Source organism: Cydia pomonella, unplaced genomic scaffold (genome assembly GCF_033807575.1).
Source record: "Cydia pomonella isolate Wapato2018A unplaced genomic scaffold, ilCydPomo1 PGA_scaffold_183, whole genome shotgun sequence".
Taxonomy (NCBI): Eukaryota; Metazoa; Arthropoda; class Insecta; order Lepidoptera; family Tortricidae; genus Cydia; species Cydia pomonella.
The window spans coordinates 1-288,358 of NW_026907824.1; the positions used below are offsets into that span (position 1 = coordinate 1).

Consider the following 288,358-nt stretch of genomic DNA (forward strand, 5'->3'; position numbering starts at 1 on the left):
CTTACTGTTTGCAAAATAAATAAAAAGAAAAATCTGTCTTATTTTCCTATTTTCCAAACTACTTATTCGATTGACTTATTCTTCGGATATTTTATATATGTATTTAAGATACATTATATAAATAGTAATGAGAGTCCTAACGTTTTTTGAAGCGCATAATTTTGGCTTTTCAAGTTTTTATGAAATTTAAATAACAATTTTTTTTAAAAGCGTACCTAATCTATAAACCTAGAATATATTCTTCTGAAGCGATCGACATCAAAATCAAAGTGATTTGTTAAGATTTCGTTGGTGGAAAACGTTTTCTCCCGAAATGGAATTTCATAGAAAAAGTACCGTTATTTCGCTAGGATCGCAAAGCTATTCTTCCCTCTTAAGGCGACATTCCACAAACATTTTCGTTGTGCCGCGCAGTACCGCACACTAGTGAAATCCCGCCTTTATGCCAGTTATTGGCAATTTTCGGATTTTGCGAATAACTGACAGGCCGGCGATATCGTCCGGCGAACGGGTAATCAGTGGGCCCCCTAAACGTAGAGTTATAACTAAGTACAATTTTTTAAGTAACAAAAGTATTAAAAATATACCAGTATAATTAAACTTCCAAAATAATATTTCAGTCGAAAACGAAACGAGATGCTACGACGAGCTTGGTTGCCTGAACATCACAAGGAATTGGTACCACCTTATCCACCGGCCCTTCAATGTGTTCCCGCTTCCTAGAGTCGTTATAAACACAAGGTTTGTGACTCTACTATTAAGTCTACTGAAGCCAGATATGTCGTTTTTATTTTCGCCTCTGGATTTGGTCCTATATTAGAGTCTGTTCGGAAAGAGAAGAGTCGTGGAATGTATTGGGCCCCATACATTCCACGACTCTTTCCTTTCCGCACAGACTCTAACCACAAATATTTTCACGATGAGTTCGTTATACTATTTTTCCATATTTTTAATTAATATCACAGCGGAAAAAAAATACATAATTTATTTTTGGAAGCTGGTTATATTATAGATTCATTAAATAAACACTGCTTTAATAGCTTCGACTGAATAATTATCCACAGTTTCTTTATTCTACCTACTTGTATAAGGAACCTACTTTTTTCAGGTTTATTTTATACACAAAGAAAAATCCCACCGACGGTCAAATACTGAACGTGAACGTCAACAAGACTATAGTGAAATCCAACTTCAGCCCGCGACGGCTCACTAAGATGATCATACATGGTTTCATCGACACGCCTCTGTCCAACTGGGTTAGTCACAATACACTTAATTTAATCTACTTAAATCTACGGACTTTATGTGATGTCTTGATCCACATAAAGTCCTGATCCTGATCCAGGCCGAAAATATAATTTTTCTTATAATAAATAAAATAAAATAAAATGCATTTATTTCAGACAAACATGGTCCATATTTTGTTAGTACATCTTAAGAATTAAAAGCTATGACTAAGGTTAACTTAAAAAATAAACTTAAATAACTATCTTAGGTACTAGAGATAAATGCAGAGAGGACCAGTGCCTTATCAGGCCACTGTCCCATCTGTCAGCCACGACGGTCAATTTTACAATAAAAACGCATAGCTTGATGTAATGCTGTATTTTTTATGTTATTTGGACTTCTTCGAGGAATGTGAACTTTTTTGCTTGCAAAACATGGTTACGAATACCTCCAAAGTGTCAAATAATGTCTTTAAATCACGCTAAACACAGCTTTACATCACGCTTTGCCGTTTTAGGAGATTTTTGCGTTTAGATTTTCCTACCTAAAGCAAGGTTGAGACTAGCAAGAACTTGCATGCAAATATCAATGCGTTGCGGTGACTGTTCAATCGTTTGAATTTGAATGCAGTTTACCTCAGTAGTCGGCAATGTAACGTAAATTGCTAATTCTTGCTAGTCTACGTCTAGCTTTATAGTTTTAACTTGCGCAAATGACCTGATAACTTATTTTATTGCTAAACTTGTATGCAATTTCATCAACCACGCCCCCATCATGGGTTAGTAACAAACCACAAATTTACTTCCTATAACTATAACTACTGAGCCTGAGGCGATTCTCCGAGATTATTACACAGACAACACGCTACGCCTTTGTCTCTACGATAACGCCAATAAATACTTATGTAGCTTTATAGTTTTTAACCTACTTTGACTGCATTTTTCCGCTTCTAATAATCTTATCTTACATCCCAATTGTTCTTCGAAATAATTCTTGCTGCCATCAAATAAAGTTTATATTTCCAACGAAAAATATAAATATAGTGTTGTAAAGTTAACTTACATCACGGCTATTAGACTACTATCTGATTTTAAAGCATCTTAAGTCCCATTACGTGCCAGATGAAAAACATGGGGAACTGTTAACGATTGTTTTATTGTTATGATAACACAAATAAGTTTTGGCGATATGATATAACATCATGTTGTTGTAATTTTCGGACAAAGGAAGCTTGTTAATGTTTTAATGGACCAATCTATATCCAATACTATTTACTTTTATGTCCAATCGTTTAAATGTTGTCTATCTATTCACGCTTCACGCAATCCATTGATTAGCCAATTAAAAAACCTTGATGATGCCCGAAAATAAATGCTAAGAAATGAAGACTACCAAATGAAGATACATTTTTGTTCTTAAACAAAACTCAATTTTATTAAACACATTTCGATGATCTTTGTTAACCGTATATCCGCATGTTTTTTAGACTAAAAAAGTCATTCGCCACTCGTTTCAAATCAAATTTATATCTAGCAAATTTCCTACCATATTTTTCGATTTTCATGCTCTGAAAGTGGGTCATTGTTTATCTATGAAGTGTGCAGAAAGTGATACATTTCTGCTCTAGGGCATTTACTTTCCAAGTACGGTATTTTCACTTTTTTTACGATATGCAATTAAAATTTGGACCATTTCCATTTTGATATTTAACTCCCAATTTCATAAATAACGATACTCTTACCTAGATTGTTAATTGAAAGTACCCTCGAGAAATAATATAAAAGTTTATACTTAGTCATGTTTTTTAAATACACTAGTATTTTAATTTCCTCATATTCAAAATAAAACATAGATTGTTTAACTCGAGTAAAAGGTATCATTCTAGTCTCGGACTATTGGCGTTCTCACTGCGTTTGAGCGCCAAACAACCCCGACTGAAATGAGTGACTTTCATCACTTTGGTTAACAATCTACTATTGCTTCCAACTTTATTTATTTTTTAATAAGTTGTAGTTACTTTATATTTTGCTAAAAGCTTTTTTGCTGTGTTTTCGTCTTTTGCATCATTGTGTTGATTTTTTTTTTTTTTACTCAATCGCTGTTAGTATGATAGTGCTTTCCTTCTTATTCAGATGCTAATTGTGTTGATAGGTCAGTGAGATGAAGGACGAGCTGGTGAAGGCGGGCGACTTCAACGTGGTGGTGGTGGACTGGGCGGGCGGCAGTCTACCGCTGTACACGCAAGCTACCGCCAACACCAGACTAGTCGGCTTGGAGGTAGCACACTTCGTCAACACGCTACAGGTAACTAACTAACTTTAACGTGGTAGTTGTTGACTAGGCGGGCGGCATCAATCTACCGCTAAACACGCAGGCCACTGCCAACACCAGGCTGATCGGCTTGGAGTTGGCACACTTCGTCAACACGCTACAGGTAACTAACTGACTTTAACGTGGTGGTGATGGACTAGACGGGTGGCAGTCTACCGCTAAACACGCAGGCACTGCCAACACCAGGCTGGTCGGCTTGGAGGTGGCACACTTCGTTAACACGCTACAGGTAACTAATTGACTTTAACGTGGTGGTGGTAGACTAGTCGGGCAGCAGTCTACTTGCAGCAGCAGGCAGCAGTTGGCTTGGAGGTCGCCCTCTTAGTCAACACGCTACAGATAAATGACTGGACTAACTGCAACGTGGTGGAACTCTCCGCAGGAAACTCTGGATTGACGTAGTTAACTACCCCAACTGTTCGCATCATTCTCTGGTCATGTCCATAGACAAGAAAATCATATTGGATAGCGTAAACAGGCGCGGGTAAAAGGGTACTTCGCACATTAATGATGGGGCCTTGCTAAATATTACTTCTTACATAACTGATCTCAACTTAGCAATAAGGAATCTTTTTAGTTGTATGTATTAACAGCTAGACACAAAAAAAACTGTATAACAATGTGTGGTAATATTTTTGCAGAAAGACCACGGTTTGAATCCCCTCGACGTACACATCATAGGCCACTCGCTGGGTGCCCACACGGCGGGTTACGCCGGGGAAAGGATACAAGTAAGCAATCTTTAAAAACAAACGGCATAAAATAAGTGATATTCAGAAACTAAGCATAGCATAGTTTGTTCTCCATAAATTCACGGTAAGGAGAAATGCTTCTAACCTTTCTATGTTTGCTTTGTTGAAAACTCTTACCTAACCTCACATTATATAAAGAGTCGTTAATTACTTTTTTACTAACAAAAACTTAATGATTAACCTAGCATCTTACTTAGGGCTTAGGAAGGATAACAGGCCTGGACCCGGCCGAACCATATTTCCAAGGAATGCCGACCAATGTACGTCTGGACCCTACCGACGCGGAGTTCGTAGACGTCATACACACAGATGGAAAAAGCATTTTCCTTTTAGGTAATGCTTCCACGTAACTATGACTGTATACTTATCATACTTACCCACTGGCTTTTATTAATCCATGACGCACTTTCTTAGATAATTACGCATGTAATCCGTTATCACATTAACTTAGATCTAAGCTTAGTTGCTCTTCTTGAATAAAACATACTAACTATTATGGTAACATATGTATATTTAAATATATATTGTAAATATCTATTATTCGGGGTGATATCAGATCTGTGTTCAGAATTTATCATTTTGTAAGGCAAGACGTACCTAAGGATAATTTAATACGACCCGTTAAAATCTTGGTCGTATCCAGTTCACATTCAATTGGTATTTATAATTATATGAAAAATTGTTCTGGTCTTACAGTTTAGGCTAACTATACCTAAGTAAACGCTATGACTCAGTAAAAAAAACAAGCATTCTTTTCTGTTCAATAGTGTGGGGTAGTAGTAATTTATAACTTGGTATTTTTTTGCATCTTATTTGGCGTTTTTAAATTAAATTAAAATTAAATATATTTATTTGCATTAAGTGTGGTAAACATTAATGGTCATCTTTACATATGTAAAATTAGATCACACACTTAGCTAATAATAAGCATGCAAAATTTTTTTATACACACTAACAACTATATTTAGTATAAGTACTTACAAACATGAAATAATTTAAAAATTAATACAACATTATACTACAAATTTCAATCATATTGTTCATTTTAAATATCATAAGTAAATAAGGATTACATTTTATTCTTCGTTATCAGATTCTAAAAATTCATTCATTGTATAAAAACATTTTTCTTTTAACCATGTAAATAGATGCCGCCTAAACTGGGTTATCGATGGTTGTTGTCTTATTACGAGAGGTAAATTGTTAAATATTTTTATTGACATAGAGTGACAATTTTTCCTCTGTAACGCGCTTCTACATCTTGGCATAACTAATTTTGTAGGATCTCTTGGTCGGAGCTTAGGGTGTGTACTAACCGTTGTATATATGTGAGAATTTGTGTATACAAATATTGCGATTTCAAAAATGTATAGTCCAGTGAGGGTCAAAAGGTTAAATTTTTTAAACAATGGCCTACATGGTTCCAGACGTCCTTTCCCACTTATGGCTCTCACACATTTCTTTTGAACTAAGAACACTTGCCCTATATAACTCGCATTACCCCAAATTATTAGACCATACCGTAATTGAGATGCAACATAACCATGGTATGCTGTTAGGGCTACTTTTTCACCAGCACTTTTATCCTTAGGTACTGTGTTTCGTAACTAGACTAAATTATAATTGCGTTCATTCACAACAGATACAACTTGTTTCCTGACTACATTTCTGACACCACCCTCCACGCTTATTGCTATTAATTCCATCAAATTCATGAATATATATTTTTATGTATTTATCGCATAAATGGTAACTAATCATCCACGTGTTTTATTCACGCGTGCGACAGACTTTGTGTTTATGGCAGGATATGGGATGTCGCAACCCGTGGGCCACTTGGACTTTTACCCAAACAATGGGAAGGAACAGCCGGGTTGTGACCTCACTGAGGGCCCGCTGGTGCCCCTCACGTTGGTCAAACAGGGCCTGGAAGAGGCCTCGAGGGTGCTAGTGGCTTGCAATCATGTTCGAGCTATTAAACTTTTCACGGAATCTATCAACGGGAAGTGTTCCTATATAGGTAAGCATTCCTTCAATAGTAAGTTGCAATAGTATTATGAATAGTCTAAAGGATGTTTCGGTGAAGTTTACTAGGATTGGGACCCATCCGTAAGAAAATTGAATATATCTTAAATAAAATGTCTCTAAGTGCGAAAACTTGAAACTAACGATGGAGACCGAATCCCAGGATGGCCACAGCCTCATCGAGTTCATTCAAACGACTATGGATATTGATTTTTTTATGTTTCAGGACATCAGTGTCCGTCGTACCAACATTTTCTTGATGGAAAATGTTTCCATTGCGGCCACGGATGTGCGATCATGGGGTACGCATGCTGTACATTATTCTCAGAAACAAATATTCTTTATTAAGGCGCATGCTTTTTCTGATTGTTACCGTCGGGAACAGAAAAGAAAATATTTTGACTGCAACAAGAAAACGCTTGTCCATACCAAACCAACCAGTTTTACAAAACGTCAAGTTTTTCGAAAACCAATCTCTTTTGATTTTGGAAACTATTTTTGCAATTTTATTATATGCCTAAATTACTTATAACTAAAAATAGATACCTAACTTTCATAAACTAACGAACATACCAATACCTTGATTTTGTTTCCTAAAAAAAAGACAAAATATCAATATTTTATACCTACCGGTAAATCAATCCCTACGTAATTCCATTTGTTTCCACTAAGCTCCAAGTTTTACACTTACAACTATTATTAAAATTATTTGAAACGGGTCACATAAGTATAATTAAGTCGAATAAACGCTCGACATGTTTCGAGGATCTTCCTCATGGAGAGCACCATCTTTACTGGTCAAGAGCGCGACGTGTTACTGACGTGTACACGTCAGCACATCACGTTAGACTTCGAAACATGTCGAGCGTTTATTCGATTTAGTTTAATTTTAATATGTCCGAATCTCACGGGAGTTTTATATGTATTATTAATTTGCACTTTATAAATAAAATCTCAGGTAAAATTTATAAAACATACTTTATTTTTTTATTAGTTTCCACGCCGACAGTTCTCCAGGTTTGATAACGAACAAAAACAACCAGTCAGAGAACGAAGTGTACCCGTCAGAGGAACAAGAGACTATCGGGGCTAGGTACTATCTCAACACTGGTAAAGAACAACCATTTTGCCGTAAGTACTCGAAATTCAGGCAGAGTATGTGTATCATACACGGATCCACGTTTTTATCATTCTAGCGTATCATATAAATAAATAAATAAATATTAGGTATAGGACATTATTACACAAATTGACTGAGTCCCACTGTAAGCTCAATAAGGCTTGTGTTGTAGGTACCTAGACAACGATATATATAATATATAATTATAAATACTTAAATATATGCTCTTACCAGGATTTGAACCCGGGACCATCAGCTTCATAGGCAGGGTCACTACCCACTAGGCCAGACCGGTCGTCCCCCAACACACACATATCCCAAGATTCATCGTGATCGCGTATCAGTTTGGGTGAAAAAGAAAAAATATCCAAATGATCATCATGATCATTATATACGACTCCTTCTCCTCTAGTGAAGCGCCGGTGGATTGCAGATCAACTTTTGCTACACAAAATATTAAATGGAATCATTGAATTTCCCGAACTTATAGGCAAAATAAGATTTTCAGTGCCAAGGCCAAACTCTCGTATAGTTAATTTCAGACCTTTCGCTCTTAGAACTTACCGAACGAACCTCGGATCTCAAGGCACCATACCTAGAATATGTAGGGAACATAACAAGTTATTTAAAGCATCCCGAGTCGACATATTATCTTTAAGTCAAAGTAGTTATAGGAATTATTTGTATAAAAATGCTATAGTATAAAAACCCTAGCTGCATGTAAACGAAGTACCAAATTTAACGATAAGTATGATATATTACATTATACTTTAGGTCTTAATTGATTGATTAGTATTAACGCATGTTGTGTTTACCTATTATTGGATAGACATTTACTCATGTATTTTTGGGTTTTATCTGTATTTTTTGTAGTGTTGTATCTGTTGGTAAACATTAAATAAATAAAATAAAAAATAAAATAAAAAATACGACGGAGATTGATACGCTGAAATGGCACAAGTGTGGACCCGTCGAGATGTATCCAATCAACTTTTTATAGATGATTCGTGATTTGATTTTTTAATCGATTTAACCGTGAATTATTAGTAATTATCATTATATGTGCATTTTTTTTTTCAGAACGCCATTACAGGATCGCTATACAGTTAGCTAATCCCAAAGGAGCAGAGTCTTGGGTTCAGGTAAATTAATATCTAATATCTTAATATAAAAAGGCGCGGCCTTCAGAACTAAGAATTCCCCAAAAAGTGCTGACTATTTCGACCATACCGTCATGTGCAGATTTTAATCGTACAAACAATACCTACACAACGACTCAAAAATGTACGCCGTTATGGTCAGGTAAAAATTGACAAGTTGGTGCAGGAACCAGGGTATGGGCGACTTGTAAGTCTAACCGTACTTTGTTATGGTTATTTCAAGAAATTTTATATTTATGTTTACATTACATTAACACATTCACCAGCGATCCGCTAAATAGCTCCACTAATCGTAGGTGATTTTCGCTATAAATAAATTCCAACGAACCGCTACGTTGCGTTGCGCGCGAGGCGCGAGCTATGCGCTACGAACGTACGAATGTAGCGCATAGCTCGCACTGGGAGTGAAAGTGTTAAAATGGCTGGTGTTGAATTTAAACCATTATCTTTTTGACAGGGTTTCTTAAAAGTGACGTTACTATCTGATCGTGGAGTAATTAGAGGGATGGATTTAACCCCAAGTAATTACGTCAAGTAAGACCGTTCATTCAACATTTCTACGAATTTCAACTATGAATTCTACGAGTATTCTACGTAACTGACTCGATTTATGATTTCAGATTAGAACACGGGACGTCATTCACAGTGGTTGTCACACACCCAATGGATTTGGGTGGCAAAGTTAGGAAGGTACATCATTACGAAGTATTTTTTAACCGCGTGCAATAGACAAGTCAAAATTTTAATGACACAGATATGGGTTCTAATTTATGATTAGAACATTGACGAAACAATTTGATAGAGCCCAAACTATATCGGTGGCCGTCTATCTCAATATCTATAGCTAACTTACAACCACATATATATATCATATAGGTATTTAAGGCTCCACTATCCTTAAAATTTGGGAACAAAAGAGTCAACTTTTATCCATCCGTGTGTTGACTCCTTGTTGTCCTGTTTTAACGTGAAGTTAATGAATCCCGTTAGCTTGGGATTGAACGACAGTGAGATCATTTTGAATAAAATGGAATAGATATGAACAAAGAGACGTGTGTTTTTAGTTCATATTGTAATATTACGAGGCAGACTGCACTCACAAGCATCTTGTTTCGCAGGTGGAATTATCATGGGAATACGACATGAATGTGCTGGAGCCGCGGTCTCTCTGCATTCTGTGGTGCAACGACCGCCTGTACGTCAAGTCAGTGCTGGTCGACCAGATGGAACTGCCTAGCAGAGGGTATGTTACTTACTTCACTTGCTCAATGACCCAAACAGGATCTTAGCCTCTGATACAAGAGAACGCCACTCTGCCCTATTCTGCGCCATTTCACGCCAGTTGAGTATTCCGAGAACGGACAGGTCTTTTAGGGATTCGTCACTCCAGCGGTATCTGGGACACCCAAACGGATGTTTTCCACCCGAGGGTGTATTAAGCATATCAATTTCCATCAGTGTTATATTTTTACTATTACATAGATGAATTGAAAAAAAAGTAAATAACACAAGTACAGTACACCGGTTGGAAAGCTATCTATTTTTTGTAGGTAAGTACGCAATAAGTATGTACCCTATTTCTATATATCTATGACCTGTCCCGTTCTAATAGTGTTCTCAAACGTATAAAAGTGCACGTGTAGGTATTTAATTTTAATTATTGCCTATTCACATATTTCATTCCAACAAATGAGCATTACGTAAGTCATATTACAATCCTAGTACGAAGTAAGTTTCTAATCTTTTTGCATTTTTTAATGGCATGCCCCTTTTCCCAGAAAACGCAACGTAGACTTTAGCAGCAAGCTCTGCACACCAAAGCGCGAATTCGCCGAGATCCCCAACCGGGGCTCAGCCAGTTTCTACGACAACTGCGGCAGGTAGCGGCGCCGTGTCCGCGCGTCGGCTTTAGTTTCCACCGGCCGCACACTAAGTGCCACACTGCTACTTCTCTACACGACATTGGCACTACGTGTGTGTCTGGCACCGAACGTGAAAGAGACTGTGTAGTGTATGGCAGCGGAACGTGACGTTTGAAAGGTAAAGCCGCTGCCGTGCGAAAAACGCGTCTGAGTACCTACACTGAAACCCAGTCTAACTATGGTTCTTAAAGACCTGCCAAGCGTATCTCATCATACCAGCCGGAAGACGTTCTCTACTTCACAGAGATCATGCTGAAGAATATCCACAGTTCCTGGCCGTACGCTGCTTTCAATCAACTAGATCGGTCTATTTTAGGGGAATTTCCACGTTGTCTCTTGTATCTATGATATGTCCGGAAGAAAGGCGATATCTCACCGATACCAAACACGTTTGAACGTCACAAAAATTAAAATAGTGAAACATTTAGTGATTTGGATGGTTCGGGGAGTAAGGAACCAGTGACTGTGAAACCCAGTGATGATTATACAGGTGACGTGAGATTCTGTACCTAAATTATAAACTTGTTGACGTTAATGTTTAAGGCGCTGTCGAATACTCGTTTAAAATAAATATAGTTTAGGTATTGAAGTAAACAAGTTTCAAAAGTATATGTGGCCAATTTTGATATTATTAAACAAAAAGTATAAAAATATATATATTCTCGTCTTTCGATCCTATAATTCTGTTATTTATTGAGGGTTTATGATTTTTTTCTTGTGGTTGTTGTAAATAAGATAATGTTAAGTTTGTTAAAAAAGTATACACTGTATCTATAGGCATTTATACAAAGTAAGTCTGAACAAATTTTATTTATTTAAAGGTGATTTTATACTTGCCGAATAAAATTTCTAAAACCTATACTTTTCTTTTACTTCCTACAATAAGAAAACATGTAAGTAAATTTCTTTCGTTCACAGTTTATCAATTAGTAACTTACCAAATCAAAGGAAGTTTGCCTTTTTACGTGCGCCATACTACGTACTCGAACACCTGTAGGTATACCTGCCGGAAATGTTATCATCACAGATGTGAGAGAAATAAAGATAGACGCAAAGTATGTTAATCCTATTTCCTAAACATGGCGCTCGAAGCTTCCAGAAATTGGCACCACTGCGTGACTTCCATTATTTATTTATTGAGGGTTTATGATTTCTTTCTTGTGGTTGTTGTAAATATGATAATGTTAAGTTTGTTAAAAAAGTATACACTGTATCTATAGGCATTTATACAAAGTATAAGTCTGAACAAATTTTATTTATTTAAAGGTGATTTTATACTTGCCGAATAAAATTTCTAAAACCTATACTTTTACTTCCTACTAGAAGAAAACATGTAAGTAAATTTCTTTCGTTCACAGTTTATCAATTAGTAACTGACCAAATCAAAGGAAGTTTGCCATTTTACGTGCGCCATACTACGCACTCGAACACCTGTAGATATACCTGCCGGAAATGTTATCATCACAGATGTGAGAGAAATAAAGATAGACGCAAAGTATGTTAATCCTTTTTCCTAATACTGGCGCTCGAAGCTTCCAGAAATTGGCACCACTGCGTGACTTCCTCAGGGGCAGTCTTAAAGGCATCTGCACCAGGGATCTCCTCCATCGCGGTAGGTAAATCAACGCCAACCACGTAATTCTGTGAAAGAGCCACAGCCCTTACAAAGTTGTCTTTCAGAGTGACGAACTTGTGCTCCAGATACATAGTCTGATTTTCCCAGCATAACATCTGTAAGTTCGTCATTAAATAAAAATGAAAAATTTGTTGAACGTTTAACGAATTAGGCTAAAAATGAATTAGAGCAAACACCATCCTATGTCTCGAACGGTAAGTTAATCTAATATTATTCGTATGTTGTCATGGAAACTCATTCAACTTGATAGTTCGCAGACTAATAATAGTAATAACGTATCAAAAGGGCTCAAAACGTGTCGGCTTCAACTCTGCGCACGCCTTCCAAATGTCCGGAACAGTATTGTTCCGTGATGGGAAAGACATACAATTAATAATATCGAGTAATTGACCCTAAATTATGAATTCGGACGGACGGACTGATGTTGTGACGGTTAAAACCATTATGGACAACCGCTTATCCATACAAACGTAGTCCCCAGTTTCCTCCCTGAATATAGATTTAATGAAAAATATTTTACCGAAGTTATTGTATATTCTCCTTGATTATTATTATTACAAAAATTATGAGCGAAAAACCCCATCCATACCTACAAATTTATAAAGGTCCTATCTTTTATAATAGTTAAAAATCAAAATAAGGGATATAACTGTGGTTAACATGCATTAAATTGCGAAAAAATATTTTATACAATGTAATATCCAGAGAGGAAGACGGGGAACTGCACTAACACTTACCCTGGTCTCGACTTTATAATGGCTGAGTAAGGCGATGGGCCGTCTATATCTAATAGTGGACGCCTTCACGAAGGTCGTGCTCTTAAACAGTTTGGAATAAATGCCGGTTCTGTCATAGAAGTGCTGCCTAGCGAAGTCCACCGCTCGAAGGAACCGGGCGTTACTCATGTGCGTCAAAAAGATGTCAACATCTTTAGTTGTGCAGATGCCTGAAACCAATCTTTCAGATTTGTGCCTGCATCTAGTCACCGCAAATCATATTGTGTAAAAGGTTTGACGGAGTTGGGACTGTCATCACACGTAGAGAATGGCCGACAATTGGCAAAAATTATAGGCAGAGAGACAGGAACAGATTTCCATGATGATAAAAAAAACAAGTTCAGTCATCGCCTCCCGATTGTAACTTTGTCAGAAATGTTTGAAGTGAAAACTTCTTTAGAGGCGCTATGCACTTTTTGTGATGGGGAAAAACGTTAAACTCGCGACAGGTCACGTAACCGATAGATTCGTCAGATTGAAAATTCGTAAGACGGACACGTGACCTGATCGAAAAACTCCACGATCGTTGTTGAAATTATAATTAATAAATAATTGTAATAGTTCTGAAGTGTTAAATTTTTTATGTAATATAAATTGTCATGTTTGTGTAGCGCAATAAATTAATATTGTATTTTACCACATAAATGATAGTACTTTTATACTGATAATTAAAGCAATTCGTGCAAAATTATTCCCTAACCATTCCAAAATATCAAAAATGAACAACTTTAATATTCAAGTTTTCACTTCTGCCGGCACTCCCGGAGTGCAACCCGTTGTTTTTTTTTTGAGATGTTACTGTGACACAAACGGCTGACTATTTTTTTAATTCATGATAGCATGACAAAGTAACCGGGAGGCGACATGACTGACGAAATTTGCGCCTGCTATCCGGGTTAATTATTTATAAGACCCAACTCTATATGAATGTCATCAATCCCAGCCCCTACCGCCTACCCCTCCCCTACCCCCCTACCCCCTACCTACAGCTGCAGAACACAGGCTATACAATTCTCATTAACGCGTAGGGAACGGGTCTTGAGAACTTCATAATTCATAATCATAACACCTTTAAAATACAACTCTCCTCATGGCTGGGGAGCCGGCGCCGATGCTAAATGTGTCCCTATTGGTATCAAAAGATTATTAGATAAAGATAATACGAAGACAAAAAGGTTATATACTTCTTCTTTCTTTCTTTTGCAGCGAGCAGGAAATTAAGCGTCTTCAGTTTTTTTTTGTTCGAGGTTTTGGTGACTATTATTTGTACGCATTTCCATAATCTAACGATCACGAGTTTGACGCGCGATCTTCACATTGTAACCGTCAGATTAAGGAAATGCATACAAGTACCTGTCACAATCGGCTTAAAGTGGTTAAGGTAGACTCCACGGGGTAGCAAGATATCACTCATATCTTAACGCGTTCGATTAACTACAAAAATCCCCTCTTGGGCTTCTCAACCATCAGAATACCCAACTAGCGATCATCAAATTTACAATAAAATAAACGCACATTACTTACCATAATGAAATGTTGTTTCCGATATTTTGCATTTATTTGGGTAAAGTCTTCCGAATAAAAGAACCCCAATCGCTCTGATATAGTAGCTAACATCGAAAATCATAAACAAAAGAGCCACTGCCGTTAAAACGCTATACATATTGATATATTTTTTTATCAAAAAAAAAACATGTACACCGCGCCACCACCCACTTTACATTGCCTAAATTAGCTTCTGTAATATTTAACTACGTAAATCATTTAAAATTAAAAACAATTCATATGTTCAATTATTTATAATTTATGCTAAGCATAGCAATTAAGCAATTATGAACATCTCTTGTTAAAATATGGGATAACCTACTAAGTAGGTCTCACCTCGGAATCTTTTTACTTTAAATGTTTTTATTCTTTCTTTTTACTTTAACTTCTGAAATAAATTATTAAGGTTGCGTGATCACGTTATTTTCAACACAATTTTTTTTTTGGGCTTAGACCCCTAATCCGGTAAACAAAAGGTAAGTATTGTTTCTTTTATGCAGCATTCACTACTGCTACTGACTGAACGGGAACAAACCCGTTTAAAAAGCAATTTTTGATTTAAATTCATGTAAGAGTTATTCGGAGATAACACATTTTATCTCCAAAAATAAATTACCTGAATGTGCACCAGGGGCGGATTAAGAAGGCGCGGGGCCCTTAGCACAATAGTTCGCGGGGCCCCCTGGTTTGAAAAAAAAAGACGTCGGACTCGCACCCCGAGGATTCAGTACCGTCACAACATTTTTAAGATGTTTTAATTTTTTTCACTCGTTCTCGATTAGTTTTAACATGTTATGCAGTGTATTGTTTAGGTTAGGGTTTCGTAGTGACCTAGAAACTTATAGTTTCGCCATGTCCGTCCGTCCGAGGGTTTGCTCCGTGATCTTTAGTGCTAGATAGCTGTAATTTAGCATGGATACATAAATTATGCATTACTAAGAACGGGTAAAATAAAAACTATTCAAAAAAATTAGGATACCTCCCATACAAAATGTTTTTTCTTTGATTTTTTTTGCTTTGACCCTGTAGTGCGGCATATGGTCGGATAAGGTCTTTCAAAAACCTTTTTTTAATAAAGTTATTATTTTCGGAAATAATCGTTCCGAAAGAAAGAAAAAAATACTTTCAATGAAAACTATAGCGAAAATGATCGGTTTAGTCGCTTTTGGGTTATTGCAAAAAATCTTCTCTTCTTACTAAAAAGACGTACATAGCGCTGCAAAGGTCCCTTATGCTTGTTATGTAATGTAAATGATACTTACTAATAGCCCCCGTTTGGCCTTTATTGACTGAATGGTAAAAATAGTAAACATAAAATAAAAAGAAAAGTTAACGGAGCCCCTACACAAGAAATGTTTTTTTGTGTCTGTAGTTCGTGTCATCCACGAAGACGCGCCCCACTCCTCCTCCCAATCGCCTATAGTACCTACAATTGTGGTGTGCAACCTTTTACTAGTATAGTAAGGCTATCTATACACATTGATTAGTAGACATAATTACACTGCCAAAAAGTTGCAGATTTGTACTTTAAGCGATTAGGAAGAAGAGCGGGGCCCGTCTTCGTGGATAACACGAAGCATAGGTATATGACATTATTTAAAATCCGGAGTATTTTACTTATTTGTTAATTTGAAGGAATTCAGATTTATTTATTTTTTATTTAGCCATTTTAAAAGAGCCTAATCTTAATGAAGTTGTGTTATTTTATCATAGTTCCTTTCTTTTATATAGGTTTCGTTCTTACCTTCGATTTTCATCATCAGATCAGGTCAATTTTGCCAAATTTTGACAAATGGTCAAAAAAATAATTTGCAGATGGTTTGCAGATTTTGAAAACAACTTACGAGTATTGCAAGTCAAATAAAAGCATGTAATAGGGATACTGTTTAACAACATCAATATTATTAAGTAAAATAAATAAAAGCTTGTAAAAATTGGTTAAAAGTGAGTCGGACCTAAGAAGTGGGAACTAATGGCTAAGTGAGCCAAAAAACAAGGCCGAAGGCTGAGCTCGACGAGCTGATTATCCAGACCACCCAATTTCGTAGCGTTCCCGTGCGAAGCTGAAGGTCAAGCTGCAGGAAAGCAGAGCCTATAATGAAACCAATGCCAGAGTGTGAACGAGGCCGTAGGCCGAGCTCGGTATAAGGGCGGAGGCCCGGAGCGTTCTATCGCGGCGCGCCACAATGCAAAGGCTGAATTGTAGGAGAACAGAGTTTGGAATTGAACCAATGTGATCTCGGCTCGTCTGCTGCTCGAAAGTGCGACTTTACATCCGGCCTATGCGAATACAACGCCCTGCATAGGGGCCCCGCTGTTTTCTTTTTATAACATATTGACAATTAGATCATATGCATCACGGCTTTGCAGCAACTCGGCATATTTTGGGCGCCCGGCCAGCCGTAGAGGAGCGCGTCCTTTGGCCTACTGGCTCAAAGCTGATCATCATTAGGCATTAGCTGTAAGGTGCAATTTGTTATTTGAAATAATAATTAATTAATAAATCACCGTTCCTTGCTTTTCACTAATATGTTTTTAAACACAGTATCTTCTTTTGTTCGTTTCCGAGCTCTGCTTTTTCCTGCAGCTTAGCTATGCACAAAAGTTTTGAGACACTCTGCACCTTCGGTTTTATGCTAAACTCTGCTCTTGGTCTTTGCGTAAGCCTAAAAATTCTATAGTTGGAATCTTTATAAAGAAAAATAGACAGGATAATAACAAATAATTGATCAATATTGTTACCGACTTACGAAATAAATACATTGTAAATAAAATGTGGTAGTACAGGATCCGCGGAGTGCGAGTTCTACTGGAACTTGGCCGGTTCCGCGTGCCGAAATCGCATGGTCAGGGTCGGAGCGCGGGGCCCCCCTAGGCGCGGGGCCCTTAGCATATGCTTTTTCTGCTGTTCGGTTAATCCGCCACTGATGTGCACAGCCGATCTTTCTACATCACCCAAACGTGTTATCCCCGAATGAACTGTTAGGTACATGATTTTGAACCATATAATTAGGAACATAAAATCGCTTTTAAAACGGGCTTTTTCCCGTTCAGTCAGTCGCAGAAGCAGTAGTGAATGCTGCATAAAAGAAACAATACCTTTTGTTTAACAGATATGGGGTTGTAGTTTAAAAAAATACATCGGAAAATTTCAAATATAAAATTACGATATGCTGATTAATAAAGGAGGTTTCGGTAGTCATTATAATACATTTCGATAACAAGTCAAGACACTAATATAACCTTGTATACATTTTTTAGTTAACATTAGTCCCACGCCAAAGGTTTATCATTTTCCTTTAATCCAGATTCCTCCTTGACCCTCGCTAGAGCAACAAGTCCGATGATTCCGCAATAACATAAGTCAATAAAATGCATGTTTCCACCGAACCATCAAACCGCAAGTCTTACTCGAAATTAGTTAAAACTTAAAAAAAACTTATGTTGTTTAAAAAATTACATATGCATGACATCGTGCATTGTTGACGCTACACTAGTCTGAAGACGTCAGACAGGGATACTTTATAGGTTCAGCGGTACCTCGATACGCCGAAATCCTCGGTAATTCAAAATATGTATTTAGAAGTTCAAAAATAAGAAATTACTATAATTTAAAAGCGGTTTATTAAAAATGACTATACTTTAAGTGGTTTATTAAATAAACAATCATCATAAGTACATATCATTGTACAATAAATAGAACGAGACAATAATCATTACACTTCATTAAATTCTGCGTAAGTCATTGCCATTAAGAGTCCTTATTCCTACAGACGAGCGTATTTTGTAAAATGCTTCCTTTTTCATTCAAGATTACGACGTAACTATTAATATTTATTCAAAAACTGGTCACGTACTTAAATAATCGTTTCCTAAACTAGCGGCTCCAACAGTTCAAATTTTCATTTTCTCTTTTAAACCTCTTTTTTAATGAGGTTTTTTGGGAGTCTTTTCCAAATTTTGCAGTGAGATGTGGCGTTTCGGTTCTCAATTTTGCTGTAAACAAGAATCATTTGGTACATGAATGACTACAATTTGATTCAACATATCTCGTACGAGGGGCTGGAATGATTAACAATCGAAGATTCATTTGAAAAAACTGATAAAATACCTTCCGAGTTTTCTTCATTTTTTTGGCGAAAACAGGGTTTTATTATATTTATTTTCCGCAAATTGTACGCATATTTTGCTTTAAAAATAATATTATAGCAAACTGTAACTTTATGTTAACCTATAAAAAAAAATCATAACTATGGGACCTACATTGCCGTAAATTTATATATTTTTAAAACACGTATAAATCACGCAGCAGCGACGCCCCGCTCTCAGTCCGCGCGGAGCGCGCTTAGAGGACGGACCTGTGCTCGATTGTCAGGCATTCGTTGCGATCGTAATCACCTACGGAGTTCCGAGAAGTGCTATATACTGCGATTAGAAAATCTTAATAAAAGTTCATTTTTTTCACTATGCTTAACAGACTCTCGCTTATTGATGGATTTTCAGTGGTCCTTTTTTTTATACTACGTCGGTGGCAAACAAGCTTACGGCCCGCCTGATGGTAAGCAGTATCCGTAGCCTATGTACGCCTGCAACTCCAGAGGAGTTACATGCGCGTTGCCGACTCTAACCCCCTCCAGCCCCTCGTTGAGCTCTGGCAACCTTACTCACCGGCAGGAACACAACACTATGAGTAGGGTCTAGTGTTATTTGGCTGCGATTTTCTGAAAAACGCATTTTTACTTGAAATTACGTTAGGGTTTGCATTTGCATTATTATTTTTGACCCGGATGAAGTCCAAGTTCTCATGATGGAGTCAGGAGTTGGTCACCAGAACTCCTAATCTACTCATTATAATCCCATCGTGTTTGGGCTCAAAAGATTTGCCCTGACGAACACCATCGATCTAGATGAGGTCCAGGGTCTCATGATGGAGTCAGGAGTTGGTCACCAGAACTCCTAAACTACTCATCATAACCTCATCGTGTTTGGGCTCAATAGATTTGCCCTGACGAGCATCATCAACCTAGTTAAAGTCCAGGGTCTCATGATGGAGTCAGGAGTTGGTCACTAGAACTCCTAATCTACTCATTATAATTCCATCGTGTTTTGGCTCAAAAGATTTGCCCTGACGAGCACCATAGATCTAGATGAGGCCCAGGGTCTCATGATGGACTCAGGAGTTGGTCACCAGAACTCCTAATCTACTCATCATAACTCCATCGTGTTTGGGCTCAATAGATTTGCCCTGACGAACACCATCGACCTAGATGAGGTCCAGGGTCTCGTGATGGAGTCAGGAGTTGGTCACCAGAACTCCTAATCTACTGATCATTACTCCATCGTGTTTGGGCTCAATAGATTTGCCCTGATGAACACCATCGATCTAGATGAGGTCCAGGGTCTCATGATGGAGTCAGGAGTTGGTCACCAGAACTCCTAAACTATTCATCATAACCTCATCGTGTTTGGGCTCAATAGATTTGCCCTGACGAGCATCATCAATCTAGATAAAGTCCAGGGTCTCATGATGGAGTCAGGAGTTGGTCACTAGAACTCCTAATTTACTCATTATAATTCCAACGTGTTTGGGCTCATGAGATTTGCCATGACGAGCACCATCGACCTAGATGAGGTCCAGGGTCTCGATTAGGAGTTCTAGTGACCAACTCCTGACTCCATCATGAGACCCTGAACATCATCTAGATTGATGGTGCTCGTGAGGGCAAATCTATTGAGCCCAAACACGATGGAGTTATGATGAGTAGATTAGGAATTATGGTGACCAACTCCTGACTCCATCATGAGACCCTGGACTTCATCTAGATCGATGGTACTCGTCAGGGCAAATCTTTTGAGCCCAAACACGATGGAATTATAATGAGTAGATTAGGAGTTCTAGTGACCTACTCCTGACTCCATCATGAAACCCTGGACTACATCTAGATTGATGGTGCTCATCAGGGTAAATCTATTGAGCCCAAACTCGATGGAGTTATGATGAGTAGATTAGGAGTTCTGGGGAGTTCTGGTGACCAACTCCTGACTCCGTCATGAGACCCTGGACCTCATCTAGATCGATGGTGTTCGTCAGGGCAAATCTTTTGAGCCCAAGCACGATGGAATTATAATGAGTAGATTAGGAGTTCTGGTGACCAACTCCTGACTCCATCATAAGAACCTGGATGGACTTCATTCGGGTCATAAATAATAATACAAACCCTAACGTGATTTCAAATAACACTGAAACTCTATAGCACTAATGTGCGCAAACGATTGGCATCTTGACTAGGCAGCATGGGTGCGTAGCCACCATGCCAATCGATACGACAACGAAACACTATCTGTTTCTCTCTCGTACTAATATGCACAAACGATTGGCATCTTGGCTGGGCAGCATGGGTGCGTAGCCAACATGCCAAACGTTTACGATACGACAAGGAAACACTATCTGTCTCTCTATCGCACTAATATGCGCAATCGATTGGCTTCTTGGCTAGGTATCATGGGTGCGTAGCCAACATGCCAATCGTTTACGATACGACAACGAAACACTACTGTCTCTCTATCGCACTAATATACGCAAACGATTGGTATTTTGGCTAGGCACCAAGCAAGTGTGTGGCCAACATGCCAATCGTTTACGATACGACAACGAAACACTATCTGTCTCTCTATCGCACTAATATACTTTATTTATACCTGCAGTCATTTACTAACTTCTTCATTTTCCATTGGTGTGAAAGAGACAGAATAAAGAGCAAGGGTTATAGTACACTCTGTAGTCTGTACACTTAGTAGTAGTGTACATAAAAAAAACTACTGTGCATATAAAATAAAATAAAGAGTGCCCATATGATATCATATAACACTAAAATTAATGTTGCTTGAAATTATATTGAAAACTATCAAGATTATTCTAGTCTGCATTGAAACGCGCGTCGCGTTGCCGGCGCTCGCGTACCGAGCGCCAACGCCATCTATCGAGCGTTATTTCGTGAAATCGGAGAACGCTCCAAGGATTAAGGGCTCTTAAATCTAATACTGCTTAACAAAATAGTAACATGAGAAAACAAATGACACTAAATACTTACTAGAGAACACAAAATGTGTGTGTATTCCGAGTGATTAGTGATTGTTATCGGTAGCAATTTTTTGACAGCCACGAGCCTTTACAATTTTAAGGCATAAGCTCGGGCAATATGATTTTAGTCATTATGTTACGTTAACTCTAATAAATCATACCAATCGAAATTGGCTATAACTAGGGATATATTTTTATTACTATGTCACGAAATTGCGAACAGATAAACGGTCACTAACTCGCTGGTAATGATGATTTACAATTAATATTAATACATAGAAACATACAATGAAATGCAAGAATATCTCTTGATTTAAGTACAGTATAAATTTTACAAGTTGGTTGGCCAAGTATTAGGTAATTAGCTTCATGCATGATTTTTTTGGAATTTCATGAATATTTCAATCGATTCTACTTCCAGTGATATTCAAATGTTTCTAATAAACCTGCTAAGTATATATTGTACCCCAGAAACATCTAAATTGAGAAATCATGTGGCACGCGCACCGCGGCGGAAAATGACCATACAAAAAGCGCGCAGCACGGACTGTGCCTCAACTCAAGTCAAGAGTCAATACCTACATGCAAATTTAAACTTTCCTTAGTGACTTTTGCCGTAACATAAGTCTTTTCTTGGGAAAATTGAAAAAAAAAATGTTTTTCAGGTAGTTGACAATGACCCGGTAGGCTTTCAAAGTCAGAAACTCGAATTTAAGAAGAGCATTTTGTGACTAGGTATTAACATACTCGAATAAAATACGAGCAGATTTATTGCAACCCTTACCCTTATTTAGAACGCTTTCAATGGGCTATATAGTTACATTTCTCTCGTTATAACATAAGGAAATTGGGCCTACTAAGGCTGCGGATACCTATTCCTAAAGGCGAATCCAGACGGGCGTAACGTGTAATGTAATCCATGGTGTAATGTAACAGGAATTCTGCGTATGAACGGCACTGCGAGCATTACATGTAACGCTCGTGCCCGATCCATAGACTGTCACTTTTTAGCGCAACCACAAAGGCGAACAGTGAACACTTTGACGCTATATTACACGTAATCGTACGCGTTACACTCGTCTGGATCCAGCTTAAGCCACGCCCACCAGTTCCTCCCTCCCCGCCGGCATACACGATTTTAGTAGACCTCCGATTCCATTACTTATGAATGTAAGACCGGGTCAAGCCAACTGGATATACAAAGCTCGGAGCGACAAACGGGGCTAACCACTACCGCAAATACGGATTTCGCATATTTGCATTAATTTTCTGTAGTTGGACGTGTTTATTTAACGAAAAATATAAAATATTGTTCATGCATGTAGCCCAATCTTACTTTAAGCCCCTTAATGACTGAATTAAGAAGTCTTATAAGTTTAATGTAGTTCAGTTCTATATCTGCTGTATGAAGAACTGAGTGCACCTTGCACTCAGTTATTCATACAAATCATTTATAGACGAAACAGTCCTACAGATTTAATCGTACCTAATAACACATTGGAATACGTCCCCTAACTATCTACTCTAAATCAAAGCATAAGCAGGTACTTTGAGTACATACTTATTGTAATTCTAAGATAATAAGTTAAGGCTATAATTAAAATGACTAAATATTAAGACGCAATAATAAAATAATTACTCGAAGTAGGTATATTTGTGATACAAAGGCGTACTGCGTAAAAATATTGGTAAAAAAAGTGTACAGCGTAACAAAATCAGATATGTACGCTTAAAAACATCATTTTTTTCTTTAGTATTTGTACCTCTAAAAAATTCGCCTTTAATTTTAAGTAACTGGCTCGGATGTACATTTTAAATCTTACAGCTTGTTAAGTGATTTTAATAAGAAAAATCACAAGGCTTGAGTAAATATTCATTCTGAGGTACTAAAGTAAGTATGGAACTCTCACTTACTACGGAAAGTGGAATATTAAACTATTGCGATTTTGCAATTTAGATAACCTAATTCGTGTTTTCAAGCAATAATCATCAAAAGCTTAGAAACGTTCATGTCAAAAAGATAAAGATAGTTTATTATTCAAGTAGGCATGTTACAATGCGCTTATGAACGTCAAATAAAGCTACACCGGCTCTAACCCTACACCTCTGTCCCAAGAAGATTTAAATCTCCCCTCAATTTCAAAAAATAGCAACAACCTAATGTTCTGTATTAGCTAATGCTCCTCCTTCTTACAAATAATATTCCACGTTTTTCACATTCACTGCCAGCAACGCATATATGCGTTCTCCGTCATACAGAATTACGTTTCCTGAGATAACACTGAGATCCATTCAAAGGCAAGATAATGTAAGTGCTAAAGTAGCCCGTCTATTCCCAAGTTTAAACGGCTCCAAGCGAGTCTTAAGTAACTTTTGGTCAAAACCACAATATACCTGCTGCTTAATATCTACGTGAGAGGTAATTGTTCCAGCAGGAACAGGGATTAGAGTCAACCAAGCTAAGTTTTTGGACCGGCTGGGCTATCAAAATCGCAGGCAGCTTAGCTGGTCTGTTACTATGAATAATGAATTACTTAAGGGAGTGAGACCGATATCATGATTTACCATCAGGCCAATTCGAACGTACACTGACATCAAAAATGGCATCCAAAACGTAATTAAGTTATCGTAAACTTTGCTCGTACTTGTCCGTACATGTATTGGCACGAACAAGACGCATGATAACTAATTACATCATTTAGATATCATTCTGATGTCAGTTTAAGTTCGAATAGACCAGCGGTTGAACAAAAATGGGTTTCGATAATATTAAAGTTTTTTCTTTTTTGATATGTCATTGGGAGTATGTTAAATAATACTTTGGGAAAAAGTTAGAAATTTTAAGGTTGAGCTTTCGGTTATATTTAAATATTTTAATTTTTGCTAATAACTAAGTAAATATAGAATTAAAGTTACAGAAAACTTTAGCATATCGAATAACACTTCAATTTATGTACAATTTTCAGTTTTTAGAAATCTGGAACAGCTGCTTTCTGGTAAACGTAAAAACACGAGTTATTTTGTAAATATAGAATTAGAGTTGCTGATATTGCAAAATTACGATATTATCGATCAACTTAGTATTCTAGTAAAAAGTTAGACATGTAGACAATGTGCTTGTCTAGATATTGATTTCAGGTTAAGCAGTATAGCTAATATTGAATTAAAGTTTGTAGAGTTAATAATAATCGATCATCAACAATGATCTCAGTTACTAAACAAAAATTTAGAAATATAAAATTACGGCGACACTCATTACTGATATGTATGCATTCCTTGCTTATATAAATACGTTACGTTTCAAACGCGCGGCAAGTTTGCGCGCGCCGCGCGCTGTGGCAGGAGGCAGCGAACAACGGTAGTGGGGAGCGGGGTGCCCTTGACTGCGTCTACGGTCCATCAAAAAAATCCTAAAGCGTGTTTTAAATTAATAGCAATAGAAAATTGTTATTTTGTTGTTACTATAATAGGTATTGCCCGCGGTTTCGTTCACGTAGAATTCGTTATCGCGTTACATGAATATTATTTATTTATTTAAACTTTATTGCACAAACAAAAAAAAACACAAATGGCGGACTTAATGCCAAAAGGCATTCTCTACCAGTCAACCATTGGGTCAAATAGAGACAAAAAAAACACATTCTCATACAGATGACCACCCTTCCTTGTACCATTTTAAAAGCCAGTTGCAGCTTTTCTTTCCCGATTTTTTTCAGATGTTTGGACTTGGTATTTTCCTCGCGATAGTTATTTGTTTTAAGGGGAATGTTGTTGTTAACCGCTAATGCTAATATTGATAACCGATAGTTATATAGAGATACGTTATAAGGTATGTGCACCCTCATGTTATTTATTTCTGATAAGAAATAAATGTAAGACAAAATTCACAGTGATACATTTCAAGTAGGTTGCCTTGTAAGATTGCGTACGGATAGTTTTTTTGTTTGTTATTTCATCGTATGATATATCAAATGAAAGCTTATTTGAAAGTTGCCGTATTAAAAAAGTTGGTCCAGTTAATGGTCGCCTAGATTAACCGATTTTTATATAAAATGTAGGCAACCATCGACTGGACCAACTTGTTAAAAAGGCAACCTGGTACAGTTAGTAATATAGTACCTGGGCGACCGAGCTTTGCTCGGTTATAACTATTTATTGTAATATGGTGGTGATAATGTACATAAACTTAAAAAGTAAAATGTGAACTGACAATTATCATTATTTACAATCGATTTTAACCTTACAGCACTTGTCACAGAGTAACGCCATCTATTGTCGATTTCTCTTATTACATAGGTCTTTTTTTTTACTAAATTAAACTTGTGTAAAACAATAAAAATTAAAAAATTATATATAAACTTGAACATATAAAAAAAACAAAAGTTAGTCACCGGGCGAGATTCGAACCCGTAACACTAGTTTAGCAGTCCGCGTCTTAACCCGCTGGACCAGACGGACAGTGGCCGGCAACACGAAATTAGTGACCATATTCTGCGTCGAAAGAAAAACGCATGAAAACTCGAAAACACGCGTTTTCCCAAACATAAGACTAATCTAGATAGATTGTATACCCCCCAAAACCCCTATATACCAAATTTCAGCGAAATCGTTAGAGCCGTTTCCGAGATCACAGAAATATAATTATATATATATATATATACAAGAATTGCTCGTTTAAAGGTATAAGATAAAATAACTTTTCTTTTGATATATCATGTGACGTTTTCGTTTACACACTAAAAGCACAGTGTAAAAAGTAACAGTGGGCCGACGCCTTTGATGTTTGCGTAAATGCCGACACCGCTCAAGGTCTCCGTACCTACCTAGGGTTATCACAGACTTACACAACTGCCCAAAAGAGGATGGAAATGTTTTTAGTTTTCATGTTGTATGATGTATGTGTACTAATTTTACAAATGACGTCCATTTTGGAAATAAAGATGGCGGACGTCACTTTTTTGAAAAAGTCGTCATGGGTGTTGTTTTCTGGGTTTTTAGGGGTGTGGATTTCAAAAATGGCATCTATTTTGAAAATAAATATGGCGGACGCTACTTTTTGAAATGGGTGTCGATGTGTGTAGCCGTGATATCAACCACCTTTAATTCTAAAATGGTCTCTATTTTTGAAATCTGCACCAACAAGAACCGCCAAAATTGACGTCATTTTTGTAATTGGAACCCCGAGGAACCTCGGAGATGACACCCATATCGATTTTTAAGAAAAATTAATGTCCGCCATCTTGGATTTCAAAATAGACGTCATTTTCGTAATCGGAATCCTGAGGAACCTCGGATATGACACCCATATCGACTTTTAAGAAAAAATAATTTCCGCCATCTTGGATTTCAAAATGAACGTCATTTTCGTAATCGGATCCCCGAGGAACCTCGGAGATGACACCCATATCAATTTTTAAGAAAAATTAATGTCCGCCATCTTGGATTTCAAAATGAACGTCATTTTCGTAATCGGAACCCCGAGGAACCTCGGAGATGACACCCATATCGATTTTTAAGAAAAATTAATGTCCGCCATCTTGGATTTCAAAATAGACGTCATTTTCGTAATCGGAATCCCGAGGAACCTCGGATATGACACCCATATCGACTTAAGAAAAAATAATTTCCGCCATCTAGGATTTCAAAATGAACGTCATTTTCGTAATCGGATCCCCGAGGAACCTCGGAGATGACACCCATATCGATTTTTAAGAAAAAATAATGTTCGCCATCTTGGATTGCAAAATGGACGTCATTTTCGTAATCGGAACCTCGAAGAACCTCGGAGATGACACCCATACCGATTTTTAAGAAAAATGAATGTCCGCCATCTTGGGTTCCATAATGGATGTCATTTTCGTAATCGGCACCCTGAGGACTTTCAAAAATAATGAAAACATCAAATACTACATGATACATATACAAACAGAAGCAAGAAACAATTTCTTGCTTTTTAAAGTCTTAAACTACTCATAATTTCTTAAAATAAGTTATAAAACATGTCCGCCAAGTTGAATTTGAAAATTGATATCATAATTATGATATATTTTTGTTTACACTGAGACAAATAATTAGCACATGTCGTATGAAATATTTTAATTGTGTGTTTTTTTTTATTTATTTTTATACTACGTCGGTGGCAAACAAGCATACGGCCTGCCTGATGGTAAGCAGTATCCGTAGCCTATGTACGCCTGCAACTCCAGAGGAGTTACATGCGCGTTGCCGACCCTAACACCCTCCCACCCCTCGTTGAGCTCTGGCAACCTTACTCACCGGCAGGAACACAACACTATGAGTAGGGTCTAGTGTTATTTGGCTGCGATTTTCTGTAAGGTGGAGGTACTTCCCCAGTTGGGTTCTGCTCTAGATCTGGAATGACATCCGCTGTGCTGTGCCCTACCACACAGAGCCAGATGACATTTGCAATGCCCATACCTCTCTTATAATGCCTGTGCTAAAAATGTGATTGCGAACTACCTGCAATAACTATACAGTACCTGGGCGACCGAGCTTTGCTCGGTTATAACTAACTATTTATTGTAATATGGTGGTGTATAGGTGATAATCTTAACTACATTCTTTTACTAAATTAAACTTGTCTAAAACAATAAAAATTAAAAAATTATATATAAAATTGAACATATAAAAAAAAACAAAAGTTAGTCACCAGGCGAGATTCGAACCCGTAACACTCGTTTAGCAGTCCGCGTCTTAACCCGCTGGACCAGACGGACAGTGGCCGGCAACACGAAATTAGCGACCATATTCTGCGTCGAAAGAAAAACGCATGAAAACTAGAAAACACGCGTTTTCCCAAACATAAGACTAATCTAGATCGATTGTTTACCCCCAAAACCCCCATATACCAAATTTCAGCAAAATCGTTAGAGCCGTTTCCGAGATCCCGGAAATATATATATATACAAGAATTGCTCGTTTAAAGGTATAAGATAATTAGGCATTAAAACACTCGTGTGATCTTTTTAAGAAACTCACTTCGTTCGTTTCCTAAGCCCACACTCGTGTATTTTAATGCATTTTATTATGTAGCAGTAACATAAACTACTAATATTTATGTTGAAAGTAAGTACAGGCGGCTAACACAATGGTAACAAAAGACAAAAGTTTTGAAAATGTAATTTTCATCATCGTCACTTGGCTGTACATTTGAGGGCCTATCGCGAACCACGTTCGACGTGTTACCTCTCTGTCGCACTTGTAAATTCGTACGTAAGTATGACAGGGAGGCAACACGTCGAACGTGGTACGCGGTAAGCCCTCTGATGCCACCTCCATTAGTCTTTTGTACGCCGGTATAGCCTTCGACTCAATGTATAATCTACACTTTTTATGGAAACGTAGTTCCTCCTTCCCGTAGAAATATTTAACTTTCCCATCACCAAGAGAGATTATTTGCTCGCAGTTATTAACTGCTCAATTCCTCGTTTTTTCTCTGTTACTAAGTCAGTACAGTACAGTACACATATCAAACATTTTTCACTCATTTTGAAGTCATAATAACTTTTATTCTATAATTAAATTCATGTAATGTCCGCATCTAAGTTATGTGCACGATAAACAAACAAATGAATGATTTGAAAGAAAAGACAAACAGCGCTTGCGAAGCTGAGCGGGGAGCGCGGGCGGGGCGAGGTATCTATCGCTCACTAGGTCGGCTACGATAGGCTCCCGCGCGCCGAGCCGACATGTTGACGGACCAGCGCGGCGTGGTTATGAATTTCGCGCCTTTTTAAGTTGATTTTACTATTACAATGCAAGCTACACACAGATATTTCTACCTTTCCATAAAATGGCTGCATATATTATTTTATAGTAATAGACTTATCTCTACGGACTTTAATTCAATATTAGATCTTACAGGACAAAAAACGCATATTAATTGTAAAGCACATATCCTATTCTTCTAATTTTTTGCCTTGCCTATTAACTTAAGAATTTAGATATGATATTGTGGATTTTTCAAACTTTAATTCAATATTGACAAAATAATAAGCTAATTTGAGTTTGACAAAGTAGCACGTTGAATTTTTTTCTAAAAATTTGATAGCATAAAGCGTCATACATATTATAAAAGACGATGCTTAAATTTTGTACTTTAATTCAATATTCAAAATTCATCAATAAAAATACATAAATACCTTATTTATATCTAACGCTCGTTCTAAATTTTCTTCATATATTACAAATATGCTTAAAAATATGTCCCATACCAGATAAACATCACTTTTCACTCTTTAGAATTATCGAAACTTATAGGGCAAAAATCCGGTCCCACTATTGGTCTAGAATTGGCCTCCATGTATCAGATTTCGATGTAAAAGTATTCAAAACGAATACTTAGCTATATAGATTTCAGGCAATTCAGCCAGAATCTCTTTCACCAAATCCAATACATATAATTATGTATTATTTTAGTTGATGGCGAAATGCACTTAAACGAATTTCGAATAAAGATAATATTTTTAAATTTTGATTACTCATATATTTGACAATAGAGCAATAAATCAATCACGTGTGAAATGTGGGCCCGTCAACTTCGGTATTCTAATCTCCGATTAAAGTCCCGAATCAGTAACTCACATATTTAACACGTTTTTTGTTCGTTATCGCACTGACTTTCTAGTTCCCAATCTCATTGGTTCAACAATAATTACAACATTTGGTAATAAAAAAAAGCATCGACCAAAGCCTCCGACTTTTAAATTCGAACAAGATTTTTTTTGGCAAATGTCCAATCTGCACCTGTGTAGATATTCAAAGTAGGCACGGTAACAACTAATGTTCCTTTTCTAATGCTTTTCTTTTTCTTAAGTAGCAGTATTATCTTAGCTTAAAGATAAATACAAACAAATCAACAGTTGCTTTCCTCGATCTACTAGCTTGTATTTGACTTCAATTGCTAGACAAAGGCTTTTCCTCGCAATATGTAAGACGGTGATATATTGGGAATTTGGGGAGGGAATGACTATTTTACACATTAAGTAATCAATTAATCACACATAAACAATATCAAGTATTCTGCCGAGCAATTACAATTCAATAAGCATAAATTCCTTCTATTAATGCCGCCTTTTCAGGGCCGGATATTTTTTTATTTAATCGTCGCTCTATAAGAGATTAGCTGATCATATGTTATCAGTCGCAGAATTATTAACTTCCATCCGGCGTACCGCAACTCCCTGTCAAAAAAGGTGACCAAGCCTAAACTCAATTCAGGACAATAAATGCATCAGTCTTTAGCATTACCTACCTACTCTAATCCTTCTTCCTTAACCTAGCGCTCGCAGTCTCCAAGCACTGCTGCCACTGGACCACCTCCTCTGGAAAGGTTTTCATGTTGTGTGCTTCGGGAACGTCCGCCATAGCCGTCGGCAAGTCGAGGCCCACTATGTGCGTCCGTGAGAGAACTATGGCGCGCACGAAGTTGTCCTTCAACGTGATGAACTTGTGCTCGAGGAAGATCGTCTTTTCGTCCCAGCATAACATCTGTAAGTTTATTAAAGGTTGTCTTTAGTATACACAAATGTTTGGTAGGCTGATTTGAATAGATCAATGGAAGCTCTTTTAGATTTTTGTCTTTAAGAGTCATATAACCTAGTTACTTTATGTTTGTTTTTAATAGTCCCTAGCATTTTTCGACAGGCCAATGAAATGAAAAAAAAATATATCGATAGGAAATACCTACTGCTGCAAGAAGAAACGTATTGATATTTTAAACGCCTACAACGTAACCGTTACTGAAAGTAAATTCGATCGTAGGTAACCGGTGCATTGTTAATTATGGGAGTTACTTAGAGGTTACTCATCCGACGACCTATTAAATATGCATAATTCCCTTCTTTATTATTTTTTGTGATGTCATTGTCCATTGATACTATGTATTAGGTAAATATTATGTGACGAGGAGGCGGAGTCAAAAACGCATCTATTATGTAGATGTAAATGACTCTGATGTCAAAATGAGGCTGAACATAATTCAGATTTGACATAGAATGTCGTAGAAGGTCGTAGAAGCAGATCTGGAAGACATTCAGCGCTCTGAAAGCTGAGAAATGTACCTACAATTCGCTTGCTCTATAGACCTGATATTCAAGTATTTGTGAAATCTCACGTCACTTGGTTTGGATTTAATAAACGCTGAATATGTCAAGTGGCCTTCTGTAGCGGACAGTACTAGCACCCATCAATGTAGCGCCTTTGACCGCCGTGAGCATCTCGTAGAAGTGGACTCGGGAGATAATTAGCACTCCAACATACTGAGATTACTGAGTATTGTACATTGCTCCTTACAAAAGCTTGCTTTATAGACCTGTTATTTCAAGATTAGGGCTAAAATCTCACCTTGGTCTCGATTTTATAAAGGCTGAATATGTCAAGCGGCCTTCTGTAGCATATATACTAGGGCTAGCACCCATTAGCCCCTCTTTGCCCGCCGCGAGCTTCTCAATGTAGTGGACTCGGGAAATAATTAGCATGCCAACCAAAATGCCAATGCCAGACCAAAGCTTGCTTTATAGACAACAAGATAGTCACGTGATCATTTTCGTACATTGACTCACTTTCGCTTGGCGTTTTCTGTCAACGATTGTCACTAGACCTCGATATTTCAGGATCTGGGCTAAAAACTCACCTTGGTCTCTATTTTGTAAAGGCTAAATATATCAAGCGGCCTCCTGTAGCGAATAGTACTAGCGCCCATTAGGGCCGCGCCTTTGACCGCCGCGAGCTTCTCGTAGAGGCCGGTGCGGTCGTAGAAGTGGATGCGGGAGAAGTCTAGTACTCGGAGGTAGCGCGCGTTGTTCATATGCGTGAAGAAGATGTCCACGTCACGGGTGGTACAGATGCCTAGAAGGAATGGTTTCAATATAAAATATATATATATATATATATATTAATTAACTTAAAAGCTAAATGGCTCAATTTCATTGGTCGATATAAAACGTGCGGGGACTTCCCGCAGACGTATAACGACTAGTGAAACTCATAAGTCGATATAGTTCGGTCGATATGCAGCACCTGAATCAAGAGACACCGCTCTTCCTTAATGAGAATACAAGTAAAATGCTTAGTACTATTAGACTTATATACAGTGAATAGTACTTATATACAGTACGCCAAATATCAGAATTAGGTAGTAGAACGAAAACCGAATTTCTATTATGTATGACCAAGAAGCTCTGTAATAGGAAATGATTGGAAGGAGTAGTTTGAAGATTATATTGTTTATTTCTCTAGCCTATATATTGTTCCCATTACAGTGTAAATGTCGACAAGAAAGACCGCAACCAACTCAAGCGAATTTGCCCAAGCGTTTTTGATACAAACCGCATCTGTGCAAAATCAGAGTAGGTAGATAGAGCCTAATCAAATTCAGACGACACATTGAATAATAGGTAAGATGGATAGGTAATCAACTTAATTTTGATTTCAATTACAGTACAGTAGGAACACGATTAATCGATATCAGATAGGTGCGAGGACTAGATCTTGGCATATTTTTATATGAGCTAATAGCAGTAGAGATCAGCTCAGCAGTTAAAGGAATAAGAGCCAGAACCACAAATGTTGATTTGATCGTTCTAAGTACTAAGCGTACCTAATACCAAAGAGAATTTGAAACAGAGGTGTATTGTCAAAGAAAACTTTGTAGCGACGTAAATTTATTGCCATCTTTCGACACATGATTAAAACTTTTAGAGCGCCATTTGACTATGATCCTTATTCTTTCACTGATATGTGTTCAATTTGTCAAATATCAAAAAGTGGCGCCATCTAATAGATCATAGGCCAAAGTTATAGCAGCATCGTTTCGAGCGATGGCGCCATAACCTTTAGGTAGTGTCCGGCAAGATGGCGCCACTTTTAGATATTAACAAATTGAACACATATCAGTGAAATAATAAGGATCAAAGTCAAATGACGTTCTAAAAGTTTTAATTATGTGTCGAAAGATGACAGTATATTTACGTAACTACTAAGTTTTTTTGTGACAACACACCTCTATTTCAATTTTTTTTATGTATAATATATAAAACCTACAATGTTTTTATCTATTAACTAAAAAAGCCGCAATTGGTCGTGCAAAAACTCACATACGCCTCGTAAGCCTTGGTTTACCGACCTTTAGGCCTTCTTGACATTATGTCTAATCACAATAACCTTCAAGGAGAAAAATAAAATATCGAATTGAGAATCTCCCCTATTTGAGTAACTAAAATTTATAAGTAAAAGATTAGAATTATAACTTCATGGCCGTTTCACAATCGGCTAGTACCTAACGTAAGTGCTTAATTCACGCAAAGTCTTCCATTCAACTCCATATGCTTGAAAACACTTCCGCTTTAATTTATTCCTGGAGCCATTTGGTCACTAATATCTACTCGTAAGTCTGCTAAATATTGTGAACACGTTTGAACAACTGGAAAATGTCGTCATGAATTTAAGAGCTCCTTGCTAAATGATAACTATACTCTGTCAAACAACTTTGTCTGTAGAAAAAGGCGAAAATTCTAATTTTCTATGGGACAATAACCCTTTGTTGCCCCTTTTTTCTACTGGCGGAATTGGCTTGACAGACTCCTTCCATAAATACCTCTCCTGGCAATGACGATAACTGGCTATTTACATAGAAACAACTCAAGAGTGGACTTTGACCTAAAGATAAACAAGTGAAAAGCCTCGGTCAAAGATCGTTCACCAAAGTAACTTACCATTATACAACTGTATATTATTATTTTTTGTACGTCTGTACACTCGTTAAGAAATTTTCGTGAAGGAAATAATAAAGACTGGCACTTATTACTAAACTTAGATTGTTACTCATCTCATCATTCAAAAAGTCCTTTTTTTGTTAAGGAACGTAATTTAGACGCCATTACTGACGCTTTTATTTTGGTTACCGCGATATATCTATTATGTTACAAACATTATAAAATCATCGACATTTAATGGTGATTAACAGTCCTTAATATTTAATTACGATTTACGTTTCGCTTCAGATGTCTATCTACTTTACGCTCACCTACCAAAGTTGAAGGAACTTGCGCTTTATTTCATATACTTAAATATTCTTACAGTTAACTTTACTTAAATTTTCCATAAAAGCTAACATTTCGACGGATGTTTTTTTTTTTATAATTCCTTAAACTGATGGCGTTGTTCTAATTGCTACTAGACGATGTACGTGGGTCAGAAGTGAAATTGGGTTTCGAAGGAATGGTTTTTATGACACAATTCTGTTAGTATCTGATAGTGCTGCTAACTAGAATCTCGACGGAGTTGCAGTACAGTGCTAAAATATTTAAAAGTGCACTCTATCGTTATAATGATAGTAGTAGAAACTTTATTAAGGCGATAGAGTTCATGTTTATGGTGATATTTCTGAGCATCTTGGTCGCTTCAGATATTCCGAAAGCAAGTGTACCTACACGCACTGCGTGCATCAATCAGTCTTGTTGTTCGTACTGCTCATAGACCCATCGACTGCACGCAAGGGAGATTGCCGAGTTTGTATAATGATTCAGATTCAGATTTATTTATTACACAACATACTATTGCATTACAAATTACATTCATATCAATTTATATGAATCTATATTGTGATCGTCAGAAATTACTGCTGTATGAGTTGTTATTACTGCAGTATGAGGTCTGGATCTTCGCTTAATAAGCTATCTTATAGCGAGAGACTATACTAAGCCTTTCGATGTTTGATGACCTTGAACCCGCTGTTTCAAAATACATATTCATTTGGTTTATCACTATTTACCCGACTACGGCGCCTGCGCCTGTTTGCAGGTGGATATGTTTGAGCCGTGTAAGTGAATTCTAGCATAGCGTCAAAACTGCTGAGGTGATTTTGATAAATAGGTATCAATTGATTTGTTATTGTGGAGTTCAGTTGCCACTTTAAGAATTGTTAGTTAAAGTGGCAAATCTCTTACCTCCTTCAAATGAGTTCAGGTTTGCAACTTCAACCGATATTTTTAACAGAGTTCCAAAACGAACAAAACCTTAACTAGTTTTCAAACTTTATACTGTGACATTCATGTACGCCTTGCCGAGCAAATACCTACTCTATCAGAGTTTACCAGCTTCGTGACTCAGGAATACCCACGGAATACCTATGGTAAAGAAAGACCGGCGTGCCGCAAATCGCATGCGCGGAATAACCTTCATACTGATAATTATAATGATAACATACTCTATTACATCATAGTGTTAACAACTCGTAAAAATGCAAGCGATTCCACAAATAGTTTGTCTAAGGATGATACATACTAATAAGTACAATGCAGTCGCAATTCTTCTGGCGAACCTTGAGTGCGAAAAATCAATAGTACCGTGTAGAATGTTTACCATAATTGTTCTTGGTTTACCTAGTAAACTAATTTATAGAGAATATGGCTTCTATGTTTTTGTACATACTGAAACTAAAACTTTCCGGTGTGAGATTATTTTATGAAGTACATTAAATTGTGTAGCTATCTCTTAACGTAACCTAAAAAAACCCGCTTGTTTCTATCAATGCTTCGTAGACTGTGGAATGAAGATTGAGAAAAAGTTTATAAAACATCAGTTATCATTTTAAAACATGAATATTTTATCAATATTTCAAATACTTACCGTACAGCACTGTGGTTTCATTGATCTTGAATCTTCTTTGAAACAGTCTCCCAAAGAAAACGACTAAATAAGCTCTGAGATAATATCCCACATCCCAAACCAGAAGCAAAATAACAATAATTGTTATAATTACGCTATACATCTTGCTAGGTTAATGAATATGATTTAGAATTCACACAAGCTTGCCGCGCGACGCATATCTTGACACTAGCAATTTTAACAGCTGACGGGTGAAGCCTCAAGGTCGTCTGCGCGGATGTGGCGCGAATCGTGATCAAAGAATATAATACTCACTAATCGTGATTCACACTTGTATTTTTTTTTTTTCTATGTATGGACTCACACTTGTATTTGGCATTTGATAAAATGCAAGAAATAATTGCTTTTATTAGAATTGTATAAACTCAATATAAATCTAAATAATATCATTAACACACGGTCGAACCGACCCACGACCGTGGTTCGGGCCCATAGAGGTATAATAGTATAGAGTTGAAATGGTAGAGCCGGCAGATGACCGAACGAGATGCTCTTATGGAACTCCCAGTAGGAGTAGCAGAGGAAGCGCTATTATTGTTTGTCCTTTTCAAGGTCTCATTTTTTTTATTCCGCACCGTACATTTTAATATGGTTTATAATGGGCAACAAATAACGCGACTAAATTACGTAGGTTGTTTTTGGTACGTTGTCAGGAAAATTAAAACGTGTTTTTAATTTTGTCGCATTGCGTGTGTCTGTCCCTCACGGGCGCACGCATATAGCACAGCTATAGGATCCTACCATCTCTGTTCGATCCATGGTTTATAGGGCTTATTACATGCATCCTTCCGGACGGATCCGATGCCGGGCCCGAACAAGGGTCGTTTTCCGTTTTCGTTAACAATATTTGACATGTAAAAAATATCTCCAATTGCCAAAAATATTCAATGACTAGTATTTTTGTACTTGAACTATTTTACATTTCAAATATTGTTAGACGTTTTGCTAATATTTCGTGGAACGGAAAAGACCCTTTGCTCGGAAGTTGGCCCCAATGCACCCTAATGCCAAGCCAAAAAGTACCTATTTTAAACTGGCAACTGGCAATGTCAGTTAATGTCAAGTGTCATTTAAAATATATAAATATGCCAAAAAGTATTTAATTTCCTTAAATTCCTTATATTTTATTTTTTCGCATTCATTAGATAATATTAAAAAACTTAACAGTTAAAGAAACCTAAATTTCGTTCTAACAGCTATGAAACCGATATAATTAGTGTTAAGTATATTGAATAAAGAAAACCCAAACAATGTCTTCCACTAGCTCGAAACTAGTCCTGGGGCTTTCGTGCGCAATATCGTTGGGCATAGTGAGCTATGTTCACATAAAGCAACAATCGGACAGGTAAAATATATATACGTTACAAATAACCTGAAGTGGGGTAAGCACATAATCAAAAAGGCAAATTCGTTTTTGTATAAAACGCTCTTTTCAATGTATAACTGGTGAAGTTTTTATCAAAATTTATAAATCATATCATATGTCCGCGCTTTGCTTGAATATGCTTTCCTGAATCCTTATTTTGTCAAAGACCAAGCAAGCAAGTGTTCAGCAAAGAGCCACCAAGATTCCATTTAAGCTGAAACTCCTACCTTATAAAGAAACGCTAAAGGTACGGAAGCTGCCTGCACTCAAAGCCAGGAGAGCGAGAGGAGACCTTATAAAGTGTTTTAAGATTGTTACCCACAACCTCCCTGACATTCACAATATAATCAATGAGAGAACGATCAGCCGCGAGACCCGAGATCACAGCCTAAGAATTGTTTGCACTCCCACTACTACTAAAGCTTCATATCATTCTTTGTCCAACCATGTTGTGGCGGCTTAAAACCATTTACTGGATAGTGTTGAGACTGCTCTTTCAGTCAATGTGTTCACAAACAGATTGGACAACTGGCTTTTAAACAATAAGTTCAATGCCGGATTTAGAGGTCTGGAGGCCTCGGGCAATAAAGGAGTGGAGGCCCCCTGGCCACAAATTTTTTCCAAATAAAATGGTAAATTTTCTGCATTCTCTATTGTGGGGGCCCCTCTTTTGTGGAGGCCCGGGGTAGTAGCCCCGATTGCCCTCCCCTAAATCCAGCCCTGAATAAGTTATACTGATGTTACTTAGTGATAGGAATGTGATGACAAGTGATATTACAAACCTTGAACTCTATAATACTGGACACTGTGTGACATAGGCTCATCAGCTAAATAACTGCTCACCTATAATTACATAATAATAATAATAAGCCCGCAGGGCAGCTTGTGGCGAGCTGTTGGGGAGTAACGACCCCACGGACCCGAGTGCTTCCGAGAGTTGGTCAGGGTCTCTGTCTCCGGCGTATCTTCATCGGTCGGAGTGGACCCCAAGGGGACCCGCAGGACTCTCAGCTCTGGCTTGTCTTTGTTTGCCCTCCAGAGAGGAATCGTTAGAGCTATATGCTCCGGGGGTGGAAGTGAAAGGTGCATAAGACGCGAGTTGGCACAGTGGCTGTTATTAGCCGCTGGGTAGAAAGCCGCACACGTCTCGACACCCCTGAGCCGCTCACACCGCTGTTGCTCCTGGTCGTCTTTACGGCAGTTTCAGGGGCCCATCTAGTCAGCGGCAAGTCACCACCTGCCTCGATAACGTATTTAAGCATTGTTATGGCAGGTGTCCGGACATCTTTTGACCAGCTAAACTTCTACACGATAACCGCCCTCTTCTCCACTTTATTTACAATAGCCCCTACACCAGCTGAGACCGATTTACGGGTATCTATTTGTACCCGTGAATGGGTTCTAGCTGGTGTATTACATAACATCAAACTTGTCTAAAAGGGCCTCTGCGCTGTTGGCTTCGGCCCCACGCATGCCTCCCAAGGTCCGGGATCCCATGGTCCCGAGATATGGAAAGACATACAAATCAATAATAATAATAATAATCAAGGGTCAGATGCAGAAGGCGGTGATCTTGGACACGGCGCGGATAGTCCGCCGGTTCCTCTGCGGCCCTGACCACCATCAGCTTGGGCCTTGTCCCGCTGCTGGCGGCACCCTAGTTTAGGTTTTTTATAATGTGTTTGTATCTTTTGTATTGTTTTGGAAGTGTTTTTTATTTTACTTTTATATACATATTGTAAAAAACCTAACGTAAGAGAAAAAATGAAATAAAGGGAATAATAATAATATGTATTTCATAATGGGAGGAACATCCTGAAAGTAAACCCCAGATGTATTGGGATGATGACATCAAAAGGACTGCGGGAAAGAAGTGGCTCCAGGTCGCACAGAACCATGACGAGTGGCACAAAATGAAGGAGACCTACACCCAAAGGGTCTCTACCCTTAATAAGGGCTAAAGAGAGAGAGAGAGAGATTTCACAATGTTCTTACTTCACCCATCATCATCATCCTACTACTATTGTACTAACAGTAACAATAAATATAAAAATTAGTCAAGAAAAATAAATTGGTGCAATCTGATGAGCTAAAACTTATCAAATAATTGACAGCTCACATTTGTAGAGTTCCTAAAAAGGGTGTGTGATGTCCACACCCTTTTTAGGAACAATATTGTTGGTATATTCCTATTTGTCCCTGCCACATGTGACTGCCGTCATACATGAGGTGGGGACAGATAGTAATGATTTATAAGGATGCACCTATTCCCTTCTGTGCCAGGTGGGGTCAAATGAATAAACACCACATTATTAACTCCCTACATGAAATAGGCACTACATAACAATTCCCATCTGGTCCCACCTCTTGTATGGCGGCAACGATGGTCATGTGATGGTCATGTGGGGCCGGCATAGATGGGAATACAACTAAGATAAAAATACTATGTATGTTATCATTATTTGCTTTTCTGATTTTACAGGGAAAAAATGCATGAAGGTGTACTGAAGGATGTTGAGCGACAACAACGGAGAAAAATAGAAAACATATACATGCTTGAGAAACAAAATGAACTAACTAAACAATTAAAGAAAGGTTTAAATGAGACTTAGTAATGTAAATAAAACATAAGAGTTAACCTAATTGTTTATTTCCTAATGAACCACTTATAAATAGAATTTAGATTAAATACATATAAACAATTCACTTTTTTTCTTTCAACCATTGCTCTAACATGACATCCTTCAGGTTTAGGTTGATACCAGTTGGGTATTTTTTGTCAACCGTATCCACAAATCCGTCAAGACGCAACTTCTCCTTAGCCACAGCAGCTAGCGATTCAAAGGTTCGTGGTTCCCATGAGGCCAAATTAGAGAGTGACTTGCGGTCTAACATAATGTTGGCACGGTCGAGACCCTCTTTGAGCTGAAACTGTGTAATATTGTGCTGCTCACACGCAGCAGTGATCCTCGTGTTCCACAAGTCCTTCATATCCTGCTTCTTCAGCTCTCGGGCCTTAGTGGCGTATGCTAGCGCTCGGTGTACATTACGCACGGCGACCGAGTAACAGTTTCTTCGACGACCGATGTAATGAGCAGCTAGTCTAAAAATCCTTCTTTTTCGCCAGAATTCATCTGGGCCTCGGACCCGAATTAAGTTTGTAACAGTGAGAAATACCATAGCAGCCTGTGAATAAAATGAAAGCGTAAGGAATCATCTGTGTTAAAACAAAATTAATATCATTTGGCTACTCATGTTTTTTGTTTTTTTTTTACAAGCTTTCATTACTACAGTAACATAATGCAATAACGAATATACCTTATTTGTATGACAAATAAATCCAATCAAGGTAGACGAAATGCAAACTTGTAAACTAGATATAACCTAAAATAGTGACACTGACAGATTAGTTTTATCTTTTTATACAATTATGGCGAGTTCTTTAAGCCAGTCTGTTTGTTACCAGTCCAGGCTTAAACCGATTTCGAGAAATTTGGTATGTAGCTACGGGGAAGGAGGTAAGCGCCAATTACATCCACACTTCCCGATTTCGGGCCTGATAATCGTTTTCGTTTCACGGAATATCAGCACATCGTTAACAATATTTGAAATGTAAAAAATACTTAACATTAAAATATTGAACATTTTTGGCAATTAGAGACTTGATATTTTTGCAAATGAACCATTTTTTTTACGCTTTTTTACATTTAAAATATTGTAAACGATGTGCTGATATTTGGCGAAACGGAAAAATACTCTTTTTCGGACCCGAAATCGGGTCTGGGCGGCTACCGGGAAAATCGAAATTCGTCAATTGCGGGCATTTTTCTCTGTCACTCTTATTACGTCTTAGTGAGAGTAAAAGAGAAAGATCCCCGCAATTTGCGAATTTCGGTTTTCGCGGTAGGCCCCCTGATATCAGGCCTGATAAAGTGTGGATGTAATTGTCACTTTAGGATAGTTATTATTAATCAACATAAATATCATTACCATTCCACGCACACGATGTTGCGGGCAGAAACAAATAAATACTTAGATATTTTACTCCTTAAGAGAGCGCATTTTGCAATTCTCTTCAATATTATAAATTGGTACTTTAACATTAATTGCCAGCGAAATTTGTCTAGGCAGACTAACCGAATCGATTATAAAACTTGTGATGAGAGTAAGACGATGAAGATATCTCTTTAACGTCTAGTGCTTCTACGTCCATGTAGGGTTGCTCCAATTTTTTGAAACGCTTGTATTACGTTCTATATTAACTAAAAGTTGCCCTAAAATTCAACCTTTATACTAAAAACGGCTTTAAATATGTTAAATTAACAAAATATATTTTGAGATGCTTTCGCGCCCAAAACGCTCTTTGAAAATTGTGTGACGTCACAGTTTACGGTTTGACACATAACTATATACACACACCATAGACATACAATATAAACACACTAGAACAGGGGTCGCCAAATGGCGGACCGCGGTCCGCATCCGGACCGCCGACCCATTTTGTGCGGACCGCGAGAACACAGAAACTTTTGCACTACAGAGTACGTAATTTAAAATAAAAATGTATCCCCCGCATTATCTTTGTTGACGTCAATTTGAAAACGGCTGGGCGAAGTCACTAGCTAAGATAGTCCAGATAGTCCGCAACAAAAAATGTCATTTTTCTCATTGATATGTAAAAAAATACCTTTGTTATTTCTGTAATTACATTTGTTTAATAAATATTTTTTCTATAAAATGTTGTGCGGACCGCGATGGTCATTTCATTTCTTAAAACAGACCCCGAGCGAAACTAATTGGTGACCCCTGCACTAGAAGATACCAACTGTCAACTGACATTTGTCGTTTGTTGTTTATCGCCTAACTGTCAACAGTGCCAATTCGAGAGTTGTGACGTCATCAGAATCTTCTTTCTGACGTGTGACATAAGATATTTTAAATTCAATATCTACAAAAATACAGTCATTACATGTCCCCTAAAAGTAGTTTAACATGTTCTTATAAGTAATCCAAAAGAATTTATTGGGATACAATTCTGCCCTAAGATTTGTAGATGGAAAAAACCCTATTCAAGAACGTACAAAAAAACCCTTTAAACATATGTATTGTATTTAGAAAACAAATTGACATTATTACGTAGGTATAAAATGTATGGCCATATATTATTAAAATACGAGTGTTATATACATAATTAAGGAAGTCCCGGCGCCGATTCATCTGGCATATTTCGCACTGCTTTCTTGGGTGAGCCCGATTCTTCAGCATCACTATCGTCCGAGGCCGATTCAAGCGAACCACTCCAGTCAAAGTTAGGGTTCACGCTGAGAAGATGCTTTACGTCGTACACGCGAGTTTTGCCTTTTTTGATGTGTTTGCTTGTTTCGTTCTCCTTGGATACAGCCAGAATGAAAACTAAAAGCTAGCAAAAGGACATCCTGTATTCAGCTGTTAGGTGATTGTGAGCTACTACGGGGATGGAAGTAATCGTATGAATCTACCACGAAAGTAACATGACTTGCGTTGTCGCGCGCGACTCTTTATATATGTCAAGCGTGAGTTCAAAGTACCTATGGATCGCGCGCAACAATGCAAGTCATGCTAGAGAATCATGTATAGTACTTTTAGAATTTGCATATGCATACTCGTATTAGTCGTATTGTGCTCGTTTGGGAAAATCAAGTTTCATTTTAACGCCAAGTCAAATTCAAAATCGTACGAAAGGTGACGTGCTATGCAAAGACTTATTAATTTTGGATGAAGGGCAATTAACATCGCATTACCTCAACTACAAAAACGGAAGAAAAACCAATCAACTGAATAACCAGCGCAGCCATGACTGTTTCATAGAGTTGCTCAGCGCATCCACACAAATGTATAGACGAGGTTCCCATCTCCGACAAGTAGTTTGATATGCACGATCCTGTTTTACAGCAACTAGAACATGATTGACATCATTGTAGGTACCTACAGCTATACATGCAGGGTATATGCAGTAAGTGGAGACTGTAGGAAGAGTATCAAATTAGAATCGGTGGGAAGTTGTAGGTAGAGTTAGACCGAGATAACTCAGCAGCAAATTTGATAAGACAAAGCGTGGAAGTGTTACCATAAACGTCAAATATCTATAAAATTATGACGTTTATGTTAAAGCGTGGAAGTGTCCACACTCTGTGCTATCAAATTCGTTGCAGAGTGAGCTTGGTCTAAACCTAGCTGTACGTTATATGTACAATGTAAGAAACTCAAACGGGACAGTAAGGGAAAATCAGAAATCAGAGCGGAAGAAAGGTACTTATTTCTTATTTATTTTAGGTACTTGGGAACGTAAATTGATGTAAGTTGCGGTGTAACTGAAATCAATATATTCGCAAAAGCACGATCTAAAATATTTCTACGACTACTTACCTACTAGCCAAACTGTCTATAACTAATAGTTACTATTGAAACTACAACCTCCTCAGGGAATATATTTTTTCAACGAGTACAATTTAAACCGATTTTTTCCCGTTTTGATTACCTAAGAGGAACGCTATCAGTAACAAGCGCCACTCCCTTGGAACGTAGTTTTGTATCAGAAATGGGATCCCATTCATAGTCGCGTGTGAAGTCGTACCAGTCTTTGTTAAACCAGTCCGTATAGGAGTTAAGCTGAAAATAATATTCGCGATTTCGATAAATGTCACTGAAATTAATAATTTATATATTTATTATACTTAAGTATTTTAAATATAGGCTAGCTACCGGACTAGCTGTACTTATTTGTATTAACCTCTAATATATATATATTTGCTAGGCAAAATACTACCTTGATGAGTTTTATAATGATTATAATGTAATTTCGAGTCTTTACAGCGTGTCAAATCAAAGATATACATACACATACCAAAATACAAATAAAATAAAGGAATACGAAGACACATTATGAAGCAAAATGTTGTAAGCCTTTTTGAATGGTTAAACTACATGGTATATGGTAGATGGTGCCATACAGAGTCATAAGATTTGTGATGAATGAATTGTCAAACACGTAAACGCTACACATGTGTATTGTATACAAGTAATATTTCTCCTTTTTTTGTGAATGTATTCAAATAAAATCTAGGCATGGTAACTTACATACCCCACAACACTTGATTCCCCATTGAATAACGTCCATAAGTTGTTTCAATTTAGGGTCATACCTATAATTGTCCATGGCTTTACTAATGGCTTTTTTGATGCAATTTTTACAGTGATATATCTTGTGCGAGCAAAGACATGAACCTATGAAGCTTAGTATAATTATTGTTGCCATGCAGACCCATAGATCCCAACACAAAACTCTTGAATAAGGACTGTAACAGAAGTAAATTGTTATATTATACGAGTATCCTATCCATTGATCCTATCCTCTTTCATATTGCTTAAAGAATAAAGGATATTAAATACTGCATTGTTCTGCCGCCAGAGTAAAGCACTAGAGTAAACCATAGAGTAACTTATACATACTATGCCTAAAACAGTTTTTTGAGAAATTTTGACGGCGGTTTGTTTTGTTTACACAAAGCCTATCGCGAAACGCTACAATCTACATTTCGTTATGTGCTTCTCTATCGCTCGAAAATGCAAGAGTGCAGAGGCAAATAACGAAGATATTTGTTGAGTCGGAGTACGTTTCCAATCTTCACTTGAAAATTCTAAGACCATTCTGGGACTTCAAGGGATGAATATTAAATCCAATACAACATTAGAAAAGGTATCATGAATGCCTATTTTAAGAGATATCAATAGATGTCTAAATATTCGGTATTTTTCTCTTTAAGTGACGTTAATTATGAAACGCATCTTGTTAGTATCTAACTAGATGCGTCTTATACTAAAATTAAGAGAAAATAACCTAGTGGCTAATCTACAATAGGTAAAATGTGAAAGTAAAAAAAGTACTGAACTCTATTTTTCTCCCTTTAGATATCATGTAGAGCAAGTAGAAATTCGTAGGCAACATCACGATCCCAGTAAGCAGTGACAGCGACAGAAGTAAGTCCAATTGAAGCGTTTCCACAACTATTGATACACCTGCAATCAAAGGCACACTAGTGGGTATTGGCGGTTGTGTGTCTGTGGTGTGTACAGCGATGCAAAATTGCATGGAGAAGTTATGAATGAATTCATTGATAAAGTCGCCATGCATTTTTACGGCTGGTGATACGTGATAGATTCATGGATGTATACAGTCGGCATCAAAAGTAACGGATTAGACTACGCGTCAAAAGTAAATTAACAAATTCTGTAATAACTTAACAAAAAGAGGATAAGTATGATAATAAGTATATTTAGAATAATTTGACTCAAACAGATGCTTTTGAAAGCAAACTGACGAGATAAATCTCAATTTGGAAAAGTATTCCAGGGTGACGAATGCTTATGGCGCATTGACTGTGTGCAGTTATACTCTTTTGCCAATATTGAATCACATTAGGTAGGTACTTAGAAAGTTAGATACCTACCAATAAAACGCGGTCATATTTTTGATAGTAGTCCACATTCTACTTTAGGTATAGTAAACATTCGTGAAGTAAACACATAGATAGTTTTATACTACTTCGGTAGCAAACAAGCATACGGCCCGCCTGATGGTAAGCGGTCACCGTAGCCTATGGACCCCTGCAACTCCAGATGTATTACATGCGCGTTGCCTACCCTAACACCGCGCACACCTTCGTTGATTTATACGATGACAATAAATATTAAGAATCAAAATTTGGACTGTCGCTTGTAGTTCGTCCGCTACGCATTTTGTACAATGGCAATAAGTGAATGATGTATCAGGTAGCTAAGGAAAGTGTTGCTGCTTCGCGCCTTTTATGAACCTATAGGTACATGGTTGTTCCAGTTTTTCTATATTCCCCTTTTGTAGTCGGTTGAAAATAAGTCATCTATACACTCACAAAAAAATAAAGCCAAAGTACAAATGATCATCGCCAGTGCCGCCAACGATAAGTACCAAACGCCCCAAACTATAGCGGGGTGGTTAGGTTTGTCATTCTCTACTGCAATGGCAGCTTTTTTCTTGCCTCCGCACATATTTCTATAAAATACAATATATCGTTTTGACAGGAATTAGTTGTAACTCCTGACATTACCATAGACCTCCCATATAGGTACTAAAATAATACTTTTCTATACGCCCTCTTTTGATAACGGCCCTTCTACGGCCTTGTTTCGTCATCGTGGTTTTGGCAGATTCATTGATTAAAGACTTATTATTTTTGAGCTCTAATTCAGAAATAAACGCAAATACACAAAAGTAAGAATCCCATCAAAAACATTGTCATGTAAAATGTAGCTAAGGCGAGACCATAAGGCTCGCACTGTCAAAGTTATCAGAGGGCCTACCGCGAACCACGTTCGACGTGTTACCTCTCTGTCGCACTTTTTAATTCGTACGTAAGTGTGACAGGGAGGCAACACGTCGAACGTGGTTCGCGGTAAGCCCTCAGATCTCTTGTGGAGCTAACTCTACAAGCCCTAACTTCACAAACTTAGTCAAAATATATGGCTTGGCCATTTCGCTATTATAAAATACTTCTTGTAGTAACGAAACGGCCAAACCACATATTTTGACTAAGGAGTAGAGTTTGTGAAGTTAGGGGTTAGGGCTTATAGAGTTAGAAGCTTGGCTCTACAAGAGATCTGATAACTTTTTACATGAAAATGTTTTTAATGGGAAGTCGCTTGTGATAATCTTCCATCCCGGAATTTAAAGGGTTGGGGGTGATTTACTGTTAAAAATCCTGAAATAGGTACGTAAGTAAGTAAGTAAATATTCTTTATTGCACCAACAATTATACATTTTACATACATGTAAAACTACAAATGAATTTTAAAGGAAAATAGAACCAGGTAACAACAGGCGGTCTTATCGCTAAAAAGCGATCTCTTCCAGACAACCTTTAGGTAGCAGGAAATTTCGAACTCATACAAAAGTCAACAGGTAGTGCAAGGAGCTAAATATGGAGACTATTAAATACAAACACACATACTACTTATATAAGTATTAAAACAATACCTAATATACTAATAAATATACAATATAATATAATACAATATATATATATATTTATACTTACACATATACAATATATAAATGGCAACTTAAGGTAGAGATAGAAAGTATAGTTTCAGCTGATTTTTGAAAATGGGGAGAGATTTAGCTAATCTTAATTCTACTGGCAGAGCATTCCATAACCGAACAGCCCGGAAGGTAAAAGAGCTATTATAAAATTTACTTAATTTATTACGTATCTTGGGGCATTTATTTACAATCTCCTTTTTTTACTGATTCCCCATTCTAACGCCATTTTCCGCCCCCATTTCACCCTTACGGGGTGATTTTGGGGTTCCAAACTATTGTATATCCTTCTCCATAACAAAAACTATGTACATACAAAATTTTAAAAAAATGGTTCAGCGGTTATTGTTTTCCCATACAAAATTCCACTCCCCTTTGCAAGAATAGGCTTGTGTCAACTAACAATGAAACCAATGGATGAATGTTTCTAGGCGTAAATTGTAATATTTAATCAAGGAAAACCGAAATAATTCCTCATAAAAAAATAAGATTATTGTTATTTTTACAAATTAAAATCAAAAAAATACCCCCCTGGCCCCTCCGCCGTGAACGCCAATTAGAACGTATTACGTCACATGGTGATATGCGCCATTGTTGTTGTTGACGTTTGGTTATGATTTTCATACAACAGCACAAGTCACTTCGTTTTTTTTCTATTATTATCATTTTTCGACAAGTTGAGAGTGTTATTTCCACCCATATCGGATAATACTAGCATAAACTGCCATGGAACCTGGATTTATCAAAGCGAACAGCAATAATTTACCCAAAATTGACGCTGTTATGCTAGGCCGATTTTTCGCGTCGAACACTGACTTTTGTTCATCGGAATTTCGTAATGTTAAAACTTCTATGTAAGTATAAACAATACTAAAATACTGCTTATTATCATTTTCACGTATATTTCACTTTAGCACGCAGTCAATTATTATTTGAAGGAATGTATACCAATTGCAAATTAATTGATTTTGAGGTTAGAATTACAATGTAAATATAGAGAGATGATATTGTAAAGAAAGACACTACTTTGTCTTAGTGTCTTAAGCCCTATCGCAAGTTTGTGGAATAGTGGGTTTTTAATTGCCTATTTCGAAAGTAAGAATTAGAAAATAATTGTTTGTTTGCTCCCAGGGCAACAAAAAAAGCTTTGGTTTTTCTTAAGATTTACGAGTTGAATATGAAGTCACTACTTTTTTTAATAATACTTACATCGAAATGATCTTCACAAAAATAAATTCTCGATGTTGTTGATAAACAATGAGCATCTTTCCTCCTTGCCAGTTTTAACCACTTTCTTCGCATTTTTTCCTTGACCGGAACACGTATGAATAATTTAGTCCGAGTTTTTATACTTGTATTTATACACTGGGGCACTATACAGTTTTTAAAATACGAAGTTTCCATTTTTATTTAAACAAAACAAACTTTCGCCGTAAGTGAACACAATCGCTTGCAACTATGTGACGTCATTCACGACGCCATGACACTTTCTTGTGTTTTTACGTTAGTTTAAAAATATTTTTTTCAAACTTAAAATATGTGTTTTAAATATAATTTTTATCATGAAATATTATTTTTTTGGGGTAATACAGGTACTAAACTATCGAAATAAGCCATTTTTGAAATTTACGACACAGGCCTATTACAGGCAAAAAATATCAAGTTTTAGATTTTTTTGTTGTTTGTGTACTAATACTATCCTACAAACAAAATTTCAGCTTCCTAGGACTTCAGGAAGTACCCTAAGGATTTTGATGATCATCGTGAGCGAGTCAGTGACGAAATCGGTGTTTTTTAGATATGAATAAAATCTTAAGTATGAGAGCTATGCAATTGAAATTTTTTATGCTTAATAAGTCCACTATTGACATTATATCCCGAGAATTTTGTTTATCTGGTACAATCCAAACCCAAGTAATGAGGGTTAAAAAAAACGACGAAGCGCTTCAAGAAAAGGTAGGTAGTGCTTTGCTCGTCTTCTGAACCGTAGTGATTAAGTAGGTATATACTCTTTGTATTGAACCTTCATTACCTTCAAGTCTTGACGCGAACCTATTTCTATGACACGACTCAATCAGAATTTGTTTTATACCAAAACAATACTTTCTATCAGATATTATTTACATTGAATGATACAAGAATGTATTTTAGTAAGTGTCCCTTTTTGCATCGGTTTCCTCGTCACTGAGGGTCGTGGCCACTTCTAGGGAACAGCTTCTCTTTGACAATTTGCCGCCACCTCTTTTTGTCTGTCGCCGAATGTAGGGCAGCGAGGAGCGTCACATCAAGCGAATTTGGTCCGTCCACCTCATTGGGCTCCTGGGTCTCGGCTTATCGCCTTCGATTTTACCAGTAATTACCAACTTTTCCAGGTTATAACTGTCTTTCCTGGCATTGTGGCCAAAGTACACAAGTACTTTGCGTAAGCAGATGTTAGACGTACGTAGTACCGGGACGTTAGTAAATGTACACTAAACTCCAACTTTTCGCAAATAAATTACGTCTGTTTTACTGTAGACCCATCGTGAGTAGGTAATATATTAAATATAAATCTAGCGTGTCAGAGCTCTGCCGCTGTGACCTCTGTGCATTAAGCCAACTCAATGACTAGAGTACATCTAAGCTAGCTTTGCACCTTGCACCGACTTGAACAAAAAGTGAGGGAATGTCATTGGGAGTAGGGAGTGTAATCTCAAACCACGATTGGCGATACGAGATCAAAACAAAGTAAGGACGTGTCATTAAAGTAGGGAGTGTAATCTCGAACCAAGATTAGCGATTCGAGATCGCTCGCGAAAAATCTGAATCGAGATTGGGTGTTTCGAGATCTCGACCGTCAGAGATCCAGATTAATTTCGATGAAATCGAGCTTTGATAAGGTACTTAATTAAAAATGAGTTATTTTGATTTTAATAAATCCCTATGTATTCAGTATATACTACTTATTTAGGGTAATTGCTATTATATCTGCAACATAAAACAGAAACTTACAAAAAAAATAGGAGCATAAATCATAAAAATAAGTGTGCGTAAGTACCTACGCTCCGCCCGATTCTTCCACACAAAGCGGCCCACAGCGCTCCTATCGTCAGTTAATGCTGGCCGAACTACTTGAATAACATGAATCTAAGCTCAAAAATATTACTCAAAACAAAGTAATTCATACGCAATTCAAGCTCTGGAATATATTAGTGGAGATCTCGACCAAGATTGCAAAAATCGACATTTCCTGCCGAAGAGCAATCTCTTCAGAAATTCGTTCGAGATCTCGCGAGACCGAGATTGCATTCCCTAATTGGGAGTAATACTTTCATAGAAATATTACATTAATGATGACATCGCCACAGTTTGTCATAGCAAATGCCATGCAGAGTTACATTGGTCCGGCTCTTAAGTGTGTATCTTATTACTTTTTCGTTTATTATTACTGAACTAACTGACCTCATTCTGTATCCGTCATTGTTTCCTTTGGTAAAATTCTGTAATTTGTCCCTCACTTAGGTACGTATAACCTCATTTTTCGTCACGGTCTTCCGTTTTCATTCGCTGTTATTGTAATATATAGGTATAAGAAAAACAAAACAATGTCATAATATAATAAAATTATTATTTCCAAGCACTTAGGTAATCATGCATAGAATAAAATTGATCTCAAACTTAACTTTTTTCAACAAATTGGCAGTGTAATCTTAAAACATTATTAATATTATTATATAGTACGTATAATATAAATTGTAACAAAAATATACATTTACTTACTCGTGAGTTATTTTTTACAGGTTAATTTACGCTCAAAATACCAGCCATTGGGACTCATAATTTGAGTATGATTTTCAAAAGAATAAGTTTAAAGTTACTTAACTAAGAAGTACCGGCGGCGGCGAGAAAGAGACTAGCGATTAACTATTTTCTCGTGCAAGTAACATGATTTATAGCATGCATTATTAAGACGACGGATGTTAGGGTCATACACATTTTATATTATGCTTAACTTGTTCGCGTCTTCCCTGTAGATATCGGAAAGTTGAGGGAATCTAAAATCTAAAGCTAATTTTTAAATTTTTTACGCTGCTACCTTACAGGCGGGATATTTTTTGTCAGTACTTGAGGGACATATATGTACCAGAGCCGTTAACTTTTATAGTATTGTCCACAGAAGTGACTTTTTTCTAAACCGTGTTTGACCCGTTAACATTGCTGGCGGGAACTTTTTTAAAGTAAAAACCCTCGCCGGCGTAGGAAACACTTGTTTCTCTTAGTCTGTTTCCAAGACATCTCCCATCTTCTTAAGGTCCTTGGAGACTTGGAACTCGCACCCCGTGGCCACGACCACGTCTTCCACCGTCACTCCTTCGGCCAGCTCGGTCAGGGTCAGGCCCTTCTCCTTGTCCACATCGAATACCGCCTGAAAATTACAGTTACTTATTGTATTATCATGGTCCACACTTTAAAGAGAGAATATATTTAAAAATAAATTAAAAGTGGAAAAATACACTGTCTCGGGTGAGACTCGAACTCAGCCCATTAGCCCATGCTCTGCCAACTGAGCTACCAAGACTACACCCGAGTCTACACCATATGCGACATCTACCGTAAGAGTGCAACACTTTTTAAACGGCTACTGGAGTTCTAAGTCATATTGGAAATTCACCAGTAACGATGCGCCACCAGTCCACCACATGTTAATTTAATCTTGTCTTAAACAGAAACTTCTTCTTCCCAGACCTTATCCCATTTACTTAGGGTCGGCCCTCCCTGTCCTCTTCTTCCATTCTGCACGGTTTAGTGCCAGGTGTGCGTCATTAATCCCTTGCTCTCTCAGGCTTTTCTCCACCGTCGTCAACCAAGTGGCAGGTGGTCTCCCGCTTCCTCGCGTCGTCGTAGGCATCGCTAAGGCTACATTGACCATATGTTCAGGAGGTCGTCTTTGAATGTGCCCGTACCACCGCAGACGTTTCTCAACAAGTTTCAACAACAAGTGTCTTAAACAGAAACGTCTGCAAATATTCGTTTTGTTGCTAAAAATTGTAATACAAAGAAAATAGTCCGAGTAGACATTTTCAACAAACTTCTACTAGCTCTATTTTCTTTGGATTACAATTCCTAGCAACGAAAACGAATACCAGACAAACGTATACCATATTACTTGAATATTATTGCCAAATTTCACGTTATTTCAGCATGTTGTTTTACAATGAGAGCTTAACTTGGGTTGTATAGCGACGGCCATGTTTTTGTGTCCCTAAACTTAAAATTCCATACCTTTTCAGTGATGATCATGCTCACGCAGTTCTTGCCGGTGAGCGGCAGACCGCAGCGGGGCAGGATGCGGTGTCCGCCGCCCCTGGCGCAGTGCTCCATCGTGATCACCACCTTGGTGCGCGGCGCCGACACCAGGTCCATGGCTCCGCCCATTCCTTTCACCATTTTACCCTACAATTAAAGCATAGCAAAAACCGGTAAGTATGTACTCGTAATACACTTAGTACGGGGTTTTAAACCAACAACGAGATCGATATCTCTTAAGAAAACTGTGATTATCTAGTTATTTTACCCAGTCACATATTTTTAATTAATCATTGACATTATAAAGTAACAGATACAGAGAAATTGTAATTCTAACTCTATTTAATCCTCGTCCTTGTTCAATTTTATCAGATTCAAAACTCGTGCCCAACACGTATGTACGAATCATGGCGACCCTGCTGTCTAGATGTAAGTATGAAAATAAGACTAGAGTAAAATAATTTACATCATCATCAAGTTGGTCAAGTCGATGTGGCCGAATCATCATGGCGACCCTGCCGTCTGAATTAGAAGATACCCGTAAGACTTGGGCAACAACTTGCAAAAGTCATCCAACTTGTCGTACTGCTTGTCGACATTGCTCCCAACACTGCAAAGGTCAATTATGGCGATATACAATCCAAATAGACAACAGAACTTACAGGAATCATCCAGTTAGCCAAGTCGCCGTACTGTGAGACTTCCATGGCGCCCAACACGGTGAGGTCGATGTGGCCGCCGCGAATCATGGCGAAACTGTCATCGGACGAGAAAAACGATGCTCCTAGAAAATTGTTATGAAAACTTAGCAAATCATTCAGATTCTTACCCGGCTCATAAAAACAGATAAGATGTTTCTTTAACCATTCAAGGATCTCGAGGTGGGTTATTTGATATTATTTGATTGCTCTTATTCTGTTCACTTGGATCGCAGAACTGAATCTGAACAGAGGAACCCACCCCTGAATTTATTGGCCTAGTACGTTTACCTAAGATTTATCGACCACACAAGTGTCAATAAAATGTTAACCTTAGTAACTCGATTTAAGGTTCAAAATTGATTGGACTTTAGCAAAATGATATTTTGTTTTCAAATGAATCAGCAATTTGGAATACAGGTTGTTCATTTAGTCATCTGCACTAATTTACGAGCTGAATATACAGGTCATACTGAGCAACTTTTACTATGGGACCAACCCCGAAATCGCGTAAAAAAAAAGGGTGTTTCATACATTTTGGCTGTCTGACCTGGACGTTTTCTATATTTACCCCGTAAATTGTTGCAGGTGACTAAATAAACACCCGGTATATTTATTTTTGGGAAAACCTTCTAGATTAGTGCGACCTGTAAAGGATTAACCCTGTCGGCCTCGTTGCTATTATGCCATCGATTGAATCAACAACTTTTGTACTGTTTTATTCTCTTCTTTCTCACAATTAGCTTTATGAAAAAGGAGTATTGCAGAAAATCTTTAAAATTACCTGGAAGTATGGTGACAGTTTCCTTTCCAGCATTGATGAGATCTGCATCCACTTGGTCCTCGGTTGGAACAGGTCCTAGGCCAAGTATACCGTTTTCCGATTGCAGCAGCACTTTCACGTTCTTGGGAATGAAGTTACTAGCAAGCATTGGCATACCTAAGAATTAAAAAAAAGATATCAGTGAATTTACTTCTATCTTCACGAATAGGTTTAACGGAGACTACAATAGTCTTGTTTTTTTTTTTAATCTGCAACAACTGGTCCAAATTTTCATAAAATTGACGGTTTTTCTCGTCAAACGTCAAGTCAAACTCACTTAAAGAGATTTCTAACCTGCCTAATTGATGGTATATAGTTATACTTACTAAAAAAAAGAAAATCAAATTTAAGTTTTTGTCCTAAGACACTACAAAAGATACAGCTGTTGACTTACTCACCTATTCCAAGATTAGCATGCATGCCATCCTTAAACTCCAAAGCGGCTCTTCTAATGATCCTCTCCCGCATCAGATCTGCCGGTTTCTTCTCTTTTTGCTCTCCCGTCTTCTGAATAATCCTCCTCTCTATCCGCTTCTCATACTTCTCACCCTTGATAACCCTGTAATTAATAGTTGGACCTAATATTGGGGCATTGCACAAGAATGTCGTTTGCGAAATGTTTTTGCCTTCTACGGCAGCTACCCCAATCAAATACGTAAAGCTCGAGAATATACTGCCAATTTGTTAGCCAAGTCGTGAAATATTGTTTCCTCAGCATTTCCAGAAGTAAGCATAGTTTGTGTAATTCACCCCTAGTATGGGAGGAGGCAAAATGACAGACTAAATCACACGCTAGTAAAACTAGAACTTAATAACGATGACTAAATAATTAATGACCTGTGTACAAATATAGACGGAACATGTACAAAATCTGGGTCGAGCTCATCAACTATTTCCTCAACTTCAGCTATGGTGATCCTCGCTGCTCTGCACATAGCCGGGTTGAAGTTCCGCGCGCTCTTCCTAAAGATCAAGTTGCCGTGTCTGTCCGCTTTCCAAGCTTTGACGAGGGCAAAGTCTCCGACAATGGCTTCCTCCATTATGTAGTTATGGCCGTTGAATTGTTTGACGAGGCGGGAGGTGCTTGGGATGTCGATCTGAAAGGTGAATCATACCTGTTTTAATGTACGGTCTTTGTAGTACCTGCCGATTTCAGCAGAGAGCGAGATCTGCGAGATTTTAAGCTTATAATTTATAATACAAGTCAGGCAGTCTCTTTCTAATAAAAGGAATCGTTAATAAAATTTTTGTATGTGTACAAATTTACAAAAGGCTAAAGTTTAAATACAGTAAATATTCACGAGTTTCTAAAAATATGTATATTTTGTTATGGTTTCCAAACCGCAAGATTTGTTTAACCGAGCATATGGACTTTATGAAACTATATAAAGATGTGACAATAGGTATCAGCGGGTATTATGCTTATTTTCACACCACCTGCTCTAACATACACGACCTGTTAATCCTACAACAGAAATGCATAAGAATCCTAACCAACATGAAACAAACAGATAGCTCGACCCCATTTCCGTAAACTCAACATAGGTAGTCACATTTACCTCTTGATACATACTCGAGATAACTAAATTTAAACAAAATATAATTAATTACCACTTTCTAGCACTAAAAGATCCGCCTATCTCATTTACGCCCTAGAAATATAATTCCCTTTCCATATTCAAATGTAAGTATTCCACGTAAGTAGTCCATTCGAGTCCATATATAATGTGCATAAAGATTTATAACAAACATTACTAAACTATTGTAGCTATTTAAGTCTTAATCATAGCTGTTTGTTATTCTAATGTATGTATATACTTTATTGTACATAGAAATAAAAACACGAAAAACACGGTTACAGTGTAAATTAAATACAACAATAGCAATAAATGACTGAATACTTATTTCTAATACAATATTCTGGCAAAAGGGATACAGGTACAGGATTACCAAACCCTTACTGTAGTTATTTCTGGACTTCATATACCTTGCCATCCTTGGTGTATTTGATAGGCGAACCACCCTCTTGAATAAGAGTGCCATAGCCAGTAGGGGTGAAGAAAGCGGGAATACCTGCCCCTCCTGCTCTGATCCTCTCGGCTAAGGTACCTTGCGGGGTCAGCTCAACCTAAAATAGGATAGCAATTTAATTATTAGTACTTTGAAATTAGGCAATTAAAAATTTGTATTTTTCAAGTTGATCAATTCTTAGAATAACTTGCAGTGAATGTTTTAGACTCTTTTCCAATTCTTTTTAATACATAATGATGTGAGGCTATTTTGAATTTTGATGTTTGTAAATAAGAATGAGAATTTTAATCAAACTTACTTCCAACTCTCCAGTCAGGAACTGCCTTTCAAATTCAGCATTTTCTCCAACATAAGATGCAATCATCCTTTTGATTTGTTTGCTCTTAAGCAATACACCCAAACCAAAGTTCTCCACTCCTACAAAGAAAAACAAATACATATAACGACAATTTCATTAAATGCAAAAAAAACATCTACATAAGTATATGACTGCTATGCTATAATAATGTGAAGAAGTTCTAAACAATTTTGTAACATTATAAAAATATTTTTTGTGACTTAAGCCACAATGGCATCAGTGAAACAAAATCAACGTATTTAATAGGGTTAAACTTTTAACACCCATCTTATTGTGTCTTAGCACTAAGTAGGTACTTCTATAGTTGATTTACTTTAGTATTATTTTCTCTCATGAAAAAATGAAAAGTCACTATAGTATCAAAAAACGTCCAGTCCATTGAGTATTGGTCCAGCAGAAAGAAAAAAGGCTCAATTTAAATACCTACATTGCAGATTACATGACAATGCATATTTATACAGATTGGTTATCAATTACTTACAATATAATTAATATAATTAAATAATAAGTTGGTGATAAGTTGGTACCTGCATTGTTGGAAACAACAGTCAAACCACTGACTTTTTGTTTATTTAAGGCCTGAATAAGGTTCTCTGGAATGCCGCACAACCCGAAACCGCCGACCAGAAGTTTAGAGCCATCTTTAATGTCTTTTACGGCTTCGTTGACATCACTGTAGATTTTACTCTTTTTGCTGGACGTGCTGTAATTTGCACACGACAGTACCTGAAATTATTGTATTTGAAAATATCACTTTTAATATGTTATGCAACATCGTACATAAGTAGACAAAACTACGTAAACAAACTTGTTAGAAGATTCTACAGGAGGACACACTAAGACGCATTTAAAACATCCTTTATGAAAACATAATTCAAAAGGGCTCTTACCTTACTTACAGAGTACAAAGGTTTTGTGTTCGACAAACTAAATATACGAACAATAGTCATGGGAGCCATTCTAAATTTTCGTTAGTTTGTAATAATTTTAATTTCCGATATGCAGCTGTTTTTCTCAACTTTGTTTTTGTTTACTTTCGTCCCTCCCTTACGTCAAACTGGCCAGTGACAATCGAAATGTCAAAGAAATTCGCCGGCCGGCAACAAAAAAAAACTTTAAATTCACTACTATTAATCTGCTATTGTTTCACGGCGAGAGCAGCGAACAAACTGCCGCACGGTTGTCAAATAGATACAATATAAAATGATAAGAAAGATATAATCACTTGTTTGCGTCTTCGGTGGGCAGGTTCGAGGTCAACGGGTAAGCAAATATACCAGATCATGCCATTCGTTATGTAAATTCCACATTATTTTATTTATAGTTGTTTATACACCACACCTCCAGCTCGACCTGTTATTTTTAGAGCTCCGTACCTCGAAAGGAAAAAACGGAACCCTTAAAGGATCACTTTGTTGTCCGTCGGTCCGTCTGTCTGTCTGTCAAGATCCTTTTTTTCAGGAACGCGTGGAGGTATCAAGCTGGAATTAATATCAAATACTCAGGTCTACTGTCCCTTGGAGCTGTGAAAAAATCAAACTTCTAAGTCAACGCAATCAAAAGATACAGCCGTTTATGCCGCAAATTTTCGTCAATCGCAATTCGCAAGGGAATCAAAAGTTCAAAACCTACAGGGTACGCAACGTCTTATAGCACGGATAAAGGAAAAATTGCGAAAACCATAAATTTTTTGTTACATCATATAATAATATATACCTACAGGTTTGTACGGAACCCTCGGTGCGCGAGTCCGACTCGCACTTAGCCGGTTTTTTTATTATTTTATCCAATGAGGGTTAAGGAGGGCCTTGCCACATATTGCGCTTAAGTACTTACATATCAGGTATATATTTGTTTTATTTCGGCAAAGGAAATTTTTTAGGTAGGTCCCTCCCTAAGTACCTTTGATTCAATACCATATTATACCTACTTATGTTATTTGGCTAGATCCCAAAGTTGACTGGCCTCTCTGACCCACCTAATAAAAATGCTAAATTCAGGACCCACCTTACAGTGTTGGCCGAACGTTAATTGCAATTTACCAGTATAAATTAAACCGTAAACCATAACGGACGGTTACAGTTTACGGTTCAATTTATAATGGTGTATGCATAAACGTTTCGGCCAACACTGCTACTTAATCAATGCCCAAAAACCGGCCTTAAGTGCCAATTACATCTACACTTTATCAGGCCTGATTGCAGACCCGGTTTTGGACCCGAAGAAATAGCTAATATTTTTTCCGTTTCACCAAATATCAACGCATCGTTCACAATATTTGAAATGTAAAAAAATGTTTCATATCTAAAATATCAAACATTGAACATTTTTCGCAATTAGAGACAAAGTATTTTTTACATTTCAAATATTGTTAACGCCAATTTCATTTTTCATCAAATCGGTCGATTTGATCATCCCGTCAGGGAGCCTACCGCGAAAATCGAAATTCGTCAATTGCGGGCATTTTTCTTTGTCACTCTAATTTGGTCCTAGTGAGAGTAAAAGAGAAAGATCCCCGCAATAGGGAAGGCGGCTGCCAAACTTTGCTACTAGGTGGCGCCACTAGAGTTTGTGACATGACATTAGTTTGGCCCCTCCTTTTTTTTTTGAATAAATAAGTTATCATAATGTTAATGGAAATGTGAGTTACCACAATCAAATAAGTCTTGTATTAATATAATTAACGCTTGCATGGGACAGAACTGGTATCAATATCCATGGTGTCTTCTTGTCGCATCTCAGATTTGCCGATGACATTGTGTTGTTCGCCGAGACCCTGGAAGAGCTTCAAGTCATGGTTGAAAGCCTTTACCATGCTTCTTTGAAGATTGGTCTTAAGATGAATATGTCCAAGTTATGACGAACATCTCTAGTGAATCGATTCCAACTATTATGGTTGGGAACGAAGTACTGGAGGTGGTCGAGCAATACGTGTATCTTGGACATATTCTATCTTTTGACAAAACACACCAACGGAAGGAGATCTCTAGGAGGATCCAGCTGGGTTGGGCGGCATTCAATAAACTGGCGGACATCCTCAAACCCGTTAACATTCCACAATACCTGAAAACTCGCCTCTTTAACCAATGTGTCCTGCCCACCATGACCTACGGTGCCGAGACATGGACGCTCACTAAGGAGACTGTGCATAAAATTCGAGTGGCACAGAGAGCCATGGAGCGCGCCATGCTCGGCATCAAACTTCAAGACCGAGTGAGGAATGTCGAGATCCGACGTCGCACCAAGGTGCAAGACGTCGGACACGTCATTACCAAATCAAAATGGAGCTGGGCGGGACATGTTGCCAGGCAGAGTGATGGCAGGTGGGCCAAAATGCTAACGGAATGGTGGCCGCTTTCAGACGAAAGGAGTGCCTGGCGTCCGTTGGCTCGTTGGGTGGATGACATTCGGAAGACTGCGGGTCACTTCTGGATGAGATTGGCTCGGGACCGGGATAAGTGGCGTACTAGAAGAGAGGCCTATGCTCAGCAGTGGGCGATAAAAGGCTGATATGATGATGATGATGATAATTAATTAGATATTTGTGACATTATCTATGAAAAGGGACCTTATTGTCGGTGGCGCTTACGCCATTATCAACGATGCTCCCATATTATAAACAACGCCGCGCTACGCAGTGCGGCGTAAGCTAAGCGCTATCGACAATAAGGTCCCTTTTCATAGATAATGTCACATTTATGTACCGGTCTAAATAGTTTTTAATATTAGATAGGCATGATCAGAGGTGGGAGCTTTGAATCTGCATTGATATCTCTGTAAGAATTTACATCACAGGCGAATTCTGTTGGTGCCTCATAATCGACATTTAATGCTGGATTCAATTTAATATTATTATTTTGGTCGTAAAATATTAACTTGTTCATATTGTACATTTTCCTTCATATTTTAAGCATAATATTTTCGAGTGATAACAGTACATAGACAAATATACTTAACCTTTCTATGAGGTCTTTTTTCCCTTTTACGGATGCCTTGCGTTCCAGTAAAAGTGTTTTTAACTGTGTTACAGTCAGACGTCCATATTTTTCATGAGGATCCATTTTATTGCGTTAAACAGGCGATTATTACGTACATGTCCATCCTACATGCTCCTGTCAAAACACAACTTTTTATTTGAATGGTTTTGAAACTTTATCCGACAGTTTCTCGGCCTCAGATACAAAGTTTAATATTTATACAGAGAGTTTAATTATAAAGTTTTGTTAAAAATTGGTTTATAAAATAAAAATATTTTTTTTTTAAGTTATAATATAAATCTCATACTTACTACGAGTTGGTCGAGTTGTCTCAAACTCCATGTAGTGGCGCCATCTACAATTAGCTTTCAGCCGCCTTCCCCATTTGCGAATTTCGGTTTTTTGCGATAGGCCCCCTGATTGTGCTGAAGGAAAGCAGTAGGTAGTTTTATAGCTTCATCTTCATCAAATAGGCAAGGATAGTTGCCAGCAACTAAGAGCCATAATTTTGTTGTTGGCAAAGTATGTTAATGTTTCAGGGCCCACACAAATTTCCCTCGCGAGTCGCGATCCTAACAACTGTATCAAAACCAGGGCTCGGAACCAGTATTGAAATAGGTAGGTACCAATATTAGCATAATCGGAATAGAACAAACCTCGAAATCTCTTGGACAGTCCTGAAATTTGGTATGTATGTAAATAAAAGACCCCTTATTCATGTCCATACCATTTTGACATTTGGAGACCTCGAGCAATCGCAGCCATCTTGGAAAATGTGTACCATCCTGGAGAATTTCGCGTTTTACTCAAAATCTAGGAAAATATGGTTGCAGACAACATTAACGCTTATTAAATTCTACACAAAAAAGTCCTATGAATGAATTGAATGAATTTTTGTGTGGAATTTAATAAGCTTCCTTTTCGCCATACACAATATTCACATAAAACTCATAGATTCTGAGAAAAAACAAAAAAGAAGTATACTTCTCATGATGGTGCCTGATCCTCGTGGTCGCCAGTACTTACTAGTTCTATCTCGCTTCGATATTTTCAATTTAACCAGTTAATTTCGTTTCACGGAAATGGAAGGCTAACGAATTTGGACTAAACCGGTATCTCAATAGAACAGTTACTTATACGGTAACCGCAAATTGGGTGAATAATCGAAACTGGTTTCAAAAATAAAACGATATCCGAGCCCTGATTAAAACATAATTACTGGAAGGTAACTACTGTAACCTCCTAGTCCTAGGTAACTCTGCAGAAACATTCGACCATTGTCCGACCACACAAAATATAGCATTCCCATTACAACCACCAAGGCTCGGAACCGGTTTATAAAATACCGGTAAAAACTGGTTTATTTAGGTTTTCCTCCTAAACTTTTATAAGAACAAGAACGTTTTAAGAACTTTATTGTAACCTAAAAAACCGGATTATTCGACGAAACGGCCGGCCGGCCTGGTGGTGTGCCACGTAAGCATAGATACCGTTACCGACACACGAAGAAACCGGTTTTTATTGCTCTAAACCGGTTAATTCGACAAGACCTGTTCTCATAAAAACCTGTTCTTCGAGCGAAACCGAAATAAAAAAGGTTTTGCGCCAAGTACGTGATAACGGTTTGGAAATTTAACCGGTTTCCGAGCCTTGACAACCACCATGGTTATTTCGGTTTTAATCCGAACTTTCATAAGAATGCGAACATATTAAGATCTTTATTGTAACCTAAATAATCCGGTTTAATCGACGAGCTACGAGACGGCCGGCCGCCCTGGTGGTGTTCCGCGTTAACAAAGAGTACAAAGACACCGACATAGGCACGAACCGGTTTCCATTGTACCAAACCAGTTTATCTGACAAGAACGTTATGGAAATGCTCTCCTAAAAACCGGTTTAAAAATAACAGGATTACGAACGAAACCGAAATTAAAAGGTTTTGTGAATTTTGCGCCAAGTACATGATAACGGTTTGGAAATTTACTATGGCATTTAGTTTCCTTAAACGTACTTACCCATACCCCGGAGTTAACGGAATTCAATAAAAACACGGTGTATAAGTGACAGTACAACCACAATCGTACATAAACATACATACATATATGAAATAATAATAATAAGAACTGGCGGGAGATGGCACAGGATCGAGACAACTGGCGTGTACTCGTGTCGGAGGCCAAGACTCATTTTAGGTCGCTGCGCCATTAAGTAGTAGTAGTAGTAGGTAGTATTAATAATAATTATATTTTTACGCAATTTGATTTAAGTAAGTATATTAACTAACCACTGCTATTGATTATATCTAGAGACTACTCTTCTTCTTTCCATCCTGTTACCCCCAGTTGGGGTGTAGGGCTCGAACCATTTTCTTTCACTGACTCCGCTCCTGGGCAGCTTGGGTAACCTCCTTCCACCCCATCCCCAATACACCCAACTCTTGCTCTAAATTTAGGGCGACTATGCATATGTTTCCGTTTTCTGGGCATCTTCCGGGTCAGGGCTACTTTGGACTTTGGATAGGTTGGTGTCAGGCTTCCTGAGGATATGCCCAGTCCAATGCGCGTTTGGATCTCCTTGTGTACGGGTGCTTGTCCGGTAATTCTCCATAAGTGAGCGTTTGGCCAAAAGATGCGTAGGATTTGCCGTAGCATTTGTTCACAAACACTTGGAGTTTTGTTGTCAGATGTTTGCGAACAAACCAGGTTTCGCACCCGTACACGGCTTTTACATTTGAATTGAAGATCCTTACTTTAGTTCTTCTAGTCAGGGTAGAGGAGTTCCACACTGGTTTAGAGACTATTCTAGTTGTGGTTAAGACAGGATGTTTAGTCACCTGCAATAATTTAATATCGCGAAAAAAAATGTCTGTTTCATACATGTTGGCTGTCTGACCTTGACATTTTCTATGGGAGAGTAATTTTTTTTCGCAATTTCGTGAGTGGTCTCATACTAAATGTTGCTCAATATGACCTATATATTCACTCCGTAAATTATTGCAGGTGACTAAACAGCCTGTATACATCAACCTAGGGAGATTCGATATATATTTTTTAGACCATTATAAAAGTTGTGAGCTTTGTTGAAAATGAAAAGAGTGGACGGCAGTTTTGTTAATAATATTAGCTATGCCGACGATATGGTGCTGCTGAGCCCCTCAATAAACGCATTAAAAGTCTTGCTGGGTATATGTGAGAGATACTCTGTGGCCCACGGGCTCAAATATAATGTCAAGAAGAGTGAGATCTTAGTCTTTAAGTCTGGTACTAAAACGTATTCTATACCACCTATTAACCTAGACGGTTCTCCTCTTCAGACAGTTACAAAATTTAAATATTTGGGCCATTGGGTCACAGACACTCTAAAAGATAATGAGGACCTGGAGAGGGAACGCAGAGCACTATCGGTTAGGGGTAACATGTTGTCACGCAGGCTTGCTCGCTGTTCCCGTGAGGTAAAAATTACATTATTTAAAACCTACTGCCAAAACCTGTACACGTGCAACCTGTGGAGCAACTACACCCAAAAAACCTTTAGTGCTCTGCGTGTCCAGTACAACAACGCTTTCAGAGGTTTATTGGGGCTGCCCTGGCGCTGCAGCGCGTCAGCAATGTTCGCTGAGTGGAGCACAGACGGTTTCCACGCAGTGCTGCGTAAGAGGGTGGCGTCCCTGTGGGACCGCGTGCGGGGCAGCACCAACACTCTCCTGAGGGTGATTGCGGAAAGGGTGGATAGCCCTCATATAACTCACTGGATGACAATGCATGTTAGATCCAATGAGCATTATGTGTTCCACTAACATTAATGTTAACTTTATTTTTAAGATTTTTATTGTTATTTTACTAACACAGTCTTGTAGACAAAAATATGGATATTTGGTGTCTGAATTAAATATTTTCATTTTCATTTTTTTCATTTATAAATTTGCATGGAATTTGCGCTCATCACTCTTATAATAATCAAAAACTCGTATTAGGTCAAACAAAGTGGTATAGCTACAATGAATAAGCAATAAATACCTAGTGTAAAAAGAAATATTTTCCATGAAGTCAATATCCAAGGAGGAAAATGGGAACGTTTGTATGGAGAACCGCTCGTCCACTAGTCTAAAATTATAATAAAACAAAAGTACTATAAACGACGAACTTTATTAATTCTTAAAGTATAATTACACAATATAAACAAATAAATGAATTAGACATAGGTAGATTTAATAATGAAATTTCTATCTTAAGTATCTTAACTAGTGACTGTACAATACTCATACTCATACTCTTTTATTGGTAAAATATACAATACATTAGCTAGTAGGTATAACTTTAACGATAAATATTATATGGAGTAGTTGAATTCAGAGGGCCTACCGCGAACCACGTTCGACGTGTTACCTCTCTGTCGCACTTGTAAATTCGTACGTAAGAGTGACAGGGAGGCAACACGTCGAACGTGGTTCGCGGTAAGCCCTCTGTTATAGGCAAGCCGGCTCAGTTTAGTTTAATTACTCAGTGCATAATAGTGTGAAGTAGGTACTTACCTATATGGTAATTAATATTGGTCACACTTTATCAGGCCTGATATCGGGCTATAACCGCGAAAATCGAAGTTCGTCAATTGCGGGCCTTTTTCTCTGTCACTCTCAATACGTCTTAGTGAGAGTAAAAGAGAAAGATCCTCGCAATTTGCGAATTTCGGTTTCCGCGATAGGCCCCCAGGCCCGACGTCGAGCCCAAGAGTATTTTGAACATTTTTGGATGTGTGCTGATATTCGGTCAAACGGAAACGATTATTAGGGCCGACATCGGGACTGATTTCGGGCCCTATATCGGGAAGAGTGGGTGTAATTGGCGCTTAACGACGAATAATACATGGGTGGAATAAGTGACACTGCGAAGCATGCTTACCACTACAGCCGGCGTAGTCAACATGCTAATCGGTAACGCTCCGTAGCGTAGCGTAGTCATCTCTCTTTATCACTCTTCCATATTAGTGCGACAATGACAGTTGCATTTGGTTCGATATATGGCATGTTGGCTACGCGGGCTGACCTACAGAGGACATCAATGGGTCATATTGCTCCGTTGTGTCCGCGTTAAGCTTTGAGTGTACTGACACTACACATTCAAGAAGTATACTACACATAGAGGTATGGAGATTAAATATATATATACATTTGTTCATTTGGTTCTCTGTACAAGCTTGACCAGCCTCGGTACACCACGTGCAGTGGGGCGACACTCCTTTTGGTCATTCTCGGCTCCGTTCGGCTGAGCATAGCTTCGAGCCATTATTAGGGTTGACACAACGTAAGGTCCCTTCGCGTGCATGACCACAGATAAGATAATTACTTGAATTACCTAAATAGCCGAGAAGGAGAGTGAAATGCATTAGAAAGGGACAGCATGATTCGTCCCTGAATCGCTGTCAAACTTCGGTTTTGTAGGAAGTGTCATTTCTGTACGGTAGGTAGTACTATTATTTTTTATGTGGTCTATGTCTATGTGGTATAGTCGCATACCCATCCTATTTCGCTGCATAACTACGCCCTGTCCTGTAAATTAGCCAAGCACTATGCAGTATGCTTACATGGTAGTTGACGATAGACTATAGAAAAAATATCAAATTGTATTATGACAGTCACTTGGCGCTACAAAACAATCTGTTAGTTACGAATAATGATGATCAGTATCATATCACTTATCCAATTTGTACTCTAATATCCAAACTATCACAAAATATTTATTACAAATTATTGTATTACAAAAGGCACTGCTGGAATTTCACTTTGTAGACTTACGTTCTGTAATATAATACTAACAGGATGATAGGCATCTGACAGTCATTTTTTTCATTCATATTGCTTAATACCATTAAACCTACTTAGCATCCTAGTCCTTACAAAATTAGGTCAATTTTATATATATACTAACTCAACTCTATCATAATAATAAATCTCTGTTGGTTTATAAATTATAATATAAGTATAAATTTGTATAATTTTCAATTTAATATACTCTAAGAAATTGCACCGATGAATTATTGTTAATGGCTTTACATTATAACACCCAAGTATTTTTGTATACAGTGGAGTAGAGCATCTCGAAAGCCGCGCGACTGTTTGGGATTTTAGAGTCCACATGTATTTTATACCATAATAAATGTAAAATTCTTTATTTTTATTACACTACCTACTTATATGACTTCGCTCTAGCACTACTAGTAAAGTCAGCACAAAACTATTATATTATGTATGCAGTGGTGATAAACTAATAGTTTTGCTGTCTGTATCTACTGAGTAAAAACTGTAAAATATTACGATTAAACGCTCGCTGTTGGATTTTTTTGTTTCAACTGTGTGCGAGACGAGTGTCCGCCTGTCCACTAATGGTCAAATTAACTTTGCATTTTTACAGTGTACAATGTATTACACATGTCAATTAAGTTCACATTTTTTGACAAGCGCGACCATCGCTTAGTTAACCCACCAGGCACTTTGCACATACCTAGCCAATGCAATAACAATCAAATATTATTCATTTAATTTAATCATTACATATATTATGATTCTCTTAGGTAAGTAAAGTACCTTATATTACTATTCAACGTTAACAATTTCTTTGTTTTGGTCGACATGTTTAACTGCATAGTTTTCATTTCCCATATTTGAACATGAGAATGCGCTGCGCTAGGCAATTTAAATACTTAACAGGATAGTGCTCAAGCCAAGTTCGGAATAAATTATGTCTTTGTCTACCACTAGTATTTCTAACTGAGCCTACCAGATCTAGCATCTGTGATGGCCCCCCAAAGTTCAATAATGAATTCATCCGTAAACCCGAATTCTTGCAAGTCGCTGTTGTCAATGGCTTCAGCTAACTGCATAGAGTTGGTTTTGCCCTCAGATAAGTCCCACATTTGCGTAGCCAGCTCGGTGTCGTTGATGCCCATGAACGATTCCAACAGAGAGTTTATTTTCTCTATGCCCGCTTTCGATTTCTCGTCATGCTGAAACAGGGGAAAAACATCGCTTTTAAATTATAAGGGTTAGACGTGCCACGTACTTACTTCGGTTTACAAGTTGACAGTTATGTTTACCTATTATTTTTAGTAACCAGAGTAGAAATGAGCCGTTTTCGAGAAAATTCTCCGTTTACTATGGAAGATGGAACATATTCTCAAGTGAAAACATTTCCCAGTATCCCATACAAAACGGAGAGCGTTCTCGAGAACGGCACAACTCTAAATCAGACTTTCAATTTCTTAAAGTATTTAATTATAATTAGTCAAGAGTCGTTCCTGAGACTGGGTATACTTAGTGGGTATAGACTTCTATTTTTATTATATGTTTTAAGTGCATAGGTATATATTTATGTTATTATTTTTAAGGGTTAATAAAGTTCCGTTTGCTTTCTATTCGTTAGTTCGTTAGTTTGGTGTAAACTCCGGGAAATAGCTTTTTTCACGTCAGCAGCTCGAACAAGGTAATTTGCTGCTGAAAAACAGTGAGCAAAATTGCATTTTGTCTCACTGAGTGAGACAAAATAACATTCAAGTGACCTTTATATTCGAATGTCATTTCAACGTGCGGGGCCTAATACAAGTTCGAAGTATTTAGATTCTATTGTCTTTAGTCTCTTTCACGTCATTAGCAAAAAGAAAGAGACAAAAAGTGCATACGTAATTCAACGGTATATTGACGGTTTATAAATTTTATAATAGACCCCCGAAATAAGTCAGACCGCACGAGTCTTCATTCGTAATAATTAATTAATGAAATAAAAGTTTAAAATTTAATAATAAAAACACCATATTTTACGTATTTTATTATACAATCAAAACAATGAACTTATACAAATTTACGCAATTGTTACGCAGTAAATAATTCTACTTAACGACTTTTAACGATCTCTACTATAGTTGACAAATAGTAGTATCCGCAATTCGGACCGTATCATACAAAGTTTTTTTTTAACAAAAAAAAGTTGACGATGGAACTGTCAATTGATGTTCGTTAATTCATTATTTTCGTATAATTTTATTGAATTTTCTTTCGTTTTGTTTTATTGCGGTAATTAAAGTTAATTGTTAGAATACCTTCAGAAAACATGAGTGAAATAGTGATGAAGACGGATTACATTTTTTCAAGTTGTATTTATTTATTGATGGCTGACTGACGTGAAAAATTTTGTGTACTACACGAGATCAAAGTTATTTACATCTCGTGCGCTTTTGAGTCCCTTACTACGCTCAAGATTATAGAATCTTTCGCTTGCACGGGACTCAAAACAAGCACTCGAAGAAATATCAAACTTTGCTCTCTTGTTGTACAAGTAACTATTGTGCATCAAGAGAGGAAAGTTGGTTTTTCTTGCCATTGTTGATTTTGAGTCCCGAGTAAGCGAAAGATTATATAATTGAATTCCAAGTTAGAATCTTGAGCGTAGCGAGGGACTCAAAAACACGAGATGTAAAATAACTGTGCTCTCGTGTGACACATACAACTTTTTACCTCAGTAGTGAGAACATATTAAAGGTTAGAAAAATTTAACATCAAGTAAAGTTAACCACATTTATTTACATTCATGAATGATGCTGAGGTGAAAAAGTGTTTTACGCGATTTTTACTACTTTTTACGCACTTCAGTTCTTGTACAATAAATTTTATCGAAACAGCTTTGGAATTAAACTATTTTTAAAGAAAAAATTACACAACTGTAAAATCATTTTTAAATGAGGTCACTTATTGTTATGAAAATGCATAATATTATGAAAATGTAATACTCGTCATTTCATTGTGATATCGAAGTTTAATAATCATTAATCAGCAGTGTTTTTAGAATCGCGCATGAATTAATCGTTATATGTATATGACTCACCTCATTTTCAATAGTGGCCTGACCGTTTGCCTTAAATCTAAGTGTTTCCTTGCCGGAACCATAATTTTGTTTCTTTCCTGCCCTGGCACTACTCGTCTTTGGTCCAATGCTGTTAAAACCACTCTTTAGCGGCTCCACAAGTCGTATAGTAAATGTCGTGCCTTTAGGGATATCTTTTAATGTTTTTGCTACTTCGTAATGTCTCTTGCCCACCATATTTAATCCATCTAGTTTTTCAATGTGGTCACCGACCTAAAATGCGAGAACGACATTAAGGTATAGGTACATACATAATGATGTAAAATAAGTCTAATTCCCTAAGCGTTTTTAAGGATATTAAACAAGGAAAATATTACTAAATAATAGCTTTTGTTCTCCTGTTAGAGTAGGAATCGAATAGTGACTACTTAGTTGCTACAACTTTGTCAGAGAGTTATGCATATATTTTCTAAAAATAAGTTAACACTTAAAACCTCACCTCTATATGCGGTATTCTCGAAACTATAGAACCTTCTTTCATTCTCTTGATAAACGCGTATCCGGCACCGTTGTCCGTAATAGTTAGGCCAAGAGCATCCTCTGTCTTGACAATTTCTATTTCTTTGGGACGACCTTTTCTATGCGCAAATATAAAATCTTCTAATCCGATTTGTCCCCCTAGGAGCTTCTTCATGTCTACTTTATGCGTGTTCAATGTGCAGAACAGGATCTGAAAATCGAAAAAAAAAAAGTTTTTTTTTTTACATTTTGAAAACAATGATTTGCGAATTTTTGCCCCTATTTGAATACCGTAAAGCAATTGATCATAATACATGGTTGATATATGATGAGTTGGAGTCATAAGCTTTCAAATCATAGATAGGTACCGTTTTTTTATTCTGTTCCACTCAAATGGAAGGCCTTAATAATACTAATTCCCCTGCTCCAGATTCCTAATTCGTGACTAAGGCCGATCAATTGTCCGCCTTGATAGTTCCGTGATTCGTAAATCCATCTCGATTAATAGGTATAAACAGTAGTTGTGCTAGTTTCATTCTGTATTCTATACTTTTAGTGGTCTTGGTCTGTCTAATCTAAAATTGTAGTTTTAACTAGGTATTAAAATATTATTGTACACTGTTTTAGGTAACGTTTAGGTACGTACATACGTTAATAAAATAACTGTGTAAATATGAACTCGCTACCAAATGCAATATGCGTAGGGACGCATTGTTTTATTTTTAGAGCTGATGCACTTTCCAATTCAGTTATTGACAATAGTCGAAACTTATTCGTCGATTAAGTAGGAGCAAACACGCAATGCTATTGCTAAAAATCAACAAGTATCTTATCTAGTTACAAATACAAGGCAACTCTGATTATCACTCATTCATATTTTTACTATTCCTCATTAACATGGAGTTTAAACACAACCTCGTACAACTCCTGTTTCAATACTTCACCCTATATATGACGTGTTTATCTCGAACTGTGTTTTCGTGTTCATTGTTTTAGTGACAATGTGCTGTAACCTTTGGTTTACCTTGACATAAAACTCTTTTGTTCAATTCAAACAGAGCAGTTTACACTCAAATGAAATTGTTATTATCCAATTTGCGTTTCATAAACTGGCATGCACTAGTTTTGGATTGTAGTAACAACTCTTTCCGTCGGTGACAATAATTCACAGGAACCTTTAATCATCACTTTACCTAGTACAGCTGCGTTTTCGTATTGTTTGCATGGCCTATGTAATTATCGAGGCATACATCTATCATCACGTTCCTTTAGGTTCCAAGCTACGAGTAAGCCAAGCCAACCAACCAAACTAAAATAAATTTAACTTTTGGCAATCTCCAAGACAATGTTGTACAATTAGTATGTGCATATTAGTGTTGCGATATGGTTATGGTGGTTAGATCTATGGCCTATAGTCACCAGGTCCTTGACCCCCAACACCCGCATATACTGGGTCATCACACCACTCGCATTTAGCGCTTGGCGTTGGAGCGTGTCAGCCGTCAGTCACTTAGCTCGCGCATATCATACGGCAGAAACTGCGTCCGCGCCCCTGGGCCGATCCACTTCCTGGCTCAGCCATGCGTGCTTCCGCATAGCCAGTGACATTTTACTCACTTGTCTGCATATGAACACTATAGCATTTCCCATCATGTCTCATATGGCTTCTATGCATTAGATTTAATCAAAGATATATGTGCCTCGAAAAATTAAATATTTAAAAATTATGGTCTAATACGAGTAGATGGCGACACCGTTTGATATTTGCCACATATGAAAATACATACGTGAAAGAACATGGGTCAAATAGCCATACGTCATTCTAACCATTTTAGTCCTGATCCTATGTCGAAAAATGGCAGTAAATTTAGTTGACTACAGAATTTACTTTGGCAATACGCCTCTATTACCTCTATACTCAATTCTCTTTGATTTAATCCACGGGTACGTGGGTACGTGGTACTTTATCACTTACGGACTGTGTTCATTTCTTTTATCTTTAAGCGCAGAACAAACCTTGACAATTACGTCACGCCTTCAGTATTTTCACGAGCCGTGAAATATCAAGAAATAAGAGCCTGGCATTTTCTCGGTTGACCTTTGCGACACGACTGTGCGCGTACAACTCAGGGTCACCTACCTACATATTGATAAACTACGAGTAGAAAGGTAACTCTAAATATTCACTGTTAATAGGATTTGCTTCACCAAAGGTTTTTCTGACTTATTTCTAAACGGCAATTACCTAATCTAACTACAGAACTACTGACAGTCAATGCAAGCGTGCCGTCATGCCGTGCATGAATACTGAGTCATTACTGACAGTGCGATCATATTTATCAAACCTTCATTTATCATTGAACCGATTGTGTAAATTGTGTTCGCTTTAATATAAAGTTGACAATGCAATGCCAATGCAATTTATGCAAGATGCTAGATATGAATTTGCAAAAAAATATGTCAGCGATGAACATCTGCTATCGAAATCGATTATACAATATACAATGCAGATTTCTGATGCTAATTGTTACATAAATCTGTGTTAAAAGCGTTTAAGTAGTATAAGCACAACGCACACAGGGAGGGGGCAGCATTTTTCTTCCGTAAGCCGTGCTCCTAAGGTGAAATATGATGGTAATACGATCGACGATTTTTGGTACACTGGTACTTTAGACCAAAACATTTAATTTTTCTACTGGTTCCTAAAAAAGGGGGGGAGTTATTACGTCATCAAATTTTTGTATAGGATTTGAATTTTTTTTTCTGAATCTATCGTGTGGGGTATCAAATGAAAGAGCGTTATGAGACAATTATAGAAATATACTACACTCTTACCTTTTAGCCACCTGTTTTCCAAAAATCTAAACAATATTTTCGAAACATGCCAAATTTGGGCTCCCCCAGGTGAGATGTGGTTAGATGATTTTTTCCAAAACACACTCCAAACGTCTTGTCATATCCCCATACATCAAACGAATCCGGATTTATAGGAACTAGTGGAAAAATTAAATGTTTTGGTATAAAGTACCTGTGTTCCAAAAAGCGTCAATGTAGATATGTATGCGACAAAGTAAGCTTTTTTCCGTTGTAGCACATCACTAGTGCCACAATACGATGATATGAAATGCCCTTTTCAATCTTGGCGATAGCACTACCTTGTTCTAGGACACGTATTAAATATATGTCAACCAAAGCATTTTGCATCTGGGGGATGTTAACCCTATTGTAGTGCATAAACTAATCCACTTCCATCCACAACAAAAGCGCTCACTTGATCTATGTTTAAAAATTAAGGATGTCGCAATAGAAAAAGTAAATAATTTTATACTACTAGGGATAACAATGTTAAAATACATGGTTTGGAAGGAACATGTCTACGTATTAAAACTTTCCCGATTTACTACACAACAACTTTAAAATTCACAGACGACCGGTTTGGCCTAGTGGGTAGTGACCCTGCCTACGAAGCTGATGGTCCCGGGTTCAAATCCAGGTAAGGGCATTTATTCGTGTGATGAGCATGGATATTTGTTCCTGAGTCATGGATGTTTTCTATGTATTTAAGTATTTATAAATATATATATATATATATATATATATATATATATATCGTTATCGTCGATATATGTATATCGTTGTCTAAGTACCCTCAACACAAGCCTTATAGAGCTTACTGTGGGACTTAGCCAATTTGTGTAATAATGTCCTATAATATTTATTTATTTATTTAAAATACGGTATTATTATGTGGGGTAACAGTACTGATGCGCACGATATATACTCGTTCTTCTTCTTCAACCTAGCGTTTTCCCGGCCTAGCGCCAGGGTCCGCTATCCGCTATGCAAAAAAAAATTGCCTCCGCATCTTATTACACGTTCGTCCACGTGGAAGTTGCAGACCCCAATTTTCTGGACACGGCATATTAACCCTCCCATGCCTTTTCATTCACAAGCTATGCATTTTTGCCCGTAAAAAAAAAATCCACCTCTATTAAATAAATCAAAGTAAACGATTCCCACATACACTTGTTCTGTCAGAATATAATATGCAATTGTCCAAAAATTGCCTATACTATACTGCAGCAAAATGCTATAATTACCAGTTTACCACGCACTCCTCATAAAAAGCGACCGAAAATGAAACTACATTCATGAAACAGTAAGAATCGTTCATAGTACAAATGCTATTATACAGTAATAGAAGAGTTTCTACAAGACAAATGAATACAATTTTATTAATTTGTCTTCTAGGAAAACCTGATTTAATATAATTAGGAATAATTGATAAGGATAAAAATGTACTTATCATAAGGATGTAAAATCACTAATAGTATTAGCTAGTCTATCATCCTAAACTAAGTCCCACGGTACTCAACGGTGAAGAGACTAAAGAAAATATGCAACTTTCTTTGTTTTATTGACACTAAGATTGTTTCCCGCCTACTACAGACATTTAGACAGGTGTGAATGGCTCACTCCAGTTAAACGGACCATGCCATGCCTATACGCAGCTTGTATTATTTTTACCTAATCCCCGCTGTAATGAGATTTGTTATCGAAGCCTCATAACGTTTCATGCAACATCCTTTTAAACGTTAATAGGTATGATTTTTTATCATGGATAGGTATAATATGTATATGTTAATGTACACTGTTATTTTGGACCAATAGCCGAAAAAAGCGGCCAAGTCCGAGTAGGATTCGCCCATGAAGGGTTTCGTACCATTTATGACGTATTAAAAAAAACTACTAACTAGATCTCGTTCAAACCAATTTTCGGTGGAAGTTTGCATGGTAATGTATATCATTTTTTTTTTAGTTTTATCATTCTGTTATTTTAAAAGTTAAAAAATGATATTAGAAACCTCAATATCATTTTTGAAGACCTAATTATCCATAGATACCCCACACGTGTGGGTTTGATGAAATTTTTTTTCTTGATTATCAGTTCTAAGTATGTAACGTGACAACGTCAAAGAAAATACTGATGGAATGGTTTCATTTTTCAAAAGAAAATTTTAGTTTTATTTGTTTGATAGATATTTTGTATGGATATAGAGAAGGAGGTAAATGGAAATCACAATTGAATTGATCAAGTTACATTTATTTGTACGCATAAATACAATTGCTGCCGAACGCGGAGGCCGATTGTGCCTCTTTGTCGCTCGTTGCGCGCTCTCGCTTGCACTTCAAGCCTTAAATGGAACGCCTCAGAGCGAGGTGACATAAACGGACATGACGAATCTATAAGGGTTCCGTTTTTTGCCTTTTGGCTACGCAACCCTAAAAAGATTTTTCTTCGAAGATAGTGTAAGTCTATAAGCATAAAAATAACTGAAGTGCCTAATTTTCTCTTAACTGAATAGTCGAAGAGCCCTATCACTTCTACCGTGTACTGACCGAGTCAGTACACGGTACCGGTTCTGCCTACTTAAGTATATTGTCAGATTAGTATGATAAGGCCTAATAATGCATTTATTACTTTTATTAGCGATATCAACTTACGACTTACGTACGCAATTTCATTATTATGCTGTAGTTAGCAGGCCCGATAGGGACTTTACCTTAAAGTTCCTATTCCAGTTATATCACTGTTATTACCAGTTTATATAATGGCCTATAGTTAATTAAGTCCCCTGATTCTAGTTACATTATAAAACTGTGCGTTACCTACTTACTAGTTACCCATAGCTTTAGAATTTAGCTGTACATGCTAAACAGCCTACAGTGAGTGAGGTCTCGTCACATCAATATTTTATCTTTGCCCGCGTCAACCAACAGTACAGTCAGCATCAAAAGTCGCGGATCAAATAACGTTTCATAAGTATCTACCATTCTGTAACAGCTTAACAAAAAGTGATGTCTTTAATATAGAACAATTAAGACTGTAAAAGACTTTTTGAGCGCGAATTTTAGAAATTTATCTATATTTGTAAAAGTTATTCGGAATATCAGATACTTTTGGCGCGTTGTTTCATCTGCAACTTTTGATGCTGACTGTACCACCATTACATACTCGTATGACGACTTCTTTTGTTTCGCTAACTAGGTCTCTTCAGACATTAGAGTAGGTATTACTTTAGTGATTTACATTAGTCATATTTACTCACTTTCCTTTTCAGTCGTCGTCGCTTTATAAGCAACTTTATCCTGTCCACTTTAACAGGAAATACGCTATTATAAGTTGTTGAACTCGTTAACACTTTGACCCGTTCGCTTTTGTGTCTAATGGGTGATAGAAAACGAACGTGTTATGTAAGGCATTACGTGACTAGCTCCACTGATAGGATGATCAAATATCACGTCACGTGCTCCTAAAACTCCTTGTTGACATTCTTTAGGTAATTAGTTTTTTCTGATTTACTGCACTATCAAGAAATTAAAAACAATTGTGTTGTGAATACCAGATGTAAGCATGACTCTTTGTGCATAGCAGTAGTAAACATGATATTGATATCGCTTTCGATTGGATAAATAAGTCCTTGCATTAGTTCGTCACTTTAATAGGTAAACTAAGTAGTAAAGTATTTAGTTCGTATAGGTCCAATATCACCTACTCTATAGTCCATACTAATATTGTCAAATTTGTGAATGAGTTCGTCTTCTATCAAACCACTGAATCAATTTATATAAAATTCCGTATCAGTAATAATTTGTGTTCCGCAGAAGGACTTAGCAATCTTATAAATTATTTTAGAAATCATCCCATAGGAAGAAAAATAAGGAAAAACACTGAAGATAGTTGAATATGTTTATGACAGCAACAATTATGACACTGATTTGAACTTTGTCAATTTTTACACATTATAACTTATAGAAACGGGACTTAATCGCGTTTTCGCGTATTGTGTCGACAGAATAGCGTTGAAAAAACCCGGAAAAATTTCCAAACGGCTCGTTTTTTTCAAGTTTCTTTCGAAAACAACAATGGAAATATCAGTTACAATACTTCCGAAAGAAACGAATAAAGCCAAAAAAAAACAAGTTTTTTTTACTTCTGTATTTTTCAATATGTTGCAAGTCTTATGTGTTAGCATTGTGTATGAAGTATTTATTTTTTCTGATTAAAACAGGAAAAAAAAACGAAGTTTGGTAATATTCCCAAAAATAACATTTGTTTTTTTCCGGAAATTTCATCCCTACGACAGAGTAACATCCCTAGTGCGCAAATCATTCAATTTGATAAACAAGACCAAGTGCGGGTAGTTCGAAAAACTCGCGCGGCTAGATGATGTTAATGTCAACTTTAGTTAATCTTTTCCGAAACCACGAAGACAACGCCATCCTCGAAACGTCGGAGGTCAATTTAAAACTTAATACACGATAAAGTCCCGTTTCTTTCTATAAGTTAATAACGAGCCACAATCATAATTTCCAGGCATTAACTAGTATCTACCTACCTAATATAAATAAACGGTAGCAACAAAACAACAATCAGGAATGTTAATTTAAATATAGATGTGTTGCAAGACTTGCAAGTTTAATGTTTGCCAAATGAGATTTATCAGTCGATAAAAGTAATATACTTATAAGTTAGATCATAGGTTTATATCTAATCAGATTTAATTATTTGTTATTTTTAGTACTGGAACTATAATATAATTAAATAAATATTATAGGACATAATTTATCACACAAATTGATTTAAGTCCCACAGTAAGCTCTAAAGTATGTGCTGAGGGTACTTAGACATCATCATCATTGGCCACAGCATCTTGACAGATGATTGTTGCAGCGACAGGTTATTAATAAGAAGAAGAAGAGGTCCGTGTGCCGTCGGAGATCGGAGGTGCGGCACATCTTTTCCTGTGACTGTAAAGCCCAATCGCAGCACGGCACTTTCTGCCACAAAGATCGCAGGTGAAGCGCGAATCTGTTGATGGTTCCTGTGCAGTCCGAAGTCTTTTCTGCTTTAAATCATCGAGCCAGACTTCATCATGCTTCGCTATGCCGTCATGTAGAAGGTAACGCATTCCCCTCTTTTAAGGGCTTCCGTTTCCCAGGTGTTCGGGTCGATGCCGAAGGACAACATGTCCCGCTTGCAGGAATCCTTAAAGCGAAGCATTGAGCGTCCGACTGGTCTTTTGGCGTATGCAATTTCACTCAACATCACTGCCCGGGGAAGTCTATCTGGGTCCATACGTAGAACATGGCCTAGCCACCGCAACCTTCGCTGTTTTAGAGTGGCAGTGATGCTGCAACAGTCGACAAGGTCGAGAATCCTTCCGTTTGTCATACGATCCTTCCAAGTGACTCCGAGAATCGTACGTAGGCAGCGCGTGTGGAAGGCATTTAAGCGACGCTCTTGTTTGGAGTAGGTTGTTCACGTTTCAGATGCGTACAGGAGGATGCTTAGGACGCATATTTTGTAAACAAGAATCTTGGTAGAGAGTTTCAGCTTGTTGTTATTCCAGACTCGAGCCTGAAGCTTTCCAAAGTTGGCCGCAGCTCTACCTATCCGTGTATCAATCACTCGATCATTGCACAACTTGCTGGTGGTAGTCGATCCAAGATAACAAAAGTTCTCGACCACTTCAAGAGTATCATCACGAAGCATGATACTGGGTATATGATCCGTGCCTTGAGCGAGAACGACGGTCTTATTACTGTTCACAGTCATTCCAAAAAAGTTGACAGGTGCTGTTAAATTTTGTTAGCAGTTCTTGGAGCCCATACTCTGTGTTAGCGACCAAAGCAGAATCATCTGCATATAGGAGCTCTCTGGCCAGCAGGTGGCATCTGTTTTTCTTTACTTAGACAACGTTATACATAATTTATAAATACTTAAATACATAGAAAACACCCATGACTCAGGAACAAATATCCGTGCTCATCACACGAATAAATACCTTTACCAGTATTCAAACCCGGGATCATGGGATTCATAGGCAGGGTCAAGGGTTTAGGTACCCACTATAGTTCAATTTTTTTTTAGCATTAAGAAGAAGGTAAGCAATCTTACGTGTCTTTATTAAAAAAACACTTTTGAATTATAAGTCACAGCAAATATGTAACAATTATACATCATATTCCTACGATTATATTCATTCTTTTGTTTTTCAATAAAAAGACACGTCAATATTGTTCACTTTTTTCTAATGGTAAAAAAACGTGAGAGTCAGAATGGCGGGTGTACCTAAATAAAATTAAATGAAAACCATACCATATTTTTGTACCTAATTTGTACTAATTAGTACCTCCTTTAAAAAAAATTGTACCTCACGGTACTTAAAGTTATCACCAAAAAACAGGTCACCCGCCATCCTGAGTCAGGATGACGGGTGACCTGTTTTATCCTGACAGTCAGAATGGCGGGTGTACTTTATTACGCTATGTTCCCGTGGTTATTGATAAATTCTATAAAAGCCAAATTTTTGTACCTTTTTTGTACCTTCATATTCAATTATAATACGAGTCATTTTATTTTTGGTTTCCAAGTTTTACCCATTTTATATTTTGCTTGCTATTACAATTTTGCAGGCGTTATAGTTTTTAAATTCTTGTTTTTAAATTTGTTTAATTAATATGAAGGTACAAAAATTTGGCTTTTATAGAATTTATCAATAACCACGGGAACATAGCGTAATAAAGTACAACCCGCCATTCTGACTGTCAGGATGGCGGGTGACCTGTTTTTTGATCATAACTTTACGTACCGTGAGGTACAAATTTTTTTAAACGAGGTACTAAATAGTACAAATTAGGTACAAAAATATGGTATGCTATATAGTATGGTATGGTCTGGTATGGTATGTATTGAGGTGTGCAATAAAGTATATTTGTATTGTATTGTATTGTATGCTTTTCATTTGATTTTATTTAGGTACACCCGCCATTCTGACTCTCACAAAAAAAAACGACTAAGCCAGACAGGTCGTCATACTAGTCATATAGGATGATAGAGGTGTTAGTAATCACGAATCTCCTCCGACACCGACCGAAATCCTAAAACTAGATGATGCTTATTGGTCACTGTACCTACAGTGTGCGTCTAAGCAGTCTCCGTAGCCTATGTACGCCTGCAACTCCAGAGCTATAACATTTAAATTAACAAATTAATTAAAATTTAATTTGTTATAGAGTTATTTATTTATTTGTTTTTCAACCGATTACAAGTTTAATGATTTTTAATAGAATAAACCTAATATATCTATTTACGATATAGTTCTAATCTTCTAATCATAAAACAGCGTCCGCGTTAGAAATAAACTGATCACATTAATGAATAAAGAATGTTCAGATTAGCAAATAAGGAATATAAATAGATAAATCACAGCTGATAAGATTATCGATTTCAATTGATATTTTCGCACAGTACATCATTATTGCTCTAGAAAACTCCATTCATGAGTAGTGGTAAAATATAACTTTTGCTTCAAAATAAAAATAACTTAAGTTTACCTAAAGGGCGAAAATAGATAGGTACCCAACTGGCCAATCATGTGCTGCTCTCCAGCAATCCCACATTGCGTTTTGGCATTTATTATGAGTTATATGAGGATTTAGTACACAATTGGTACTAAATTTGTACTTAGGTGGTAATTAGGTACTTACTTCGAATATTTGTGCCCGCGGCCGGCAAAACGTCCCACTTTGTCGCTTGCCATAAGAACGAGATTTGTTTGTATCTTTTTGTCAAATAACCTGACAAGGCGTACTTACAGGAAGCGACAAAGTGGGACGTTTTGCCGGCCGCGGTCACATTTGTTTTGTACCTCTATAGTTTGGTTTGGGAGTACAAGCCAAACTAGTGAAGTGAGGCCGTGAAACTAGTGAATTTCAACATAGAAGCTCCAACTTTTCCAGCAAATAAGAGGCTGGAATATTTTGTACTCATGATTTTATTCCCAAATTAGTAAATTTAATCTAGTTTAATACCTCATAGTTACCAGTAAACTTGTAAATAAAGCCAAGTCGACTAACTATAGAGGTATAATTTTATTCAAGTACAAATTCAGTACCGATTGTGTACTTTAGTGAGGCTTTATCCTCATATAATAAAAAAAACCGGCCAAGAGCATGTCGGGCCACGCTCAGTGTAGGGTTCCGTAGTTACTCTTCCGTCATTATAAGCTAAACTGGAGCTTAAAGTATAGTAAATTGTTAACCAAGGGATGAAACGGTACCTTTCACGCGAGTTAAACAAATAGGCAAATTTGCATAATCAGTATCTAATTAAAGTAAGTCTTTTTACTATGGGAGAAACTTTTTGCGATAACTCAAAAACAGCTAAACTGATCATGTCCGCTATAGTTTTCATTTAATGTCTTTCTTAAGTTCTACTTCCACGATTTTTTTCATATTTTTTGGACCTATGGTTCAAAAGTTAGAGGGGGGGACACATTTTTTTTCTCTTTCGGAGCGATTATCTCCGAATATATTCACTAAATCAAAAAATGTTTGTTGAAGACCCCTATTAGTTTTGAAAGACCTTTCCAACGATACCCCACACTGTAGGGTTGAAGCAAAAAAAAAATCACCCCACTTTACGTGTAGGGGAGGTACCCTCAAAAAAATTAAATTTTTATATTTTATTGTACGACTTTGTCGGCTTTATTGATTTATATATCCATGCCGAATTTCAGCTTTCTAGCACTAACGACCACGGAGCAAAGCCTCGGACAGACGACAGACAGACAGACAGACGGACATGGCGAAACTATAAGGGTTCCTAGTTGACTACGGAATCCTAAAAAATGCCAAAACGCAATGTGCTGAAGAGCATGCCAGTTCGGGATTCATGCAGAACTACGCTGTTGTTTTGTTATAAGTAATTAAATTTATCTTCAGAGTTCAGATATAAAACAATACATCGATCCATACCACCATACAGGTCCATTTGGTTTATACTTTACCTAGGTATTTACCTACTTCACACACGCTAGCATAACGCATTTTCTCTCCTTATTTGGCGAGACGAAACCTAATGTTACATTTTTTGTTATCATGCTGAACCCTTTCTATCTAATGTTATGTACTTTAGAGCTATGCCACAGTCATCTTTAAGTAAATCACAGAGTTCTCAAATCCTAGAGTAGAATAAACTCCCAAACTCCTGTCGCCAACCACCAACGTACTCGTAACATAATTAACCACGGTGGACGATAGTAGGGAAACCAGGGAAGGCGGCCGACGTTGGGAGACGTTACCAGACGACGTTCAATATTTTTAGGAGCCTAATAGCTAACGAATGAATCAATAGAAGTAAAAATAATGAATCCATTGACATTATACGAGTAGCTAACGCAAAGCCTACACACATGCTAAGTGTAACATCGAGTTAGTGACGCATCGCTATGTAAATTATTTTCTTATCATTCACCTTGTGATTACCTCATGTTCCGTGTAGGTAACATAAGGCGAAGCATCAGCCAAGCTCGTATTCCACTATGAACCTATTAGGAATACGTCGAATGCGACATGCGACTCATCAGATCGGGTGTTTTTTATACCTATGTATATTCCTACTAACTCTACCTACTGATGCAATCACTGTTTGATTGTTAGTCACTCACGAACCTATATACGCTGTGAATGTAGATAGGCATTCCAATGGTCCAATGCAGTTTTGCCGCGAAAACAAATAGGTAAATGATCTTTACATTTAAACACTACGCACTTTTTTTTAGCTCGGAAAAGATTACTTTAGGGAAACAATGTACAGTGAGCATCAATAGTAGCGGATGAAACAAAAGTATCTGATATTCCGGATAACTTTTCCAAATAAAGATAATTCTCTAAAATTTACTTTCAAAAGTGTATCTTTTACAGTCTAAATTGTTCTACATATAGAAACATCAACTTTTGTTAAGCTGTTACAGAATGGTAGATATTTACTTTTGAAACCTTGCTCGATCCGCTACTTTTGATGCTGACTGTACGTATTTTATTTCAATGAGAATAATGAGATAAATACATACATATTTTCCTAATGAAACAAGAAAGGAACTTGTTTCCTTTTTTGTTTTTCCTTACTTCATAGTTTCCCCGTTATCAAAATAAGCCGAGCCGACCACTTAGAGAACTTGGCCGACACGCTTTAATGAGAAAGTTATTATGTATGTGGTAGGTTAGGTACCTATTCCATTACAGACGCGACAAGAAAATAAGGTTCTAGTTCGACGAAGGAACAAGATCTGGATAAACAGGTTCATGGTAATTATTTATCAATTCGAAGCCTGACGAGAAAAACAAAAAAAGGCTTACATCTTCTGCTGGAAAGTCGTAGCATTCAGCAATTTTCTGGTATAATTCTTTGACATTAGAAAACCCAGAAATAAGTCCAAGGGGGCTGCCATGGGCTTGCTGGCAGTGGAAGACCAGCTGCGACTTCTGAGCACCATTGTTGTTGTCGACTCCATTAGCAGGAGGTACTTCCTCTGCCGGCACGGGCGGCAGCGGGGGCGCCGTGTATTTTGGCGCTTTCTTCTTGAACAACGACATCGTAATATTTGTAATCGAGCACTAAGTAACGGTTGTTAAAGTTTCTTTAAAACGATAGCGGTCAGACACACATTCTACACCTGAGTTTTAATCACTAGTCTCTTATCTCGGTAGAACTTTAAAATATCGCGTCATTGCACGAGATAAGGTATCGCCCAATGGCGATAATTATTGGATAAGATTGTGGAGCGTTCCGTAGTTGGGGGAAAGCCCATTGGACAACGGTGCGGAAGGAGCTCTCGCCGCGGCGCGCGAACCTGTACTGAAGCGAGGCCGAGGCGAGGAGCCACGCGCGCGCGACCCACCTCTGCGCCGCGGCACAATCACAACTCGCGGCCGATGCGGCATTCCCGTTGTCGGTCACTCAACATTAACTAGAACTATTTACAAGCTAAGCCTGTGTTGAAACTCAGTTGGTATTTATATATATGCGTTACAACTCGTGGGATTCTATTCAATGGTAGTAATTAGTAACGTTTTGAATGACATCAAGGTAGATAGAGCGTAATAATAATTGAGCGATTGTTACTCTTAGTCTTGACTTAGTCGAATCGAGAGTGCATAATATATAAAAACTATAGCAATACTTACCTATTGCATTATTCATCGTCAAATAATTACGAGTCTGCTCAAAGGTTTTTCCTTATGTAGTTCACTCTCATTCTTCACTGCCAAAGATTCATTGATTGTATGATATGATAAGAAAACTTGTAAAGTCAAATTCGTGCTTCTAACGGGGGATTACAACTGTCAAGCTTTTATAGATGGCGCCAACATAGGCTAGGTATAACTAATGTACTTAGATGACGCTGTAAGGCTACAACTATAGTACGTATGGCGCCATCTTCATCGTGTCAAGGCCACACACACCGTACAATCAATCTTTGCTTAATACTAGTAAAATGAGTGAAAGCAGATTTAATTGATTTCCCCAGTTTTCATCTATAGCACAGTCGGATTAGGATCAACCTCGAAATCCCTGGAACAGTCATGAAATTTGGTATGTATATTATAAATTAAAGGCCCCTTTTTCATGCCCACGCCATTTGACATTTGGGGACCTCGAGGAATCGCAGCCATCTTGGAAAAATGTATTAAATAAAATACGTCTTTTTTTTGTATTTTGAAGTTAGGTGAATCTGCTAACAGCTGTCAAAGCCTAGTGTCATCTAGTATGGCCAGTGGCAATTAGCTGTCAGGAAGTTCAAATATAAAAAGGGTTTAACCGAGGAGTCCGGGGTAAGGTTTTTTTCCCTTACCACAAGCCGTATCCAACCGTTTTGCGAGGATCGTAGCCATAGGCACGACCTGTGCGAATGGTTTGGACACGAGCTACCTTGAATAAGGTACTATTGTTTGAACCCCATTTAAAACCTAAAATCTGTTTTTGCAATCACATTATTTAGCCCTAAAAAGTTTTCCTCCGGTAATTTTAGTAACTTTGTATTGCATAGCACTTGTGTACTAATAGTAACTAATTAATAATCTGTGGTACTAATTGGACTCTAGGGCGTATCATATCGGCGCGTCGATCTATTTCGCATTGCGTTTTGTCACCGCCATGTGATAGATCGTTTTTGTTAATGTTTTTATTTTTATAGCCGTAAAATATGCATCATAGATAAAAAATAAAAGAAAATATCTGTTAATTAATGAGATAACGCCATCGAGAGTCACATGGTAGTATTTTTATTTGGGTATATCAATAAAATTATGATATGATACTGATACGAGAATGTACTGTAAACACTAGCTCACTATTAAATTAAAGATAAATAAGTAACTTCACTCGTGCTTAATTTAGTTTGCCGCGAAATTCAACCAAACCAAACATTTCACAACAATAATAAACAGTAAATACGTTTTTGTTCGTCAAATTCAAACTCGCAAGCGAATTATCATTTAGCCGCATCCTTATATGTAAAATACTAAAAACATTGTAAGCCTATGGTAACGCATTACAGTTTTGAATCGATTGCAGGTGCAAAAATCCGTTATCGTATCAATTTAATGAAATTTGCAATAACTCAAATGCGACTGCTACCGACCGGCCGAGCGGACCGATCCGAAGTGTTCCGAAAGCATTGCGGAATGAGAGCGAGCGAGGAGTGAGTGCGGGTGCGAGCGGGATAGCAAAGTAATGATAGCATGGCAAACAAACATCACACATCACGTCTCATTGCTCATTATACATTACGCGGATTGTATAGGGACCGTGCGCGTTGGAGGGTCTGCCATCTTGTGGTCTGAATCGGAACCATAAACAGGCACATTTACACGTCAAGTGTTTTCTTGTGCATAGTAGGTTCTGCCATCTTGTGGGCTACATCGGAACAAAAAACATCACATTTACGCCTCGCGCCAAAAATCTGACGGCTCCTGTGCTGCCTCCTATAGTTCATGCACGCTCCCTATATTTCGTACCGACTACCGGCGTGTCAATCTATATTGATGCTTTACGAGTTTACGCGCGCTTCGGCCAGTCATGTGCTCGAGTGATGTTTGAAGTAATGCTTGGTTTCTCGGAGTGATGCGTAATGCAATATTACGCGTTTGAGTGATATCTCATTTGTGATGTTACGCGCATTACTTACACATGTCTACTAATTATGGCTCTAATGAGGTCTATTTTATTGAAATCCGCTTAATAGTTTAGGCGTCGAGAAGAAAAAGTATGATTTCATATTTGGAGTCCTCTCAAGGCGGTTGGTTTCATTTTTCTTTAATAAAACAAGTGTAAACAGGTTGTGAAGGGTATGAGGAATCTACCGATACGTCATTTTTAAAAATCCGTCCAGTATCCTAAGCCAGTGTACTGAATCATCAGTACTTAAACCCATAACCCTACTTTCTGCAGATCACATACAAATGTATAGTTAAAAGTTGAATTCATATTCCTCCGAGTTTCCTATTAAGAGAATCTCCCCTGGAAGTGTATAAGCGCTAAACATAGATTCAGCAAGAATTTTCTATACCAAGATGTACTTTTTCCGCAAAGATATCCAGGACTTTTTCGTGTAGAATTTAAGAAGCTTCAATGTTGCCTTACACCATATTTTCATAAAGAACGTCGATTTTGAGTAAAACGCAAATTTTTCCTGGGTGGTACACATTTTCCAAGATGGCTGCTATTCCTCGAGGTCCTTAAATGTCAAATGTGGGCATAAGAGGCCTTTAATTTATATACATACCAAATTTCATGACTGTTCCAGAGATTTCGAGTTTGGTCCTAATCAGATTGTGCTACTAAGATATGAAGTGGTTAGGGATCGCGTTGGACAAATACGGTAGTTAGAAGAAAATACCTTTTTGTAAAACGGGACCAAGACCAATTACCGATTTACAAAAACTCACAGGCTATGAAAAATAGCACAACTATCCTATTCACCGATCTGAATCGCAATATACCGATGTCCGGTATATAATTAATGGATAACCTCACCACCGACAGGGCACGAGGGCACCTTAGGCTGGTCGAGAAAAGGAACTTCTAGGTCTAGCGAGTTTCGTGGTTTTAATATTTAATAGCTCCCTACTAAAAGTTCGATTAGGTATCTCGTTAACCAGGAAACTTTTACGAAGCCTAAGGTGATAAGGTTATCCATTACCGGGCATCCTCTATTTCAGTGCCAATCACTGTTTAGTTGTTTATTTACCCTACAAAATTTTAAACATAAATCAAACAAGACAGTGACTTTTTTAATTTATTAGATGTTTAAAAGTCTATGTGGAGGCGACAGCTTTCTTGGGGGTGGGCTTGCCCTCCTTGAAGCCGTTGCGGAAGCGCCTCCTGACGATCTTGAGATGGCGCATGCGGCCGGTGCCGGTGGTCTTCCTGCGCTTAGCCTTCACTGACCAGTGGTCTGCAATAGATAACAAACATGACTTTAATGCCAGTGGACGAAATGTAATACTTAATACAAAACTCTTGTCTTTTAAGCTAACTGCACCGACTTTGATATGATAATGTGGAAGCAAAACATTTTTGACAGAAATGAAAATGAATGATGAAGTACCTAACAAATTTTGGCCAAACGCGAGTTGGACTTTAACCTTAAAGCGCATGGCACAGGCACACTCCATCCGACGTGCGAGCGAGATGTCGCTATAATACGCGCATAGCTTTGTCTCGCTAAAACTTCAGAACGACGTGCAAATCGGATGCAGTGTGCCGTGCACCTAAGGGTTCCATGCCATCAAACTATTTTATCAAACAGATCTACAACACCAATAAAATAAATTTTGGTTTTTGTTTTTGTATTATTTGTTGCTGTACTGGCAATAGAAAAACGCACTGAGAAAATTAATTCTGTACACCTACAGTGGTTCTCAAGACTATGCCTATTAACACACAGATAGATGATGTCCTCCCAGACGCATCCGTCGACGGCGACACCCGGACAAATCAGGTATTCTGTACATTATAACGTGTATGGGCTCGAACGTGACTTGCGAAACCGAGTTTTGTTTTAAACTTCCGACCGCAAGTCGATACTGAGATACTAAAGTTAGTAATAGGGTTCAGATTGCTGCCTTTTGACAAAACAAATAAAGATACTGGCTATACTGCTCTAATCTTAATACAATTATTATTCTATGAAATACTATCATAGTAGTCTCATGCATGTCTATGTTTTATTGTATTCACACAAAATACAATAAAACTTATTGCAATGCATGAAATTTTTTTTCATTAATTTTGATGATGATGATGAATGATATTATAATTAGTTATGTTACCTTAAGTAGGATTTTACATTTTTGAATGGAATTAAAAGTACATTTTTTTTCTATAAAACCTTTACAACTCGTAAACTAATCAAATGTCACATTCATCACACACAAGCACCCTAAATGAGATTAAAAACCAGAACCTACAGCTACATAGGCAGGATTTTACTAAATTGGTACATATTATTTTTGAAGTATCTTTTTTGAAGAGATATAATATTCCTCACATGCTAGAAGTTATTTCCCACTGATCACTGAAGAGTTAAAGCATTAAAAATGGATAAGTACATAACAATCAAACATCTCGAGAGTATGATAGTAAAAACAAGTACAGTACAATCTCACCATTCCAGCACTAATGCTGGCATAAGAAAGCCAGATGACTGGAAGTTAGAGCAAATCTGCTTATTATATTTATGTTTTAGTATGATGAAGCAATACACTACACTAATATCCTAAATTCAAAGAAAATTGTACTGTTATATGGATTTTAGGCATTTATGAACATATTTAAGAGTGATAATGTAAAGGGACATAGTAGATTTGGTGATAGAATGATCCCTTACACCCTTGTTTTAGTGCTGGACTACCCAGGTGTACCAGACCATGCAAGTGCTAGATTTCTGATATTTTACTGTACGAAAGAAAGGTTGTCTGAAATTTTTACCAAATGATAAAATGACATTATCATTTGCATAGTTCTCTCAGTTGATTTACCTACATTATACAAGGAATTAATCAAAAAGCAGATTACTTCCTCAATCAGTGTAGGATGATAATTACTAATTATTATTCCTGGTTTATAAATTTAATGTGCACTCTTTAGTTGTTTTAATAATAATTTAGATGAGTGTATATGAAGTACAGTCGGCATTAAATAGATAGTAACGATCAAAGTGGCAAAATATATCGGAACACAACCTTATTTGTATGGTGACAAGGTTAGTTATGTATAATTTGTCCACTATCTATTTGGTGCTGACTGTACATCTAACATACGATATAAAATACATAAAACACACGAGCTTTGTATTAAAAAAATGAGAGAAACTTACAGGAACGGAGCTTTGCCGCTGGGTATCCACACTGGGCGCATTTTGATTTCTGGATGTGGTACGAGGATCTACCACACCTCCGGCAGAGTGTGTGGGTCTTATTCCGGCGCTTTCCGAAACTTGACGTACCTTTCGTCTGAAATAAACATTGAAGGTTAAAAGTAAACAACCACACTCATCTAATAACTATGCCGTATTTTCGATGAATACATTTAATAGGACACATTTTGCGCAATAATATAGACATTTCATTCATAGAAAACAACGATTATAATGGATTAAAAATTAAAGAAAATAGAATACACTACCATCTTGCCGACTTTGACAAGAAAAGAATCTAAACGTCAAAATTGACAACCACTTCGACGCACGCATGACGCACGGGAAGCAGTGCTGCCAGGAAATATCAGATACGTTTAAGTATGGTACAAATAAAGTGATACGTAAAATGCTGAAATTCACAAATTGCTAGGATCTTTCTCTTTTAATCTCACTAGCTCAACGAAGGGAGGGAGGGGTGTTAGGGTTGGCAACGCGCATGTATCTCCTCTGGAGTAGCAGGCGCACATAGGCTACGGAGACTGCTTACCATCAGGCGGGCCGTATGCTTGTTTGCCACCGACGTAGTATTAAAAAAAACTAAGACGTGAAAATCGAAGTTCGAAAATTGCGGGCATTTTTCTCTGTCACTATGATTAAGACTTAGTGAGAGTAAAAGAGAAAGATCCCCGCAATTTTTGAATTTCGGTTTTCACGGTAGGCCCCCAGACCTGATAAAGTGTGGATGTAATTGGCACTAAAGGCCTGTTCGATCGTGTGGCGGGTAGTCCGCTAAGGACGCAGCTATAAGTGAGAGCGAGAAAGAGAGTATGCTTGACCGGACCAAGGTCTCACTCCGGTACGCCCGTCTGTTGTAGCATTTACAACACGGTTTATTAAAAACCATATTAAGACTTGTATCTAATTACGAGCTTGGTGCGGTCAAATATTCCTTTCACTCCGCTTTGGCAATAAATCCTTGTGCTCGTTTTAATTCGCCCTTTTTTGGAAATTCGTCGTCCCGTTATGATCTGGCAATATTGCATGTATGTCATTGTCAAATGAATTGTTTTCGTTGTCATCTTGTTCTGTGTTTTGTTTTTTGTTTTCTTGATTTGACAACAGCGTCTTTCGTTCCCAGTTCTTTGTCAAAAAATGTTTTTACCAGAAATTGTTCATTTACCATGATCACTTCACTTGGTATTATTAATTAAGGAATATAACTAATATTTTCTAAAAAAGAAAAAAAAGAAAAAAGAAGGGAAAAGTGTGGACTGAATGAAGATGTAGTGACAAAAATTGAGAAAGGTATGTTGAGATGGTTTGGACACGTGGAAAGAATGAGTGAAAGAAGGTTAACAAAGAGAGTGTATAAGGGAGAAGTAGAAGAGGGAGCTGGAAGGGGTAGACCTCGGCGGACTTTCTCTGATCAAATCGGGGAAATCCTGAAAAAAGGCCAGGTCAAGAGCACCCTAAACCGACGAGCATGTATGAGGAATGTCATGAAAGTGAAGGAAGCGAAAGAGGTATGTCAGGATCGTAGCAAGTGGAAATCCGTGGTCTCTGCCTACCCCTTCGGGAAATAGGCGTGATTATATGTATGTATGTATTTTCTAAAACCGCGCCAGTCATGGAGTTTTTCCTGCGCTCAGAAAGTGAAGACGAGGCTAAACCTTTTATGACCACTGTGCCGATAAAAGGAGAACCAAAGTGTGAGACCGAGGATCCTACCGGACCAAGGGCTTTCCGTCCAGACCTGTGCGATGTCCATGTCAAGGTTGAACCTTTAGAGAATTTAGACATAGAAGGTTAGCAACTATGCCCCATTAATAATAATTAATTTTATAATAATTATTTTTATCGTTAAAATTATATACAAATGGCCATAATTTGGGGATCATAGTACTGCTTCTCTTGTAATGCCAATTTCTTGACATAAATGTTTTTTTAATTTAATTTGCAACTTTTGAGATCCCTAAATTTTCTGTTAGCTTTATTCATTATACTAAATAAGTAGCAGATATTGTAACGAGTATAGCTAAAAATCAAGTAACGCCCTGCATGTTCAATATTTCATTCATATTATGTATTGCCAAATATAATCCAAATTTATACATTAAGTATATTAATAGAAAACACAAAGTTGTATACTAGTTTATTCCATTTATTTGTAAGAAAAGAATACAAAGTGGTTAAACACCTGCCTATCCTCCATAAAAAAAAAGAGTATTCAATCTCTGCTAAAATACAACCTCAAAGTATTTTTTTGTTACAGTGGCATGTCTAACAGAGGGGACTGTTAAGAAAGAATCAATAATAGTTGATGCAGAATTTGAAGCTACTGGAGATAGTCATATTGTTACTAGTCATGGCAGCCAGATAGAAGTATGCATCACCAAGGAATCATGCTCAAGTCCAACTCTGGATGAATTTGTTATTAACAAAAACTTTCTTAAATGCAGAATCTGCCAGAAAATATTAGACAATAATTCAAATCTTACTATGCACATGCTTACTCATGATATAGACAAATCTAGCATAAAGAAAAAAAGGAATAAAAATAAAGAAGTGACTGCTTGTAAAATTTGCTGCATGCAGTTTACAAATTCCCGTACTTATTCTAAACACATGCAAACACATGTATTTGAAAAGCCATTTAAATGTGAGTTCTGTGAGAAGGCGTTTAATTCAAAATATTTACTTACAAATCATGAGCGAACTCATACTGGGGAAAAACCTTTTTCTTGTGATCTTTGTGACAAGAAGTTTACAGAAAAAGTAAATTTAAACAGACATAAGAGAAGTCACTCAGGAGTCAAGCCTTACAGCTGTGATGTGTGCTCAAATAGTTTTCACTTGTAAACAGAATTTAGAAGCACATATGATATGCTCACATACAGATGAACAACGGTGGGAATTTGAATGCCAATTTTGTAATAAACGGTGCCCTAATAAGAATGAATTGAGAAGACACCTAAGAACCCACACTGGTGAAAGACCTTATTCATGTGACATTTGTAAAAAAAGTTTTAACCGGAAGTATTACTTAGTACCCCATATACGAGTCCACAATAATGAGAGACCTTTCGGATGCGAAATTTGTAACAAAAGGTTTGTGAGTAAACATGATTGCAATAAGCATTTAAAAATCCACATGACTAAACGAAAATAATTGACTTTATGTTTTATATAATCAAGGGTAATTTTTTTTGTAAATTCAAATAAGATAGATAGGCAGACAATAGGTGGTCTTATTGCAGAAAACTGATATCTTCCTAATAGCCTTTGGGATACATTTTTGAAATTATTTACATTATAGGTAATGAAATATTTCACTTAACACATCCACTGCCAGACAAAAAACGGCGCACTACAGAAACCGGTGGTCTATAGCTGCGTACAAAACAAACAGCCCAGCGAGTTGTCCGAACAAAGATCTGAACAAAGTTCACGAGCGCCCACCAGGTGGGTTCCCGGCAGTGAATGTGTTAAATATTGACCTTATGTTTTAAGCAAAAGGATTGAAATTGTAATAACAAGCTGCCAGTTTTGTTAACTTCAGCTATATTGCTAGAATTAGACCAAGCTAAATTGGCAGCAATTTTGATAGCCCAGACAGTGCAATTGTTAAATAAACGTCATAATTTCATAGAAGTTTGAGATTCAAAATTACACTTGCACCATCTAGGCTATCAAAATCGCTGCCAACTTAGCTTGGTCTGACTAAAGGTAATATTTGGTAATATGTTGTGTTATACATATACAAGGTGCCCGTGAGCATTGCGAGACATTTTAACTAAGCATTCCTGGTAATATTTAGAAACTAAAATGTCATATAAAATTTTCTGGATTAGGCCTAGTTTCAGAGATAATTAAAATTTAATTTAATGTTTTTTGAAATCATTCTATCGCCATAAGTCGGTACAAAACACATTTTTGACTGCGGTATTGCCACTTTGTGGTCTAGTCTGGACATACCTATTGATTGACATCGAAAAATGAAAAAAAGTGGCTGTGACATAATCGGACAGACAGACAGAATCTATAAGGGTTGCGTTTTTTGCCATTTGGCTACGGAACCCTAAAAATGTATTCGAGAGGCTACCCCCAAATAAATAAATAAACTTTTTAGTTAATTTTAGGTTATGTGTTTATCAATAAAAATACGTTTTATGTACAGGAGTGTTCAAAAAAGGAAAAAAAAAAATTTTTTTGTCGAATTTCATACATTTTTTTTGCCATCAGGAATGCACCGGCAAAATCTCTCGCAATGCTCACGGGCACCTTGTATATCAAACTCAGTACTCAGACTCGTCGTCTATCTCTAACAAATATGTTAGAAAGAGAGGCGAATAGCAATTACAGTTCACAGGCCTTTATTTATAAAAACGCAACCCAGTAAGTTTAATAAATTAATAAATGTTTTAAATGAACTGATTGGTTTTTAGTTGATATCATTTTATTCCCCCCTTTCCACTGACTATGTTTGAGCGAAGTACGCACTACGTACGTACGCAACAGCCGCCGCAGCCGGAAGGCGGAAGCGGCCGCTCATGGGGGGTATCGAAAGAAGTCCAGTTGGAGAGGCCAATGTACATCGTGTGAACAGCCCAGTTCATGTGCATGTGCAAGAGCTTGAGTCCAGGAAGTTTTACTCAAACTTATACCTTTGTGCTATCTGTGCCTTATGCCTTGAGTTAGGTGAGTTGTCAAAATTTCGCATGCACCGATAGTTTAGCTTTATTTCTTTTCAACAAATAAATAATTAACCTTTTGCTTCGCTTGAAGAAATAATTTTGTGTTATCTACTTGCCTGCGGATTTTTTCGTCTTTCGCATTATTGAAAAGTACATTAATATAAAGAAAATCTAATCGATTTCAGGTGTGTACGCATTTAAACTTTATTATTATGACGATGCCATTTTATAACTTATTATGAAGTTAACGTACCTAAACTAAACTCAACTTTCGTTTTGGTCTTCCTTTCAATTCGTTTTTTGTCTAGTTTTGGAAAAATTGTGACTCGGTTTAAAATTCTAGATATCAGTGGTAATGGAGCTGCTTGATGTCATGAAGAACTTAACTATCAAACATCCAGAAAAAGACAGTCAACAGTTGCTATTCAAATCAATTGCTGCAGATATTGACGATGTGCCCACGGAAGTAGTTCTTGCCGAGTACACAGATAAAACCTTGCTCATACTATCACAATACCAAAAAATTGGCAGCATGTTAACAGTAAAAAAAGATGAAGTCCATAATCCCCTTGGGAGTAGTGATATTTATACAACAAACGTTATTTTTGGTGCTACAGGAGAGGAGCAACAAGTAGCAGCAAGGTACCTGGCAGAGGCCATCAAAATAACTAAACCACTGAACATCTTCATCAACCTGAAGTCCTATGATATTGAGACTTTAAAGGCCTGTGTGGATATCGTACAAGACCTTAGGAGGGATCAGGGTAATTAAAATGTCTTTAACAAACATTAAGAGATTTAAGCCTGTCCACAAGTATTATGGTCAACTGGTGTTGGGTCCCCCTGGTGCTGGCAAGACAACATATTGTTGTAAAATGTCTCAGTTGTTGCGTAAGTTCAGAAGAAAAGTGGTAATTGTCAACTTAGATCCTGCTAATGAACTTATGTCTTATGAGCCAGATATAGACATCAGACAACTTATAGTCCTTGAAGAAGTTATGGATCAGTACAACTTGGGACCTAATGGAGCATTATTGTATTGCATGGAATTTTTAGAACAAAACATAGACTGGCTGTTAAATCAAATTGAAGGAGAAAACTCAACTAATTTCATATTTGACATGCCTGGACAGGTAGAATTGTACTGCCACCATAAAAGTCTATCAAACATATTTTCCAAGCTATCTGAACAAAGTAATCTTCAGTTGTGTGTTGTGCACTTGGTTGATTCCCACCATTGCTCAGACGCAGGAAAATTTATCTCTGCATTAATGTTGTCATTAAGTGCCATGTTGAAAATAGGACTTCCACATATTAATTTGTTAACTAAGGTAGACCTTCTTAAGAAAACACATGGATAAATTGCAATTTGGTATAGACTTTTACACTGATGTATTGGATCTGAACTATTTGGTTGATTGTCTTGATACTGATGCATTTACTAAAAAGTACAAAAAGTTAAATGAAGCTTTAGTTTCCGTAATTGAAGATTACAGTTTAGTATCATTTCAACTTGTGGACATGTTGAAAGATGATAGTTTAGTCAAAGTGAAGAATTTAGTTGATAAGGCCAATGGGCATGTTTTCAAAGCGGAAGAGGGCAGGCACATAAACAGTATGTTAGCTTGTGCAATGGGAGTTGGTGAAACAAATGATATAGAATGATTATTGAATAAAATATGTACTTCTTAAATCTTAGTGTGTTTTAATGCTACTTAACCTGTGTTGATTTTAGTTAGTGCCATGAATAGAGTTAAAATTTTATTGATCCAATAAAGCTATTAAAAGTGGTTATTCTGGGGCTGCTTTATAAATGCATGATGTATCCTGTAAGTGTAAGGATTTTGTATGATCATGCAGAAGGGGTTAAGTTTTTTTCGTAATAACTTTAAGTACCAGTAGGTACTAAATAGTACAAATACAGAGTATGCTCTTGTTTTTTTACCTAGTAATAAGTATAGTACAGCTAGGGTTACTATTAATTGTGACGTTACCTATGAAACCTGAGGGCCTACCGCGAATCACGTTCGACGTGTTGCCTCTGTCGCAATTGTACATTCGTACGTAAGTGTGACAGGGAGGCAACACGTCGAACGTGGTTCGCGGTAGGCCCTCTGGATCTTTTGTTAAGGGCGCTCACGCCATACTGCGTAGCGCAGCGTTTATAAAATGTGTTTGTGCACGTATAGTGGAGCCGTTAACCACATATAGTACGATAAATTTTATCGACAAATCACCCCTCATAACCTGTTTTTTCTCAACCATTTTAAAAATGCACCCTTCCAAAGTTTTTTGGCGCCAAACACGACTGCACTTGGTTAATGTACCAGTGTTTTGTACCCAGTACCCACGGGTTTTGGTGTCATTGAATTCGGCAGAATTGGGGTAGTGATATAGGCTATGTTCCGCAGCGAGCGATAAAAGGCTGATATGACATAGGCTATATAAATTTCGAAAATGGCGCCTGCAAATGAAAAAGGGGATCTTACCGTAGCAATATAACTAATATAAGTATGAAATGAAAGCTAGGGAAAATACCATTTCAACAAACACTTAAGTCCGTAATAAAATTATTATAAAAACACAAATTAAACCCATCTGCTTAAAAACATTAACTGAAAAGGGAAAAGCAAGTATGTATCACAATTCCTATATTAGTTGAACTAAATACTTTACCGTTATGCATAACAAATCTCTATTCTTTGTGGACGATTGTACCTCAAATAATGCCTGTCAGGTCAGTTTCTGCTTTAACCTTTTTGAACTCTATTAAGTTAGAATAGCTTGCGGATTATGTACAAAAATTTGTACGCGGGGTCCCAGGAGGGTACCACATTTTATGTTGCACACGTTACCTAGGTTAAATATTTCGTACAATGCCTGATTGTGATTGCCTATCAATTTACACATTATTAAGACCGCCTGTTGTCTGCCTGTAAATTTAATCAATTGTTTATTTTTCTTGTATATTTTTACCGAGGTGTGCCACTAAAGAGTATTCTATCTATCTATTATTAAAGTTAATATAGGTAATTCTTACTTTCAGATGACATCTAAAAATAAACAAGATTTATATGAGAAGCTTTCCAAAATTGAATTAGAACTAGACAACTTGCTCGATGGGGGTGAGAAAGCCATCAGAGTACATCTGCTACACCAATATAATGATGTCAAAGACGCTGCTCAAATAGTCATCAATTACATAGCTAATGTCGAAGGAACCACTGTCACCGAAATCCATAAGCGTTTAAATCTCAGTGAATGAATAAAACAATTTCATAATGATGGAACGTTTTATTTGAAGACAAATACAACTGTTTACATTTTAAATTCATCCAATATTTTTTTGTGTCCAAACTAAATAGTAATGAACGTTTTTAAAGAATTCTCTTTATTAGGTTACATTCTAAGTTATAAGTGTTTTCAAAAAAGCCACAGTTCCACGTTTGCTACAGTTCAGTTACGAAAATGTTATGTATTACCACAAGTATTCTAATATATTTTGATTACAATTATGTTGACAATATTAAGTGACTATCGTCGGCAAACAAGTTTATAATGTAGTAAATGTTATAATATTGTTGGATAATCTAAAACTATAGTGAATAATGGATTTAAAAAGAGAAAAATAAAGTCTACTCCTTTGAATCACCACTAATGAACTATTACCTTTAAAGTATTTATGTGACGACAAAGTATATTTATTTAAAGAGCACGAAAAACGGTTTAATAACTCGAAAGGCATACGAAACGTCGATCGACTTGTAAAACTCACTCGGAACGTATGCGATCCAAAAGCAGTCCGCCTTTTCGTTATGAAACCGTTGAAATGTTATTTTAATCCTCTATAACATGCTTTATGCTGTTACACATAATTCTTAAAGAAATGAAAATACATTGAAGTTAAAATTCTAAACGCTACACATTCGTGTTTAATAAGCAAGCAATAATATATGTTTAAATATATAATATGTCGTAGTCGCCCGTGCGACGCTAGCGAGTGGCCGCGGGCGCAGCGCCGCTGGGCCGCCGCCGGGCCGCTGGGCCGCCCGCGGCTCGAAGTCAGATGCATTATAGTTACATTACTTTGATTGGCAATTACTTGGAACAGCGCAGTGGCTACTTATAAGTGTGCTCTGCACTAGAGTTCTGCTCATATTTCGATTGATAAAATCAATTATATGTATTATTGCAACATATGTTGTCTTCTGGCCAGGGTAAAAGCGTTCCAAAAATTGTAAAGTCTTCATTTGGTTCCATTCTCGATTGGCGCGAACTGTCCCTCGAATGTTCACGAGTAGACTCGAAATGGAATGTAACTGTTCAATACGTCGCGACAGTTGTGCCGCCAACCGAGTATCTTAGCAAGACTTTGTCTCAAATATCCTTGTTAGTCATTCCAGCTACATTAAGTATAACATTATAACAAATTTACAAAAATACATATAAAGTGAAGAACATTCGCAATATTGAGATCCCAAAAATGCGTATAAATATATCACTAACAATCTAAAATTTCCTATTGAAATAATACCCTATAGGATGAGGATAAGTCAACATGCGAATGTTCTTTCAGTTTCATTTAAACGTCTATTATAAGACTTAAGTCTATGAGTTTCAGACTCGTTTCAGGCAGTCCCACGAATCCTAAAGCACCAACCATCATTCAATAAATGCAATTTCTATTCTAAAAATTTCAACCCTCCCTCTATTATGGTATTACTGTTCGCAACCAGCCGTGTGCGGCCAACAATACAGCATAATAATAATGCTACACACAGTTCCCAACAACAACACTCAACCATCCTATTACGCCTAAATAACGTTTCATGAAGTACCGAAAACAAGTCTGAAAATAGCTGATTTAGTCCATGCTACCTAGCGAGTAACCAGGATCAACTAGACACCTGGGTCTTAAACAGGCATCACGTTTTATTAACCAAAACGACTACTCCGTATAAACCTTAATTTATAATTTCAATTAGTTGCTCTTGACTTGGCATGAGGGCCTAAATAAGCTGTCCTTTTTTATCTCCGAGAGAATAGGTGAAGGAAGGCTCTAACGCTTTAAGCGCTTCCATTTACAATACAGATAACATCGACTAAACCTAGCCAAAAAATAAAAATAATAATTTGGTAAATTGTAAATATTACTATATGTAAATAAATAATGCTGACTCAGTACTTTATATGCTTAAAACCAAAACATATTATTTACTAAGTCATCTCACTTTTAATTAACGTGACTTAACAATGAACATGTTAATTTATTAATATATATTTTCTAATTATCACTTGTCAATTAACGGGTGCTTTCGAGGTTTGTCTATCTCACAGATATTAATACTACCATGTAACAAAACCTACTCCCTTTGGGCACTTTGTTATTTGCTCTGGCAACGTCGAGCATGCGTATCTGATACAGGAGTGTTAACTTACAGCATATCACAAAATATCCAAAGAGGCACTCTTCGTCTTATTAGGGTTTAGGGAGGCGGTCGCCTCGATCATGTCTCTTGTTATTAATATTAGAATTAATTGTACACATTATGTGACAATCAACGTAATATAAAATCAGTCTCTTATTGGGAAGTCTTATAGGTCTTGAGGCACGTATACTTGACCGGGCTCAGACAATAACAACATCGATACGAGGTGTTATTATTTATCTGATTCACAATTATTATGCAACCACGTGCTACATTATAACAACAATATTTAGACGTAAATTGTTAATTCCCAAAATGTCCCGGATGTTACTTTTATTGATAATAATGATAAGGAACGGAACGTTAGTAGAACACACAAATGCTATTATATAAATGTTATTTGTGCAAACTACTACATACGCGTATGTACGAATTATATTACTGGAAAGCTTTCCCCTACAAATGAACGCAATTGCTACCACTAAAAACCAACAATGACAACGGTTTACGACCGCGTGTTGCAACTGATCCGCCGCGCGCCGCCGCCGAGCGCGGCGGAGCGGACGGCAAGCTGAATATAAAAGAGGCATCTAACAACTACTAGAGTATAAATAGCTAACAAAATAAAATTGACTTTACCTCCGGTACAGTTTCAGAAAGTAAAAAAATCTACTTTTTAGTACTAATTAGAAACTGGGGCGTCACCTTGACCAATATGCTCTTTGTCCGAATTATGGCCCGTCTCCATCTAAAATATATTAACTGGCTGAGTTAAATGTTTCAAACTTGAAGAAAAAAAGGGAATAGAGGAAAGCTTTGTGGAAAGTCCTGTTGTAGTGTGGTGGTGGTAAGTATCTATTCAGCGGTCACCTTGTCGAGCGGTCCATTGGCCTCCAACGTCTGCACTACGTCAGTCTTCGGGTTCGAATTCTTCTTTTTACCTTTCCCAACATTTTTCTTGGCATTTTTTGCACTCTTAGTTCGCATCGGCTGTGCTCCTAAAACGGGAATGACTAATTAACAACATGTATTATAATAAAACTTATGATGTTAAAGGGAATAACAGAAGACCTTCGTTATCGTTGTCGGGAGCGGATTCATCCCCGTGTGGGCTGCCTTCCTCAGCCTGGGACCCCAGGTCTTCGGGACGCACTGTTTTACTGCAACATATAAAAGAGAATATTAGCTTGCCTAATTAACGTGGACAACTTTCTTTCAACAATAAACCAGTCAAACCGAAGTAGTGTGGGTATTAGATACACCGGATATTCGGTTACATGTATGTAAACAGTCACGGTTGTAATCGTACTTGTTTAGCATCTTAAAAAAAAAAACTCCACGCATTCACATGCGCACTAATTTTGAACCTAGAAACGAGTCAGTGCGAACATTCACTACGAAACAGGTCAAAACATGCACAATTCCGAGTACGTGGCTATTCATCAAGAACCAAACGAGCGCTCGGCTAAAATGAGGTCATCCAAGACTACCAAATGATGTCAGTAATTTAGTAAAGTCGCTTTCCTCGTTGGGCGGTCGTGTGTGTGTGTGTGTGTGTGCGCCGTACGCGTTTCGTGTGTGTGTTTATGTGTGGGACAGTTACCCGTTGACGGAGAGCGTGGCGGGCTTGGCGGGCTCGTCGTGGTGCAGACGGCGGCGCGGCGGGCGCGTGCCGGGCGCCCCGCGGCCCCGCCAGCCGCGCCCGCCGCGCGCGCCGTACGCGTTGCGTGTATGTGTGTATGTGTGGGACAGTTACCCGTTGACGGAGAGCGTGGCGGGCTTGGCGGGCTCGTCGTGGTGCAGACGGCGGCGCGGCGGGCGCGCGGCGGGCGCCCCGCGGCCGCGCCCGCGGCCCCGCCAGCCGCGCCCGCCGTACGCGTTGCGTGTGTGTGTGTATGTGTGGGACAGTTACCCGTTGACGGAGAGCGTGGCGGGCTTGGCGGGCTCGTCGTGGTGCAGACGGCGGCGCGGCGGGCGCCCCGCGGCCGCGCCCGCGGCCCCGCCAGCCGCGCCCGCCGTACGCGTTGCGTGTGTGTGTGTATGTGTGGGACAGTTACCCGTTGACGGAGAGCGTGGCGGGCTTGGCGGGCTCGTCGTGGTGCAGACGGCGGCGCGGCGGGCGCGCGGCGGGCGCCCCGCGGCCGCGCCCGCCGTACGCGTTTCGTGTGTGTGTTTATGTGTGGGACAGTTACCCGTTGACGGAGAGCGTGGCGGGCTTGGCGGGCTCGTCGTGGTGCAGACGGCGGCGCGGCGGGCGCGCGGCGGGCGCCCCGCGGCCGCGCCCGCCGTACGCGTTTCGTGTGTGTGTTTATGTGTGGGACAGTTACCCGTTGACGGAGAGCGTGGCGGGCTTGGCGGGCTCGTCGTGGTGCAGACGGCGGCGCGGCGGGCGCCCCGCGGCCGCGCCCGCGGCCCCGCCAGCCGCGCCCGCCGCGCGCGCCGTACGCGTTGCGTGTGTGTGGGTATGTGTGGGACAGTTACCCGTTGACGGAGAGCGTGGCGGGCTTGGCGGGCTCGTCGTGGTGCAGACGGCGGCGCGGCGGGCGCCCCGCGGCCGCGCCCGCGGCCCCGCCAGCCGCGCCCGCCGCGCGCGCCGTACGCGTTGCGTGTGTGTGGGTATGTGTGGGACAATTACCCGTTGACGGAGAGCGTGGCGGGCTTGGCGGGCTCGTCGTGGTGCAGACGGCGGCGCGGCGGGCGCCCCGCGGCCGCGCCCGCGGCCCCGCCAGCCGCGCCCGCCGCGCGCGCCGTACGCGTTGCGTGTGTGTGGGTTAGTTACCCGTTGACGGAGAGCGTGGCGGGCTTGGCGGGCTCGTCGTGGTGCAGACGGCGGCGCGGCGGGCGCCCCGCGGCCGCGCCCGCGGCCCCGCCGGCCGCGCCCGCGGCCCCGCCAGCCGCGCCCGCCGCGCGCGCCGTACGCGTTGCGTGTGTGTGGGTATGTGTGGGACAGTTACCCGTTGACGGAGAGCGTGGCGGGCTTGGCGGGCTCGTCGTGGTGCAGACGGCGGCGCGGCGGGCGCCCCGCGGCCGCGCCCGCGGCCCCGCCAGCCGCGCCCGCCGCGCGCGCCGTACGCGTTGCGTGTGTGTGGGTTAGTTACCCGTTGACGGAGAGCGTGGCGGGCTTGGCGGGCTCGTCGTGGTGCAGACGGCGGCGCGGCGGGCGCCCCGCGGCCGCGCCCGCGGCCCCGCCAGCCGCGCCCGCCGCGCGCGCCGTACGCGTTGCGTGTGTGTGGGTATGTGTGGGATAGTTACCCGTTGACGGAGAGCGTGGCGGGCTTGGCGGGCTCGTCGTGGTGCAGACGGCGGCGCGGCGGGCGCCCCGCGGCCGCGCCCGCGGCCCCGCCAGCCGCGCCCGCCGCGCGCGCCGTACGCGTTGCGTGTGTGTGGGTATGTGTGGGACAGTTACCCGTTGACGGAGAGCGTGGCGGGCTTGGCGGGCTCGTCGTGGTGCAGACGGCGGCGCGGCGGGCGCCCCGCGGCCGCGCCCGCGGCCCCGCCAGCCGCGCCCGCCGCGCGCGCCGTACGCGTTGCGTGTGTGTGGGTATGTGTGGGACAGTTACCCGTTGACGGAGAGCGTGGCGGGCTTGGCGGGCTCGTCGTGGTGCAGACGGCGGCGCGGCGGGCGCGCGGCGGGCGCCCCGCGGCCGCGCCCGCGGCCCCGCCAGCCGCGCCCGCCGCGCGCGCCGTACGCGTTGCGTGTGTGTGGGTATGTGTGGGACAGTTACCCGTTGACGGAGAGCGTGGCGGGCTTGGCGGGCTCGTCGTGGTGCAGACGGCGGCGCGGCGGGCGCGCGGCGGGCGCCCCGCGGCCGCGCCCGCGGCCCCGCCAGCCGCGCCCGCCGCGCGCGCCGTACGCGTTGCGCACGGGCGGCGTGTAGCCCACGTAGTGCGCCGCCTGCAACCATACCCACACTGAGGCCCGGCCGAGACGGCGATCTAATGTATCCACGGCCTCGGCGCCTCGCCGCCCGCAGGCGTCCAGGCCGCGGCCACACCCGAGGGTCACGCGCGTTTTTTAGCTGAGGCGTTGGAGCTCGCCTCATATGCCACTTACGTTTACACTTTCAGACGCTTGCGGTTAACATAAGCGGCGATGCACGTGCCGTTTTATGCCGTCGGGCTGTACTATAAAACTGCACGGCAACCGCTTTTTTGTTATATGTACATTAAGTACAAAATATTACATCACACTTGCTCGAAAAAGATCTTACTTCATGCAGGTGTACTGAAGGACAAAGGCCTATATTGTTCCCAAGGGAGTTATGGATTGTGGAAAAAAAGCTATAGCTCCCTAGGAAGTTATAATTTTTTTTTTATGTCACTTATTCATACTAACCAAATAGCATAAATCTTCCCGTCCCCTCCGATCCCATTATCCTAGACCACATGTAATTTATGGGGGAACCACACGGGAGCTAGTATAGTGGTAGGTTAGGACAGCACAGTGAGTAGAGTAGAGTAGAGTAGCGTGTAGATAGTATAGTGACCTGCGGGTAGCGCGCGCGCTGCGGGTAGTCGGCGCCCCACTGGCCGACCACGACGCCGGCGATCTCCAGCCGCGCGCCGCGCGCGCGCCCGCGCCAGCCCAGCCCGCCCACCACGCCCGCCACCAGCGGCAGCGGCGGCAGCGCCCACTCCACCTCCAGCCCCTCCAGGATCGCCTTGCGCATGCGCTCCACCTGCACACCGATACATCACTTCATAAACGACTGAGCGCATCGACATACTTCCGGGACCAAGAAACGTAAGCACCGAGCGTGCACGCTCAATGCCGATTCGGTTACGGCGACGGCACCCCGTCGGCACACTCGGAACGTGCGTTCCGTGGCCCTAGGGTATATTTAGGTATATGTGGCTTTCCATCAGAGATTCAGGGTTATTATTCATATGGAGCATAAGGACCCTTTAGGCATGGAAGGCCACTTATGTACACGAGATCGATATGTAACATATACGAGAAGGTAAAACAGAGATTTGAAACAGGTTCTTCAACGGCACTGGCCTATCGATAGATTTATAATTTATTTTTATACTGTGGCAAACAAGCATACGGCCAGCCTGATGGTAAGCAGTCTCCGTAGCCTATGTAGTAAGATAGATAGTGTTTGACAGTTACCACATAATATACAGTCACACGGCGCCGTATTCAATGAATACCTCATAAATAGAATCATTATTGAACCAGCTATATGTTAAGGAGGATAGTCAGAGTTAGATGACTTGTCAGCGTGGTGAAACAGAGGCCTGGTGACACTGTTGTAGTGACAATAATGCCAAGCAGTACCGTCTTTACCATAAGGTAGCCTCAAAGGAAAGACAGTAATAGTAAATTTGATTACCTATAATAAATAGATCATATAAAAATGTAACTTTCTTATGTGCGCAAGGGCCCCAGCATAGTTTAAGACGGCCTTGATGCCAAGTGTAGAGTACCTTGACGACGGTGTCGAGGTGGTTGTCGCAGAGCTGGGCGAGGTGCTTGCAGTGCATGGCGCGGGCGAGGTTGCGCTGCAGCAGCTTGCCGTCGAAGTACAGCCAGGGCGCGGCCACGAGCCAGGGCACGGGCGCGCCGCCTCCACAGTACACAGTACCTTGACGACGGTGTCGAGGTGGTTGTCGCAGAGCTGGGCGAGGTGCTTGCAGTGCATGGCGCGGGCGAGGTTGCGCTGCAGCAGCTTGCCGTCGAAGTACAGCCAGGGCGCGGCCACGAGCCAGGGCACGGGCGCGCCGCCTCCACAGTACACAGTACCTTGACGACGGTGTCGAGGTGGTTGTCGCAGAGCTGGGCGAGGTGCTTGCAGTGCATGGCGCGGGCGAGGTTGCGCTGCAGCAGCTTGCCGTCGAAGTACAGCCAGGGCGCGGCCACGAGCCAGGGCACGGGCGCGCCGCCTCCACAGTACACAGTACCTTGACGACGGTGTCGAGGTGGTTGTCGCAGAGCTGGGCGAGGTGCTTGCAGTGCATGGCGCGGGCGAGGTTGCGCTGCAGCAGCTTGCCGTCGAAGTACAGCCAGGGCGCGGCCACGAGCCAGGGCACGGGCGCGCCGCCTCCACAGTACACAGTACCTTGACGACGGTGTCGAGGTGGTTGTCGCAGAGCTGGGCGAGGTGCTTGCAGTGCATGGCGCGGGCGAGGTTGCGCTGCAGCAGCTTGCCGTCGAAGTACAGCCAGGGCGCGGCCACGAGCCAGGGCACGGGCGCGCCGCCTCCACAGTACACAGTACCTTGACGACGGTGTCGAGGTGGTTGTCGCAGAGCTGGGCGAGGTGCTTGCAGTGCATGGCGCGGGCGAGGTTGCGCTGCAGCAGCTTGCCGTCGAAGTACAGCCAGGGCGCGGCCACGAGCCAGGGCACGGGCGCGCCGCCTCCACAGTACACAGTACCTTGACGACGGTGTCGAGGTGGTTGTCGCAGAGCTGGGCGAGGTGCTTGCAGTGCATGGCGCGGGCGAGGTTGCGCTGCAGCAGCTTGCCGTCGAAGTACAGCCAGGGCGCGGCCACGAGCCAGGGCACGGGCGCGCCGCCTCCACAGTACACAGTACCTTGACGACGGTGTCGAGGTGGTTGTCGCAGAGCTGGGCGAGGTGCTTGCAGTGCATGGCGCGGGCGAGGTTGCGCTGCAGCAGCTTGCCGTCGAAGTACAGCCAGGGCGCGGCCACGAGCCAGGGCACGGGCGCGCCGCCTCCACAGTACACAGTACCTTGACGACGGTGTCGAGGTGGTTGTCGCAGAGCTGGGCGAGGTGCTTGCAGTGCATGGCGCGGGCGAGGTTGCGCTGCAGCAGCTTGCCGTCGAAGTACAGCCAGGGCGCGGCCACGAGCCAGGGCACGGGCGCGCCGCCTCCACAGTACACAGTACCTTGACGACGGTGTCGAGGTGGTTGTCGCAGAGCTGGGCGAGGTGCTTGCAGTGCATGGCGCGGGCGAGGTTGCGCTGCAGCAGCTTGCCGTCGAAGTACAGCCAGGGCGCGGCCACGAGCCAGGGCACGGGCGCGCCGCCTCCACAGTACACAGTACCTTGACGACGGTGTCGAGGTGGTTGTCGCAGAGCTGGGCGAGGTGCTTGCAGTGCATGGCGCGGGCGAGGTTGCGCTGCAGCAGCTTGCCGTCGAAGTACAGCCAGGGCGCGGCCACGAGCCAGGGCACGGGCGCGCCGCCTCCACAGTACACAGTACCTTGACGACGGTGTCGAGGTGGTTGTCGCAGAGCTGGGCGAGGTGCTTGCAGTGCATGGCGCGGGCGAGGTTGCGCTGCAGCAGCTTGCCGTCGAAGTACAGCCAGGGCGCGGCCACGAGCCAGGGCACGGGCGCGCCGCCTCCACAGTACACAGTACCTTGACGACGGTGTCGAGGTGGTTGTCGCAGAGCTGGGCGAGGTGCTTGCAGTGCATGGCGCGGGCGAGGTTGCGCTGCAGCAGCTTGCCGTCGAAGTACAGCCAGGGCGCGGCCACGAGCCAGGGCACGGGCGCGCCGCCTCCACAGTACACAGTACCTTGACGACGGTGTCGAGGTGGTTGTCGCAGAGCTGGGCGAGGTGCTTGCAGTGCATGGCGCGGGCGAGGTTGCGCTGCAGCAGCTTGCCGTCGAAGTACAGCCAGGGCGCGGCCACGAGCCAGGGCACGGGCGCGCCGCCTCCACAGTACACAGTACCTTGACGACGGTGTCGAGGTGGTTGTCGCAGAGCTGGGCGAGGTGCTTGCAGTGCATGGCGCGGGCGAGGTTGCGCTGCAGCAGCTTGCCGTCGAAGTACAGCCAGGGCGCGGCCACGAGCCAGGGCACGGGCGCGCCGCCTCCACAGTACACAGTACCTTGACGACGGTGTCGAGGTGGTTGTCGCAGAGCTGGGCGAGGTGCTTGCAGTGCATGGCGCGGGCGAGGTTGCGCTGCAGCAGCTTGCCGTCGAAGTACAGCCAGGGCGCGGCCACGAGCCAGGGCACGGGCGCGCCGCACGCGTCGTTGGCCAGCAGCGCCGCCTCCGCGCCCGCCATCACCAGCGCGCCCAGCTGCACGCCGCGCGAGCTGATGCCGTTCACCTGCGAGCACGACACATATCACTCATACATATTCAGCCCCTGCCGCCGCCCCTCACACTGCAGGTAGTAATTCTCTAAATAATGCTGCGGCAGGATCGAGCTCGAGTGTGTTTACATACTGCTCTACCAGGCTACCATTCACTTCGCTTTCGAGATTCAGAAGTAGCAGACGCTTTTTATCCTCTATTAGGTGCTTGGTGAGTACTGAGCGAAGGAGCAGAATGATAACACACAATCGTTCGCGCTGCAGGTCCTTTGACTTAAACCAGAAACAGAAGTTTTCAAGTTCAAATATACTTTTCTCCAATATGCTCGGAAATGTTCACCTTATTATAGCAAAAATAGTACGGGAAGTTCTTCGTTATCATACTCAATTAAAAAAATTCAAAGCATTATTGTCGTGTTTTAGCGGACGGGAAAGTTATTACTGTATTGTTTTTTACTTTTTAAAAACATGTATCCACTAAGAGAAACGCAAACAGCCAATTAATATAGCCGCGGGCCGCGTCTACACAACCCGGTCAGCATCATTTCAAGCTATAGGATAGTGTCGTGTAAGACCGTCGTGTATGATCGTGCGAATACTGCTCAACAAAATCAAAGATTATATACCTTTTATATTTTTTTAAGGATCTCATGCGTGCAAATACAGCTTATATTGCACAATTATATTGAATGAGCGAATATTGAATGGTACCGAATGGCAGAATAGTTGAGCCTTTAACCTTTAAAAAATAATTAAAGAGGGAAATTATTTTTGACGTTTTTGATGTGAAGGTTCGATTTGAGTGCTGGTTGATGTTTAAATTATGATTATTTTAGCTGATTTCCTCACATGTTTGGAGAAAAGTACTATATATGCCTCGGCATGAACAGCAATTAGTGGATTCGTCTACTTGTTGAATCGAAACTTGAAACTCATCCACGAATTGCCCTTTCCCGGCCTCTGCAATAATATACTATTACAGTACATATGGGGCTACTTTATAGCACTAGTGCGAGAAGTAGCATATTATGTTACTGTGTCGAACATTTAAAGGGCCATATGTACTGTAAAACGTTGTACGATACATGTGCGAATAGGTAATTCGCAACTCGTGTCGATTTAAAACACTCCCTTCGGTCGTGTTTTAATTTATCGCCACTCGTTTCGAATTTCCTATTTTTCGCACTTGTATCGTAATGTACTATTATATCATGTAGGCCTAGCAACATACAATTATGAATAGTAAGTATAACATATAAATTTCTTGAGCTAATTATCAGAGCAACTTATTGATGTTAATAGTATTCCATAATAATATTGAATTATTATACAGATCAAATTTAATACTAGGGAGAGACACATTTTTTTTCTTTCGCAATGATTATATCCGAACATATTCACTTTATAAAATAAAAAAATTATAGATAGCCGTATTCGTTTTGAAAGATATCCAACGATACCCTACACCATTGGATTAAAACGAAATAAAATTTTCAATAAAATACATTTCGTATGGGCCATACCCTAAAAAAATTTTGTTTTTATGTTACCGTTCTGTTGCCATGTATGATTTATGTATTCATGCTAAATTGCAGCTTTCTAGCACTAACGACCACGGAGCAAACAGACAGACGGACGGACATGGCGAAACCGTAAGGGTTCTAAGTTGACTACAGAACCCTAAAAAGAGATGCAACACCACGCAAATGCGGTAGAGTGGGTAGTAATCGTAAGACATAAGGAGGTTAAATTGCAAATTAAATTGGAAAATGTTTTTTGGTAATAAAAGTAAAAGTTATCAAGCGGAGTGATTACATTTCTTCTGTAATTTTATGATAATGTTAATGTACAAAACTGAAAATTTTTCCTTGGTAAACTTCGTAGATAAGGGGGAGATTTTTACTATAAAAAAAAAATCTTGTGGAATGTTCAGTTTGAGCTCTTTCAAACGATACCCCACGCCACTTGACCTAGTATCTAAACTGAAATTTTGCGCCCTTTTAATATTGGTAATTTTCCATATTTAATAAAGAAAAAAAAATCCAATGCGTTTGGGTTAGCATTGTTCATGGCTATTCCAAATTTCGAATTTGAAAAATCGATAGCTTTAAGTAGTTCTCGAGATATTTATCAATGTGACAGAGGGACAGAGTCGCATCATAAGGGTTCCTTTTGTACCTTTTTGGTACGGAACCATAATTACCACAAATTATTGCATCAACGATGGTTGTCAATGTCGAGTATAATTGAGTAGAAACTTACCGTCATCTCTTGCAAGTGAAGGGCATTCATGAGATCATTAGAGAAAGCTGTGGCCAGAAATGCATCCAACTCCTGTCGACGCAAGATCTGAATTTGCGATGTCATTATGAATCTGTGAAAAGAAAAAGTAGAATTTTAATAGGGAGTATTACTGCAATGTTCTGTCGCCAGAGTGCAGCACTAGCACCTCTCATAAACCAAAGAATAACTTATACATACTCTGCCTTTAACTGTTATTAGATAAGTTTTCATAGATAATAAATTATGACATTGATGCATCAGGAAGGTTGGTTTACAAAAGGCCTACCGGGAAACGCGAAAGACGAAAGTCGGTTATCTGCCTCTTCATCGCTCGAATATGCAGTGATAGAGAGGTTTGATAACGCAATTCCGATTTTCTTGATTCGTGGTAGACCCTCAGATTGTGATGGATTTTGGGAATGGCGCCCCCTATGCACAGTTTCGCGTAATATTCCCTATTAGCATTTACGTATATAATCAACATTGGAAATGCAATCTTTTCCTAAAATTGCACTTTTTAGGGTTCCGTATAAAATTAGGGTAGGCTTCCTACCGTCCAGGTAGTCCAGTTGATGCTACACATCTCAAATGCCTAACTATAATAGATTGCCTATCGTCTGGAGAGTTGCGCCAACTCCAAGGGAATGTTTACCTCAGCACGGTGGCCAAGATGAGCAGGTGCTGCGGCACGTAGGACGTGTTGAGCATGAGCGGCGTGTCCGAGCGCATGCACGACAGGAACGCGCGCATGCGGCGGCACTTGTCATCTTGCGCGGTTCTAGAATACAATAAAATCGTGAATGAAAAGAAAATATTAGCGGTAAAAAGGTATGGGGTTAAAAGACTGAAAACTTTTTTGTTTCTTTATAAGAGTGACTGGTAAATCCAGCGCGTCTTCTGGCTAAACTGGATCATAATATCCAGATCATAATACATAGATATATTTGAAACGTGGTACTGAACGATACACATAAAAAAAACGCAATGAAACCATGACGCCCGTACATTTGTTACTTTTTTGTGGATTAACTCAGAAAAAATTATAAGAACTTCACAATTAAATCCTCTGAACAGTGGCACCGGCCAGTCGAGAACCACTCCAGGCACCATCTCAGGAGTCTTGCCGGGTTGATGCGCGAGTAATAGGATGAAATGATTATATAACAAATCGGCACTTATGGCATTCAAAGCTCACCCGAACCAAAGCCTCTGCACAGTAGGCACGGGCCAGTCAAGAACCACCCCGGGCACCATCTCGGGCGTCTTGCCCGGGTTGACGCGCGAGTAGATCCACTCGGCCACTTGCACGGTGCACGCGCGCTCGACTGACATGCTTGATGTGCCTTCATCTGAAAGTGACACTCAGGTTTTGTATATGATATGCTCTTCAATTTGATATCTCTAGCATATGGTCAGCTATTAGTCGCAAATCTCTTTAAGTATTTACTTCATTTGGTAGAAAAGAGGTTTTGCAATGCAAGAAACCCCGGACATATTCAGATTTAAAACCGTCCAAAACACACAAAATGTTATAAATCTCTTATTAATACATAAGACTTCCCTCCCATTCCATAAGCCCTCATGCGAAAAGAAAATACGTTAAGTAGAGAGTAAACTGATCTCTTCTCATCCACAGCGGTAAATAATAAATACGTCACCATATCAGGCCGCCAGGCTGATATAAAAGTGAATAAGCTGGCTGTGTTACGTTCAGTTTTTATATGCCAGAGTTGTTTGGGTGATGAGTACCCAATCGATCTGCTTTTGTACCCATTTTGATCTAATGGTCATATAGATATAACAATCGAACTTTCATTTTAGTACCTGGGATATAAAATCAAGAATCAAAATATACTAATCACTTAAAAAAAAAGGATTATGTCGCAGATCTTTATATGTCTGTTTTTAGATAAGTTTTATCACGTTCAGGTTGGCACCTGATACTAGTATCAGGTTACTAAAAGATTTGATAAGCAAAGTTCTTATTGCCTCTATGTACCTTTAGCCTTCTGTGCCATGAAGCGATGGTGGTGCATGTTGTAGAGGATGGCGTAGACGTTCTGGCGGATGGGGCGGTAGAAGTGGTGGATGGATGGGATCTCACGGTGGTTGTCATCTTCCATAAGGACAGGCAGCGCCACCTGGGTGGAGAAGATTTATTGATAATACGCCACAAATAATATAAACTATTTACTGTCTAGGTGGGCGACAGCGACAACTAGCCGGGGCACCTTTTAGTAGGGGCTAACTTTGGAGTTTTCTTCGAGTGAATTTAGTCTATATGGACAAAACAAAGCAAAGCTGCTGCTTTGTAGTCTAGAAGCCATCTTTGTTCTTCAGAAGAGAGTAATCTGTTCTTTAGAAATGTGATTTTAAGACGTAGTCACAGTTTTTGTTTGATTACTTATAATTAGGTTTGCTAAGCCTTAAGCCTGTGGAGTAAGAGTCTACCTTTCAACTGAGGAGTCTGGTTTAGGGCTTGGCAAAACGTAATTACTTGCTACAAGAAAATAACCGTGCAACTTGTTTATATACTAACTGCCCGAGAAAAATACGAGTAGTAGGTAGACCTAGACCTATAAGTAGGTACTTGCCTGGCGGTGCAGGGCAGTTGTCCGAGCTCGGGGACTTGTTGTAACTAGCGGGCAAGTACCTGGCGGTGTGTGAGGATGGCGAGCATGTGCGGGTGCATGAGGCCGCGCGCGTGGCGCTCGGCGCACGTGCGGAGCACCTCGGCCGGCGCGGGCGGGCAGTTGTCCGAGCTCGGGGACTTGTTGTAACTAGCGGGTAAGTACCTGGCGGTGTGTGAGGATGGCGAGCATGTGCGGGTGCATGAGGCCGCGCGCGTGGCGCTCGGCGCACGTGCGGAGCACCTCGGCCGGCGCGGGCGGGCAGTTGTCCGAGCTCGGGGACTTGTTGTAACTAGCGGGTAAGTACCTGGCGGTGTGTGGGGATGGCGAGCATGTGCGGGTGCATGAGGCCGCGCGCGTGGCGCTCGGCGCACGTGCGGAGCACCTCGGCCGGCGCGGGCGGGCAGTTGTCCGAGCTCGGGGACTTGTTGTAACTAGCGGGTAAGTACCTGGCGGTGTGTGAGGATGGCGAGCATGTGCGGGTGCATGAGGCCGCGCGCGTGGCGCTCGGCGCACGTGCGGAGCACCTCGGCCGGCGCGGGCGGGCAGTTGTCCGAGCTCGGGGACTTGTTGTAACTAGCGGGTAAGTACCTGGCGGTGTGTGAGGATGGCGAGCATGTGCGGGTGCATGAGGCCGCGCGCGTGGCGCTCGGCGCACGTGCGGAGCACCTCGGCCGGCGCGGGCGGGCAGTTGTCCGAGCTCGGGGACTTGTTGTAACTAGCGGGTAAGTACCTGGCGGTGTGTGAGGATGGCGAGCATGTGCGGGTGCATGAGGCCGCGCGCGTGGCGCTCGGCGCACGTGCGGAGCACCTCGGCCGGCGCGGGCGGGCAGTTGTCCGAGCTCGGGGACTTGTTGTAACTAGCGGGTAAGTACCTGGCGGTGTGTGAGGATGGCGAGCATGTGCGGGTGCATGAGGCCGCGCGCGTGGCGCTCGGCGCACGTGCGGAGCACCTCGGCCGGCGCGGGCGGGCAGTTGTCCGAGCTCGGGGACTTGGTTTGGCGGCTCTGGAAATTGTTCACTTCATTATTTGAACTCACTAAAAGCAAGCATACCATACAGATGTGATGTTAAGGCCATAATAATACCAAATCCGAACATGATGGTCTGATGGAACAATAGGACCAGTAGAGAATCGTTGGTCCTTGTCATAGGCTCATTTTTCATTTTAGTCTACTACTAAATGCTCCTAAGTATCATAAGTGACAAAACGGTATGCGGCTTGCTGTTCCTCGCCAAAGCTTGAAGGGCAACAACGTAAGTACCCGACTAAATTACATAGGTTTTGTCCATATAGGTATTATTTTTTTTGTAATAAATATGTGTTTTGATAAAGTGAAGATAACAAAGATATTGTATTGTCGCTAAAGTTCTTGTGTAGGTATTATATTAATGAAATATTTTGATAATGTTTAGTTAAACATCAAATCTCCTCCATGATCAGCTATTATAATTTTAAGTTTTTATTTTATTTGACTGGAATATCATCTTTGTTACTTTAGAAGTGAGTATGATGGATGGTTAACTAATTAATGAAACCAAAATTAAAACAGTTTGAAATGGAATGGATTTAAATTAATCTGCAGAGCCAAAGCAAAGAACAATTACAAAACAAAAACACACATGTTGATCTCCGTGACATTTGAGACAACAGAAGCACAATGCAGTCACACTGGGACTGACGCTTAGCATTGCTAGATGCAGTTAGGTGTTCATGCTTTCCATTTTGAAGACTAGTGATGGTCAATAGTCACATCTTAGAATAATAAAGCCGAGAAGATGGGTCCCAGCACATTCAGGACTCTGGCTTCCCATACTGTGATGAATATTTTTACATTCATTTAACGCATTCACTGCTAGCTCACGCTATGGGCTTCACTTTTAGCTGATTACATGTTTATTTATTGATTACAACGAGTCTGACGCGACATAATCATATTATTTTTATGTTATTCGACGTTTCAGTCACCACAGTTGGTGATGCATTGCATTAGATCCGTTATAGCCATATACAGAACGCGAGAGTTTATAGTGCTAGATCACATGTTTGTTCCGCTTTGTAGTGAAAAGCGCCTAAGAACCCGCCGTCGTCGGCAGTGAATGTGTTGATATTAGTAATTGAGAGTTATGTTCTGACTTTAAACATTGGCTTTATTAAATTATATTTCTAGGCTTTAATATTCTTAAGAGTCACACCTCTTTCGTTGCAGCTTGTTTCTCTACAGGTTTAGGTGCAGGTTTCTTCTGTTCGGCGTCGCCACCCTCGAGCGACATGGAAGCCATGGCTTGCCCCACCTCCATCGTCCTCTCGTCGGTGCTAAAGTCAGCATTCATTGACGCGTTTGCTGTAGCCAATTTGTAATCGTCCAAGCCTTTTTGCTGTAATTTAGTGTTTTAAAAATTTTGGTAAGTGCTCAGAGTATGAAAAGGAACTTATACATAAAAATAAAATGAATTTTAAAACAAACGAACGTATTCACCGCGGAATTTTCTAGGAAATAGTTTCACGAAACGTGCCGGAAGAGACGTGAGACAAAACATCAGAGGACTACGGCTATCCCTGACTTGTAGTGCGGAGTCAGGGTGGTCTTGCTGATTTGCAATATTTGTTCCAGTCAAGTCAGAGGAAGGGCCTACATTTGACACATGTGGCTAAGTTGTCAGTTCCATGGTTTGAGCATGTTGCATATAATTGCCAGATATATCGCGCAATTTTATTTCACATAACCGCTGACATGAATCGCAATACATTAATCCCCTAAAAAACTCACAGTTCTTAAATCCAAATAGACATACATAAATAATTCATAAAAACTAAAAAATTTACTCTGCACTTTTAATTTTGAATCATGCATATAGTGACCTAGTATGAATTTTGTATGCCAATGTATAGGATGACGATGAAAAGGCGTGGATGATCGTAGCAAGTAGTTGTATAATAAAGATGGAAGTAAACCTCGTGTTCGGATGACTCGGTCGCTAATTTGGAAGTGTCCAAATCGGCAGAGGATGACTGTGGACTGTCGGGTTTTTGATTCCTTTTGTTATTTTTCGGGCGGCGACCTAATAAGAAAGAAACATATGTTATACAATACTTAACACAATTTCTGTTTTGTCCTATGGTCGACGAGTAGAGAATGCCTTAAAAATTAAATAAATAATTTGCATTAAACAGCCTTTTCAAATAATATACTCGGCGGGTACGTCAGAGAAACCTACAGTACCGGCCAATAATATATCACCTGTTTTTACGGTACTTTAGGTAAGTCTAGTAGCAGTCCTTTGTGAGAGTGATGAGAAAAAATTGACTCAAGTAACGGTTATTTATAGAGGTTTTTTGTTTTAATGTATGACAAGTTCCTTTTTTTATTAGTGCTTTATTAGTAATATGCTGAGCCTCCTATTGTAATTCACAGTATTTCATTGCAGTATTCGTCATATATTTGTATAAAATGACTAGTAAAATATGCAATCTACAAACTAACCTATATTGTTTACTCTATACATGCTCATACAAAAACACACAAAGGTGATATATTATTGTCGGGTACTGTAAATGTTGATGCACTTAATAATATGAATTATGTGCTAAAGTAGTATTCGGGTCAGTCACTAAATTCTAAGTATGATAAATGTTTATTTGGTTGCCTTTGTGAGATTGTCATTGCCTTCAACAAACATTGTTAGAAGGGGAACAATCTAGCAGTGGCTATCTAATGAGATATAACTTTATATAACTTACCAGTGGCAGTTCTGTATTTGAGGAAGCCATCTTTGGTGCCATTGAGATAATACTGAACGGCCTGTTTGAGCTTGGCCGCCCGGAGATCATTGAGGTCGCCGAATATTTCGATACAGGCGCTGTCCATGTCGGACGATGGCAGGTCGCGCACGAACTGGCTTACGGCCTTTATCAACGTTTCTGGCGGCACTTGTTGCTGTCAGGAAACCAAACGGAACCTTTAGCTTGATGAAAGTAAAGGCATCCACACCCCAGTTAACTTTTGTGGAGCAACAGTAAGGAACTAGTTAAAGGGTGTATTCCCATCTGTGCCCGTTCCCCTGGGGAGATTTCCATTTATCCCCGCCGGCTACAGATGGGAATAGGTGCATTCCGGGGACAGATGGGAATGAAGCCTTCCCATTTGTGCCCAGTGGGGATAGATGGGAATGAAACTATTTCCATCTGTTCCCGCTGGGGACAATTGGGAATACACCAGTTAAAGTTACCTAATGTTGCCATGTTGCACAGTGTTGCTCTACAATAGTTAACCGATCACGGCATGGATAGCTATATGTATCGATGCCTCTTGTCCACACTGTGGAAGAGGAGACTAGCTTACACTTTCTAACAGAATGTATTATGTATGCGGCACCGCCATATAATACATTCAGTAGACATCCTGAAAGAAGAAGAATTAAAGGACGTCGAACTTAAAGATGTCCTTCTGTTCTGCAGGAAAACAAGAAGATTTGAGAATAGTTTGGGAATGCCGCCGAGATAGTAACCTGCTGCTCCAACCTCAGGGAATTGGGCTGAATGAACGCGACACGTGATCGACAGCCCGCCTGTTTCCGACCGGGCGTCCCTACACTACATCTACATCTAACCATGGCAACAAGTATTACTATAAAGTTGATTCACCCATTATTTTTATCGATTATTTTTAGTCCCGCCAGTTCAGTTATAAAGGACCACTAAAGTCAACAAAGGTTATTTTCCCAGTGCCCCAGAGGGCCTCATATGGTTAAACCCTCAAATAATAAATAAATAATATTAATAATAATTATACCTTTTTCTGAGTAATTCCTAATCGCTTGTAGAAATCAGTGAGGCTCTGCTCCGACAGAATGGTACCACCGAGAAGTGCGGCCAAGAGGCAGAGGCGGTCCTGGGGCACGTCCAGCAATTGGGGCAATTCATGGATCTTGTATTCTTTTGTTTCCAAGGAAGACTGCAAAAGAATATTGATCTGAAGTCTCTGTAGTTTGAATTGATTTCATAATAGTTAATAATTGGTAATATAAATTATTGTTGACTACCCAATTATCTATACCAACTTTTACACGGTGTTCGCCAGAAGCTCGTAAGATTTTAACCACGCATTTCTGAGGCCAAATTAAGGAACCAATGTTACATGACTCAGTCAATTTTGCAAAAAAAAATTCGGTTTATTTTTTCGATTTTTTAATTAACTTATTTTTTTAAATGAAATGTTATTGGTAAAAACTGTTACTTAAAATGAATTTTTACTTTTTTTTTAAACCTAGTTTTTGCATAGTGTAATAAGGATATTTAGACTAGGTCCTATAGCGTCAACATCACCATCAAAAAGGCGTTTTGCACTAAGTAACAATAAAAAGATATTTTCTTTTAAACTGGTATTAACTTTGAAAGCAGGCGAATTCCAGTTCTAGATTTTAGTTCTTAAATATGACCAGAAATACACTGTTAAAATCTTTCGTGTTCCTCGTGAGCACCGTGTACTACGATCATCGAGTAGGTATAGTTTCTATTTTTCTCCGTGAGCTTCTACGGATTATCGTCTTATCTATTGTTTAAAAACCGCAAAGGCGCGTGCCACTATGAAGAAATGGTCAAGCCGCATAGGTAGCGTTTATTGAATTACTACTCTATTGAGCACGGAATAAGATTCATTATGAACTAATACAGAATTCTAACAGAATAGCTGTCTGATCTCTATTGGTGCGTCTAAGGTAGGCGACTAAACGCTCTCAAACCAGCTTAACTTGTGACACTGCGATCCGAAACAAAGATACGTATTCGAAGACCTCGCTTGCACTGGTAATGCGAGCGCACGGCTAGCTAGCGCCAAGGAAGCAATGTTATGTTTCTCGAGGAGCAGGTAAAAAAGCGGCCAAGTGCGAGTTGGACTCGCGCATGAAGGGTTCCGTACAATTTAAGACGTATTAAAAAAAATCTACTTACTAGATCTTGTTCAACATTTTACCACTTTGGACACACATTTTACCACTTTGGAAGTGTCTCTCGCGCAAACTATTCAGTTTAGAAAAAAATGATATTAGGAACCTAAATATCATTTTTGAAGACCTATCCATACATACCCCACACGTATATGTTTGATGAAAAAATTTTTTTTTTAATTTTATGACGTCTTAAAAAAAAACTACTCACTAGATCTCGTTCAAACCAATTTTCGGTGGAAGTTTGCATGGTAATGTATATCATATATTTTTTTTAGATTTATCATTCTGTTATTTTAGAAGTTACAGGGGGGGGGGGGACACACTTTTTTTTACTTTGGAAGGTTCTCTCGCGCAAACTATTCAGTTTAGAAAAAAATGATATTAGAAACCTTAATATCATTTTTGAAGACCTATCCATAGATACCCCACACGTATGGGTATGATGAAAAAAAAATTTTTTTTATTTCATGATGTATTAAAAAAAACTACTTACTAGATCTCGTTCAAACCAATTTTCGGTGGAAGTTTACATGGCAATGTATATCATATATTTTTTTTAAGATTTTTCATTCTGTTATTTTAGAAGTTACGGGGGGGACACACATTTTACCACTTTGGAAGTGTCTCTCGCGCAAACTATTTATTTTAGAAAAAAATGATATTAGAAACCTGAATATCATTTTTGAAGACCTATCCATAGATACCCCACACGTATGGGTTTGATGAAAAAAGATTTTTTGAGTTTCAGTTCTAAGTATGGGGAACCCCCAAAATTTATTGTTTTTTTTCTATTTTTGTGTGAAAATCTTAATGCGGTTCATAGAATACATCCACTTACTAAGTTTGAACAGTACAGCTCTTATAGTTTCGGAAAAAAGTGGCTGTGACAGAATCGGACAGACAGACGGACATGACGAATCTATAAGGGTTCCGTTTTTTGCCATTTGGCTACGGAACCCTAAAAACAGGGCCGGATTTTCACACAAATATATTTGGGTGGTTTTACGTTCTTTAATTTAAAGAGATGAAACATAACACTATTTAAATAGTAGGTACACATCTAACAGAATGGGTTTGTGTAATTACAATAATAACGAGATATACTCATTTTTATAATCAACTGTTTAAATAGTTGTTTGCTAATTTTAAACTTTAAACAGGCTAATTTTAAATAAACAATAAAACAATGGTAAAATAGTAATAAATATGTATATCCATTTAACAATCCCGTACTACTAATGTTAAAATAGACCTATATGTTATAATTATGTACACTAAAATAAAGATTTATTATTTAGAATAAGAGTACACATTTAGTAAAACATTTATACAAATTTATATTATGAGTCAACAAAAAAATAAGTAACATATACATAATAGTGTATGCATAAAATAAATAAATATAAAACAAAATATGCATATCGTTTAGAGTCAAATCACGCTAACTCTTTCAAGCAAACCATACAAACAGTGTCAGTTTGTTAGAAGTCTGAAGAGTTAGCGTTATTTCGTAAAACCACCCAAATATATTTGTGTGAAAATCCGACCCTGTTTTTTACCTGCTCCTCGAGAAACATAACATTGCTTCCTTGGCGCTAGCTAGCCGTGCGCTCGCATTACCAGTGAAAGCGAGGTCTTCGAATACGTATCTTTGTTTCGGATCGCAGTGTCACAAGTTAAGCTGGTTTGAGAGCGTTTAGTCGCCTACCTTAGACGCACCAATAGAGATCAGACAACTATTCTGTTAAAATTCTGTATTAGTTCATAATGAATCTTATTCCGTGCTCAATAGAGTAGTAATTCAATAAACGCTACCTATGCGGCTTGACCATTTTTTTAAAGTGGCACGCGCCTTTGCGGTTTTTAAACAATAGATAAGACGATAATCCGTAGAAGCTCACGGAGAAAAATAGAAACTATAAATAACTAATGTATGTATTTATAAACAAATATCAGGCAGTAAACAATATAAAAACCTTTATCACAAATTGAATTAAGAGTCAATAGAAAATGGGAATAAAGTCAATAGGCGGGTCCACACAGAGCGAGCATACGCGCGAGGCAATTTCCTCACGCACAAACCGGCCAGTGTAGACGTGCCTCAGCCGAGGCGGGGCGCTCAGGCGAGGAAAACGCGCGCGCCTATGCTCGCTCTGTGTGGACCCGCCTAATCTATATGTACGTGTCAATTCCATATACATATTAACTTACAGAATATAATTGATTATCCAATAAAAAAAAAACAATTGGAGAAATCAAGAAAAGCACATCTTTATACTTAGCAATGATATTGTTTTGATACAAGCAAAATCAGATGCATTGCCTATATAATAATTACCCTGTATGTTAGCTTCAGCTGTGACGAGCTAAAGTATCGCGGAGGTTGGAACACCAGGTACTCTCCAGAGCAGCCCACCAGACCAGCATAGGATTTCTCCCGGCAAAGGCCTACCACTTCCTGACAATGGTCATCAGAGGATACCATCTGCAGAGATAAGGAAAATATATTATTGACACAAAATATAAAAATTATGTTATAACTAGGAGTAAAGAAAAACAGATTCTCTCCTTGAAATATAAATAAATAAGATTGATGTAAACTCACAATGGGTATATTCAGATATCTCAGTGCAGTTCGAAGACATGAATGTAGCCCCATTGGTGGCACCCACCATACTTTGGGTGGAGGAGTACCCTTTGTGACAATATGGCGCAATACCTGAAAAAAAAAAAGTTTTCAGATTGACAGTATTTTCAGAAACCTAACTAAGGAACATATAAATAATTTTAATAAAAATAAGATCATAATGAAATGTTACAAAATAAAAATCAAAAGCTTAAATTCAGACTTAATCAATTTTGTTGAATAAAACAGACTAACAGAGTTGACTCTCTGCCTGTAAGTAGACTGTGTCTGGATCCAGTGCTGCGGAGCCACTGGCGGAGCAGGGTGCGCTCCGTTGAAGCAAACACATAGTGCCACTTGGTGCTCAGCAAGGGCCTGCGCCAGGGTGGTTAAAAATTGGACACAGCGGGCCCACTGTCCTCCACATGCCCAATCTAAATAATAAAAACAAAAATGTTAACTTTTACAACAATGAAAAAAAAATTATATAATTAATCACCATAGCACATAATATTTATGGTTTTTGATGAAATATATTTTTGTTGTCTACAAACTAAATAAAAAATAGTTAACTCCAGAGTCCAGGTCTTGTTTGTTTTGATATTGCAGTAAAATGATTAATGTCTAACCGCCAAGCAACGAATGCTCAAAAGAAGTAATAGAGAGAAAATGCTTGGAACACAATTTTTTTGACTTTGGACAAGTTAGGAGGTGAACATATCAAAAGTCCCCGCCCATAGGGGAGAGCCCTTGAGCCGGGGGGAAGGGGGTTTGATTGGTCCCATTTTTCGGTTTTTCGATCATATCTCGGAAACAACACGTCTTAGCAACATGTCCACTGATACAAAATGAAAGTCGATTCAATTTGTTACAAGTTTCATTCAGTCAAGTTGTTTAATATTTTGTATTATATTTCTTGGATTATCCAAACTTTCAATTTTACTACATCAGTAAAGCTGCTAGGCCAGCGGTTCCTAACCTGGGGGTAATTACCCCATTAGGGGTAAAACTGGTATTTTACGGGGGGTAATAAGCTTCATTAAATTTAATATAACAGAAATTAGACCTGTAAGAAAGAGTATTGATATTTATTGGGAGTAGGGGTAAACCTAAACGGGGTAAAAGGGGGACCTTGTCGAGAATACGGTTTTTCTGGGCCTTACTTTAGATTGTAACCTGCAATGGGCCCCTCACATATCTGCCCTGGCGAAAAGGCTGAGCTCTGCCGCGTATGCAGTAAGAAGAATCAGGCAGTTCACTGACGTGGAGACAGCTCGCCTAGTTTACTTCAGTTACGTTCATGGGAAACTGTGTAACATTTTATAACAAAGTACCCTTAGAGGCATGGACCCTGCCCTATACTACATTCAAGAAATACGTCAAAAATGCACTTCTCAAAAAGGGATACCATAAAATAGATGACTACTTGGGAGACAAGGAATCATGGCCAAGTATCTAGTCTCAAAAGCTGTAATAGTTTTGTTTGCAGTGTCCCAGAGAGGCATCATATCATATATTTATTGCGATCATGTTGGTACAAACAAATACAGGTAAAACTTACAAAAATACTGTTAGGGTATTGCAAAACTAGAACTAAAATCACACACAGGGCGCTGTTGTTTCTAGCTGTTCAACCTTATGTATTTATGTTTGTAATGTTTAGTTATTTTGATGATGACATTGACTTATTACTCTTATTAGATACTTAGGAGTTATGTATTCTGTAGAACTAGTTTTAAGATTGTTAGCTTAACAGTCTCTTGACGTGAAACATGTATTTCATACACTTTTTTATTTTTTAATTCTTTGACACTTGGAGAGCCTTTACACCTCCAAATTTTATTAATGTCATCATTATTGTGTATTATTACTTTCTCAGACCGTGGAGACCTTATACATCTCCAAACTTAATGTATTAACTGTGGAGACTATATGTCTCTGTAATATTGTATAATATTCTTGTCTTGGTACATACTAGTTATGTATTCTGTAGCATTAGTTTATGAGACTGCTAGCTTAACAGGCCAGATGCGATTTATTTATTTAGTATAAATTTTATTTTGACACTTTGAGAGACTAAAGTCCTCCTCCAAATCTTATTAGTATTCTGACATTGGGGACCTTTTACATCTCCAGATTTAATGTATTTTTAACCATAGAGACTATACATCTCTATTGTATTGTAGTAATTATTTATTTTAAGATTATGTCGTAATTCTATGGAAATAGGATTAATAGGACATAGTAAACAATATGTCACTATAAGCGAAGTCATCTTATCCAACTGTATTACAAAGATTTTATATGGAAACCCAACTTCGCCCTGTAATGACATCATAATAATCAGTTGGTAAATATAAGCAGTCATAATAAACAACCACAAATGAATAAGACCCAAATTTTCCAAGATATAAGTGAAAACTGAAAAAGAGACCTTCAAACCCCCCTCTCGCCCCTGGCTCAAGGGCTACGGCCGGGGACTTTTGACTAATCCAAACAATTGTGTTCACCTCCTAACTAGTCCAAACAATTGTGTTCCAAGCATTTCCCTGTATACCTTCTAGTTGCTTGGGTTACCTATAAGTCAAAGTGCAGTAAAATCAGATAAAAATGTTGTTTATTTGTTACTCTTTTCTGTTTTTGAATCACAAATAATCTTGAACAACTTTTTTCCAGAAGCTAGAGCAGCAGTAGCTCAATAGACAAAAAAGTATAATAATGCTTATGTAGGTATATCCCACAGATCTGTTTTTAGTACAAGGTTTCAAACAAGTTGCAAATAAATGTCAAATGTCATAAATTTGTTATCTTTAACATAGAATCGTATTAATGCTAAGCAAATACAATACACAATAATAACATCAAAATTTCGTGACTTGCCAGAGAAATATCCTCCATATAGGCGGTCCAGACACCCCTCCGCGTCAAGCACGAGTCGGAAGCCGCCGGCATGATTTCGTGCAATCCGAAACAAATCCACACCCACTCCCTCATTTTCTAAATAAGTCTGTAGATCCTGTATGCCCATGACTCGTGGCAGTAGCAGAACTACTCAGTAAAATAATATAATCAAATACTATCTCACGGCGAATTAATCCTGAAAAAGAAATCATCGATTTGACGGGAAATACAAATGCATATCCGGAAGAAGAAATCAATGGATTATTACAAAACGCAATAAATAAAAAGCGTAACGGAACTCGGAAAAGTGGACTGAATGGCAATATTTTGTTCACGCAAACTGAAGCCGGCACGTTACCTTCCTAAAATTAACAAACACGGGTAGTATTTTCGTCATCTAACATTGAGTAGTTACAAAAGTACTTACCCAGCAAGTAGAATTCACAATAGTAATAATGATAACTACACTATTATCAATAAAATGGTCAATTATTGCTACAAACCTTGATTAGAAAACCATGCCAGCAGTGAAGGATAACCGCAAGTTGAAAACGGAAGCCATTTGTAATTATCTAAAATAGATGTGTTTAAGGAGCCAGCTATAGGCACCATTAAAAAACGTCAAAACCGTTCTGCATGCACTGAAAGTGTTTTATGGTGGGCATCATTTCATATGGTGTATATTGGCCTAATAAATTATTTTTATTACATCCAATCAGTAATATAGAGGTAATTTGCGGTTTAGTTTATTATTTACAAAATCATGAAAAATTGGTAACCGGAAAAAGTCTAAAAAACAAGATCTGGGAGCCTACCGCAAACCATGTTCAATGTGCTGCCTCCCTGTCACACTTACGAACTAATTTTAAGTGCGACCGAGAGGCAACACGTCCAACGTGGTTCGCGGTAGGCCCTCTGTTATTTCTTCACTTTAAGAAAATTTTAATCACTTCCGGCTGGGTTGTTTTAAGTTTTAAACCTCAAATTCAAATTGTCACGGTGACAGCTGTGACATTTTCTTGGAAGTGTTTCTGTAAGTGAAAAATCATGTATAATTTTGTGGGTATTTGATTTGGAAATTGTAATTTTTTTTTTAACTTACTGCAATACTCTATTGAACGTACGTAAAAAGACTGAACTTTGGACTAAATATAACACATTTAGCCTCCAAATAATGAGCCAAATCCTTGTTATAAATTCTTCGGTTTATTTTATTACTACGCTGACAACATTGAAGACGTCACTTCATTTCATTCGTTTGTGTGGATGTGATTGTTTCGCTGCCTATGTAGTGTTTGATGTAGTGTAGAAGCAAATTGGGCGTTGTTGGCTTTAGTGGTATACTTCAATGAAAAATACAAATCGTAAAAATGTGTTGTTTGGAAAGATGTAATTCACATTTACGTGGACATGAGCAGTAGTATACGCATGTGTATATGAAACCTTACAATGAATTAAGTGTTACTTTTACGTAGTATCCTTTTCCATTATACGTTTAATTGATTTTATGCAAGACTATTTTAAAACATATAAGTAATGCCGGAGCAAAGTAACGATTATCGCGTTGTAGTTTTCGGTGCAGGTGGCGTGGGTAAAAGTTCTCTGGTACTACGTTTTGTAAAAGGAACGTTTAGGGAGTCATACATACCGACAATCGAGGACACATATAGACAAGTAAGACAAGTTTGCTTAAAATAGAACCAAATTACCTGCATAATCGATAATTTTATTCTGTATGCTTATAGTGGTATCAGTGCTATTGTTGTATTTGTTATTGTAATGTGCCGAATTGTATATGTTTTTTTTTTATGTAACCTTGTATAGGCTCATGTTTCACAGCCTGTAATGTATGATTAATAGCACCTCATCATCATCACTTTGATGGACTTAAAATTTCATACATATTTATTACAAAATTAAATATATTTTAAAACTTTTATTTGGTCTTCCAATCTGTAATTTTAGTATTTGGGATATACATTAGTCCATATCATATGCATAAAATTATAAATATTGTGTGCCATAGTTAATTGTAATGGTTACATCCATGTTTAATTGGGTAAATCCAAGGTAACTGGCATTCCATTTAGAGTGGCAAGTTGTCAACCAAAAGTTACTTGTGCTGTAATTAATACTAGAATATTATATTTTGTTTCTGCACTAGGTACTAGGCTACTAGATTTCAATTTTATCAAAGTTCAATTCAAAATGATATGAAACAACCATTACCTGATAAGACACGCAATAAAAAATACTGGTAAATTATATTGAGACATGACTTTTTGCAGCACCAGTCAAATATGAATATTGTATTAAATGATCTATTTACGGATTTTCTGCCTTGGAAGAATTAACGTTAGTGGACTCTCAATACAGTGACTGTTAATTCAACCTATTCCTTGAAAGGGGTTATTCTAGAGCTCATTTGCCATAATTTAAGCCAGTTCTATGTGGGGTCTAAACTTATCTATCTCTTTTAAAATTATTTTAGTTCAATATTTTTTTTTTCAAAAAAATCTGCATTTCGGTGGTCTAAAACTGGTAATTGTAAAAGAAGTACTTGCAATGGATTGGATTGCATAAAACCATTTTTACAATAGCCAATAAACAATTATATATATAGTTATTAATTTTATTTAAAGTAATCAGTTGTTTATTAGCTTTTTCTACAATTACCAGTTCTAGACCAAAAGACATTTTTTTTTCCGTTTTCCCTTCAAAGAATTTAGACCCTTGGTTGACTTGAGGGCTTAAATCATTGCAAATGAGCTCTAGAATAACCCCTATCAAGGAATAAGTCGCCCTATCTTTGACTTTCAAGTTTTACTAGACTTAAATTGAGTGTGATATAAACCTTTACCTTTATATCCGGTCAATTTAAGTCTAATGAAACTAACAGTGAATCATTCAAAACTGTTATTGCAAAGTTTTGTATTAAAGAGGCCTAGTCTACCAGGATCTCTAGAACTGTGTCATATGCATAATTATTAGGTGCTCTTAGGCTTCCAGAAACTCAATGTTGCCATGTTGAAACATAGTGTTCTTATCCCCACCAACCCTTTTAATTTCCCCCTTACAATTCTCATACATTCACCATAGAAAAATCTTTATTAAAATATCTTAAAACTCTAAAGATTTATTTTTCTTAATTACAAAATATGCCAAACTAAAGGTAATGAAACATACTTTAAATACAGGGTGACCTTAGCCATTGGACAAACCCTGAAATCCCACGTAGGGTTACTTCTCAGGAATGCTCTGACATTAATATTTTTTTTATTAGACCAAAAGATAAAAAATATTTTTTTCAAACAAAAGTTATTTGCAATAATTGACAACAAAAAGAAACACACTGTTAATCTTTGGCAGTGTTTTTGACAATTTGTTCGAAATATTTGATAATGATGACATTTTTCAAAAGTCAGAACCTTATTAGTGTCATAAATAAAAGAGATAATCAAAAAGGTTGAAGAAGGTTCCATACTGCTCTTTGAGGATATTACCTTAGGAGCTACTAAAACATACAGGCTGCTCCAAAGTAAAGATTGGTAATTTGTTAATTTCTTCGAAACCGCTACACCGGCTGTTATGATACTTTGTACACTGGTTCTAAATACCCTAATGCATATGTACCTTTCGGCTTTGTCCAATGGCTAGGGACACACTGTATATACCAATGTCAATAAGGTAGTGCAATTGCAATTATGCTAAGAGTGGCTAAGAGATAGACTCAAATACGTAAGTCCATTTGTGAAAAAAGGAATTTCATTCGACGGTAAATATATGAAAATTGTAAGGGATATTCAAGGGGTGGTAATGGGAACGGCACCACTTTTCAGCCTGGCAACATGGAATTTCTTGAAGTCTAGGCAAGGAGCGCTACAAGGATCGGCCCACGTAGCCAACATGCCAATCGTTAACGCTCCGTAGCGTAGCATAGTCATCTTTCTCTCTATCAAATCAATCTTCCATATTAGTGTGACAGTGACAGGTGCGTTTCGTTCGCTACAGAGCGTTAACGATTAGCCGGGTCCACACAGCGAGCATACGCGCGAGGCAATTTCCTCACGCACAATACGGCCAGTGTAGACGTGCCTCGGCCGAGGCGGCGCACCCAGGCGAGGAAAACGCGCGCGCCGCCTATGCTCGCTCTGTGTGGACCCGGCTATTGGCATGTTGGCTACGCGGACAGAAGTCAAACCGCGGTCTAATAATTAATTAATTATACATACGTCACAGTTCAAGAGATTTTCGTCCATTTATGGAGTAAAGGACTCTAAGCTCACAACAAAAAATCCTCTAAATGCTGTTGTTTTTGTTCTTTACCACTGTAAATTTGTGTCAGAGTTTGAATGTAACTAATATTCTGTCTTGCGCTGATTAAAAACTATGGGACTGTGATACAAATTCGTAGCCAAAATCTCGTTTTTCAATATACCCATTATTAATACTTGAACTGGGTACCACAAAAATGATAAGCAACCTACAAACTATGACAAAAAAAACATTAATTTTATTAATTAATTATGAAAATAAGGTTGTAAAATTGTGACCCAGGAGACACAACCAAGTTGATAAAGCTTAAGAAGGGATCTATATAATAATAATTAAATTTATCTATTAGTTGCCAAGATCTTATTTTTATGCTGAAGGCATTCAAAAGATTGATCTGCAGGGGTCCGACAAAAAGTGCGGATGACGTAAAAATGACGTAATCTTGCACACAGGATGATGTTTGAGTTTGTATTTAAACTTCCGTGTGACATGTAGTAACAAAGTAGTATTAATGAAGTAACAAAATAATCGTAAATGAATCCATGGAATTAATAATACAGGTGGTAGGGTGATGTAGTGAATAAAATAAATTTCACGAAACTTGTTACCATAAGGTATAATTATTATTATTACTCGTATCAATTATTTCATGTTTGGTTGTCTCCAAATGTCTTTTAATATTGCTTACCTTCGTTGGTATATCTTGATTACAGCAAGAGCAGTATACGTGTTTGTCACGTACCTCCAAAAACGGAAAATTGCCACAATATTCGAGTAAAGATGACATTTTAGAGCGTTTTCTTATACATTAGTAAATATAAATTTTAGCTAAATATAATCGTGAAGATACAATAGCTAAACAATAACGAATTCAATTTATTATTCATCTGATTGACAATGTGTCAGTCAAAAACGTACTTACTCATTTCAAGTGGCGATATCGTTTAATAAAGAGGTTGACAAATGACAAGTGATAATTGTTAATGAAAATCAAAAATACTATTTGAAATCATCCTATAAGTGGTTTGACGTCATTCGCACTTTTTGTACGACCCCTGTTGATCTGTAAACTTAATATGAGGAGGTCATGGAAGAATTTCTACATAATATTTACTTATTTATTCTAAAGTAATAATCAAATGCTAAAACCTTATTATCTTAAGGCACTTTCTTATTCTGTTGTTGTATATTTTTATTTGATTAAATGTGTTTGTTTAATTTTTCATTTTTATTATTTGCCTCGTCATTTAGATTATTCACATCAGTAACTTCAGGTGAGTTTCATCCATTATGTTTTTATTTTATTTTCCGTTTTTGTAATGCATTTTAGTGGTCCAAAAATGTGTATATAATAACAGACCTACCTATTAAGGTCCAAAATATGATTATGTGTTAGTCCGACATTGTAACATGCATATCGGGTAACATATCTGTGTCGACCGTATAAGTTAACTTTGGAGCAGTGTAGTAATGTACAGCCAGCTGCAGGGCAGTGACTCCCCTGCATAGACTGATTGTATGCAGGGGCTCCGGTCGGGCTATTATGTGAATAAAATGCTCAAAATAATAATGATTGTGCAGGTCATTTTACCATATTATTCTCCATCGCGCATGCTGCTAAGTACACTTGTTTCGGCCTTGCGTCTCTTTACTTGACATTGTGCCGTATCGCCAACTTGGCAAGCATGTCTATTACCAATTACCATAGTTTACGATATTTGTGGCCTTAACATAATTTCATGACCTAATGCACTAATCGATTAAAGGAACATCAATAGTTCAATTTCAACAAAACATTATAACTATCGGTCGGCCTGGATATAGAGAAATAGTAAGCATAGAGTGGTCACTCCATACATCAGTATTCAGTTTTCTTACCAAAACGGTTATTTTCGTAGTCGACATCTAGCGTCAAGTAGCAGATTTATCAGTACTGCTACAACAATTTGATGCAATTGATGCATTACTGTACATGTATGCAATAAATAAATACAATACAATACAATTTTCAGCTAATATTATTACCGGAACTCTAATTTCAACTCATTCTGCTTGTAATATTAGTTGGAAATTGTTGAGCAAATGAGCAATACACTTTTAGTCAGTCGCGACACTCGAGTGACATTTAGTGTTAAGTAGCGGCACTGATAAATCCGCAACTTGACGCTAGATGTCGACTAAGAAAATAATAAGCGTTTTGATAAGAAAACTGATGTATGGAGTGAGCACTCTATGCTTACTTATTTGTCTTTGGCCTGGATTACCACTTTGCGTGTGTTTAGATCATTAGGTTCTAATTAAATACTCCGTCGGTTTAAATACAAACATATATCCAACTATTAAAAATAAAAATATACCCATTCGTCCCATTGTAGTGGTTCCACGTTCCTATTTAATTTTAGCTGTTTTACTTCAGTTAGTAGATTGTACGCGTGTCTCATTTCAACGCTTTAAAACGTTTCAGGTGATAAGTAGTAACAAGACAATATGCACGCTGCAAATAACGGATACGACGGGGTCGCATCAGTTTCCTGCGATGCAAAGGTTATCTATCAGCAAGGTAAATACCGTTATGTACCATAGTCCATAATATACCAGGGAGAAAAAAAAAGTATCATTTTGAGGGTACAGTGTAGTACTTTCCGCGAGTACAGCCGAGACGCAAATTTAAACTTACGATTAGGGAATGCAATAACCGGGCGTTTTTCATTACCGGTAATTTACCGACGCGAAGTCCCACTAACCGGTTAACCGGTAAATTACCGGTTATACGTTTATGAAATAAAAAACATTGATTTTGCATTATTATTGATTGTGTCCTTATTTTCGTCAGTAACCTTTAAAAGTAATCAACAGCACGTTATAGAAACATCGACAAAACAAAATAATGAAAATAAACTATAAACATTAAACAAGATATATTTACTAATCATATTAAATAAAAAATCAAACATGTATCATTTCAAAGCGAAATGAACTTGTACATTAAATAAGCAACATCAAACTTTTTTAATTCTTTAAAAATCGCAGTAATCAGAGGGTAACAAAAATTATAACTAAAGAGTGACAGTCGTCATTTAAATGTCATACAAGTTTGCATTTACACATCTATCAATATAATATTGTTATTAAAGTAACTAAAACCGTAATCATCTAGTAAATATAAGAAAAAAAAATTTAACAGCAAGATAAGTTTCATATCATTTTAACACTAGTTACTTTAAAATTGCACTTTAAGAGGCCGTTATCGATTTTAGTCGCAAAAATGTCAAATTGATAGATTAAGCGCATGAAATTGTACACCTTTTGTTAACTATTAAAAATAACAAGTACTGGTTTCTTTTAGCACGTCTTGTTATCTTTCATTATATATATATATTTTTTTTTAAACAGACTCACTTAATAATGATTTTTTTTCTGATGGACCTTTAGGTAAACGCGCGAAAAGCAGTGATTTTGTCGATCTTATTTGTGAATTTCGTTAAGTTTGAACTGCTAAAAATGGTAATTTTGTATTACACATATCCTGTACTTCAACTTTAATAAACTACATTTTTGTTACTATAAATTTGAAGTAGTGTCAATGAAAGTTAGACGAAATCAATTTTCTCCAGAAATTACTTTAAAACAAGTGACAATTTCTCTGAAAATTGACTTAATTTCAACGTAATTTTGATACTTAAATAATCTACAACATTTGCTGAAACTGTTCTTATACATAATTTTGTATAATTTACTACCATAATTTATATGAATTTTTAAAAACTATCCCTTCTCGTCACCTATTACCGGGGACGCACGCTTGCGACCTCATTTTTAAAAGGCAAGATGAAAAAACGTGCTAATATAAACCAATACTTGTTATTTAGATATTACGTAACAAAAGGTGTACAATTCCAACGACAAAATCTATCAGTTTAAAATTTTTGCTCAAAAATCGTTACCGGGCTCTTAAGATAGGAGTTGGAATCAGGAACATGTCATCATCAGATCATTCTGTTAATTATATATAAAATAATTGCGTTTGTTAAATATCTAGACGATTAATTAGAACGTTGCTTAGACATTCGTGAACGATATCTCGAACACAAGTTACCAGCGGTAGAAAATGTTCTTTCGCATTCCACACTTGTCGGACACTACAGACTAAAACAAAGGGCACTGAACATAGTAAGGCGGGTCGGGTAGGGGTGGCGAGAAGGGAAAGGGCGAGGGATTAGCGACCACTCATTTGTCACAAAACATTGCTTCCTAGTTCCTACTCCGACGAGATCATAAGATGCAGAAAAGTAAGTATTTTAAGTGTCTCTTCGTAATCGTAAACCGTAGTAATTGTTTTTTTTTTTGTAAGTACGAAGACATAGATGGGCTAATTCAACAGGTTGTTACATTTTTATTTGCCTATACAACGTTCGGTAAATTCCCGGTTACGGCTGGAAATTACCGGTATTTTACCGACTGTAATATTGGTCAAATTACCGGGTAACCGGTTAACCGGTTAGCATTCCCTACTTACGATCACTGACCTATTATAAATCTATGCTTACGATTATCTAAATCTTACTACCTAGTGATTTATTGCGTTCACTGATGTGACAACAATGAATCAGGAAGAGCTTCTTTATACATGAAATAAGTTTACCTAAGTTTTTACATTTATAATTTTTATATATTGTATTTTTGAAACTACACAATGCAAAGGAATAGTAAATTGAAAAAGAGTTGTGATATTCGGTCCGAACACATATAATTTTTGGTTTTTCATGCTATTTCTGCGACTAAAAGTCCGTCATCTACATTTTTCCTAGTAGTAGAGTAGTCGTGGTCATTGCGGTCGTTGTAGGGCCTTTTCGCTGTTTCCCGCCATGCTTCTCTATTTATCGCCTGCCGGACGCACAGATTCAAAGGTGACCCGGTGAGAGCTTTCAGTTGGTCGGTCCATCGCATTGAGGGCCGCAATCTGGGTTTTGTGCCATCGACTCTGCCCTGGACAACCAACCTCTCCATGGCGTCGTCTTCCCTGCGTGTAACGTGACCGTAGTAGCTAAGGATGCGAGAGTGAACGATTGCCGAAACCTTGAGCTCCTGGAGAATTGATATATTAGTGCGACGCTGAGTCCACGATATCCGCAGCATCCTTCTCCAGCACCACATTTCCAAAGTGATAGATATGGGTCGGGAAGGCACACAAGTGACACACAACGTAGCCATTAGCGAACTGTTTTATTTAACTCGGTAACTGGTTTATATCGCGGTGGGCGCAGCCACCGTGCGTACGTACATCTACCTATGCATGAATATACAACAATCCCATCCTCGTCGCCACTGATAGATATGGGTCGGGAAGGCACACAAGTGACACACAACGTAGCCATTAGCGAACTGTTTTATTTAACTCGGTAACTGGTTTATATCGCGGTGGGCGCAGCCACCGTGCGTACGTACCTACATCTACCTATGCATGCATATACAACACAAAGCATCAATGCGTTTTCGTCCACTCTCTCTTACTGTCCACGTTTCAGCACCGTAAAGCAACACTGGGAAAACGAGAGATCTTACGAGACGAGACTTAGTTGCCTTTGTTATGTTGCGGTCTCTCCAGATCTTAGAGAGCGAAGGATTACAAAACGCGATTCGCGAGGGTTTCAGGACACGAGGGTCAAACAATCTTTACTACCAAGATTGTTAGAAGAGTGAAACACAATAGTTTTAAATTTACGATACAAGTGCATCATAATTTTAAAGTAAATTCTACCGGCCAACTAAGGAAAAACTCAAAATTTTAATTCAACTTAAGCACTCTTGTGGATAAAATGCTTCATCAGTTTTTGAAGAATAAAGAGAGCTTTTACGAGCTGGTGTGGTGAAAACATAGTTATCTAAGAAGCTAACGTTAATGAAAACCTTGTTTTACATAACCACTGTAAATGTCCTTATTTTCTTACAGGGCCACGCGTTCATATTAGTCTACTCCGTGAGCAGTAGACAGTCTCTTGAGGAGCTTAAGCCAATATGGCAGACGATAAAGGAGATAAAGGGCGCCGATCTGCCGAGTATCCCCGTGATGCTGGCAGCAAACAAGTGTGACGAAAGTCCAGAAATCAGAGAAGTTTCTGCGAGTGAGGGGCAGGCTCAGGCACAGATGTGGGGCGTCTCCTTTATGGAAACATCTGCTAAAACGAATCATAATGTCACACAGCTTTTCCAGGTTAGTAAAATTGTTATCTGATGAGGCAATCAACCCTTTCTCTTTGGAGGCACAATTTAGTCTAGTTATTTTCGGTGGTAGTTACGTTACAAGCGTAGTTATTATGTTGCCTAACTAATTCCTAATTTAGGAGGCGGAACAAAAATTATTCAAGTGTACTCCCACTGCCAAGTGTTCGAACCACCCAAAATGGTGTTTCGTAGAAACTTTAGTATCATATTTGTCATCATTATTCATCTTGCTAAGTACACGAATCTAAAACTCACTGGGAGTAATATCACATCAAAATGAAAAGTTCTAAGTTCATATGCCGTTCCAGCTGGGATTAATATGTACTTAAAAGTAATATTTTCATTTCACTTTAAAAAGTGACCCAGGAGACTTGTCCACTGGAGAACTCAAAATTAATTTGACATGTTTGTAATAATAACGCTAATATGTTCTGATTTCAGGAATTACTGAACATGGAAAAAAATAGGAACGTTTCCCTTCAAGTAGATGGCAAGGGAAAGAAAAAGAAAGACAAAGTAGTGAAAGACGGCGGCGAAGCTTCAGCGAGCGGAAGGGAAAAGTGCTGCGTCATGTAGTGATACAGCGGGTAACCCTTCACTTTGTTATAAGTAGATCTATTACCTTGTACCTAAAATTATTCAGTCACATTAAATCTAGTCATTATTAAGTCATATCTCGATGATTTCGCACGACATAGCATAATTATTATAACGCATAATATAAATAAAACTATAAGTACTATAATTATGCCTTTAAAATAATAATTAATATTTAATATTGTGATGGAACTGGACAGTCATCAGAATGCATGTTTTGCTAATAATTAAAAAGTATTTACACTAGTTGACTTGTTTAATAATGACTGACGTGAATCATTAATAAAGAGATGCGTGGATATCCTACGATAGTGTGAAAATACAACGAAATGAAGTCCATAGGACTTGCTGTTAATTGATTTCGTATCCGGAATTAAGTTAGTCATTTTACTGATCCGATGCTAAAATATTGTGCAGTGATACGACTTTTCTTGTAATCTTTTTGTAATGTTTTTTTGTTTTTGGCTTATTTATATTCTCTTTCTCTCTCTCTCTGTCTCTCTTTAAATTATTTTACCGTCTCTGGGGTATTTTTTATTTAACAATAAAGTAGATCATGTACTTAGTGATCTCATGTTTTTGAACTACTTATAGCTTATATAACATGTGTTAACATTTATTATATCGCTCATTAGAACATGTTCTGATTATAAAATAAATTCAGGTGATCTATTAATGCCAATGTAATTCACTGTTAAAGAATGAACCGCCTAACTATAGAATATGAGGCTATTTACATACCTACTAGACCAAAAAGGGATTAGTTCCTAATGAAGTAGAAAAAAGCATATTGGTATATTTCCTGTGCCAAATTTTAGCCCAGTCATAGAAAAAATTAGCATTTGTACTTGGCATACCAATCATTAACGTCACATAAAGATACGAAGATTTTCAGTTTACAAACATTTTTTTTCTTAATATTTGTTACAAAATTGTGCAGAGGATATTGAAAAATAAAGCTCTGAAAGAAAATCTTTCATTATTAAATATTTTTTATAGATTTTTATCTATATTTACCGTAAACCACTGGCACCACTGCGCTGGTAAAAATCACTTCTCAACTACTCTAATTGATGGACTTAATAACTTAAGTTACAATAGTAAACGTATTTTCTTGACACTACCTTACCATGTATGTAGATACATTTCGATTTCAAGTTTTTATACACATGTAACATTTAAGTCATGGAGAATGAGGTATAATATATAAGTAGCATTTGCCTCGAAACGTAGCCGTCGCTAGTTTATAATGCACCTAATTTATCATTCACCAAAACATATCTAAATAGTCCAGTTTTAAAATATGTATTATCTATTTAATGTACCACTAGTGGGTAATATAATTTACTCGTGTGGCCGTTGAATGTATTGTTCGAAAATAGACATTAGGAGCAACGCCTTTGCACGTAATTGTGCCAGAATCTTCAACGAATTGTTCGTATATTTTTATGTATATTGTGTTCACTCGTATTGTAAAGTAGTACAGTACCCAGACTGAAACAATGCTGAAGTACATATTCACAGTTATTTATTTAATAGTATGTGATAGTTAATATGATGTAGAGTTAGACCAATATAAGTCAGCAATGATTTTGATAGCGCACAGTCATAATTTCATATAAGTTAGACGCTTAAAACAACACTTGCACGGCGTGTGCTATCAAAATCGTTGCAGACTTTTCTTGGTCCGAGTCTATGCATTATACAAAAGCGAAAAATGCTATATTTCAATGTTTTAGGTTTGGCATATACTCTTTAATGTAATTTAGGTAGTTATCATTGTTTGATTTTCTTTCATTTTCATTCATTGCTATGTAGACGACAGTACTGGGGATGCCTATAACACAGGCCGGGCCAATACCCCACGTTCTGTGGTGCTAGAAAGTCGTGAAAAGCTTGTGTCGGATATAGGGAGCGTGCGTAGAAGGCAGCACAGGAGCCGTCAGATTTTTGGTGCGAGGCGTAAATGTGATGTTTATTGTTCCGATGTAGCCCACAAGATGGCAGAACCTACTATGCACAAGAAAACACGTGACGTGTAAATGTATTAAATTGTTGCAATCGCAATCTGTACCACGCACCAAAAACGTCGTAAGCACAAAATTTATGGCGCTTACGCGTTTTGGTGGTTTGATTTATGGTTTGTTGTCAAAACAATATCTCATGGTGGAACATACTGGTTCTCTGTGCCAGTTCCATACGGAGTAATAATAGTTCAATTGTCACAAGTTTGTGCGTTTACCGCTAAGTAAACCAAAAAACTCGGTGTGCTCAATAAAGCATTGCGATACTTTACTCCGGGGCAAAGACTGCTATTATTATAAGTACCCAAGTCGCAAGTTGCAAAGGCGCGCTGTACGAATCCCAAACTCACAAGCGATATTGAACCTTGAAGCCTAAGGGGAGACTTTGCCTCCTTGTGTGTGTTCTACCGCTTGTACAACGGGCTGTGCTCTGAAGAATTATTTGACATAATGCCAACGGCCGCTTTCTATCACCGCACCGCTAGCCGTTGGCAGGTTGTTCATCCTAACACCCAGAACCTAAATGGTAGCACACTGAGCTGTTTTCTTAAATTCCTGCCGCGGACGCTCCGACTGTGGAATTAGCTGCTGAGGTTTTGTCAAGGGCTACAGTATGGGGTTCTTGGGTATTGCACAGATTTTTAAAGGGTCGGCAACGCGCATGTAACATCCCTGGAGTTGCAGGCATTCATAGGATACGGTGACCGCTTAACACGATGCGGGTATGCCTGTTTGTCACCAACGTGGTATTACAGAAAGTCACTATAAAATATTTTTATTTTTTTACTTTTCTTATGGTAGCAATGGTAAAAATAAAGGAGACGAAAATAGACACGGTGTCAAGCACATATACAATTTTGTACACTTATCATTTCATTATTGCACGATATTACCAATTTAGTTAATATAACGATGTACATTAATAATAAAAGTTGTTAAATGCTGTGTTGTTATAGTCGGACCAAAGTTGTTTCATGTTTATTGATGTAAGTTATATAAACCTAATTTCATTTGGTGTCTAAACTTTAGTTAAGATTAATCGGTTAGGGTATATTTTATACACTGTATCTCTCTCTTTTATACTGTGACTATACCTGCTTTTGCTATTTTCATACAAATATTTCTACTTATGCTATATTCATATTAATTATCATTAAACACGGGTTTTAAAAACTAAAATTTCTTTAAAAATACTCCATTCTTTAAAATAATCAGCTTACTATTTTCTTACATTCCTTAGTGCCACTGGGTCGATCAACCTTTTTTTTTCGTTGTTAATTCAGTCCCGTTAGTTAGAAGACATCATTGACAATATTAACAAGTAATTGCTTCAATCTTATTTTATTGGAATTGAAAACTTCTATGGACTGCAGATTTATTCACGATAATTGTACAGATACAGGTGAAGATAGAAAACCGTTAATATCAAATAAACCTCTTGTGTAAGGTATAAAGTTGCTATTGTTTTGTAACCTTTTCTAGTTATTCAAACTATTATTGAACGTACCAATTAACTACAAAACCAAACACAAAATTTACAATCCATTACTGAAACGAAATATTTGTGGACCTATTTAAAACTGAAATTGTTATGGAGTAAATAGTAATTATTGAGTATTGTAAAAAATAAATATGAACATCACTGTGACCCAAGAGACAACGAATAAGTACAAGAAAAAGTTGATTGGCCCACAAAACATAACGAAATAGTAAGCTTATTCGTTTAAGATGTGTTCATTCCTCATTATACCTATATATTTGTATTAAAATTAATATTTATAGCAAACCACAAACACTAATATTAAGCAAATTTTCCAATTGCGTGTTTTCTCTCAGTAGCATCTGCTAGTATTCTATCTCAGTGTCTAACTAATACCTACACTTTTAAACACCTATTATCATCAGTAATGCTAATAAAATGCTCCTTTACTCTTCAAAATGGTGCAGACTTAATATTGAATGGCAATAATATTATAGTAGTTGCTAGAGATTCGTCTAAGTAGAAACCCTGAATAAAGGCGTTGTACCTTAAATATTATGATATGAATGACTTTCAAAGCTTAAGGATACGTAGGTACCTAGACTACCTTGTGTCTTATGTCAAATTTTAATGCTGTTTCTTGAATTTAATTCATTTATGAAACAATTCAAATACAATGTCTTCAACTACATATCCGACTAATGATTTTATAAATATAAATACCTTATTTATCCTATTATTTGTATAACTTTTGGTGCAATAAAGAATATTTACTTGTCCTATTTCATAATGCAGGAGAGTCGACGATTTTAAATTAGGTACTTAGTTATAAATGAAGTGATGTAACGTAACTGAATGCGTACCATAATTGTATCTAGTCCATAATACCTACGCTCTAGCAGTAGTTTAGAAGTAGAACTTGCCTCATTACTTATTCACAAAGAAGCTTGGCTAGGATAAAAGTGTTGCAACATTTGGCTTTACACGATAGAGTGAAGTGATGGTCTGTTTGTACATATATATTGTTTTGTTACAATGTTGTATTTATTGTGGGTGCGAATGTTGACCAAAACGATAATGATGATGTAGATCGTAAGTAACGTAACTGAGCAAAGAAGTTGCTTTATTTCCCACGTACGAACTAGGTAATGTTTAATTTCCTCAATGATGCTTACAAAAATTACCAATTCTTATATTTTTAAATCAATCTTGTGACATTTCTCACTAAGGCATACGGAAAATAAAACAGAAATTATAAAACACTCATGTTCTTTTTTTCATCATAACCAAATAAGACTTTTGTTGTTCTATAGCCTATAAGTATCTATACAACTTAGACTTTATGCGGATCCACACAGAGCGAGCATACGCACGAGGCAATTTCATCGCGCACAAACCGGCCAGTGTAGACGTGCCTCGGCCAAGGCGGCGCGTTGCCTCCTCTGCCAATTTCCGAGCGCGTATGTTCCCTCTGTGTGGACCCGCCTATTAAGAAATAAAGTTAAATAGACCAAACGACCAAAGTGTATTGGGCCACAATACTTTTAAGAAGATGTAAGTAGACCTTTTGGTGTCGGTTAGTAATATTTCTCAATGTAAAATGAGTAGACAAAATTATATTGACTAGGACTTTATTAAAGTTTACAAAAATCTCATTAACACATTCACCGCTGAGCTACGGTCGTAGCGCTACGTCGTAGCTGATAACATAGTTTTCCCGGTATGTAGAGGCAAAACGACAAACTTGATTAGCGCTGAATTGGGTTAAAAACATTATCGAGTTACAAGATTCGTTTCGCTATAGAGTAGATTATCAATGAAAAGTGCTGAAAAAAGACCTAATAAATATTTATTTATTGCCTAAGGGAAGTTATTAACGTCCATCTGAAATGCTGCATACAGTTTTTTTCAATTTTATTCTGATCATTAAGTCTGGAATTATATAATAACGTTAGATTCTTGTTGCGTCCAAGTCCAGCGAAAGCTTGAATCGCGGCTGCACTTGTGCATTACGTAGTACGGTCAATTTCGAGCAGAAGGCTAATTCAAACTTACATTTTCACATCTAAATGATGTCATTTTGTTCTTATTCGCCCGTGCGTCTCGCTCGCGCTAATGCGTGTACGGACAGGTACGAGCGAAATGCAAGCACGAATGATAACTAAATGATATAATTTTGCTATTCAAGTGTACGTTCGAATTGGCCTCCTACTCGTGCGTCATGGCGCAACTGCTCGTTTGCAGGGCTGCCAGCCCGTCTGTATCTAGTGGCGTGTTATACGAGTTGTGCCAATTAGGCGAGTAAACTGTTAAAACTAACTGTACTATGCACGCATGCAGAGCGCACGCAGGGCGCGAGCGGCATATTCGCTAGATCTGTACTGTGCACATCTTTATGAAAATGATGATAAATGTACTTACTACTTGCAAGCACAACAGCCTCCTTTTTAGCTTTTTCCGCTAAAACTCAACCATAAACAGAAACGTAAAAAAATGCACCTTATATTACATTTCATCCAAAAATAAACCTACTTAGTCATTATTTACATATTACTGGTAAAAAGCCAACATAAATAACGATTCAATTTCAATTAAAAAATATCACAGAGTTAGTCGAACATGATTATATTATACCTGCCTTATTCTACAATACAGGGCCGTAACTAGAAATGAATTTTGAAGTTGGGTACCAGGTAGTATGGTGAAAAAAACTTGATGTGTTAGTTATGATCTAAAAAACCGTTTTTTTCGGTCTACATGTTTTATTAGTTGAAGGCATTCCTCGTCTCCTACGGCCCTGTGCATATTATAATATCAAACGGAATTTGATACCCTCAAAGCTTCTAGTTCTACTCAGTTAGGTCCGTGCATTTTAAAATGCATCACCACTGCCATCATTTAATCTTGTATTCCCATGATTTCTTTTTCTAACTGCAGAATCTATTGTAGACAGTTCAAAATCATGATTATAAGATTTATACTCTTGCAATCGTCCAGTGCTAGAAGACCTCTTTAAAGAAGTTATTGGTATTGTTCCATTACTAATACTAAGAGGTCTTGCAGCCTGGATTCGTGGGATTTGAGTAGAACTTGTATTATTAATTTGTGCACTTGTAAGTGCCCGCGTACATACATCTAATATCCTATCTAGAGTGGCGCTGCTTATCCGATCTCCACCACCATCTATGCTAGGTAGCTGATTACCGCTTACGTTACTTGTATTAGTCCTACCACATTTTTCATTCACGCCAATGCTAAATAAACCACATAGAAAACTAAGATTAAAGGGAATGTTAAGTATATAGGTAAATACTATCATCACAAGAAGAACAACTAATATAATAGTAAAAGCTAAAGTTAATAAACCTGTCATTATTACATTCAGGGGAAACCACATGCCATCTGAAAAAAAAGAAAAAACGTACATTATTAAAATTAGTTCCAGATGTAATTTATTTGTATTCGATCAAAAAAGTATTAGGATCCATATTTGGCTGACTGGCTAGGGCTAGGTAGGTAGGTATAGTCTGACAAAAAAACAATTAATTCTGCTATTACTTTATGTTCAGTGTGACTCGGTAGACATTAACGTTTTGAATTTGTCCATGGAGTCACATATTCTATACCAAGTATTATTACATATATAGAGATGTCAGATGAGCCAAATATGGACTTTGCCGAATACGAATATTTGGTTCAGCTCATACCGAACCGAATAATCGGCCGATTATTTGGTTGGGCTAAAACTGCCTAAAGGTACAAATTGGAACCCCGCGACGTGTCGCGACCGCAGACGACAACTGCAGACTTCAACACGTCCCCGCGTCATGTCTGTGTTAGTTTCGAAACCGACCGCAAAGGCGCATACCACGCAGGTGTAGTTACTTCGCTTTGACGTCAGCGGCACTAGATCAGAAGGCCTACCGCGAACCACGTTCGACGTGTTGGCTCTCTGTCGCACTTATTGTTTTTTAAATTTGTTTTCTTTGTGGTGCAATAAAGAATATTTTACTTTACTTTATAAATTCGTACGTAAGTGTGACAGGGAGGCAACACGTCGAAGGTGGTTCGCGGTAGGCCTTCTGCTGTCGGGTTCGGCGCTTTGTCGTCTACGGTCACATCACGTCGCCGGGTTCCAACTTGTAACTTACTTTACTGTTACAATTTAATTGGGTTAATTTTGTGATATAGGATACATGTTATAAATTACCACAAAAATCTGCTCTATTTACTTAAATTGTTTATTCGGTTAATATTCGGCAATTCGAACCGATAAGCAGGTTTCTAAGGGTTCGGCAGGTTTTTCAAGGATCGGCAACGCGCATGTAATATCTCTGGTGTTGCAGGCGTCCATGGGCTACGGTGACTGCTTACCATGCTTGCTTGCCACCAACGTGGTATAAAAAAAAACTATTTGGCCGAATACGAAACATTGAAAAATATGCCGAATACCTAATACCTATTCGGCTCATCTCTATTTTTATATAATTTACAATAAAATAACTGTGTAAGAACAAAAACTTTAAATAAAATAGTTTTTTTTGTATTAGAATTCATACCTGTTATCCCATGTATTATAGTCTGCACTGTAGCACTTATAGTGATCATAGGCTCAGATATAATTGTAGTAAACATCCTCACACCGATTTTCAATGGGTTCATATATTTCAAGAACTTTATAGGATCGGGAGGTGGCACATCACAGGTAGAGGACCAGAAATACCATTTACATTTATTAATTGCTGACATGTAGCGATCAAATTCGTGTTGCTCAGCCTCCTGCAATGAAAATTAGGCTTTAGCATAAAAAAAATCTTTATTTGTTGATAACATCTCCTGGGTCACTATCCCAATTTATGATTATTTTTGGTGGTTAATGGAATTTTGAGGAATGGTAGGGATATTATTATTGTATTTTTGAAAGAAGTCCTGGTCTACCAAAAACCGAAAATATAATACCAAAGACCCAAAAACCTAAATTAATAAAGTATCAGTTAATATAGTATTTTGCCTAGGAGACAAAAAAAAAGCGGCCAAGTGCGAGTTGGACTCGCGCATGAAGGGTTCCGTACAATTTAAGACGTATTAAAAAAAAATCTACTAACTAGATCTTGTTCAACATTTTACCACTTTGGACACACATTTTACCACTTTGGAAGTGTCTCTCGCGCAAACTATTCAGTTTAGAAAAAAATGATATTAGGAACCTAAATTTGGAAAAAAAAAACCCCACGTATGGGTATGATGAAAAAAAAAATTTTTTTAATTTCATGACGTATTAAAAAAAAACTACTTACTAGATCTCGTTCAAACCAATTTTCGGTGGAAGTTTACATGGCAATGTATATCATATATTTTTTTTAGATTTTTCATTCTGTTATTTTAGAAGTTACGGGGGGGGGGGGGGGGACACATTTTACCACTTTTGAAGTGTCTCACGCGCAAAATATTTATTTTAGAAAAAAATGATATTAGAAACCTCAATATCATTTTTGAAGACCTATCCATAGATACCCCACACGTATGGGTTTGATGAAAAAAGATTTTTTGAGTTTCAGTTCTAAGTATGGGGAACCCCCAAAATTTATTGTTTTTTTTCTATTTTTGTGTGAAAATCTTAATGCGGTTCATAGAATACATCCACTTACTAAGTTTGAACAGTACAGCTCTTATAGTTTCGGAAAAAAGTGGCTGTGACAGAATCGGACAGACAGACGGACATGACGAATCTATAAGGGTTCCGTTTTTTGCCATTTGGCTACGGAACCCTAAAAATAGGAAACTTACTTTGTATGAAAGAAATACTTCATATAAATATAATGCAATAAAAACAATAATCTTGAAGTGTCTATGAGACATATGATTCCACAGCCACATCATTGCACCAGCAGCTGCTAATATTCCAAACGCCACTGTGATTTCCATCTGAAACATTAAAATACAAAAAAGTTATAAATAAAATAATTAAAAGCTATGGTCACTTAAAGTCACTCACATAGTTTTGCTGCTCTATCACTTTGTTGATTGTGACCATTTCTGTACCTAGCTAGTGATGGGTCGTTACCAGTAACCTAGTCAAAGTGGAAATATTCCCGGTAACGCTACCAGTAATATTACCCGCGGTCGGTAAGATTAAGTAACTTTGAAAAAATAATTAGAATGTTTACGTTTTTTTCGTTTTAAATACTTAAATAAATAATAATGCTATTATCTACAGTCACAAAACAGTCAAGGATTCTCTGATAGAGTAAATTCCCAATGTTACCGGTAATATTCCCAATAATACCGGGTATTTTTCCAAAGTTACTGGGAACAATACTATCTGGAAGTAATTATCAAAATAAAGCTTAACTGTATAAAATAAAATATTTTATGTGTATAAATCATTATAGTTAAATATAAAAATATAACAATCAACATTTTGTATAATAATGATCACAGTTTTATAAAAAAATATCAATTAAATAGTTTAAAATAAAATAAGCTTTATACATATTTGTATATAAAAACAAAGGTACATATATAGTAGTGTCTAATCGAAGGATGTTTTTTTGCCGAAACCGAAAGTTCGGTTTTGGTTATAGTTTCGGCCGAAACCGAAACTTTTATAGACGTATTAAAATTGCGGAGTAAAATATCAATGGATCATTAGACCTTTCTTTTTAGGCGTATGCACAATGAAATATCTATAATTCGCGTAGATGGTACAAAATAAAGCAATTTAAGTAAAAATACGTCAAATAAAATGAATTATGAGTTTAATCTTAAGAGATCACAAAATTTACTAAGCGGACACTCATACTTACACCTCTTTTAACCCTTTTCCAGGCATAGTACTACAATTTCAGCTTTAGCAATCCGATTTAAGGTTCAAATTAAATTACACTTTCAGGATATGTTACTTGTCTTCAAATGAATTATCAAAGCTGGATTAATTGGAATATATTTGGATATTTTGGGAAAACCTTGTGGATTGGTGTGGCCTGGAAAAGGGTTAATCTGCTAATTTAAAACAATTGTTGTATAGCTCACTACTACTGCTACATATTTGTTCCCTAATAGTCAAATATTTTACTCGATGGACCGAATTCATTTGGAATATTGCATGTTAGCTGTGCAATCATAGTGCACACTGCACAGGCAAGTATTAACTGCAAAAAATCGTAAATATGTTCAAATTCTCCAAGTCAAACGTGAATCAAATAATGATAAAATATTTAGAGAGCATCGTAAGATTGAAGATTTTTCAAAATACCGGCACAGAAGCGACCTGGCTAATCCACAAACCGAAGTATTCTCATGTGGCTATTAAAATCGAAATCGAAATTCACAAGAAAGCAGGCGTTAGCGTAGCGTAGGCACACTTTGAAATTGATTTTAATTGTGATGTTGTCAAGCAAAAGGTACCACAACGAAATTTGCTCGTATCTTTATATAAATAACCTTTCAGAGCTTCCTTATGGCAAACGACAATGTGGTACCTTTTGCTTCGGAACGACACAATTGTTGACCCATTTACGGGTCAAGCAAATTGGTTGTAAATACTAACGCTATGACATCTCCAATGTAAAGTACACCCTAAATGGCTCAACGATTAAAGTCCGCGACAGAACATAACTTGTTGTACTAAGAAAATAACTTCTGAACCTAATTTTATCTCATATAAATCATGAGTTTCATTTCGTATCATCTTATGGGAATGTTACCGGTAACATTGGTAACTTACTAGTAACACTCCCAAATGGAAACCTACTGGTAGCAGGAATGTTTCCGCAGCCCATCACTATACCTAGCAGGTAAAAATACAGGATGTATTCATTAGATTGCCTAATAAACACTGTTTATAAACAGTGCTGAACGATGTTGCATCATCTCTGTAAACATGTTTATAAACTAGGATGATGAAACATTGTTGAATAGCAACATTCAGTTTTTAAAAAAAGTTGTTAAGTGTGGTGTGTATAAATATTATAGGACATTATTACACAAATTGACTAAGTCCCACAGTAAGCTCAATAAGGCTCGTGTTGAGGGTACTTAGACAACGATATATATAATATATAAATATTTATAAATACTTAAATACATAGAAAACACCCATGACTCAGGAACAAATATCCATTGCTCATCACACGAATAAATGCCCTTACCAGGATTTGAACCCGGGACCATCAGCTTCATAGGCAGGGTCACTACCCACTAGGCCAACCGGTCGTCAAATGTTGTGCAAGTTTAGAAACATAGAAATAGTGTGGTCCAACAACCAGATTTCAATCAACAGCATAGTATACTGTGGGATGCCTCAAAGATCATTAGGTTAAAATAAAAAACAAGCCGGAGCGACATTACTGCAGAATTAAATGTCACAAAAGGAGGTGGAAAATAAGATTCTTGTATTTTTGTCGTAATCTTATTGTAATTTATTATACAAGCAGCACAGAGCATCACTATCTCCTCGGGCAACATCCTAGCAACAACTGACTGTGTGGACTGCCACGTTTTAGAAACAGTATTTACAGTAAACTTGTTGCAAAACATGATGATCAAATTCATAAACATTTAATTAACTAATGTTTCCTAATGAAAACCGGGTTTAAATATGGACTTAAGTCCCATATACATGGGATGTATGTCAACCCTACATTTATGTATATTGCGGGAATTCACAAATGCTCATACATTTTACACAATTGTGTTATTAAAGCATTTAATAAGGACATTGATGCTTTATATTTGCAGGCACTATGAAAATATATCAGTTTATTAACAGCCAAATTTAAATGTAATGTGTTACACATTTTGCTTATTATTTCATGAACAAAGATCTACAAAATAAGTTTGTAAGAAATCTAGAAGGTCATAATATTACCTTATATTCCACCAAATAAAATTGGATGTAATTATTCCACGCCATAACTATTCTTTCGGAAACACTAGGCTTGTAAATGGCATTCTCCACATATCCCACTGATCGACGGAATATTTCCTCAGATAGACCTACATTTGGATTGAGGTAATCATTTAAAGTGGTCCATTGACTCTCGTCAAATCGCATTTGAACTGAAACTTCAACTGAGTTGTCTTCATTTTTCTGTAAAAATTTGTATCTAAATTAAAAAAGGATGTATGGCAACAAAACCTTACTTTGAGGCTAAACAAGTAATTTAAACACTCAACAGAGTCAAACGTTAGGCATGCTTTACAGAACAATATAACCTTGTATTTAAAAAAGTAGAGGAGTGATAAGTTTAATATTCTAGAAGTCCTTTTGCAGTGTTATGTATATTATGCTTTAACAGAAAAGTTACTACTTACTTTATATTGCCCTCCTTTTAATATAATGGCTAGCATTCGTTTAAAGAACCAGTCTCTCATCCCTGTACTAGCGGATTCTGTAGGCCTAATCTGAGGCAAAGACATCCTTAGATCAGGTGTAACATCAATATTCTCATTTTGTTGAAGTATTGCGTCATTTTTATTGTGCCAAGGGTCTGGTCCTTCTTGCTGTACAGTTTCAAGTGGGTAACAACACATACAAATCGTTACTAACAATGGTATCTTCATTTTTAGTTAGAAGAGTATAAACAAGCGATTCTGTTCTAATAAATAAGATGTGATGTGAATGAGTTTATTTTTGAAATGACGTTTGTTTAGTTTACATCTGACTGACATATGTTCGTTTTGTGGATATCCGGGCTATAACCGCGAAAATCGAAGTTATTCAATTATGGGCATTTATCTCTGTCACACAATTAGAGTCTTAGTGAGAGTAAAAGAGAAAGATCCCCGCAATTTATGGAGTTTCGATTTTCGCGGTAGGCCTCCTGAAAATAGGATATCATTTGTCATTCGAGCAAATTAAAAAAATTGGGAAACTGAATTTCATACACCTTCAATCGTTTTAGTTATATAAGGAATATTATAGGTTTTAGAACGTAGTGATTATATGCTCTTTGTAAGGAATGGAATCTCCATATAGCAAAAAGTGTCATCAATAAACCTTAAATAGGTGGCGCTACAATACCTAGAATACTTGAAAAAAAAAATCAAATCATAGACAGCGCACTTCACTCCGTCAATAACGCCTAGGTTCTAACCTACTCTAGCGCTACTCTGGAGAGATTTGGAACTATTATTTATAGCTGTCCACTGGACACTTTTGCATAAGTTCTGCCTGTGCCTATGGAGATTGCGTTCCTTAAGTTTTAGATTATGGACGGTAGAGTTAAGGAATAGAATCTCCATATACCAAAAAGTGTCCGACAAAAAACCATAAATAGGTGGCGCTACAATACCTAGAATACTTGAGAAAAAAATCTAATTATAGACAGCGCACTTCACTCCGTCAATAACGCCTAGGTTCTTAGCTACTCTAGCGCTACTCTGGAGAGATTTGGAACTATTATTTATAGCTGACAGCTGGGGGCCTACCGCGAAAACCGAAATTCGCAAATTGCGGAGATCTTTCTCTTTTACTCTCACTAAGACGTAATTAGAGTGACAGAGAAAAATGCCCGCAATTGACGAATTTCGATTTTCCCGGTAGCCGCCCTGGACACTTTTGGAACAGTTCTGCCTATGGAGATTCTGGGCTATAACCGCAAAAATCGAAGTTCGTCAATTGCGGGCATTTTTCTTTGTCACTCTAATTACGTCTTAGAGAGAGTAAAAGAGAAAGATCCCCACAATTTGCGAATTTCGGTTTTCGCGGTAGGCCCCCTGTTCCTTGCCTCTACCTTCCATATTTTAGTTGTGTACGCAATGCCACAAATAGATCGGAAGTATTTAAGGTACACCTCACGCCGCTTTGTGCCTTTCTTTGGTAATTTATTGAATAAATTAGGCACCTTAGGTAGATCGGATAATAGTGAAAAACAAAATCAACTTCACCCTTGGTATACCCATATATCTTCTTAAAATTTTTAACTTATAATTTTCTACACGTTTTATAAAGATGCTTAAATATAATAGAATGTCTCTTTTGACGTTTTACTTACTGTTAAGGTGACATTGTCAGATTTGACAATTTAATTTAAAAGCGGCGAGAGCTGCAGAGAGGCAACATTTATTATTATTTATTATCCATATAAGTACAATACAAGAGTTTCAGACGAAATGTCTTCAATTGATTTTGATCCATCTATAAAACTGTGCTTAAAGCACTTACACTCCAGTGCCTCAGATTCAACTGAGCAACTCCGGCTAACCCTCGATGATATCATTCGTCAGACGTATGGCAGCGCAAAAACCTTAGCCAATACATTGCCTAAGAAGTATTTGAATGAGGAAAAATTAGAATCGCCTCGGATGGCGAAGCATAAGAGCGAGAAAGCGTCGAGTTCGAAGACGGTACCTATACCGCAGCAGAGTCCGCAGCAGCTGCAGATCCCGGAGCGGGAGAACGACGACGGGTCGGTGATGGACGGGGAGCTGGCGTTCGACCTGCTGGAGGAGGACCTCACGTGCGCGGTGTGCCGGCAGATCGCCGTACAGGCGGGGAACAGGCTGGTGGAGTGTGAGGCTTGCCATGCACTCTATCATCAGGTAATTTTAAAATATTTCGTTATGACAACCAGTGGCGGATTTACCCTAAGGCTCAGTAGGCCAGTTATTAAGGACAGCAGTCTATAATGATAGGTGCTGAGAAAAAGGTGGTTAGTACTTAGTATATGGCCTGGGGCCTACAACCAAGTCTGCAAATGTTAGTACTTAGTACAGAGCCTGGGCCTGCAAATCTGCCACCGATGACAACCTTATTTGATTACATCTTAAAGCCTCTTGTATTTTCCACTCCAATCCAATTAGCCTCTATTCACTGACTTGTTTATCATTCTGTTTGTTACTTGGCACTATTTTTAGTTGTCACTAGTCAGGTTGTGTGTATGTTAACATTAAGTATGAGTAATAACTTTGAAATAAAAATTCTAATAATTACTCAAACGGGCATATCAAATGTTAGAATGCACCTTGAGTTTTCAAAATGAAGTGCATTGGTTAAATATTTTCAAAGATTTATCGAGAACACCAAGCTTTATTCACCTAAACCTACCAACGTAAACAAGTGTCTGTCACTCTGACTAGTTTACATACATAGAGATACAGTATCGGACCTGGGTACATCCTTAATACATTCACTGCCGGGAACCCACCTGGTGGGCGCTCGTGAACTTTGTTCAGATGCCGGACAACCCGCTGGGCGGGTTGTTTTGTACGCAGATATTAGAGTTGTGCCCGCTCGGTCTTTAAAAAGAGCGCTCCGATCTCGGTCAATCGGTCAAACGAACTAGTTCGCTCTTTTAGGTCCTTTAGTTCCTTTAGTTCAGGAGCAAATCTCGAGATCTGATTGAGGATGACTAGGTTATATCTTGCTCTCGCTCGCAAATAAACAGAGCGAGAGCGTGAGAGAGCGACTTTCTTGACCTTGACTCATTCCGATCATTCGCTCCCGACCGATTTGTTACTTGGTACTGAGGGCCTACCGCGAACCACGTTCGACGTGTTGCCTCTCTGTCGCACTTGTAAATTCGTACGTAAGTGTGACAGGGAGGCAACCCGTCGAACGTGGTTCGCGGTAGGCCCGCTGACATACCGACTACTGAACTAAAGGACCGAGACCGATTAAGAGCGCTTAAGATTTATTATTATTATTATTATTTATTATTTGATGATGAACTAGTTCCTTTCGGTCTGTGGTTGGATTTCATTCCTTTTGGTTCTTCGGTCCTGACCGATTCAAGCCTAGCAGATATAGACCACCGGTTTCTGGGGTAGTGCACCGTTTTTTGTCTGGCAGTGAATGTGTTAAACTACGCCCAAAAGAGAGGTACGGGCATTGCGAATGTCATCTTGCTGTGTGTGATAGGGCACAGCGTAGCGGATGTCATTCCAGATATAGATCGGAGCCCAACTGGGGAAGTACCTCTACACACAGTACAGGAAACCGCAGCCAAATAACACTAGACCCTACTCATAGTATTGTGTTCCTGCCGGTGAGTAAGATTGCCAGAGCTCAACGAGGGGGGGGGGGGGGGGATGCTAGGGTCGGCAATGCGCGTGTAACTTCTCTGGAGTTGCAGGCGTACATAGGCGATGGAGACTGCTTACCATCAGGCGGGCCGTATGTTTGCTTGCCACTGATGTAGTATAAAAAAAAATACAGTGGGGATGACAGAATGAGGTGTTCTTATGGAACTTTCAGTAAGAGTATCAGAGAAAGCATTATTTTTGTTAGTCCTTGTCACAGTCTCACCTTTTTCTTAATTCCCCACCATGACGTTAGTATGGTTTATATGTGGTGGGTAACAAATGACCAGACCGAATTACATAGGTTATGTATGGTACGTTGTCAGGAATCTTAAAACGTGTTGTATGTACTTTCATATCTTTACAGATAATGACTACATATCAGCCACTAAATATATTATGAATTTGTTCCAGGATTGCCATAAACCCGTAATCAGTGATAATGATGTCAGCGCAAGTTGGCAGTGTGCATCCTGCCTCGCGTCCCAAGGCTTTGTCACTAGCTATACCAAGATATCATCAGCCTCTAAATCACCCACCCATGTTTCGGGATCCACTACTCCAGTTAAGATCTCTTCTGGAAGCTCGTCATCTAAGGTTGTTACTCCTAATATAAATATAATCTCGGCTGACAAAAGACTGCAGATTATGAAGAAGAAAGCAGCAAAGCAACATGAGAAGAAGAAACATAAGTGAAACAGTTTGATTTCGATTTTAGCTGAATGCATGTAAGATATTGTTTCCTTAATTATTGTAGACATACAAGTAAATATGATTCTTTACTCATTATAAAATGTCAATATATGATTGCAAAAACAATTGTATTTAACTTTACAGTATCTGAATAGGTTAAAAATTGCAATAGTGGCATCCACCATCTCTAATTGAGTTACAAATAATGTTTATCACGCAATTGATATAATTATGTAGTACTAAATGAAGTAGTTGCAATATAAAAATTTACCTGACCTACTTTCTCCCTTCAGTCACATCTAAGAGCTGTGCTTAACATGCCCATAATTTAATCCTATTTTGCATTTGCAAAAGAAACTAAACTCTAGTCTAAAGTCTGAATATTCTGAATTAACACATTCAGTGCCAGCGCGAGCTCTGCGCTACGAGCGCAGCTACGTAAACACGGGTAAAACCTGTTAATTTACAAAAAAAGGAAACAATTGTAATTTCTGCCCTCCGGGCGGAAAGCGTCAAATTTGTTCCCGCTGCGCTAAACTAAGTTACCGCTCTCCGCCTCCTTCGAGCAGAAAAATAGTATGCGCACCACGGGAAGAAATGTAGGACATTCCATCCCTCGTGCTTGCAGACGCCGCAGATGAGTATACATTATATGTAAAATTTGAGTTCAAGGGGTGGGGGGCTGCCTGTACCTGCCTACGCCCATGTTTGTAATGGTTAATTTTCAATATGGTGAATCCTAATTAACGTTCGGCCAGCACTGGTATATAATACTTTTTCAACGAGTCATCTAAAATAATCCTTTCTTTACTATAAAATATAAATAATTCATGAAAATTGGTAAATGTCTCAATAGACAAAAATGTAGTATAAAATACATAAACCAAACCTTACCGATCGATTTAGATAGGTACCTACTATACATTAATTATGAACTCAAGTCTGCGAATTTAGGATCTAATCTTTCTAATCTTATGTAGAGAAGAATGAAATCAGCTTGGAAAAATGGAGTAGTTATTTGACTTGCTTGTTTAACAAAAAAAATCAGATATTTTTTGTAGGTATAGCAATCTGTCAGATTTATATAATGTATATTCTCATTTCTTTATTTATTTTATTTTTCTTTTCCTTTTGTAAGAATTCGATATGTTTTCTGAAAGAGCTACGTATGATTTGATATGAATGACATATACAGATATACATATAAAGAAAAGTAGCTGTTGTATGTAATTGCATGATTTCTATAGTAATCTAAACTGTATTTTTTTTTCTTATTTAATACATGTTATTATATTATAAGATGTAATGTGTTGAAAAGATGTGTCCCGCCGAGTTTCTTGCCGGTCCATATTGGGATACCCTCCTCCAATCGAGGGTGGATTTAAATCTTCTCGGGTCAGAGGTGTAGGGTTAGAGCCGATGTACATTTATTTGACATTCATAAGCGCATTGTAATATGCTTATTTGAATAATAAACTATATTTTCACCACACCAACTGGTAAAGGCCCTCTTGATTGTTCAAAAACGAATGAGAAAGTTGCATTTTATCCACATGTGGGGCAAAGTAATCAGATGCAAATTTTGAGTTGTTTCCTTATATTAGCTAGTAGAATTGACTTTTAAATGATGATTTTGAATGATTTTTTTATTTTATTACGTTCATTTGGATTTGATTTCATTTGAATTTTTTGGTATTTTATAGTTAGTAGTTTCATCATGTTGGTGTGGTGAAACATTTTGTGTTTCACTCGGAGGCAAAGTTTGTTTAACCCTTGTGCATTGAAACCCTCGCAACGCTCAAGATTCCACTTCTCGAACCACTCGCTACGCTCGTTTTTTTTTTTTATACCACGACGGTGGCAAGCAAGCATACGGCCCGCCTGATGGTAAGCAGTCACCGTAGCCTATGGACGCCTGCAACTCCAGAGGTGTTACATGCGCGTTGCCGACCCTTTAAAAATCTGTACACTCCTTTTTTGAAGAACCTCATACTGTAGACCCTCGGGAAAACCTCGGCAGGTAGCTCATTCCACAACCGGAGCGTGAGCTCGTGGTTCAATTATATTAGCACGAGCGGTTAAACAACAACTTTGCCCCCTTGTAAAACAATTAACTATAAAACAAAGTTGTTGTTTAACCCGTCGTGCTAATATTGATACCCGAAAAGGCGTAATAAAATAAATAAATAAATATTATAGGACATTATTACACAAATTGACTAAGTCCCACAGTAAGCTCAATAAGGTTTGTGTTGAGGGTACTTAGACAACGATATACTTAAATACTTAAATACATAGAAAACACCCATGACTCAGGAACAAATATCCATGCTCATCACACGAATAAATGCCCTTACCAAGATTTCAACCCGGGACCATCAGCTTCGTAGGCAGGGTCACTACCCACTAGGCCAAACCGGTCGTCAAAAATGCGAAGATTCCAAAGAACAAACGTAGCGAGTTCTAAAAGTGAAATCTTGAGCGTTGTTAGGGTTTTAAGACACGAGTATTAAACAAACTAATATAACTTATATCTGCGGCTGTAGTACGGTAGCATTTTATCACTTGTCACTATTAAATTAAATTATAATTTATATTTTATTTCAGGCATAATACACGTGTAGCCCATGTATGTGTTAGTAACTTACATAACTATGCCTGTCACGTGTCACGTTCTAACGAGTATGTAAGTGCGAAAGTGACAGGCATATTGACAAGTGATAAAAATGCGACCGTACTACAGCCGCAGATATAAGTTATATTAGTTTATTTAATACTCGTGTCTTAAAACCCTCGCAACGCTCAAGATTTCACTTTTAGAACCACTCGCTACGTTTGTTCTTTGGAATCTTCGTATTATGGAACTCTGCTTGACTGGGCTTCCCTTTGACCGGCAGCGGCAAAGACGTCAACTGACGCGCGCGGCTACCTTTGCATCCGACATGGTTTACGATGGCCTACCGCACACAATACCGTCTTCGGGCCCCATCCTTAGGGGGCCTCGAAGGACAGACAGTAACAGTATATTTGATTACCCATGATAAATACGAGTATAATTCATATGTGCCCAATAGCTCCAGTATAACGCATTCCTGAGGTCATATTCAGGAGCAAAAAAATGTTTTATGTAACTTTTGTTCAAATCCGTTATTTCTTTTTACATCTTGGCGGAATATAAACATTACAACTAATAAGTTTTTTCTTTATTTATAGCTAAATTTTGCGAGTTTCCTATAAAACTTTAATGTCTGTCAGTAGGTGCTTATGTCTAAATCAAGTCACACAGTGGCAGCGTCGCACCCAAAAAGGCATTTTTCACGGTGAAGTAGGTATTACTTATTACAGAAACAAATTTTCAAAAGAACATTATCTCTAAAACAAGACCATTATCGGAAAACTTGGTATATTTTAGTCTATAAATGCGGCCAAGAATACATCTTTAAAATCTGTCGGGTTATTCGAGCCCACGATGTATATACCTACGGTGTGTACAAAGTGTAGGTGTACGTATAGTACGTATAAACTTTATTTATTTCAATGATAAATTGCAGTATAAATTATTCTTATGTTAATCTACATATGAATTTATATCATGATCGTCAATAATTTGGCATGCAAACATATAATTAGTTATAGGTATAGTAGCAAATACGTATTAGGTACCCTACCCTAGACACGGACTAAATATTTCCTCCGTTGGAGCTTTTAGCGAAAAGCTAATGATGAAAAGAAAACAAGGTTGAGTGAATGTTTTTTTTTATTTAAACAATATCACATCACGTTTACGATGAAACTTAATCCAAAAGAAACAGCTTCCCCTATTACGTGCGTCCAATCTCAAAAATACGTAGACCCCATTGGCTGTTTCTCAGATGGGCGGGTCGGGATGCTGTAACATGTCATGTGTTTGAGACTTCAGTTTTGTTACAGTGCGTTAAGGTTCATATTCATTTGTTACATTTTGGAAACAAGGAGATAAATTGCTACGCCTCCTGTGTTCTCTTTTTTTTAGGAAACACTTTTAGAGAGATCTCTGTGAAGATATTAGTTTCGGGGCGGAGTGTCGTGGGCGCGGGTTTCAGCTCAATAGTTCTGTTGTAATAAAACATTTGCAACAATAGGAGTAAGTGTCTAAATTCGTCATAAACAGTATTGTAAGCGCGATTAGTTACTTTAAGTAGGCACCTAATTAGTGAAAATTAGATCGTCATTTGTGATTTCTTGTGATACGAGTACGCTAGTTTAACGGTAAGTTCATTTTAATTTTGTACATGGTTTAAGAAACTTGATAACAATACCTACGTTTCATATAAAATATCATAGAAATGTTACAAAAGTGTTTGGTATCCAGTCGCTGGGCCAGGCCCGCTGGGCTGCCCTATGTAATAAACACAACACATGAGATTTTTTGTTCTCGGCGCCTTCTAGAAACGTGGGGCCTGCGCTGCCCTTCGCAGCCTGCCCCCCCGGGCCATGGCCCCCTTGGCCCTAGGATAAATACGTCCCTATTTGTATCCAATAGGAACCTACCTACTCATTGTTTACTTATAAAGAAATTAATTATGCTCTAAACCTTAATTACAAAATTAGTCTTTACAAAAGCATTCGGACCGTTCAGCCTTAAGAGGAAACTATTAGGCTTAGAGATGAGATCGGCTCTTCACGATGTTTTTATTCTTAACAGAGCTGCTTACTGTTAGGTAGGTCAGGACCTACTCAATTAGATAGCCTACCTTACCTACCTAAAAACCTCTAAGAAGCATGACAAACTAACTAGTCTCTTTTTAACTAGCATTCTAATTAATAAATATGAAACCAGGGATGCTAAGCGGCGGACGGGCGAGGGTGCCAAAATGTGCCCGGTGCCGCAACCACGGGCTCATATCCAGCCTTCGAGGACACAAGAAGGCTTGCCGCTACCGCACCTGCCAGTGCCCGAAGTGCGGACTCATCAAGGAGCGGCAGCGTATCATGGCGGCTCAGGTAATGTACCGCATCAAATCAATATCAAGCCTTCGAGGACACAAAAAGGCCTACCTATACCTACTGACGTTGCACGAGGCGGCTATGCTTTTGCTTTTGACGCGAACAATTTACACTACTTACTTAAAACTTACAATACAGCAGAATTTTGTAGATTATGAGTATTTCATTATTGATCTGTTTCATCTGGAGACTCGCCTTAACGGTTGCCTTCACTATTCCCAACAGCGGTGAACTTTTATGAGGCTTAGCATTCGCTATTGGCATAGATTCTTATATCGTAGCCCGACTCTACTCTCGACTTGAAGTTGCAAATGCATTGACAGGTTGGTGCGTATGGGGTTCAGGGTATCCGCAACATGCGCGTCCAGTATCATACCTACCCCGAATGCGTCATTCTTTTTCCCCTCGCCAGACATAATGAATATAATGATCCACGTCTCTGCATCCTTCCTTATTTTATTTAGGCGATTCATAGCGTCCTTGGCCATCCCAATGCATCTCTTTATTTCTAGTACACAACTGCTGCTAGTTCACTTGTGCATCCAGATAGCTGTAGTGAGTTTCCACGCCCGGAATGTTCCCCGTCTGAGGCATGTGTTTATTGAAATTGAAATCATTTATTGCATATCACATAGCAGGTACCTGCCGAGGTTTTCCCGAGGGTCTACAGTATGAGGTTCTTCAAAAAAGGAGTGTACAGATTTTTAAAGGGTCGGCAACGCGCATGTAACACCTCTGGAGTTGCAGGCGTCCATAGGCTACGGTGACTGCTTACCATCAGGCGGGCCGTATGCTTGCTTGCCACCGTCGTGGTATAAAAAAAAAAAAAAAGTACAGGTGTTCTTAAACCGCTTATTAAACCAATTCATTATAGGTAGGTAAGTACATAGTAGTTTGGTGTGTGATAAACTTATTATTATATTTTTTATAAAAAGGGGAAAACCAGTCTCGGGAATTCCCGGGTACATGCCCTAGGCAGGCCGCCCAAGTCAGCAAACCCTCCATACAAAAACCCCAAAAATATTCGCTTAATTCCGTGAAATAAATTAAATTTTCCGCAATAAATTAATTGCTGCGTTGCTTATTTTATGCAAGGTGCATTGGGGTAACTTCGGAAGCGGGATAATTTATAAAACCTCAACAATCGACTAAATCAGAAGTGCCTCATACTTTGGCAACACTTGTTTAAACGCTATTGTAATGCTTGTATCAAGATTTCTTCCTTGCTTAAATAGGTATTGTTACGACAGTAAAAAGTGCTTCTGCGCGTGCGTGATATTGGCAAGTTTCTAAATTCCCCGTTTTTGTTATCCCAAATGCACCTTGTAAATTAATTATTAACTGTATCCAATTCTAGCACAAACATTCCCATTCCGTCATATATACGGAAACATTACGTTAAAAGGTATCGATATCCGGTACAAGAATACGTCCGATAAAAATAACACCCAATTCTAAGGCGTTAATGCGTTTTAATGTAGTGAAATCGAGAACAGCTAATGCGCCGACAGTTTATTTGAACAAGTGGCACATGTTTACCGGAGGAGACAGGGATATCGATCTTCCCCATATCGGTTTAACACTTGACTTACAGCCGAATCAACACCGATTAAACATTATAATACTAGTTTAAACATTTGCGTGTATAGGTACTGTAAATGTGAACGATATGACAATGACATGACGTGATTTTGTAGAATCTAGGTGAAACACTAGGTACCCCAACCAGGGCCCTTATTCGACATGCTAAAAGTGACGTTTCGTGTTGATTTCCATTTGATGTGAGAAATATTGTGACTTGTCGAATTGCTATTATCACCACCTGTCAGTGAACAATATCCACACTAGAGGCGGGGCGTTGTACCGGAATAGTTTTTAGAACAGGTTATTTGTAATAGACTACTTTTAGCTTGTCGAGTATTTAAAAGTACGGACTTTGATTTCTGAAATAAAACAAATATGAAAATTTTATCACCTCGTACCTCCATTCTTACCGTTACTTTAGGTAAAATAAAATTTTGTTAACAGATGGTCGTCTGGGTGTCTGTTGTATCTAAAAATAATGTAATAATATATAACAAAAATATGACAAAAGATTCATAGCCTTCACTCAAAACGTCACCATATTTCCGACCCTTACCGAAATAATAAGTCGATATTTGTATAAATAATCCTTATTTGTAAGACGCCTAAGCACGGCAAATACGTAAACTGCCTATTGGGGGTCATACTCGTAAAACTGGTATTTTAGACGTACTTTTGGTACGAGTAACAGAGACGTACTTTTGGTACGCAGTCCCAGCTCTAGTCAGGATTCTAGTTGTCAAATATAAGCGTGTCGAATACGTATTAGTTAACTGACAAATGAAATTAGATCAACGGTAGACTTTTTTGTTGATGGGTATGGCTGCCATGTTTGGATTTATGACATTTAAAAGGGGATCCTAAGGCAGAGAGCAGTTTTTTCTGTACGATTTTGATTCTTCTACTGGACGCAAGATGGAGTTAGCTGCCAAATTCCGATCAGGCTGACACAACTAGGAAGAAAAAAGTTTTGTATGGAATTTGTTTCGCAAATCATGGCCAACGAAGAAAAAGAAAACGTCAGTCCTATTTATTCTGTCAAGTTTACATCAAGTCTACTGTCAGCCTAATTGCTTTCTTTGTTTTGAAGGCTTCAATGTTTTGTTCGGGTATTTCGTGTAATTTCTTTATTATTTAGTGAAAAAATCGAAAATAGTCAACCGTGATCAGAGTAAAGAGCGAGTTTGTTACAATGCCAGCCAGAAAACGGTTTACTAAGTGTGAAATATGTGGCAAGCGAGCCACTCGAGAAAATCACGAAAAAAGGGATTTTATGGCGAAATTTCCCTTGGATGAAGACTGGTAAGTATTGCTTTAGATACTTTTGACCTTATTTTGGGTCAGCAGGCTATAAACACATCGAAAATTAGATATTTTACATTATTTTTCGTTGTGAACTAGGGATGTACTATAACTATCGATAACTATAGTTTTATTCGTATATCAGTGTAAATAATTAAATTAAATATGTGAAATTTCCTTAGAACTAGCATGCAATATGACCATAATTAATTCGTCGAAGATTAATAATGCATAAATTATCTATTACTTATGCATTAATGGTCATTAGTTAACATATTTTTTTTATCTAGTGATTATTTAATATATTAACCTAAAATGTAAGAAAATGAATCTCTGTTTTTATGATAAATAAAGAAATATTATAGGACATTATTACACAAACTGACTTAGTACTAAAGTATGAATGGCATGTGTTGTGGGTACTTAGACAACAATATATATATATACCCACAACACATGCCATTCATACTTTAGTACTAAGTCAGTTTGTGTAATAATGTATATATATATATGTACATAGACCTAATTTATAAGTATTTATAAATACATAGAAAATACCCATGTCTCAGGAACAAATTTGAACCTGGGACCATCGGCTTCATAGGCAGGGTCGCTGCCAACAAGGCCAGACCCGTTCTCATGATTAACAGACATATAAATACATAAAAAGTTAAAGCATTGATAAAGGGTTGTTGATAACTGGATGCCGAAAAACATGATTTATAGATGCATATTAGCGCGAAATAATCAGTTGATCATCTCATTAGCAAACACATGGAATATAAACTGTAGATAAAGTCATGTTTTTCCAAGGCTGTATGTTTTCAGATGCAGGCAGTGGGCCAAATTTGTTGGGAACGAAGACCTGATACATCTTCCCATAGAAAAGTTACATTTATTCAAACATGTATGTGCACATCATTATGAAAATCAAGCATTTAATAAAATAAAATAAAAACACGACTTAAAAACTGTATTAAAATAATTCGGGTCCACATTAAGCCCGACCAGATAGTAGTCCAATTAAGAACTATCCACTATATAACATACAACTTAAATGTGGACTCGATGCTAACCTGATTTCGACTACAAAATTTGTAGACAGGAGCCTATCCTCCCCATTTTATCGATATCGATAAGAATCGTAAGCGTGTAGCGTACTACACTATTTAAATCGCTTATGTTGGTACTATGGTTCTTTGACAGTTCTTTGTCGTACATTTTGGTAATGATTTGCGAACAAACTGATTCCACTCGCTAGTATGGAAATCCCGTCTCTTAAAACTTAGTGATTATATGCTCTTTGACAATGACATGCAGTTGCGTCGATGTAGATCTATCATAATAACGTACATGTGACGCATGTGACAATTGTCCAGGATGAAAAAAATATCTTGACAATTAACATAAAGCAATACAATACCACAAAATGTCAACAAGAAAACAGATTTATTATAAAAATACAAATTGTATACAAAGCTTCATTTTAAAACCAATGGTCGTGGGTTCTAACCCCGGCTCTTAACAATGTGCATCTTGTAACATGTACCGATTGCTTTTCAGTAAAGTAAAATATATTATCATGAGGAAGATGGAGTATCCCCAATAAGGTATATTTTCCCCTCTGGGTTAGAAGGTCAGATAGTAGTGAGACAGGGAGATATATTGAAGAATGCGGAAAAACAAGCATTTATTGTGTTGTTAGGCTAGTTTTTTTTTCAAAATTTGAAAACGAACGCAACAGCATGCTCAAAGCCCCCTGTGAGTCAGAATCTGTTAAATTTAGGCTTAAGACGAAACAGGAGCTGAGCCCGTACACAAATTTGAGATTTTTAGGTAAAAGGTAAAAAATATCGCCGTCGCGCTGACGAGTGTGGCACCCCGTACCTAGCTAGAGACTATCCCTTGTGTGTGTACCAACAAACCAAATTTTAGACAAATATGATACGTCTTCTTCTTCTTTGTCGTTGTACTCTTTGCAGAGCGTCGTGGTCAACTGCTGATATCAGGCGCAGATGTTGCTTGCCGTACGATTTCTCGCCATTTTTCGCGGTTGGGGGCCATTCTGGCAAATGCGTTCAGGGGACCCTTCATGGCAGATTTGATTTGGTCAGTCCATCGCATAGGTGGCCTTTTGCGCGGTCTTTTTCCGTTTGCTCTACCCTGCACCACTAGACGCTCTATGGAGTCGTTGTTCCTCCTCGAGACATGACCGAAAAAACTGAGTATGCGGGTCTTTACGAGAGTCGGAAGGCGCTGCTTGATACGGAGTTCTTTAAGGATGGAGACATTAGTCCGAAACTCGGTCCAGGATATCCCCAGAATTTTCCTCCAGCACCATATTTCTAGGGCGTCTATCGTCTTCTCCTCTGTTTTTCGGATAGTCCAGGTCTCCGCAGCGTATAAGAATATAGGAAAAACGAGGGCCCGTACAAGCCGAACCTTCGTGGTGTTTGTGACGTTTCGGTGATACGTAGCCTATACGTAAAAACTAGCCAAGACAAATCCTTTATAATTTCAGGATTTTCTACACAGCACAGAACATGGCACCCATATAGATCTCAATTCCGTTGTCGGCGAGTCAACAACGAGACATATTCTTAATATTGAACTTAATTGGTTCTCATTTCACATTTATGTTTTAAATTAATTATAGGCATAGACATACCATATCCTATTGTAAGTACAAAGTTTCAGAGCAATCTAGCTAGCCGATTTAAAATGAGAGCGAAACTACATTTGTATGGAGAACCGAATTTGCTGCGGACGCACAATGTAGCATAATCGGATTAGGACCAACCTCGAAATCTCTGTAACAGTCATGAAATTTATTATGTATATAAATTAAAGGCCCCTTTTTCATGCCCAAACCATTTAACATTTGGGGACCTCGAGGAATCCGAGCCATTTTGGAAAATGTGTACCATCAACACAACAGTGAACATTAAAACTTATTAAATTCTACACAAAAAAGTCCTCGATATCTTTGCGGAACAATACATCTTGTTATAGAGAATACTTGCTGAATCTAAGTTTAACGCTTATACACTTCCAGGGGACATTCTCTTAAAAGGAAACTCGGAGGAATATGAATTCTATTTTTAACTATACATTTGTACGTGGTCTACCCCAATATTAACATTTTACTCTACTGCGACTAAACCAGAAAGAAGGGTTATGGGTGTAAGTACTGATGATTCAGTACACCCAGTAGCTAGGTATTAGGATACTGGACGGATTTTTTTAAATGACATATCGTTAGATTCCTCTTGCCATTCACAACCTACTTTTACTTGTTCTATTAAAGAAAAATCAATACAGCCGCCTTGAGAGGACTCCGAATATTAAATCATATTTTTTCTTCTAGCGCCTAAACTATTGAGCGGAGTACAGTAAAACAGACATCAGTAGATCCACAGTTAGTATACAAGTGCTATGCAATACAAAGTTACTAAAATTAACGGAAGAAAAAAGTTTAGGGCTAAATAATACGTCATTTAAAAAATCCGTCCAGTATCCTAAGCTACAGGCTGTCCTGAATCCTCAGTACTTATACCCATAACCCTACTTTCTGGTTAAGTTGCAGTCAAGTAAAATATTGATATTGGGGTAGATTATGTACAAATGTATAGTTAAAAGTGGAATTTTTATTCTTCCAAGTTTCCTATTAAGAGAATATCCCATGAAAGGGTATAAGGGCTAAATCTGGGTTTAGCAAGTATTTTTTAAAGCAAGATCATTTTTTTCGCAAAGATGTCTAAAACTATTTTATGTAGAATTTTATAAGCTTGAATGTTGCCTTACACGATTATTGAATAAAGAACGTAGATTTAGAGTAAAACGCGAATTTCTCCTGGATGGTCCACATTTTCCAAGATGGCTGTGGTTCCTCGAGGTCCCCAAATGTCAAATGGTGTGGGCATGAAAAAGGGGCCTTTAACGTATATACATACCAAATTTCATGACTGTTCAGACATTTCGAGTTTGGTCCTAATCCGACTGTGCTAATGCCACTATGTACGTAAACTGTAACTGTACTGCGGACTCAACCTTCTCGTTATAATTTTTTAAGTATTAACGTTGACATAGTAACGTAAATAATAAACACGTCAATTGAAGTAAACAATATTATTATATGCAAGAAAATTTTGCAAAATAGGTACATTAATGATTAATATGTAAAACACCATTAATTATTGAATTAAAATTATGATTTTGTGTTAAAAAATATGAGACCAATGATACAGCCCGACTACACGAGCTACATATTAAAAATGATTATCATGGAAACAGGTGAAATACACAGGTGAACAAAGTTATAGTAAAATAGGTGCATAATTTCAGAGCTTGCCTGGCCCACCTGTACCACCTACCATGACCACGGCCGTCTCCTACTATTATTTTTTTCTAATACCTATGGCCTTACTAGCAAACAGTATTCCATGTTCTTGATCCAGAATTTAAACCCTTAACTACATATTTGTGGCACTTGGGGTTGAATTTGAAACTCTAGGGCACTAGCGTGGCTCTATGAGAGCGCCTTATATAGGCTTCTGGTGACCAGAGGATCAGCATTGTTAACCAGCGCGGAAATACGCCCAGCCTTCTGAGCACCTTACCGAGCGACCAGAATATAGGGCAAATATTTTATGTATACGTTTTTGACTTAAGTGTTTTTATCATGTTTTATATTTAAACTTACAGATGTCGAACTACCAGCAAAGTTTTTGAAGAGGTGTAGTTTTTATATTTCCTGGTACCAAACTGATACAGGAAATTGGAACATCAGTAAATAATCTACACCGAAGACAATGAAATATAGTCACATAATACTTTAATGTTTTATTTTATTAAAGAAATCGGTAAAAAAATGTGTTAACTGAAAAAGATAAATTTTATTTTATTTGTAGTTGAATAACAAAATATGTATTTAATCTCCTTTTAACATAGGAATTCTCTTTGTGTAGGTACATATAAATAATAGGTACTTAGGTCTTGGTAAGTAATATAGACAGTACAGTAGGTCTTATCTTAATAATTTGAGATCTCATACATGCGTTCCGATATAGCTGATGGCGACTGTACATACAATGGGGTCGCGTATACGAGTACAAAGAACATTAAAATAGTTGTTGATAGACCAAGTGAGCGAGCTACTATGGTACCTATCTTTATATCAATTTTATGCATTATGTAATAGCGCAATACAGATTTTTTTTTGACAAATGTAGTATTATTTTTATAGTAATAAAGGTTATTCATGAACCATCTCGTAATTTAAAAAAACGGACTTTATCTCTAAATCATATGCCTTATATTTACAGATGTGTTAGGTTACAACTTGGTTCGTGAACGTGGTTTAGAAGCAACTTGAGACTGGGTGCGGAGTAAATTGCATGAATTTTTTTTACAATTTTGAGCGTTTATAGGAGAATATGTGGAGCGAGCATTATTCGACGTGTAGGTGTGGGTTCAACAAAAAGATCGCATGTCAATAGTTCTTTATTGTCGTTAAAATTCAATTAATAATCGCCTTTATCGACCATCAACTGTGTGGTCACTTTTTAATTGATTGACGTTGTCAGGTACAGTTTCACTACTCGCCGCCGCATTGTTCATAGCGCATTACTTATCCTATCGAATACAAGATGTCGCTGATTCCTGTAAACTTATGTTTAAAAAAAAAAGACGCTTTACTCTATGCCATATATTGTAGGAAAGGAAGGGTATTCCCTGTCGTACGTCAAAAAATCCAAGATGGTGCCCAAGCCCATGGACAAAAAAGTCTAGCAATAAAATCAACACTTGTCAAAATTTGACATTAGCAATCCACAGTCAGGTGACAATCAAATCAAACCGAACCACTTCGAGTTCAGAGCCATTTCAAACTATATAGTAGTAATAAACAAAGTTGATTTTTGTTTGATTATTTTTTCTATGAATGAGTTTTGATTGTTCCAAATGATAATATCCACAGTTGATAGAATCAACACTTGATACAATCAACATGCGATAGAATCAAGTGTTGATTTGATGTGGACGCGAAATTTGACAGTTGTGCATCTCGAATAAGGCCCCTGTGGTGGGTCGTTGACGGTTTTCGCTTCAACGAAACGAAACGTTAACTTAGAAAACGTCAACTAGTTGAAAAACTAGTTAATTTCGTCAAGTAAGTTTTTGGCGTTTTTGCTTTAACTGAAGAGAAAAAGGCTTTCGCGTCAACGGAATCTAGTCAGTTGAATTGTCGATCAACGAAGTATCTTTCAATCAACGTCGACTAATTCAATCTCGTTTTCGAGCTCTTGCTGTTACGTCTTTGCTTCTCGCTCGCACTGGCGTCAAAGGAATCGGGTAGAGTTGAATCAAAAAATGAAAGGAATGTTGATCTCAACTATACTGCCATGCCATTAGCTTAGCGTTCCATTTCGATTACGTTTGTACGTTAAAGTCGTCAACTAGTTGAGTCTGTTACACAAAACGTTTCGTTCGTTGACGAACGAAGAACGTTTTATCAAATAGTTCGTTGAATCAACGACCACCACTAACCCCAACCTAATCTATGTAATCTGACAGTGCACCATGTCAGTCTCGAACGATCTCTACTGAATAGGATCAGTTCAAGCTAAATCCGCACCAACTTGGTAAGCGTCAGAGTGTGGAAGTCCCACCTTGCCCATAAAATTCACGTGTCCGTCAGATCTGCCTGGCAGGTGTGTGTTACCGACATCTCTAGCAATGGATTGGATGGACACTGGCGCGAATTCTGATGTGTTAATTAATTACCTAGTTACACTTAGTTACAGTCATATTACTCACACAAATTGATTATATTTCTTACCAAATTGTTATTTGTCACAAATTGTTTACAGTTTACCAGTAAATGTACCTACCTGTTACCAGATAGAATCTAACCTAACCAGATTTACTCGAGCTTGATTCCGAAATGCGATAGTGAACGCATATGGTATTCCAGAGGCGTCCAGTTATTTGATTAGCGCGGATCGAGTTCTGTTTGCGGCCGACATCGGCTCCCGAGGGGTCACCGCGCAAACATTTATGTTTGTCATTGATTTTCCGCTAAATTAATTTATCAACGAGCCGGGATTCTAATCGAATTTCATCGGTAGGGATTCATGGTGAAATATCTCGTGCGTAATAGTAGCCGAGTAAGCAGTTGTTTATTTATTCTTTCACAAGTCGGTTTTCGCACGAGATTAATAATTACAGAGTGTACACATTCTGAAAGCGTAGTAATTATATAGTAACGCAACTTGTTAGTCAGTTAATAAGAACCAGGAAAACTATACTCATCCCTTTCTTTTGGGTGCTAGTACTAGCGTAAGACGAAGACAGTATGATTATTTCTGTCTTTGTTTGTGGGCCAAACTATACCATCTAATCTAATCGATCTCTGTTCTTTCTGACAGGTAGCCTTAAAGAGGCAGCAGGCAGCGGAAGACAAAATAGCCCTGCATCTGGCCTCCGTTGAAAGCGGGACTGCGCTGGAGGCTCTGCCCCCTGGCCGCATATACGGCATGAGGGTCACCGGGCCATGTCCAAGCCCTGACCAGCCCGACTCAGCGGCCGATGACCACACGGTAAGGTTCCGTCCCTGTCAGTAGGTCGATCCGAGACCTGGAGAGCTAAACGTCACCGAAATTGGGCGACATGGTTTTACGAAGTCACTGGTCGCCAAGCAAAAAGCCGTTAGATTCCTCGCTTAGAAAAGAAAGAAAGAAATACTTCGATATTTACTTAAGCGAGGTTTAGACTAGTAAGAACTTGCATGCAACTTTCATTACATACTTACTTTTCAATACATAGCGGTATCTGATCAAACTTTTGAATGCAATTTACTTTAGTCCAAGTATCTACTTCTAGAAGTGTGTGTACGAATAATCATCGTATGCACTTAATTTACGTATTATATTGTCCGTAGCCTATACACATCGACAGCGAGACGAGCGATTCTCTGCCCGACTGCTGCGCGGCTTCTCCGGATTCCTGCGGCAACACCTCAACCTCTCCGAGGCCACGGTACGATTTCGACTTTTTCTTTCAGTACTTAAAATGAAAAGATTTTTTACAAGCTTTTATTAAATGTGTCGTGTTATCAGACTTTTATACAAATTGGTAGGTTTGAAGAGCTCGTCATTCTGGATGGATTAAACACGAAATCCAAATTTGGGACAACTAAATGTAGTTATGTAAATTCCCGTTAATAGCGTAACTAAGTGAAATATTTTGGAGGACAATTATGGTGCGCTTACATTGTACAGTCAGCGTCAAATACTTCGTAGCAGTCAAAGTAGCCAAATAGTTCGGTACACCATATATTTAGTATGGTGTACCGAACTATTTGACCACTTTGACTGCTACGAAGTATTTGACGCTGACTGTACAGAATAGAGAACCAACTATCTATCCACCAAATTTTATCAGAATCTTAGACCTTAGATAATGCCTTAAGGCATTAACTCCACCATGTGTACCTAATGTTTTATGTGCAATAAAGTATAAAATAAATGAATAAAAATGAAAAAACGACAACTAAATAAATAAAAAATAGCCCATTTAGCACATGTGGGTAAAATATTGCAAGCGACATTTTGCGCCATTGAGCTGATGTGGTGATGGACACCGGCATTGGCCATAGGAACTCGTAATACGTACATGCTCTTTAGGGTCATCTCGATCGAAATTATATGTTTTTTTTTTTTACAAAAAACATGAATATAGTTTCTTAAGTTTCTATAGCCGCATTATCAGAAATGAATATTCCAATCTGTCCCGTATATACCAGCTTAATCACACGTTTTAGCGCCTCGCACTACCTATTATATTTTATACAGTGTTAGTGGCAGCGAAGAAGCCGAGGCAGAAGCTTCCGTGAGCACAGCAGGTCTCGAGATGCTGAGCAAGTTGTTCCCGGGCAAGAAGCGCTCAGTGCTGGAGCTAGTTCTACGTCGGTGCAATCACGATCTGCTGCGTGCTGTTGAGCATTGCAATGTGCAACATGTAAGTGACTGTGTTCATGTTACAAATTTCTACCCGCTATTTCTATTTTTATACTACTTGGGCCACAAATTGGCTCATCCTACAACGCCATAGGGGTGGTCTTTGACCCTTATACTCAACATAACTTTAATTCTGTGAAAATTAAGTCGGTACCTTATATACTTACCTATATATATATATATGTATCATTGTCATTAATGAAGCGGGTATTTAGGGTTCTCAAGGGTCGGCAACGCTTAAGGGGGAAGAATAGCTTTTGAAATCGAACGAAATAACGGTAATTTTTCTATGTAATTCTATTTTGGGAGAAAACGTTTTCCACTTATAAAATTGATTTTGATGTCGATCGCTTCAGCATAATATATTCTAGGTTTATAGGTATCGTTTTTTTGAACAAAAGGGTTTTTGTTTGTAGATTTGCAAATTTTGAAAAATAGGAGAACGTATAAACCTAGTTTTTCATTGTGTCAATAACATACTTGAAAATATTTGAAAGCCGAAAAACGTTTTCTCCCGAAATAGAAGTCCTTCTAAAGTGGCTCCTATGATGTTGCTTATGTCGACGAGCGACGTTGACCGCTTTCCATCAGGCTCGTCTGCTCGTTTGCTGTCTAAACTGTAACATAACATTAAGAAAAATGTTGCTATTTATTCTCATAAACTTACAATCGCTTAATTTCAGGCCCAAACCGACAAAACATTACTGGCCAGCGCCGGTGCAAGCACCAGCTACGATTCCGTATCGAGCTCCGAAGAGCGCTGGTCAGCTTTTAGACCAGTCGGGCCGCGGCCATTGCTACAGCAACTACCTGCGTTAGTCATGGGCCGGGTCTGTGGTTCAGAGTGGTTGGTGCCCCTGCCTGCGCTGCCGGCGCTGTCTGGACCTCTGCTACTGCCATTGCAGCATCAACCTCCGGTTTGCAACCCCTGCACGCCTGACTGTAGGCAATGTAATCGACACTAAATTGGATAAGTTGTAAAGAGGAAGCTAATTGTCTGTATTTATCGGGAACCGACTGTTTTCCGGCCTGTCGGACCACGGCCATTGCTGCAACCACTAGTACCTGCGCTAGTCATGGGTTGAGTGACTCGAGTGTGCTGCTATGAGGTAGTGTTACCTACCTCTGCCTGCGCTGCCGGCGCTGTCCGGACCCTTACTGCTGCCGTTTGCGTTTGCCTGTTTGCAACCCCTGCCACCAGCCTGCCACAGAATAAATTATAGTACTCCTGCGGCAATGTTATTTAATCGACATTAAATTTGATAAATTTTAAGTACTTAATTGAATTCAAATTTAATTTTAATTATTAAGATAAGATAATTATTAAGGTTATATATTTAGGCTTATTGATTATTTTTAATGCCAAAGAAAATTGCCAAATATTAGTTATGTATGTACTATAATTAAGGAACTACTATAGGAATATAATCTTGTTTTACAGTATAAGTATTAACCTGTATTTTAATAACATTTATCGGTTATGCAATTTATTACAGCTTAATTAAATGTATTAGATGTTACCTGTGTTGTTTTTACTAATATAAATCCTTTAATTTTAACAGTATCCTATACTATAATTAAATAAAAATCTATTACTATAAATACAGGGTGGGCAAATAAGAGCGATACACTTTGTTATTAAATTTTAATTACATTAAGTGCAAAATGTATTACTTAAATGTTTTTTCATAAATATTTATTATTCAAGGTTGGCAATTATATGTATAAGGAAAATAATTTCTGCCAAACGTCTACCTGTAGCAGCAAGCAATTTTTTCTCAAATGTTTGTGTTGTTTAAAACACGGTTTTTTGCTCGATTATTTTCGGGAAAAAGTGACAGTAATTGGCACCCAAATTCCCCAAATTTTGCAGCTCCTGACTTATTTCTATGAGGAAAATTACGCGTCTATGCTAACAAGCCGATGAAATTTAAACAAATAAAACCGACTATCTGACACAAATTTAGTAAGATAACGCCGAAAATATGCTGAAAATTACGATAAGGCCTACATTTGCCTGGTGTTAGAGGTGGACATACTCGTATGTCAGACATTATGTTCCGCATGTATTTGCCAATTGCCAACCCTGAATAATATATTTTTAAAACAATACTTAATAATCTTTGAATTTAATATAGTTAAAATTTAAAAACAAATTGTATACTTACTTGTTATTTGCTCACCCTGTATAGATACGTCTGTTCTACCGTTCTATATCTGAAGGCAATAAAACGGAAAAAAATATCGTTATTCGAGACGTATACTTATAATTATACTTAATTATAATTAAACGTACCTACGCCAATCTACAGAGGGCTACCGTGAATATGCCCGCAATTTGCGAACGTCGGTGTTCGTGGTAGGCCCTCTGATGTGCAAGTTGCGGAGTTTCCAAAAAAATTGAGTAGTTATCGATTTTTCAGAAATATGATATTATGCAAATAGTTTGTAAATAATGTAATATAGGCTAAAACTAAATATAATTTACATGCCTAGATTATTGGCTAAATGTGCTGAACTCTTAAAATTGTATGTTAACATTAACACCTTATTTCTGCACCTCCTATGTTAACGGCACCAATTATGAGACATTTAAGAGAAAATTTGGAGACTTTTTGATATTTCACCGACATCTGTAAAATTTCTACCGCTTTATGCTTTAAAAGTTGAATGTCCAATTCGTCCTTTATGTTTTCTATGTATTGAATGAAAGCTACTGCAATTGGTTTCAATATTATTAACAAATTAAAACTATTCTTTTTTGCTCCAGTCATGGGATGTATGGCGCCATTAATTTTCAAACTAACAAATATCAATGAAATATTAAACTTAAGCAGCTCTTGTTTATGGTAAAATGTTGCCAGCGATTAAAAACTGATGGTAAATACTTGTTTTACACGATTTGCCCATACCATCCCATTACTGGTGCCTGTTCCATTATAGGGGTATTTACATTTACTATATATTTCTAGCAAATAAAATAAAAACAGGAAACAAAGCAAACTTTCATTTTGGAAATGGAATATTTATATTTCAATTAAATTAAATTACGCAATTGTAGTAACTTCCCTATCCACGCTATAAGCTGCCGTCGTCATGATCCGTCGTCAGAGGTTGTTGGTGATCCAACGGCGTCCAACCGACTTCATCCATTTTAGTTTTAGTAAATAATATTTACAGAAATAAACCGAAAATACCGCTAAACCAAATCGTATTACGTGAAATACATCAGCAGTGTAAACAGCTAATAAATACAAGTTAGTAGTGCAAACTATATCCCCTCGCGCCGGCGGCGGACAGTAACAAATCCGTGACAATAATCCAAATGGAGAAAGATCCCCTTAAGTTTTCTTAGTGTCAGGACCACACCAAGAAAACTTGTCACCAGTTTATAGGTGTGGGTAACTTAATAATGTTAGTCGAAATCTAAAGCGTCATATTAAGAAGTCGCTTGATTGCATTTTTAGGTAGGTGGGCACGCTTGTAGTTTTGTCTTTAATCAAATAGATATAAAAAGTCGAAAGATATTGCATGTCTTTCTAGCTGAAAATTATATTAAACCTGGGAAAAAATAAATTTCACACCATACAAAAAGCTCACTCCGTCACATTTTTTGGGGATAAAAAACAAGACAATGAAAAGAATTTTGATCCAGGTAACTTTCTAACTTTGAGTCTCATTGTGACTAGCTGTAGCTATCATGGTTTGTTATCGTAGGTAGGAAGGTAAGTGGGTATGACATCAATCTCAACACACAATGATTGAAAAACTTCGCCGTAAATACTATGGTACTTATTTAGGACAAGAAGATATTACGTAGTTTCCCGAACGCTGTCCATTCGATTGGAGAATTTGGACAGAATTTTTAACCATACCAGCCGGGAAAGGCTCCCTTGATATATACTTCAAACACTGATGAGAAAGTTGCATTTTATCCACAGGAGTGGCAAAGCAATTGTATATGCAATTTGTTTGCACCGCACCGCTTGCCGTCGGCAGGGTGTTCATGCTTACACCCTAGAATCTAAATGGTCGCGCACACGCACACTGTGCGGTTTAAGAGGAACTTCCTCCCGCGGACACTCCGGCTGTGGAATAAGCTATCTGCCAAGGTTTTCCCGAGGGTCTACCTCTACAGTATGAGGTTCTTCAAAAAAGGAGTGTACAGTGTTTTAAAGGGTAGGCAACGCGCATGTAACACCGTTGGAGTTGCAGGCGTCCATATAGGCTACGGTGACTGTTTACCATCAGGCGGGCCGTATGCTTGTTTGCCACCGTCGTGGTATAAAAAAATTGTGTTCTTTCCTCATTTTGTCTGGTGGAATTGGCTATTAAGTGATGATTTTGAATGATAAATATATATAACAGAGTTCATTAATTTGGATTTGATTTGCAATGTTTTACAGATTTCCTTGCGTTGCATGATGTGGAGAAAAATGTTGTGTTTCACTTACAATAAGTGGCAAAGTTTGTTTAACTCTCGTGCTTTGAAATCCTAGCAATCGCAACGCTCACGATCCCATTTTCGAACCACTCGCTAAGCTCGTGGTTTAATTTTGAAATCTTTTGCTTGCTTGGGTATCAATGAGGGGTTGTAGTTGTACAACAACTGCCGTCTTTTGTGTTTTTTCTCAGCAACTAATAGTGCTATATGATATAAATGATGATAATTACTATAAATCTTTTTTTTATATAACGTCGATGGAAAACAAGCATACGGCACGCCTGATAGTAAGTAGTAGCCTATAGACGCCTGCAACACCAGATATATTACAAGCGCGTTGATAACCCTTTAAAAACCTGTACACTCCTTTATTGAAGAACCTCATAGGCTCATACTGTAGCCCCTCGGGGAATCTAATCTTGCGCGGCTAATTTAATAAAGAAAATAAAATAAGTAACTACTTATAATGTATATAGTTTGCACCGGCACATGTAAAAAAAAACAGTAAAAAATATAGATATAGGTAGTTAACAATAATACCAATTGTCTTAATACAACATCTAACGACAGTCGTAATGACTACTTAGTTTTTCGTGTTGGTTTTTATGAAAGTTTAAACAAAGATCAATGCCGATCGGCATTTCCATTCGTTTTACATAATTCATTAACCCACCGCTTGTAGTAATGTCTGGACTCGTTTGAAGTCAAAGTGTACACATAATTGAACACTGTTTACGTAATTTAGTAAAATGTGGTTCTTGTGTTTGCTTTATATTTTTTTCATGGTAGTTTGTGACGCTAACTATTTTATTCGCGCGTATTTTACCGTGATCGGCAGCAGATTGTTTAACAGCAAAATAAGTATCAAAGATACTGCCACTATTTATGGTGAGTATTTTCCTGTTTAATTATTGGTTAAAGTAGCCCTTAGCCCGATAGCCATAGTAGGTAATTGTACCATCTGAAAGAGGGGCATGTTTATCCCGAGAAAGCGTCAAAAGACATTTCTATTTGTTGTCGTAATAAGTGTCCGTGTCATGCCACGGCAGAACTCTCTTTCAAGACGACATATTAAGACGAGTGCGAGTGCCGAGTGCATAGCATCAGATTAGGTCACTTACGGTGACCCTCCTTAAACCGCCAAAGATACACCCTTAAATAGGACCACTAGTCGACTGAGATACCTACGAATAACTGGCACATAAATCACATAATAGATAGGGCCCCAAATTACTAATTAAAATTACTTAAACTGCTTCTCTTTTCTATGTTTAAGGCATTTGCACACTACAAGATTGCGACATCACTTTCACTAGTATTCGCCTAGCCAGACTAGTGAGAGACCTGGACTTTGCCCGCTACCAGTTCTATGACCGCACGGGCATATACCAGCGAAGCCGGCAGCTGCGTATCAAGTCGTTGCAGGGATGCACACTCACTGTTACTTCACAACCTGTGCCGCTGTTTCAAATATACAAAATAGATACGAAGGTAGAGAAGGATTTTGTAAAAAGCTACATTTTATACTTTCTAATTTTTTCTCACTATACCGGATGCCACAGGTAAATCCCGAATTTAATAACTTAGCTCTCCTTTCTCCTTCTGAAATGAATGGTTTCTACAAGACTAAAGTATGTATCTAGTTAAGCTGACGGGTTTTGATATAATTATGGTAGTGACGACATAGAGGCTATACAAATTTTAAATGCCCGTCCGCATATGAAAAAAACGCAATATGGGTAAGTACCTATCAAATGAAAGCTAGGGAATAGACATAAAAAAATTATAAAAGGTACAAGCAGTTGGGTTTTTGTGTATATAATAATAATTCCTTTTGTTTAATCAATGGGTAGATTGGCGCCTGTCATTTTAGTAGTTACTAAATTTTTTTAACGATTTATAAGTTGTACATTGTATAGAGGTGACACCTGTCATTCTATTCAAGTAAAAAAACAAAAAAGAATAATTATGCGCTCTTCTTTTGTTTTCAGCTCGTATACTGGGATGACCGTTCTCTGTTCTTTGAACATAAAGTCATCACCACAGGTGACGGCAAAGTTCGGTCGTTTCTCGTCTCCCGGCAGCACGCTATCGGGGAGAAAGGACATTCCACTGAGGCCCTTCTCGAGGGTCTGAGGGAATCCGAGGCGAGACCGACGTGTCCTGATTACATTCAGCTCTGGCTGAAAAGTATGGAGACATCTAGTAAAAAGTTAAGAGCTTATTAAGTATATTATGTTACTCATTTAATTTGTTTTTTTTTTTATCCGATCAAGTCCTACCTGCCAAATGGCAAAAAACGGAACCCTTATGGATTCGTCATGTCCGTCTGCCTGTCCGTTTATATCACAGCCACTTTTTTCTGAAACTATAAGAACTATATACTGTTCAAACTTGGCAAGTAGATGATTAAGATTTTCACACAAAAATATAAAAAAAAACCTATAAATTTTGGGGGTTCCCCATACTTAGAACTGAAACTAACCAATTTTTTTTTCATCAAACCCATACGCGTGTGGTATCTATGGATAGGTCTTCAACAATGATATTGAGGTTTCTAATATAATTTTTTTCTAAACTGAATAGTTTGCGCGAGAGACATTTCCAAAGTGTAACTTCTAAAATAAGAGAATGATACAACTAAAAAAAATATATGATGTACATTACCATGCAAACTTCCACTGAAAATTGGTTTGAACGAGATCTAGTAAGTAGTTTTTTTTAATACGTCATAAATGGTACGGAACCCTTCATGGGCGAGTCCGACTCGCACTTGGCTGCTTTTTCTCCTTGTTGAAGAAACTTCTCCGAAAGATAGAAAGAAAACGAATAATTTCTAACGGGATGGAATTTGGCTCCAACAGCGTGAAAGCAGTAAAGTAGTAACCTTCTTACGACATTGACAATTACGGTATAAACTTAAAATAACTTGAAACGAACATTTACTAGAATCGCGACTTTAAGGTCGTAGGGTACTAATCAAATTAACAAATGACTAATTTAAATGGAATTGTATTTATTGACAATAACAATATACATAATGAATATATACAGATGATTACTATAACTAGCTTATATCTAAAATAGGCCCTTGAGGCATTGTACCAAGGATGCTGGCGGCATTTCCTCGTTGTATCGCAATACTGATACGTTGTGCGAGGAAGCCGCCAGCTCTTCGGTCACCAGTTACGTCAACCAGACGTTTCGCGATTTCTCCAAAAAACTTGTGCGCGCTGGGACCCCATGGACCTAGAGTTTCAACGCCAAAAGGTACAAAATGGTACTCTCTACCGAGGCTCTTATATTTATTACGTTTCAAAATTTCGGCGCTTTTCGCCGCTGCGCCCGGAGGAGGTGGGACGGTGCCAGTGTGTCTACGCAGGTAGCATCCCACACTAACATCCGTCCCAAGCTCCAAGGAACCAAGGACACCCCATCAGGCCTCTTGCCATCATCCCTGATAATGCCAGTTGGCTCAAGAAGAGCAGGCACATTGATGGTGGCAAGAGATCGACGAATTATGTCATTAAGCGACGCATGTCTTGAAAAACGACCTGCACTTTTTTGACAAGATAATCCGTGGTGTCCCAGTCGGTCCACGTCCGTGCCACAAGAGCATATATGTGGCGTACATACCGAAACCCCGAGTCGCAAACCAGTCGCCAGTCTTAGGGAGGTCGGATCCAAGAAAGTACCAGTATTAGGTGAAGGATGGGCATGTAGCCAGTAGCCGGCTTCCCGGGCTCCGACCGCCAAAAGTCTCGCGTGATCTGGACCTGTACAGTTGTTTAGAAGAGTATTGTAAGTTAAATCACAGTAAATATTATCCCAGCTCCTTTGTGATTTTGGGTTGTCTGGAAATTGTTTGCCCGGGCAAGCAATTTTAAAAGCATTTTTAGCATCCTCAAAGCCCGTAATCTCATAGTTTGTGGGCAAAGCCCTTAAGATATTTCCTATGAGACCAGACGTGCTATTAATGGATGCCAAAAAGGCTGGGGAAGCCACACTGGAAATTTTGCGAATTCCTAAACCTCCGAACCGAATAGGGAGGGACGCTTGAGACCAGGAAGGCTCACTCAGTTGAATGTTTAGAATCGTCTCTAAACTAATTTTGATCAAATCGTCTATAGGCGACAATAAATTTTGATGTTTCCAAAAAGGACAGCAGCGGAGCACATATGTAAATTTAGGGACAAAAAGACAGAATTTCAGAATCACAAGAGCATAATGAGGGCTAATTTCGAGTAAACTATTCGTGTGACTTTTGAATTTAGATATAGAGTTAGAAACATAACCAGGAAAAGATTCTTCTAATATAGGAGAACCCAGGAGGCAAAGAGAATCCTTGTCTACCAATTTTATATTAGGAACCAGATCGTCAAATTTGGGTTTTAAGTCGGTCAAAGTACAAGAAGATTTGTGAATAAAGAGTTCGCATTTGCTGAAATTCAAATCTAAACCAATATTTTCGAAACTGCTCCTAACAAAAGACAAATCCGAGAGCACAGTATTCACGTCGCCTCCTAGGGTTCCGTCGTCTAAGTACCAGACGTTGAATTTTGATTTTAAATTTTTAATAATTGGATTTATAGCCAAACTAAAAATTGCTGGCCCGAGAGGGTCACCCTGCTGACAACCAACCTCAGAAGATAATTCATGTGATTTGTACATTAATTTAGACGAGTCTGAATAACAAAAGAAAAGGTAATTGTACAGTTCCGGAATTTTGTCCTTAACTTCTGTCAGCAAAGTGTCCCTATTAACCGAATTAAAAGCATTTTTAACGTCAATTTTGACTACAATTTCACAATCATCGAATGAAAGGTAGGTCCTTAGGGCATGGACGGCTGCCTCGCACCCACCTTTCGTGCCAAAACCTAGCTGTACTGGTTCAAAAAGTGACTGCAATTTTGATCTAAAAATGACTAATTTACTTAATTATAGCTGGTAACCATAATTAAACTTGTGGAATTTTCCGATTTTAATTTATGCAAACGTATCTGTTTATACACATACCTACCTACCAGCAACACATAAAAATGTTATCGGTAAAGTAGGTACATTTACATATATATATACCATACCATAGTATATACGATATATAACATCATTAAAACTATTAGTCAGTCAAGGGCTAGGTCCCGTTACGTCGTATCTGCGCCTAACTTCATGCATGGGTCCAACCGGTTCAACGATCTTGCTGCCACTTCACTGTTGTTGCGTCTTCACTTATTCCTCAGAACCAAAAGAACGCAAGAAGATATACACTTAAAGTGATTGGTAGACCTTATTGTATGGAGCTAAGGTCCAATAGTTGGTTGCGTGAGTTAATATACATAGTTGGTGCGTTGTTCTTTTAGCATTCCACCTGCTTACACTACACTTTAGCCGGCGTTCGCATACCGAGCTTGCTATTTCTGCTAATCAAACGTCACGTTCCAATAAACAATTACTTTTTGTACTTTTAATTTAAAATGTTGTGTGTGATAACAGTTCTCATAGCTCTAGCGTATATGTTCTGGGATGTGAACTACTTTCTTCGTATCGCTTTTACCATCGGAATTGGGAGGCTCTTCCAAAAGAAGTGTGGCGTAAATGATACAACTACAATTTACGGTAAGATTCCCTTGTTACTACTTACTTTAAATATGCATAAGTATTACAAGTTAGCTTACTTAAGACTTGTATGTTTACTTAGTCAAGAATGACTAGCATTTTTCATAGGAATTATGACAAAAAATACATTTAACGGCTGATCTTGCTATATACTAGTAGATGGACGATTATAATATACCGGTTTTCATAGTGAATTATGTTGTTTTATTTCATTTCATATTATATTTGTACATCAGGTTAGGTACCAACCTATTAGACATTTAGGACTCATTGCTAACAAGAATATTGGTTTATGTGAATATTAATGATCGTATTATAATGAAAATATTAGAAATAATTATTTTAATTATTTTGTGTTATAATGTAAGTTTTCTTTCAAGCGGATGTTACGTGAGCATTTACTAAAACAAGAGCTCGGATAATATCCATCATTATTATATTTATATTTATAGTATTTATTCTATAAATATCTGGCTGTTTATATATTGTTATTATTTATTTATGTAGTTTATAAGTATGGTTTGCTTTTTTTATTAATTCATTTTTTTTTTACTCTGCACCAATTCTAGGTATCTCTGTTTGGCCCTATGGTTGACTGGTAGAGAATGCCATTTGGCATTAAGTCCGCCATTTGTACATTGTTGTATATATTTTGCGCAATAATGTTTAAATAAATAAATATCTAGTTCTCACAACGAACTCTGCCAAACGTAGGTAAGTACATATATGCATTGTCATAATGGTGCATATGCTTGGTCAATCACATCATTGGTGTTTGCTAATGAGCAATCATTAGGTACCTATATCAACACAGTCCTTATTACCTATTTATTATTGCTATTGTTCTAAGTGAGAGATGTCGATAAATTTATTCGCATTACATGTTCCAATGACTTGCTGAAATATGTGCGGAATAAACGGCATGAAAGAGCCAGGTTATGATAATACTCGTAAAAGATAGTTAATTATAAAAGGTAATTTCTTAAACGAGGTGAGCACGACTGCGGTACAAAAGCGTGTTAAAGCGGATAGAACCAAGAACAAGAATATGCTTTTTGACAAACATTACGAGTAGTCTCGCACGATGTGAGAATAAACCCTACAATTCCTTACCAATTCCTTTTGCAGGTTTCTGTACAACACAAGACGTGGACATCTTCCTGCGACACATGAACAATGCGCGCTATGTACGCGAGCTGGACTTCGCGCGGTTCCACTTCTACGATCGCACGGGGATCTATGAAAACATAACCAAAGCCAACGGGCATGCTCTGCAGGGCGCCTCCAGCATCCGGTACAGGAGGACCATCCCGATCTTCACTGCATATAAAGTCGAAACTAGGGTAAGTATAGACCAGAACCAGGTTACTCTACAACGCCAAACGTCTCCTTGGCACATCTACAATGAGCTCTACTTCACGCAGTTCCACTTCTACGATCGCAAGGGCATCTAGAGCACTCGTAACCATGGCCAACGGTCACGCAATAGTCCAGTATCCGGTACAAGAGGACCATCTAGATCGCCGCGTATAAAGTAAAAACTAGGAAAACATAGACAGCCAGGTTTCTTTACAAAATAAGACGTAGACATGGACAATTTGGACATCTTCCTTCTTAGGGATGTAAGGGTTGCAACGTTGCAAGCAACAAGACGGGCGATAGGCCGATTAACGGTCTGGCTGCTTATAAAAATCTGCCAAACATTCAATAAATTAAATAACCAGTGTGCATATTTATGATTATACCTACCGTACATTTTAACAGCCATCTCTAAGTTCCATTTGCGGTTAAGTTATTAACTTATTTAAACTATGCAAACAATATGATTGATTGAAAAGTAAGATACTCGTACCTTACTTTTGAGCAGGTATCTACCTTTTGAGCACTAAGCGTTAGAGATTATTACAGAAGATTGTATGAATATCAATAAGGATGCATTCTTGTCAGTTATTATAATTACTATTATTTCGTTACAGTTGGCATACTGGGACGACAAGACCCTCTTCATCGAGCAAAAGTTCATCACTCTGAGTGACGGCTTCGTGCGAGCGATCGTGCTGTCCCGGCAGAACCTCATCGACGTCAACGCCGAAACACTCTTCAAAGGCATCCCCGGCGCTGAGCAGAAACCGAGATGCCCTGAGGAAATCACGCATTGGCTACAGTCTATCGAGATCTCAAGCGCAAAGTTAAGGAAGAAGGATTAAGTAAATGCAAAGGGCAAAACAATGTTATTTAATAAATTTTGTAATATTTTTAAAGATTTGTTTAATTGTTGATTAGGTCCTGAACTTGATTAAATGCTGAGCCTAAATCTCAACCATGAGGGGTCTATCAAATGTGTAGTCGCCTACCACCGGGAACAAGCAACAAGTCGAGGAAAGATTAAGCACATCATCTAGGGTGTAGCTAAGATTAAGATAACACAAATGAATAGGAACTCTTATAGTTTCGCCATGTCCGTCTGTCTCTCCGTCCGCGGCTTCGCTCCGTGATCATTAGTGCTAGAAAGCTGCAATTTGGCATGGATACATACATAAATCAATCGTAATTTTTTAAGGTACCTCCCCTAATTTTTTAAAAATTTGTTTGCTATAATCATGATTAAATATGATATGATGATGATTTTTGTTTGCCGGTATAGGTAACGCCATTTTTTATTTATTTATGATGAAAAAAGGATACATTTTGAATAAAATTAAATTATGACTACTTATAAAATAAAACTACTAAAACTAAACCTACCTAGAAAAAATAAAGATACCTAAAAAATGATGATGATGGTATATGATAGGTCTTTCAAAATGAATAGGGGTCTTAAAAGAAACATTTTTTGACAAAGATATTGTTTTCGGAAATGAACGGTCCGAAAAAAATTGACCCCCCTGTAATTTTTGAACTATGGGTCCAAAAATTATATTAGTAGTATATATAGTATAAAAATTATATTAATACTATGCTTTTAATGATAACTATAGCGATCATGATCGGTTGAGCCGCTTTTGAGTTTTTTTGCTTGTTACACCTAAAAGCCCGTGTTTAAGGCAGCCTATTGTGACAAAAAGGTAACCACGGAATCTTACACTGAGCATGGCACGACATACTCTTGGCCGCCTTTTTTACTTACTTTTTGTTCGGTTTCTTAAAATTTGCCACATCTTGGATAATTTCCAGCTGTCTGAATATTTAAGTAGGTAAAGCATAAGTAAACCCACATCAAATTAATCAAAAAATATTCTTGTCGATCGGCTGACAACAATCCCAACACCATATTTATTCAGTGACACAATGACACAACCCATCGTGTCCGCTTACAAAATACTCCGAAGTGTTTTAGTTCAAGCTTTGTTATTTTAAAATGACTAAAACAAAATAAATACACCTAATTAAAAACCCAGCCGGCACCACAAACGGTGAAAGGTACAAAATAACAGAAGGTATCGCATTTCACCGACGCACTCCGGCGGTGCGGGTTGGATTACTGTTTACACAACCTGCAAATCATGAGCACGGATTTAGGGATCTAGAACAACATTCACACATACTATATTAGCCTCTACGAAATTGAAATTAAGGGCGATGTTAGTAAAACTCAGCCAAAATTGCGAGGTGATTCCCCTTTGCTGACAAAATAGAGATGAATATCGTTGCATGCTTGAAAAGAAAATAAACGCGTCACATGACAAGCGACAAAGGTTTTTATTGCGATGAAAATAGGGTTTAGTTTGTGATTGTTTACATATGTCGAAGTGGTGATGGAAATGAAAAATAGCTAGTCTAACGTTGTGCGTAAACATTAGGTTTGGGTAAATTAACTTTATCATTAGTGTATCAGGTACCATCAGCAGGGTAAAATTTAAAAAATATCTTTGGTATGGCTTTAATAATCAACAGTCTTTGCTGTCATTCCTATTTGTCCCCTCTCCATATATGGCGGTAGTCACGTGGGGCGGGGACAAACGGGAATACACCATATTGCGCGATCATAATAGGTAGGGTAGGTAATATGTATACGTAACAAGGCGGTCCAATTCTCTTTGATCTCTAAACCTTCGTCGCCGTAACTATTTTCCGATTAAAGTTTTGTCTGCGTAACGCCCGAGGAGTAGCGCGAGTTTTTCATGCCCTTTATTATTAGTTCGGTTGTGTGGCGGCACCCGGCGGCGACCACACACACGGCGAATAAACGGCCCGGATAATCTTGATATTTCGTTAAATGCCATTAGATATTATTATTAATTACCCAGTTTCAAAAAATATTAGTTAAGTGTATTTCATTTCCATACTTTTTATAATATTTATTAGTGTATACCAATTAGGTTAGATTGATTATTGCCTCAATTTCCTGTGTAACACGATATGACTCATAATAAATAAAAAATCTGAACACTGGCTTGGATTGAATAGTTTGAAATTACGAATTAACTTCTCAAATATACCGTCATTATACAGGCTGTTTGGTATATAGTTTGCCAAATTAAAAGAGCAGATCGGTTGAGTCATTTGCTATCGTCTCATGGCTGCATGCAGGAAAATCATTTGTTGCTTACTTTTTTAATCTCTCACGTAATTATTTATAATTTACAAACAACATGCGTACAGGTGGAATAAAAACCTGGCTAATTTGTTTTCTAATAGGCATTACAAGCTAGCAAATGACTTTCAAAACACCCATGCTATAACTGGGACATTATATTTTAAATTGTACACCACTTGTTTTTTTAGATTTAGGAATTTATATGTTATTTATACTCAGTCGTGATTCTGAGTATAAATAACATATAAATTCCTCTTTCGATCCAAATAGGAAAAAGAAGTGTCCCAGTGTGTTTTTCGCCCCTTTCATTCCGTTACCATCATACAAAGTCAACGAAAAAGGAAATAAATGTCCAAATATAAAAAAAGTGTAGTATGCGACTAACTCATGAATGACTTACTAGTGTGTACATACGTCTTGAGCCCTCGTACTCGTATGTCGGAACGCGGATCCAGGTAAACCTTTTAGAAAAAAATAATTCCGGCACACGAGAGGTAAATTGTCTAATGGTTAATATTCATAGGTTAACACTAGTAATCGTGTATATTTTATTTATAATGCACACATATTTTGCCATAACGTAGCTCGTACCATATATAATACCAACTTATTACAATATTAAAATGGTAATTATATTACTACCTATTTATGTTATTGGTAATAATAATCTCAGCAAAGATCAAGATTGGTTGATGCGTGTATAATTATTGGTGGCGCTAACCGCCTGTGTCTTGTCGCTAATCATAACAAAATATCCATTAGCTTTAGTGGCCTGTAACTCGCTTAAAGTTTTTTTTTAAATAAATTAATGTAGAAAGACAGAAAGAAAGAATCAAGGTATTTTTTAAACTAATAAGGACAAGAGTAAATAGCATACAGTGTGTCCTTAGCCATTGGATAAACCCTGAAATCCCACGTAGGGTTACTTTTAAGTGATGCTCTTTTAATCAGAACAAATGATTTAAAAAAACAAAACAGAAAGAGACTGTATTAATCAATGGCAGGGTTTTTTATACTTTGTTCGAAAATGTTCGGCAATGACAATGATAGCATTTGACAAAAGTCAGAATCTTATTAGGGTCATAAATAAAAAAAACAGGCCAAGTGCGAGTTCGTTTTACTCGCGCACCGAGGGTTCCGTACAAACTTTGAATTATTTCGTGTAACTCTAAAGGCGAAAGACTCTTGATCAGAAGTATAATTAGTATACTAAGTATAATTGTGTACAGCGCCATCCGTCGGCAAATTCTCTACTTTCCATAATTCTCTTTCATGTGAACAGATTTCAGAAGTTGTTATTTTATTTGAAATAAGGTGTCTTTAATGTAATATCATAGAAATTTCAAGAAACACACGTTAAGTTGGTTAAATTGCAAACTTAATTCGGAAATGTTTTCTTGGTAATTAAAAAAAAGTTTTCAAGATAGAGATCTTTTTTCCTGAAAATTTTATAATTATGTTAATATTATGTAAAAAAATCATAATTTTTCTTCGATAAACTTGGGGTTAATGGAGATGGGAGGGGGGGAATTTTTTCGCATTTTTCTTCATAAATAAATTTGTTCCACTACGAAAAATAATAAAAAAATGCCATGGAACGTTCAAATTGAGCTCTTTCAAATGATACCCTGACTTTGAAATTTTGCCCCTCTTCATATAGCTTCGTCGTTTTTTCGAACCCTCATAACTAGTGTTTGGATTATAACAGATAAACAAAATTCTCGGGATGTAATGTCAATAGTAGACTTATTAAGCATAAAACATTTCAATTGCATAGCTCTCATACTTTAGACTTTGTTCCTATCTAAAAAAACCCCGATTTCGTCACTAACTCACTCACTCACTCACTGATGATCATCAAAATCCTTAGGGTACTTCCTGAAGTCCTAAACAGTTCAAACTTGGTATGTAGGATAGTATTAGTGCACAAATAGAATAGTTTTCAACCCCAAAATCACCCCGTAAAGGTGAAAAGGGGAAGGAAAACGGCGTTAGGGGAAGAATGGTTTGAAGTTTGTATGGGGAATCAGTAAAAAAAGCAAATTGTATAAAAGGTGCCCCCAGATTTCAGAATTTTTAATAGTAAATCACCCCCAACCCTTTAAATTAGGGAATGAAAGATTGTCATAAGCAACTTTTTTTTAAAAGAAGTGATATCCCATCAAAAACATTTTCATGTAAAATGTTGCCAAGACGAGACCATAAGGCTCGCACTGTCAAAAAGTTATCAGATCTCTTGTAGAGCCAAGCTTCTAACTCTACAAGCCCTAACTTCACTAACTCTACACCTTAGTCAAAATATGTGGCATATTTCCAATCGATAGCTTAAGTGGTTCTCGAGATATTTAGCGATGTGACAGACAGACAGACGGACGGACGGACAGAGTCGCTCCATAAAGGATGACTCACGCTACACAGTGCCAGGGCCGGGCCGGGGCGGACCGGAGCGAGCCGTCACACGGACTTTCAGGAGCGCCACCGTCGCCGGACCGTTCCAGGGCCGGGGCGACCGGGCCATCATCTCTATATTATAGTATCTCTATGCGTTGACACTATCGTTGAGTCTCCGAGCGCGAGACAGGCCGGGCCGGGCTGTCCGAGCTCACCGAGCCGTCCAAGCAACGGACTGTTCATGACAAATGTCACAAATGTCAATCATATTGAAAAAATTGGTTCGATGGGAAGCAAGTCGATATAGAAATAAATAATAAAATCAAAATATTGGCCCTGGCTGCCATAATAGCTGATGAAGAGAATACTGCATACTCTGGGCAATTGTGCATTTGGACGTTTCGCGGACACTTTCGGAAAAAGGAGAATTACACAACATTATGTGAAGAGCTTTATTTCCACATGACCCGAGACTCTTTCGAAGCCACCGTGTTCTCTACTTAAGGTAATGGAAATACAATGCGTGTATATTGTCTCAAATAATCATGTGACGAGGCATATTAAACTATTAAAAGGAAAGGGGATGACCGGTTCTCCATACAAACATAGTCCCCATTTTCCTCTCTGGATATTGATATTCCCTTCGTTCTACATCCAATTTTGTAATAGTACATTACGATACAAGCGCGAAAAATAGGAAATTCGAAACAAGTGGCGATAAATTAAAACACGGCCGAAGGGAGTGTTTTAAATCGACACGAGTTGCGAATTACTTATTCGCACATGTATCGTACAACTCTTTAAATGTTCGACACAGTAACGTAATATGCTAATTTTCGCACTAGTGCGGTAAAGTAGCAACATATGTACTGTAAAAATATTTTCCGTAATGGGGACTACGTTTGTATGGAAAAGCGGTCTCGTTTTGAGGTAGGTAACTAGGCAGATTACTGAGAGATTGACTCATCACAAGCTGCCCTAAGTGCTTCTTAGCGAGTAGACAGGCCTATTGTTTTTCAGTATTATTTTCTTCTATTGAGGTATGCATTTGTGTTGTATTGCAAAAATATATCCGTTGGGGTTCAGTGATACCCGATAGATATTAACCCTGAATCACAAATGATCATTTTGCTTAATGCCGCGTTTTTGCATTATTTTCTCCCATCAATCCTATCATAGACTTGTTCCGTTTCAGGAATGCATGAAAAACTTAAGTTTAAAAGAGAAGATATTTAAAATGGCTGAATACCACAACATTTTAAAGCATCGATATAAGATAATCATCTACAAACATTAAGCTACAGAGAAATACGCGTACACCACTAAGAATGTCGGTGGTGCGCTCTCAAAGTAAAAAAAATAACTGTTAAGTTCGGTACACTAAGATAGAATTGTCTAACAAGTACAAAAAATAAACTACTTACTGGCTTTCTTACTTCTTGCGAAAAAGGAATTTTTGATCTATAATACGAGTGGGTTAAGTAGTTGAAATTTACAGTGTGCATTTTATGATTCCGTAGCCAAAATGGCAAAAACCCTTACAGTTTCGTCATGTCCATCTGTCTGTCTATCTGTCTGTCCGTATGTCACAGCTATTTTACTCAAAATCTATAAGATAACCAAAAGAGAAAAGTGGAAAGTAGGTATTTTTTTATACTACGTTGGTGGCCCGCCTGATGGTAAGCTACTACTTAGTTTAGAAGTTCAAATGTATAAAAATATAATTTTTAGGCACGCCATACATGTAACTAAAAGTGAAAAGGTTACTCAAGTAAAAGAGTATTAAATTTAAGTTTTTTTTTTAAGTAAGTGAGATGGCAAAGGAAGTCTTGCGTAGCCCGACATGCTAGCCCGAAATGATATGAACGCTCTGACGTCGGGCTACAGCGGCGGCCTCATATTGAGAAAGTCGGGCGTAGCCCTTATGCTATGCGTACTCTAAGGCCGAGGGCCCCCTCATAACAAATGAATCGAGGGTAGCCTTACGTACCTAAGTAGCTTCCTCATACTAAAAAGTCGTGCAGAAGAAGATAACAATATAATTTTTTCAATATGTCAATTCCAGATTTCCTGTGTTTCTTAAATGTATAGTAACATCGCAGCAGTTTTCATCTTTAGGGTTCCGTACCCAAACGGGACCCTATTACTAAGACTCCGCTGTCCATCCGTCCGTCCGTCCGTCTGTCACCAGGCTGTATCTCATGAACCGTGATAGACAGTTGAAATTTTCACAGATGACGTATTTCTGTTGCCACTATAACAACATAGTGTTGTGTTCCTGCCGGTGAGTAAGGTTGCCAGAGCTCAACGAGGGGAGGGAGGGTTGTTAGGGTCGGCAACGCGCATATAATTCCTCTGGAGTTGCAGGCGTACATAGGCTACGGAGACTGCTTACCATCAGGTGGGCCGTATGCTTGTTTGCCACCAACATAGTATATAAAAAAACAAATACTAAAAAGTACGGAATCACGTTGGGCGAGTCCGACTCGCCCTTGTCCGGTTTTTGTATTTATTCGTAAGCTTGCATTAATTGCCATGGCACTTTAGGCTTAGCTTATAAGTACTAATAGGATATTCTTTGCTAATAGGTCTAATAAATAATATGTTGCGGACTCTTTTCTTAAACCTTTTTACTTGTATACTTTTTACGACATTTGACGCTGTCATGTTATTCAAATAGTAAGATAAATATGACAAGAGAGAAAATAGTGATCTTATTTACAGAAAGATACTTAATGTATGAAAAAATAAGCAAAAATAAGAATGAATGTTTTGTGAGTGTGAAACAATTTTATTTTCTTTGACAAATAGAGCACTGCATTGCATTAACGATTATTATTATTTTAATTTGTACGTATGTCTTTCCCATCACGGAACAATGGTATTCAGGATCTTTGAGAAGCGTGCGCCGAGCCCTAACCTAACGTAGAGGCCCTTTTGACACGTTCATGAAATGTAAGATGTACACCGAGCTGATGCTGCCCTTGCCCATGTCATAGGACGCACGCAGAGGAAGGCCCGACAGGGTGTAAGGACTATTGAGAGTTGTTGGAATCTAAAATAAACTAGGTTATTGTGTGAAAGCGATGGGCTAAATACTGAGCTATGGGATAAAAAACCAGACGCCTGCCTAATAAAACGGTATACAATTTTATTTCCGGCAGACGGCACAAAAAGCGACATCTGGGATGGCTCAAGAGTAACACTGGTGTGAGCGGCTCAGGGGTATCGAGAGGCGTGCACCGCTTTCAACCCAGTGGCTGTAACAGCCACTGTGCCAACTCGCGTCTTGCACTTCCACCCCTGGAACTTATAGCTCTAACGACTCCACTCTGGCCGGCCGGCCAAGGCAACCCAGAAGCAGAGAATCCTGTCCCACCCACCCCCCTTCGAATGACATAACTCCCTAGGAACACTCGGGTACGTGAGGTCGTTACTCCCCAACAGCTCGCCACAAGCTGCCCTAAGTTGACTGATTGCACTGGTAAAATCAGCGGGCCATAGATTATTAGTTTGCAGTTCCTAAAAGCCACTGCTGAAAGGATGTGTAGCTGTCATATACAAAAACAATGGGTAGACAGTCTCAAACGGTATGTCTTATGATAAATAGTTTCATGTCGCAGTAAAATAATGTGATTTGTAGTATTTAGTCTTAAAATATATTTTTATACTGTGTATGCTAATCTTAAGTTATTTATTTATGGGCCGCTAGTTGCCTGAAATAAAGGTATAAATAAATTATGATAGATAGGCGGATAGATGGGGTGTTCTATGAGAACGTCGCTTTCAAAATGCTTTTGTCTTGTATGGCAGCTTCCTCAATCAACTGCGTAAAGCTCAAGAAAATACTGCCAAAAGGCTAGGCTAGATAATAAGTTTTTATAAAAGAAACAAATGTCTTTATGGGACCCATAACATTAAAGCAATACAAAAGTCAGAAATGAGAGTCAAATCTGACAATCGTTATCTACGCACGAAACGCCCCTTATTAAATGATACTTGATCGTGACTTCATGATTAAGTTTAATCCGTTTTATTTACATTGCATTTATAAAATGAGGAGCTTTCGAGTTTCGAGGATTATGTTTTTAACATACGTGTATATTACGTAGGTTTATTTGTATGTTGATTTTTTGATTCTAGAAATAAGAGTTGTATAACCCTAATATGTATGTAAGTACTAAGTGCGTAAAAGGTAATACCGAAATAGGTCAGAAGAGAAGTAAATTCAATATTACTATACAGTAAATCCAAAAAGAGCGCTATGATAAGTAGAAGTTACTTTTTAGGGTTCCGTACCCAAAGGTAAAACGGGAGCCTATTACTAAGACTCCGCTGTCCGTACGTCTATCCGTCTGTCACCAGGCTGTATCTCATGAACCGTGATAGTTAGTTGAAATTTTCACAGATGATGTTTTACTGTAGCCGCTATAACAATAAATACTAAAAACTACGGCACACTAGATGGGCGAGTCCGACTCACATTTGTCCGGTATTATTTAAATATAGGAGGCAAATGAGCAGAGCCCATGAACAGACGTCGTATCATAGGATAAGTAGATATGTACAAAGAAACAGCGGTATGTTAAGTAGAAGTTTCTTTTTTAATTGGTACGCAAACGAGCAGAGCCCATGAACAGAGGTCGTACTCGTATCATAAGATTTGTAGAGATGTACAAAGAAATGGCGCTATATTATGTAGAATTTAGTTTTTTAAATATAGGAGGCAAATGAGCAGAGCCTACGAACAGAGCTCGTATGATAAGATTTGTAGGGATGTACAAAGGAATGGCGCTATGTTAAGTAAAAGTATTTTTTTTTAATATAGGAGGCAAACGAATAGAGCCCATGAACAGAGGTCGTATCATAAGATTTGTAGAGATGTACATAGAAATTGCGCTATGTATTATTTTTTTATATAGGAGGCAAATGAGCAGAGCCCATGAACAGAGGTCTTATCATAAGATTTTTAGATATGTACAAAGAACTGGCGCTATGTTAAGTAGAAGTATTTTTTTAAATATAGGAGGCAAAGGATCAAAGCCCATGAACAGAGCTCGTATCAGAAGATTTGTAGAGATGTACATAGAAATGGCGCTATGTTAAGTAGAAGTTATTTTTTTTTATATAGGAGGCAAACGAGCAGAGCCCATGAACAGAGGTCTTATCATAGGATAAGTAGATATTTACAAAGAAATGGCGCTATGTTAAGTGGAAGTTATTTTTTTTATATAGGAGGCAAACGAGCAGAGCCCACGAACAGAGGTCGTATCATAAGATTTGTAGATGTGTACATAGAAATGGCGCTATGTTAAGAGGAATTTATTTTTTTAAATATAGGAGGCAAATGAGCAGAGCTTATGAACAGAGGTCTTATCATAGGATAAGTAGGTATGTACAAAGAAACAGCGGTATGTTAAGTAGAAGTTTTTTTATTATATGGTACGCAAACGAGCAGAGCCCATGAACAGAGGTCGTACTCGTATCATAAGATTTGTAGAGATGTACAAAGAAATGGCGCTATGTTAAGTAGAATTTAGTTTTTTAAATATAGGAGGCAAATGAGCAGAGCCTACGAACAGAGCTCGTATCATAAGATTTGTAGAGATGTACATAGAAATGGCGCTATGTTAAGTAGAAGTATTTTTTTAAATATAGGAGGCAAACGAGCAAAGCCTATGAACAGAGCTCGTATCAGAAGATTTGTAGAGATGTACAAAGGAATGGCGTTATGTTAAGTAGAAGTATTTTTTTAAATATAAGAGGCAAACCAGCAGAGCCCATGAACAGAGCTCGTATCAGAAGATTTGTAGAGATGTACAAAGGAATGGCGTTATGTTAAGTAGAAGTATTTTTTAAAATATAAGAGGCAAACCAGCAGAACCCATGAACAGAGCTCGTATCATAAGATTTGTAGAGATGTACAAAGGAATGGCGCTATGTTAAGTAGAAGTATTTTTTAATATAGGAGGCAAACGAATAGAGCCCATGAACAGAGGTCGTATCATAAGATTTGTAGATATGTACATAGAAATGGCGCTATGTTAAGTAGAAGTCTTTTTTTAAATATAGGAGGCAAACAAGCAGAGCCCATGAACAGAGGTCGTACTCGTATATTAGGATTAGTACGAGTAGATATGTACAAAGAAACAGCGGTATGTTAAGTGGTGGTTAAGTGGAAGTTTTTTTTTTTAATATAGGTGTACGCGTATTTCACGTTTGGCGATATCTTCTTCGTTACGATTGTTCTGCAAGTTATTTTTTAAGCTTCATTTTAGTCAAGATCTATTTCTGATAATGGATTCCAGGAAGAATGGATGAAACTCTTCAAATATTTTACATATAGTATCTTTTTATATTTGCATTTAAACAGTGCTATTTGTTGAAATGGAACGTGTTCATGAAGATCAGAATATAACTTCTCCTTGACAAGTATTTTACGAGTTAGGGCTTAGGTATTATATGGGCTTACATATGGGCTGTTGTTTTTCATTCAATAGTTTACATGTGTGAAAGAGAAAGTATAATAATATGCTTGTTTGACTAAGATTGCTTTAATTTTGTTAATTTCAACACTTAGTAGGTGATAATTATAAAATTGGTATAGAATCTTCAAAAATAAAACAATAGATACAAAGCAGATGTTACTCGTATTGGCCCGTCTTTATATATTACAAATGTATGAATGCAGTTTTTCTTGTTATGAAAATCAATGGCATGATTCCTAGGAACAGATCTTCGTAACGATCTAAGTGGGCCACCGTGTATACCCTACGGAACATTTTATTTCGTTGGATGAATTTAAGGTGTAGGGTAATGGGAGGCATGTTTGAACTTTGAACTTACAAATGAATGTACCCAAATATCTCCAAAACGTATCGAACGAATTAGTTGCAGTTTTCAATAGTGTAAAATAATTGGTGTATTTATCGTATCTCCTGTTATAAATGTTTTAATTTTTTTAAGGTTCAAGCTACAGGTATATACCCTAACAGTAAGCTACACAGATAACTGACCAGGAGGGCCTGCAAACAAATTTCTTTGCAGGGGGGATACAAGTGGAGAAACTACCCAATTATGAGCTACTGAAAACTATCATTAATTGTAAGGATATTTAACATTGCCAAAATAAGGTTAAAGGTGCCCTCTAGTAGTAATTATATGCCCTCTATAGAATGGTATTATAAACATTTTTCTTTTTTCATATACCATGGACGTTTCTCGATGGTACCAAGCTGCAACCGGAAAGCGATGATCACACGGCAAACAAAATCCTGAAGACTGTAGCAGCCACGTCTAAGGGGGATAAATTCAATAAATGTTTATTCTATTTGTTTGATATGTAAAAATGCACGTCAATAAGGTGGCAAACTATTATTAACAGAGACCGGAATTATTGTGGCATTCTTGAACTGTCATAGAGAGTTCTCCATTATCGACTTCTGGTACACATATATCGATATAACGTAGAACACAAAATATTAAAAAGTTATAATAGTTAATGGATATTTCACTGTAAAAGAAGTAACTGCTTTTTTGCATTTATTTGTACTTACGAGAATTAAAAAAAATAGCTACATAGGGAGTACAAGTCCGTAAGGGTTGCTAGATAGCATCTCTCCAGCAACTCTTACTGAGTTTCAACATAATTACTTATATTTTCAAGAAATGAGAGGCGGAAAAACATAACGGCTCAGGAACGCTTCGGCCCCAGTTTCATTTCGTCATCTCCATAAATCGTCCGCAGTGTTATGTCGTCACCCTACAATTCCTAATTCGTAACCATCCTAACTCGTCCACTTTCTTATATCGTCAATACCCCATTTTGTCTAAAATCCTATTTTGACCATAGTGCCAACTCGTCCAATATCTGATATCGTCAATATACCATTTTTGTCTACGTTCCTATTTCCACCAAAGTCAAAATCACAGTGGATAAGCACATATTAAGTCGTATGTATATATAATTATACTAAAACACTCTACTGGTCGCAAAAAAAAATAAACTGAAACAAATATTATAAAAATATCTTCTTCAATCTAATCTGCTTGATATTTTTTTTTAATAATTGCAGTCATATAATAACGTGTTTATTACAGATTTAACAGTATAAAGTACGACATCTAACATGTTTTATTTTCACACTTTCATTTTGACTTCGAAAAAAATATTTGACTGGCTTTGACGACTCCGTCGATTCTAAAACCATAGCGAGCATCCAAAAGTCCCAAGCCTAACTATTACTATGCTATGTAGTTGACGAGTTGGCACTGTGGTCTAAATAGGAATGTTGACGAGTAAGCACTATGGACGAATTAGGAGTGTTGACGAATCGGCACTGTAGTCTAATTAGGAATATAACCAAGTTACTACAGTGGCCTACGTAAGAAAGCGGGCGAGATAAGAAAGTGACGATATAGAAATGCTGGCGAATCGGAACAGTAGACCAAATGCGAATGAGAACTACTTAAGAAGTTGACGAAATGAAACTGAGGCCGAAGCGGTCCTGAGCCATTATAACTAACCATATTATTCTCAAAATGTTGGATTGTTTTAAGCATGGCGCTGGGATTAGGTGGGTAACAGTCATAGTCGGTCTTTCGCATGTATTGCCGTCATTCTTTATTCTTTAAAAACGGATGGGAAAGTTACATTTTATTCACAAGAGTTGCAAAGTAATTTCGTTCAAATTCTGAAATATTTTATCACCTAGGAATGTAAAATTAACGACGACGACGACTTGTGATGATTTTGAAGTTTAAGTATTTTTTCGCGTTGGTGTGGTAATTATACATTAATTCATAACGAGTTTAATAATTCACAACTAGTGGCAGTAAATTAAAACACGATCGAAAGGAGTGTTTTAAATCGAAACGAGTTGCCAATTATCTATTCGCACATATACAACGTTTTACAGTACATATGGCACTTTAAATTTTCGACATAGGCGCGTAAAGTGCTAATTACCGCCCTAGTGCGGTAAAGTAGCACCATATGTACTAAAAAAAAATGTTGTCTCACTCGTTAGAAAAAAATTAAAGCCCTCGAAACGCTCAAGATTTCCACTTCTCATTTTTGTATTGGTTAAACAACTACTATGGACCCCTCGTGAAATAGATAACTGTTTTAGCCAAAAATATTAACTGTTGAACTATATTGAAGGCCCGGTTCACATTGAGTGGCTACACCGCTTTTTTCTGGTAAGTCAAAGTAGAATAAATCATCATGAAAGGTACAAATTAGGTACTAAATCTTTGCCAAAAGATGAATTCAATATAACGCCTACAGCTAGGAGAACTGTAAGGCTAAGATGGTCGGCTCTTTATCATTTGTCACCATACCTGTCCCGTTCTAACAAGGATGTAAGTGCGAAAGTGACGGGCATAATGACAAGTGATAAAAATGGAACCATGATGCCGCCGCTGGACTTGGCCCTGTCGACCTGACGTCAGAATAGCTGACCACATTATTTTCAATAATTTTTCTCGATTTTTAGCGAGGTAAATTTTTTTTGATATGTACCAAATAGTACAAAAAAGGTACTAAAACTTGGAGTAAGCGTCAGGATGTCAGCTGGGCTAAGATGGTCGGCTCTTTATCATTTGTCACCATGCCTGTCACGTTCTAACAAATATGTAAGCGCGAAAGTGACGGACATAGTGACAAGTGATAAAAATGGAACCATAATACCGCCGCAGGACCATGATAGCTATTTATATCGTTATAAAACTTATAAATAGCTATCATCGTCCTGACATCCTGACACTTACGATACTACAATACACTTCATTAGTTCATCTATTCGCCTCTCTATCACTGCGCGATCTATCTTTGTGCAAAAGAGAGGCACATAGGCTTCCCCCTGACGAAATTATGCGTTCCACGTCTTAATCATTAATTTAATAACAATAAAACATACGAAGAATATTATTGTATTATTTCAGTAGTTACAGTAATAATAGGCATAAAATAGGGAATATTACGCAAAACTCTGCGTAGAGGGCGTTACTAACACACACGGGGCCTACCGCGAAATGGAAAAATCTAAATTGTGGTTTCTGCCTCCATCATTCTTGCATATTCGATAGACAGAGAGGCAGAAAGGTAACGAAATTTCGATTTTCGCGTTTCGCGTTAGACCATCTGTAACCAAAACGCCTTGATGCATCAATGCCATAGTGAAAACTTGTCAAAAAAGTGTTTAAGGCATAGTATGCATAAGTTACTCTCAGGTTTATAATACATGCTAGTGCTGCTCTCTACAGCCTGAAAAAATGTATGGCCTATCTATTTCAGGAGAATGCATCAAAGGAATGCATCGTACGCGAGCAGTTAGCAATAATATCGCCAACGACAGATTGCAAATGAAATATAGGCACCTTTATGAGTAATTCAATAACTGCACTGAAATATGATGTTCGTACTCTCTGCAGGCAGATTTACAGAAGATCAGTTGGACTCTAAATTAAGTAAAAGAAATGGTTTCCCGTAATCTACAAATTTATTAACGAGATATTTCATTATATATAACTTCGTACGAAATGAAAAGTAATACGTGGGAATATGAGAAAAAAATAGTATATTTATATTAATTATAACCTACATGCTCATTAATGAATAATTTTTACAAGCAGTAACATTACTAGATATCTCATTTAATATAATCCGACTTAATTACATTTCCGCAACACCTCCGTATTTCACAAAATAAATCAAGACATTATGCAACTTATATAATTTTGACGTACCTATATATCCGAGTCGCCCGTGTTGCGACCGTTGCGACTTTCATGTAGTAACACCTAACATGGAAAAGTAAATAATAAAGACTGAATCTTCACGGATACCGCGTTGTTCGGGAAATATATATCTATAGGTCAAATAAATACTTAACTAAGTCGCTTGTAATAAACCTTGCGTAGATAGATAGATAGATAGATGTACATATAGAATACTCTTTATTGGAACACCTCAGTAAAAAGATACAAAAGAAAAGACAAAACAAACAATTGATTAAATGTAGAGGCAGACAACAGGCGGCTACGTAACGACTTATATATACTTATAGTACGTTATTCTTTTGTTATATAATGTATTTCATTGTCAATAATATGATAATCCAACAATATGTACGAAACGGCAGTATTTAGTTCTTAAAGCTCTGCTTCTTTTGAACATTTTTTTATTCCACTTCATTTAAGCCCACAAAATTAACACACTGGTTAATATCTAGGAACTATTAAAATTGCTAATAAATTCTTAGGCAACTTGTCTGGCGCTATCAACTATCTCAAGTAAAATGTGGAGCCAGCGTGACTAAAATAAATATAAGTACTATTTTTTTATTGCTTTCCACAAAACCGGCAATATGTAGAATTGTGTAGCTTTATATACAGAAATTAGGTTTCATATAGAGATTGACAGTCATTGTTAATTAACTTCTCTCTGCGCCGAGTAAAATATAACCCGACCAAGTAATGTATTGGCTATACCATCCATATTTAACAAACAAATTTATGACGTTTTGTAACCTTCTTATTTTGGCAAATATATACCGACACATCCGAGCATGCACATTGCGAAGGGTGGTATTCTGGTTTTTCATCTTTCCAATATCTTGGTCCAATGTGTATTTGCGTCTGACATTTTGCTTAATGAGAGAGTGAGACGCAATGCACATTGGACAAAGATCTTAGACTAGTGGAATATCACCCGAAAGGAAGAATTGAGTCACCGGGTGGTCCGGAGGCTCCGGGAAGTCCGATTTTTGCTCATAGCATGACCGGCTAGTCTCCGCTCCGAGCCCGCACCGTGCCACTACAGAGCTCCGGTGATGACGTAATGCTTTTCATAGAAAACGAAGCGCCGGAAGCTCCGGCCCGGCCCTGCCCCTGTGTAGCGTGAGTCAACCTTTAGGGTTCCTTTTATAGTTGTGCCGTTCTCGAGAATGTGCTCCGTTTACTATGGGGAATGTTCTCGCGCAAAAAACATTCCACTATTCCACTATTCCAGAGCGACAACTAGCAAGTGTATACACACGCACTCCCGCCCATCGCAGCGCGACAGAAACATAGCTTCAAAAATTCGAGATTTGAATTATTGCTTAGGAATTGCACTTAAATCTCACACGTAAAAGACCGCGCATGAGACTCTTTACAAAGAGCTGAGGAGCACTGGGCCGCTATTAAGCCCAAGGTAACTACTCACGGGGTTTTGATGTATTCCCATTGGTCCCCGCCGGGCACAGATGGGAATAGGTGACTACATATAAATAATTCCCATTTCTCCCCGCCCCATGTATGGCGACGGTCACGTGGGGTGGGGCGGGGACAAATTGGAATATACTCTACTTACATTCAAAAAGAATGGGAGTTCCTGTTTTAGGTATAATTATTTACCGAGAGATAATCGCATACCTATACCTCCATGAGCGTAAGTTGCATATGTAGGTACAAAGTCATCTCTAACAGTCTACTTACACTTTAAAATAATGGAAAACAAATACCAATTTGTATTATTAATCGCTCAAATTGCTTTAGTTAAACGTCCTTTGTTGGACGGTAAACTTTCTAAATACCTAACCTAGGTTCTGTATACCTAACCTATTACATAGGTATAATATAGATTCCTGAAAATGAGTTCACAAACCTCAACCAGTTGCAATATACGTGGAACCTAAATAGCACTGATCTCCAATTATGTGCGGTTGTTACTAAACTATGGGTCAAGTTCAAGTAGATTAGAGACACGCTGGAACCAGCGAAGTAAAAAGCAGTTGATCTATTGGGTTTAGCACACAATACAATCGACAGCGAAGTGTACGACTAAAATTAATAAAGAATTCATTACGAATATGCAACAGTAACTGTTACCGTGGTGATAAACTGAATCATTTGCAGTTTTGATTCACTAACAAATCAAAGAAGGAGAAATTACACAATAATATTACTTAGGCCCACTTGCACCATTCCACTAACCCGAGGTTAACCAGTTAAACCTGGAGTTACCGTGGTTACCGGTACAATTTGACACTAGGTTAACGGTTTAACCACTTAACCCCGGGTTAGTGGGATGGTGCAAGTGGGCCTTAGGCACGTATTAAACACGTGGTTAATCTAAGACGTAGCCATGCCGTAGCATACCGTGGTAGGGTTGCTCACGCGTTTCGTATGTATCAGGAAAATCTTCGTAGCACAAAGGTAACACTGGCAAATCACACGCTCCTAAAGAGTTAATATTAAGACAAAAGTGGACGACCCGCCCCAAAATCGCCTTTTCATTGAAGCGTAATCCCTATTTTCCAAATATTTTGAACCAATTTAATGTAAGTATATCAACAACAGCTATGCCCCTTCGTATGATTTTTTTTATATATTTATTAGTGCCTATTATAGAGTTCGGAGCATTTAAACATTTGTTTAGAAATTATTTTTACGCTCCTAACTCGTATAGTAATCAGAATGCTCAATACACATAAAAGAAGAAGAGAATGCTCAATATACATCCAATTGTGTAAACATACTTTTTCTATAATATAGAGGGAAATGTGGACTAAGTTTGTACCTTTACCTATGGAGAAGCGGCCGTCCCCTTTCCTCTTTACAACATTTGTTTTAATATGCTTGCTGAACCTGAAACTATTAGTGACGTTATTGCTTTTTAAATTGTTAGCTAAATGTTTACGTTAAGTGCTTTCTATTTGAGCTGCAATAAAACTCGTGTCGTGGAATTTGCCTTTACAATAATGGCAAGCCCATGCATCTATAAAATGCGGCTATATCAGAAGTGCATTCGAAATAAATGGTCAAGATGTTGATACCGTCAACCATATATTTTCCCATTGAAATATTACTAAACACAATAATTAATAACTATTTGCAAACGTCTTTTTGCTTAACGTTTGTCACTGAAACAGAATTAATGATTAACTTACCATTAAACATGAGCTCTATGAGAATAATACCTAATAATTCAGAACTGGTACAGCAAATTTTGGAGACATCGGAAAAAGCTTGTACCGATTACATTATACAAATGGATGAACCTCGAAATTTTATGATAGCTTTTGACAAGGTCAATCATGTTGGGGATGTAAGGAAAAGTGACAAAAAACTTATATTTCTACCGCTAGAAGACGAATTTTACAATCCAAGTGTCCTTACTGATCTTTTGTCGCTGAAGGAAACTGGTTACGTTCCTAATATTTTGTTAATAACACCTACTGGACAAAAATCATCAGACTGTAAAGTATACGACATGATAACTCATACATTTGTCGGTGCCGAAGAACAAATACAAAATCCCTTGTACTTGGATCGTTGGGATTGTTGCACCGAAGTGTTTGAAAAGGAGGTAAATTTGTTTCCTCATGACATGTCCAATCTATACGGCAAGAAGGTCAAAGTAGGAGCATTTACGTATAAACCATACGTATTATTAGACCTGGAGCCATCTCTGGCTCCGCTAGGCCGCGATGGTATAGATATACGCTTCATAGAGGAGTTTTGCAGGTACTTAAAGACGTTACAGTATTTGTCACAACATAATTTGATTTTAATTTATCTAGGTATTTTTTTATTATTTTCGTTAGCTCATATTTAATAATAAATAAATATTATATAGGTCATTCTTACACAAATTGACTAATCCCCACAGTAAGCTCAGAACACTTGTGTTGTGTGTACTCAGACAACGATACCTATATATAGATAATATACAAATACTTAAACATGTACTTACATAGAAAACACCCATGACTCAGGAGCAGTTTATTGCATTTTTATACCTATACACCAAATGGAATTTATGGTTTTTACAAAAAGTATTAAAAATATATAAATATTTTAGGTGGATTAATTGTACAGTGGAAATCGTGAGACCCGACGACGGACAGGAGTGGGGTGAGATTTATGAAAACAACACAGGCATCGGCCTAGTCGGAAATCTGGTCGAAGATCGAACTGAAATTGGAATTAGTAAGCTTTATTACCTACTAGTACTTAAAAAATTTCCTCTTTTGTATATCTTTGAGTTAAAATAAGTGCCCCACCTGAAATAATTTTCGTTTAAATCCAGCATCGCTCTATTCCTGGTACGAAGAATACAGGGCATTGGATTTTTCAGCTCCAATTATTAGAACGGCTGTCACTTGCATTGCACCCGCACCTAGGTAAGTACCTACTTTAGAATGAAATCTGTACTAGATTAGATAAAAAAATTGAGTGATTTTAGAGTCGTGATCCTGAATGTCAAAAATGAGTGAAGATGGTCATAGGTACTAAACAAATTTCCACATGTGAAACATAAAATCGCCAAAAAAAAATGTTATATACCCCTTTGGGGGCCCGAAGTAGACGAAACGTAAAAGCCCAGGAGTATTTATTATTTTCTGGATTTTTATTCGTTCTTTTGTTAGTACCGTATGACCATCTTAATACATTTTTGTCATTCGCGACCACGACCCCAAAATCACCCAGAAAACGGCTGTATAAGTGTCGAATCATATTAGAATTAAATAAGAGTTCATGTAGGATAAAGTGATTTGACATTTATTTTTGTTCTGTCACGACTTTAACTCTGGACCTTGCGTGAATTTGGAAAGTTGCCGTGCACCGACACTTGAGTCAGCAAAAAATATACAGCCTAACAATATTTTTTCAGGATTTTGTCAAGTTGGGACTTACCACTGGTGCCATTCTCCTGGCTGATGTGGATGTGTTTGATAGCCACTTTCTTCTTCGCTTCATTTGCCCTTTTTGTAGCGCAGCGGTCTACTGACGACATTTTCTTCGTTACATTTGGAAATATGATAGGTCAGGTTAGTATAAAAATGTTATGAGAGGAAAATATTTCTTACTTTCTTTTATTAACACTTATAGTAATGATTCTATGATAGCTCTCTCTGTTAATCATGAGTATTATGATAAAAAAAATACAAGATGCTCACGGTCACAAAGCCACAACATAAATCATGCAAGTGGCAGTCGAATAAGGCGCTAAAGTCAAGACAAGTCTGCAACGATTTTAATAGCACACGCAGTACAAGTGTTGTTTAGTACGTCATAATTTAATAGACGTTTGACGTTACAAATAGGGAGCGTGCAAGAACTGTAGGAGGCAGCACAGGAGCCGTCAGATTTTTGGCGCGAGGCCTAAATGTGAAGAAAACACGTGACGTGTAAATGTACATGTTTATGGTTCCGATTCAGGCCACAAGATGGCAGACCCTCACTGTGTGTGCTATCAAAATGTTTGCAGACTTGTCTTGGTCTGACTTCTATCGCTGACATTGAAATAAAAAATTGACAACTTTAACGCATGTCAAATTTGAAACAAACTCTCGTTATTATTTATAAATAGATTTCATCTTCTATTTAATTTTCATTCGTCATCATTCGCCTATTCACAACCTTGCGTATTTTCGTTTTTTAGAGTCCCGGAGACTCAAGTTCCTGGCGTATACGTAGCATCTCCGGCTGGATGCTAGTGACAGGCCTAGTCATAGACAATGCATACAGCGGCGGCCTGGCGTCCAGCTTCACGGTCCCCAAGTACGAGGCCTCCGTAGACACGATACAGGATCTGGTGGACAGGAAAATGGAGTGGGGCGCTCCTGTAGACGCTTGGTTATATTCTATGATACTTTCTGAAGAGGTACGGGTTGTTTGAGTGATTTGCAGAATAAATTATATAAAGGCATTGTTTGCTAGGCAATATAAAGGACCAACGAGGCTGTGTATTTCAAACTACTTCTATGAAATTGAAAAGTCCTTCAAAATATGTTGATCGTACTCATTGGAATTACTGTTAAGCTGTGTGTGATTGCATGAAAAACAATTAAAATATACCTAATTTTATTTTCAGCCCCTAATCAAGAGTGCAATAAGTCAATTTAAAGTTTATCCACCAGAAACATTGACAAAAAAGAGCTTTACACGGAGTATGGCGTTCAGCATTGAACGCCTACCGGCGGGTAACTATATGTCTGTCAATAGATAAATAAGTAATCATCATATTTCTATCCTGGTGCCGGCTTCGGAAACTGAATCCCATGAATTGGCGTAGGCACTAGTTTTTACAAGAGCGACTGCTGTCTGACCTTCCGATAGAATACTTTGTATGCTATGGCTGTGCAATATTTTTAAAATGGCTTATTTGCAGGGTTTGCAAATCACGTCTGTCTATCTATGTTGTCTAGGATCCTTCGCGATCGGCGAGTACATAACCAAGGAAGGAGCCAAGAACCTCGAGCTGATGGTGGAGGACATGTATTACGAGCAGTGCGTGGTGATGACGAGGAAGAGTTCACCGTATACCGCCAAGCTTACCGAGTTGGTTGGTCGTCTTCAACAGTCTGGGTTGTTGCTGTGTTGGGAGACGCAGGTGAGGATTTAGACACAAGTTAGACTCAGGTGCTCATTTAGATACAAGGCTCGTTACCCCCTTCTTGGTCAGTATATAACCAAAGCAATACCGAATAACCTCGAGCTGATGCTGAATAAATGTACTACGAGCAGTGAGTGGTGATGATGAGGAAGAGTTCACCGTATACCGCCTAGCTTACTGAGTTGGTTGGTCGTCTTTAACAGACTGGGTTGCTGTTGTGTTTGGACCTGCAGGTGCGGATTTAGTTAAACACGGGTCGGACTCAGGTTATGATTTGGACACGAGGTTCTTAGCCCCCTTCTTGGTCAGTATATAACGAAGGAAGGTACAATGAACCTCGAGCTGATGCTAGAGGACATGTACTGCGAGCAGTGCGTAGTGATGATGAGGATGAGTTCTCCGTACACCGTCAAGCTTATCGAGCTGGTTGGTCGTCTTCAACAGTCTGGATTGCTTCTGCGCTGGGAAACGCAGGTTAGAATTTAGTCACAGATAAGTCAGATCACTAAATTACTGCATAAATCATGCAAATGTTACTTATTCTCGTTATTCTCCGATAGAGCAGAAAATTTTCAAGCATCTGATGACAAAGCAATTATTATAATTCAAAGAAAATTAAAAAAAAAAACACATGGAGGTGATCTAATTATGGTACCTACTAGAGGGTGACCATTAGTACCTCATTAGAATGTCTGATAAGATGGAAAGGCCTATGACAACGTGAAGATGCGTTAGAATCGTCTTGATGATCGCATTGTTTATAGAAAATAATAGACGGCTATAAAAACGTACATCAAAAATTTAATATTTGACAGTCTTATCTGAATTTATGTTACAGATCGCTTTGAAATATTTGGATTTCAAAGTGCAACTAGAAGTAAGACTGTCTAGAACAAAGAAAGACATAGATGGAGTTGAGCCGTTAAACGTAAAACAGCTATTGGTAAGTATTAAAAAAAGGAACTGCCTTTAAAAAAACCAACCCACTGAAAAGTACTAAATCATTTTTATATACCCACCCCTATCCTTGTCCAGTCTCTATCCCGTCGAAAAGCAATTTTCTGCTAAAAAGTAATTAATACCTAATAATAAGAAAATGAATAACCATCCTGATAATTACTTAATTTCTTAGCGGTGCCAAACCAACAAAAACATTCTTTGCTGCCAAATAGAAAAAATAATACGAGTAGTTATAGTAGGAGTGCAAGAACTTAATGAAATTAATGAGTAAACTATGATTGTCTTTTTTATGCAAGTAAGCGCAGAGTTATTCATTGTGTAAAATTTTGTTCTCTAAAGTTTTGGTTTGGCACCGACTTCAAAAACTAAGTAATTACCAGGATGGTTATTAATTTTCTTGTTATTCGGTATTAATTACTTTTTGGCAGAAAATTGCTTTTCGACGGGATAGAGACTGGACAAGGATAGGGGTGGGTATATAAAAATTATTTTGTACTTTTCAGTGGGTTGGTTTTTTGAAGGCGGTTCCCTTTTTTTAAAAAAGATATCAAATGAAGTTATTTTGGTTTTGCCTTTTTCTATTTTTTATTATCTTTTTTATTTTATTTTTAGGGGACAAAAAACAAGGCAACGAAAATAATTTTCACCAAGTTAAGGTTTTTTTTTGTCTTTCAGGGTATCTACTTGCTTTACTTTGGAGGACTCTCTATATCAATCGTAGTTTTCATTGCGGAATTGCTCATTAAACGCGGTAAAGCTGTAATAGTTATATAAATTACATAATATAGAATGTGATTTATTTATATTTGTATCTACATATGATGAACGTTTATATTAGTTTGCACTTTGCCTGTTTGGACAAAATAAATCCAAAATTTTCATTGCTATTTCTGAACATTTGTTCTACATGGAATGGTATTAAATGACATAAATGATAATGATTGAATTATAATGACGCTAACTTGTATTTACTTTTTGAAATACTAATTATTTATTGTTGACTTTTATCTTTATGTAAGCATATGACATTCGCATTTTTTTTCTATTTATATGACATTTGTATCAGAATAAGCTTGAATTGATGATATTGTTTTGTTAATTTTTAAATGATTTAATGTGTAAAATCTAATTCATGTGGAGTGTCTTGGTTCAGCACTGTATACTTACACGTGATTTTAAATCACAAATAAGTTAAATTGATAGTTATTTGTTTTACAAGGTGGCAAAGTTGTTGTTTAACCGCTCGTGCTAATATTGATACCCGAGTAAGCGAAGGATTCCAAAACTCGAGAAGTGGCATCGTTGCGAGAGTTTCAAGGCACGAGGGTTAAACAAACTTTGCCCCCGAGTGAAATACAAAATTTTTCACCACACCAACGCCAGGAAAATACTCATCATGAAATAACAAAAAAAAATCAAATCAAATCCAAATGAACGTAATAAAAAACATCATTTAAAACTTCATTTAATAGTTAATTCTACCAACAACATGAGAAAACAACTCAAAATTTGGATCTCATTACTTTGCTCTACATGTGGATAAAATGCAACTTTCTCATTAGTCTTTGAAAAATCAAGAGGGCCGTTACCAGTTGGTGTTCTGAAAATGAAATGTCATAGTCTTAAAAATTATACGTTACCAAAAATACAAAAAGATGATGTTATTTAAGATGAGGGCTGGTCATTTTTGTCTTTGTACTACTAGCTAGTATGTAACACGTATACTGTACGTCAGTTAATATGTCTGGTAACTTTACCCGCTGAAATAAATATTGGATAATATTATTTTCTGTGCGTTGATATATGTCAATCGAGAGGTTACCCTAAAGAGTAAAGTAAGGGTTACCTGAACAAACCGAAACGTCTGCATTGTACCATAAATTAATTGGATGTAGGTAGGTCACTTCACTCACTACCAGAACTATACTTTTAATGTTAAGAAATGTTGTTTTCGATGTACGACATACCATAGTTATTTTTGCAACAAGAGAGAAAAGTTGGTTTTTCTTGTGAGTGTTGATTTTGAGTCCCGAGTAAGCGAAAGATTCTATAATTGAATCACGAGCGAAGCGAGAGTATACAACTTTTCACCTCAGTAGTGAGATCATATTAAAGGTTAAAAAAATTCAACATCAACTAAAGTTAACCACGTTTATTTACATTCATGAATGGAAGGCATCATCATTATGATGAAAGCTTCTAGAAATATTCCTGTATTCATGGCCTTCACTAAATTAAAAAGCTACTTTCTCTCACTCCCTGGAGTGACGAAAGTAGGCTTGTTCGAGCTGCTGAGGTGAAAAGAATATGGCAATATATAAGAATAAGAATATATATGAGGAGGCAAGTGTCATGGGGCCTGGTACAACTCGCGATGGTATTTTCAGATAAAATATTATATTTAGCATAGTAGTTTATTTATTAATTAAGAATATATTCAAGTTTTATTTTAATGATTATTGTCTATACCATTAATTTTACGCAATAAGCAATATTTAATAAGAATTTGGTACGTGTTCAAAATAGTCTTTCTCGCAAACGTGTACCTGCCTGCAATTATACCTAGTTATGGCATTTACGACGATGCTGTCAACTAACACCGTTCATTTGATTGCAGTGTCTTGCCGAGTGAGCATTGAATCTATTTTATTACGGCATATCGGTAGTGATTATTTAGTAGTAGTAGTTAGTATATCAAACCACAAAAAGTGATTAAAAATTCTTTTTGGATCGAATTAGTGCGAAAGCCTAAAAAATTATAATTTAGAGAAATATCGGTAGATAAAACCGACTCGGGCTTCACTTATTTATTAGGTAAATAAGTATTAGTTATCCATAGGAGTAATTTAGTGTTATTTGATCAGCAATTTTATGTTTTATTGTTATTTGATCAAGATAATTTTGTAAATAATCAAGTAGACTGAAACGATACCCAATCATATTAAAAAGACATACTAATTGTTATTCATAAAATTTATTTGATGGGCCAGTGTAAACGAAGTGACTTCAAGCCCTTCATTCACAAACCCGCTAAGATCTATTCCCCAGTATAAATTGACCGGTAGATTCGTAACAATTGTGGGTACGCGAAGATCATAAGATAGTGGCTACTTTAAGCGCACTCTGAACGATGTTGTCAATGATGGTTACTAAACAGCTTCAATTTTCTGAGTACATAATGATATAATGAAACATACTATTACCTCGTCAATAAGATACACATAGCTTAAATAAGTAATAAAACGGCCAAGCGAAATATTTCTGAATTTACACGTGGGTTCCCATAAATTATTATATTTATTATGATAGTCAAGTTAAGATAGTGGTTGTCGTTGTATTCCCACTGTCGATGTGCCTCTACAAATCTATGAGTGGCCCTACGAGCGTAGCTAAGCAGTGAATGAGGAACTCGTGACACATAGAATTGTAGGGGGCGCATGTACACGTTTCGCTATAAGGGTGCTACGAGCTACGGCGTAGCTCACGAAGCGTTTCTTGATAAGTATACATATAATATTTTATAATTTTTACAGTACATATGGTGCTACTTTATAGCACTAGTGCGAAAATTAGCATATTATGTTACTGTGTCGAACATTTAAAGGGCCATATGTACTGTAAAACGTTATACGTTACATGTGCGAATAGGCAATTCGCAACTCGTGTCGATTTAAAACATTTCCTTCGGTCGTGTTTCAATTTATTGCCACTCGTTTCGAATTTCCTATTTTTCGCACTTGTATCGTAATGTACTAATATGTTATTGTCAGAAGAGTAGAATATTATTCTAGGGCTGATGTTTAGTAAAATAAGATCTTTAGATTTAGAATTAATTTACTTATTGTATTATTAATACATTTATTTTAAACGTTGTTGCACATAAAAAAGAGTACAACAGGCGAACTTAATGCCACTAGACATTCTCTACCAATTGTACCTTACTTAAGTAAAATGTATATGCAACTATGGAATTATTGGATTTATTAGTTATTTCTCGAATAAGATTCGTCGGTCTATATGTTAAGTTTTATGTCCAGGCTTTTATCACTAGACAACGGGAATTATTGTAATTTACGTTGTAAAAAAAAAAAAAAATAGACGCAATAATCCCATAGTATAGCAATTAATTTTCGATCTTACAAAATCTGACTAACAGGTATAAAAATTTAGGATAACATTATTTTAACGCTTTATTTTAACTTTCTTTACTGCTAACATATTGACTGTTGAACCTTGATGTTTTTATTAAACCCGTTGCAATTACATTACTTACTCACTGTTTGAGTTCATAAGTAAACACGTGTTGTTGAGTTGTTTACCTGAACTTATCCAATGGTATATCATTAATAATGAACGTCACAATCTGATGCTTATAAAGGTCTAAAAGTTTAGTGCTTTTAAGAAGCACGGCTGCTTTCTCCGACATCACAAGATAATCTAAATCAAGATGATAATGCCAAGTAAACTATTCCCCGTTGAAATATTACTCAACATATTAATAAATGAGCATTTACAGGAATATTTTTGCTTAACGTTTGTTACTGAAACAAAATTAACCGTTAACATTCCTATAAATATGAGTTTAATGATAATACAGCCCAACAATTCAGTACTTGCGGAACAGATTTTGGATGCGTCGGAAAAAGGTTGCTCTGACTACATTATTCAAATGCATGAACCTGAAAACTTCATGATAGCTTTTGAGAAAGTTAATCATTTAGGAGACATAAGGAGAAGTGTCAAGAAACTTATATTTTTGCCCGTTCAAGATGATATGAACAACAGAAGTGTTCTTACAAATATTTTGGCGCTAAGAGAAACTGGTTTTGTAGCTAATATATTGTTGGTAGTACCTTCTTTACAAAGCTCAGGCGACTGTAAGGTATATGACATGATAACTCATACATTTGTCGGATCCGATGAAGATGTACAAAAACCTTTGTATTTAGATCGTTGGGATTCTTGTACAGGACATTTCGAGAGAGGAGTGAATTTGTTCCCTCACAACATGTCGAATTTATACGGCAAGACGGTTAAAGTTGCCGCGTTTACGTATAAACCATATGTTTTATTAGACCTCGATCCATCTTTGAACTCTCTAGGCCGCGATGGCATGGAAATGAGAATTATCGATGAGTTCTGCAGGTATTTTTAATGTTTCATTCATATGTTTTACCCCAATTTTTCACATCACAAAAATTTGCTAAAATAGGACGCCTTTTTTCATACAAATTGATGTCGTTGTTGATTTTATTTTCATTGTAGTCTTCTGTGCATCTTGCTCTTACTAACTGGTACAAAAGAGATACGGCTGCGAGTAATAAGATATCAAATCTTTGTATTTAAGTATTTATATATTATATATATCGTTGTCTAATTACCCTCAACACAAGCCTTATTGAGCTTACTGTGGGACTTAGTCAATTTGTGTAATAATGTCCTATAATATTTATTTATATTTATTATTATTTATTTATTTACATTATTAGTGCGTTGCCATGGTAACCCATACGACTTCACAGTTCATCGACTGTTAATATTAGTCTAGTACCGTTCGAGAAATGGGCCCTTGGCATGAAAACTGAGCGTGGTCCAACACTAACTCATTTTAGGTGGGTGAATTGTACCGTGGAAATAGTAAGAGATGACGAGCACGAGTGGGGCGAGATTTATGAGAATAATACGGGCGTCGGGGTTCTGGGCAATGTGGTTGAAGATCGTGCCGACATAGGGATAAGTAAGTCGATTCCATTATTTATATAGGTTAAGTAATTAACTTTTAGGAACATGTAGTATTGGAATCCTGCACAAAGGCTTCTACTCTTCCTTCCTAATTTGGATTTGGCCTGCGATTTTGTTAACGAATAATTTGTATTATGTTTCTTAGTTAAACGATTAAGATTTCAGTCCTAAATTAAACCACCTTCTACTAAACAATAAAAAAAAAACAGCTGTTGTTGCAGCTGTAGTTGGGTTTAAGTATTTACACTGTTTACTTGTTACAAATGCAAGTACCTATAAATTATAGAATTTTGGTTTTTGTAAATATGTTCTTTTTGCGCTTTATAGTTTTTAATAACCTGTTATGTTACTCTAACTTTCAGCGGCGCTCTATTCCTGGTACGATGAATTCAGAGTGTTGGACTTTTCTGCTCCTATTATTAGAACTGCTATCACTTGCGTCGCACCGGCACCAAGGCAAGTAAAATTAACATTTACAACATACTAGCTTGTGAAGACTCGTAGATATAAGATAATTGCCGTGCCCTACCAGGGCCCATGTGAAATAGACTATTAAGTAACACCTGTGTGTGTGTATGGATGCAATAAATATACGAATGAACGAATGACTCTCTTTATTCTCCAAAAGCTTATCAGAAAGTTGTATTTTATCCATAAGAGTGGCAAAGTAGTTTGGAGAATTTTTGAGTTGGCTGGTATATTGAGTTTTAAGTGTGGGGAAATTTTTAGTGTTTCACTCGATTGCAATGTTTGTTGAACCCTCGTGCCTTGAACGCCGCAACGCTCAATATTCCACCTTTCGGACCACTAGCTACGCTCATGGCTCGATATTAGAATCTTACGCTTGCTCGGGTATCAATATTAGCACGAGGATTTATTACACAACAACTTCGCTCCCTTATAAAACAAGTAACTATTATAGAGAAATATGAAATAAAAGAATTTTCTGTCAAATTATTTAATAGTATTTATATTTGACGACCGGTCTGGCCTTTGACGACCGGTCTGGCCTAGTGGGTAGTGACCCTGCCTATGAAGCCGATGGTCCCGGGTTCAAATCCTGGTAAGGGCATTTATTCGTGTGATGAGCATGGATATTTGTTCCTGAGTCATGGGTGTTTTCTATGTATTTAAGTATTTATAAATATTTATATATTATATATATCGTTGTCTAAGTACCCTCAACACAAGCCTTATTGAGCTTACTGTGGGACTTAGTCAATTTGTGTAATAATGTCCTATAATATTTATTTATTATTATTATTATGTCTGTCTTTTACAAATTCTCGGGACCATGGGGTCCCGGACATTTGGAGGGCGTGCGTGGGGCCGAAGCCAACACGTAGAGGCCCCTTGTAATAAGACAATTTACTCTAAATGTAACGTGACACCAACCGACGATTATCCCTGTTCACACTATAGCAGTGCACCCAAGGACAAGCCCCGGTTAGTGTAGGACTATTGTAAAAAAAAAGGGTACCAAAATAAACCGGGCTATTGGGTTGAGTTGCAAGTGGACTGGTAACCGGGACTATGGAGATTACTATGGCACCTGCCCTGATCATATGTTTTAAAAACACGACAAAATGGGCAGGTGGTGACTTGCCAACTCACAATATGGGTCCCCGAAAACGGCCGCTCGCACAGAGCGACAAGGGGACAACATTGCGTGAGCGGCTCAGGGTGTCGAGAGGTGTACGCCGCTTTCTACCCAGTGGCTGTAAGCAGCCACTGTGCCAACTCGCGTCTTATGCAAATTTCACTTCCACCCTGCGAGCATATAGCTCTGACACCCCACTCTGGACGGCCGGTAAAGGCAAGCCAGAGGTGAGAGTCCCGCGGCCCCTGCTCAGTGTTCACTCCAGCCGGCCAATCAAGGCAAGCCGGAGAGAGGGGCCTGGCCGACTCTCGGGGGTATGGGACCCAAGGGACGTCACTTCCCATTCAGCTCGCCACAAGCTGCCCTGGGGGCTTATTATTATTATTATTATTATATAAATAACTACTATGTTACCATGAAATCAGATCACACTCCTTCATATACATCAGCTAAAAAAAAAGCACAAATAGAAAATTATCAAGTATCTATTCGAAAACATCAAGACAAGTTTCCATGGGAAAAAGTACAGAATGTAGCAATTTTCAAAAATTTCCTTCTCAAATAGTAGAATATGAGTTTATATTTTTTTTTAGAATTTTGACAAGTTGGGATTTACCCTTGGTGCCATTCACGTGGACGATGTGGATGTGTCTAGTGTTTACCTTCTTCTACGCTTCGTTTGCCCTTTCCATAGCCCAGCGCTCTACCGATAATGTTTTCTTAGACACTTTTGGGATGATGATCACTCAAGTAAGCTGATTTTGTACGCAGAACTGTTTCTATTAGGTAGATTTTTATAAAATAGTTTAATAGTTTTAAGTTGGTGTTTAAGTCGCGTGTAAGTATCATAAAGTTGCTTTTTATGTTCTAGACAACTACTGGTTTTCCTGAAAAGAGTAAGTAGGTACTATGTGTTTTTGCTAACACAAAGTAGTTCTTCAATAAACGATTGCTGTCCCTTTTTGGTCCCTATATTTGATTGACGCATACACTGCCTGCGCGACCTTCTCGCTACTCTGGTAGCAGACAGCGCGTTTTTTCCGCTATGTAGCGAAAAGCACGAACGAACAGAGAACTTAGGGGTCGCGGCAGTAGATGTGTTAAGGGTTAAACTAGGAGAAATTGAGTTAGTAGCTCAAATGAATTAAGAGCGGCTGACCCGTTTTTCATACCGCTGTGGCTTACGCATTTGAATGCTGTTGTGTACAATTAATAGAAAAAAACAGCTAGGATATTCACTTTCTGACGCCCTACCGTTTTATGGTTACCCTGAACCTGAAAACAAACAACTTTTCCAACCATCCATTTGCAAATATTAGGTTTAACGCTAATGATGCCATATAAAGTTTTTTAAGTTTGTGTGCCTGAATTATATGGCACTGAGGTACACAGTGCCCCCGATCGCGGCGATAGCTTATTCTGATAGCGGAAAATAGTCATTTACCATCGTCATCGGTTGGTGGTTTATTTTATAGATAGATGGAGTAAGGCATGTCATAATAAGTTTCTACTCATTTGGGTCATTTATTTCTCGACACAATGATATCAACATCGAAATAAAAGCTTGTAAAATAATTCAAGTACCGTCAAACTAGCCAACTTTGCCCGCTTTTTTTTTTAGAAAAACACGGTTTTTAAAAAAAATATCTATGAAAGGCTAACGATTTTTCTCGCCTACGAGTATTGCATCCATTGTAATCATACGCATAATGTTGTTTGCATAAAGATTTTTTAAACCACTTTTTTTGGCTATTTTGAAGGTGAGTAAAGTTACTTACCTACTTAACTACGCAAATCTCCGGTTTCAAAATTTGACTGAAAGATTACTAAAACATATTAAACCAAAACTGTTTATTATAAAAGCCGAATACGGATTTAACTTTTTATGACATTTTCTGGCTCTAACCTTTTCCGCATATTCCGAAATTAATGCAAAACTTACGCCTTGCGATGCTACTTATAAGTGATGATCCCTATGGCATATGCTGCACACTGCTCTACTCGCTAGCGATCCAGTATCACTAATTAATTAAGCGTCTCCCTCGCACTTCGGGTTCGAAAATTATTTTAATTTGAAATGGGAAAGTCACCGCTGGACGTACGTACTTATAGGTAATGCTTCTCAGACTCGCGAGGACGCAACTTCATGGCGCATACGTAGCATCACCGGCTGGATGCTAGTGACGGGCCTCGTCATAGACAACGCCTACAGCGGCGGCCTGGCGTCCAGCTTCACGGTCCCCAAATACGAGGCCTCCATAGACACGGTGGAGGACTTGGTGGATAGGAAAATGGAGTGGGGCGCTACGCATGATGCTTGGATATTTTCTATTATGCTGTCTGAGGAGGTATTGTTTCGTTGGTTTCTTGACATAATTTTGTGTATTGCAGAGCGTTATTATCGCAGTCGTAAACATTTTTCAGTTGGTTCTAGTTCTAATATATGTAGACTTACTAGAGGGACTATAGTTTTATTGTGCTTCTAGTACAGCTTCGAATAAAAGGCATGCCCCGTTTATTTATATTAAATATTTGCGTTTAGCCGTAGCTGGATCTGAAATTGAAGTTATCCTTAACTTTCAAGTAAAATACTGATATTTTTTGTCCTCAAGGGTTTGATTCCTCCTCATCTGATTTTAATAACTGTTTATCAATTTTATCATGGATATGATCTAATAAGCTGTTAACAGTGACATTTCTAGTTGAAATGTGTGTCTTAGCATGTGTATCTATGTGTGACTTAGAATACCTATGTATGTATATATCCGATATCGAGCAGTCACTTTTTGCCATAGAGAAATAAGAAGTACATAGTGTGCTCACTCCATACATCAGTTTTGGTATCAAAACGCTTACTCGTATTATTTTCGTAGTCGACATCTAGCATCGAGTAACCGGAACTCTATTTTCAACTCCTAAGTTTACTCTGGTTATAATATTAGCTGAAAATCGTTGAGCATTAGACTTTTTGTTTGACGCGATATCTATCTATTGTCGAGTAGCAGTACTGAGAGTTCTGCTACTTGACGCTAGATATGTAGACTACGAAAATAATAGTATTTTTGGTAACAAAACCGTTGTATGGAGTGAACACTCTTGGTCTTCTTAATTCTCTTTGGTAGGTGCATACTGTTTATTTATTTAATCGTTATTGCACAAAAGATAATACAAACGTTCAAAAGGCGGACTTAATGCTACAAGTTTACTAGTAAACCAGTTATAAGTATTTTGCCCTTGCCTTACAGCCTTTGATCAAGAGTTTGCTCAGCCAATTTAAAACTTATCCAGCGGACATATTAAGGCAGAAGAGCTTCTCAAGAAGTATGGCTTTTAGCATTGAACATCTTCCAGCAGGTAAGCTGAGTTTGACTAAAGATCGGACATCCGTTAAGATCGTATGATGCTAATTCACGCCTAAATATTGCGGTGATTATTTTTATTACTGGCAAGGTGATTTTTTAATGAAGGCATCGGCTTAAGCAGGTGAGGTTTCGCCGCACAAAAATGGCGCATCATGTTACCTTGCCAGCATTAAAAAAAAAACAATCAAATCAGATTTGGTATGGCCGAGTATTTACTAAAAATATTAATTTATGGCCTAGGATACTTCGCGATTGGCGAATACATAACCAAAGAAGCAGCGATGGACCTCGAAATAATGCTTGACAAAATCTATTACGAACAGTGCGTTGTGATGTTGAGGAAGAGTTCTCCGTATACTGCGAAACTCAGCGAGTTAGTTGGTCGCCTTCACCAGTCTGGGCTAATGCTGTCTTGGGAGACGCAGGTTTGGATCATAGTAATACTTACACAGATGTGACCCATATGGTTTTTCGGTGAAGGAAAACATCGTGACGAAACGGGACTAATCCCCACAAGGCCTAGTTTTACCCTCTGGGTGGGAAGGTCAGATTGCAGTCGCTTTCGTAAAAACTAGTGCCTACGCCAAATCTTGGGATTAGTTTTCAAGCGGACCCCAGGCTCCCATGAGCCGTGGCAATATGCCGGGACAACGGAAGAAAGAAGAAGGAATAAGGCCTTTATATGGGCATCTGGGACTCAGGAGGCTATATACACTGTGGTCAGGGAAGAATTTGATGAGAGCATGCAAGAAGTGGCGACCCGACGCAAAAATCTGCGCAGGGGGCGCCACTAGCACATAATTAGGCCCTATCACTCTTGCATATTCGAGCGATAAAGAGGCAGATAAAGAAATGTCAATTTTCGCGTTTCGTGGTGGCCTCTAACAACATCAATGTCATAGTAAATACTTTTCAAAAAACTATTATAATATGTGGATGTGCTTGCTCTCTGGCGGCAGAACTTTGCAGTAATACCCCCTATTTGGTGCGATGGTACAGCTAGCTGGTACTGCCGCTGAATGTACCACCTAGAGACTATCTAACCTTACCTATATTTATTACAGGTGGCTTTAAAATATCTCGATTTCAAAGTACAATTGGAAGTAAGGTTGTCTAGAGCAAGAAAAGATTTGGAAGAAATTGAGCCGCTAAGCATAAAACAGCTTTTGGTGCGTACCTATTTTTAATATAGTCTTGAACTACATTTATAAAAATTAATGAGGCGCCATTCATTTATTACCGTGTTTGACCTGCTCCTAAATCTATGCACGAAAAAATAAGAATAGGCCGGCCTCCCCCCGTTTAATATTTATTAAGTAAGAATCTAAAGGGTAAAATGAATAAACGTTTGGTTTTTATATTATTTTTTCATAGAAACAAGTTTAGGAGCTTTTATTTCATCTAGCTGGAAATCGTTTTAATACCTCCATTTGGTCCTAAGTGCGTGTGCATAAATGTTTGATCCTTTTCAGTTTTCTTTGCTTGAAGCTTGAAACGCTACGTCCTCTGGAAAATTACTCCCAAGGCTCCAAAAATTTATGCACACCTTCGGGATTGGGCAAACTCGGATTACACTCATTCAGGCCTAAATGAAGTTATTAAAACGATTTCCAGCATGCTGGGAATTAATTCCTCAAAACGCTTTATTCGGATCTAATTTTATTGGTCTATTAGTAGATAACTGTGAAATATAAAGATGGATATAGTTCGTGTCATCCACGATGACGAGCAGATTTGTCAAATCTGACCTTTACGAGTCTAATAACACGACATTACGAGTCAAGGCACGCGTCTTTGTGAATGACACGATCTATTGGCTGATTATATGAACTTGGGAAGAATCGGTGAAGGCTGAGTGGACGTCCGACTTTCAATCCGGAGGTCACGGGTTCAAATCCTGGCTCGTATCAATTAGTTTTTTGGAAGTTACGGTGAAGTGAATCATTGTGAGGAAATCTGCATACATAAGCGAAGATATTCAAAGGCGTACCTATGTGAAATTACAAATACGCATTGGACCAGCGTGGGGAGAGGACTACTTAAATCCCAAGCCCTCTCGCGAATAGAGGAGGCCTGTGTGAGTGTGGTGAATTAAAGAAAAATAACCGAAATGTCTTAACTATAGCTATTCGTGTAAATTATTATTGTATGTATTTTTTTCAGGGCATCTACATTTTTTACTTCGGAGGAGTGGTAATAGCACTTCTTGTTTTCTTCGGGGAATTACTCTCTAAGTGCAGCAAACCTTCAATAGTGTTATAATTATTACCTTATATTATCCTCCTAAGACCCAAGGACCTGCCTATAGTACTCTCCTTATTCAGTTCGAGGAAATTTAAATCATATCCAATTGGAGCAGAGTTGCATTTGTTTTGTTTCGTTCAATTTTCAAACTAAACAAAATTCAACTCTATTCCCGGCACTATAGCTTCTAATTTCAGTGGCAATTTTGGAATTTTAATTTGTATGGAGGTTAATAATATGAACCGAGATTTATATGTATATACCTACAGTGGAATATAACTAAGAGAAACAGGGATAGCATAAAAACGTAAATAAAATAAAATTTTATGGTGTTATTTATTTTTTAATTGAACTACTTTAATACTATTTACTAGTTTTGTATACCGAAGCAACAATCTTTAGATTTTTCCTACACGGAATAGTGAAATCTAGCGAGCAATTAGGTAAGCTAACAAAAAATTGGGTTATAATCATAAATCTTAAGAGGGGGCGTAAAGCCAGGTAATTACAAAGGAACAAAAGATATGCCGCGCCGCGTGAAACTTGCGATGGTAGATTTAACTATCGTGCCTGTTTTACCTCAATATCTCAAAAAGTATAGGTAAATTTAAAACTGGAAAAATGTACCGTCTCACCCAAAGACTTGAACTCATGACACTGCATCTAATGAGAATGAATTTTTACCACACTGAATAGTGACATCTAGCGTGCAATTAAGCAACTAAACAATAGCTGGGGTCATTGTTCCGAGAAAAATCTTAATAGCGCGATTCAGGTTTTTTTCTACACGAAATAGTGACATCTACCGAGCAATAAGGTAACTAAACAAAAGCTTGGCGTTATGGAAGGTGGAGGTAAGGAATGATTATATGCTCTTTGGTGTTTACTTTCTATATACTTACTTTACTCTTTGGTGTTTACCGGTGTTTACCCCCTCGTGCAGTTACGGTCAGGGCGGCTACCGGGAAAATCGAAATTCGTCAATTGCGGGCATTTTTCTCTGTCACTCTGATTACGTCTTACGAAGAGTAAAAGAGAAAGATCCCCGCAATTTGCGAATTTCGGTTTTTGCGGTAGGCCCCCTGTACATACGCAATGTGCCAAATTAAAAACACGTTTTAACATTCCTGACAATATACATATACCGAAAATTATTTACGTAATTTAGTCGGGTTATTTGTTGCCCACCATAAGGTCCAGAGGGCCTACCGCGAACCACGTTCGACGTGATGCCTCTCTGTCGCACTTGTAAATTCGTGCGAAATTGTGATAGGGAGGCAACACGTCGAACGTGGTTCGCGGTAGGCCCTCAGAAGCCATACTAAAATGTACAGTGGAAAATTAAAAAAAAAAACGAGACTGTGCAAGGACTAAAAATCATAGCGCTTTCTCTGCTACTCCTACTGAAAGTTCCATAAGAGCATCTCGTTCGATCGTCTGCCGGCTCTACTATTTCATCTCTATACTTATTGTACCTCTATGGATTTTTGTGTGTTGTCTAAGTTTGATTACGACCGTTTTAATAATCCCTCGAATAGCTTGGAAATGACAGCCAGCCTGCAGCCAGCACGTGATTGGTTAATCGGCCGTCAAGGGTGATAACGTCATACGTCAGTGATATCGACCAACTTCACTTCATTCATCGTCTCGCTACCAGCGTTGCCAGATGGTCACAAAAGTCACATTTTTCGTGACTTTTCGCCTTCTTGTGTGACATGTGCGTGACTTACGATTTTGAGGCAATTTTTGTGACTTTTTAAGCTAGCCGATTTTTGGATAAGTTTAGTTTTGCAATTCGTATTATTTAAGATCGCACCCAAGTTTACTAGCCCTTGAACCCGTGTCCAGACAAGACAATTTTTCGCCAATCTGATGAAATTGTCCGATCTAATCAGGGCTATAACCGCGAAAATCGAAGTTCGTTAATTGCAGCCATTTTTCTCTGTCACTCTAATTAAGTCTTAATGATTTTGGTTGTCGCGGCAGGCCCCAGGCCGTGCGGACGCAAATGCCAATTTGGCTGCCAAATTCAACCACCGATTATTACCGATAATATGGAGGTGTGGACGCAAGAATACAAATTGGTGACGCTAGTTTTTGAGCATTTTTGAAGTGAAAACTTCTTTAGCGGCGCTGTGCACTATTTGTGATGGGGAAAAAATGTTAAACTCGCGACAGGTCACGTGACCGACAGATTCGTGACCTGATCGAAAAACTGTTACAATGTCATTGAAGCCAGTAGACCGCTGGCGCAACTTAAATATTAACGTTGTGCAAGTTACACACAAGTGCAGTTAAATAATTGTAATAGTTCTGAAGTGTTAAATTTTTAATGTAATATAAATTGTCATGTTTGTGTACGACAGCGCAATAAATGAATATTGTTTTTTACCACATAAATGATTGTACTTTTATACTGATTATATTAAAGCAATTCGTGCAAAATTATTCCCTAACCATTCCAAAATATCAAAAATGCACAACGTTATTATTCAAGTTTTCACTTCTGCCGGCACTTGTTGTTGTTGTTGTTTTTTTTATTTTACAACGCTCAAATCTTCCTCGCATTGTCCCGGCATTTTGCCACGGCTCATGGGAGCCTGGGGCCCGCTTGGGGAGCTGGGGACAACTAATCTCAAGGTTTGGCGTAGGCACTAGTTTTTACGAAAGCGACTGCCATCTGATCTTTCAACCCAGAAGGTAAACTAGGCCTTGGTAGGATTAGTCCGGTTTCCTCACGATGTTTTCCGTCACCGAAAAGCGACTGGTAAATATTAAATGATATTTCGTACATAAGTTCCGAAAAACTCATTGGTACGAGCCGGGGTTTGAACCCGCGACCTCCGGATTGCAAGTCACACGCTCTTACCGCTAGGCCACCAGCGCTTTTTAGGGTTCCGTAGCCAAATGGCAAAAACGTCATAAAATTTAAACAAAACAAACATGGGGGGGGGGGGGGGATATCTATGGATAGGTCTTCAAAAATGATATTGAAGTTTCAAATATCATTTTTTTTCTAAACTGAATAGTTTGCGCGAGAGACTTCCAAACTGGTAAAATGTGTGTCTCCCCCCTGTAACTTCTAAAATAAGAGAATGATAAAACTAAAAAAAATATATGATGTACATTACCATGCAAACTTCCACCGCAAATTGGTTTGAATGAGATCTAGTAAGTAGTTTTTTTTTAATACATCATAAATGGTAGGGAACCCTTCATGGACGAGTCCGACTCGCACTTGGCCGCTTTTTTTTCAAATATCACCACGTATCGTTTTACAGCGTTCAAATATCACCATAAAACTAACATTGGAGTATGATGCCAGGTTATTTTCTGATCGAATCGGTCGATTTGATCATCCCGTCTGGGTGCCTCCATTATATGGGTGTTTACTATACTATAAAAACCGGTTAAAGTGCCAATTACATCCAAACTTTATCAGGACCCGATTTCGGGCCCGAAAAAGAATATTTTTCCGTTTCACGGAATATCAGCACATCGTTAACAATATTTGAAATGTTAAAAATAATTTGTCTCTAATTGCCAAAAATGTTCAACGTTTGATATTTTTGCATATGAACCATTTTTTTACATTTCAAATATTGTAAATGATGTGCTGATATTTAGTGAAACGGAAAAATATTCTTTTTCGGGCCCGAAAACGATTATCATGCCCGAAATCGGGACTGATTTCGGACCCGAAATCGGGAACAGGAATGTAATTGGCGCTTAAGTGCAAGTCAGACTCGCCCACGAAGGGTGGGCAGCCTGGTGACAGACAGATAGACGGACAGTGGAGTATTAGTAATAGTTTTTACGTTTACGGTACGTTTTTACCCTTTGGGTACGGAATCCTAAAAATGTGACTTAAGCAGCAAAAATGTGACTTTTAGGGAAACGAAACGTAACTTATGACTCCAGAGCCCTGGCAACACTGCTCGCTACGTCGTCAGTCAGTTTAGTTTTGGAGTCTTTGTAGGTTGTCGTTCTCTGTGAGCTTGTACGTAGGCGGGAAATCGATCGATACAGCGATATCACTAGGCTGAACGAATAACATGTTGTGCTTTGTTTGAAAATAAAGTAGAATCAACTATAACGATAACAATGGCAAAGTTAATAGTGCTTTGTGTTGCTGTATTTCTAACTGCGAATGCCGAATTTACTTGGAGACATCATAATAATGAAGAGTTGCCGTTAATATTGGAGGAAGTTCATCAAAAATGTCCAAACATATCGAGAGTTTACGCTCTTACCGAGCCGTCGGTACAAAATGTGCCTCTTTACGTGATAGAATTCTCGGATAAACCAGGCATCCATCAGCCTTGTAAGTATTCGAGGGTAGTTTTTTTTTTAAATTGATATCGACTTTTTCTGTAACTTTTGTGAATATTTTCGTGTAGATAAGCCTGAAGTGAAGTATATCGGCAATATCCACGGGAACGAGGTGCTGGGCCGCGAGTTGCTGCTAGGTCTGGCCCATTATTTGTGTGACCAGTACATGAACCGCGATCGTCGGGTCCGAGCGCTCATACACAACACGCGCATCCATCTGATGCCTTCCATGAATCCTGATGGATGGCAGTTGTCAACGGACACAGTAAGTATATTAAATTAATTTGATAATTGCTGAGTGTATTTACTAGTCTGGAAGCATTTGTCATTAATATTAACAAATTTTTATGTAAACAATTCTTTTCATAATTAATTAAGAGATTCAATCAACAATCAATATGTTTTGTTAGAAAGCAATGTCTTAAGGCAAAATAAATATTGTGCTTAAGTTTAATTTTTTTTAATGTGTATTCTATGATACTTTTTAGCTACTTACATGAACTTGTGATTGAAGTTTATTATAATATAAAAAAAACACATTATTCTTACTAGAAATATTCTTTATAAGTTTCCTATCTGTAAGTTATATCACTTTTGTTAGTATAGTATGTTTTATTTTAGGGAACCCAGGATTATCTCATTGGTCGCTACAACAATCACACTGTGGATTTGAACCGGAACTTCCCCGATCTGGACGCCATCACATTTGAGTTTGAGAGACAGGGCATCAACCACAACAACCACTTATTGAGAGATGTGACCCGCCTTGCTGCTCCAGTGAGTTAACCATTTTTTTTCTTCTTCTTATTTTTCCTTGTTGTATCCTCATAACTGAGGGATGTGATGACTGTGGACACTCTTCACCAGTGCTCTCCAAGCCGCTCTATCTTGGGCCCAGTGTATGCTTGCCTGTAATCTCTGTCTGTGTTTATTTTACTTGCAGTGTATGTATGTTTGGGTCAAATCTTTTGAAGAAGCTAGAGCTGTTTCTGCTTGATTTTTCTTAAAAGGCACGTCTACACTGGCTGGTTTGTGCATGAGGAAATTGCCTCGCGCTTATGCTCGCTCTGTGTGGACCCGCCTAAATACGTGTATTATAATATCAGGATGATATGCTCAAATTTATCAAAATAGGCAAATATATAATAGGTATTGAGTTCTCTGAATGATTTGCCGCAGTAACTTAATCTATAATATATAGATAACATCCAAGTTTTTGTAGTAGGTGAATATTTCTCATCCCAAGGTACTTGGATTTGAATTTGAAAGCATATTATGTATATTGTTTAAATATATCCTTACTATATCGGCTTTTACATATAGTACTGTATTGTATTCAAATGTGCTTGCGTGATAAGATAACGCAATAATGAAATTATTGATTTTTTCCCTTTGCGAATTGCAGAGTGATAATGACAGTAGACATGTGCCTTGCCGGATATTAGTGGGCGTGCTAGCATTTCGAAATGAATGTTATATTTTTGATAAATGCTCCTAATAGAATGGGCTTTAAATACATACTCATAGATTTGCACAAAAAATTGTAGTCATTTAATCCGTTTTGCAGGATGTTACCCCAATAGCCTTGAAATATGGTTAATGGCAATATGAATGCCATATGCTTTTGCAGATGGAGCACTTCTATGGCATCTGGCAATATAATAAAGCTTTGAACATGACGTCAAAGTTTACGCACTTAATATTTAGAATTTAGATTGTTTTACGAAAGTATACTAATAGAGACAGCACACAGGAATTTTGAAGCCCTGAAGTCACGTAGCGGATACCTAGAAGTGGATAAAAGTTTTTACTTTGTAGGCGAACTACCTAGCTTACAGACATTTCGCATCCTACGACTATTTTATTTGTTTTAGCTTGAGCCCGAGACTCGAGCGGTGATGCGATGGATGATGTCCATACCATTCGTACTGAGCGCGGCCATGCACGGCGGGGATCTCGTCGCCAACTACCCGTACGACGAGAGCCGCAGTGGCGCGCCCGTCTCCGAGTACTCGGCCAGCCCCGACGATGATACCTTCAGGTTTGTTGAGTCACGCATTCAACGTTTAAAATAACTGAGCCGATTGATTTTAAAATCAAATTAACCTTTCAACAGATATGAGATCATCTAAGGCCGTCTTGTAACTCAAGCACTTATTTACAGGGAGCTAGCCCTGACGTATGCGATGAATCATGCCGACATGGCGTCCCCGCGCCGCCCGGGCTGCCACGCCACTAGCGCCGACGACTCAGCCACCTACAACTTCGGCAAGCAGGGCGGCGTCACCAACGGCGCTGCTTGGTACAGCCTGAAGGGAGGTACGTTACATGGCGTGTAACACGCCAACTTGGCGTCACCAGGGGCGGATTAAGAAGGCACGGGGCCCTTAGCACAATAGCTCGCGGGGCCCCCTCTTTTGAAAAAAAAAGATTAAGTGCGAGTCGGACTCGCACCCCGGGGATTCAGTACCATCACAACATTTTTACGATGTCTTAATTTTTTTCCACTCGTTCTCGATTGGTTTTTAACATATTATGCAGTGTATTTTTAGGGTTTCGTAGTGACCTAGAAACTCTTATAGTTTGGCCATGTCCGTCTGTCCTTTGGCTAATAGCTATAGCTAATAGATAATAATTATAGCTGTAATTTGGCATAGATACATAAATTATGCAATGCGACAGAACGGGTAAAATAAAATCTATAAAAAAAATTAGGATATCTCCCATAACCAAAAGGTTTTTTCTTTGAATTATTGCTGATTTGACCCTGTAGTGTGGCGTATGGTTGGATAAGGTCTTTCAAAACGAATAACGGTCTCCAAAAACCTTTTTTTTAATAAAGTTATTATTTTCGGAAATAATCGCTCCGAAAGAAATAAAAAATATTTTCAATGAAAACTATAGCGAAAAAGATCGGTTTCGTCGCTTTTGGGTTATTGCAAAAAATCTTCTCTTCTTACTAAAAAGACGTACAAAGCGCTGCAAAGGTGCCCTTATGCTTGTAATGTAATGTAAATGATACTTACTAATAGCCCCCGTTTAGCCTTTTTTGAGTGAATGGAAACAATAATAAATAATAAATAAAAAGAAAAATTAACGGAGCCCCTACACAAGTTATGTTTTTATGTGTCTGTAGTTCGTGTCATCCACGAAGACGCGCCCCACTCCTCCTCCCAATCGTCTATAGTACCTGCACGTGTGGTGTGCAATCTTTTACTAGTATAGTAGTTCTATCTATACACATTAATTAGTAGACATAACTACTACATTGCCAAAAAATTGCAGATTTGTACTTCCCCTTCAAACCTGAATTACGAGATTGTGTTTAAGAAAAAATGAACGATTTTAGGTAAAAAAATTTTTTTTTGATTTATATTTTTCTAGATATTTTTGTGTCCATTGTAATGGACAGGAGGACTTAACTGTTGCTTTAATTGTATATATGTATTAGTTTATGTGAGGTTTTTAAGTTGGGCATTAAGGGTACTAAAATAATATGTAACACGTTTTTTTTAAATATTTTTTTATTATTATTTGGTATAAAAAATGAAAAAAAGCAAACTCATTATGTGTTTTGGTGGAATGCTCTAAAACAATTCCTTTCACTTACAAAACACAAATGTATATCGCATTTTAGGCAGTAGACATGTGTTTTGCCTTTACAGCCAGGTTTTTTGCACCTTGTAGCTTCTTTTTTTTTGTCGTATTCTGGTAAATGGTCGACAGTGTCGTACTGTATTTCACTAGCTGGCCTAAATTCGATACACCGGCGACTCTTCGGTGTACTAGGTGGTGTATTTATTGGACTGCTGTTTCCAGAACTAGATGGACGTCCTCTTTTTCTTGAAAGAAGTGGTTGTTCCATTTTTATTAGAGCTTCAGCTACTCGTTGTCGGAAATGCAGAAGGTCTAAAATATCTTTGTCTAATATTTTACAAACTTGACAGTCTTCTTTATATTCTAACCAGCTGTTAGTCACCGCCAAGTCAATCGCGTGAAATATCATTCGCAACGTCCATTTTTTAGACCTTATAAAAATGCGGTACAGGCTAAGTAAATGGTCAATTTTATCAACGCCTCCCATACCGTTGTTATATAGTCGTACAAGTTCTGGACGTGGAATTGATATGTACTCTTTCGACACTTTGTTCCATCTTCGCGCCTCATCTTCCTCTCCGATCCCAACAAAATTAGATGCAAGTATTACAGCTTTGTTATCCATCCATTTGAGGACTACCACATCTTTTGAGCTATTGGTAACTTGTTCTGAGTATCCTCTTTCTTTTTTTGCGCCTTCCCTGTCAGTAATGAGGGGTAGGTTTTGAAATCTGTTTTCTATGATCGTTCCTCCTGCATATATTTCTCTTTCACGCAGATCTCTCAGCAAATTGTAGTTAGAAAAATAATTATCAAAGAAAAGGAAATGTCCAGAGCAAGCTATCCGTTGAGAAAGCTGATATACATACGCAGCTGATGCACCGTAACGCAAGACATAATTTTTATCTATATTTGTTGTGGCTCCTTGATAAATAATGAAGTCATAGACCAGCCCGCTCTTGCCACAAAGCATAAAAATTTTGATACCCCATGGCTCTGGTTATCCTTTGACATATTGTTTGATATTCAGATTCCCTCTAAAGGGAACAATCTGCTCATCAACACTTAGAATTTGTTCCAGTTTCAGCTCTAGGCACCGTTCCCTGATCGAATCGTATAAAGGTCGGACTTTGATTAGTCGGTCACTGTTTCCATTTGGAATAGAACTGTTGTCAATAATATGCAAATTATTTCTCAACTGCATAAAACGGTCCCTGGGCATGTTTTCTAAAAATACTTTCATATCCAAAGTTCTATCCCAATACATTCTAATTCGTGGAAACTTTAGATTTCCCATAATAATATGGAGGGCTAAAAATATTTTGTATTGTACATTGTTTGTAGTTACGGACGTTTTTTGTGTTGGCATATAAATTGGTATTAAAAACTATTTCTTCTAGCTGAGACTCCGGAATATATTTATTGAAGTATTCTATCGGTGCCAATGGTGATTCAATTTCTGATATTGGTGAAGATGACCAGACAAATGCAGGAGTTTCAAATTGAAGACGCTTTCTCCATGTGATATCTGGTTTGTTAGTTTTTTTATTAGTTCTATAATTATTTGATCCACTCACTACTGATTCATCCTCCTCTTCGATTTCTTGTTCAACTTCCAAGTTTTCTTCGAGTGGTTGTGGTTCATTTGGGCGTACAATATCACTACCCACACGAGTTGACGTTGATGATGCTGGCTGTATAATTTCATCATCACTTTCTTCGTCGAGGTCTGACAGCGTCAGTGCCGGATTAAGACATTTTGGTGCCCTAAGCATTTCTAGACCATGGTGCCCCCTCATCAAGATTACATTTAATTTTCTTGGTAAATTGAGTGACGTTTATTGCCGCATTACTCGTACTGCTGAGAATAAAATTTTCAATCCGTCACATCATTTTATCACAGACTGCAGTACTGCAGCAGTAATGTTCCAACAGTAAGTAAGGTCAAGTGTAAGCAAATTCGAAGAAGGGCGGAGGCCAAGCCAACCATTGTCCAAGTGTAACCGAAGACGTAAGACATAGACCGTACTCCGCACATGCAAAGGCCGAGCTTCAGTAGGGGCTTAGCCATTGACCATTGGTTCTTGTCAGAACAAGTACCAATGGCCACAAATGTCTTAAATAGCAAATTATTGTTTACGAAAACGGGACTTAATAAGGTAAGTTTTAAAATTACCTCTTCTGATCAGAGGTAATTTTTTCGTTTCAAGGACGGCGTTGTCCCCATGGTCTCGGAGAAGACTGGGTAAAGTCGACATCATTATCTTGACGTTGGAGGTAATTTTAGAACTTAGTCAAACGCGATTAAGTCTCGTTTTCTTAAATAATAATGTGTCACAATTAGGCCAATACAATTAGATTTTTTCGAATTTGGACCTAAAAATACGTATAATCCGAGTTTGCTCCATTCCAGGAGGTGTGCATAAATGCTTCCTCTTTTTCAGTTTTTTGCTTGCAAATCGAAAATGGTACGGCCGACGGAAAATTTGTTCTAATTACGAGTATTATTAAAATTGATATCTGAGGATCCGAAATGTAATTTAACTATGTTCTTGCAATAAAATATATTGATTGATTTAAGGTACCTTAATATGTATTCGTGGTAAATTGTAAAAAAAGGTCGACATTTTTTATTTTTGGTAAAATCATGTTAATAATCCGAAAACGCTTTCTTACCAGTGTCTGATCCACCAAGTGCTATTGTAATTGATAGTGGGTTCCTTCTACATCGAGTGGTTTGGCAATCCAAAGGAAAAAAATATCTCCTAAGGATCCCAAAATGTGACACCTCCTGGGATCGAGCAAACTCCGATTACACGCATTTAGGACCAAATAAATGTATTAAAACAATTTCCAGCTTGCTGGGAATTAATTCCTGAAAACGCTATTTTTTGATCTAATTTGATTGGCCTAAATCGTGAAAATCAGTGTTTTTAAAGGCAAAGTCTAAGGCTAAACGCGCGGAGCGTTCGGTCGGCGCTAACGGATGAGGCCAAAGGTCGAGCTTGAAGAAAGCAAGGCTTGAATTTGACCAATGGCGAGGTATGAATAGCTGGACGTCCGGAGCGTCCGATCGCGGCGCTTTATCATATAATACAACCAATGGTGAGGTATGAGCAAGGCAGCCCAGCTGCGAGAGAACAGCATGGATTTGGATCCATGGCCAAGCAAAAGTGAGACAGTTTGCATAAAGTAGAAGGCCTGGCGTCGCATAAGACCTAACGCTGAACTGCAAAATAGTGGCTTGAAATCGAACCTATGTAATCAGGTAATCACGGTCCTCCTACTGCTCGGCCTTTGGCTTAACTCGAAAGCGCAACTTGATAAGATGCTTTTATTTTTTGGCCTTTGCGGGGCCCTTTATAACACTATGACAATTAGGTCGCAGGATCGCGGCTCTGCAGCTACTCGGCCTGGCCAATAACACATCTGGTGTGCAAGAGAGCAAAATACGCTACAAAATCGGTAAACTACGTCGAGAAAATCGGTTGGCCACAAGCCCGACGGTAAGATTTTTTGACCATGAGCTAGCTGTGATGGCCTCCGCGTAAGGTTGGAGATGTGCTTACGTGTACTCACTCTCTTACGACCCTTCGTTATTAGATGGGTACTTGCACACGTATCAAAAAGTTTCGTGTACATAAGTACTACACTACGACTGCCATGCTGATGCAGCCTGCGCGTTTTTTGTTTCCTACTATTTTGGTGCCCCCCTACACGTGGTGCCCTAAGCAAGTGCTTATTTTGCTTAATGGTTAATCCGGCACTGGACAGCGTACCATTTTCTAGAAGATCCAGCAGACTGGCAACGTCTTTGTTTCTTGATAAATCAAGTACTAAAACACAGAAAAAGTAATAATATTCAGTAACATAATATATTACTTGTACACTTTTTTATTTACAGTCGGATCCTAATGTCCATTCCAGTGGACAAACAAAGTTACTCATATTTTGCCAGGAATATTGATAAAAGTTACTTAGATTTTTAGATAAATACAAACATTAACGTCCAACCTACTTGAAAAAAAATATGTTATATTCATAAACAATCAATTTGCCAAAGAAAATAATTGAACAAAGTTAGCTTACCCGTACTGCGTCTACTCATGGCTGCCGTCAACATTCGACTTATTGTTTCGATATACCCACATAATTTTTCTTAGAACTTGATGAAGCATAAACAATTCACAATGACTAAAGAGCACGGCTAAATGTTTACATTACCTTTAGAACAACACTGGGTCACATTACAAAAAAATATCAGTAATGTCCATTGATATGGACGCCGGGTCTGAAGGGGATTAGGAAGAGCGGGGCGCGTCTTCGTGGATGACACGAACTATAAGTATATGACGTCATTTAAAATCCAGAGTATTTTCCTTATTTATTAATTTGAAAGAATTCAGTTTTATTTATTTTTTATTTAGATTTTCCGGAATTCAGATTTATTTATTTTTTATTTTATTATTTAGATTTTAAAAGAGCCTAATCTTAATGAAGTTGTGTTATTTTATCATAGTTCCTTTCTTTTATATAGATTTCCTCCTTACCTTCGGTTTTCATCATCAGATCAGGTCAATTTTGCCAAATTTTGACAAATGGTCAAAAAAATAGTTTGCAGATGGTTTGCAGATTATGAAAACAACTTACGAGTATTGCAAGTTAAATAAAAGCATGTAGGGATACTGTTTAACAACATCAATATTATTCAGTTTAATAAAAGCTTGTAAAAATAGGTGAAAAGTGAGTCGGACCTAAGAAGTGGGAACTGATGGCTAAGTGAGCCAAAAAACAAGGACGAAGACTGAGCCCGACGAGCTGAATATCCGGACCACCCGATTTCCTAGCGTTCCCGTGCGAAGCTGAAGGCAAAGCTGCAGGAAAGCAGAGCCTACAATTAAACCAATGCCAGAGTGTGAACGAGGCCGTAGGCCGAGCTCCGTATAAGGGCAGAGGCCCGGAGCGTTCTATCGCGTCGCGCCACCATGCAAAGGCTGAATTGTAAGAGAACAGAGTTTGGAAATGAACCAATGTGATCTCGGATCGCCTGCTGCTCGGCCTTAGTTCTTGCTCGAAAGTGCGACTTGCCGGGATGCTTTGGGTATCGGGCCCTATGTAGGGCTTTACATCCGGCCTATGCGTATGCAAAGCCCTGCATAGGGGCCCGCTGTTTTCTTTTTAAACATTTTGACAATTAGATCATATGTATCAGCTTTGCAGCAACTCGGCATTTTTGGGCGCCCGGCCAGCCGTAGAGGAGCGCGTCCTTTGGCCTACTACGGGCTCAAAGCTGATCATCATTAGGCATTAGCTGTAACTGTAAGGTGCAATTTGTTATTTAAAATAATAATGAATAAATAAATCATCCTTCCTTGCTTTTCACTAATATGTTTTTAAACACAGTATCTTCTTTTGTTCGTTTCCGAGCTCTGCTGTTTCTTGCAGCTTAGGCATGCACAAAAGTTTTGAGACACTCTGCACCTTCGGTTTTATGCTAAACTCTGCTCTTGGTCTTTGCGTAAGCCTAAAAATTCTTTAAAGTTGGTATCCTCATAAAGAAAAATAGACAGGATAATAACAAATAATAATAATTGAACAATATTGTTACTGACTTACGAAAAAAATACATTGTAAGTAAATAAAATGTGGTAGTACAGGATCCGCGGAGTGCGAGTTCTACTTGAACTTGGCCGCTTCCGCGTGCCGAAATCGCATGGTCAGGGTCGGAGCGCGGGGCCCCCCTAGATGCGGGGCCCTTAGCATATGCTTTTTCTGCTGTTCGGTTAATCCGCCACTGGGCGTCACACGGGTAACGCCACAAGTGATGGCTCCACCACCTAGATCTTCGGCAAGCAGGGAGGCGTCACTAACGGAGCGGCGTGCTACAGCCTGATGTGAGGTATGTTACATGATGTATAACACGCCAACATGGCGTCATGGCGTGACGCCTTAAGCGATGACTCCGCCACCTAGTTCGGCAAGCAGGGAGGCGTCACCAACAGTGCGGCGTGGTACAGCCTGAAGGGATGTAGGTTATACATTGGCGCGTAACACGCCAATTTGTCATCACGTGGGTAACGCCACAAGCGATGACTTCCCCTCCTACAACTTCGGCGAGCAGGCCGATCTCACCAACGGCGCGGCGTGGTACGGCCTGAAGAGATACTTACATGTTGAGTAACATGCCAACTTGGCGTCACGCGGACAACGCCACCAGCGCCAACAATTCCGCCACATACAGTCACCGTCTTAACATCCACTTTTCTATACAGCTACTATGGCGACGTGGGTAATACTAGGTACTTATGTTGGGGACTTACTGTGTCGGTGTAAAGAAGAGTAGGTACATTTATTTTAGACTCTTAGTTCAAATGAAGGAAGAAGCGAGGAAACCTTTTCAGATGATCCGACAGTCTTTTAATACTGTTGTTTAATATTGGGTAGGTGAATATCTATTCAAAGCACATTTATCAAACTCATTACTCTGCCATGAGGAATTTTCAATAATGGTTTAAAAAAATTATGAAATATGTATAGTCTTACCAGAATTATTTCTAATACGACTGCCTTGCAATTGTTTCTACCTATATGTATAACAATATTAAATCAAAGTAACAGTTAAATTACATTATCGATATGTTAGGGCTAATTAGAGATAATTAAAGAATTTATTTATTTCAAGAATTTGGCATTACAAGAGATGTAGTACATTAATCCCCACACTAGGCTCAGCCTGTAACGTGGGAATCTCAGAGAAGTATCGAAATGGTATATTGGTAAAAGGAAGTATATTTACCATTAAGGGGGCGTCCATTAATCGCGTCATACGTTTTTGGCTTGTTTTAGACCCCCCCCCCTCCCCCATGGTGATCTTTGGTGATATTTTCAGGACCCCCCCCCCCCCATCCAATATGACGTGTATTTTTTTCGATAACTAAAGAACAGTTTTCTAACAAATGAACCTAAGTACACGTGTTTTGACAGTTTGGTTAATTGAAGGGCGGAAAACTATTATTTTTATTTTATTGACTATAATACAGTATAGCACAGATGAAAAAAAAAATACACGTGATACGTGTCCATACCCCCCCCGTTCCCTGTGGTGATCATTGGTGATTTTTTGCTGACCCCCTCCCCCCCCCTATACAATATGACGCGATTAATGGACGCCCCCTAATCAACATCTAATGACATTTTTCATGGGTTAATAATATTAGACCTTTTAAGATTACCTTATCGCAGTTGTTATTAAAAGCATTTTAAACAAAGAGTCGTCAAGTAACATTCACTTGTGCAGTGGATGGTTCTCAAAGAGTATTGTAGCAGGAAGTATCTCGGTTCTCACATAATAGATTGCTTCACGTGGACACTGACATTTATGTGCTAGCTCACAGACATATCGAAGTACATAGATTTCGCATCCGTCGTGATTTGTCTGAAAACTAATTGCGTGACCTTACCCCTGGAAGTTATTTATGTCAAGTTACTGCATCTCCAAATAAAAAAAACGATGCCTGTCAGATGTTTTTAAATATAGACGATTAAATTGTCACATTTAATCATTTTAGTTATATGTTTTTCTCCATTATGAGAAACTTTCTAATTAAAACAAGGCATTTGATATTACATAGAAAAAATTCGAGTTATTAATTAAATAAAATTAATTCGAGTTTGGGCAAAATCGAATTGAATTCGAGTCAGTCCACTGTACCGATTCTGCAAGCGACAATGTGGCAGTGCCACCATAAACGTCAAATTCTTATAAAAGATGGCGTCTATGATGCTCCACAGAGTTAGGGCGTTATTCATAAACGCCTGTTAAGTCTAACAAACTCGTGATAATAGTTTGTCTGTATTCTTGACTTTGACTTTTGTGTTTGTTAGAGAGGGACAAAATTTAATAAATGTTTGCAAATATTTATGAATACGTGGATTACGGGGGATAGTTTCGCAGACGAACTGTGTGTCAAAAATGTCATCGCAAAAATAGAGTTGGACTACTCAGATATGTCTGTGATTGCTTTACATGACGACTTGACATTTACGTGCGACCACTCGTTAACCATGAGTAAACTGGTTTAGTGATGCTAATTTGAGAATCATTGTCCGCTGTTGTTTTGCAAACACTTTTTTTAATGATAGTTATCTTCAATTCACATGTGTGACATTGAATATTGTTCAAGGTTGATGTAAATCTATGAACACCTACGTCACTTTGCTATTGCACGCTTTTAAACAACTTTTTGTAACTAGGTAGGTATACAGTGCGTAGACCGCGCAATTGAATAATCTAAAATTAGCCAAACATTTGTTGTTGATGGATTGGAGGAGTAAAGTACCTACTTTTATATTAGATTTTTTTCTGTAAAAAGTAACAAATGCATCTTTGGGAAAGGGGCGACATCTACTATTAAGATCCACTTCGCTTTATTTGATCACATATTCGTGTTGCGTTACTTAGAATTGATAACGCTCTTGATTTGTTAGAATATCTGGGGGCACGGAAGTGCCCCCGCAAAGACGAGCAAAGTGAAGCGCAAGGGCACTACCTATTCTCGAAGCGCTTCGTCGTAACTTGGGTTTGGATTATACCAGATAAACAAAATTCTCGGGATATAATGTCAATAGCGGACTTAATAAGCATAAACAATTTCAATTATAATTTAGATTTTATTCATATCTATAAAAAAATTTTTCGTCACTGACTCACCTCACTCACTCACTCATTGATGAACATCAAAACCCTTAGGATACTTCTTGAAGCTTTGGGTATGTAGGATTGTTGGGTATGTCTTGACAGGCAGACAGCCAAATGGATGGACGGACAACAAGGTGATCCTATAAACGTTTCGTTTTTCCCTTTTGAGGTAGGGAACCCTAAAAATGACCAGCCTAACGTTATCTTTTTGTATTTTTTCCTTATCTGGTCCGTTAAAGGGTTAAGCTCAAAAAGCAATGAAAATATCGATGCCTAATCTTAACTGCTGTATAGAAGTTGTAGGTATGAATGTAAAAAATGCCGTAAAAAAAATAAAAAAATAAAAAGCATTTATTTCGGACAAGAAAGGCATTATCTTGCGTTCTCGAATAATCGCGAACATCATAACATCTCACAAATTAGCATTAAAAAAAAATAGAAATAAGGACATTCATAAGGCATTTCAAATTAGCATTTCTATTCAACGATTGCAAAGTCCGCTTAAATAGGTACTTACCAAATCCAATTGAAATATTTCAGGCATGCAAGATTTCAACTACTTGGCTACGAACGCCTTCGAAGTGACTTTGGAGCTCGGTTGCGATAAATATCCTAGTGCGGATAAACTACAGGCCGAATGGGAGCGGAACAGGGAAGCAATGTTGGCTTACTTGTGGAAGGCGCATACGGGAGTGAAGGGTGTGGTGACTGATGACTCTGGGTTTATTCAGAACGCTGTCATCTCCGTGGTGAACATTACTGGACCGATACCGAGGCCTATTCGACATGATGTTACTACTGGTAAGTTTAATCCCATCAATCTTTCTATCTTACGAAAATATTCTAGTACAGTTGCGAAAACAAGTGTTTAGACGTAGGTACCTATATATTGCAATGTTATTGAATCGAGCAGAACGTAAATAATCCCATTGAGCCGTCAACTGTAAACTAGGCCAGACAATGCCATGACACAGGCTGCCATCGTACTTATGTAAGCTATTGTCAACCGCTAATCGAGGAGATTGTTCCGACGCTAACTCAATTAACTAGTAACTGACCGCTTCCTACTTTTACGAGGTTTACGTTGCCGCAGGGCCCGTAGGGAAGCCGCAGAAGTGAAGAGAGTTAGCTAAATAAAATGAATCACTCCTAATAGTTTGGTATTTTAAAGTCAGTTCAGTTTTATACTATTTGTGCTGTTCACAAATTAATCGCAAATCTTATAGAAAAAAGGAAAAGATTACATTATTTATTTATGATTAGCCTCGTACTCGTATACAATTTGTATAAGATTAACTCTCAATTTCCAAGTTTCATGACTTTCATGAGTTTCATAATAATCAAAATCTCAGATAGGAAGTATTTCGCTATGGATCGTCATTATTCTATAATTATAACCAAAAAAATTGTTGCCAGGTGCTTTCGGAGACTACTACCGCCTCCTCACACCTGGCCACTATGAGATAACCGCGAGCCACCCCGGCTACTTCTCCGTGTCGCGAGTGGCGACCGTGCCTCACAACCAGAACCAAGCGCACATTCTGAACTTTAAACTAGAGGTGAGTATTGAGGGTTCTTTTCAGGATTCTGTAAAAGTAAATGTAACAAATACATTTATTTTTAACGGCTTCTTAGCCTAGTCAGTAGTGACCCTGGTTCGAACCCCGGTAAGGGCATTTATTTGTGTGTTTATTTATTACGAATATTTGTTGCCGAGTTATGGATGTGATCTATGTACCTCTATTTATCTATAGTATAAGTAAGTTCAATACCGGTAAGTGTGGCATAAGGACGAGTATTTCTGGCCTTCACATTAGGGCCTATTTTACAAATTGATTAGTGTTTAGTGCGAGTTTATACATTGGCCACTTGCTACTTGTGTTTAGTGGCAAATGTATGAACTCGCAATAAATACTACTGAATGTGTAAACAATAAACAGGCCCAATGTGACGGCCAGCCGCACTTATCCCGAAGCCAAACTTATCTCTATGGAACTTATGTAAAACTTAGTTTGGGGCTATGCGTACAGCGCGCCTTTGGACTAAGTTAGACCCCATATGGAGTACTCCTGTCACCTTTGGGCAGGAGCACCTGGATGCCAGCTTGGTCCCTTCGACTCAGTTCAAAAGCGCGCTGTACGGATCGTCGACGATCATAAACTCACACGCGGTATTGAACCTTTAAGTCTAAGGAGAGACTTTGCCTCCTTGTGTGTGTTCTACCGCTTGTACAATTGGCTGTGCTCTGAGGAATTGTTTGACATGATGCCCACGGCTACTTTCTATCACCGCACCGCTCGCCGTCGGCAGGGTGTTCGTCCTCACACCCTGGAACCATGCAACCATACGACCATTTAGCTCGAGTACTGTGCGGTTTAAGAGGAATTTCCACCCGCGGACGCTCCGGCTGTGGAATGAGCTCCCTTCCGAGGTTTTCCCGAGGGTGTACAGTATGGGGTTCCTCAAAAAAGGACTACAGATTTTTAAAGGGTCGGCAACGCGCATGTAATACCTCTGGAGTTGCAGGCGTCCATAGGCTGCGGTGACTGCTTACCATCAGGCGGGCCGTATGCTTGTTTACCACCGTTGTGGTATAAAAAAAAAGTTGATCTGTGTAAGATTGTCCCCAATTATTTATTTATTTGCCAAATAAGACACCCTAAGATGCCGAGTTGTACTTATTTTTACTAGTTTCATTTAGTTTCAAATGTTACAAATTATTTACTTTCAGTGGCGTACCCATTTTAATATAATACTTATAATTCATATAACACAAATTTTGAACAAGATATTATAATTGTATATTCGAACCACAGTTTAATAAACGAACGCACTCAATTAAGAATAATGATCATGATATTGAAGATTTACGCACGAACACCTACCCACACATAACGCCCTAGCTTTTTGACGTAATTGCGTTCGTGTGCGTCACAGAATACCTATAGGTATTTATGGGTACACCCCGTGATCGTTCATGCCTGAACTAACCCTAAATACAATTTATATTGGCGAGCTTTGTGTTAGGCTGATTTCTTTAGGCCAAAAATACAGTGATTTAATGAAGATGTGTGGTAAGCCAGAGCTAAGTGTAAGACAAATTCGTGTTTCGAATTCAGCAGTTGACACTGTACGACTTCGTAAATTTTACGGTTTGAATTACTAGTACTTACTGTTTGTCAAAAGTTTTACATTTGACAATTCACTTACCACAAAACGTATGGGTATGGCGCCGTCACGTGTCAATTGTCAAACTTCTGGGTTACGATTTGGGTTCCATAGCTATAAAGTCAAGAACGTCCGTCTTCCAGTCTGTATGATACAGCTATTTTACTAATTTATTAACCTTTGCACAATTTCACCAATCGATGAATCTTTGCATAGGCTTCAAATACGAGGAAACTGAAATACATGTGTAGGTAATACACACAAAAAACTAGACTAAGTATAAACTTTTAAATAAATAAATATTATAGGACATTATTACACAAATTGTCTAAGTCCCACAGTAAGCTCAATAAGGCTTGTGTTGTAGGTACCTAGACAACGATATATATAATTATAAATACTTAAATACATAGAAAACACCCATGACTCAGAAACAAATATCCGTGTTCATCACACAAATATATGCTTTTACCAGGATTTGAACCCGGAACCATCAGCTTAATAGCTAGGGTCACTACCTACTAAGCCAGACCGGTCGTTTGTTGGACTTTTGTTGTATTTCTTGAGGGTACTTTCAATTAACAATTTAGATAAAAGTATCACACTTCATAGAACAAGTATGACCTACTTTCACAGCATCAGAAATGAAAAATACATACTCTGTCTTATAAGCGCGGCTAATTATGTTTTGGTCGAAATTCTCCAGCCCACAACCAGCTGGTTCGACGACGAGTTCATGGGCCCGTACCCGCGCGGGCTGCGCGAGGGCCAGCCGCGCATCTACAAGCGCTCGCTCTACGAGAAGGTCGTCCGCTCCGTGCTGCAGCCCGACAAGCATTCCACCAAGTAAACCAACCACAGGCAGCACGGTCGCGTTCATACCTACCCCTCATCACAGACAGTACAGTGCCACTAAACATAATGGAACGCCGTTCGATTTCTAATCTTACCAGTAGAAGATAAGATATTAAATGGAATAACATTTCAGTTTGAGTTGTGCTACTGTTCTTGAAAAGCAACATTGTATTCTTTTAGGTATACTAGTTTCTGTGTGTTCTCTATTTAAGTGATGTATTTTCATTAGCGGGCAGGGCGGAAATGATAGAGATGACGAAATATTATTATAAAAAATTCGTCATAGCTAGTTAGAGACAAATGAAGGCACAGTACAAGAAGTGTCTTAGTGTACTGAGATGAAGGGTATAAACGTGATCGTGTTCTCACGCGCCGCCACAAGGACGGGAGGCAACTTTCAAGGAAAGGGCAATAATAATATATGGTTGGTATATTCTTAATGCAATTTCCTTTCGGCGACATTTATCCGCGCTCATTTTTTTTTCAATTTTTAATGTCAGGGCTAGAGCAGCCTAATATGTGCATTGTTGCAGTAGAGTAATAATAACGTGCAGAAGTTTAAGAAAGTCGTCGTGTGAAGTTTCACTAGATAGTGCCACAACTTTATTTATTTTTAGGGTTACATTTGCATTGTTTTTTCTTTAACTTAAAGTTTCTTTTAGTAAATGAAGATATCTTTGCGCATTTATTCGATGCTCTCGTCCTGTTTGTCGCAGCGCGATTTTTGGACATGTTAGAAAACTGATTTTCGCCATTATTATCAAACACATTTTAAAATAACATATGTATCTCTTTCACCAAAAGTCAGTTTGTATTTTGACTAATTTTAACCCTCTCATTGCCAAATATTGTAATAGATTTACATTTCATAGCAGGTATTTTATTTTATTTATAAGAATTTTCTGGCATTATGAGGGTTATAATTACTTATTATTTAAAACTTACTTCTATCACAACATTTGATCAGACATAACGTACATAAGTTAGCAAATATTGTATTTATCGTACTACTAAAGTGCCATAAATAGTAGATGATTTGGTTATATTTTAGAGTATATAATACAAACCCTGGCAATGTCACAAAGATTTAGAGCCTACACGGTGTTTAGATGTTTATTGTTGCATGTTACCAGTAGTAAATATTTTCTAGTCCTCAGTAAAGTACCTTCTCCTATGTATAAAGCTCCGTTAGGTTAGTGGATGTAAGAGTTAACCCCTCGAGCACTGTTGTTAGCTTGTTGATACATTATTAAGGCGGGGTATTTTTTGGTGGTATATTCGATGTGATTTTCTATCTAGCAAACTTTATGTTACGTGTAAATAACGGTTTTCGTTAGTTAAAGTTACGAACGAATGATAATACCAAACGTAACATTAAGTTACGAAATACGAAAAACTCGAATATACGAGAGTATAACTTCCCCTGATGCTAAGAGCAAATTCTTATTAAATAGTCCGCCAAGTCGTCTGCCGTTACTATACAAACTGCATGCCTTAAATGTTTGGATCAGGGATGTCACGAATGTCGCATTATCCAGGATGCGAATGTCCGAATGCGAATACGAATGTCCAGGATGCGAATGTCCGAATGCGAATACGAATGTCCAGGATGTAAATGTCCGAATGCGAATACGAATGTTCAGGATGCGAATCTCCGAATGCGAATACGAATGTTAGGATGTGAAGTTGTTATTATCATTCCTAATTAGAAAATAATCTGTTAGTGCATAAAACATAAATGTACCCTTAGAACGAAATGTTATAAAGTGTTAAGAAATGCTGTTGACTGGTCAAAATGCATTACGTTAAACAGTTTTCGCGCACTGCCCATACGCGGGTCGATGAGACAGGACATGGTCTGTGCACATTCGCATTAGCAAAACATTCGCTTCATTTGATGCGAATGCGAATGTCGAGGCGAATGTTTAAAACGATGCGAATATTCGTGACATCCCGTTTGGATGTCTGAAATTTTATACGTACTTACGAACACTAGCAATAGGGAACCCGAAAATGACATCTATGCCGATAATAAACTAGCATGACAGCAGTCATCAAGGGGTTAAGTAGTTATTAGTATTTTGTTGAAAATAATGAGATTTGTATAATTATTAATTTTATAACCTTTAAATATTGGCAGCTAAAGTTTTCTAAACTATTTATTTTTAATGTTTTACTTTTTTATATCTATTCTATAATTATTGTGAGATGTATGTACCGTGATATATCTGAACTCGAATCATTCCTCTTAACTCGACCACTTAACCATTCCTCTAAATATAGTTAATTATTGTAATGTAACGTGTAAACTTGTAGGTTATAATATTTATGTAAAATTCACAAGTGTTTGACACTAAGTAATAAATTAAATATGAGATTTTGTGTGAGCAAGATTATTTTATTTGTATTTCATACCCTACCTTCAGTTATTGGGGAAAAAATATATACAAGGTGTCTAACTACTAAATACATATAATAGTATGTCGTGATCAGATGTTAGGATGGATCAGTTCATGATGTGGCAATCATTTCATGAAATGATCGGTTGGCCGCATCATGAAAAATTCAAAACTAACCTAACCACATCATGAAGTGATCAATTCTAAAATTACATTTTATGTTATTATTAAAATCTATGATCTGGCCACGACATATATGAGTGTACAGATTTTTATGAGGTCGGCAACGCGCATGTAACACCTCTGGAGTTGCATGCGTCCATAGGCTACGGTGACTGCTTACCACCAGGCGGGCCGTATGCTTGCTTGCCACCGTCGTGGTATTAAAAAAATTTTTAAAAACCGGCCGTGCGAGTCGGATTTGCGTTTCAAGGGTCCGTACATTACACAATATTTAACATTTTTAATATTACAAATGCCCAAATGAGAGGGCCGAAGGCCGAGTTCCGCGTAGGGCCGAAAGCGCGGAGCGTCCGATGGGTGCGCGCTTCCCGCAACTTCCCCAAGTAAATAGCGAAGGCCGTAGAGAGAGCTGCATGAATGTAGTGTTCAAACACGGAACAATCATACAAGTACCTAATCAATCAATAGTACAAAAGTACCATTGCGGGTGTTTGCCACATATAGTCTAGTCCTATTTCTTTTTCTTCAGTCCGACTCAACTGAACCGAACAGAAAGGTACGCTTCTGGCTTTCGGCCCAACACGGTGCTCGGCCTTCGGCCTTGCGTGTATGCAAAAAAAGCAAATAAAGCTTTGTAACCTATGGGCACTTTTATTTAACTTCAGGTGATTAAAACAAACGGGCAGTGTTAAGAATTTTATTGTCACTCTCTCTTGGTTTAACACAAACACATAGCACACATTAAACGAGATTCAATCATAATTCATTATTCATTAAAGTTTCATTTACTCGAGGAAGACGGATTGAGCACATCGCTATTCATTGTTCAAGTCTCTTTCGAATTGCGTAACTCATAAAATCATAACATAAAGGTCTAGTTTCACATAAATATTCACAAATAAAAGGTCCTTGTACGAATTTAGGAGGCGCCAAACTTAGTCTACTACAGATAAGTCTAATTTTTAATCACTCTAGCCGTCTAGACATTAAAACTTGCCAAGACAAATGCATATGCTTAAGTCTTGGCAAAAGTAAACAATTCAAAAGTTTACAAACATTCAGTAGCGGCCTTAACCTCGAGGCCCTGGGCGGCCCTTGTGAACATGTGACCGGTTGATGCGAGGCCCCGGGCGGCCCTTGTGAACATGTGACCGGTTGATGCGAGGCCCCGGGCGGCCCTTGTGAACATGTGACCGGTTGATGCGAGGCCCCGGGCGGCCCTTATGAACATGTGACCGGGTTGATGCGAGGCCCCGGGCCGGGCCGCTGCCCTGCTCGCCACCCCTTAAGGACGCTACTGCAAACACTTACAGGTAAGTTTTTGAAATTATAAGTCACAGAATCAGGAAGAGATGTCATATAGCTAATATCACTCACTCTTACTACATATTTAGTTACACATTCTATGACAGGCAATACGACACATTAAATATCCTAGGCAGCTGAGGAAGTACTAACTACTCGTGTAAATTAACACTATAATTCACAGTGTATGATGTGGTACAGTTTTAACCCACGCCTATACACATAGGCGCGCGTCTTTATACTAGATTAATTCTAATAATTACATTTATTATCTATACTGGTATAACAATCTATAACTTATTCTAAGTACAACCGTACTGCATTACTTTATTTTAACTATGAGATAATTTTGGACGGATTCGTTGTATCAAATTGCGTATTAAATTCGAATTATTGCGGTCATAATAATGTACCAAATATCGTTATGTTCTTTAAGGTACGTGGAAACAAAATGGCACAAGATAAATTCATTTGAACATACAGAAGTACCTTAATGTTCTAGCTTAGGTAACGTTACAGACTACATACTGTTATGTTAAAATTTGTGAATATTATTCAAAGCACCACTCGTATTTTTAACCTTGTTATTAATGATTCATAATCGTATCTTCACCACAATCGGAAATTTGGCCGAGGCGTCCGACTCTTTTTAACACGCTTTTAATTAGGTCGACCTGTATGTAACTAACTATGTAATGGAATCTAAGGTAACTAATTTAACCATCTTCCAAGGATCGTAGCTTCATGAAAATTGGCAGCTGTACGTAGTTCTGGTGACAGTAAAATAATATGGTATTGTCGAACTGATCTAATGATGGAGCCGGAAGATATGAACTGGAACTTCATGGTGGAACATCGTATCATAGCTGTGTTTGGATTTGTTAGAAAAGTCTTGTAATGAACTTTGACCACGATTAGGTTTCAAGGTTTGATGATGAAGCCGGAAGATAGGCACTGGCATTCCGTGATGGAATATCGTATCATAGTCGTGTTTGCACTTGTGAGAAAGGTCACGTAATGAACTTTCTACGTACATTTATAAAAGCGTGTTTTTCTAGTGTTTTTTAAACTATTAATTTATTCTATGACGGGTGATCGGTGATCGCGTGATGATTTATATTGAAAACTGAAATATCAGACGCCTCGGCCTGGTACCGGACAGTTCTAGCGTGAGTCAAGTTAGCATCAAGAAGTGGATTTAACTTATGTTTAATGTTTAACATTTTTCTATGAATTAAGAAATGGTTCCCTAAAAATCCAATTATTTTACATCTTTTGTATCTTTAGTTTCTTCACCAACTTGCTACGTTCCACTCGAGATTTTCGTATAGATTCTGAAAAAGAAATGTTTATCATTAGAAAACAATATCAAAACTACAATTAGATGTAAAACAGACCAGACAGACGGATTTGGCGCAACCATAAGGGTTCATAGTTGACGACAGAACCCCAAAAACGACCTATGTAAGCCTATTTCGGTATAAAGTTACAAATATCCCCGGGCATCAATCAAATATCACTCATGTCAGTGTGTCACAATAACTAATTGTAATTACCCAAACATAGTTAGGCCTTGATCACACGTACCGAGTACAGTGGCGAGAGAGTACAAGTACCCACGTAGTTAGTAAAATATAATCATTAGATTACCTTTTAATGCCTATTCCGATGCATGCCGGAGTGCCGGCTGCCGGGCCGGGATTGCACTATCGCGTAGTGGTCACTGTTGTCCGAGACAGACCTGCATTAACAAATAAGCCATAAGAATTGTGTGCAGTTCTCAATATTGTGGTCGCAGTGTGGAAAATAAGAAAAATGTAGGTAGGTAGTAGCGTTGGCGAGTGAATGGCTAGCATTAAGCTTAGTGGTCAATGTAATATTTAGTTGTTCTGTACAGTTTAGTCTTAGCTGGTGATTTAGCTAGTTAGAAGTTAAGAATGGGATTTAAACGTAATGACTGTGAATAAATCTCGAAAATCAGTTAATAATGGCGAATTCGACATAATATTATATTTATTTTTGAGTCTCGCAATCAATGGCATGAGTAATTAAATAAGTTGAAAATATTTTTCTGCTTACGGAACATACATATATACTTAGGTACCTACTCAAAATTGTGTTTATTGCATATACTGCATATATTTTATTACTTATTGTCATTAGGTATTAGTGGTATTACTATGTATGAATTTTCTATGTTTGCCTACTCGAAAGTGAATCACCAAACGACATGTGTAAAGATATAGCTAGTTAGTATGACTGACTCACTAACTCCTTCCCACCTGTGTTTGAAGTTTTTTTCATGCAGCTAGTAAAATATAGCCATGCCTAAAGGCCGCTTAACCCTTTGAACGCCAATAACACTTAAGTAAAGGTGTCATGAATGTTCCGTCGTGCGTCTTACATTGTTATACTTAATCATATTCCGGGGTTTTGAGTGCGGAATAAAATAATAATATAATGTAAAAGTAGAGTATGGTTATGTATGGGTGTTACCTCGCGGAGTGTATGGTGGACGAGGGGTACCTGCTGCCGTACTGGCTGCCGTGCCAGCTGCGGTACGGGTCGTAGTCTTCCACCACTGACGGGTCCTTCTCGATCACCTGCAAACATTATGATATTTTGTAGGCAGAGTAACGTAAGGGCCCTTATTTCATACCACTGAGTTGTATTGAAATACCTATTACCTAATAGGGTTATTATTAGAAGAAGGTGCAAATCTAGGATTAACATAGGTACTGTTAATAATAAAAAGTCAGGTTAAGAGGGTAAGGTAACTGAGAATCGGAGTTCAACAGGAGTTGGTTGGAAATTATAGGTATTATAGGCGACTGATATTTATTATTTGATAACGCAATGTAGCACTTCATTGATTTCCGCAACGCTATGCAGGAATTGTCAGTCCTGGCGCAGGAGCATGTAATGGCTGTGCAGAGGAACCAGTTGATGACACAGGCGATGGCCAGGTACAGCCACGGTCGGATGTGGTGTCTCTGTCTGACCGGTGTATTAGAGAGCGAGCTCACGTCAGTCCTGGCGCAGGAGCACGTCATGGCTGTACACAGGAAGCAGTTGATGAGCAGCATCACTAGGAACATGACTCCGAGTGCGATGGCCAGGTACAGCAGCCACGGCGGGTGGATGCTGCCGTCGGAGCAGCTCAGCTCTGCCACTGTGTAATACGACATAATCGTGTTAGAATAGTTTAGAGCCATTTTTATATTAATGTTCATTAAAGCTGGATTGAACCTACAGTAAAACCAGTAATAAGAAAATTTTAAAGAGACCACAACAAACACAATATAATACAACCAATAATACAACCTTAAGTTATGAAGGTAATCAGATCGCCGCAATTTCAAGAGATTTTTTTTATTGTTCCCTACGGCCTTTAAATCCTCCTCTTGATATGACACAACTTATCTGTCTCAATTAAATAATACTAAATATGCCAAATCACTAAAACGGGGGACAATCAAATGAATAACCACTCTCTTGCTGATTGTAGCGCTAGTTACGTAATAAGAAGTTACGTTCTTAAGAAATTATATTTAACACCAATGTATCCTGATGCATTACTGTACTGTACATGTATACAATAAATACAAATACAAATAATTAAGTAAGAAAATACCTGCACTATCATTGGGGTCCAGTATGAAGACCCCCGTGGAGGCGGTGAAGGTGGTTTCTTCTTCACCGACTACGCCAACGCCATCGTCCACGTTGCAGTCCTGCACCGGGCAACTTCCTAGAAAACAGCATAATAAATTCATGAATATACTGCGTGTATTTTTGACCACAAACTTAAACCAGACTTAGGTTTTAGTGGTATGAAATGATTCGTAAAGAAAGTTTTAACCACAACAGTATAATTAATTTATATATTTTTTTCGAGCGGCAATGTATTTTGTACATCATGTTCACTAGTGACAGTTGTGACGTCGCGTCATTAATGCGACGTTTTGAGTAACAAAGTAGCTTGGTTGTAAGGACCTTGCTTGGTGAATTAATTTATAGTTATGAAGGATTAAATGTTGTCCATTTTATATAAAACCTATGAAAATTTGTTCATTAACCTTTTGAACGCCAGACTTGCGGCAGACGGCGAAGGCATATGCCTGCCGTGCCCCGGACGCCAGGCGATCACGATTATTTAAGCGAAATTGAACTTTACGGAGTCCTGCATAAGCTCCTATTGCATTGACGAAGCTAACGGCTGTGGCCGTCGTTGCTGTCCTTGCCAAGACTTTCCGATGACGCCCACAGCCGTCTGTCCGCCACATGATAACGTCCACAGCCGTCCTCTAGCGAGAGTGTAAATTCACTTGCAGTAGTCGCAGTGCATCTCGCTTGCATCAATACAAGCATGAGCGAGATGTAAGTTTTTAAAGTAACTTTACGCAGTCACTAGCGTAAACGGCCGTAGCAAAGTCAAGGTAAAGGCACTTGTGAATAACCACCCATAAGGTCAGTTTGGTGTAATAGCTTATTAAAAATGCTATTACCCTAAACCCTAACGCCGTTGACCGGGTCACCTTCATCAAGAAAGTTACGCAGGAAAATGCTTAAATATGTACAAATACGAAAGGTTGATGGGATACTGAACCTACATAGAAGTACATATTGGTATAGGTACAGAAAACCCAAAAGCATAGTAGAGGTACATATTATAATAGAAACGTTACGAATTACATCATTATGAATGATCATTCTTTTATTATGTTTTGCATTACGGAGACTTACATAAAGGACATACTGAAGTAGTGCCAAAACACTATTAAATAGTCTTCTTTTCGTGCATATTTTTTTTATAAATCTAAGTAGGTTTATTTAAGGTACCAGGGCATATGTAGTTGTGAAATTCAAATTGATGTGGTTTTGTTACGAATAATATCCCTTATTCTATAAGTAGAACACCGTAGTATCGTAATAGTACATTACGATACAAGTGCGAAAAATAGGAAATTCGAAACGAGTGGCGATAAATTAAAACACGACCGAAGGGAGTGTTTTAAATCGACACGAGTTGCGAATTACCTATTCGCACATGTATCGTACAACGTTTTACAGTACATATGGCCCTTTAAATGTTCGACACAGTAACATAATATGCTACTTCTCGCACTAGTGCTATAAAGTAGCCCCATATGTACTGTAATCAGGATATTTACAGTTTTCACTTCTGTCAGATTACGGCCTTGTATCTTATCTTATTATTGAGTATTTACAGTACCTTTGCAGATAGAGATGTCGCACTGGAAGTTGATCTGCGAGGAGTCGGGGAAGCGGAACATGGCGGGTATGAAGAGCTCGGCCGCGCCGCTCGCCGGCCGCACCACCACTGACTGCTGTTTTATCGGACACCTGAAAATATTAGCATATAGCATACTCGTATTTACTATTACCCTTCATTTTTAAGAGAAGTCAAGAGTCTCGCAGCACAGAACTAGAGTGCACACGTACAGCGGTGCACTAGAGTAAAGTAGTTTAATTACAGTAATACCTAAATAAGCATATACGGCCTGCGTAATGGTAAGCGTAGCTTATGGAGGTATAAAATTCTAGCTGTCGCATTGCCCACCCTTTTCTACCCTGTACCTACACTCCGTTTCTTAAGAACCCCACCATACTATATTAGTCCATTAAGAAAGTGACAAGGTTCCACAGCCGGAGCGTTTGCAGAAGGAATCTCCTTGTCTGAATAGTTGTCGACGTTTTCGATAGCAAAAGTCAGCAAATATTGCAAATAAAAGCATTTAGTAATAAACTTATTTAAATAGCATGATCTTACCCTCGCTTATCCAGCAAGTCCACTGTGTTGTTCTTCATGTTGAACGCGAAACAACTCTTCATCTTGATGCCATGAGCACCTGAAATTGGAAGTACATATTAAGGGTTAGGTAACCATTTTCAAATATCAAATCAAGTCGCTATGACCTAGTTGTAGAGGTTGTAATATTTTTAATAATTTAGTAATTAATTAGTTTTCTGCACAGAAATATACCTAATACGCTTAAGGATAATTGAAGTGAAGTGGAGCTAAGGGAAACCATCACGTAATATAACCATTTCATGAGTGCAAAAAAGGCAGACTAGAAATGAAAAAATGTGACCATTTTTAAGTTTCATAAAAACTTAAGGTCTTGGAATATAGTTACAAAAGCAAAAAATAATATAGTTATATTTATAAAAAATATATAAGTTATAAAAAATATTATTATAATATTTTTTAGAGTTTCGCTCTCGTTTTAAGACTAAGTGTTGGATTGCAATGAAACTTTGCACATACCTACAGTGACATGAGGTATATCTATGCCTTGAATTAGTTTATATAGCTCCAGCATATAAAATAAACGAAATGAACCAAAAACAAATTTCGAATAAAAAACATAAATTTGCTGTATTTTATTTAACTACTGCTTATGGTATGGTACCTTATCCTGTTGTAAGTACAAACTTTCAAAGCAATCTAGCTAATTGTTTTAAAATGAGAGCGTAATTTGTAACATTTGCGCTTACTTGTAAAGCATGCTGTGTACAGTTGTTTTGGATCTCGTGCCAGTTTCTAAGCCCTGATATGCACTTGTTTGTTTCATGATATTGTACGAATTTTGTTAAGTGTATCCAATAAAGTAAAATAAATAAACTAATACGTTTGTATGAATAACCGAGCTCGTTGCGGACTCTTAAATACGGACTCTAAGATTACCAACCAAAAGTGTGTACTATTCGCTGATGACATTTCGCTGCTGTTTAGCCAAATACAAATGAAACACAAATGCCTAGACACTTTTGTCAGAAACAACCTTCATTTATTATTAAAATTTTATAATAGCGTACGTCGGAATGATAAACTCATCCCGCCAGAACTGATACTAAAGATCTACAAAAAAGTCCCATCGACAGCTCAATATTAATATACATATACCCAAATACTAATAAGTATGTATTTACCGTCAGGCTTGCTCATCTCCGCTCGCAGCGTGTAGGGCATATTGAAAGCGGCGGTCATAATCTTTTTGCCATTTTCGTTCAACATTCGTAGGGACACTCGTGAGGTTTCGTTTCTGCAAATAAATTAAATTACGAATGTAGATTATTCGTTATGAGTGAATTCACGGATGCTGGCTGGAATGAAATAAAGTAAAGGTGGCTATTGCAGTAAGTATCCAATATATAGCAGCAGGTTATATGGTAACATGGTTAATATGGTTTGTTCCTGGTTCGTCGTATTCCTGTTTCGTCGGATTCCTGATTCGTCGTTTTCTTGAACAACAAACCGTTAATATGACCTATATTCATACTTACCTACGTTACATTTAATTACCGAGTTAAAACATTCCCCGCTGAGCTACGGTCGTAGCGCTACGTCGTAGCTGATAATATAGGTTTTCCGGTATGTAGAGGAAATTCTTCGTAGAGGCAAAATGACAACGTGTCGTATACTGATTAGCCCTGAATGGGTTAAACTCCTAATAAGTTACAAATTGATTTTAGTAACTCCTTACTTTGCTATATTTCCAGATTTTTAGTTTTTTTGTACTTTAAAATGCCTCTTATGACCTTGTTAATTTAATATATTTTTAAAAGTTTAGAAACCGCGTTTTCCTTACTCGCGTAAAAGTTATATTATCGTCTACCTACGCAACGCAACAGGTGTTTAAAGTTCAAGAGCGCTGTACATAAATTCTTGTTTCGTTACAATTTTCGAGGACAATCAAAGTTGTTAAAATAATTTGAGCGTTGAGTGTTTACGTGACAATGAAAGTTTATCACAATTACCACTTCGTATGAACCTCAAAAAAATATTATGTAGTCCGTAGCTAAGTTTTATAAAACGTACCTATCTACTAATTAAAAATATTTAAAGATAAAGACCAGCTGATCAAGGTTTAGGATTATTCGACATTTCTCATAATTATAGACGATAGAAGAGACCTCAAAAAGAGATTTATTATTAGTTATTATTGTGGTGTTGTGGGCCTTTTTGAGTGCCACATAGACCAAGCACTGATATATTGTGGCCCTTTAAAATTCATTATTAATGCCCGTTGAATTCAGGAAATCCAAGATTCTTTGGGCCGTAATGTTCTGTACCTCATAGGGTTGCATTACGTTCCGCCCTAAGTACTCTAAGTAGGTACTCGTTTTTGACATTAGTGGTCCGCAGGAACAGAAAAAAGATTTACCTACCTAATACTTTTTTGGTAAAATGTATGACTTTAGTAGGTTTGGGAGACATTTATCGAGTAGATGTAATTAGTTACCTACGTACTTGCTCAGTTTTTACTAAAATGACAGTTAATCCAATTGTATGGTTAGTACAAAATTAGTACAAAAACAGGATAATCGGGTATCTATCTAATAGTACACAGGCCAATCCAACTATCATTTTAGTATTTGTTTTTAACAGAGCATCTTTTGTTAATAGTGTAGATACCTAGCATTCCTGAATAAGCCCGCCTTCCCGCATGTGATGACGTAGAACTTGTCGTCAGCCAGCTCTAGGGTGCGATGCACGCGCACTGCGAACGGCAGGGACCGCTCGTCTGTGCGCTGAAACATACCAAATACACATTAAACTGAGTTACACACCAAATCGTACGATAGATGGCGCTATTACGTAATTGAAGAATCCTGAATCGCGCTATTGAGATGTTTCTTGGAATAATGACCACATCAGACTCTATTTGGTTTAAGTAGTTTAGTGCATAAATCGCGAGGCGCTTTTCCGAGAACAAAATTCCTATATCCTGAATCGCGCTATTATGTTTTATGTTAATAGACTCATACAGGTTCAGTTTGGTAACCAAAATCAGTGATTTGATAAATCGAATGACTCGAATGAGGGAAATCGGTCAATATAAGTTGTGTAGTTTAATCCGCAGGCTAATGTATATGCGGGTAGTGAAAGTGTAATAAGACAAACAATCTTTTCATAATCTACGGATCTATTGATTTACCTATATTACTGAACAAATGCGTCATTGTACTTTACCTACTGAAGTTTGGTAATAGTTTATTATAAAGGTAGGTACAGGTAGGTAATCAGTAATAGGTAAATGTTATACAATCAGAAAATCGTATATTTTTTTGTGAAAGTAACTTATATCGCCTAAATGTTTCAACTACATTTCAAAAATGTCCTTAAGCTTTGGGCTGCAGAAAAAAGAAATTAGAACCTATACTATTTGAAGCACTTACGTTGTTCCAGAATACTCCGCAGTAATCCGGCGAGCCCTGTGCCGCCATCAGGCTGACGTCGAAGCTCATGGACTCTGAACCGTTGCCTTGTGCCATGCATGCTGGTGTTCTGAAATATATTTACATGTTAGGCGTTTTTAGATTGGATGCGAATGCATGTCGCTCTGGTGTGTGCGTGGTGTCGAGGTGTAAATAGGTTTTTATATTATTTATATTTTTTATACATATTGTCTATGTCCATTTGACGTCTTCTATGTATAATTCTTTAATTTTTTAGTTGTCATTAAAATCTAGACTGGAAAGCTTGGTTGTTTCGTTCTGCTCTCCTAAGCTATCCTAAATTATATCTATTAATGTCCACAATTCCCGGACACGTGGGACATTCAAGTATATGTGCATTAGTGTGGTGAATACCGAACGTCTAAGCGAATAGTCTAAGTGACAAAGTCTGGCTCAGGAAAAACGGACATCTCGCTATTCGTCTAGTCATTGGAATCACAATTTGCCTGCATGTGTAACTCCGAGGTCATACATACGAGTAGCTACATTAGGTACGCCGTGGCCGACAAGGGAATACTTTTTTTCTAAAGAAATGAACTTGATAAATGACAATCCAGCCAAATCTCTGCGATATGTATTCTCATTTTGTATAAACATTTACATTAAATGTGACATTATCGTTGCCATTGCCAGTCCTATAGTGGTGCACTATAACGTGCTGTCACATCTATCTATTGTATATTGATAGTCACAAAATATTAAATAGGTCTCCTGCCGATGCCATCTACAAAATGTATTTCGGAAGCAGAGCCCATATTTCGCGATCTGTAGGCGCTAGATGAAGGAGGAGGTAGACCTTCGGAAAATATAGTCCACCCAATCCTACAATACATATCTATTCCATACGCCGCGACTCCAGATTTGGAGATATGTACTCTGTTCCAAATTTAAGAAGAAAGCCTTCTGTAACATGGATGTTTTGGAATTTGTTAAAATTACCTGAATTCTCGCGCATGAGCAACCCCGTAGAACGGCTGGTTGAAGTTAATCTTGACGGACATTACGCCCGTCTTGCAGGTAGCTGTCACTAAGGGGGCGAACTCGATGCTCCCTTCGGTGCTCTGTAAAAAAAGATAGAGGATATGACAAGAGTTTGACATTATGTTCTACTGTTTTTGATAAAGTTTTGTATATTGTAAAGTGACCGAGGAGTGAGGTGTATAAAAGAGGCATATTCGAGTATTATATTCAGCAATGGGTGGATAGTAGGGGCTGAATAGATTGATAAAGATCTTGTAAAGTGTCACTATGGCTAGGCGAACCTCAACGGTGCAGAATGCTGACAATTATCGCATGCATACTCTATGACAGCATGATTGGTATATATGTCAGCGGCCGATCATAAGATCAGGCAGATCGTAATGTTCCTATGTAAAGTTTTGACGGTAGCCCCGTTAAACCAAAGATAGGTAGGATAGGTTCGTTAGGTTGCTTCCGGAGGGCAAACTCCAGAAATAGTACGCAGGCCTAGGTTACTCCCACTAGTTACCACCAATTTGTGACCAGTGGTAACTACTGGAAATTTTTTAACAGTGGTAACTGCTGGGAAAAAAATCCCACTAGTTACCACCAACTCGATTTCTAGCTAGTACTGTAAATGTATATTTTTTAACTTAAAGTTATATTTGCCGTATTTCTAATTATTGGTTATCTGCGTTGTAAGTTACCAAGTAATCGATCTTAGAAAGGATTCCTAAAATGTTTTAGGCCAAAATAAAATATGACGATTGCTAAGTATATTTTTCTAAGGTAATTTGTACTAGAAAAATATACTGAATGGCGTAATTGTGCAAGAAATATCTGTGATTTCATAATAAATATTATTTCTATGATTATATTATATTTTTAGTAATTAAAATTGTCATGTCCGAGGCACAACGGGACATGTCCAAGGTACATCAGGGGTGTTGTTCCTTGGACACTTTTCCCTTTTTTTTCGTCGACCTATCCTATTAAAATATATAACCCAATCCTTTAATTTTATATCGTATTTGATAATTTATTAATGTATCTTATAATATTCGGATAAACAACAATTCTACAGCCAAAAGATTTTTCTAAAAATCATAAAAGAAAAAACTGTCCGAGGTAGAACAGCTTCCCCTACTCTCTTTTTAGGTAGACCAAGGGGTCTAGTTTTTCTTTCATCCATTGATGAATTGAATGCTACACTACCACCAATCATATCACGATCTACTATTAATCCAGCTAAGACACTGGGCTATTTTACCTATAGATAAAATCAACGAAATACGAGAGCCCCATATAAAATAAAGTGCTTCGTTGGCAACGTATTATTGAGTTGTCAAACATGCTCTAAATTTACGACGCTCTCTTCGACCGCAATTGCATCAATTTGTCATTCGCGCATGCGTTCCAAGTCATAGCAACGCATACAAGGATTTCCTGCTCATTGCGTCCACCTTCCTTCTATGGACACTGCACACGATTGTGTGCATAGATTGTTTTTGTTCACTACGCCTTGTGCGTGTAGGTAATTAGGCAATTTGATTAATGTCTTAACTCACCGACAAACTGTTAGATTGGAATCTGTATTAAAGTCAATGCATCATCGACCAGTTCAGTCAGTCGAGTCTACTAGCGGGGTTTTGTTTTTAAAACATTTCTAACGCGCTTCATGTACACTGGTACTGAAACTGTCTTAAGTTCTTAACATAAATGTTTACAAATAAGTACTTGCAATTCCGATCTATATTTCGTACTTCGTACTATCGTATAAGTACTTGTACTCGTACAGAAAATGTTTAGCTGATTGATATTATCATATGCAAATTTCTACAAGCTTTATTTGGTTGCAAAGTTTGTCTGCAAGGTATTTTTCATTTCTCATGCTCTGAAATTGGGTCATTGTTGTTCTATGAAGTGTGCAGAAAGTGATTCGTGTTCTAGGGCATTTTACTTTCCAAGTACGTTTTTTTACGAATAAGCAATTAAAATTTGGGTTTAAATGAATTTGTTGTACAATTTCTATTCTGATATTTAAACTCTATAAATAACGATACCTACTTTTACCTAAATTTTTAATTGAAAGCACCCTCAAGAAATACCTAATATAGAAGTTTATACTTAGTCATATTTTTTAAATACACCTGTACCCCTAGTGTAAATTTAGTCGATAGCGAAACGTGACGTACGCGTTTGCGTTAAGTCTCATTTTGTATGGGTTTTTGAACAGCGCGCCAAGCGGGACGTTTTGGAAAGTCAAAAATCTCATACAAAATGACACTTAACGCAAACGCGTACGTCACGTTTCGCTGTCGAAAATATTTACACTAGGGGTACTGTATTGTATTTTCCTCGTATTCGAAATGAAAAGTAGAGTGTTCAACTCGGTTGATGAAGGGTGAGTTCGAGCCAGTGTTGGGCATTCAGGAATAAAATCATGATTGGAATAAGAATTTATAAGAATAAAATCACGTTGATTTTATTCCCGTCTGGAATAAGTCTTCGGTGAGGAAATTGAATGGAAATAAATTATTCTTATTCAAATAAAAAAAAAAAACATGATTTTTATTTGAAATAATATTCCATGAATAAGAATTGTACCGTGAGAATTTTTCTTAATAAAGCCGATGAAGCTGGTATGTTAGTATGTATGAAGTAGGTAGGTATAGTTTGGATGGACTACGGACGAACGCAATTTTTTAGTAAAACCAATGGGTATAGGGTTGTATGGAGCCGCCGCTACTGCAAAATACATTTGTTTAAGTTATGATGAATGGATATATTTTCATGTTTCTAAATTAACTTCGGTGCTCTAGTGTTCTTGTTGCTACCGAACATTTATTACTGAGTTATTACATGGTCTTTTTAAATACCTGTTATTTAAATTTTCTTCTCATTATTAAACGGCAAAAATAACATCCTTAAAGATCTTTTGAAGAGCCGCCAGCCGCAGGTGTTCAGTAAAACATCAAAGTGTTTGCCAATAATACATGGAAATCGTACCAAAAAAGAGGTGTTTCCTTACATCAAATGAGGTAGTTCTGTTTTTTATATATGTTATTAGTGATGAAATAGTAATGACAAATCCAAGTTTTCGACCTCGAAAGCCCTTCGGATCATTGTGTGTATAATATACAGTAGGTACAGTGAGGGAACTTGTTATAACTCGCATCTCTTGTATATCATGGACCACGCTTGTTTTCTGAATCTACAGCACTTCTTTTGGACCCAGCGTATGTGGTAGCATTTCTTCGTCAACCTGATCAGGCAGGTCGAAATCGTCATCTCATGGTGGTTTTTCAATGTCGGCACACATCTCCGGTCTGGTATATTCTCGCAGGATTGACCATTGCTGTAGTTGCAAACAGCTGAGCATTTGAGTCCTGCTTCCCTGCAACCACAACTGCTGGTACAACCTTTTTTTGCAGTTACAACCTTTGAGAAGCCGTAGAAACTATTTGGCTCACTAAGACTATTAAGATTATATTGTCAATTAATTGCAAATTTTATCTTCTTGAAAGTGTTCATAGTGACTTTTGTCGTAACTCCGGTTCTCGGTGGATTAATAAATAAATAATAAATCCTAAAATTGAATGGATTTTCATGTATTTTACAATGATCCTAAGGTCTTTCGAGGTCGACAACTTGGATTTATTATTACCATTTCATCACTACCAACATATGAAAAAAACAGAACTACCTCATTTGATGTTAGTTAAAATGTACCAATTCCATGGACTACAAGACACATCGAATGAGCCGAAATACGGTGTCTTTATTTTGTTTACTTTAGGAGTTCCTTTGGCCATCTTCTAACTCCATCATATTGCACAGTCACCAAATCCACCAGATACTCAAGTATACGAAATTTGAGCTAAATCGAATGTCAGGAAGTGGTAGTAAATCGACTCGCAAGATTGACCTAACGACAACTTCAAACTTCATTCTTATTCTAAATAACATGTTATTCCACTAAAACCTTATTTAGAATAACTCCATTTCTGGAATAATTATTCCGTCTTTTATTCTTCATTTAAAATAAAAATTGCATGATTTATTCCATTTCATGTTATTTTAAAATAAAAAGGGATGGATTTATTCTTATTCCATTGTGTTGGAATAAGAATAAAATTTCTGTTTTTATTCTTATTCGAATTGATTTTTGCCCAACACTGGTTCGAGCGCCAAAGTACCTCGACTGAAATGAGCGTATTTTATGCCTTGGTTAACATTCTACTATAAGGTATCTTCTGTGTTTCTGTCCTTGTTTTGGATATTCCGAGATTATAATGGTATACATACACAGTTTATTATAATGATGATCATTAATACTTACATTATTGTTATCTGGAGCGAAGCGGTCTTTGATGACTACGCAAATTATGCATAAGGAAAACCTACAGTTTAATTGACTAGGATACATAACTGAATAGATAATACCACTTGTCATGTTATCGAGTAAACCGCAGCAACTTGAATGACAGAACATAAACATAAACGAAACAAATTGCTATTCTTTGCTCGCTTGACGGCTCAAGATGGTACTAGCTGAAGAACATTGAAAATATACCTTATTTGTTTGTAATAATGCTCAATTCTTGTTGCTACGATCTTTGAAATCCATCTTAGACCGAAGCTTGTAAATTAAACAAAGGTTTTACCGAGTACTAATACCCATTAATTACGCACAAAGTCAATCTTTAGTGTTTCCAAGCAATGATTTTGTTGTAAACATTATTATTACCTATACCTAGTTTCCTGTAATCTTGCCTTTGTACAGTCAAGTGTAAAAATATATGCACACATACCTTATTCAAAAATATATGCTTTATAAAAAAATATATGCTCTTATGTTGGTAGGCGATTTAGGAACTAAGTATGGGACATCTTTTTGAGTAAGTTGTATGCACCCATATTTACATATACTTGTGTACCTACTAATAGACAAATGACAATCGATTGAACAATATTGGATCAATTTTAGTATCTGAGATATAGAAACAAGGTTTAAATAAAGGTTTGTAAACTTACGTGAACGTAATGTAAACTTATCAAGGTGTTAAACTTATCTGATTGCTTTGGTTTTTTTAGTTAGTAACCAATTTAACCACTAGGAAGCGCTCCATGGTAGCTATGCTGACACCGATGTCTTGCTAAAACTTCCAAGTTTGGCGAGATGGCATAAATCGATTGTTCGAAGGCAAAGCGTGATACGAATGGATTAGCTTCGCCTTCGGGGCTGGCCCACGCAAGTCGCTGCAGCTGCCTGCTAGGACTTATTCTCGTTCCATCTTGTTAACGTAGCTAAGAATGCATATCACAAAATCAACTCTTATGCTACCTCTCAATTTTTTTAATAGCTATGTGCACTTTACCGAAAGTCTGTCTTCTACGTATATGCATAGAGAAATAAGAAGTAATAGAGTGCTCACTCAATACATCAGTTTTGGTACCAAAATGCTCATTATATTCGCAGTCGACATCTAGCATCGAGTAGCGGAACTCTAATGCTCAACGATTTTCCGCTAATATTATAACCAGAGTATACGGAACTCTATTTTCAACTCCACGCTTACTCTGGTTATAATATTAACTGAAAATCGTTGAGCATTAGACTTTTTGTTTGCCGCGACATCTATTGTCGAGTAGCAGTACTGAGAGTTCCGTTACTCGATGCTAGATGTCGACTGCGAATATAATAAGCATTTTGGTACCAAAACGGATGTATGGAGTGAGCACTCTATTACTTATTATTTCGCTATGGTATATGTTATCTATATTATGTAAACTTGCCTAAGTAATAATATTTTCGACAAAGCTAGAAACTAAGTTCTAGACCAAAACGCAAAAAGGTAACGCAATACACATATTGAAAATTCTCTCTTTTGACAAAAATGAAATGAAAGCCGCCTTCTTATACGTCTACATTTTATAAGCAAAGGTCGTAATGTTCGACACTTTACTGTTCCAATGTAATTTCTTGTCGTCTCTGACCGTGACCTGCTAAAATGTCTAAGAGGATAAAACGTTCAAATATATCTAACGTACTTTGACGGAATCTACGTGTTATTTGTATTTTTTTTGTGAGATATCACCACAATTAGTGAGGTAAAAATACCCAGAAGAATCGTAAGTGTAGAAATAAACGCGATTTTTGAAGTAATATAATAAAATAAATTTGAAAATCTTTTTGCCCATCTGTACATACAGATGAACAATGAATAAGCCCTTTACCTTTACTCTAATATTTGCTCCAGGAAACGGGCTGACGCGGGTCGCGGCCTAGGGCGTCGCACGCGCACGATCTACACGATCTGCCTGATAGCTCCAACATTACTCTAAACTTCAATTTATTTCCAAGCAATTGATGGCCATTCTTTTGCGGAAAGCCTTAGGTTACTTCCTGGATTGAGGAGATAAACCTCTATAAGTAAATTATTGTCCGAAAGGTTATCTGGACGAGATCGTTTATTATAAATTGTACCAATTGTCTTATTATAATAAATTGAATTGTATCAAAGAGAATTGATTGTAAAAGAGAGGTAAAGTCTAAGAAAAACGTGAGTTTGACATTCAAAACAGATGGCGCTGTATTGCGGTTACTTAATTGTCAAACGTCAAATTTTGACAATCAGAGCTACCGCAAAATGTATGGAGCTGTACAGCGCCATCTCGTTTACCTGTCAAATTCGAAGCACGAAACTCTTAGACTTTACACATCTTAATCAATCTATCTTTGATTGTATTATCAATTTTATGTACTAGCATAAGTGATGAAATGAGTAATTATACCACTTAGAGTACAGGTCGAAAGATAAAATTTAATAGGCATAATAGTAATGCCTAATATTAAAATCGTGTTTCATGTCTACCTAAATAAATTAACAAAAAAGTAAACCGTAGCTGCTGTTCACGAATTTTATTTGTTAGTTTAAAAAAAAAAAATACTTGTAATATAGAAATGAAACATCTGCTCTGCGAACTATAATAATATAAGTATACGATAAACTTCCACCTTTGCATTAGATAGGTACATTGTTCGTTTTTTTCATTACAGGTAGGTTGAGGGAAGTTCTTCCAATATCTTGTCAAGTCAAGCACATGCGAGTTGATCGCTTAAACAACCAGATTAAGAGCGCCTTTGGATTATTTACAGTCGTTACAGGTTTATAAGGCTGTAATTGATAATTTAATAGGTGTAAACCAAAGAGCATATAATCACTACGTAAACCAGTGACTGACACGCGCTTGACCAAACGCGTGACGCCATGTGAACAGTGTTGCCAGTTGGACACGCAAAATTTTATTAACTTGTATTGTAGCTTGGCCATTGGCTATTTTACACTGGTTTTCCGCCCGTACTTCGTTTGCAGAAAAACTGCACGAGCAAGGATACAAAGAGGAAAAGTTATGAATAACGTCTCCGCGAGATAATGCCCTCCCGGGAGGATGATTGCCGTTGTTATGATTATGAATCTCACGACCTGTCTTATTCCTTTATCGTATTCTGAAAGAGCAGACAACGTAAGTAATATAGTAATAGTATATAGACCATCGCATTCCATAATTTGAGTCGCTTATCTTTAAACTCGGATAAATCCAATCTGTGCGGTTTAAGAGGAATTTCCTCTCGCGGACGCTTCGGCTATGGAATAAGCTCCCTGCCGAGATTTTCCCGAGGAGCTATTACAGTATGGGGTTCTTCAAAGGAGTGTACAGGTTGTATATATCTGGTGTTGCAAGCGTCCATAGGCTACGGTGACTGCTTACCATCTGGCGGGCCATATGCTCGTTTGCCACCGTCGTGGTATAAAAAATCCAACTGTTCGTTTTTGGGATTTTGGTAGTAAGAGGCAAATAAGGCAATACTAATAGAGTAAATATTTCCTAAGAGAGTAGGGTGGATTTATCCGAATTTGAAGTCAAGCGACAGATTTGTAGTTTTGATTCCGTGTATTTTTAGAGGTTTTGACATCTTGGTATAATTCACCCGTTCGGCATCAGCCTATGCTCGATGAATGGCCTATTTATCGAATAAAATTTAAGTTACGTTAGATACATAACTATTTCAGGAAGAAATATAAATAAATATAAAAGTGGTTAGTGACTCAGTTACTTATTGCTTAGAAAAGATGATAACATTGAAAAGTGCAGAACAAGCTTTTTTTTCTTCGCTACGGAAAATGCAGCCTAGGATTGAGAGCAAATTGAAAATTCTTAATCAACTTCATTAAAAAATGTACGTATGTTCATTTCCTTATTTTATGTTTTTTAAGATTAAAGGGTAAATAAGTCCCAAGCCAGTATCGTATAAAGCATCCATAACAACATCCTTTACAGGAATATTCATTTTTGGAAAGTTGGCTTTTTTAGATGTGTGTGTGTGCATAAGAGTAGGTAAGTAGTAAGTGATATAGATAGCATAAATACAGTGAGTAAAGTAGTTTAATAGCTTTTTTAGCATTCGCATTCTTCTTTTTACGAGTTTTAGGAGCGCTGCAAGGTTAATGTTATGTACAGTCGACGTCAAAAATATGTCTACACTTTTCACCTTACTCCTTTGTAACTAGGCGAAACATGTAAACATATTTTTTACTTCGACTGTACCTACCTCCTTTTACATTTTAATGATATTATTGTCATGACATGATGAGCATTAATATGAGTAACACGTCGTTTAAGTACTTAATGTAGCTAATTTTGAGTATTTTACGTCAAGTTCTTATAATTTATATTTGTTGTGTCTAAGATCACATATTTGACAGTTACGAATTGACCCTTATATAGGGTGTTTATTTAGTCACCTGTAATAATTATATTATATTCAATATAGGTCATACTGAGCAACTATGGGACCAACCCCGAATACGCAAAAAAAAATAATCTCCCGTCAGACGTGCGAATCGGATGCAGTGTGCCATGCCCCTTAGGACAAAAAAAGGTGAAATTCCCGTTGAGTTACGAAAATTCCATATGTTTTTGTAACTCAATGGAAGATTGTGTGTGGCATACGGTGAAACCGCATTTATGTTGTTGTATAGAACAAGGAAATCTTAGGTTGCGCCGGCTATATGCAACAAACGAATGGACGGTTCTTTATACTTCATGTCTATTTTTTTTATTATACCACGACGGTGGCAAACAAGCATACGGCCCGCCTGCTGGTAAGCAGTCACCGCAGCCTATGGACGCCTGTCTATCTACTAATATAATAAATATTATAAGTTAAAAAGCATAGAAACGCAAGATTTTCATACCAAATATCGTAGTGACTCTAATTGCACTGAAGGACGGAAACATTTGACAGTGAATTCAAATACTAAGAGTCGTTGTTAGACTGAGATAACGAATTACCATGAAATCATGCCAGTATATTTTTGTTATTGTTATACAAATAAGTGGCTTACCAAGACCAACTATTAGTTCCGCTGACACAAACACGAAAAACTTATCTTTCTACGTCGTTTAACATCTGCGACAAGCGACAACTTGACAACTTGTAAGAAACGATCGACTAGATGACTAGAATAGATGCTCGTATTTTGTTGATCTTGTCTCGAGACAAATTCAACTTGTTTCAATGGTGATTTGTTATATGGCGACTAACTATACACCTGTAACCCGGAGTAATTGGCGTGTTTATTTTTAGCGGCAATTTCTGCTGCTGAACCCGCGCCTTTACCGTGTGTCTTAGATGGGGTGCAGTAAATGTACTAACCCATGTCGCATCCCATAAAAGACACCACCCCTCCGCCAGGGGATTAAACTAAGGTTAGCTCGTCAAGTCTTACCGTCCGAACCTGGTGGTTCCGATATGCACGGGATATTGGCCCATTGCCCGTCGCACGCACGCCGCGCTTTCAGTTAAAAGAGTGGTGGCGCATCTTTGGCAGCTCAGTCAGTGATGGCCATTCTCCTCAACCATCATACCACAAATACACCGGTGTGCGTTGCACACGTTGCATCCCATCTTTAGCTCTAAAGCTTAAAAACAATGTTAAAAATTCCAGCATCACAACTTCAGTGGTTAAAGATACCTGCATTTACATCAAAAAGCATAAGCTATTATATACGCAAAACGTAATTGTTGGCAGACTATTCTTGATCGTCAAATCACGGAATAAATTGTTAAGTTAGGTCCATTTGATAGCCAGTAGGGTAAATTAAGTGCATTACAAGCAAGATCAGCAGTTCTTATAACCAGTCACAAATAAAATAAAAAACGGATTGCTATTTATAGCCATAAATTAGCTGTGCTGTGGCTTACCTATTCGATACGTAGAGAGACATAATACGAGTAAGGAAGTTTTCATGCATGTCAACAATCTTTGTTTGTTTCAAAATTAGAGGTTTCGAACCAAGAAATTAAAGTTTCTTTTTACGGTTATAAATACTTACCTAATTTAATTGGTGACCCTACCCTAACGTAATTAGAATGTAGGTACCTTTAGGCCGAGATTGGTGGGCTATTGTTGTAAGTATATAATGTAGAAGGCACCGCAGGTCGTGGCAGTTTACGTTAGCATTGTCAAAGAAGAGGCCAAACGAGGTCAACGGACGACCACCGGGGCTCAGGTCGAGCGACCGAAAGACGGGGCAGATACGATACCGGAACATATATTTAGTTAGGGCAGGGTTATCTAAATCTATACAATATAGGGCTGCATGCATAAATGTAGAAAGAAAGCTGCACTAATTGATTTTTGCCTCCACAAAACGTGACAAGCCTTCAAAGAAATTTTCATTTCTTTGATTTCCATAGTGGACCTTCCATTTCATTTATTTTGGTAGCGATTTGGGTTTCTCTCTAATTTAATTAACGTGAACAGGATTTACGAAAATGTAATTTTAAAATGAGATATTCCAGGCAATCGTATTCTCGAGGGAGGTTTCCTCTGAATAACTTTTCTGTGTATATGACGCGTTATGTTTAAGTCGTCTATTTATTTACTACCTAAGAACCTAAGTTTGTTCGAATAAGTATTCTCAAAACTAGTCCTATGGTCTGTACATGTATATCCAAACCCATAGCCAAGTATTTTATTAGTCACAACTAAACCTACAACATTGCAATCACTTGAAATTAAATCGTAGGCCGGCCCGTCGGCCGCATAACCTGTTGTGACAACAATAGTCAGCCGAAATGTTGAAGGCCGCTCTATACGCACAATTGATATACCGCTCATTTCTTAATCGCAACAAGAATTAAATTAAAAAAATTAGGAGCGTTCAATCCAATCCGGTGATCTCGTTTTCACTATCTGTTTCTCGGCCAATGTCGTCTTTGTTTTAATGATTTCGTTTTTTTTATTTAAAAAAAGGTTCATCATTTTGATTAAGTTTTACGCAATATCTTTATCGTGCAATACTCGCCACGGTTATATTGGTGTAAATCTCCGTTTCATGGTTCCCATAGCCATCATCCTCGTCCGATACGAATTGAGCATTGCACAGCATATTACCGGTATAGTAATGTAATGATATAACACGAGCAGCAAACGCTTGCGCAACTGCGGGGTGCCGTTTACGCGCCGCCATCAACTTAACGGTTCTCCTACGATACAATTCAAAATTCGAATCGCAAACAAATAAAAAGATTATCATCATAACTGTCAAATGGTTCAGCGGATGTACAGAATACGATGTCCTCTTTACGTTTCTTTAAACTACAAAACATATGATTATTATTTTAAGCATATGAACAAAAAGTGGTAGGTATGTAAGTATTGGACCGTTTTTTCTGATTGAGGGATTTTGGTAGAACATTAACGCATGACTTGTATTACTTACAAAAAACGTTATAAAAAAGTGGCTGTGACATAAGTAATCGGACAGACAGACGGACATGACGAATCTATAAGGGTTCCGTTAAAAAGGTAGTATCAATCATAGGTACGAGTGGGCCAAGTGCTCAAAATGATTGCTGTTTACTGTACATATACACCACGAGTAGCTGTCAGGAGGTATAGAAGAATTTTTGACACATTAGAAGAGCTAGGCGTTAGAGCGTATCGACAATTTGACACGATATATCCACTTCTGCGGCTACGTTGAAGTACAGTTATATTTTCTTAGGGGTATTACACTGGATATATGATCTTCTGGGTGATCTTACTAGATAGGCTCAGTATTAGGTACCCTGTGTTGTAAAGTAGGGATGTTATTAGGTCGTAATGGCGCATGTGGCATTAATGGTGCGGAGAAACGACCCTAGCAACATTTGCATACTTGAATGCGGAACTAATTTGCAAATCCCTTTGTTAAAGCTTTTCGAATCAAAATTCTCAACTCTCAAACACTTAAAGTAAGCAGGAGTCACTTATTTTATTGCTGGCTTCGAATAACTTTTGACGGTAGGTATTTCGAGGTCTAAATTGGGGGAGGTAAGTTACTTGGTTTCTCTATTTGGTCGAGTTTTGACCGCTACTTTGGAATAATACCAAAAGGAGATAAATTTGCTTAGTTAAATAAGGAAGAACGTAAACAACTTCTAAAATACCCTTTTAGGAGTGATCCCAAGTTTAAATGTCTTTCTTAGTGTTTAAATGATCTTGGCGCTGAAATAGCTATAATAAACAAGAGCTAAAGACTCTGCAGAGTCTGCGGCATCCGGAGATTACCTACTATTAGACTTCGCATTATTGTATTTGTAACAGCATTTATCATTAAGTGGCATAGGTACCTACTTATTAAGTACAACATATATACGCCGCGCCTTGAGTCGCACCGTTCGGCGTTCAATTGAAATATTTACGTTTAAATTGACACCAAAAACTAATTTCGGGGACAGTACGCAGCTGAACAGTAACGCTCATGGCATGTAAAATGTATGAACAATTAATCATAATTTTGAGCAAAAAATGCAAGTCGTCCTATGTGACATGCTTCATCTAGTTTTAAATAGTGAATTATGCCTGTCATGTCCTAAACTTTTAAAAGGCAATGGACACTGCATTAAGTCCTTCAATAGCAATTCTATGGCTATTTAACGGTATGGTCATCCAGGGAAATAAAAGCTTCATTATAGCCGTCTTAAGGAATGGGTTGGGTCATAAAAATAAATCTCAGACAACTTGTGTTTTCTGTGTTTTATAAGTACTTAAAGGTAAAAGCTGTCGTCTTGTTAAATACTGGTGCCAATTACCTTCTACAGTACTAGCGATAGTAGTCGGATAATTGCAGAGAAAACGTTGAAGTTCCGTTAAAGTATATTTAATAAAGTGACACAATGCATAGAACCTCTCTAATGGGTGCTAACTGCTAACAACATCAGGTACTTGCCAATCGGCTTAATTATCAAGCCGGTGGTGATCCCGCTGATTATTTCGACACCTTTAAATACTTTTTAAATAATTCCGTAACCTTCATATTGAGTAGATAACGCCATATCTCCGAGTTCACCTCGCTCGTCCAGGACGCCATCGACCACTCTCGGATTATTGATACAAAAGAAGGCTTATCAACAGTCTTCGGAGTTACTAAAGAGAGCTATGGAGTCGATTAACATTAAAATGTCAGTATGATTTTAATTTTAATGGTAATATCGACTCCGTATTTCACTTTAGTCTTACCGTGCTATGAAAACTCCGAAACCTGCTTATCAACTTATGGCACTATTCATAAACGCACTAAAAGTCTGAATAAATAAATATTGGGCTTTCTTACACAAATTGACTAAGCCCCAAAGTAAGCTCAAGAAGGGTTGTGTTTGTGTTGTGGGTACTGTGTGGTGTGGGTGGGTACTACACACAATGATAAATATAGTATATAAATACTTATATACATAGGAAATATCCATAACTCAGGAAAAAATATTTGTGATGAACGCACAAACAAATGCCCTTACCAGCATTTGAACCCGGGACCTCCAGCTTCATAGGCAGGGTCACTACCGACTCGGCTAGGAGGCCGTCAACAAAGTACGTCCGTCCATGTTTTAAAGTTTCGTTATTGTCTAAAACAGTATTTTTCAACCTTTTTAATACGCAAACTCCTCTTGGAATATACCAATTTTGTATTTGGCATGAAAAAAAAAATCGGTCCCGGGGTACTTTCTGCTGTTAATAATCTGCAGGGCCCGTACATTTCATGCCGTTTTTGTAAAAATAACGTATTCTCACATACAGGCAGTTTTTTATAACACTACAAATTTTGATAGCTAACATATTGACGCGTAAAAAATACTTGTTACACTGTTCAAAATAAAAAATATGTATCATTTTATAAACTAACAATCTATTATTTTGTTGTTTATACAGTATATTACACAGTAAGATGAAAGTTAGATGTTTCTGTACTGATTGTCAAGTATCTATATCAGTTGACTGAAGAGGTTGATAAATGATTAATTATTGCGAAAAGACTAATTGGAATCATACCCGATATAGCGTGACGTCATGTTTCCGTCAACGGCATGAAATGTACGGGCCCTGAAATCTGTATTGTTTTCTTTTCTTTTTTACTAAAGCTATGCATGTCCCTGTGACCCCCTTATTCTAGAAACCAAGTGTTGAAATTGAAATATGCTACTCTATAGAAAATCATACCTTGATGAAATCATCAATTTGTTCTAGGAATATGACAATTTTGCATGATTTGGCATGAACAATTTTTTTACCCTTTGCTGTTAGTAATCTGTATTGTTTTGTTTCTTTTTTACTAAAGCTATGGGAGTCCTTGCGACTCCTTTATTCTAGAAACCAAATATTCAAATATACTGCTCTACAGAAAATCATACGTTGATGGAATCATTTTGTTTTAGGCCTATAATACCTACTTATCAATCGAAAATCGCCACGGCAAAACGGAGTAGACAAATACACAAAAAAATATGTTGAAAAGGGTTCGCGGTGTTTTATTTTAAGATAAATTTATGCTAAGCTGGCAGCTGTTATATAAATACGAATGTGAGTTAATTTTGCGACGGACATTGCGTTTTGATGTAACTGGGCGCTGCGCTGCGACCGGTTCTGGCGGCCCCAATATCTTCGTTGCGGCAGTGGGCGACTCTACCGGGCCGCATGTTGCGCGAGCTCGGGCTAGTTCTCTGGCGAACCAGTGTGATGTGATCTGTATGTCTTCACACTGGAGGAGAATCGCATACGCATAACGCTGTCCACTATTAGACGTTGCGTAAACATACTCGCAATGCGAGATGCTCGTCTTTAAATATGTATATTTGAGCAAGCAAGATGCACTTGCCTGATATGATTCGAACTTTAAGATACGTCAAACATTTGCTACAGATATGATATGGATTAGATATGTCAGTATCAAAAGTGATGTTTCTTTAAACAAAAACGTCACTTTTGACTCTGGCATATCCAATCCATATCGTACCATTAGGAAATTTTTGACGTAACTTAAAGTTCGAATCGGGCCGTATGAGTGACTTGTCTAACACATTCGCTACGGCGTACGTATGATAAAGGTAAGGATCCAACAATTTCAGGGTAAATCTTTAAGCGTCTTAATTCGTTTTCACCATATTAAGTACTACTATGGAATGTAAATGGGCTACCATCTTTTATTTAGATAAAAGTAAAGTCTAAGCATCATCTTATGACAAGGATAATGAAAAAACGGCGTATATATTGTCCGGACTCTATACACGGTCGGAGGGCACATCTTCGACTCGTACGAGCTAGGTAAGCGACTGGAATGTCACTCCAGTATGTGATGTGAGATTCGTGACGTAATTTTAAACCTATTATACAGAAGAACTTGGACATTTCACGATTCAAATGCTTATTATTGCGTGGGATTGTTTCCGTAACAGGATCGATATTAATAGCCTCTTATGTTTAAACATGGGATATTAATTGGTGTAGGTAATCAAGAGCAAATCTAGTTTTAGCAATAGCTATTTAAGAAAAAGTTTACTTAATTACTTACTCACTTTATAGATACTTTTTTTAAGTTTAAAAAAATTCTGAAAACTGTTTATTGGCGTATAAAATCATCTGTTTTTTGAGAGTTTGTGTATAATGTAGGCTATGGCACTCTTTCATTACATTACATACAAATTGATTGACGGTTGAGGGTAGGTACAGTCAAGGTATTAAATATCGATACAGACAAAGTGACAAAAATATATACGCACTACCTTAATATATAGGTAATAAGGTCGTATATACATATTTTTAGCACTTCCGTCCGTATCGATATTTAATACCTTGACTGTACGTAAACGTACGTTGAAAATACATACTACAATAGGTTATTTTACCTAAGCCTAACCTAAATATCAACAAAGGGGGTTGCTTCGTGGATCGTTTTGATGGTATTCCTGATTTCCAACAAGTATTTAATGGATGTCTACAAATTTCTTTTCGCATATGTACATCTGTAAGTACTTTACGTAACCGTTACCCAAACACGGTCTTGTTTTGAAGTACAAAGATTTCACTGATACTGGTGTTTTCTTTGCGACCCAGTAACATTAGGGTTAATGCCAAAATAATGTCAATATAATGTTATAAAGAGGAATAACCACTCAGTAGGCCGCGATCTTGAAGTGTGCTAATGAAAAAGTAACAACTTCGTATTTGTCAGTTTCGATCACATAATATGTTTCCCACGGAAATAGCGAGGTATTGTTAGACTGTAATCCCCGATTGCGAATAGGAAGCGGTCAATGATGGAACATTAGCGACGTAGGTGGCGCACGCGCACGGAAATGTGCACATAATGACAGAGCGGTACAGCCATACGTCTTCCAGGACACTGTAAGTGTCATTTGAGCAACAAATATTTATCCTGTCTGGATGTTGCGATAAAGGAAATTTGCAAGTATTTCACGTGCATAATGATTGATAACTAATTTCAATTTATACAATCGTAATAAAAAAATATGTATACGTAAGTAGGTACATAGGTACCTACTAAAAAAAGGAAAAAAAAACTAGTGCCTACGCCAATTCTCGGGATTAGTTGCCAAGCGGACCTCAGGCTCCCATGAGCCGGTGCCGGGACAACGCGAGGAAGAATAAGAAGAAGTAAGTACCTATGACAAGTTATGCACACATATTTCCGACCACCATTGAAATAATAAATAAAGACGACCAGTTTGGCCTAGTGGGTAGTGACCCTGCCTACGAAGCTGATGGTCCCGGGTTCAAATCCTGGTAAGGGCATGTATTTGTGTGATGAGCATGGATATTTGTTCCTGAGTCATGGGTGTTTTCTATGTATTTAAGTATTTATATATTATATATATCGTTGTCTAAGTACCCTCAACACAAGCCTTATTGAGCTTACTGTGGGACTTAGTCAATTTGTGTAATAATGTCTTATAATATTTATTTATTTATTTATTTATTTTAAAGAAACTTTAAAAAACGTAGGCAACTTATGAGACTAGGAGTTGAAACTTTCTGCAATACTTTAGCTTTTAGGGTTAAAATTTGTACCAGAGGACCAGTTGAGCCCTATGTACAATTTAAATGGCTTCCTATAGGTATTTATTGGCTACCCTGTATTAGATGCATGTAAAGTGCATCATTTTATTATTTCAAAATTTTTACAACATTTATAAACTAAGTTGTTTTTGTCATATAATCCTGTCTGAGTTTTCTATAAAGGATCTCACAAGCCTTTTGTAACATCAGATGGTGTCCGAAGACAATAAGTCACAGACACGCCCGCAAATCAGATAAGCGACCAAAAACATCTTTCAAATGGTATGACGTGAATAACTTGGTTACATTGTAAAAGCTTTGTTAAATATCAGGTATTGAGCAAGACTCTTTCTATTTGTGTAAGACATACTTCGGTTGATTAGCGACGGTTGATTAATGTTTTAGAACAATATTTGTAGTCGACGGTTTCCTCATTGGTTCCTTAAACTCGTTTTTTATCAGAAATATGTATTGAATTGCGTTGCTTGCTACTACTTTTGTTATTCACCAGTTCGGAAGGTATATCTTAGATTAGGCAGTGGTGAAATGGGTTTCATCTGTTATCCTCGATGTTTCAATTATGCTTGCAGCTTCACTGCGATTGGAATACTATGTGCGTATAAAAATGGCATATCAATTTCTTCAGAGTTAGTTCATCGTTACAGACAAACAAATATCTATAAATGCGCATTGGAATTCTGTTTGTACGTTTCGATAAACTTTGTTGTTAGATGCTGTCCATCTGTTTCCACCCTTAGAGATTGCAAAACGTTTCGATAGAAATCACATAAGGTAAGTACGCTTTTGTTGTGCCGGAGCACCTTTGGAAGGCGAGGCGAAGCTTCCGCGAGGTGTTATCGCGATCGCCGCCGCCGCCGGCGCAATCAGAGCGTTGCGTCCATCGCGCATGCGTAACCAAAGGCGCTATCAATTACACATCGAATATGCCCTCTTGTTTTGCATTAACATTTTGACTTGAGTAGGTAAGTGTCTATGGTGGTGTTTGTTGATAATCAATCATCTATGGCCCGCCCACGGGGCAAGGGCCGAGTTGTTCCATTTTTTTTTGTATGTATGTTACTCGATATCTCCGAGAATCGTGAACCGATTTTCATTTTTTTTTATCGAACAGGTATAACTCCGAGATGGTCCCGTTGGTACCAAGTCGGGGTCTGATGATGGGATCTTCGAGAAATCGAGGGAACTCTTCAAATGTACCTTTTGGCGTTGAAACTCTAGGTCCTTGGGGTCCCAGCGCGCACAAGTTTTTTGGAGAAATCGCGAAACGTCTGGTTGACGTAACTGGTGACCGAAGAGCTGGCGGCTTCCTCGCACAACGTATCAGTATTGCGATACAACGAGGAAATGCCGCCAGCATCCTTGGTACAATGCCTCAAGGGCCTATTTTAGATATAAGCTAGTTATAGTAATCATCTGTATATATCCATTATGTATATTGTTATTGTCAATAAATAGAATTTCATTTAAATGTTTTATAAGTCGGTTTTTTTGCTTTGAATTTCAGGGCGTGAATTCGGAATTAAATGTATGCTCTCATTGTTCTGACTTCTCTCTTCAGATATTTATTTCTTAATATTAAATATTACTTAGGTACACTTAGACCATGGCATTGCCTTGACTTACTACTGAATTCAAACTCCGATAAGTACAAGTTGAGAGAGGTATGTACACTGCCAATTTGTCATATAATACATAACAATAAGAATTATATAGGTAAGGAAGTTTTGCCACGAGTTTACATATATTTGACGTTAACATTTCCCTAAGTTTAAAAAAACCTACATTGTTTTAACCTTGAAAGATAATCTCAGCAATTTCATTCAATAAATCACATTCACATCCGCAAATGTCTCTTGTATCAACCTTCGAAGGTAATTAAGTAAAACGTTTAATTAAGGAAAAACTAATTTGCCCATAATTTTGAATGAAGTGGTAAGTTGTAAAAGAGGAAGATGCGGCCTCGGCGGCGCCGGCGTCGGAGGCCGAGCGAGCATGTGGGCTAGCTAAACAAACGATTACGTTATTCCCATTGACTTAACTAATAACTACGTTATGTTATACAACTTTTAATGCCTTTTATATTTAAAACAGCATTACAAACTGACCCATTTAACAAAACGTTTAACGTTACTACTTAATTACCATTTTCAAGCCATAAAGTATGGTTAGAATTTCCGTTTCCTTTATTCGTTCTAGTAATAGTACTTAGAATTAATTTAGCGGAGATTTGCATGTGCGTATAAAGTCAACTAGTCTCGCGTCAATAACTTAACAAGTTTTATGACATAACTGTTAAATTTACACGGAATGTGAATTGAGTTTGTCATTATTTTTAATACCGTCACTACGCAGTTGGTTCTCGTACCTTGAACACAACATAAGTATGCAGCGCTCGGCTGTCTTTCATTTGTCATCAAGTTATGTGATGTCATGTACTGAGGTGCAGGGCACTTATTCCACCTGCTCCCTGAGCAGTCGTCTGAGACGGACCAGTGTAAGAGTTATCTCTGATTGCGGAATTTTGTCACGGATCTCGGGGTTACACTTATGTTGGCTAGTATAAGGAGAGGAGAGTGAGGCAAATGATAGGAATACCCAGCCTAGGGCGTCTGCCATACAACGTGAGAATAATTTAATGACCGTATTCGGTTATTGTTGTATTAGTATATTTAAGAGAATGACTTATAACCAAGGACAGAAGGACCATTTTAGTTAGGTATGTTGTAAATAATCTGACAATGGTTAGAATTTTGTTACAAGTGATTTACTTTGACAAATTAATAAGATATATTTTTTCCTGCAACTTCTAATTTCAAGCGAATTACTTACAAATACCTACCACAGTAATAATTACGTTTTTGTTTGGTACCTAGGTACCTACTTCTTGTTCGGTCTCTATTTGATGGTGGGTATGATGATCTCTATCTTAAACGAGTCGTCTTACTAAAACATGTTTTTATAACGCTTTAATAATTAACAAAAAAATAAATGACGTGGGACAATGTTAAGTAGCAAGTCATGTTTAGGCAATTTGATTAAAATCAAACATCAGTTCTTAGATTTCGTTTATGCGTGATATGTGTCCGGATCTTGGAGGATTTAACCACTGGAGATGCCCTGTCTGTAATTTTCTGTACAAAACAATCTGCGTTTTTTTTACGGGGGAGGGGCACGTCAAATGTATGTTACGTACAAATAGCCATGTCAGATAAACGTCAGTTCATACAATACATATGACCATTGGCCAAGGTTTTCGACAGAGGGGTAAGCTCTTACCTCCTTATTCATAAACGTGTACAAAAAGTTACGATGCCGCTAATCATCGTTTGTCCTTTTCCGACGTATTGTTATGATGGAAAGGGACAAACGATGATTAGCGGCATCGTAACTTTAGTACACGTTTATGAATAAGGGGGTTAAAGACGACTCCAGTTGTTAAATCCTCCAAGGTCCGAATAGAGTAGCAAGTCAGGGTCACACGCCGAAAAATAATATAGTATACAAGCAGTACTTCATACTTCAAAATAATAAAATACGATATTTTTTTAAATCTACATATACGTACATAGTTACCTATGTACCTACCCAATTTTATTGTGATCCAAAGATAAAATCTCACTCAATGACGCGCTGAAAGAAAAATTGCCTGAATAAAACCTGTGGCAAAAAGATCGCGATAATGAAACATAATATTTGTGAAAAGAATCGTTGGGAAATTTCATTTCCTTATCTTTAACTTTATTCCCTCTACAATGGACACGAAAATTTTCGTATAAGAATAAGAATATGCCAATCTTCATTTTCCAAATAAAAGGTCTTAGCTGACAGCAGGTACGAAGCCCGGTATGGTGTGGGCAGGGCAGATTTGTATTACCTTGCGTCATGTCTTAAGGCTGCGTATTTACTCGGTGACTCAATAATTCGACTCACCATATGTTTCCATGAATGAACGGTTTGTCACACTACTATGTTACCTATTTCCGTGACTATTACTTGAATGTGTATTTCCATTTGTATTTATTGCCATTTGCTTATTGTAATTAAATACATGTGCGAGTATGTCGTTGTCATAATATCGGCTGAGGTTTACCGAATTAACGGCTCATTTCGTTACAAAATTACGTATTCTTACTGCTTGGTAAACTTGTTTCCTTTGTACCTACAATGTGTTTGGTTATGTAAGATTGCAGTTATTTTATTATATTATAACGTTATTGCATGGTCTGAAAATAGTTCTTTAAGGGCACATGACTAGAGTCGAGGTATAAAATTGTACGAAGTAGTATTTTTAATCTAATTACCAATAATTTTGCAGTCCGTACCTAGTTCTGTTTTCGATGGAATTTAAGAATGTTAATATCAGTGAAGATTCATTTGTATGCAGCTATTATTAGGAGAAAATTCTCGTTATAATTGCTGCCACATTTCTCAATACCTTTATAAGTATTGATATTATGAAACATAATTTGAAATAGAGGTGTATTGTCAAAGAAAACTTTGTAGCGACGTAAATTTACTGCCATCTTTCTACACGTAATTAAAACTTTTAGAGCGCCATTTGACTTTGATCTTTATCCTTATTCTCTTTGATATTATTGAAATTTCAAATTTTTTAAAGTTGTGATATCTGAATATCGTATTGAATGCGCGTGGGATGCGTAGGTGTATCCTTGCCACCCGTATTGGCATGGCATTGGCGTCAGCCGCCAGCCTTATAAGCCTTTTGGGGGCAGGGCTACTTCATTGCAAAAACATTTCGAGCATTTGTTTTAATTGCCGCGGCGGGAAAATCTAATTCGTAAAGTGATATCAACAAACCGGTTAGCATTTTTTATTTACCTGTTTCTTTTTAATATAATTCTGTTTATGGATAAGTTTTAGCTAAGATTTCCGAGAACTCTAATTTACCTGTCAACTTTAAGGATTTGACATTTTGATGGACAACAACCACCTGACTGTGATTTAGTACCTGCTTGCCTTTTGATGGTGACGAGAAACGAACATATGTCATAGAGAAATAAGTAAGCTTAGAGTGCTCACTATGTGCATACATCAACTACCTTACATTTCCAATACTAATAGGTTGTATGAGAGGTATGATAAAACGTACCTATTCAAAATTCAAACTCTCTTAACCTTTGGTACGCTTAGGAGCAGATCTGCTCCATATATATTCAACATAAATGACAACGAAAGGTTAAAACTTATTAGGGTTTTTATCTACGTACTCGTATGGAGTAAGCACACAAAACTAACTTATTCTTCTATGCCAATATACATATTTAGAAATAAAAAATGAATATGAAGAGTTATGATTTCGAAGTCAAGTGATTTATACTGCGAACGCTTAAGCAACTCGTTTGTCAGGCCTTACCCTTGATTCCCTCGTATTGAATATTGCAAAGCCCCAGGTCCCAAAGGACGAATATTAAACAATGCGGTGTGGAGGCGTATAAATTATGTACGGGTATTTATTCAGTCGCAGCTGATCAGCCTTCCTACCTTATTAACATACGAGCAATGCCGAGCATCCGAGCCCATGAAGATAAAACTATAAGTAGATACTACCGCATTATCTATTCGTGATCTTTGTAACAATAAAATCAAATGAAAAGAAGCTGGCAAAGCTTACAATAAGAAATGTCTTTGCATGTTTGTTGTGAGCTTACTCAGTCGGTTTCGTATACATAGTACCTACTTTGTTATATTAAAAAGTATTATGCCACGAAAACCAGAATATATCAATTCAGAAAATGACAAGGTCCTAAAATGACCAGCAAATATTGGTAAGTATATGCTTTGTTGCAGTGATATCTAAGGTAAAATGTTTTATTCATAGAGTATGTTAATATTATCACATCATTAGAATACCATATTGATATAAGAGTATACAGACACACGCTTAAAAATACTTATGTAGACATTGGTTATTGGAACAAGGTCGTATCGTGATTATGGTATGAAGTCATTCTGGTGATAATTTATAAAAACCTGTGGCTACGCTAAACGCTCTGGTAAATATGGAACTTTCTCTCTTTATTTTTCAGTGTTAATGAATTCATAATTATCCTAATTATTTCTGGATGGCCTTCACCTTCACAAATATAATTAGATTCTTATTAGACCCATTAAACCACCAAGAAGTATGTGATACGAGTAATAAAATAAAGGTACTAACAGAATTATTATTGTTCTTGATAAAAGATCGTAAAAAGTTTGTCTCAAGTTTACGACGTACTTATTTACCTCTATAAGATACATTCTAAGGATTGTAACATTTATGTTAGGTAAGTACAAATTTTAACGACTTCTACAGACGTAACTTCTAGTGTAACAATACGGAATAATATGTTGTATAAACTCGTATAAATCGTCAGATAATAACAACGGCATCAAAGTTCAAAAATCTTGCACGGCAATAGCATGGCTCTGACACATAGAGCGGAGTATTGATAATGAAGTATTGCCTCAATTGGCAGGGCCAGGAACGTAAACAACAAAACAATGGTGAATACCTGCGAGCGCACGGTCGCCAGCAGGACGCTGGCGAGGACACACGTTCCATAGAGCCACATGTTGACACTTGACAGCTTGTCACTAGCACAGGTTAGCGCGGCATCGGCATGGCGTTCGGTCGCCGTGCGGGTCTGAGCGCCACTGCGCGCGGAGCCTCACGACCGAGAACAACAAACTTTACTTTCTGTCGGAGGCTGCGTCTACATGCAAGGTTTTGTGGATGTTTATGGTTTTGCTAGAAAATAAACAGATTCGTAGCTTGTTTATATTTACTTTTAAAATTATGTACTCGTAATTCGTAAAGTATGATAGCGTCTTTTTCTGTAACTTTTATCCTATAGTAGCAGAGAAAAACGATATAAATTATCGAATCAGGAGCATTCGGTAAATACCGAATGCTCCTGATTCGATAATTTATATCGTTTTTCTCTGCTTTCCCTTTTAAAAGCACATATATTGGTTTACGAAAACGAGTTTCGTATGTATCTACCCGCCCCCATTGACATCTTATTTTGAATAAGTATTTTGATAACAAGAACTCTAAAAGTGTACCTAGTCATTGGTAACAGATTGTGAAATACTATGGAAATGATGTGGAAATGTAACAATCGACACAAAAAGTATAGTCAACAATGAAATCCCCAAATCAAGGTCCGAAATCATTCGTCACAAAAATGGTCGAAATAAATCAAATAAATATTCAAAGAATGTTGTAAGTAATATTTGAAGCTTAACACTTAAGTACAAAGAAGCAAGGGCCCTTAGCACGCAAGGGCGAATATCTACTACATATAATGACGCCAGCGAAGTCGGCATTAATAAAAATGTCGCTCCAAGTCACGTTCTTAACTGTATTTCTGGGAGGAAAGGCATTTGCATGAACTGGGGTTTTCTTGCGAACTTTTTTAAAAAGATATGCAGGAAATTCTTACAAAAAGGCTCAAAGAGGATTTTATACAAGGTAAAGGTTAAAGAGAAATGAGTTACCGTTTCATTACGTTGGCTACAGTCCCCTTTTACATGAAACAAAGTCGCTCCTTTAAGAGTAAAAATATTTTACTAAAACTTCATGAATTATTGCACGCTATCATTGAACTCTTGAAGATTTAAGATTTTATATTATACGTTTATATTAAACGGTATATTATAATCCTGTATATTTTCAGTAGAGAAGACAGTTATCACAGTAGTCACTTAGTATAAGATCTATTTAAGAGAAATGGGGCCAACGGTGCCAAGTCGCCTTTTTATACAAACGTAGTCCTCATTTTCCGCTCTGGATATTAATTAATATCATTGATAATATTTTGACACAATTTGATGTGTATAAATCACAGCTGTAAATCTTGTTTTTTTTTTTAATTTTTATAAGAGTTAGAAGCATTAAAAATGCACATAGAATTTGTTTTTCTAGCCTAATTCTTATAATAATCAAAAAATTTGAAAAAGTAACCAATCTAACGAACTAGCCAATTTACTGTGTTAATAGATTTGAAAAACTACTTTATCTTCCGGTTGCGGAACTAGATGTAGATTGCCTAACGAGTACTTTAATTTCCTCAGCATTGCTATTGCCATCTAAGTACGTAAGTATAGTAAGTTACAGTTCTCAAAGCTAAAATCTTATAATCTTACGTGTTTGGTTGTTAAGGCAGACAATCGATTGTTTATATGTGTTGACTCTAGGTACTTTAATTAAATGGTTATTGTTTATTAATCTGGATTTGTATTACATCAGCATAACTTTAAAAACTATATAACGGACGTCGGTCTTCTTTTATTTGTCCTTACGGTTTCCGGCAAGGTTCAGTGGTTTTTGACATCGTCATTTCAGCTCCAGTGTGCACGCGCGCCCGGCACGCAACGCCGCGCGCGGGCGCAGCGGTTACGACACACCCACACTCGTGCACGCGCTCTGCACGGACGCACACACCTGCGCGCCAGGTACCGCCAGACCCATCTGATTATCCTGTTCTACCTTTTTTCCTACTTTAGAGTCAGCCTTGGGCGACATGGCGAGTCTTCTCGGGGTTTTTGGTTTGGCAAAAATTTGCTTTTATTTATTTTTAAAACAGAGTAAAAACGTGGGTGGGAGTTTATTTGCTCGTTATCATTTTTAATTGATTTTGATTTATTTTCAATTCCGAAACCTTTGCTATTATATTAAATTGAGTTATCAAAATCTATAATATTTTAAACAATTTTTGGTAAAAATTTAAGTCACGCTATTTTTGGTGCAAGCTTATATCGCTGACTGTACTGTTCTTCCACAAGCAACTCATACTCATCTAGACAATTCTAACAACCCCAAACACAATTAGTTTGCGTTGTTTTATTACAGAGTTTCAATGGCTACCTTCTGTCTCCATCATCAGATCAGTTCCGTGGCATCATTATATTGCATTTGCCATCCGATTTACATCTGTATGCAAAATTTCAGCTCAATCGGAAATCGGGAAGTGGGTCAAATTTAGCTTCCAACATTTGACCCATGTTACGTACATTTAACAAAATAACATGTTACGTACTAATAGGGCAAGTTAAATAAGCTTGTAAAAAATAGATCGGTGCATAAATATTTCAGAGAATCTAGCTACGAGGGAGGAGCATTTGGTTGGCCCGATTCGAACAAATTGAACAATGTTATCTATACCGATACCGATCTGGCAGTATCAAACATTACGTTTTTGGTTTATAAATGTCACTTTTGAGATTGAAAGATCATTATCATATCGATCATTGTTCGAATACGACCGGTACTATAACCGTATATAACGGCCCGATTCGAAGAATGAGATATGATAACGATAAGTTCTGGTTTAGAGAAGTTCTTATTTAGATATCGTTTGTATGTCGTATAATTGACAAAGGCAGCCCGATTCAGGCAACCAATGTCATTTTGACGTTGAAAATATCGTAGATAGATCTTATTGGGATCACAGCGGAATCGAAATAAACGTAAATTTTGACATGTCGTTTGTCGTCGATCCAAGCGGCTGCGGTAGCTATTTATCAATAGTTGGGCCATATGTTTGTAAATTGTGTGTACTTTGCAAACTAGAATCCAGTGTTTACCAGTAATTTTATAAAAATTTAAAAACAGTAGAACGTTATAAAAAATGTAGAGCTCTTATAAACAACATAAAACCCTTTTATTCCACCTCAATACTCTCGAAACTATTTACAAATGAAATCAAATAAAGTTTAAAAGGGTTCATACTGGCTAATGTGCTATAAAACGAAAGCTATAAAATAGGTTTTACTTAAAGTTTACTGCCGTGGCTTACTTTCGTAGACGTCTACGAGGTTTTTTGCTGAACTAGATTTCAACGCGTTTATTCGTGTGTTAAGTACTGCAGTTAAGATGCATTGGCTGAGCTCGTACTCAGATTTAAGTATGTTAATTAGCTACGTTTTCTGAAGAGTAATAATGTTTTCTTAAGTTAAGACAAACTAAGTCGTCAGACTAACAAAATTACTAGACATGTTTAAAAGACCAGTGCTCTGTTGACATGTTTTCTTAAAATGTATTACGGCATATTAGCCTAGTCGGTAACTGGTAATAACCCTGTCTAAGCTAGAGGTCCTAGTTCCATATATCCATCATGAATATCTATACTTATATCATCATCTGGTACCTAAGTACCTACTAACAACGCAATTCTTATTGAGTTTACTGTGAGTCTAATAGGTCATGTAAGATTTACCCATCATTTTTTTTATATATCCCTATCGAAACCTATATGTACCTACGATGTTTCGTTATATAATAGTTGTTAAAACTCTGTTCTGTCCCATTTCGGTACTGATACAGACCGATTTGATTTAACTTTAAGTTATTAATTTATCATCATAATACATTCTGGGAAAATTCCAAGGGAATCCAAGTAATTATAAACAAATAAAATAGGTACCCTTCGTTTCTTAATTACTTTATAAATAATAAATGGGGGTTCCTAGTTGACTACGTAACCCTAAAAAGCAGTTCAGAAGTAAGGCGATTTAATTATTCCAAAACTTTCCTTAAAACGCAAAGTTTGGGAAAGCAAAAAGTTTTCTAAACTTGGAACTTTATTTCGATAAACTTTTCATGAAAAAACGCCATCTGCCGGCATGTTGTATTAAACTAGGATTTGCGATGCGTCATGGAGTGTGAGGGCGCTGCAGGCGGCTTGTTGCCGCCCAAATCAATATCCTCACGACGTGCGCTGTCCCGCCGGTTTTCCCTTCAGTATTTCAGAAGGCACCCCCCTCGTTGCCCATTTCTCGTGTCCATTCGCGCTACTAGTGCCCGTAAGCGAATTCCAACAGATAACCGGACTTGACCCAATTACTCGAAGGTGAGTCTAATATTCGCTATTATTATTTATTATTTGAGAAGGTTCATTTAGCAGCTGCTTGATGATCATTTTATTATTACGTTCATTCATAAAGTCGGTGTACGGAGCTGGGAAAGCATACGTTGGAAAGGCGGTCAACGAATTAGAATTGAATGTGAGTTCGAATGAAAGGAATCTTTTTCGGAAAACCTATTTTATTGCATATAAATCATGTATATCAGGTTTTACATTAATTTAACTGTTACTTTCTGTATTATGTAACTCGTAACTAGATTCTGAAAAGTTTACCGGCTGATAATATTTACTAACAATTTTTAAATTTTTAGTTGTATAATATCAATAATTCCTTCTTAAAAATATATTATAAGAGTACCCTCCAGGGCATATATACATACGTGTCTATATGTATAATGTTATAGTTTAATATACAGAAACATACAGACATTGTGACGCTGGGTGTTAACGGAACTATACGTTTGATTAAGTTTATAATTCGTGTGCTTTAAATAATTATTAGCTTTATGTGTTTACCTAAACTGTCGCTTAAATATTAACCCTTTGGATGATTACAGTGATTACTGTCAGTTAAATTGGTAATTGTTGTACTAAAATATCTTCAAACAAGTTAATGGCTGAATTAAAAAAGGAACTTTTAATTTGACTGTAGTCGGACCAAGGTGCATTTGCAAAGACAAAGTGTGTCACTGTCATAATTAACTTTGCGACACTGCTGCGCTTGTAATCCTAATGTAGCCTACCATAAATACTTAAAAGTATTGATGCTTGATACTCCGCCGCAAAATGAATTGTGACTGCGGCCGGCAAAACATCCTACTATGCCACTTGCCATAAGGATGAGATTTGCTTGTATCTTTACACGAATTACCCGACAAGGCGTTCTTATGGCAAGTGGCAAAATGGGACGTTTTGCCAGCCGTGGTAACAATTAATGAAGTATTCATAGGATCACGGAATTGTCCCAAGGGGATGAATTGGAAGGGTAACAATACATGAAAGATCTGTATATAGACGTGTATGGAGTGTCGCGGGTATTGCTATCAATGGTTTTGACCTGTGTATGTTAACGGTTTAATTCGGGAAATAAATTCCTTCCAAGATATAACATAAATTGGGATAGGTTAGCGACCTATCCCTATTGAGTCTCCGTCAGGTTTCTTAGTCTTGTTAATTGTATCGAATTGTTGCGGACTAAGATGAACTTGAAGAATGTCAACAACGATTCAACATTCAATACTAGTAACATATTTTATTACTAGGTATATTTCGCATTGGGGTCACATAATTTGTTCGGGTACTTTTTTATGCAATAGGCAGCAAACGAGCATACGAGCCGCCTGATGGGAAGCAGTCATCGCTGCCCATGAACATAGGTATTGAGAACCCTAAATACCTGCTTCTTGAAGAACCCCACTCTCTCACTTCTTGGGACGGTCATACGTTTGACACGACTCGGCCCGCCTGCGTTGGCATATAGAGAAAAGTTGTGATGATAGTAATCATAATTACTTTCTGATTACTATGGGTTTACCACAGATCATCCCAACTACAAAAGGACAACTCGCGGTCAGCACGCATAGGCGCACCCATACTAATTTTGTAATCGAGTGCGATCGCTTTTTTAGTTGGGATTATTTTTACGATCTATTGGTAAAGTTGCCATAAAATATATCGGAGCGGCCGAGACGCTTATAAATATCAGAACACGCACTCTAGCGCCTTGACAATGAGGCGTGTTCAGATATTTGTGACCATCTTGGCCGCTCCGATATATCTGATGGCGACTGTATTAAAACTTGGGGTCTTAAGATGAAGATGAAGATAATATCAGCTAAATCGTTAAACTCAAAAACTTTGAGTCCGTTTCCTATAGAGAGACATGCCAGACCAACTACTTAATAACTATTTTGGCTCAATGATCCAAAAAGAATCTTGGCCTCCGAAACGAGAGCATGCCACCTTTCCTGATCCTGCGCAACTTCCTGCCAGTTACTGACGCGAAGCTGAAGCAGATACGCCGCCCCACTGTCTTTCCAGCGATACCTGGGCCGACTCACCGAACGGCTACCAGTCGATCGTCGTAAGAACGCCCTCTTGACAGCCTTATCCTCTCCCATTCTGAGTAGGTGACATTTAGTTTACCGAACTAGCGAAGTCTGTGGGCTTTCGTTTCGCCAATGATATTAGGCTCGGCCACTAACTCCTCGATATCAGCAATTTCCGGATTCTCCAGGTACCATCATCTCTCTGAATAGGTCCCAGGATTTTGCGAAAAACTTTCCTCTCCGCTACCAGGAGCTGACTTTCATCTTTCAGTGTCAGAGACCAGGCCTCACAGCCATACATAAGGATATCAAACTAAAAGCCATAAGGAGCCAGACTAAAATTAAAAAAATTCTACACCCCAAAGTTATATAACAATATTATTCCAAGTTTTTTTCTTAACGTCATAACTAAAAGTAATTTGGAAGAAAATAACTCATATCAATGTTAGGTTCATCCAAATAAAGTAAGCCAGGCACCGTCACCGATCACAAGTCGATGGCGTGGAATTCATTGAAAGTCGGGAGGAATAACCGACCTCCGTGATAATCCGATATTACTTATTTGATATTTGCGGTGATTCTCGGATTTTTGTCTCCACGGCTACGGCGGCAGAGCAAATATGGTACTTATCTACCTAGTTGTTTGGTAATGATATTATATATTAAGTATACAGTTAACTAAGGGATGAAAAGCACCCATTGCTATCGTGGTAGTTTGGCAATAGTCCGAGACTGAAATGGTGCTTTTCACCCGGGTTAAAACACTTTACTTTTCATTTCAAATACGAAGAAAGTAAAATACATGTGCGTAAAAAAACACGGCTAAGTATTAACTTCAGTAGTATTTCTTGAGGGTACTTTTAACTAACAATTTAGGTACAAATATCGTTATTTATGGAATGGGGATAACTCCTGGAATTATCAAAATGTAAATTGTACAACAAATCCATTTAAAACAAAATATTAATTGCTTATCGTAAAAAAAGAGAAAAACGAACTTAGAAATGATAGTGCGCTAGAGTAGAAACGTATCATTTTCGGCACACTTTTTAGAACAACTGAAAGAAAAGTATTTGATTCACCGCTGGACCACAACTGTTATGGTTAGATGTTAAGACCTTTTTGGGTTACCAACAGTTACCTAACTTTCGTGAAATGAGCCTTAATTTTATGAATTAGGTGAAGCCGACATGGTTCAGCTATTAATAATAGCCTATTATGACTCCATAATGGCGGGCCCTAGTGACTTCCTTTGCCTCGTGATATTTCTCGCTTTTTGATGTTAGGTACTGAATCTAACAAACAATTCCTAAAGTCTTTTAGATCCCTGAAGATGAAAATTGGTTCTTTTAAGACACTTTGATCCGCCTGCTCGTTAGCCTCCTCTATCATAAAATAAGGGTTCCTAGTTGATTACGGAACCCTAAAAAACCGAAGGTAACTTGTGCTGGTAAAACTAAATATAACGGACAGGCGCTTTTACAACTTTCCTCCCTATATGCTCATCATCACCGTACATTGTCGCCTCATCTAGCTTCCTAGGTGTGTTTTTTTTCTCCATGCTATGTTCATAATATGTCCTTGGCCGTGTTCTCTAGACTACTTCCCGAGTCTCAATACAAAAGTTGTTCTATGCTAAATTCGAGTTTATTTTGAACCTCTATAGGACTCATTAGATTTTACTATGCAACTCGAAAATGTCTAAGTACATGTGTTTTTGGAGGGGTTAAGTAATAACTATTGTAAGGGAGTACTCTACAGTAGTAGAAGACATGTTGCGTTTCATTATCGAATAATAGAAAAATAAGCTGAATAGTATTTAAACACGAAACGCGTTGTGTCAATATGAAACTGTTGACCTTTGGTCATTCGAGCTTTGATTGGCATGCGTGCGGAGCGCCTGAACATAACATAGCTATGTGGTGGACGACAATAAGCTTTGATAAAAAGAAAAATCCACGGAACGCTGTCGGAACTAGCATTTAATTTCTTTCGGGTGTTATTACTCCTGGCTAGTGGCACGTGAGCATTACTTTCCTGAATTGGCTTTTACGTTTAAGTACTGCGGTTGCATAAAGCAGTACCTAGACTCAGTGGCAGCTTGTTTTAGTTTCCAGGCCAATATTTGCATTAGATCGTCGTGATTAATTGATGATTTTAATTGCTAGTTGGTAGTTGGTTTTTATGCAACGATTGATTGTGCACGTAGAATCTGCATTTTACAAGTTACTCATTTAACATCATTTAGTTTCAGAAATAAACCTTTTTTAGGTAGGCATAATCATATCGTTTACAACACGTTTGTATAACACAAAACGTTTTCGTAGTGCAGTGCCTTTATCTAAAATTAAATGAATCATCACTGTTAAAGAAGCATTACGTACTATTCTAACCCATCGGTCCGACTGAATTTAACCAATCTCCGAGGATTTTCCGCCGAGCAGTCTCAGAATTCAACTGAGTTAGCCTGATACCAGGAAATCAAGCTAATAGTTACGACGTAGGAACGCTTTCAAAACGATTCATACCCGTTTAAAACAATTTTTCACTTCTAAGTCTTTAATTAAATGGGTATAAAGGTGATCAATTCAATTCAATTCAATTCAAATATACTTTATTCATGTAGGCCTAGCAACAAGCACTTATGAATAGTAAGACAGTATTACATATAATTATCTTAATCTAATTATCAGAGCAATTTATTGATGTTGTAAATATTATTCCATATATAATACTAATGAATATAATTCATAGATCAAATTTAATACTAAAACTTTCACAAAATATAGTCATGCAAAAAAAAAAATGTATAAAAATACTAGTCTAGATTGTTTCTAGAATAAATTCTAAATGTCAAACAAATATAATAAAAACAACAAAGGAAATACATGCATTGGAATATCCATTTCATCATCATTATTCAAATATAATAAATAATTAATCATTTCGAATCACAATTAATCCCACGTTGTTTTATCATTCATGTAGTCTTGTGTGGTATAATAAGCTTTAGAAATAAGTTTACGCTTTACATGATTCTTAAATTTATTAATTGGGAACTCAGTAATATGGTTTGGAAGTTTATTATAAAATCTCACACAATTACCCATGAATGATTTTTTAATTTTATGGAGCCGAGTGAAGGGCACGGCGAACTTATGTTTATTTCTAGTATTAATATTATGAATGTCACAATTTTTCTTAAAATCGGCAGTATTTTTATGCACATACAGAATATTCTCATAAATGTATTGACAGTGCACTGTCATGATGTCAATTTCCTTAAATTTATCTCTCAGTGAGTCTCTATGGTTCATTTTATATATTGCTCGAATAGCCCTCTTCTGCAGAACAAAAATGGTATTTATATCTGAAGCACCACCCCACAGTAAAATACCATATGACATAATGCTATGGAAGTAACTAAAATATACTAATCGAGCTGTTTTTACATCAGTTAACTGACGGATTTTGCTTACTGCAAAAGCTGCAGAACTCAGTCTATTCGAAAGAGTAGCAATATGGGGACCCCACTGGAGTTTAGAATCTAAAGTTATACCAAGAAAAACTGTACTATCAACTAATTCCAATTCCTCATCCTTCACAATGAAACTTGTTTTTACATGCCTTACATTACTAGTGACAAACTTAATACATTTAGTCTTATTCTCATTTAACAATAAATTATTAACATTGAACCAATTTACTACTTTTGAAATAGCATCGTTTACATCATTGTAAGCTTGTTGCTGTCGTTTGACTTTGAAAATAAGTGAAGTGTCGTCTGCAAACAATACTATATCATGGTGGGTCTTTACAAGGAATGGCAAGTCATTTATGTAGATAAGGAACAGGAAAGGTCCCAATATTGACCCCTGTGGTACACCCATAGAGACCAATGACCCCGGTGATCGCTGTCCATTCACATCGACCCTTTGTATTCTACCATTTAAGTAGGACTTAAGTAAATCCAGTGCCGCTCCTCTAACTCCATAATAGTGTAGTTTCCTGATTAATGTTTCATGACAAACGCAGTCGAAGGCCTTAGACAAATCACAGAAGATACCTATAGCATCTCGTGACTCCTCCCAGGCATCGAAGATATGCTTGATTAGCTCAACACCAGCATCGGTTGTCGAGCGACCCCGTGTAAAACCAAACTGCTTATTATGCATTAAATTATTGACGTTAAAATGTCGTACTAATTGAGAAAGAATTAATTTTTCAAAAATCTTACTGAACGTTGGTAGCACAGATATCGGTCTAAAGTTAGTGGGGTCAGAGTTGCTACCCGATTTAAATAAAGGAGTTATTTTACTATGTTTCATTAAATCAGGAAACTCGCCGCAATCAACACTGTTGTTAAATATAATTACTAAGTCAGGCGCTATAATTTCTACTAAGGATTTGACAGCATGGACAGAGACTCCCCAGAGGTCATTCGTTTTTTTGACATTAACCGAATTAAACGCCTTTACTACATCGGAGGTACAAACACGTTCAAAATGAAAATCTCCACAACACTCTGGAGCGTTATCTTTTAATAGAGTAACAGCGGATGAGGGTGATGAATTTAAATCCTTAGTTGTGAAAACTGGTACGTCAGTGAAAAAATTTTCAAATTCTGTAGCTACTTCTAAATTGGAATCTATAATTTTGTTATCAATATTTAGTTTAAAATCATTCACTCTGTGTTTCGAGCGACCAGTCTCCACATTGATTACTTTCCAGGTTGCTTTAATAATGTTGGGACTATTTTTTATTCTTTGACTTAGATAATTTCGCTTAGCTATATGACAATCTATTTTAAACTTTTTCGAATATTGCTTGCCATGTTCTTTAAATTCATCACTCGTGTTAAACCGCCGTTCCTCATACAAGGTATACAGTGCACGTCTTCGTTGATGTAAGTCCGCAGTAGCCCACTCACTAAAAACTGATGCACCACTAACTACGACCGATTTTGAAGTAAATATCGCATTATAATGATCCATAAAAGTGTGAAAGAATGAATTATACATACTATTTGGACCCATATCGGAAGACAAAAAGGGTAGCGCCTGAACTAGACTTTGCTTCATTCTTTCTACGCGGTCCGAGGTTACTGGTACAAAAGTTATTTGTTTTCTCAAAGTATTTTTCCTTAATGTCTCAAATACCATTAATTGACCTAAGTGGTCTGATTCTAAATTACTGATAACTTTTTTAGTAATAGGAACAATATCAGTGAAAATATTATCTATACAGGTTGCACTAGTAGCAGTCACTCTAGTAGGCTCCATAAACATATGGTTGAGATTACCAGATTTGAATAGATTCAACAATCTACAAGACATTGTTGAATTTTCCAAAATATTTACATTAAAGTCGCCGCATATAAATAATTTCTTACTAGAAGATGATATTTTAAGTAGCACAGAATCCATTACACTATCAAAGATTTCAAAATTACTTAATGGCGGCCTATACACACAGACAACAATAAATTGCTCCAATTCTACTGCACTTAGTTCTATAGTCCGTTCAACAGACATGGATACAATATCCTTACGTTCCTTAAATTTTAACTGACTATTTAATATAATTAACGACCCACCATGTATGGAACTAATTCTGGTGAACGAACTTCCCACCTGATGATTATTAAATTGAGGCATTAATTCATTATTTGTTAACCAATGTTCAG

At 38.0% G+C, this 288,358-nt stretch overlaps 22 protein-coding genes and 2 long non-coding RNA genes across 28 annotated transcripts; 12 read left to right on the forward strand and 12 right to left on the reverse strand.

The window, feature by feature from the left end:
• Positions 1-620: 620 nt before the first annotated feature.
• Positions 621-11,396, forward strand: LOC133533606 (pancreatic triacylglycerol lipase-like; the record flags this gene model as incomplete). Its single annotated transcript, XM_061872611.1, has 13 exons — positions 621-741; positions 1,109-1,256; positions 3,379-3,531; positions 4,200-4,289; positions 4,508-4,643; positions 6,118-6,330; positions 6,562-6,637; positions 7,330-7,466; positions 8,536-8,597; positions 9,073-9,149; positions 9,236-9,305; positions 9,734-9,858; positions 10,394-11,396. Coding segments are annotated over 13 exons (1,514 nt in total), but the record flags the coding sequence as incomplete, so codon positions are not given.
• Positions 11,397-12,037: 641 nt separating this feature from the next.
• LOC133533587 (protein THEM6-like) lies at positions 12,038-14,627 on the reverse strand. The gene is made up of 3 exons (XM_061872587.1): positions 14,474-14,627; positions 12,911-13,119; positions 12,038-12,268 (listed from the first exon to the last, which is right to left on the reverse strand). Exons 1-3 carry the CDS (start codon positions 14,610-14,612, stop codon positions 12,038-12,040), a joined length of 579 nt encoding a protein of 192 aa, XP_061728571.1. The 5' UTR covers positions 14,613-14,627.
• Positions 14,628-28,200: 13,573 nt separating this feature from the next.
• LOC133533583 (uncharacterized) lies at positions 28,201-29,889 on the reverse strand. The gene is made up of 2 exons (XR_009801901.1): positions 28,847-29,889; positions 28,201-28,781 (listed from the first exon to the last, which is right to left on the reverse strand). It is a non-coding gene; the product is annotated as an uncharacterized LOC133533583 (long non-coding RNA).
• Position 29,890: 1 nt separating this feature from the next.
• Positions 29,891-36,473, reverse strand: LOC133533582 (protein THEM6-like). The gene is made up of 3 exons (XM_061872584.1): positions 36,225-36,473; positions 32,230-32,444; positions 29,891-31,085 (listed from the first exon to the last, which is right to left on the reverse strand). The coding sequence occupies exons 1-3, from the start codon at positions 36,364-36,366 to the stop codon at positions 30,855-30,857; spliced, it is 588 nt and encodes a 195-aa protein (XP_061728568.1). The 5' UTR covers positions 36,367-36,473; the 3' UTR covers positions 29,891-30,854.
• An 842-nt stretch (positions 36,474-37,315) lies between these two features.
• On the forward strand, positions 37,316-40,331 carry LOC133533586 (protein PET117 homolog, mitochondrial-like). The gene is made up of 2 exons (XM_061872586.1): positions 37,316-37,608; positions 40,112-40,331. The coding sequence occupies exons 1-2, from the start codon at positions 37,514-37,516 to the stop codon at positions 40,239-40,241; spliced, it is 225 nt and encodes a 74-aa protein (XP_061728570.1). The 5' UTR covers positions 37,316-37,513; the 3' UTR covers positions 40,242-40,331.
• LOC133533585 (large ribosomal subunit protein bL20m-like) lies at positions 40,264-41,254 on the reverse strand. The gene is made up of 2 exons (XM_061872585.1): positions 40,948-41,254; positions 40,264-40,815 (listed from the first exon to the last, which is right to left on the reverse strand). Exon 2 carries the CDS (start codon positions 40,807-40,809, stop codon positions 40,333-40,335), a length of 477 nt encoding a protein of 158 aa, XP_061728569.1. The 5' UTR covers positions 40,810-40,815; positions 40,948-41,254; the 3' UTR covers positions 40,264-40,332.
• A 1,466-nt stretch (positions 41,255-42,720) lies between these two features.
• LOC133533621 (photoreceptor outer segment membrane glycoprotein 2-like) lies at positions 42,721-47,022 on the reverse strand. Of its 2 annotated transcripts, none has more exons than XM_061872631.1 (6): positions 46,557-47,018; positions 45,558-45,684; positions 44,750-44,963; positions 44,147-44,277; positions 43,410-43,563; positions 42,721-43,048 (listed from the first exon to the last, which is right to left on the reverse strand). In XM_061872631.1, the coding sequence occupies exons 1-6, from the start codon at positions 46,690-46,692 to the stop codon at positions 42,821-42,823; spliced, it is 990 nt and encodes a 329-aa protein (XP_061728615.1). In that variant the 5' UTR covers positions 46,693-47,018; the 3' UTR covers positions 42,721-42,820. The 2 variants fall into 2 exon arrangements, with proteins under 2 accessions (XP_061728615.1, XP_061728616.1); XM_061872632.1 differs by having other exon boundaries at positions 42,822-43,041; positions 46,557-47,022.
• A 4,303-nt stretch (positions 47,023-51,325) lies between these two features.
• On the reverse strand, positions 51,326-58,067 carry LOC133533593 (succinyl-CoA:3-ketoacid coenzyme A transferase 1, mitochondrial-like). Its single transcript, XM_061872593.1, has 10 exons — positions 57,827-58,067; positions 57,464-57,662; positions 56,877-56,995; positions 56,535-56,675; positions 55,385-55,644; positions 54,946-55,106; positions 54,509-54,664; positions 53,689-53,810; positions 53,003-53,173; positions 51,326-52,145 (listed from the first exon to the last, which is right to left on the reverse strand). The coding sequence occupies exons 1-10, from the start codon at positions 57,893-57,895 to the stop codon at positions 51,996-51,998; spliced, it is 1,548 nt and encodes a 515-aa protein (XP_061728577.1). The 5' UTR covers positions 57,896-58,067; the 3' UTR covers positions 51,326-51,995.
• A 6,975-nt stretch (positions 58,068-65,042) lies between these two features.
• Positions 65,043-83,986, reverse strand: LOC133533591 (PDZ domain-containing protein GIPC1-like). The gene is made up of 4 exons (XM_061872592.1): positions 83,488-83,986; positions 70,262-70,492; positions 69,784-70,035; positions 65,043-67,912 (listed from the first exon to the last, which is right to left on the reverse strand). Exons 1-4 carry the CDS (start codon positions 83,722-83,724, stop codon positions 67,673-67,675), a joined length of 960 nt encoding a protein of 319 aa, XP_061728576.1. The 5' UTR covers positions 83,725-83,986; the 3' UTR covers positions 65,043-67,672.
• A 3,428-nt stretch (positions 83,987-87,414) lies between these two features.
• Positions 87,415-89,901, reverse strand: LOC133533607 (large ribosomal subunit protein eL37). Its single transcript, XM_061872613.1, has 3 exons — positions 89,819-89,901; positions 89,511-89,646; positions 87,415-87,587 (listed from the first exon to the last, which is right to left on the reverse strand). The coding sequence occupies exons 1-3, from the start codon at positions 89,819-89,821 to the stop codon at positions 87,448-87,450; spliced, it is 279 nt and encodes a 92-aa protein (XP_061728597.1). The 5' UTR covers positions 89,822-89,901; the 3' UTR covers positions 87,415-87,447.
• A 1,261-nt stretch (positions 89,902-91,162) lies between these two features.
• LOC133533609 (zinc finger protein 141-like) lies at positions 91,163-92,585 on the forward strand. The gene is made up of 2 exons (XM_061872615.1): positions 91,163-91,357; positions 91,825-92,585. The coding sequence occupies exons 1-2, from the start codon at positions 91,180-91,182 to the stop codon at positions 92,409-92,411; spliced, it is 765 nt and encodes a 254-aa protein (XP_061728599.1). The 5' UTR covers positions 91,163-91,179; the 3' UTR covers positions 92,412-92,585.
• Positions 92,586-94,114: 1,529 nt separating this feature from the next.
• Positions 94,115-97,531, forward strand: LOC133533610 (proteasome assembly chaperone 3-like). Its single transcript, XM_061872616.1, has 3 exons — positions 94,115-94,250; positions 94,590-95,010; positions 97,293-97,531. The coding sequence occupies exons 2-3, from the start codon at positions 94,602-94,604 to the stop codon at positions 97,301-97,303; spliced, it is 420 nt and encodes a 139-aa protein (XP_061728600.1). The 5' UTR covers positions 94,115-94,250; positions 94,590-94,601; the 3' UTR covers positions 97,304-97,531.
• LOC133533608 (GPN-loop GTPase 2-like) lies at positions 95,008-95,939 on the forward strand. Its single transcript, XM_061872614.1, is given in 2 exon segments — positions 95,008-95,592; positions 95,594-95,939. Coding segments are annotated over 2 exon segments (891 nt in total). The 5' UTR covers positions 95,008-95,019; the 3' UTR covers positions 95,912-95,939.
• A 2,469-nt stretch (positions 97,532-100,000) lies between the features above and the next one.
• LOC133533611 (constitutive coactivator of PPAR-gamma-like protein 1 homolog) lies at positions 100,001-124,857 on the reverse strand. The gene is made up of 20 exons (XM_061872617.1): positions 124,582-124,857; positions 124,058-124,274; positions 121,433-121,611; positions 121,157-121,270; positions 120,890-121,036; positions 117,396-117,557; positions 116,345-116,540; positions 115,559-115,665; positions 114,799-114,981; positions 113,478-113,609; positions 111,972-112,113; positions 111,168-111,321; positions 110,625-110,750; positions 109,952-110,063; positions 105,109-107,703; positions 104,163-104,354; positions 103,401-103,570; positions 100,747-100,835; positions 100,546-100,673; positions 100,001-100,423 (listed from the first exon to the last, which is right to left on the reverse strand). The coding sequence occupies exons 2-20, from the start codon at positions 124,203-124,205 to the stop codon at positions 100,358-100,360; spliced, it is 5,142 nt and encodes a 1,713-aa protein (XP_061728601.1). The 5' UTR covers positions 124,206-124,274; positions 124,582-124,857; the 3' UTR covers positions 100,001-100,357.
• Positions 124,858-125,335: 478 nt separating this feature from the next.
• LOC133533620 (GTP-binding protein Di-Ras2-like) lies at positions 125,336-139,938 on the forward strand. Its single transcript, XM_061872630.1, has 4 exons — positions 125,336-125,752; positions 130,818-130,913; positions 134,304-134,564; positions 135,017-139,938. The coding sequence occupies exons 1-4, from the start codon at positions 125,615-125,617 to the stop codon at positions 135,149-135,151; spliced, it is 630 nt and encodes a 209-aa protein (XP_061728614.1). The 5' UTR covers positions 125,336-125,614; the 3' UTR covers positions 135,152-139,938.
• Positions 139,939-140,290: 352 nt separating this feature from the next.
• On the reverse strand, positions 140,291-148,537 carry LOC133533619 (uncharacterized). The gene is made up of 5 exons (XM_061872629.1): positions 147,992-148,537; positions 147,546-147,767; positions 144,464-144,601; positions 143,236-143,455; positions 140,291-142,078 (listed from the first exon to the last, which is right to left on the reverse strand). The coding sequence occupies exons 1-5, from the start codon at positions 148,238-148,240 to the stop codon at positions 141,549-141,551; spliced, it is 1,359 nt and encodes a 452-aa protein (XP_061728613.1). The 5' UTR covers positions 148,241-148,537; the 3' UTR covers positions 140,291-141,548.
• A 1,129-nt stretch (positions 148,538-149,666) lies between these two features.
• On the forward strand, positions 149,667-152,518 carry LOC133533604 (integrator complex subunit 12-like). The gene is made up of 2 exons (XM_061872609.1): positions 149,667-150,220; positions 152,114-152,518. Exons 1-2 carry the CDS (start codon positions 149,792-149,794, stop codon positions 152,393-152,395), a joined length of 711 nt encoding a protein of 236 aa, XP_061728593.1. The 5' UTR covers positions 149,667-149,791; the 3' UTR covers positions 152,396-152,518.
• Positions 152,519-156,453: 3,935 nt separating this feature from the next.
• Positions 156,454-170,411, forward strand: LOC133533594 (doublesex- and mab-3-related transcription factor dmd-4-like). Of its 2 annotated transcripts, XM_061872595.1 has the most exons (6): positions 156,454-156,640; positions 157,212-157,375; positions 167,692-167,862; positions 168,204-168,301; positions 169,117-169,282; positions 169,965-170,411. In XM_061872595.1, the coding sequence occupies exons 2-6, from the start codon at positions 157,214-157,216 to the stop codon at positions 170,244-170,246; spliced, it is 879 nt and encodes a 292-aa protein (XP_061728579.1). In that variant the 5' UTR covers positions 156,454-156,640; positions 157,212-157,213; the 3' UTR covers positions 170,247-170,411. The 2 variants fall into 2 exon arrangements, with proteins under 2 accessions (XP_061728579.1, XP_061728578.1); XM_061872594.1 differs by lacking the exon at positions 156,454-156,640 and having other exon boundaries at positions 156,739-157,375.
• Positions 169,421-170,490, reverse strand: LOC133533595 (uncharacterized). Its single transcript, XR_009801902.1, has 3 exons — positions 170,405-170,490; positions 170,092-170,221; positions 169,421-169,898 (listed from the first exon to the last, which is right to left on the reverse strand). It is a non-coding gene; the product is annotated as an uncharacterized LOC133533595 (long non-coding RNA).
• Positions 170,491-174,467: 3,977 nt separating this feature from the next.
• On the forward strand, positions 174,468-175,970 carry LOC133533622 (protein THEM6-like). Its single transcript, XM_061872633.1, has 3 exons — positions 174,468-174,613; positions 175,002-175,216; positions 175,717-175,970. The coding sequence occupies exons 1-3, from the start codon at positions 174,475-174,477 to the stop codon at positions 175,951-175,953; spliced, it is 591 nt and encodes a 196-aa protein (XP_061728617.1). The 5' UTR covers positions 174,468-174,474; the 3' UTR covers positions 175,954-175,970.
• A 3,093-nt stretch (positions 175,971-179,063) lies between these two features.
• On the forward strand, positions 179,064-181,602 carry LOC133533612 (protein THEM6-like). The gene is made up of 3 exons (XM_061872618.1): positions 179,064-179,341; positions 180,470-180,684; positions 181,318-181,602. The coding sequence occupies exons 1-3, from the start codon at positions 179,200-179,202 to the stop codon at positions 181,546-181,548; spliced, it is 588 nt and encodes a 195-aa protein (XP_061728602.1). The 5' UTR covers positions 179,064-179,199; the 3' UTR covers positions 181,549-181,602.
• Positions 181,603-199,896: 18,294 nt separating this feature from the next.
• On the forward strand, positions 199,897-217,898 carry LOC133533588 (uncharacterized). Its single transcript, XM_061872589.1, has 18 exons — positions 199,897-200,780; positions 201,118-201,245; positions 201,346-201,439; positions 201,931-202,087; positions 202,702-202,923; positions 203,134-203,242; positions 203,468-203,652; positions 204,494-204,598; positions 205,291-205,374; positions 209,057-209,760; positions 210,228-210,352; positions 210,720-210,813; positions 212,551-212,707; positions 214,084-214,305; positions 215,203-215,311; positions 215,560-215,744; positions 216,384-216,488; positions 217,483-217,898. The coding sequence occupies exons 1-18, from the start codon at positions 200,071-200,073 to the stop codon at positions 217,579-217,581; spliced, it is 3,594 nt and encodes a 1,197-aa protein (XP_061728573.1). The 5' UTR covers positions 199,897-200,070; the 3' UTR covers positions 217,582-217,898.
• A 3,612-nt stretch (positions 217,899-221,510) lies between these two features.
• On the forward strand, positions 221,511-240,600 carry LOC133533596 (carboxypeptidase E-like). The gene is made up of 8 exons (XM_061872597.1): positions 221,511-221,887; positions 221,964-222,160; positions 222,517-222,672; positions 223,770-223,936; positions 224,060-224,214; positions 234,731-234,991; positions 235,607-235,749; positions 238,065-240,600. Exons 1-8 carry the CDS (start codon positions 221,668-221,670, stop codon positions 238,206-238,208), a joined length of 1,443 nt encoding a protein of 480 aa, XP_061728581.1. The 5' UTR covers positions 221,511-221,667; the 3' UTR covers positions 238,209-240,600.
• Positions 240,601-241,478: 878 nt separating this feature from the next.
• Positions 241,479-276,429, reverse strand: LOC133533597 (uncharacterized). Of its 3 annotated transcripts, none has more exons than XM_061872600.1 (12): positions 276,269-276,429; positions 252,307-252,428; positions 251,308-251,416; positions 250,544-250,659; positions 249,058-249,170; positions 247,895-247,973; positions 247,337-247,467; positions 245,735-245,851; positions 245,127-245,272; positions 244,597-244,703; positions 243,751-243,841; positions 241,479-243,434 (listed from the first exon to the last, which is right to left on the reverse strand). In XM_061872600.1, the coding sequence occupies exons 1-11, from the start codon at positions 276,326-276,328 to the stop codon at positions 243,754-243,756; spliced, it is 1,188 nt and encodes a 395-aa protein (XP_061728584.1). In that variant the 5' UTR covers positions 276,329-276,429; the 3' UTR covers positions 241,479-243,434; positions 243,751-243,753. The 3 variants fall into 3 exon arrangements, with proteins under 3 accessions (XP_061728584.1, XP_061728583.1, XP_061728582.1); XM_061872599.1 differs by lacking the exon at positions 276,269-276,429 and adding an exon at positions 256,670-256,810 and having other exon boundaries at positions 244,627-244,703; XM_061872598.1 differs by lacking the exon at positions 276,269-276,429 and adding an exon at positions 256,670-256,809.
• Between the last annotated feature and the right edge of the window lie 11,929 nt (positions 276,430-288,358).

Coding starts and splice junctions, on each gene's coding strand:
- LOC133533587 (XM_061872587.1), bottom strand. CDS start 14,612: ATGTATAGCGTTTTAACGGCAGTGGCTCTTTTGTTTATGATTTTCGAT. Junction 13,120..14,473: donor GGAAACAACATTTCATTATG/GTAAGTAATGTG, acceptor GATTGGTTTCAG/GCATCTGCACAACTAAAGAT. Junction 12,269..12,910: donor ATTATAAAGTCGAGACCAGG/GTAAGTGTTAGT, acceptor ACGAACTTACAG/ATGTTATGCTGGGAAAATCA.
- LOC133533582 (XM_061872584.1), bottom strand. CDS start 36,366: ATGTATAGCGTAATTATAACAATTATTGTTATTTTGCTTCTGGTTTGG. Junction 32,445..36,224: donor TGAAACCACAGTGCTGTACG/GTAAGTATTTGA, acceptor CATTCCTTCTAG/GCATCTGTACCACCCGTGAC. Junction 31,086..32,229: donor TTTACAAAATAGAGACCAAG/GTGAGTTTTTAG, acceptor ATAAACTTACAG/ATGTTATGCTGGGACGAAAA.
- LOC133533586 (XM_061872586.1), top strand. CDS start 37,514: ATGTCTTCCACTAGCTCGAAACTAGTCCTGGGGCTTTCGTGCGCAATA. Junction 37,609..40,111: donor ATAAAGCAACAATCGGACAG/GTAAAATATATA, acceptor CTGATTTTACAG/GGAAAAAATGCATGAAGGTG.
- LOC133533585 (XM_061872585.1), bottom strand. CDS start 40,809: ATGGTATTTCTCACTGTTACAAACTTAATTCGGGTCCGAGGCCCAGAT.
- LOC133533621 (XM_061872631.1), bottom strand. CDS start 46,692: ATGTGCGGAGGCAAGAAAAAAGCTGCCATTGCAGTAGAGAATGACAAA. Junction 45,685..46,556: donor TACTTTGGCTTTATTTTTTT/GTGAGTGTATAG, acceptor CTTTGATTGCAG/GTGTATCAATAGTTGTGGAA. Junction 44,278..44,749: donor GGGGAATCAAGTGTTGTGGG/GTATGTAAGTTA, acceptor TATTATTTTCAG/CTTAACTCCTATACGGACTG.
- LOC133533593 (XM_061872593.1), bottom strand. CDS start 57,895: ATGGCTCCCATGACTATTGTTCGTATATTTAGTTTGTCGAACACAAAA. Junction 55,645..56,534: donor AATACACCAAGGATGGCAAG/GTATATGAAGTC, acceptor TTCACCTTTCAG/ATCGACATCCCAAGCACCTC. Junction 53,811..54,508: donor AACTGTCACCATACTTCCAG/GTAATTTTAAAG, acceptor ACAATTTTCTAG/GAGCATCGTTTTTCTCGTCC.
- LOC133533591 (XM_061872592.1), bottom strand. CDS start 83,724: ATGTCGTTGTTCAAGAAGAAAGCGCCAAAATACACGGCGCCCCCGCTG. Junction 70,036..70,261: donor CGAGAATACCGCATATAGAG/GTGAGGTTTTAA, acceptor CTCGCATTTTAG/GTCGGTGACCACATTGAAAA. Junction 67,913..69,783: donor AGGCCACTATTGAAAATGAG/GTGAGTCATATA, acceptor CCCCTGTTTCAG/CATGACGAGAAATCGAAAGC.
- LOC133533607 (XM_061872613.1), bottom strand. Junction 87,588..89,510: donor AGCGGCAAAGCTCCGTTCCT/GTAAGTTTCTCT, acceptor TATCTATTGCAG/ACCACTGGTCAGTGAAGGCT.
- LOC133533609 (XM_061872615.1), top strand. CDS start 91,180: ATGGAGTTTTTCCTGCGCTCAGAAAGTGAAGACGAGGCTAAACCTTTT. Junction 91,358..91,824: donor AGAGAATTTAGACATAGAAG/GTTAGCAACTAT, acceptor TTTTTGTTACAG/TGGCATGTCTAACAGAGGGG.
- LOC133533610 (XM_061872616.1), top strand. CDS start 94,602: ATGGAGCTGCTTGATGTCATGAAGAACTTAACTATCAAACATCCAGAA.
- LOC133533611 (XM_061872617.1), bottom strand. CDS start 124,205: ATGGGCATACAGGATCTACAGACTTATTTAGAAAATGAGGGAGTGGGT. Junction 117,558..120,889: donor AGCTGAAGCTAACATACAGG/GTAATTATTATA, acceptor ATTCTTTTGCAG/TCTTCCTTGGAAACAAAAGA. Junction 115,666..116,344: donor CAAATACAGAACTGCCACTG/GTAAGTTATATA, acceptor CTTTCTTATTAG/GTCGCCGCCCGAAAAATAAC.
- LOC133533620 (XM_061872630.1), top strand. CDS start 125,615: ATGCCGGAGCAAAGTAACGATTATCGCGTTGTAGTTTTCGGTGCAGGT. Junction 125,753..130,817: donor TCGAGGACACATATAGACAA/GTAAGACAAGTT, acceptor AAAACGTTTCAG/GTGATAAGTAGTAACAAGAC. Junction 130,914..134,303: donor AAAGGTTATCTATCAGCAAG/GTAAATACCGTT, acceptor ATTTTCTTACAG/GGCCACGCGTTCATATTAGT.
- LOC133533619 (XM_061872629.1), bottom strand. CDS start 148,240: ATGAAGATACCATTGTTAGTAACGATTTGTATGTGTTGTTACCCACTT. Junction 147,768..147,991: donor TAAAAGGAGGGCAATATAAA/GTAAGTAGTAAC, acceptor AAATTTTTACAG/AAAAATGAAGACAACTCAGT. Junction 144,602..147,545: donor TTTATTTGGTGGAATATAAG/GTAATATTATGA, acceptor TTAATGTTTCAG/ATGGAAATCACAGTGGCGTT.
- LOC133533604 (XM_061872609.1), top strand. CDS start 149,792: ATGTCTTCAATTGATTTTGATCCATCTATAAAACTGTGCTTAAAGCAC. Junction 150,221..152,113: donor GCCATGCACTCTATCATCAG/GTAATTTTAAAA, acceptor AATTTGTTCCAG/GATTGCCATAAACCCGTAAT.
- LOC133533594 (XM_061872594.1), top strand. CDS start 157,202: ATGAAACCAGGGATGCTAAGCGGCGGACGGGCGAGGGTGCCAAAATGT. Junction 157,376..167,691: donor AGCGTATCATGGCGGCTCAG/GTAATGTACCGC, acceptor TCTTTCTGACAG/GTAGCCTTAAAGAGGCAGCA. Junction 169,283..169,964: donor AGCATTGCAATGTGCAACAT/GTAAGTGACTGT, acceptor GCTTAATTTCAG/GCCCAAACCGACAAAACATT.
- LOC133533622 (XM_061872633.1), top strand. CDS start 174,475: ATGTGGTTCTTGTGTTTGCTTTATATTTTTTTCATGGTAGTTTGTGAC. Junction 174,614..175,001: donor AGATACTGCCACTATTTATG/GTGAGTATTTTC, acceptor TCTATGTTTAAG/GCATTTGCACACTACAAGAT. Junction 175,217..175,716: donor TATACAAAATAGATACGAAG/GTAGAGAAGGAT, acceptor TTTTGTTTTCAG/CTCGTATACTGGGATGACCG.
- LOC133533612 (XM_061872618.1), top strand. CDS start 179,200: ATGTTGTGTGTGATAACAGTTCTCATAGCTCTAGCGTATATGTTCTGG. Junction 179,342..180,469: donor TGATACAACTACAATTTACG/GTAAGATTCCCT, acceptor TTCCTTTTGCAG/GTTTCTGTACAACACAAGAC. Junction 180,685..181,317: donor CATATAAAGTCGAAACTAGG/GTAAGTATAGAC, acceptor ATTTCGTTACAG/TTGGCATACTGGGACGACAA.
- LOC133533588 (XM_061872589.1), top strand. CDS start 200,071: ATGGTCAAGATGTTGATACCGTCAACCATATATTTTCCCATTGAAATA. Junction 200,781..201,117: donor TTCATAGAGGAGTTTTGCAG/GTACTTAAAGAC, acceptor TAAATATTTTAG/GTGGATTAATTGTACAGTGG. Junction 203,653..204,493: donor TGCTGTGTTGGGAGACGCAG/GTGAGGATTTAG, acceptor TTTATGTTACAG/ATCGCTTTGAAATATTTGGA.
- LOC133533596 (XM_061872597.1), top strand. CDS start 221,668: ATGGCAAAGTTAATAGTGCTTTGTGTTGCTGTATTTCTAACTGCGAAT. Junction 223,937..224,059: donor CCCGACGATGATACCTTCAG/GTTTGTTGAGTC, acceptor ACTTATTTACAG/GGAGCTAGCCCTGACGTATG. Junction 224,215..234,730: donor TTGGTACAGCCTGAAGGGAG/GTACGTTACATG, acceptor GAAATATTTCAG/GCATGCAAGATTTCAACTAC.
- LOC133533597 (XM_061872598.1), bottom strand. CDS start 256,783: ATGACAAGTGGTATTATCTATTCAGTTATGTATCCTAGTCAATTAAAC. Junction 247,974..249,057: donor GGAGATGAGCAAGCCTGACG/GTAAATACATAC, acceptor TTCCAATTTCAG/GTGCTCATGGCATCAAGATG. Junction 245,852..247,336: donor CGACATCTCTATCTGCAAAG/GTACTGTAAATA, acceptor GCTGTTTTCTAG/GAAGTTGCCCGGTGCAGGAC.